The sequence below is a fragment of the Accipiter gentilis genome, chromosome 25 (genome assembly GCF_929443795.1).
Source record: "Accipiter gentilis chromosome 25, bAccGen1.1, whole genome shotgun sequence".
Lineage (NCBI taxonomy): Eukaryota > Metazoa > Chordata > Aves > Accipitriformes > Accipitridae > Astur > Astur gentilis.
Window position 1 is genome coordinate 15,948,800 of NC_064904.1, and position 243,793 is coordinate 16,192,592.

General features: G+C 43.8%; 2 protein-coding genes across 6 annotated transcripts; both read right to left on the minus strand.

Annotated features, from left to right (window-relative positions):
* Window positions 1-117,717: 117,717 nt before the first annotated feature.
* SYT16 (synaptotagmin 16) lies at window positions 117,718-226,629 on the minus strand. Of its 5 annotated transcripts, none has more exons than XM_049828995.1 (8): window positions 226,578-226,629; window positions 169,608-169,787; window positions 158,638-158,684; window positions 157,761-158,387; window positions 138,640-138,896; window positions 133,628-134,071; window positions 132,361-132,550; window positions 117,718-120,280 (listed from the first exon to the last, which is right to left on the minus strand). In XM_049828995.1, the coding sequence occupies exons 4-8, from the start codon at window positions 158,314-158,316 to the stop codon at window positions 119,967-119,969; spliced, it is 1,761 nt and encodes a 586-aa protein (XP_049684952.1). In that variant the 5' UTR covers window positions 158,317-158,387; window positions 158,638-158,684; window positions 169,608-169,787; window positions 226,578-226,629; the 3' UTR covers window positions 117,718-119,966. The 5 variants fall into 5 exon arrangements, with proteins under 5 accessions (XP_049684952.1, XP_049684954.1, XP_049684951.1 ...); XM_049828997.1 differs by lacking the exon at window positions 226,578-226,629 and adding an exon at window positions 190,416-190,466; XM_049828994.1 differs by lacking the exon at window positions 226,578-226,629 and adding an exon at window positions 184,379-184,496.
* Window positions 226,630-231,200: 4,571 nt separating this feature from the next.
* SNAPC1 (small nuclear RNA activating complex polypeptide 1) lies at window positions 231,201-241,498 on the minus strand. Its single transcript, XM_049829000.1, has 10 exons — window positions 241,332-241,498; window positions 240,512-240,671; window positions 239,127-239,267; window positions 238,547-238,651; window positions 237,355-237,513; window positions 236,838-236,912; window positions 236,111-236,173; window positions 234,998-235,136; window positions 233,565-233,645; window positions 231,201-231,710 (listed from the first exon to the last, which is right to left on the minus strand). The coding sequence occupies exons 1-10, from the start codon at window positions 241,457-241,459 to the stop codon at window positions 231,676-231,678; spliced, it is 1,086 nt and encodes a 361-aa protein (XP_049684957.1). The 5' UTR covers window positions 241,460-241,498; the 3' UTR covers window positions 231,201-231,675.
* Between the last annotated feature and the right edge of the window lie 2,295 nt (window positions 241,499-243,793).

Genomic DNA, 243,793 nt, shown 5'->3' on the forward strand with positions numbered 1-243,793 from the left:
GGAGGGTGATGTGCTTTGCTCTGCACCACACTCTGCACGACTACAAGCAGCATGGAGAAGGCAAGCGCTGCTCACCACCGCTCTCATTCCAAGAGCCAAAGGACATCCGATGAACCTTGTTGGCATCAGGCTCTAAGGCAAACAAACAGAAGCAGTTCTAAAACCAGCTCAAAATTAAGCGGTGTAACGCCCTGCCGCTGGGGCTACAGACATCAGAAGGATGCACAAGTTCAAAAACCTGCTAGAAAATTTCATGGAAGGAAAATCCCGCCTTGGGCTATTAAAGATGAAGCCATCACTGGTGGCTAAGGGGCAGCAAGGACCCAGGACAACTTTCCCCTGAGCAGGATGGCAGGATGGTAAGCTAGACAGGCCTTTGGTCCAGCACAGCCACCCTCCTTTCCTTAGCTTTTCATTTTTAAGTTTCTGACTTCTTTCCTAGTTGGATATGGAGGATGTGGAAATACATGCTCAGGTACCTGCCTCAGCTGCTGACTAGGCAACAGGGCACCCTAAGTTAGCCATCATATTGATGACCTCAAGCCCTTGAGGGCGAAATTTAGGGCTGGGTGTTAAAGATCCCCTGCAAGAAATCAGAAGAAATGATGTGCCTAAATACCTTTCCACGTGCTGGTCCCAACCACTCAACTTGCTACTTGCTAGTAATGTTCGCAAACCACAGTGACCTCCTCTAACATAGCAAGTAACTTGGCTGTGCCTTTTGACAAAGAAAGGTCCGCCTAGGCTTTTAAGTTGCTCTGCACTATTCCATCAGCAGCCTGAATAAAAATTAAAATTGCTCCTATCTCCCACTGGATTAATTGCTACTCTGGCCATCAGTCAGTGAAATAGAATGTCAGAGATGAAACGTAGTTTTCACAGCTAAACCAGGCAGGCCGGAGTGGGGAAAGGCAGTGAAATTATCTTGACAAAGCAACAAAAGACCACAGAAACTGCCAGGACAGAGAGAGGCAGGCAGCCTGGCTGCAACAGGGATGTCACTGGCAGGGACTGCTGTGACACTAAAGCCACGCTCCCTCCCCATTGCAGCACACATACGGAGATACAGCCAAAATGTTCACCGGAAGGCACCAGTTCCCAGAGGATGATCCACTTCAGCCTCATGTCAGGTTAGGTGTAATGCATTGGCACGGACACGTACATAGCGGACAGTCCCTACAGAGGTTAACCCGCATCCAAGTTTTGACATGAGGCACGATGCTTATTTGGTAGGGCCAAACTATGTTAACATGGGCCAAGAGGGCACCGGGATTTGCACTGTTACTCTTTCAGCATGAAACACTGCCTTGCTTTCTCTGCGATAACCTCCTGGCTTTTCAAACAGTCTCCTCCTCTCAGTAGCTGGAATTAATCTGCTAAGACAAAGCCTAACCAGCAATACAGGCAAATAATTAAATGTCTTGTGATTTCAGGTATTGTCCGTCAGTTGGGTCCAGACACTAAAATTCACTGGACAAACTAGTGCCTCTCCTCCACAACACCAAGTTCAGCTCTCAAAAGCACAATTGGAAAACAAAGGCTACTGCAAAGTGTAGAAATAATACCAAATGGAGAGCTGCAGATAACCTTATCAGGCTTAAAAATACTAAAGCACCTAAAACTCAAAGCAAAAACGTTACGTCCAGTTCCTGCCAAATGTTTTCATATCTGGTCACTGGACTGAACTGAGGACTTCGCTGCTTAGAGAAGTTCCATCCTCTGGCTTCCACCTCTTGCAAATGCCCATTGCTCCACAAACCAGAAGACAGGACATGGGAGGGCATCTAGAGGAAAGAAATCACCTCATGGGTTTCTATATTCAAAAGCATGGTTTTTGTAATGCTGCTTAACAGAATATCCCAGACTAAATACCGCCAGCACTGAGCTTTGTCTGACGCCAGTCCATATTCACTGGATACAGATCTGTTTTATTTTTCTGAAAAGCTACACAACTAAACCAGTGCTCCTTTGCTGTTCTGTTTGATCTTGCTCAAGTATTTATAACATTCCTGAGCAAAAACACATACCAATAGTATATATTCTTTGGATTTCCACAGTGACATGAGAATTTCAGATGCGGGAAATGTCTTCTGTATCTACGGCCTTTTTTCCCCCTTTAATACAAACACAGTGTCTTCCAGTACTTTCCCTTAATAAAGCTTATTATCATGTAAGGCATTTCAGCCTGCATGTGAAATAAATCATTTCACTGTACTTTTTCTTAAATGTTGTATCTGGATGTCCAAAACCTAAACTAGTTAATAATGCTCTTGGCAGAGAAATTTTTATGCTATTATGAAATAAAAGCAAATTGATCTAGGATTAAAGTACTAGCCTACATTTCTTTTAAATTCTTAATTACAAGTTTATTGATTTTTCTATACTGACATAGAACTGTACAATGAAAATGGGTTGCAAGCAATACACTCCTGGTATTTGCAGTACCAATGAGAAATGCAACTGTGATGCCTGCTCCATTATGTTAGCTGGAAATTAATATATAAGGTCTTTTTGACATAAAACATTTAAAATAAAGGTAAGTGAAAGGTGGACAAGAGCAAAAAAAAGATCATTGTGCCTGTTTTATGAGCAAAAACTTGACACAAAAAGTTTAGACCCAGGTCGTCTTCTGTATCTCATCAAATCTAAATCATCTGCCCTCAGTTTCAAAGCCACCCGCATTGTTGCTTTCCTTATTATCTCTCAGATTAATCAAAAGCACAGAACTACCCAGGAGCCAGTCTACAGTGGTTACGATTTCAAACCCCAGCACCTCTTACATCCCCCACCATGCTCCCCCCCACATGACCAACAGAAGCTCCTTCCAGTCCTCCAGAGAACCGCTTCAGGCATCTCCTCCCTCTTTCTCCGTGCTGTATCACCTGGGGAAGGTTAGATACAGAAAACGGCCACAAGCACTTCCAAATTATCCTTCTGTAGCCAGTCAGCACCTCGTCTCAGTCCACAGACAATTTGAGGCAGAAATGTTCTTTGTGCTCCATGTCATAGCAAAAAGTCAGCCACTTTAACATGTTTAGTGTCTATCCAAGTCTGGTAATGAGCCTTTCCCCCCCACCTCACTGTGCAGTAAAGCAACATAAAGGAAGTTTATACTTGCAGACAAAAGTTCCTTCTCTAATTCACAGCATGTTTAGCAAGAGAGGATAGATATGCATTGTACCTTTCTTCTCCATACATCAACTGATGACTCAGCCTGGCAGTCCCACAAAAAACATCTCAGTCTAAAAGTTAATGCTCTAGCAGAGTGCTTTGCACTAGCTTGCAATTTATACTATTTATGATATGAACTTGCCAAAGTCCTGGGTCTCAGCGAGTCTCCCGGCGTACGTTCACATTCATGTAAGTAGATTTTGGGTTCCTAACGGAGAGGTGTTGTCTCACCCACCAAATAAGAAGTGGCTCATAGGGGCTGCAGTTGCTTTGGTTGCTCTGTACGTTTTCCAAACCTAGCACCTAGCTTCTCAAACTTTGTGTTTTAAAAGAGTAAAACTTGCACAACTTTTTACATGCAGAACTGGGATTCGTCTGGGGGTGACCTAGCACATGTTGAGGGTTTTTTTAATAGCTTATGGGAATATTTATTCCTAGTGCATCTTCTGTCTCAGAAGTAAGTATTATACATAGCCTATACAGTAAGTAGCTTAAGACAGGCAAATCTTGGGGATTCGCATAGAATATAACAAAAATCTGAGTCACAAACCAAGATCCAAGGGCTACTGTTGAATAAGCAAGCAAAATAAACCTCTGAGTTTCATTTCCAGCTTTTCATCATATCTCCTGAACCCAGGTGAGCGTAGAAGAGATAGATGAGCACTTTGATATCTTAATTTACGCAGACAAGCTTATTGGCTCCCACCATCCTGAAATGCTTGTGCTGTTTGCAAATAATAAGAAGTTGTCGATTTGAGAAAACATCAAACTGAGCACGGCACTGCTCTCTCCTCAGTGATTTTGGATAATACACAGGTTATGACAAACAGCTCTTTTGCTGGAGGTATTAGTTTATTCTCCTTCTGGTCACGGTGCAAGCAGCATTCATCGCTGCTCTTCTAGGTACCATGGTACTGCATGTTCCAAAATTAATTCAACCCTTGGGTCAGCTAAACTTTTCCCCAAATTTGCATTCAACCCAAGCCCAGTCACAATCTGGAAAGGCAGAGCTAGTGGAGGAAAGAGGTAAAGTCGGATGCCTCCAGTTGCAGAAAAAGGAGAGGAGGAGGAGGAGGAAGCAGTTTAGAAGTGTGTAGAAGTGGAGAACTGTTTAAGAACAGCCGCTAGGGAGGATCTGGGATGGTTTCAGGCAGTGAGAAGCAAGTAAGAGCAGAAAGGAATTGTCCAACAGGCTATGTTTCCAAATCTTGCACACTGGTTAACTGGGCGAAGATTACAAACCAATAAATAAAACACAAGTCACTTCAGCATAGAAGAAAAAAGAAAAAACAGTACCAAAGAATTATGACCTAAGCAAATGCCTCCACCTCTGCAGACTGGCATAGCCAGGACAGACGTCAGACAGTCACAGCACACAGTCAGTAGCACTTCATAACACAAGGGCACGAATCACTCAACCCACACATTAGCAGGCTGCACCCTGCCAAAGTTCCTGGCAGCTGCCTGAGAATATGGTAGTGGCCAGACATTGCATTGATACCAGGAGAGGTGAATACTGGGGTCTGCAATACTTCCAAGTACATATTAAATGAGTCCTATAATGACTGTCTCCTAAGTGCTATGGGAACATCAGAATTACATATGGAATTATGTATTTGATTAAATATAAACTGTTGATCTGCATGCCAACAAGAGCATGTTATATGCACAGTCCATGGAGGATGTGAGATTGGCATCGGTCCATTACTGTTTAACTACAGCCCACCAGAGAGAACTCACAGCAGACACAAAGGTGCATGAGCTCAGTTTCTGAACAGCTTGATTTCTGCCTCCCACATCAGTTTTTGCAAGACTTCTGCCTTCGTTTCTGATGATTCCCTATTTGGCATTGGCAGGGGGAGGGGGGAGAGTGTCATAAGTCTGCTAGTTCTTATCAGCACTGGCACCCCTGTGATAGCCTCAGGTTTGGAAACCCTCCTGCCATTAGGAGACGAATCCCTCATGAAATATTAAAGTGCTTGCTTACTGCATGCACAGCCCTCCCATGCAAAATAAAAGTGCCTTCACTATTCATATCCCAGTATCTTTCGAAGGAACACATTCGGGGAAGAATAGAGTGGCACTACTGAGCACACACTCGGCTTCATTTGGGATACCTATTCCAGGTCCCACCAGTAGAAACTGATATGGGACAGACAGAATTCCTTCAGTCTCACCTCCTCAAGGAGAGTTAGTCTTGCAAAGAAGGAATGAATGAGTTAAGGGAAGATTCAGAGGGCACAAGTCTGACTGCTGTCAGCTGAGCTTTGCATAGGGAAAGAAGGTCTCTTCAGCCATCACTCAATGGACACTAGTACATACCTTGGGATAGGCACATCCCCAGTACTGACCAACATCTTGCTAACCCAGCCAGAAAATGAACATACCCTCTCCATCACATCTCTCAGCTGTACGTGGCTGCGGGTCAATTTAAGTTGGCAGTTACACCAGAGTAAACATCTGAGCTCTCTTGCTTTTGCCAGCATAAGCACATAACTTAAGGCTGCGTTTTTCTTCTTTTGCCCATGACCAGCAGAGAAGCACAACCACCTCTAAGGTGCTGGCTGCAGCGCTGTGCTCTGCCCTCCCCAGGACGAACAAGCGACGCTGCCGCGTCCATGTGCTACAGCTGCTCACAGCACAAGAACATTCTCTCCATCAGGGCACGTGTAGCCCAGCTTTTTGTTTACAGCTGTATTTAGAATTTTTAAACCTCAGCATAAAAAGTATGACTAGAAAGTCACACGAAGCAAACAGTGCTTAAAAAAAAGGAGGGCTTGAAACTGCAGATACCCTTAGAGCTGATGTGGTGACAGAGCCTTTAGGCATGCAGGTGAGGCCCATGCTATGGTTGGGTCAACACATTTCTTGCTTCTTCAGCTGTAGCATGTATCTGACAGCTATACCTTGGAAAATGTTGACTGCAGGGCAGAGAAATTAAACAAAAACCTGACAGCTTTTGTCTAAGAAACTGCAGTTGAGATCTTTCCCTCCATGCCTCGTTGGAAGTGCATTTTGGACCCTACATAACTCTCTGATTCACATTCCTACCTGGACTGGACTCCTCAGTTGCACTCTCAAAATACATAACTACAACCTTTTCTGACTCCAGTATTTTTTGACTCATTGGTATTTCTACAAGTGCCAGATCAATCTCTGGATGAATAGTTGAAATTATTTTTTTTCTTGTATTAAAATAAAGGAGAGCGGGGAGGGCAGCTTTCTACAGAAAAAGCCTTGTTTAATAAAAAATGAATTTTCTGTCAAAACCAGTTTTTATGGAAATATTTTTAAAGGCTTTAGAGTAGCATAATGTACGTCTTGCCAGCAGTCTTCTACCTTTGCATTTACAGGAGTGCTTTGTCTGTGTTTGCTCCAATATGCACCGTGTCTTCAGCTTCCAATACTTAAAGTCCAAGACTTAAGGCAAAATGTCCTCTCCCACACAGAGTGGCCACTTTGTGAAGCTTTCAGTAGCTTTTACTTCCAGTGGCTAGTTTCTAACAGTTATGTCCACATTCTGCACAAAAATAATGTTAGAGGTCAAGTCAGTTTAAAAATAACTCCCTATCCTTCCTTTTCTAGAAAGATATTTTTACCTGGATCATTTCTGTAACAGCATAGCTCCAAAAGACCATATTCGTACAACTGAGAGAGCAGGAAGAAGCAACATTGGAGAGACACAAAAAGGTTTTAAGCTGGCTCCAATTTTCACAGCCAAGACCTAAAGAATCTCCATTGAGAATTTTCACCTGATTTTGAGAGATAAATTATTTCTAGCAACTTGAGTCCTCCCAGGAAGAACCAGAGTGGAAAAACCCCAAACCCCAAACGTGTTGAACTTCCATAAGCATCCTCCACCCATATTCCTATTTGACAGAAGAATGGTATTTCTGTTTACAACCATTAAAAACCAATCTGAATACATTTAATATTAAAGATCACTTCTAAATATTTCTTTGAGCCGCCAGGCAATTTTTACCTTCAAGCACATGCCAAGCAGCAGGAAGCCGAGTTACTTTCCCAGCTCTCAGAAGTCTCACTGGACAGATAATTCAATTGGCATCTTCGCATCTACAGCTAATGTCAGCAAGCTGAAAATCTGAAGATATTATGCCTGTACATAAGCACTAAGATAACCCTTCTCAAGATTATAACTGAGTCATATAACCAAATTCTGCTGAAAGAATTGCATGGCATGAGACATCAGGTATCTCATGGCTACTTCTAGGAAGCATAGCTTTGAATAAAGGTCCAGGAGGTATAAGAGATCCATCCATGCACAGAGTCAAACCTCCTTACTTTCCTATTCCAAGCATAGCGGTGTTGTAAAATTGGCAGAAACATAAATCTAAAGTCTCTAAAAAGAAATGTAATTATGTTGGCACTATGTGGAAACAAGAGACCAATGGACAACATGATGGTATCCAAATATCAGAGCTCATATTGAGAGATGAGAAAAAGCCTGCCTACCTTACCAAGAGCGGAGTGGGGGGTGGGGGAGATGTAAAGGAGAAAGACGGGAGGAATTCACTGAAGGAAGTAAAGTTCAATTATCCATCACAGCAGGCTTGGAAAATATTTTCCCTCTGCACATTCATCCTATCTAATGCAACGAACATGTGGCACGTTCTCCAGATAGCTCAGCATGCGAATCCATGCTATTTGCCAAAATTGGCTGGAGATTTTCAGATGGAAGAGGTTTCTGTCAGAAAAACGCTCCTACAGGAGGATCAAGAGTGTTGCACGGGAGCGTATTCATGCCACCAAAGCTTTCAGGGGCAGCAGGCAACTTCCTCAAGAGCTCCAGCTACCCAGAAGCCCTCCTGCAGACCCGGCCAGCCCAGGCAGCCCACCCACCAAGCAAACTGCTGGGGCCTGAGCCAGACAATCATCTCTGAGTTTCTGAAAGATGTGTTGCTGGAGGAAGCAAGAAGTTTTGAGAAGTGAGCTGGACCTTTGTCTTAACTTCTTTTTTTGGAGGAAAAACACACTCCATTTCCTACCAAACACTAAAACTGGCCATAGGTTGAGATTTTCCAAAGTTTTTCAAAGTATTTGGTCACTTAATTCCCACAGCAATCTCAAGGGACTTTCAGGGGCTCAGCTGATCCATGCAAATATTCAGAGGCAAACTCATGTGTCTGTATCACCGGAAAAGTTAAGGGTAATTCATTCTGAGCAAGAATCTGTGGCCAGCAAATATTGTCCCAAAAGCAACAAGCTGAGAGCAGCTTATCCACTGTTAGGTGTTAGCCTCCTTTGAACAAAATATTGCTTAGAGGAACAAGAATACAGATTTCAAGGTTTGGATTCATCTAGGCAAAATTTAAATAGGCAAAGAAAAAGTTAGTTGTCCAGACTCCTTTCTGACTAATGAAGAAATAGAAACTTCTAAGGTTCAATACATCTGACTGATTGTGGATAGCTGTCATGGCATGAAATAAATCACCTCTTAAAAATATCCATTTCACTCCATCAACTTTGAAGGGAGTCTTGACAACAAGTCAGATTAGCTGCTTGCAGTGCAGGTGTCTACTAGTTGAAGTTGATGAATCCCAGCTCAAAATGTAATCCCAACCCCAGGCATTTCTCTACAGTTCTGGAGGTGAAAACTGTACTCATAAAGATAGGAGAGCATTTGTTACACTTGCAGCCTGAAGACAAAGGAAGCTTCCAGTCAACTGTAGTTGTAATTTCTAGTACCAATGCGGAAAAACAATCTCTTTCTTGGCAGCTTGTTTCTTTGTGAAGCTTAGGAGTTGTGGTTTTGCAGAAAAGATATAGGGTAAGGTGAATTTTTACTTAGCTTCGACACTGTTGGTGTTTTGTTCTCTCAAGAGACACAGCTCTACGGCTACTTCCAGAAGAACCCTATGATTTCTTTAAGTCCTCTAGGGTGGCAAAATTATTGCACACACCAAAGAAAATGCCACACAAGTGAGATACTGTCTATGGCATGCATAAGTGACACAGTAAAACCCATCAAGGGGCAGCCATTTTTAGTCTGCTGCCAAATCAAGCAAGGATGCAAGAGACAGTTGAGGGATGAGATCTTCACCTAGCTGAATGTATTCACTGGCCTAAGCCAGCAGTGCTCAAACTGGATGCTCAAGGACGCACAAGCCTTGAAGCCACCGTCTCATGCTGCTTGCGTGGCCAGCATAATTCTCACAGGCCCTCTCTTTTGCAGAAGGGCTTCCTGACAATCCCAGGTGTCCTACCCAAGGCTCAGTCTTCTGACTCTTCTCTCTCATTCCCTACCATGCCTTACCCCTTACGCACTTGCAGTGGAGCCCCATCACCCTCTGGGTAGAGGAGGTGGACCAAGTGAAGGATGCTGTGCGGGAGCAGATAGAGGCATGTTCCCTAGTAAGGACTCACTCTCAGGAAGCCCCACTGATTACGAGCCCAGGAGTGTGAGCCCATGTGCCCCAGCAGCTATGTGGTAGCCTTTCCCATCGAGGGTCCAAGTGCAGCCCTCACGTGGCCTGCTGAGCGACCGACAGGCACGCACATGACCAGCTAAAGCCCATCTTCCTTCCCACCCTACACAAAGACTTAAGGAGGTCAACAGGTCTCAAGAGATTAATACAAAATCAGTCCATGGAAAGAAAGCCTCCATCAGTCCCATGAACCATGACAGAATGAGACAAGGCTCCAGTTATAATCAGAAAAATCTCTTACATACCCAGCTCCAAGGCAGTGAAACCTACATTTTGTACTCCACGAATTAACTCCAGGTAATTAAAACCAGCTATGCAGTAGTTGCTTTCAGATTTTTGTTACGTAGATTTTGTTCCTTAACATTACATTTTCAATGCAAATTATGAAAGCTGAAAAATTGCAAGAATTCCCCCAGCAATGGCCTCATTGAAAGAAAGCGATATGCTTAAAACACTATTGATTTAACCTCTGAGGGAGCTATACATCAAAGAGAGCTGACACTCCCGACTCACTGCCAAATTGAAATGAAACTCAGCAAGCCACATAATGATAGAAGGACAAGGGCAATAAACTCCAGAGGAGTTCCTTAGCCTCTAACGGAGTCAAAGTCTCCATAAGACACATCCCTGGAGAAGAAAGAAAACCCGAAAGGGTGCCCACCCATTAAACAAACACACACAAATACTTAAACCTGAAAACTTGCGCATTTGCTTGTTTGATTTTCATCACTGCCAAAAGATAAAGCACATTTCGGGGGTGGGGGAGATCAACAAAAGTTCTGATGCTTCAGCAGTTGCCTAAAAAAAAGTCAACACTGAAGTACACTTAATGCTTATCAAAATAAATAAATAAAAGGTTTCTGCCTTAATGCGATTTAAAGCCATCAGGAGGAAGACATTCACTGCCTGTTGTAGTTTAAGCATCACAGGCGAGTGTATCCGGCTCTAAGGACCTCGGGCACCATGTTCCCAGCAAGGTACAGGAGTACAGATTTCTCCAAAGCATTCATTTTTACACAAACATTTTCAAAAGGAGACGATTAGAAGAAAAATCTCACTTTGAACTGATATTTACTGTACCTACTAGATAGTCACTGAACAGATGGTAAGTATACAACAGCAGTAATAACATTATCAGCAGCAGAAATATAGAAGCGAATATCAGCAGCACTGATACTTCAAGGCCCTGTCCAGGAACATGCATAGGCAATTTTTGTAAATAATATATTAACCACACAGACTCACAAATGTTCCCAACAATTTATGTGCTTCAATCCTTTGTCTGGATTTTTTTTTTTTTTAAAATCAAAGTTACTATTGGATCTTGGGATGTGCATTCTAATTGCTATAAATAAATCATGAATGATTGGCTCAATGTATTTTTCCATGGCAACTCCTGCGTCACACACAGCGTTACATTTTTGAAAGAGAGCTATGCTCTTTGAGAGAGAGGCAAAGATTCACACTTAGATCAATTTTACAGTTTCTGTTTGAGTAGAACATATATTAGCAATGTAAGGGAACAGTTTTCAATTAATTGTAAATTACTTCGGTACCAAAGCCTACAGAGTGCCCTCTACCAGCGCCGAGAGCTGCGGGGCAAATTCTCACACAAAATGAAAGGCTTCTTGATTCTTCGTGCACAGATCCTCTGTGACTTCCTCAAATATGCAACATCACACACCTGCAAAATTCTGTTCCATTTCTGTCTCATATTTGAGTCCTAAGAAACCTGCCTCCTGAAGTTGTCAGCAAGGAAGGGGAAGAAATTACTTTCCTGAGGTCGATGATTGGTCTAAAACAGAAAGCTGACTTCTGTGCATAGTAGCTTGGGCCAAGAAAAACATAAGGAGCTCTTTGCAACATAGAATTTGGCCCTGGTAAGATAAAACAAGCAAAATATGAGTCGCAGGATATATTTCCTCCCCTCCAAAAAAAAGGACAGTTCTATACTTAAAGCCACCCATTGGCATTAGAAAGGAACATTCCCATAGCGCAGATTTCCAACGGTTTTCTGAAAGGAGCACATGAAATATTAATTTACGGGACCAACATCAATTTTTCATTTATGAGGTAAGATTTGTATACTGGTTTGGAAGTTTTGGTATCTGAAGCCCAGTAACTTTCCACTATTAACTAAAAGAAATCAAGTTTAAATACTCCGTTGTTTTTAAAACTTTCAAAAGCCTCCCAAAAATCCCATGTATGGCATAAACCCAGTTCTATAGCTCAGACAATACAATTCAGATGAACCTCCTGAGAGAAATGTTTTAACTTCAAAACTGCAAAACAGTGTACTCCAGTTCCAGGGCAGGATGAAGCCTTCAAGAGGAACCATTCTTATCAGACTGTGTCTGACCAAGAGTTCATGAGCACACCTGATCCCAGATACCCTTCCAATTTTTAAGCTTCAGCCAGAGGCTCCCAAGCACATAAGTTTTCAACCTGACTCTAAACTAAACCATGGTTTGCCTTTAGTTTCGACTTATGCAGATTCACATACTGATATCTTAGAGCATCACTGAAAGTTCACATTAAATAGAATCCAGAGAAACCTATTTTGAAAATTAATTGGCAAGACTTCCGCAATCAAGAAGCTCAAGCTCTTCCTATTTCATGGTCTTCGTAGTGTTTGCCTCTGAACAAAGGTTTTGACATCAGTTATTTACTCTGCATTTTCTAAGCAGTGTACATTTATGACATCTGCTGCCTACATTACACAGTTTAATTTCCATTTATTCAGCAGCATTCATGTTTACATTCAGTAACCTGCAGGAGACGACACATACCTTTGTTAAACAGCCATTTGTGGAGTAAAATTTACAGTGATGTGCAAACAGGCTCCCTTATTTCCAGTTCACGGTGAGCATCAGGAGAGCAGAGTCAATTATCCATGCTGGGTAAAAATTGTGCCTAAACTTTTTCCTAGGAGGAAGCTGAGTTTTTACTCATATGAACACATCTTATTGTCTGTTTTCCAGACAAAATGTGAGGCTGTTTTTGAATATTTTAGTCAAAAACTTTCGTTTTAAAATTTTCCACATGTTCAATGAAGAAATCTGCACTTGCCATGAACATCTGTCTTCATCAACTGTTTCCAAAAGGGAAAAACAAAGATAAATATACACGTCTGAAAAACTGCACTGGACAGCATGTTCCTTGGTGTTAGCAGTAAAAAAAGGGTGAAAGGATTCCATTTGACATGAGAGATTTTTTCATTGTAATAACCTACCTGATTTCAAGAAGAACTGAAACGCTGGAATCTCTCAACCATTCAGTCTAAACTAAGCCCAACTAACCATGCGGTTCCAGAGATGGATAAACGTGAGATCTTGCATGGATTATGTAAAGTCTCTTAATAATTACAAATGATTGTTAGCGGCAACAAAGCTATCTGAAAAATAACAGTCTGGCTCATGTTAATTACTACACCGTCTCCTGCTAAGGTACCTTACTGTCTCAGAGCTTCTAGACATAAGGCCAAATGAGAACGGCTCGTACTTCATCACACCAGTAAATCAAAATCACTTTAATTATTCTCGAGTGGGACTCCAAAGACTTCAAGTCAGCATGGCATGAGCCATATGTTTCTTTCTGTTTGGACAACACTGCTAATTAGCAAAGTTAGGGAAATCCTATTTCAAAGTGAAAAAGCGCAAACCTCACCATATGTTTACCTGAGAAGTAGTAATTTTAATTGCAATGAGTACGTTTACTGCTGTATTAACAAGGAGGCTTCGAGGTTAAAGGACGAAACAACTTGGTTACATCCTCAGCTGGTGCAAGTCTGTGTTGCTTCACAAAGCACCTATGCTGAATGGGACCCCTCCAGGCTGCAGCTGGTTGTGTTGCTCATCATTAAGTGGGTATGACCATGTGAAAACCTCAGGATCTAACACCCCCCCTCACAGGGGACAGCCTGAAGAAAGACTCTCTGAGAGGAAGAGTGTCACCTCTCAAGGCCTGAAGATGTCTGCATTCTTTGACCTGGAGCTTCCCTTCTTCTGAAGGCAAAAGGCAATATATAAGCCAGAAGATTCCTGTTCATGAGCACTAGAGAAAGGGTCATTCTCCACAGCAAACTTTAGGACAAAACTGGTTGCCAGTCAGGTGACTAGACATGGCTGCAGAAGGGTTAAAAAGCAAAGTGTTGACACCAAAGCTTCTAACTTCATACTAGTTCAAACGGTGTTGAACCTTTCCAGATATCCTCATCTTGTGATTAGTACAGCTTCAACCAACAGGGAGATAAAGATATTTGAAGTTAACTAGGTCTGATTTTTTCCAGCCGGTTGCAACACACTGAACAAACTCCTTAAAAAATTCAATTTCAAGATTGTGTTTAGAGAGCACCAAGAGAATGGCTGAGCCCCACTACAGCTGTGAAGCTGAACATGAAGACTGCAAATCAGAACCAACACCACAGCATTCGTCCACGTTACTGCGCAAAGCAAAGGGAAAGCGAGTAGGAAAACCACCAGCAGCCGCAGAAACCTGACACTCTCTTGCCTGGTTTGTATTCTTAATCTCAACCTCATGCCTCAGCTACCACAATAGAGTCTTTGAAATTCCATCTCCTTTGTTTCTACTTAAGAACAAAAACCAGAACACATTAAAAAAATTGGGGGGGGGGGGGGGGGGGGGGGGGGAGGAGGAGGGGGAGAAGCTTTGCTAATAGCACTGTTGCTTCAGCAACTTGAGAAAGAAGGGGTGCTGATGAAAGAAGGGTACTGATGATTGCAGTCGTCAGTAACACTTACAAAGTGAACTCCTTAATTTCTTATCTTTGCAGTCAATTCCACTGTGAATGCATCCAGATAGATACAATTTCCCACATAGCTGACATTTCTCAGCCTTAATCTCCTTCCAACATATCCCTCTGGATAACTGTTCACCTGTAATCTTTCCTGAGACTTTTCCAAGTACGTATCTCATGTCCCAGATCTTCCCCAGAATTTGGCTGCAAATGCCCCATTTTTATCAAGCCTCTCTTACAAATTAGTGGAAGGGGACGAGAAAGTGATTTTAGAGGAAGAAAAAAAGAAAATCCTTCAGTTGTTTCAAGACACTAATTACAAGTTAGAATGCAATTTTAAGAAAAAAGTTTATATCTGCATTTAGAGCTTGTAACAGGTCTAAATTATGTGATTATGTTAGCCTAATTAATAACTTACACTAAGACTACACTGAAATTAGGTACCAATATATAGTGGATATTGTACATAGGCACCCTCTTACTCAACGGGACTTTTGAAGTTATCAATTTAAAATTGGAATGCTTTAAGTCTGGGAAAGAGTGGATTATTTGACAAACCCAAGGCTGACCCATTTTGAAATAGAGTAAAAACCTGATGTCTCAGCAGCCACTGTTGGGGAAGTAAAAATGCATTTTAAAGGCTGGTTTAAACACAAACATTTTATCTTTGCTTCGTTAGCAAAGCACCATGGAACAATACTGTTATCTATAGGCATTCACAGGGCAGTAATTTCTCTAGTCTATGTTCTCTGAGGTATAACACAACTTAATCCTGATATCAGATTTAGGAATTTACTGGGGAAGAGAAATAAACCAAGGAGAACCTTCACTACCACTATCACCTGTTCATGACCAGATTTCTAGGTGTTCCCATACCCACACTTAAAATTACAGGTTACCTCTAGCAGGAGATACGTTCCTTGCTGTAAAAAAGTTCAGAAATGCAATTAGCCCATACAGTTACTAGCAAGATTTAGAGCCAGATTTTTTCTTGGAGGTACGTAGTGATAGGACAAGGAAAAATGGACAAAATGGTAATTCCAAGTACAGACTGGGGACATAAACCACCACCTCCACCAACACCCACCCCATACCCCCAAAAATAAAAGAAAAAATTCTCTCTGTGAAACTCTGAAATGAGTTGCCCAAGCTGAAGTCTCCATACTTGGAGATGTTCAGAACTGGACTGAACGGGGCCCTGAGCAACCTGAAATAACCAGTCCTTAATTAGAGGAGGTAGCTGGACTTCCAGAGGTCCTTTCCAGCCTAAATCACAAATCACCCTATGATATATTTCATACAGCACTTACAAGTTCCAATGATCATTAAAATCTGCTCTAAGGTTCTTTTGAATTCCACTCCACACCCCCAGAATAACGTTAGGCACAATAAGATAATGAAAAAACTTAAATAGACTACAACATTCAGTGAGGACACACACTCCTTCAGACACCTTTGGAGAAGACATTATTACAAGCATGTTGACCAAAACTAAAACTGAAGCACTCCTAATGAAACCACATTGTGGCAAACACCAAAATCAAAGAGGAAACACTAAAAAAATAACCAAACCCCAAAACATCACAAAGAAAAGTAGAAAAAGAGACAAGATGTTTCAGAGAAACCCCAAACTATAACTGTAGCTAGTTTGCGCTGAACATTGTTGAACATGCGATGTAAGGACCTTGTAGTAAGCTGGCAAATCTTCAGCATAGTATAAAAGCATTTTCCACATACTCAGAAGATGGTGCAGTGTGAATGTATAATCATTTTCCCAGGGTCCTTACAGCCTACTCCAAACAAGTGAGAAAAAAAATAATGAGTTCTCCATCTCTCTGTTTCAAAGACTGCTCTAGCAAGTATTGTTGTAGCAACATATTTTGACCTGCATTTAAATATGCAGTAGCCAGGCTACATAGCATCTCTTTTTACTGTTTTTCAGAGGGCTATCAGAAATAATTTAAGTGATTTTGTGGACTGTATGTAAAATTTTCTCTTTTTTGTACTCTTTTAAGTCACTTTTTGTGTCTGTGGTCAATCTCCATGTTTAGTAACCCTCCCAATCTCTTTATAAGCCTTGCTTTCCTTCATAATTTGCATGCAGAATTTCTTTATTAGGCACAGTCATTCCAGCCCCTCTAAATATTTATTTCCAGAACGAACAGATTCTGCCGAGCCATTATTAGTTGTAGCCTTACCTTCATGCTAACCTCCCTGCCCCACCATGACCCTACAGTAATAACATTCAATTATATATGCCTATCAATTCCCTCATTCTGGGGAAATTGGGTCTTTTAAATTCAGAAGCCTAGCTCTTTCCTTCACCTCCACAGCTTAATATACAAGGTCAAAGCTAACAGTTATGAGATTTCTGCTCCCAAAAGTCTATGGCCTTTACTACTTCTTTTCCCTAGTACCTGCCATCTCTAGGATTGCCTCGTATCCAGTTGTTTCTTTTGTAAATTCCATTTAAATGCTAGTATCCCTAATTTATCAAATTCCTCCATTTTCTATCCAATTATAACCTGATAAAGCAAGATAATAGTTCTCTTAATTTCTTTACTGCTTCAAGAAAAGCATATATTTCAGTATCTTGCTTTAAAAGAGTGTATTTCAGGATAAGTGAAATTCCTTCTCTCTGTGAATCTATAGTAATTCACTAATTAGTTGTGTAGTCTCATTCAGGTCAAGATAAAGAGCACCAAAAAGATGCTGCTCTTCCAAGTCCACCAGTCTCACTTCAGATAAATAAGCTGCAGTGATAACCATAGGTGGAGCCTATTGTTACTGTAACTTAACTCCCCACACAAGCTTGAGGCAAACAGGTATTGATGAGTGTAATGCTTTGGCGGTAGCACATTCCTGTCATACATAGAGGAACAGGTAATGTGTTGTTCCCAATTTTCTCAAACAATATTTTCACATACACACACAAAATGGTTTGCAAGAAAAATAATCACCAGCTGTCAGTCAGCCAGCTCTCCAGAAAATGGACTTTTTTATACTTTCAGACTCTGAGCTACCACAGTCATTGCTGAAAGATCAGCATTTAAACAGTTACAACAATATTATTTACAGGTTCCTTTTTCCACTTTGAACAGTAATTAATTATCGTAATGTTGTTGGTTAGCTGCCACTGTCAGAGACCACCTGATTTATTGCTTTGCCAGCAAAACTTTGCTCTTGATAGAATACTCTCCAATTCTTTGGAAAGTCTCAGATGTATACATCACGAGAAGTCACACAGCCTGGCTTGGAATGGCAGGATACCTGTCTCCTGTTTCTAGCTCTCTTCTTGATCTCCTCTGTGACTTGAGACAAGTTGCTGCACTGGTTCTGTCTTCTCTATTTGTAATCAGGGCACAGACCACATCCCTGGGAGGTGTCTGTGCAGCGCCTACCACAAACAAGGCTTTAAGTCTTAGTATCCATAAAAATAGGTGACAAAATGGTACGACATCTCAAATGAAGTGTCATATACCACTGTTTTGTAGAGTATAAAAACTTCCACCACTTACTATGAGGGAAAATAATGACAACTATTTTAAGTTCCATTAAAAAACAGGGTAAAGCTTTCTCCTGCAGAATTAGCATTAACAGTATATTTTAACTGTGCAGTAGTTATTACATTTAAAATACAAATAAAAAATTCGTGTAAGAAATGCACCTATACATCATCGAACTGATATGAACAAGATGTGAATATGTATTTGGTTTCAGCAGGGAAGACTATATTCCAATCCTGGACAAACCACAACGCATTTAGCGTGGGAATCAGACCCATACGAAACAAAATAACACATGTTGATACTTAGCCTCCACAAACAAGACAACTGAATACCAACTACAGCATTTTACAGCAATGAAAGGGAATAGATACATTTTTCTATAGAAACAGAAAATTTGAAGAGCTTTAATATTTTTGGCATTTATATTCACTCTGCAATACATCTGCATCAATCACCACCCACACGTGCTTTGAAGACTGAAAGTAGATAGTAAGTCTAGCAGAACTTCATGGTGGGAGCTGTGGGGTTTTTTTCTACCGAACCTTAAAAGTAGTCTTGTAAAAGGTAACTTCAAAAACTTGGTTAAACCCCAAGGATGTTAAAATTGGGTTCCAACTACTTATCTCTCAAGCCTTAAATCAGTAGATTCACCATTTTAAGTAATTCTTAAGCAAAGATTGGATTATTGAATTTTATTTTTTTTAAAATAATGGTTTCCTTTAGCTCATATAAATATTTAGACTGGGAAGCATTATTAACTTTATTATGGAGGAGGTCAGAATAGATGGCCAGTAATTCTCCTTTCTGGCCCTGCAGATTTACAAAACCACCACTGAATTAGAGCAGGGAGATAGGATGAATAAAACGGTCCTCATTAGACCTTGGAGAGAGCCCCAGATAAAGCAAAGATTGAACTTTTAGCCTAGTCTCACGTCTAACCTCCTGGGTGACACTTCAGAGAAGTTCACCCCATCATTCACATGATAACCACAAGGCTTCTGCTTCACCCAACACACAGCTTCCAGAAAAATTTCCAATCCTGATGCTTCAGCTTCAAATGATAGAGAATGCAACATATGCGGTCACTAGTTTTGCTCATTTGCACCTGGGTAGAAAGTAGTCACATGAGAAGTTAATGCTGCAAGTCCTCCCAATAGAGCTAAGGAAAAAGAAAAACAAAACCTAAGAATACAGCAAGGGCTTCTTTTGATTGTTATCAATTTTAGAGCAAGATGAGAATCAGGGTTTTTTTCTACATGGACCAGTGCACTAACACCAAATACAAAAGAATATATGGCTAAAATAGCTTAGGTCCTAACTAAATTGTCTCCACGTGTATACCATTGGGGCAGGCGGACTCAAGATGGGCACTTCTGCTGGCATATCTGAGCATCCAAGCCTGAAGACAGGGCTTCTAGCAATCGACTCGATAGCCATCTACTCAATATTTTCATTTCTCTGTTCCATATTTCCTTCTCAGAGCGACATTGCAAGAAGCCTTTATTCTGGGCTCTGACTTACACAGAGCTAAGCAAGGCAGCCAGCTCCCTTGTGAAGGAGTCCAAGATGATAAATTTACCCCTGTTAATGCAATCTGACTCCAGGACTGCTACAGACTACAGCAAAAGTTCACAGCTGCGGGCAGCAGTGGAGGATCTTTGCTCTTCTCCGTATGGAGCTCTTCCGCCTGGGGGACACTTTTAAAGAAGATCTTCATGTTCACAGTCAGTGGTTAGACCCTGCCAAAGAGCAAAGAACTGTAATCCCCAAACTTGGTGGGTTGGAAGGCCAGAAATTGAGCAATGTCCCTATCTTGAAACAGCTCTGCAATAGCAATGTGTCCCTCCAGCCCCTCAGCCTTGGCCTTGTTGTGGCTGAGGGCACACTTGAAAGCTGGTCTGCAGGTTCACCGTGAGGGGCTGTCAGGGTTGACGTGGCCGCTGCTAACCTTTTCCCCAACTCACACAGTCCCTACAGATGACACAGACTCCCTACGAAGGACACAGAGGGTGCAAGAGCAGGTCCTGTGACCACACTGTACTGCGAGTTACAAGCTTGGGGCTTGACAGTGTGATGGTACCATCTAATAATAATTCTGCCTGTAGATGCGATTCAAAGGCCAGGAGCTTTTTAAAAGGCATACTAGAGTGGTAGTCTGTGGCAGCAAGGGCCATGCCACGCAGCTTGCTACAATACCTGTTGACAGACGAAGACCTGCAGGAGTGAGGTCCTGCGAAACGCTAAGTGGGAGCCCTCTGAGATGTTCTAAGTATCCTGAGCTTATCTCCAGCCATCCCAGGCGAAGCACCTAGGAGGGTAAGCCAAAGGATTCATCACAGTGCACGAGATCTTAGTTTTTAGGACACGGATGGGCACTTGTGACAGAACAGCATGAATACAACCAGCACAAGAAACTTGCTTGTGCTACGCATGTTCTTGCTGCTTTCTCAGAGCTTTTAAAAGGGCAGAGTACCATAAGAGGCACACCAGTGCTTTGGCAGATACCCAATGCACTCTGGCCTCTGCCTTTCAGACCCGTTCTTCAGCCCTGTGCAGGTGGAGGTGACTGCTCGAAGTGACTTCACTGTCACGCTTCCCTCCAAGCAGCCCTTCACTAAGTCTCTTCCCAGCACTGGCCCTGCAGGGAATTTAGCTCAGACTTAACAAGTGCCTGGAGTTTTAGATTCTGGTTTTAGTTCTCAGGTTTTGGTTTTATTGGGATTTTCATTTCAAGGTGCATATATACATACACAAAAATACTGCCAGGGTATCATCATAATCATCTTACAGGAAATAATGTTTCAGAAACTGGAAGGTATTCTTCCTATACTCCCACATGTTCTGCTTTTAGAAGGCAAAGGAAGACAGAAGCAAGCAAAATACCAGCCACATTCTCGATTGGACACAGATTATATAGGAGAAGTCACAGACTGAAGTGAATAAAATGACTAGCTATAAACTCCCTTTTTTGAGAAGTTTATCATAAAAAAACTTGAACTAGCCCTTCCTATTGTTAAATCGACCCATTTTGGTTTAAAACAAATTAAATTCATACTATGTGATGAGTTTTTGCTTAGATTTTACCAGTTTATGTCCCACAGAAGGTGTGAGAGTATATTCCTGCCTTCTGCAGGCTTTGCATAGCAATATAATGTTGGTTTCCCTTTCTAATCTCCAATATATTTCTCTGAAACTGCAGACGCACTGAATCATCAAGCTTTGTGTTTGTTTGCAGGGAATAACAAAAAATTTCAAGCACCAGTAACTTTGCAGTGCTTTCCTTGTATTTCTGGTGTTTCTGAACTATACAGTTTTAATCTACCTCATTGATTCCAGATGGAATTAACAGGTAACATTTCTAGCCCTAAATTGCTTACTTATCCTAAATATGCAAGACTATTAGAAGTGGGAGCAAGCAAGACAAACTGCTTCTCATCTCTGATATTAGAATGTGGAGGAATAACTCTGCTCCAATCCCCCCCTAAAAAAGTTTTCATTAGCCTGGGAATAGCTCCAGTTCCAGCTCTGAGCTAGGCAGCTCACTGATGAGCTCCAAGACAGCAATAAAAATAATCAACAACCTTCTGGAGCGTACATCACATCCACTAATGATGTTCAGAGAACCAAGATGAAATACCAGTAACATATTCAGCAGAGTCTTGAGTAGGTGGGCACAAGAGGTGTGGTGGGGTGAGGAAAACATACCAAAGAACATTAAAAAAAAAAAAAAAAAAAAGGTAATTTCTGTCTTTAAAACCTCAGTCTAACAGAATATTTCAAAATGGAAGACATTTTTTATAGCTGTCGTACCGCAAGAGGAAAGCCTGCACACCACACTAAAACTCCTAACAGGTATTAAAAGCTGTGAAGTTTATCTGCTACAGAACAGAAGGACAAAGACAAGGTCATTCACTGTGCGCAAGTGAAAGAACAAGGCTCCAAAATCCCCAAACAAACAGGGGCAGAAAATAATCTCCTTGGCAAAGTTTTGCAGTATTTGAGCATCAGGAGAAAGTCAGAAGCAGCATTATTGACTAACCAAGCTGACATTTGGCTACTGAAGTATTTAATTCTTACAGTTCCTACTAGATGAAAGGACACCATGTCCATCTCCAAGTGATGGCTTGGCACAGTCAACCAGTCAGTACAGAATATCAGCATTTTTTTCCTTTGTGGGTTGAGAAAGAGAGTTCTAAAAGTTTCTGATTTTCCCATTGCCCCTTCTCTTGCTTGAATAGTTGAATTTCAGCAGCATCTGAGGTCGAATTCTGTTAATCAACCATTGCCATCTTCCTTCAGTCTTTGCTGTGGGGAGGTGGGTGAAGAGGAGGACTCCCAGGAGGACACGTCTGCTGGATGCTACCACTAGCATCCAGCTGCCCACACCTGGGTCAAGCCACAGGATCCACAGAAGAGGCACTGATAAGATGGAAGAAAAGCTCTTTCCTGCGGAAAGGAGCATGCATGGCATAATGCATCGAGCAGGAGGTTACAATGGTGGCTGAGCACAGCCTGGAAGGTGGTATATCCATCCCCCAGCAAGTGTTCAAGTCAGACCAAGTCTTCTGATCTGGAATAAAATGATGCAACACATCTCAGTCTTACGGCAGAAGCTGCTAAGAGAACAGCAGGCAAGTGTGAATCCCTTATAGAGAGATAACACAGATCACCTGGCACCTAATAATTGCTGGATGTCTTTGTTGACATGATGAGGGTCCAAAGACTAAAGAATCTAAATAATCATATCTGTTTTCTGAGAAAGCTCCAGCTGGGCGGCAATTCGTACTCAGCTATCTGTATTTTATTGGCAACACTGCAGCAGTCCTTTATAATGTTGAGCCACAGATAACGTATTACATCCCAGTGGATATTTCATAGTAAACTGCTCAAGTCATTTTCCACCCCCCTGCTTTTCTTGTTTGCAAGCTACCTACAAGCAGAGTACAGATTTTTTCCATTTTACTCATAGGCTGTTTGCTAAAATTTCCACGCACAATCTTTGATCTGTGGATTGCTGCACATATTTGAAGTTCAAAATTTGATCTGCATCAATTGCTGACAGGGGAATTTCAGCCATAGGACTAAAAATGCAACTCTCAGGATCAGATTTACGGTGCAAATATTGAAAATGTAGTATACATTTAAGAAACAGTAATAACTTTGGAAAATTGTGGCATAAAAGTCCCTAGGTTTACTCTGCAGACTTAGTTATCAATGATCAGTAACTTCCATGGGAAAATTCATTCCAGTTCTCTTTTTTTTATTCATTAGCTTTCTGCTCCAAATAGCATCTCCCTATTTTTGAAATTAAGAAAATAGAAAATCTTGATCAATTTTCTTGTGACTTATGACTTCATGCCTCCTTGCCCTGTTCTCTTTTCTTAAAAAAACCTCTTTTCTCTCCACAAAACAGCCTCCCTCCAGGCCATCTCCTTCAGAAGAAGCTTCCTTGCCTGAAAAATACACTCATTGCCCTGCACTGAACCCCTCCTAATTTCCCTTACTTCATCCATTGTGCTGACCCCCGCTTCGACAGTCCATCTGCCTGCAGATGAGCATCCACGTTACAAGCCACGCTGGCCATTTCCCAAATGAGCACCCAGGGTGCTGGTCTGATGCTCAGGACCATCCTGTCCAGGAGGTGGTGGGGGAAAGGACAGGTACACAGCAGCCAGCCATGTCCCCACCGGTCCTCTGCACTCACCGGACTGCAGTCCTTGGGCTGTCAGGCTCAGCACCTTTCAGGAAAACTAAATTTACACCCACACACTTCCCCCCTCCCTTTCTCTAGACATTATTAAAAAAGCTCCATTCCCTGATGATTCACCAACACCTGGGAGCAAGTTCTGCTTTTTGTTCATCTCTGACTAAAATCTTTTCTTCCCCTTAGCAACCAAACGGCAAGCCTTCAAGATTTAAAAGAAATGAGAATGAGTGTGTAAGTGTATGCTTGCTTCCTTGGAGTGCATGAAAGGCTAATTACAGAAATTAAATGCTAATTTCTCAAGATTAATATAGGCAAGTAAAAGGCTTTTGCGTTGTTTGCATAAGAGGCTACTTCAATAGCTTTCCTCCTTTTGCTCCTCACCTGTAACTTCTACCCTTCCTCCCCGTGCTAGGTTACACCAGGTCAGGTTTTTAATTGGTGCTCATTAGCCAAGCTGTGGATGCTCCTCTCCGGTCAGTCCCTTTGCCCACAGGCGACTGCTGGCTGCATCTCTGTAGCTCTAGGAAGAAGAAAGCAGACCCCCCCTCCCAGCAACAGTGGCACTTTAAGCTCTGTCACCAGTGGCTTTCCTGACACCCTGTGGAGAAGTTCAAAGGGGAACAAAATATGTACAACAGCAAAATTTTGCAGTCCAGCTCCTTTTTCTGCCAAGAAGATGCAAAACCCCAAATGTATGTGTTCCTGAAATCTGCATTATTTTGTTGTGCTTAATAATGGGCCCTGACTTCTACAATTTATTGTCACATTTGACCATGCTCAGAAGATTCCAGTTCAACACATCCCATAAGGTATCCCTTAAAGTATAGCACTGCAAATGCCTCCATAAATTGGAGGTCTAATATATGTTTATACATACATATTCAAAAAGCATGTAGATGAGGTACTCCGTAACATGGTTTAGTGGGCATGGATGATGGCTGGACTCGATGATCTTGAAGGTCTTTTCCAACCTAAATGATTCTATGATTCTATATATATGTTTTGTCATGTAAAAGCTTTTTCCAACACCACAAAGGGTCTTGGCACATCACACTGATTACAGGTCAGACTGATGAACACATGTAAATGAACGTAACTTACATTGTCACTCTCAAATACAAGAAAAAGTAGTTGAAAATACATTATTTCACTTGGATTCTCTAAGCCAGCTTTCAGCAGAATAGTGACTCATTGCAACCTACCATCTAACCATGCTGACAAGGGCTCTCTAGCAGGGATGGTGACCCTGCCAAAAGCAGCAAGCACACGTCACAGCACAAGCTCTCTCTTAAGCGAGAATAGAGAGGCCCCAAACACATCAGGACCCCACTCCATCGTGTGGCAATGGGAAAACCAGAAGTGGGATCAACGTAAAACGTATGCTGTGCTGTTCCTAAAGCACCTTGGGTTTTGATGCACCAATCAAGAAAGTCAGTATTAGGTTTGTGCTGATGGTCCTCACCCAGTAAGAGCTACACAAGTACTCCCAGGAACTTCACCAGAGAAAAAATAACAGAACTGCCCCTATTCAAGAGCTATAATAAGGTAAGGAAAGAAAAGGAAGTAATTTGGCATACCTACGTGCACATATTAATTAAAGATAACAAGAATAATTACACACTTGGAAAAGGCAAAGACAGGTCCTCAGAATATCAAGAGGCCTATAAAAATTCTGGTGAAAGGCACCAAAACCTAAATAAAAAGGGGTGCAATTATTCCCCACCACCCACTCCGCTGAGTGTGGGAAGGACAAGAATCACAGCAAGAGAAAGTAAATGTCACTGATGGGTAACAGGGACAACAACTGAGAAACACTCTGTAAGGTCTCCTCAATAGAGAACAGCTGAACTGAGAGGATCCAGCAACAGAATTTATTCACAGGACTAAGACAAAGTTAAGGGGCATTTCACACCTCTTCCTCAGCAGTAGGAAATGAAAAGGCAACTCTTGAAAAATAATTGGAAAGGGTTAAGGTGAGCAAAAACTGGAATGGGTTTTTTAAGAGGTTGGTGATGTTTGCATTTCACCTCTTTCAAGATCAGGACATGAAAATAGAGAGAATCCCCTGCATTCCCCACGTTGTTAAAAAGCACAATACCTCTTCCCCGCAATATTTCTGCAGCAGACATCATGTTTGAGCTAGACATCAGAACAGGAAAATATCATTTACAGTAAGAGGATTGCATGCAAACGCCTTTTGCCTCCAGCATAAATGCATGAAACTAAGTAGACCCTAGCTGATGAGCAACACAGCAAGAATAGTTTTATTGAGCTGATATCTTACACATGCCTTTCTACATTAATTGTCCAGTAACAGCAGCTGACTCCATAGGGATGGTGAGGAAGCTGACATCATTAAGAAAGGAGAAAGAAGAGGCTTATAAGAAGATATCCTTTGAGCACCAGGTACAGAAACATTTCAGCAGTAATTTTAAACCCAACTGGATGCCTACATTGGGTTTAACTCATGAATAACATACGTTGGTATAAAAGTAGAACCCCCTCATTTGATGTAAACAGTGCACAGCTGCTCAAAATGTTTCACAGAGCAAGGAGAGGTGACACAGCTCAATATGAGAGTCTCAGGGACTCCTGTTGTTGCAGAGCAGACAATATACTACAGCAGTTTTAAAGCATAGCGCCTTGACCAATTTAAGCTCTCGCTAAAATGTACATACACACTTACACCTCTGGTGTGAGCAAAAGGCAACCAACACTTAGGATATGAACCTGGGCTGTCTGTCTCATAGCTCTAATCAAATTTCAGAGTCTTAATTATATTAATCCTTAGCACCAAATCTATGCACAAGGAGTAATAGAGCACCGCCATTTTAATCTGACTGAAATACCAGAATATGGTTTATAAATCATGGTTTAATTGGAGAATAGCCTAAACCAAACCTCATTTCCCCAAAATGTTGCAGAAAAAGTCTAAATCTAGAATGAAGACTGCTAGCTCTAGCAAAAAAAAGGCATAGTATATGTTTCTGCTGTTAGTCAGTCTCCAGTCAGTATCCAAGAGAATTTCACTGCAGCCTTTGGATTATACCAACAAGAAGAACAGAGAAAAAAATACATAAGTGACGGGCCCTCACCAGGACAGATACAGGTCAGCTGGAGGATTGTGAAGGATTCTGAATAACTTCTTTGATCTCATTCAAAAGAGTCATGGACTAAGCTAGTACACCGATTCCCTCGCTTTCCAAGCTTTCTGCTCAGTTTTCTTGTGTTAGGCCTAAGTATCTATTAAGTATTGCTACAGACATTACGCACAGTGGTTTGTCCGATCCAGTAATATCTGGCTGAAGCTATGGCTCAACAGCCACTTTACTAAGAGATGCTGATTGATAATAAACATCCTAAGAAATTTCATGAGCAGGGCACTATACTAACATGCTATACTATCATATAAGAGATAGTAATACAATTTTTTTTTAAAAGAATAGTATTTGCATGCTTGTTCTGCCATCCAACAGAAGACTCATGACATAACTGTGTAATAAATGTGTATTGTTCAAAAAAAGCATGCCAGAGGATTCTCACACTCAACAGCTCTCTCCGTGGCACCAGCCACAGATACTACCAACCAGCTGAACAACACCTCAGGAACCAAATTTTGCATTAAAAAGTATATACTGGATCCTTGGTTTCCATAGGACCTATTTCAAAACGAAGGGTAGAACATGATACTGATGTCTGATCACTCAGACATTGTGAAAAACATGAGAGTTCTGGAAAGGTTTTTTGCCAGATTACTGAACTGCTTTGCTTTAGATAGTAACTTAGATTCCTTTTTGGCAGCAACTATACGGCATAACGTACAGACAAGATGTGGCACACATTCCACCATATGGGCTAGAAAAAAGCAGATGTCTAGGGAATATCTTCAACTAAAAATATTGTGTCTTATCTGACTAAGAGAATTGTAAATATTTTAAATGATAGTCAGAATATTTAATTGCACTCTTTGAAATACTGGAATTTACATGCAAAATAAACTTACAATTAGATACGACACCTTGAAAATGTGCTTTCCAGCCCTTTTCTGTGATTGCATTACAATAAAGATATATTCAATGTGTAAAAAAAGAGAATAGATCTTCTGGACAATCTTCCAGTAAGAACAGAGGCAAAGGGAAATTCTAACTTCTTCCAAGACAGATTTTAGTTGCCTTCTGGAAGACAGAAAGACCTGATGACCCAGTAGACATCTTCTAACTGTTCACAAGTGTCTGAGCTAAAATTAGTTTTCCTTGGAAGCCAGCTGCAGAATATTTGAGATTCTATGACTTAAAGCACATCACCCATATGCTAATTTAACAGACAAGAAAGATTGTCATGGAGGATATCAGAGTGAGTCACGCTAGAAAGTAAAAATCACTTTCTACATGACGGTGCCTTGTCTACTGAATTCTGCCACGCCGGTGCCTGGGGACACAAGGCTCAGTATACATTATACAACTCTAAATTTTTCACATGCCAAGTGGTATTTGTGCAAATAAAAGAATTAGGAATCTTAGTCATTATTTGCTCAGGCAATGATCTGATTTGCATGTGAAAGCTAATGCTTGTAGATAAAGGCATAGGACTGAAGATGTTTGTAGACTTCAAATAAGCAAAAGCAATCGTAAATATTTATATTATTTCAGCAACTAAGCTGGTTGAGAGGGACCTGAAGATACAAATCAAAATTCAGCACTAACTGAACACAGCACCCCCCACATCCCTACCCTTGCTTTGTTATTGGTATTGGTATTGGACTTGTTTCAACTAGAGATTAAATAAAACAATCCCAGCTGTTCCATGGCAGGTGGATATGGGAGGGAAGGGGATGCTGGGTTGTCAGAGGGCTGCAGCAGTACGACCCAGCATGTCACAACCCTTTTCATCTTCTGGAGAGAGGAGATGCTGCTCCGTGTATCTTCTGCACCAGCCTCCCTTCCCTCCAGTGGGCCACCGCAGGACAAACTCACCTATAAATTCTTATTTGAGATTTTTAATGGTCTTAATGGCCTTTGTCACTTTTGGGCTCAGAAGCACCAACACTACTTCTCTCATCTGTGTTTTATTCTCTGCACAGCTGGGTACAGGAAAGCAGAAAAGACTGGCTTTGAGATCCCACTGTATTTCCAGACATAACCTTCCGACTTGGCTGTGCATCCTGCAGCTGTGACAGTCACTGCTGTCCCTCCCTGCACCCAGCCCCCCTGTCCACTGGAGTCTTGGCTTCAGTACCTCTGCTTCACATCTGGGGAGCAACAGTAAGGCCACAGCGGCAGCTTTCTGTATGAATAGATACACCCCTCATGATCCAAACACCCCAGGACCACAGTATCCAGATCCCAGCCACACTACGCTCTGAGTTTATGGATGCAGCAAGACAATTCCTAGCAATGGGGATGTAATTAATCAGCACAAATCCTTAGTCTATGCAGTCAGCAGTTTGCAAACCTGTATCCTCCACCCCAAATTCATGTGTCCATGGCTCAGAAGATGCTCAGCAGAAAAAAGTTTGGCAGAGGCACCTTTTGCAACAGTTACTACTTGCTTGAATATATGGCTCCTTTGCCAGGGGAAGGAGCCAGATGGAGAGTAGTCTCTGTCGTATTATTTTAGCCAGATGACTTTGTCCCTGTGGAACTCCCTACCGAACAGTTCACTGTTGAGTATCTCATACCTGGCTCAGACATATCCAGGCTGAGAAGAATCCTCCCAGTCTCACTTCACCTTTCTTCAAAGCAGGCGCCTCTTCAGGGAATCCCAACTACAATTTTCATCTCTTTGACTCAGAAGTTTCAGACAGGTGAAGCTACTGCAGTTTCAACATGTTATAAAAATACTCCATAAAATGAAAAAAATGTATTGGCTAAAAGAATTTAACAGCTCATGACTGCAGTTTAAGATATGCTGTCATAAAAATGCAGCAGCAGTGCAAAATACCAAATTAGTAGCACAACTTCAGGACAGTAAAAACTGGGATTTAGCATGAAACTCACCCCCTCGTTAGAGGGAGAGATTCCTCCATCAGCTATGCTTTCTGTCCATCCACTGGAATGCCTCTGGTTTGTTTGGTTAAGGAAACAGACAAAATTTTACTTTGCACTGTTGTTAAGCTAGTACTCACACCTTCTTGAAATCTAACAGGTTCAGCTGGTCAAGCTTTAACTGAGGATTTTGTGAACAATTTGCTTGCGCTCTTCCTCACCCTCAAACACAAGCGTTTAACCCACTGGGCTAACACCCAACTTTGGGGGACCCAAACCACATTTTTTTTCCTAAACTTTATGGAGAGGCATGCAGATCACCACCAGAAAGGGTAAAGCATAAGGCACAGGAAAGCCATTTTAGTCCCTCTCACTTTCCCCTGCATTACATTATAATGGAGTTGGTGAACATTCACATTTTCTTCACCAAAAGACACACTTCAACATTTAGAGATGACCCCATGATTTCATCTTAAAATTCAGAACAAGCTGGCGAGGCTGTCCAGAGACAGCTCACCCCAGACATCGCTGCAGGAACTTAGGAAATGCACCACTAACATTAACCCATCCAATAAATGCAAACCCTGGGAGTCAGCAGCGTCTGCTCCTGCGTAAACTGGAGCAAGTTTTCAGCAGTGCTGTGGACCTGCTTGTGCATCTAAAAGGGCCAGGGCTGCTTGGGAACGGAGGATGGGATAGAATCCACAAAAAAGGCTATTGTACAACCCCCCTTGGTGCTCCAAACAATGATGCACTTTGCTGGTGTGTTCTGCACCTTATCAGTGGCGGACTAGATTACCACGACAGGTAACATCCAGTCTCGTCAGTAATACCAATAAACCCAAAGACAATGCTCAGCAATTGAAAATTTAAATCCAATGGCTGGCATACAAATCCCCAGTGACACCCCATGATATTCTGTATAACAGGCAGGCACAGATGAAAAACAAATTCAGCGCTGCCAAAAAAATCTGAAATTAGGAAATTTCTTCCCATCCTGATCTATGGAGCATAGATCACTTCTAAAGAAAGAAGGGGAATAGCTAGAAATTGTAAATACATTTTTGGTTCAAAACTGAGCCTTTTCATCAGGCTTAATGGGACAGGAACAACAACAACAACAAAGTACTTGGAGAACAAAAGCATTAGACAGAAACTACAGGAAACTAAAAGAAATGACAAATCAGTCCCAGAAAAAGAACTGAAATACAAACTAAATAGATGCCAAAACTCTTTAAGAATCTTGAGGAGGAAAATGAAATCAATGTGATTTCATGAATGAGTCTGGTTTTCATTAAATCATTTCTTACTTGAAAAGGCTTTGTTATTAAAAAATTTGGCTGTTCCAGAGGAGGTTTTTCAGCTGCTAAGATAAGACTGGACCTCTCTGTACCTCATACTCACTAGTTTCACTGTGCCTAACACCAAATTCAAGAGGTACCTCAGACTTATTTCTGTGTTGTGTGATGCAACAAGCAATGTCATCCTGTACAGCGAAAAAGGGAATTTAATCTCTTTCGATTTCCACTGCAGATCACTGAGTCATTACTGTTCTATTAAGTTTTCAGGGCAGTAAATTAATACAGTTTAAAGCCATTATATATAAAGTCCATGAAAACAAGTCTGCTGCCGATGTCATTTCTTACTGTGTCGAAAAATCTCAAAAGGTAACTGAATGAAAGACCAGAAAAAAAGGAAAATAGAGCACATTTCTAGAAGCATTAGGTTGTTTGCTTAGCCCTGCTTCTGAGTTTTCACCGGCTTTTCCATATTTATGATGGAAGCAGGTGGTGTAATGCACTGTGTAGCTCAGGTCCTCTGCTGTTACAGAAGCACAAGATCACAGCAGGAGGAGGCTGGCAGGTACCTCTGGAGACCATCTCATCTCACCCAAGGCTCCTGTGCAAGCAGGGTCAGCCCGAGCAGGTTGCCCTGTGCAGGTACTCTCTGTATAATTCCAGCAAGTTCCTCCACCCATCTTAAACCAACGCAACTAAAATTGTTCTAGGATAAATAAGAGATCTTAGCACAGGACTCTTAACACTTGCTATCTCCACTTGAGATTCAGCCATGCAAGGTTTCATCACTGATCACTGAAATCCTTCCTAACCTGCTATGGGACTTCTCTTTGTTTTCACAAGATCGGTTCTGACCTGGTGCCCGGGAGTGCTGCAGAACCGAGTTCTCTCTGCAATGGTAGCTGCCCTTGTCACTGCGTACCACACGAAGAAAATGTGAACTTGGAATATCGCTGGTGCTGGCCTTCCTTAACCAGAGGAAGATGAGCTTTAGCATCCATAAATTCTCAGCCAGGAGAAAGAATAATATTTCTTCTGGGGCAAACTGTGCTCATATCTTACTGGTTTTCCCAAAACTCTCAGCTTCTCTTTGTGAGGTAAAATAAGAGGCTCACATTGACTTTTTACCTTCATAGTAACTTCTGAATTTTTTTAGAAAAGAAGCGCATTAACTCTCTTGGAAATGGATTAGGCAGACCTTGAACAAATTGCTAGCACTCTTTTAGAAACTTTTTACCATTGGTAAGAAGCCAAACACTCTCAGTCAGTAGTACCTTTACCTAGACCACTTTTTCCACTAAACAAGGAGTGATACACTCCATTAGCTTTCATTTAAATTATTTGGCAAACTGAAACCTTCCTTTAAAATCCACTTGCTCAGTAAGTTCCTAACAGAACTGAAGCACTGTATATAAATAAAAGAAGGTGTGACTGAAAATAATAGAGCTGAAGGATGGATCATACTATTCCCGCTCAAGAGTGTCCTATACCGCTATACTGCTCCATGTAACCGACACAGCATTTATGTGCTGGCAATCAATGAAGTGAAAAATCACTACAGGTCTGTCTGCCACAAGCAATCTGACCCTTTGTGATCGCACATCTGGCTTCTAGTCCCAGCATGCTGGGTCATAGAATTAGACCAAAAATCTGCACCCAGATTTGAGACACTGCAGGTCTTTTCAGAGCTGGCAGTCAGCTTCTCCTTGCTGGATGGATAGGAGCCATTTGTCAAATACGGAAAAGTTAATGTATGTCAGTGTTTGAACTTCAAGTACAGCTGAAACTTGAAGGCGTTCATAGCCAAAGCAATGACTTTATCAGTTAGCCCAGCATTTGTGAAGATCTGACTGATAGAGTAAGGCGCGCACACAGACACAGTCACTTCTGCTGGCTGCAGGTTCTCAATAACTGACACCACTTTCCATACTTGATGCATTACAGATGTAGGCATGAAGGGTGTTGCCACTGGGCTAGAGAGAAAGAAAGCGGTTTTGATCCCTTTACCATCAAGTTATCCTCCTTCAACTGGGAAGCTTGTTTCGTCATTCCTAATGGGCATCAAGCAAGGAAAGTTCCGAATCCTTCCCCATTCCTCAAAGTGTTTGAAGACTTGCCCTTCCCATCCATCTGCTATGCAAAAGCTGTGTTACACCATCACAGCTACCACTTCCCCAGTGCTTTGCTACCAACTGTATCCTGCAAGCGGTGTAAATTTGGCCCCAACTCTGGTCCCAGCACAATACAGATTAGGGCTGGGGGCAGGAGGGAAGGGCTGAGGAGTTCTGATTTTTCCATGGTCTACCATTTTTTCCTGCAGTTCTCATTGCAACAAGAAAGGTATCAAAAGCTTTAATCACTACATCTCAAAACACACAAGTTAGTACTTTTCTGTGCTTCCAGACAGTAGATTAGTGCAGCCTGGCTGCCAAACATGATTAATAACTCTGCAAGGGCCTTTGTACTGTATGCAGTATTTGCCAAAAATGGCAGAAATCAGAAGAGAGGAGGATGCATTGCAATGACAGTTATTTCAGAACCAGATGACTGTTTTTTGTGATTAAAGAACAAACCCAATTACATGAAGACAACTTGGTGACATAAGCTCTCCTCTAGTTCCCTCCTCCCCTGGCCCCATCACCCCTCCTTCTTTAAAGTGTTGCTTGGCATTCCTGAGATTAATTTCAGGGCTCTAAAATAAATACATCCAAAAATAGTAAGAGGAAATGGTAATCTTGCAAAGTGGAGTTTGTTAGCTTATTTTCCAGAAACCAGAAGCCCTGTCTGCTTGAAACCCCTATTGCTCTGCACAGCAAGTCACAAGAAGATAAATGACTTTCTGTATCAGCAAAGACCAAACACGCTGCTGTTCTGGTGCAGAGGCTCAGGCTTCGGTGTACGTGAAAAGCAAGTGAGCAACACAGGGCTGGGGGGGGCTGGGGCAAACCCTAATATAGAAGGAAATATCTAGTCTATCAAACCCCGGTTCTGCCTGAAGAACGGGTTGGCCATTGCAAGCCTAATCTGCTCCTCAGAACCATAGTTGTTCCTGTCAGCATCAGCACCAGCTTGCCTAGAAACATAACAAAGAAGCCTTTTAGCTTAGTCTGCAAACACCAGCTATGCAGGTTAATATGCTCTGTAGTCACATGCACGTCCTCACTCCCTACCACTTTTGACCATTTCAACTCTGCCCTTCCCTGTAATCATGATCCTAGCACTGCCTGTCACCCCCAATACGAGTTCATTACGTCTGACGTGGGAAAAGGACTTCGCCTGTGATGCCAGTCACTCCATCCTCCAGGATATCCAGCAACAAGGCAGCAATCACTGCAACAAATGTGAAGGGTGGCATTGAAAAATGTATGGTGGTGCTCCCTGGGAGAAGTGCAGCTTCCTGACTCCTCTAGCCACCTGCAGCAGCCACTATCCACCACAGAATTACTTCAATCAGAATAATGGAAGACAAAAAAAAAAAAAAAAAAAAAAGGAAAGGAAAAAAAAAAAGAAAGGTAAGGGTTCATCCAGGCTGCAATTTCTAAATTGTCATGTTTCTGTCTCAAAGTACACACACAGCACAGCTCAGACAAGCTAGGATGATATTTGGTAAGCATTAGATTCTTTGGGATGGGAGCTGACATTTTTGTCTGAAGTCTAAATAACTGTACAATTAATTCTTCATCGCATTTTGAGGCAGTAGAGAGGATCTATACTGTCAATGGAGCATCCCCATCTACTGTTGGAGAGCGGAAAGGGAACAGCACATGTCCCACAAGGAAGCAAGTCACAGAAGAGGAACCTGCCACCCAGCAGGATTGCCAGGAGCCCCTGATAAAAGGGTGGAGGAGCAAGGGCGACTTGGAGGAAACTTTGCTTCCCAGTTCTGCTGTGGCCTTCACCAGAGCTCTATTCCAGTATCTATTACAAAAGTAAGTTTCTAGATACTATCGTTTAAAAAAGCAAAATTGTAGAGAACAAACTTGCATGTAAGCCAAGAAAAAGCATTGCTTTCCTAATCTCACAAGCAGCCTCAAACACTTACCTAAGGAAATTTGAAGTCTCTAAGGGGGAGAGCTGATGGTGACAGTTTAGATGCTGAAATACACTTAAATCTTTCACTGCCGCTGATGACATGAAACCTGCAATAGTCAACAAATTTTAGCCAATTTTTTTACAACACTCATCAAGGCTCAGACATTTATAAAATCGAAAGAAAAAATTAAAATCTCCCATAACTTAAGTTCCAAATGAATTCCAAAATTTATCTGAATGGAGATAAAGGATTTTAACCTTTTCAGGGTTCTGAAGTTTACTGAATTCACACTTTTATCTTTGGTCATCTCCTAACTGACAAGAAGGATATGATAAATGATCAGACTAAGTACTGCACAGCAAGGCATGGATTTAGCAAGGGGCAATCACAGAACTGAAATTAAGACATTAATAAGCCTGCCTGTCAGAGAAGATGTGGAATGATTCCAGACTAAAAACTTCAACACAGCTTTCTAATTACAGATTATTCTTCATCATAGCAGCACGATGAAAACAATCTTGATAAAGTTACCTATTCATCAATTACTGTCATTTCCCCATAATAATAATCCTGCTTCTTACATAGAAAGCGAGAGCTCAAGATCTATCGCTGGTACAGAAATGAACAGCTCCAGAAACTCAAGGGATGTATTCTGAGAAAGCAAGCTATTCGTCACTTTTCTATGGCCCTTTTTTTCTGTGCATGTAAAGTAGAAATGGGCTAAAAATTAATGAGACAAGACTACTCCCATGCTGCAGAAGTTAAGCACCCACTTTAAACAGCGACCAAAGAAGAAACAGAATTACTTGCACACTTGAAAAAACTTGCTGAATTCAAGCTTTTAATGCTGAGGGATGGCTGAAAGCATCCCCAGAAGATGCCATATTTTCATGATTTATTTAATTTGAAAAATAATATTCTCCTCTTTAAAGTGATCCACTGTGATACTGTGGATGCAATGTCTGTGCATGTGTACACAGCCACAGCTTGCAAAGGAATGAGAAGGAAAATCCAAACACTATTTTTACTGTATAGACAGCACTTAACTTGTTCCAAACCCATGTTTGGAGGTCTGTGTTTGGAAAGCATTAACATTTTCTTTTTTCACTGCCTTATCACGCACTGCCCTCCTAAAAAGAAAAAAAAAAAAAAAAAAAATGCAAGCAGACCTACATATAGTTATCCAGTTATCCCAAGGCCAGAAGATGACAAAGACACATGGGCCAGATTCTTTACTCATTGCTCCCATCTCTCAATGATGGAAGGTTTAACTAACTCCCTCCAAGAGATCAAGGAAGTTGGTTGAAACTCCTATAGTAAACCACAAAACAACTGGGATCTCCTTCCATGTGTAAAATAGGGAAATAATTACCTGTCAGCTCTCTCAAGCAAGACCATTGCATCACAGCTTGTCTTTGGGCTGAAAAGAACAGGGGCCATCTACCCAGAGCCTGCTCTGGTCTCTCTCCTCTTGAATTCAGGGTTTCAGTGGAGGAAGATGAATCCTTGTGCATGCTCCGTGGGCAACCCTATGCCAACATTCAAGTCCAGGTGTTATAAGCCCTTCTTCATCACAACCCCTTCACCTCTCCTGGTTCATCCTTTGCAACTGATACCTCTCTATCTCAGGAATCCTCCTTACTGCAAGATGCTCCCCTTGGTCTTGACAGAGAGCCTAGCCTCACTCGCACATGGTTTCGTCTGCTCCAGGAAGTCTTCATCTCCTCCAGGTGCAAATTCCTATCTTCATGCCAAGGATCAACCTCACGCTCCCTCAGGGAACGGGAATGCCTCTGTTGCACACCGCATCTGTCAAATATCATGCACTGAGCAGGAGTTTCCCACAGCAGACTCGTCGCACATTCCTCTTACTCTTGCAATTTATTGACCGGTAACTGTGGACTGCAGGAGCCCAACGGGAAGCCCCATGTCCCTAGGTGGTCACCTAGAGAGCCAAGCGGCCCACCTCTGCTCCTCGGGGAACACAAGACCGAGTCTCTTCCGATGTCTGTCCTGTGGCACCCTTTAAACAGGGTGTCTCCTTAAAGTCATTACTAGATCCCCTCGTAGCAGAGACGATTTGCATGAAAGGAAGGACACAGCATCAGAAAGCTGGTTAAGGCTTTGATTCCTCAAAAGCTTACTCAGGGACAGTCCCAGTGAAATTAATTTGTAAAATTAAACACATGCATAAATGCTTGCAGAATTTAGGCCTAAGAGATTGCAAGCGCTCACATAGCCTGGGAGAAGCAAAAGTTCCAGCAAAGGATATCCTACTTTTGTGTCAAAATAGGTTTCAATAAACTTACCAACTCCATATAAACATTATTACGAGACCATATGCATTTACTGCTGGAAGGATATAAAAAGAACAAAATAGAATTGAAAATTATTATTATATCCTTATGCCTTAAAAGTGATTGTTAAGGGCATCCAAGAATTTAAGAAAATATTAAGCTGTAAGTTTTATTAAACCCTGAGGGAAAGTCAGGAGACCAGAAAAGACCAGAACAATTGCACAAAGGCAACGACAAATGCCTTGAAACACAGGGGCTGGAAATCCAAATGAGTGAGCATTGGGCTAAAATAATCTAATAATCTCTCTCCACCGGCAAATAAGAAGGGGAGGGGGGGGGGGGGAATTTCCCAGGTTTCTTGAAAACTTTTTTCCCTTTATTTTGGAAAAAAAAAGGATAAGCTGTTTTGCTAGATGGGGAAAATGGGGCTTTGCTATAGAAATGGCAAATCTCCAGTAGTGACAAACTAAGAAAACTGACACAGATGGTGAAACCTCAGAAACCTTTCACTCAAAAAGGGAAAGGAAAGACAGAAGACCCTGAACCTATAGTGGGCAAAAATCGCCAAGTGGTGATCATCTAAGCCTCTGCAAGGGGACTTCAAAACAACAAAGCCTATCTCAGCACGCTTAGGCCAGTGTAGCTCTGACAACCAGGCAATATCACTTTAGCAAGAGATAGGCCATAGTGAAAGTGGGGACTGGAGAGAAGGTCCCTAGGCATAAGGCTGCGTACAGGGGCGTTATGAAGAATATCATTAAAACCAGACAACAGATGCTTCTAGCACTACAGGAGGTGCCTTATGCAGCATAAAAGTCTCAGCAAGGAGGAGTTGCCTTGCTCACTTATGAGCTCCGCACAAAACAAAGCCCTGAGCTCTTAAATATTAACCAGTATCAGATGCGTTCTCTTTGTGTGAGCACATGATTGGTAAAGCAGAAAGGAGACTTTGTTCTTTGAAGAAAACTACCTTATAGACCATTTAAAACATAGGATATCAGCAAAGAACTCAAAACAGCTGGGATGCAATTACCTCCAGATAACTGCAGAAAACTGCACACAGACAGGTGACGATCTCCTTACTGCAGCAATTTAACAGATTGCTTAACTGAGACTGCTATTTTGATAACTTTGCACATTAATCCAAACCACAAACACTTTCCAAATCTAAGCAGTTTTACTAATGAATAATGAATTAATTTTCATCTCATTTTGAATATTCTTAGGGGGATTCTTAATAAACCTGTAATGTATTAGACACACACTGCATTTCTTGATCAGGAACTCAGTCTATCAAGGAAAAAATGATGGTCCTACTCTCCCTTAAGCCTCATTCAGATTGCGAGCCACCCCCACCCGTGCTCACCCTCATCCCAACTAATTCACATGTGAATTGTAGTCTGGGGCACAGGCAATAGAATTTCCTTCATTCCAGCAGCAGCCTTATTTGGTAAAATCTACCACTTCGATGAAAGCAATCTCCTCATGGATGAGGATACTTTTCTATGTTACAGACTCTTCCCCTATCTCCTAAGAGGTGAAGGAAAGTCAGAGCAACTAGAAGTATGGGGATGTCAGCATGAATTAAGTCACCATCAATAACACTTGTCATGTTTGTCTTCTTACACATTTTCATGTAACTTGAAGTGTGCTTCTCCCCTAAAGAACAGAGCTACCTCTACAGAAGGATCACATATGAGAATAATGGCCAAAATGGAGCACATTTTTATTTCCAAGAGCGCTTTCAGGAATGAGAGAAAATTGGATCAAAACTAGAGGATTATTTTTTTCCAGCATCCTGTCGCTACCAAGAACAGGTAACAGCTGGTTCAACAGGTGATACAACGGTGCTAAAGTCATAGAATAACCTACCTACAGCAAAAAAAATATTTACTGTTTGATATATAAACAAGTTCTATTCCATTATATTTTTGCCCCGTCCTCTGTAATTCTGGTGGTCTCCACCAATGATGTAGCTGTCCAGCATGACTCAGAAAAAGATTAAGAAATTATCTTGTCTGCATCCAGAGATATGTGGAGTTTGATATATTAGGTGCACTGTGTAATATAACCAGTGTTCTCAATAACTACAGTATTGTGTCAAACATGATTTCTCTGTAGGTAATGAAAGCCTTGAAAACCTACAGCTACAGCGGCAGAGCAAGATTGTTTTTCTAAATTACCAGAAAGAAAAGGCTTTAGATTGTTATGGATTCTGGGCAGTAATTCAGCTTTAGGGAACTCTGCTGGGCACATTAAAATTCACAAACCACACAACCTGTGGCATTACAAACATTAATATTTATTGCTGCAAGAGCAGTAGCAATGCTCATATTTAATACAGTGATAGTGACTACTGTGACCTCTAACAATTTCCACTGACGTTAATGGGATTTGGGGCTTTTCTTCCCCACATAGCGATAGGACCAACACAGATCTTTCTATTCTTTGCAGCGGGAAAGACTTTTATCAGTTATGCTGTGGGTAATGGGAAGCGGAAACTAGAACAAGACCTAGACAGGTCCTTACTCGTGTTGACGTTAAGTATTCTGATATTAATCTCTTAAAACTGAACTTTAAAAGAGAAGCAGATAATGGCTTAAGCTGCATAGCCATGTGAGGCAGCAGGGGATAGAAATTGCTCTTCCCTTTAAATGTCAAATATCTTTCCCAGCAAGCAGGAGAGCTGGTGGAGCAGGGCACGCTTTGTGAACCTTTCCAGTCCCCACCGAGGCTGACAATGGCAGAAACCAGCTAGGGAGGTGGCATTTAAACCACAATGTTAATTTGCAAGCCAAAGCAACACCCACTTCTTTCTCCACCCGGCCCTTCACACGTCCCACCACAGTGTTCGTGGTAGGGATGCCAGTTCTGGTGTAGCCTAACGGAGGAAGCCATCCAGAAAGGCACATGGGCTCCTGTCACCCTCATTACTTCTTGATTTCAAGGGGCATTCAGCAGCCTTTAGGAGACCGAGTTTACAATGCTTAGCAGCTCAGGTTCAGAATATTTGGTCTATTTAGCGTGTTTTCACTGACACATCAAAACACAGGCACACCACCAACACATTTTCACCCCAGCTGATTGGTTTTTTCTCTTGCCTGATCAGATCATGTTCTTATTTTAAAGAACATTGCTCCTCAAAAGTTAAGGGACCGCTCCAGCAAGCCTTTTTTCTGTCCTTTACATATATATATATATGTTTCTTTTCCAAGACTATAAATCATCTACATTAAGATTTTTAGGAGCCTGTAGGCATGCTTCAGCAAAACCCTCCAACTCTCCAATCAGTCCAACTTGTACTACTCAGAGGTTTCAAAACAAAATTTCACCTCCCAGGTAAAATTTACCCAAAGAGAAAAGAAACCCTGCACCTGAAGACACAGTAACATCAACTCAAGGTTAGAAAATATTCCTTAAATCCATTGGGGAAGATGTCACTTAATACCAGCTGAGGAGCTGACTCACTTCACCTACAAATCTGACCTCAAAACCAAACTATTTTTTCATTTCCTCTATTCAGGAATCTTAATGCATACTTTAACTCTGAGTTCACCCCAAATGAAGCACTTTCCATGACCAAACCACAGCTCAGATGTGCAGCTGAACCTCCATTTTCAACCACTAGCAGGTACCAGCAGCCTGTTAGGGGCTGATGTTCACATCACCCAATATTATTTCACAGCAGGCTCCCCTGGACAAACTACATCCATCCAAATCCATCTCTACAGTATGCAAATCCTTGATGACTCTTCACTGGGTAGCACTGCACTACATTGCATTATAGTATCTAAATATAGGATTAATATTTTTTCCTCAGCTAGCAGCTTCCAGGGCTGAGTTTCCCATCACTGCAAAAACTCAATTCTGTACAGGCCCTGAGAGCATCTCCCCTCTGGGAGGTTGGCCACTGCCCTGCCACCACGCTGTCACGCCGAGCCCCGGTGTCCCTTCCCTTACTGCAGTCAGCCCCAGCAGTCTCCGTCCCTGAGTCTGTGCAGGGATGATACATGCACCTTTACAAACCAATGCATGTTGTTATTAATGAAGATTTTTAAGGCACGTACTTATATCTACAGATAACACTAAAATTTCGTAGTATTCACATACATATGAAGATACTGAGATGGAGTTGATTTTAGTCCTCTCCTCCCTCATTTCCTCTCTAGATTCTGCTTAGCATTTTGAGATTTCCATTCACTAATTAAAATGTCTTGCAAAGTAGAAACACCCCCCAGCTGGTTTTCATTAGCTCTGTTTCACGGGTTTATTATCCTGTACCAACAAATACAACTGACTGTGTGCTGCATTAATACAGTATTAATGCAGGAACAACCTCTGGACAGATTTTCCCTAGTGCCCAGCAATAAGTACGTGTGAATAGTTGGTCAGTTACTTTTTGAGAAGTTACATGTTTGACCAACAGAAGTGTTTTCCTTGTATGTGCTCCTCTAGATGGCACTCAAAGCTACATTTTCACTGCAATCAGCAAAAAAAATGGGGGGTAAATTTTGCAGGAATAAGACTAAGAAGAAAACGTCTTTGTTTGCAAGTACTCAATACACTGCTTGGTGGGGCAGAATTTCCTGGCAAGCTTCACATGGAGGCTGCCTTGCAAGTAGGCATGAATTGCTGCTAGAATGGGATGTCCCTCATCACATACCTTACATTTCCCTGGCCTCTGTTTTCCTGGTTTGATCGTGATTCTCTTCCTCAGTTCTATGCCGTTGCTGTCTGGCATGGTCATTTTGGGTCTATTGAACAATGACATGTAAAGAGGGAAAAACTTCAGAGAAACGTTGTGTGATCCAAATGACTGATACACGCCTAATACTTAGGCGAACAGCCTCTTCGGAGAGAATGTGAGCAACGCAGGCTGCCAGCAGTTCACATTAAAATATTTGGCCTTACCTCAAAGATGTAGGAATGAAGAATGCATGAAGTTAGGGATGGCCTGACAACCAAATACATTTCCTTTACAAGCCAATTTCTAAATGTTTTGCTGTCTCTGCTTTCCCTATATTAAGGAGAAGAATATAGGGAAAGACAATACAGGATGCAAAAAGAGACATGTCTGCACATGCGCATCCATAAAACTCAGGATTGTAATGGGTGAAAAGTCTCAGATCTGTTTGTAATCATTCCCACCGCATCTAGAAACTGTGCTGCCGCTAAGTGGGTATTTCAGCAGATAGTAGTCATGGTTTCTTTCCTTTTGGGCAGATATGAACAAATTAATATAGTTATTAGTGCTTAGTAAAGTACATTCATATACTTGAGAATTTATATGTGGTAAATGCTCTAACACCAAAGTGTTCATAAGTGTCAGGTTTAGGTTTTGCTTCATTTTCAGTTCCTGGAAAATTAAGAACACAGATTTTTTTTTTCTGTATGGGTAGATTATTATTTTACTTTCATAGGAGATTGATAAAAGACAATCCTCATTTGGTTGTCTCTCCAGGAGTATTTGATTGACTATGCTTTTCTTCCCCCAATAAGATCAGTTCAGTTCTTGCTGAAGATGTAATGATAGTTTGAGAAACTGGAACATTAGGTGGGGCCCCATCAACTTTAAATTTTTCACTGCCTGTTGTTGTGTCTCTAGGTGATAATTTTTCTTGTGCTTTCTCTGCTACATGCTCTTCCACTCCTGCAGACACGTCCTTTTCAACACTTTCCACTTGAAATTCTATTTCAGGATCTACTCTAGCACTTTTCACATCCATTTTCACTCCTGAAACTTCTACCATTATATTTTCCAGCTTAGCTGTAACATGAGCAGCATCTTCTGATCCCTTTCTTATAAACTATTCAGACCTAGGCCTTTTTAATCGACTTCCTTGCCTATCTTCTCCTATAATTTTCATTTCACCCATAAACTTCCCTGTTTTAATTACTGTCTCTTGACTTTTAATGTCCAGCGCTTCCTTTGGAAGATGAAAACTATAATTTTTGTGTTCCACCTGCATTATTTCAGCTGTTGATCATTTCCATTCTACTCCTCAGTTGCCTAACTCAGTAGACCTTTCTACTTTGGGGATCTCTATATCCAGTGATTTGACTTTGTGCTCTTGAAGAGTCAAAGCACACGTAGGGAACTTTTTTAGTAAATTGCTTTTTTTTGGTCAATTTTTGAAGCAATAATTTCTGGTTTTGACAATTCTGCTGAAGACAGAGTGAATTCTGAAGTACGCATTTTTGTCCTTCAGCACCATGCTTAACTATATCTGCACATATAACTATATCTTGTTTTGGAATATTCATTCCTTTGATTCCTGTTTCAGGGTTCCTCAGATCAACTGAAGCTGTTTCTCTGGGTAATTTAATACGTGGTTCTTGAATAGTATCTTCATCAGCAGAACTTGTGGGGGTTTTTTCCCTAGGAAGTTTCACTTTAGAACCAATGTCACTTTCTGACAGTTTTCCCTTACAGCAAGAAGTTCTAAATTTTGGGTTTCAGGTTTTATGTATTTTAACTGTACATTCTGTGTCACCCACAGATATTTCAGGAGCTGGTGTTTTCCCTCCTGGCTTCAGACTTTCTTGCTCCAAAGAACCATCCTCATTTCAAATTTCAAAATCTGTTGCAGAAAGATTCATATCAGCAAGAGATGACATTTTTTATTCAGTTTCTGGAATGTTCATTTGATATTTAGTAAGAGTTGCATCCTCTTTTGGTAATGCAGAAAGCTGTTCAATTTTAGAAGAACCAATATCAACTTTGGACAAACCCAAACCAGAAATTCTAAATTTGTAGAGGCACTATCCCCCTTGCAGACAGAAAGAATTTTAGATCCAACACTCCTTGAAAGAGTAGCAGGATGTTTCTGCACAAGAAAGATATTCTGACTTAAAAACTTCAGCTCCCAATCTACCCTTAGCCATCTCGGAAGGAGACATGAAATGATGTTTGGGCAATCTAAAATGTCCAGTATTTTCAGTTTTCTTAGCAGAGCCATTATCTGATATGTAAGCTGGTTTCATGTCTTCTGGAACTTCCCCTAAAGATTCCTTCCTAACTTTTCATTGCTCCACAGACATCATCCCCACCCCACTCCAAATATCCCAGATTTTGTTTTCTGAATTATTAGCATTTGTGTGTTACCTGCTGCTTGCTTTTCTCTTGTTTCCAGTGTGTCAGGTGTTGTGTGTAATTGTGCTTTAGCAGTGCTGTTTCCAGACCTCCTACCTGTGTGGATCCTCGTGCTATGTGATCCATTACATCTATGGGAATTCCACCTTCTCCTCTTCTGTCTGTTGTTCACTTCTGTTTCTTTTGGGGGGGATTTTGACAAGGCCTGTGGTGTTTGTTTAGCTGGGCTCTCTTTCAGATCAGGTGTTTCTAAACTGGGCTTTGATATCTGTGTTGTTATAGCTGGCACTTCTGGTGCAGTAAACTTTGATGTTGATTCCTTATCTTTGTTTTCTAATGCTTATTTCAACTTCAGGGTGTTTTTTCGCATGGGTTGGAATGCTGTTTTTCAGTTCTTTCAAGTCTTTTGTTAAAGTTTCAGAACACTGCTTGGACTGCTAAAGCGTTTACTTTTCAGTGAGGCACTTCAAGGCTAATTGCAGCACTGATCCTGGTGGCTGGCACTAATTTTGCAACTGGAAAAGAAAGAAGAAAGGATTACCCGAGAGGATTCTTGGGTTGATTCACTGCTGTTTCTCTTGGTTTACTCCGGTGTAACTTCAGTGGCAGTGTAGTTCTCTAGATCTGGAGCAAGTGTGGGGTGCTCTGTTCTCAGGACTTGAATGGTCCTGTGCAGTTTGTGCGGTTCATCCATCTCACCATCTAATGGGGCACGTGCTTTGAGTCTAGAATACTGCAGCTATCCTACATGTTGTAAGAGAGGTAAAACTTTTTAAACCAGATGCTCTAATCAAAGGGTAGTTAGAATGATTAGGTGCCCAACGCCTTTGAAACGTTCCTGCCGGTAAGACTGGGCAACTCAAAAAACCCAAGCGAATTAGGCGCTCCCCCACGTCACATAGTAAGACTTAAAGACTTATTTCCCATCCAGGTGGCCTTTTAAAACAGCAGATGACACTGCCCAGTCTTGTTCGGCATGGATGTGCAAAGGTAGACCCGGGGCTGATGACGCCTTATCTGGGCTTGGATCGGGGGGAGAAGTTTCTAGACTTCCACCAGCCGTTGGTCAAGCAAAGCAGTGGTGTATGAGGCACAAGGGTGGCTTCAGATGCTTGGCCAAGAGCTGTCAGGCAATTGCTCTCCTTGTCCTTGTTAGAAGGGTTGCGGATCAAGGTTTGCCAAAACGCTGCCAGAGACATCTTGTGCTGTTGAGGGGCAAATCTGTCAGCATAAAAGGCCTCTTCCACCCACCTCACGGTGGGTAGGAAGGGAAAGAGTCCTCCTATGAAAGTCCATAGGACTCTTTCCTACAAAACAGAGCAACAAACTTCTGTCTCCAGGACTAATGCAGATATGGTGGAGATTGCCTGGAAAAATTTGCACTGAGGCCCTTGCGCCCACCCTGATTTCCCCAAACTCTGCCTACATGTATATTAGTTAACCCCTCTACAGTAGCTAACCCCGTATCGTAAACGACTTGTGCCCCTTGATTCCAACTGTAGACTAGGCCTAAGATTTGCTTCTGATTTTGTTCCAATTCAGATTGCAATTAAAACAAATCTGTAAGAAGGAGGAAATATACTACATTGATTAATTAAATTTTCAGCAAAGTTTTCTTGCAGTGTGTGAAAGTTTGTGCCAATAAAGTACAATTTATATATCATTGTCATGCTCCTAATAGTACTGATGGCAACATTTTACAGCTATTAACTTTTTTTTATAAACACCAGACAATCAACGCTTCGTTCAAAACATTTTCATGAATGAGATGGAGTCTGCATCAGTGAATGCTTCTAATAGCCACTGGACTGTCTTTTGAGCAAGGGAATTTTTTGAAAGTAGGTAGTAGGGGTTATTCAGAATGGAGCATTTCCAGATATGACTGGAGATTCTATTTGCATTTTAAATGCAATTGTTTTGATTATCTTCAATCTAACAACACAACTAGTTTGGATTTGATACAACTGCAAAAACATAAAACCACGTAATTATTCTAGCATTCACATTTGGTGGGAAACAGTCTCTGAAAACATATTTGAGACATCATATATCAATTTAAAGTATGACAGTGTCATCTAATTCAAGTCAATTTTTTTTTAAAGTCTCATATAAACTGAATAGAAACCTAGCTTTAATTGAGGTACTGGCATAAATATTTACCACAATCTGTATGCTTCAAAATCAAATTAAGAATAAAACAGAAAATTAGTATACTGGAGATTTAAAAAAAAAAAAAAAGGAAAAAAAAAAAAGAGAGAGAGTGTGAAACCATAACCTGTTTTCTTAGTCATTCTGTCTCCCTTGCTTACAAATTTTATTCTTTTCTCTGCACTTCTTATGTTTGGGCTGCTGGCCTTCTAGGGTTCAATACTAAAGATGCATATGAAGGTAGGGAATTTAAGTAGTCTGCTCTTATTTCTAAGGATATATCTTTTCATTTCATTAACTTAGGCATTATCTTTCCTGCTAAAAAGTGGCTTTGTTTTATTTTCATTTTTCTGGGAGAGAACTAATATGCTGCAGTTGTCTTGTTTTCCCTAGGATTTTGATGTAGATCACTTCAAATTTGCGAGAGTAGCAATGGTTACACTGCACATATTTTTGACAAAGGTGCATGTTAAACATAGAACATTCTCAGGCAGAAAGAGCCTCTTCTCACTAGAAGACATTCCCTCTTGCCACATACTGGCTGACATGAATTATCTAACTTCACTTCAGCAACTGGTTTCTCTTAATACACAGAAACTTGAACGGTGATAAAACCATGTGAAAACTTGTGTGCTTTGCTCACTCATTTATTATTGTTTGTTCATCACACCAAGGCTACAAACTGTGCCTTTGCTTCCGCAGGTTTTCGTGTTTGCTTCTCACCTTTTCTTAGCTATGATAAGAAACAATCAGTCCTGTTTGTCCAGTATTGGTCTGGCCTTGCAGAAATTAATAGCTTTGAGTCCATAGCCAGTTTGAGGACTTGTGCCTAGGCATGTGGGCAAGGCTGGGACATCTCTAGACAGGTCTTCTCTGACAATGCAAAGCACACACTGGGCACCTAACATGATTTGCCTTATTAATGAGGAGGAGGAGGGAGTAATTGTAAGACAATAATAATAATTATTATTATTATTTAATATCATTGTCATTGTTGGCATTGTGTTTGACATGGCAAATAATTTCTACATGCAGGTCAGCAGTTTTCATAGGCCTCCCTCACGTGCATAGTATTATACATATATCTTATTTTAAATACAGATGTGCATCACTGCCATCATGGAGAGCTTCAGCTGACTTGATGAAGCTGTGACACAGATGGGGAAATGGTGAGGTCAACCTTCATGTGGCCCAGAGTGAGCCCTACCTCAGGAGCTGCTAGCTGAAAATTAAGACCTTTAACACTTCTACACCTGGTAAATCTGCCATGTAAAGTAGATAAACATGTCAAAGTATACAGCTTTATCAGAACATCTGTCCTGTGTAAAGAAGCAGAGATGTGAAGGGAAGGAAATAACGTGGGTCAAGTACAGTAAGAGATTATTTCATGTAATGGTGAACCATTAAGAATGGAGTATGACAACTCCAAGTGCACAGCCTGTGACAAGCACTGTAGGAATTTTACAGTCTGTGTGCTCAGAATGATGCAGTGACAGCTAATGCTCTAGTATATAAAATTATTGTTCCTTAAAAAAAAAAAAAAAAAAAAAAAAAAAAAAAAAAAAGAAACTGCTGGGAGGAATTAATTCCACACACTGTTTGTTGAACAGAACTCTAGGAATGGAAAAGAAAAAACAAAAGTATCAACTGCTTCTCATTTCCTGGCAGTCATGGTGGCATTTATTTTTTGCTTTCACATTAGGACCCCTCAGAAAAGGGAATATGAAACGGGTCTGCCATTTCAGTCAGCTTATCTCCCAAGCAATGCAAACCAGCCAAGCCCCACCTTCCAGCCAGCTGAGAACTTGCAATTTCAATGGTCTTGAATAGAATTTGTTTCTCATTTAATTGCCTTTTGTAGATAGATATGCAGATAACTGTTTTTCATGCTTAAGCACCTTCTTCAGCACAGCCAACTTTTCTGGCTAAGGTGAGCACCAGGAGAAACGCTAAATGTTAAAATGTGTATTTTTTTCCACAGTGTCTCATGTTCTAAATGGTTGCGGCTTTGGAGAGAGCCCCAGACAATTCCCAGGTTTGGCTGGGAAAGCTGGTTAAAAGCAAGTATTTCATGCTTGACTTAGAACAACTCCTGAGGATTTATTCATCAAGGATCTGGTTTCTCCTCTTATTTTCCTTTAACAAGTTCTGCTCCCAAACTCATTTTCTGTTATTCCTTTGCTTCTGATGGTATACAATCTGCTTGAGACTTTTTTTTTACTGGTAGCATGCTGAGCCACAGAGAATTAAGTACATTAAGGATTTTTTCTTTCTTTTTCTAAATGCAGAAACCCATATCAAATGCTGGTTTTTACCCCTCTTACTATCCAAATCCTGTATTCTATTCCCTTATTTACAATGAGCAGATTCATGCAGCTTTGCCACAGGCTCTAAGGATTCAGACTTTTATAAAAGTTCAGGGTTGCAGTTAATAGCGACTTGCCTAAACTTGAGGTCTGAAATTAAGAAAGAAGTGACCTGATTTTTGCTGCACCATTGGCCCTAATGAGATTTGCAGTCAGACAGCAAATCAGCAAAACCAAGGAACGTGTACTAAGCAAGTATGCAGATCGAACAGAGCACTGGAAAATGAATGTTTTCTAATTAGCTACTTTGCCATTACAAGGGACTTCCAATTGGTCAGAAGATTATTTCATTTATATATCTGGCATGCAACTAATTATCAAACAGAATTCAACCAACCTGCAAAAAAGGCAACTGCCTATCCAGGAACAATTTAAAAAAACCTTTCTGAGCAAGACTGGAACCCCAAACATTCCATAAATCTGCAAGATAAGCATGGACAGAAAGACTAACTGGAGAGACAGACTCTGAAGTGAATTGAAATACACATTGAAAATAAAAGTATATTTGAACCTTGTTCCCTGTACAAAGCAAGGAACTCTCTTCTTTATGACTTTGTCAGAAAAATCGCTTCCTCATGGTGCCCACACTGTCTGATGATGTGAGAACTTCTCATAGTTGAGTCTGCCTGCAAAACCTTAAGTGTGTGACATTTCCCTTGTTGTGTGATTACCCCTCCCATACTTAATGAAATGCATACAGTGATACAAGACAATTTGTCTGGTATTAAAGTGAACATGGAAGATATGACCAGATCTTAACCCATTAGAAGAGCAGAGCTCTAGCCCCAGCACACTCACAGCTCCTGGCCGTGGCCCTGCTGATCTTACACCCACATCCCCTCGCAGGCTGATGTCCTGTCCTTGGCCCGTCATTACCGTCCCACTGAGGTGCCCGATGCCCAGGCTGGGGGGGTGGGACAGGTCCTGGCTGTGATGCCTGGTCCTGCCATCCTGGGGAGCCCCCAGCCCTCGCCGTGCCCTAATGATTGCAACATTAAGCTGCAAGTCAACTTAAACAACCTGAAGTGTTCTGGTAGAGGCCAAATCTAAGCTGAAGCTAAGCATTCTGTTTCTTTGGGTGGGGAATATAAACAGAAATAAACCTGTAGCCTTATAGGCACTTTTCTGCTGTTTGATGGCAACTTGGTTTTCCTTTGAAGGAAAAAAAAAACCCTCAGAGAAAATCTTCTGACCAGCTTTCCTGTAATCCAGCTGAGTTCACAAGAATGAGGGCCAAACTGAAAGTTTCCACATAATCTTTTATACTGGTTTGGTTTTTTCAAAAGTCCCTGTTTACAAGAGTAACTGTGTACAGACCTGCCCCAAGCTCCCTCTGCCCCATCAAGAATTTAAAATTATTTGTTAATTACTGAAGCTCTATCATTTACAATTTTGTTCAATTCAGACCTTCTTTGACAACAAATGTAAAATGATCTTTGAGAAGCTGGGAGTTTGCCCCACTGTATCTTGTTCTTTTACGCCACATTTTATACAGAAATATGTTACAGAGAAGCCGTCCTACAATCTCCCAGGTTATGTTTCTGCAAAAGTCAGCAGAACAAATTATAACAAAAACCTTGGCAACTCTTCCATTTATAAATTGCATCTTTGCCAAGTGCTTCCCTGCTGCATAAAGCAGGTTGTCACTTCTCACTTCAGTTCCTTGCGCTTTGTCCCACAGCTTGATAAGCATTTTTGCAAGTGTTACAAGATGGGATCTTATCCCTTCAGACAGACAGACACCTTTTTCACGTGCAGAGCAGGACATGAAATGGAGAACTCTCCACAGAGGGGACTGCCAGACCAAATGCAGGTATTGAGTGAATTCTGGGGTTTCAGATACCATGAGAAACCACAAGTGCTCTTAGACCCTTGCTCAGTACACAAAAACAGGGGTCAGACGGAGAGGACACCGAGTTATCCAACTTCATGTTTCTTCCTGCTGCCACTACCGTGGCATCCAAAAGTTTTCCATGTACTAAGAAACAGACATTCAAACTGCTGTAAAATTTGTATGAGTCCCTTGTCTCTTTTTCCTTTATCCCTGGCAAAGCTTTCAGTGCCTAAAAAGGGTGCTTGATAGCAATACCATTCAAGCAGAACAGCTTTAAATCAAAGGTTTTGCAGCTTCTCTCGTCTTTATTATATCACTGCCTCAGCTGCTCTCTTCTTGAAGCTGGTTCCACAGGCAAATCCAGGAGTGCTTCAGTCCCTCGCTCTTCGGCTCTTCTTTGAATCCTGTCTCAGAAAGCATCATTGTCTCTGCACAAACCCACTGAAATAGGATCATTCCCCAAAGAGGTCTCATCTTGAACATGCCCGCCCGCCCGCCCTCCGTGCACAATCTCGTTTCTCTGTTATTGTCACTGCCAGGGGTTTTTTTCCCTGCAGAGGGACAGTTTTCTTTTTAGTTTTCTGCTTTAAACAGGTAAAGAGAGAAGTGCCACCTTCTAAAGTGCCCAGAGAAAAGTCCTGGGATTTGCTTGGCGATGGGGAAGAGATTGGAACAAAAGAGTCACAGGGTTTTGAATTCTGAGAGGAAAAGAATTGTTCATAAGCTTATAGAAATGTCAAGGGAATTGATGGATTTGCACAGCAGCAGACCAACTAAGAACAGGAATACTTTGCCGTTTGTCTGTAGGGGCTCAGCCCATCCCACTTTTTGCATTCTCCCTATCTCAGTTTCATCATTGCTCAAGCTTCAGCACCAGGGAAAACAGATGCTAACGCCATGCACAGACTGACACTACAAAGTCAGGATCAGACCAACACTTCTCCAGGCTAAAAAGCTGTTTCCATTGCCACTTTCCAAGACTCAGAGAATTTTGAATCGAGGCTAACGAGTGTGTGTTTTAAAAGGTACCCTCTCCTTCAGTATCTGAAAGCCCCTGACACAGTATGTCCTTGGGGCTGTTTTTAGTACTTTGGAGAAAAAAAAAAGTCATCCTGTAGGTCTTCCAGTCCCTACCAAAGGAATCTACTGACTATCAGGTGGAAAAAGGGAATGACAGAAATTCAAATGCAATCCATTACTTCACTAGTAAAAATTGCCATAGCGTCTTCAACACAGATTTGCAAGACTGACTGTATTGGCCGATGTATAAACTACATCAGGTAACAACTCTAGCTCTAGCCTGAAATTCAGCTGCCCATCTGTACTTGCTTACCACTGTGCAAAATCGGCTCTTCTTTCCTGGAAAACTGTTGGTGAACTGCAATAATCTGTATGCTAATACCACGCAAGGAAAAGAGAGGAGGGGGACACAGAAGTGAAGTTGCTGGTATGATAACAGTAACTCAAGTACACAAAAAATTGCTGACATAAGAAGGTATAAAACCCTAAGGACCACAACAGAAGATGGAAATTGAGCAAGACTGGGAATCTGCTGTTCCAAAAAGCAGTACATCCCCACCTGACTGTCAGACTGCCTGGTCAGCAGAGACTCATCGGGTGCCCGCACATCTCTCTAGCACGCCGTGGATATCCTGCCTGCAGAGTAAACAGTGCCATTTCACAGCGTGGGCTTGACCAGTGACATTTCTGGAATGCCCAAGAGCAACGCTGATGAGGAAACATGTTTCAAGGTAGGCTACAGGATCCCGATAGGTAGACTGAAACAATTTCTCAAGAGAAGAGAAGCAAAAAATTTTAGGACATCTATGAAGAGAAAGATTGTCTCATTTTCCAAGCCTGAAGAACTACTTTCTCCCCTGCAACAAGGCCAAGCTTTATAAAGCCCCTCTTCTGCAGAAGTGCAGACCTGCTACAGCACAAAGCTCCCTGCAGTGGTGGCATGTCCCATTTGGGGGACACTGCTTCCCAGAATGAAGCCACAGAGCTGTTAATGACTCAAAACCGTGGCACGGCAAGACCAGCAGGCTGTACGGTGCGGTCCTGAAATGCCTGACAAGGTCTCACCAGCAAACACCTGCCCGGGGACGCAAAGCCTTGGGCTCACATGAGCGTGTCCATCTGCATTTGTTCCAGAGTGAGCTCTCTTCTCTTTTTTCTGAACTCTTTAAACACATTATTACTGGATTTCATCTAGGAAGTGTTGCCTGGGAGCTTTTTTTATATTTGCCTGACATCGGTGATCCCAGAATTTGACAAAGAAAGATTACTGCTTATCACAGCTGCACAAAGGTTTCAAGTGTGACTGCGTCTCCACATATTAGGGGAGGTACAGAGAAGAAATAGTCCTTGCCACTAAGAAAGTACAATCACACAGCCTCCCTTCTGCCCTTTTCTCTGGAGGATAAAGATTACTGTCCTCACCATGATGTACTAATGCATATTAGAGAGTTACCCGAGGTAACGCAGGAAGACTGTGGCAGAATCAAGAACAAGATTCAAGTCTCCATTCAATATAAGGTAATATTTTTTCCACTTCTTATAAGGAAAGGTTTAGACAAAAATCAAAGGAAAACTCCCATATTTACAGTTTCATCCTAAATAAATAAACCCTTTGCTCCATTGAAGGCTGTCATTTCAGAGCACGACCCCACCTAAATAGAGATGATTTGAGGAAATACAAGGTAGCAAAGCTGAATCCCACTCTTAAAGAGGAAAGGAAAAACAGATACAAATAACTTGTTGCCCCCCCTACCAGCCCCTAGCAAAAAATAAGGGGGGGAACAGAATCTAGCTCTGTCTGAGCCATCCTCGACTAATTTTGTTTGAAGAATTTAAGGACAGGTTGAATAACAAGGGCTCCACCTCCTACTCCAGTTTTTTGCTATTCGTAGAGCCAAAATTCTTATGCTAGTTTAAACCTCCCTTGTTTTAATTTAAATTCATTATTACCAATTCTACCCACCATGTACTTGAACAGATTAATCCCCTGCTCTTTGAAGCCACTTGCACACTTAACACAACTGAGGACTGTTCACCTTTGGTTTTCTCTGTTTTCAGGAGACCCCATTCTTTCCATCTTCCCATGTAAAAAAATTCACTTTCTAGGTCCATCATCAGCACCACTTCCCCTAGAGCATGTCTCGCTGATCATATCCCTCTTGAATTGCAGTGGCCCCCGGGTTTGTAGGGTTTCCCTGCTTCCTACCTGCTTCCCTTCCCTTACATTCATGGAGCTGAAGGATCCTGATCTGAGCCTTTAACTTGGACCCTGTCCTTCCCCTGCATCTGCTCTGCCAACAGAGCCCCCAGGGCATCGGCACTGTGTTTTTAATGCCTGCATTTCCCACCATGCCAACACACCTCACTAGTCCTGACAGAGCTGTTGTGTTCTTTAATGACCTACACCTGGGCACCTCCAGCACTGCTGTGACTCCTTTACACGTTAATTGAGGGAGTGACAAGTGAAAGTACATGACCCCTTTGGTCCCTGTGCCAACTTGGACAGGTGAGATCCCCAGGGAAGGAGACATGAACGTTTCAGACTCTGGATTGCTGCTTTAGGTAAAGCTGGTTTTAATTTCAAAACCTTGGCATGCTTGGGGGATGCTGCTAACGCTCTCCAACTGTCAGCGCTTTGGCAGGGGCACCGCTTGGCTTTCGGTGCCAATCTGTCTTTAGACATCACCGCCTGTAAACCTGCAGATGGAGTTTTCCACAAGCAGAAGCTGACATGTCAGAAGCTTGACTGTAGGATCCGCTGGCCATGATCCAGCAGCAGCGTCTCTCCCTCTCTGTGGGATGTGGGTTGAGCGAACAGGCAGTTAAAGCCACCTTCTTGGAGGGTTTGGGCATACCCCAGCAATCCCTTGTTCCTTCTTCTCCAGGACAGGAAACATAACAGACTCTTTGCAGGAAAGCTAAGAACATAGGGGGGGTTATTGGCATACATTTATTGGTACCATAGGCATGTAGCTACCAAGATTACACCCTAGTCTCAAAAGTCATTCCAACCTGTTGCTTCACTATACTAGCTAATAAAACTAAGTTCAGCAGCTTTGCGTTTATTTTGGTGGGGTTTTTTTTTAATTAACTTTATGCAAGTTTGGCCTTCACACCTTCTACACCAAGTGCTTCACTCTGCTCAGATCAGGACCGACCACACCAGGTGCAGCACACAGCTCGTGCTGTACTGGGAGCAATCAGATAATGGTGTAAGGGTCTCTTCAGTACTAAAAGCACAAATGCATGGAAACAACGTGTGAAATACGGAGCCTGCTCCATAACCCAGGCCTGATATCCAGCACTGCACAGGCTAGACATTAATCCTGATATAGGAAAGAAGTACATACAAGAGTTTGGAATAAAGACAGCCTAGAAAAGCCAAGACATTGAGAACTATCCTGAAAACTAGTAACGGGACAGTGACAGAGCAGCACATTCACTTCTTCTCTCTCAGACTGCCTAGTACTGAAGCAAGCTTAGTACGGACCAAGCTGTAAAAGAGGTGGCTGAGGGATGTAGCAATGTTCTTCCAGCTTGCAAGAAAATTAGCTTAGAAGAGGTTTACAAATATTCCATTAAGAGTGTCTTATCCGTTTGACTTTTGAAAATAATTCAGATACTTTTAAATGACTACATTGCAGCCAACAAATAAAAACACCTAACAAGTATCACTACAATAATAACATTTTGGAACATTCATTTATGTCTGTTCTTTCTAGTTACTAAATATACACTCATGTCTAAATATTCAGCAGATAATTTGATGTTTCTGGATGTGACATTATGAACAATATTCCTCTCAAAGTGGTGGCAATACATTATGACTCACATATGACATCTGCCTTAAGCCTAAGAAGTAATTTAAACTGGAGTATTTTATAAGGGGATTATTAATTTTGGAACCTAAATTATTGAGCATTAACCTAAGTGAATATTTAGAAAATATTACAAATGGGTAGGATGGGAGAAAACCTACCTGATGACTCAGAAAAAAGTTTAAAATATCATTTAAGGGGGTATAATGAGTGCAGTAACAAAAAAAAACCAAAAAGGCTGTTCATGAAAAATTGGGTCAGATTATGTCTGAGGTAAAAGTCTACTAAGGTTAACAGCAATGCCCTCCATCACCACAACAGGCCCTGTAGCAAGTCACCACAAGCAAGAAACAAAAGCACCTGTTTTCCATCAGCCCAAGTTTGTTATGACCTGAATGGGAGTTTGCCACAATGCAAAAATTTTAAGGACACAAAAGCCCTGAGTTTGAGAGCTTTAGTTAATGAAATTGATTTCTTAGGCTAGAAAACTTCACTTCCAACTGTAAAAGAACTTTGACTCAGTTGTGTCTCACTGCAGCAGACACAAATAGGACCATTGCCTGTAGGATGCAAAATATTTCTTCCACTCCATTCACCAGCGATGGGGCCAGGCTGGGATTTTCCCATCTGCAACACTACAATACAGTCAGGACGTTGGCTAACTGAGGAGAACCTGGAGGAGACCACATGATGCAGATATCTAGAAAATATGACCTCTGAAGAAACACAGAGAAAGTTTAGCCTAGAAAAGAGAAACCTAAGAGGACACAGAGTCATGTTCACATTTATAGAAAGGAAGCTACAAAGACAGTGGAAATAAACTCTTCTCCACATCCAGGGTGGGGAGGGCAAGGCGTAGTAAGTTTAAATTATAGCAGATGAAAATTCAGGCTGGCATAGCTCTGACATTTCTAACACCCAGCAAAGCAGCTGATGGGATGGAGAGGAAGTTTTGGGGTCCCCTTGCAGAAAGAGTTTATGCATGGTGTCAAGGAATTGGTATGTCAGGAATGGCAAAAGTAGAATTGATTATGTCCTGGGGGAGGAGGATACCCTAGATAGCTATTTGCTATTCACGGGAGATAGGGACCTTGAGCAGCCATTTCCTATGATTAGCAAATGGGCAGAATTCAGTTACTACTTTACTTATACCAAAACCATTTCAGCTGGCAGCATGAAGGGACCTAAAGGGGGACCTGGGATTAAAAAATCAAACATGTAGCTTGGCAGGTGGCAATAGGTAGAGAGCATTTCCCACAGTCTTCAGAGAATTTATGATGTACACCTTCAGAGGCTGATTGTCTCTCTTACATATGGGAATATGTCTAATTAGCAATGTTTAACTTTTCCATCTTACAGTTAGAATAGCCCACCCAGGGCCCAGAGCGTAGGCACCATCTGACAAGCTTTTAATGGGAACCCAGCAAGCCCTCAGTTGTTCGGAAGCATGATTACTAAACTGAATTTCCAAACTATATTTCTTGTCCTTTATGAAAAAATAATGAAGTTTTTCTCTGTGAGTATTTATAGCACTTCATGAATTTGGGATGAGTACTAGCAAATAGTTTAAAAGCCAGCAAAACAATAGTAAATAAATGCATAAAGACTTGGACTTAAACTTTTGATGCGATGGTTTCACCTCCCTTGACTCTAATTAGCAAGAGGCAACTCACATGCCAGGCCTTGAAATGTGTGGTCTTTTACAAGACACGACCATTAACTTTTCAAGGACTCAAAAGGAGCTCCCACTCAGCTTTTTGCCTGCCTTGATACTCATTTATGAAGCATTAGGGACTAGGTGGGTCATCCCATCTGACCTTCTGCTTAATGCATCTGGCACTAGAAGCCCCAAAACACAGAGGCAGTGGGGAACAGTAGTGCTCACAGACCAGGAGGGCCCTAAGCAAGGGCGTGAACTCAAGGGATTTCAGGTTTGTTCAGCCAAGCGAGCACTGTGGTGGGAACATTCATGAAACCAGTCCGCAATTCCTGGGGTCCCATTTAAAACAGCCCAAACTCCATCAACAACCTCCACACAAACCCACAACATCGATTCAGATCATACTGTCTAAAAAAAGGATAGGATGAGACTAAGTCCATGGAAGGACAGCAAGGCAAGTCTGAGGGTTGAGCCATTAAATAGGCCAGGTGATTTAAGCCTGGAAGAGAGATAAGTGGAAGAGGAAGGAAAGTTTATACTGGATCTACAGAAATTTCAGCACTACTTCCTCTGTGCCAACAAGTGAATAATTGTTTCTCATCTTTTCTAACATGATAGCAGGTACCCAATGAAAGAGCTCCATGCAGCCACAAATTCATGGATGGAAAGCCCAGTCTTCTGGAGACAGTGTGTTACCTCCTACCCAGACCAGCCTCTGGTGGAAACCTGTTGTGCAGTGCATGTGTAGGGTGTAGGTTGTGTTTGTCTTCCTGTGGGAGACAAGCGCTGTTATTTATCAGGAACCACCAAACACAGTTATACAGAAAGCAAAGTCTGCTCAGGTCTCTGGAAAAGAAAACCTTGGTTTAATTTCTCCAGCACTTACAGGCTTCTTTCACCCCTGTCAGAAAGGTATGGGGGATGATAGATTGCCATCTGATCCAAAGCACCAGTCTTAGTTTCTTGCTCTCTGCAATCCAAGTCATGGTTTTGGCCCAAATATTCAAGAAGAGAAAGTATATTTCTATAAATCTGGAGTTTTTCTTTGGGAATAAAATGATGAAGGAAGCAGAATGTTTGCTTTAATTCCCACCTTCCCACCTCCACCTTCCTCCTCCCACACGACCTGTGCTGTGTAATTGTGCAGAAGCCCCATGGCTGCAGAGGATAAAGCCTCAGCAGAGCTTGCTTTTGTTCTTGTGCTGCAGAGCAGTAAACCAGCACGAGCCCGTAAGGGACACGTTTTGTGCTCACTAGTGCTCCCGTGTCACCAGCTTGGAGCACGGCTCAGCGTGAGTCAGCCAGAAAGACAATCCTGGCAGGCAGAAGTGAGGGTCATTGCTATTTTCTCCTATAGAGAGTTGCAGCAACAGGGGGGTGCCCTTCCTCAGCAGCATCGGCTTGAATCCCTCCATGGAAGGGGAACAGCAGCCCTGAAATAAATAGCACATGAGCCTGATCTGCACAACCCCAGTCCCAACCCTATCCAGGTCTCCACAGTATGAAGAAGATCACCCGGAGGACACCTTTGTACAAAGACTTTGAGGAGTGAAATTCAGAGCTCCAGCCACAGTGTGCAAGACACTGTTTAGGCTCCAGAATAACCCGTGTCAGGTAGGAGCAGACACAGGTGGTGCTTGCTGTGCACTGTCCTCCCGAGTGCCTCCTTTACTGCCACAGAAACATCAACAGGTTATTTGATTATTATAAACAAGATTTGTTTGCGATATCAGCGGTGATGCCAAGCTTCCACACAGCCTTGTTTCATTTATGAAAAAATATTGTTTTGATTTGGGTTTATGATATCTTTTTCCCTGTGAGTCATGTACTGGGGGCATGAGCAAAAGCAAAGCTTTCTTAAAGCAGGAAGAGGAGAGCAACTGAAGCACAAGGCTGTGGACTGGAGACAATTTTGATATGACGCTTTGTTGAACGCCATTACGGAGCGTTACATCTTTTTTTAAGAAAACAAGGCCTAAAGAAATGTATTTTTAAAAAAATAATACCCAAGCACTTTCATGACAGAAGCAGTAAGTGCACCAAGATAAGACATGCACAAACATCTCTCACACACTCACGAGTGTGCCAGAGCTCCAGGGAGGAAACCGTTACTGATCCAGTGACCTTCCTCCAAAAACACCCAGTTATTTGCATTATGACAGCGTGATGATTAAAAATGAGATGAGAGCAGGCTTCTTGAAACTACCTGTTATGCAAGGCTGAACACTCATCCCCATTTTGTAGATCAGCTGGCATAGCTGGGGGGAGGAGGAACAAACTTCTAAGCCCCAGCCTTTCTCCAAAACAAGTAGCCAGAAGCACTGCCTGCATGCCTGGGACATCACTGTTTGTCCTTATTCACTGAACAGTAAAACCAAAGATGGAGAATTTTCCTTTTTAGTATAACACAGAGTAACTTTAGCCAGGTTAAGTGACAAACAAGTTTGGGCAAGAAGCACTTTGCATCCAGCATTGTATTCACAGTTGGCATCGCAAGGGAGAAAAAACACAAGTCTGCTCCACGACTAGAAGAGATTATTAATATTCACAAGATCAGCTAATAAGCACTGCTGGTATTTTGCCAGCCTTGCTGCCTCCTCTCCAGCTCCAACGTGTGGGCACGTTAACAGCTGCTCTCTGATTTCAAAGTGCCGGTGGTGGCAGGGAGGACAACTGGCAGAGTTTCTTGGTGAGAAAGGTTGGGTGTTGGTAAAGCCCTAACTCTCCACTTTGCATAGCCATGGTTGGATGCTTTTATTGATAATTTCCAACCACTCATTAATATTTTCTCTAAAAGCTGTATGGCAACTTTTTTTTTTTTTTTTTTAACATGCAAGCAGGCATTTGACAGCTTGCAAAATAGCAAATGAGTATGCAAGATGGGCTGAGCACCAAGTGTTGCAGAGAGCTGGCTGGCAATGCCCAGCAAGTGCAACGAGCCTGAGCAACCTCAGGAGGCGGCTATGGAAACCCTATGACCAGGTCAAGTGCATTTTCATGGCTTAAAGATATAAGAAAACTCTTGCCTCTCCATGTTGACCTGAGAGCAATTTGTGATTAGCAGGGCCTGAATATGGGGATCTTTCATACAGTTTCAGGTCCTGAGAGTCTTGACAGAAAACACCTGAAGGCTTGACACAACGGGTCCAGTGTGGGCTCAATATGCAGTATAAGCACACACCCCCACACTAGCTTGTCTAGTTCTGACTAATTTCTGAAAACCGAGGAGTTTAGGTAAAAGGGGGAGTGGGTAAAAAATAAGATACTGTTCTAGAAGGAGAGATTTTTTTTCCTCAAACACTACGTGCCACCAGCCTGGTACTTCTGCCACAACCAAGTGCCACTACTTTAAAGGAGTAGTCCAGGCAAAACAAGACAAGCAAAGCCAAGTTAAGCAAAGCAAATGGAGCTGGCAGAGCTGCTGACAGAGGCAAGTGAATCCTAGCACTGTCAGCACAATACTGTGCTGCAGTCCTTGCTTCAAATTCACTAATTTTTACACTTTATTTTCCTTCCCCCCTCCTTGCCTGGCATGATTCATTAAAGTAGTGTCCTGCCCAGAAGGAAAGGGAATTAATGAGGTTTCAGCTTTTCAGGAGTCCTTTTTTGAGATAGTCTAAATCGCAAAGCTCAGCCGATGCCCTCCATCCTATCCACCTCTCCCCTTGCCCAGCTGACCCAGCTTGAGAAAGCAGAGATGAGTGCCTTCAGCTATTACGCTGTTAAGAGCCGGGGACTAACACCATAAGGATCCAGTATTCAAACACCATCGTTGAGCTCCCAGAGAATAAACTACCTTGATTGAAGAATGGGCTCATTAAGGTAACAAAGTGACAGCTTTGAGCAAGCTCCCTTTGCAGTTTCTAAATGCATCTGCTCTGATGGGATTAAAGATGTGTTCCCGACTGGGAGGAAAGAATGGCCTTAATGTCAGGTCTGCCTCTGGCTACATCATTAAGCAATAAGACATGACAGGCAGTACACTTCCAGGGGATTTTTTGCATACTTAGGTATGCAGTGAGGTATAATGGTCAGAGCAAAGCAATCTTAGCCCCCAAGAGCTGCAATCATTGCACTGGTATGTATTATACATGCCTCTCAGCCAGCCAAACCCTATGCATTTCCAATGTAATAATACTAGGAACCAAACAAAGAGCACCATTTTTTGCATCCCAAACCATTTTGGGTGAAATTCATCCCTGCTGCCTAAAACCCAAGTAATCAGGCTTTAGATTAAACAGACACAAGTCTCTCTATCTATTAAAAAAGATTTGTGAGCAATCATCGGTTTAGAACTGCTAATAACAGGCCAAATCCTGGAGAATTCCCTCAGCAAGTGCTATGCCAAAATATTCACAGATGGACATAAAGAGCCAGCACTGATCCCACGGGTTTTTGACACGTCATAGAGTGCAGCTGCAGCAAACCAAGCTGTATCCCCTTGAGCATGACTCTTCAAAAGGCCTGGAAGCGTGGTACGTACATTGATGGGTAACTCTACATCATCTACTGCCACCTTGATGTAGGTTTGCTCTCAGCTAACACTTCTGTGTAAGAGCCCCACCTATCATTTCAAGAGCAAATAAAATTATATTAGAGCTGTTTACCTTCTATTACTGGATACATGGGGGAAAACCATTATTTTTGACCATGCAGGAGGTACAAGTGCTCTGCCTAGTGACTCCTGAGGATAGTAAGCAACCCCTACAACCAGGGGAGACCTACCTCTGACACAGCCATGACTGCCAAATAGAATAAGACAGATCCTGATGACTGGCATAAGGGTGATAACCACACCTTAAAAACAGTAGGGTGGTCTTGCACCTCTCAGATCGCAAACGATGGTGGAGGAATTAATGTAGCAGGGTCCACTTATTACTGCTTCTAATGTGTCAGTCCTTCTCCACACACTGTGTCTTGTAGCTCTCCTTGCCTCTGGCCTCAGAATTGCTGAAGTCACTAGTGACTGCAGTTGCCTGAATTTACCCATATCCTGTTGCTTATTCAAATAAATTTTTCAGAGCAGAAATTCTTTAAAAAGCTCTCAAGCCAGACACCTAAAAATGAAGATGCTGAAAATACCTTCAGGATGCTTTCCAAAAGCATACACTCTTTCTTTCGGACTGTTATGAATGCAAAATAGAGGCTACATATTTCATATCTTCACAAACCAAAAAGCAAGTCTGCTCTATACGCAGTTTGGTTGTATGATTTATACACACTATGCAAGCAATTTAGAAAAGAAAAACTACACAAAAAGACAGCCAATGTGAAAATTATTCTTTGGCTCACAAAAGGCTAATCATATGATCAGACATCATACACTGAGCGAGCCAGGTGCTCACAACTGCTAACATAATCTGACCACAGCAGATCTTCTGCATCAAGCAAGCATCCTTACTTTAAATCGTAAGGGTTTATACCACCCCAGCAAATCTATGAACTATGTAGAGATTTTCTTACAAGTCGAGTAATTTGTCTAAGTTGCTTAAATGGATGAATGTGAGTGGGCTTAGGGCTGGCCAGCCCAGCACAACTAGCAGTTGGCAGCTTTAGAGTCATTTAATACAGCAAGAGGCCATCTGCATTATCTGGGGGCTTCTTACGACTCCATTCCTGAGAGACGCTTAGCCAGAACAAACAAAAGCTCATTCTCTGCTGTGTCTGAAATTTGTAACCAAAGTGTTTCCTATCAATAAGATATCACATAAATGGGGAAAGGAAAATAAATATGACCCATTATCCCCTTTTTTTGGATGGAGCAAGAAAAGGGGCTCAGACCATTACCATCATCTCTCACTGCTCTGCTCAAAAAGGAAAAGTTTCATTCCCATGTTTCAGTCAAGAGGTTTCTATTTCTACCTGCTTACCTGAAAAGGATATTTCCAGCCATGCAGCTGATTACGCTCAAATTACACCCTAGGAAGCCACCTCCCCTATCCCTCCTGGTTGTTTTTAACAATTACCAAGGTTGGTGTCGAAGCTCCCAGCCTGATCCTCCCCTGTAGTGCAGCCACAGCCTCACATTAAAGCATGAAAATGTAAACTCATCATGTTTTGCAATATTTACAGATCAATGAAAGTAATGCAACCAAATGGCAGTTGTCTAGGGCTGAGAAAAGCTGCTGAGCTGGGATACTTTCCACCAGTAAATCTGTTCCCATCTTTTATTTACAGGAATTTAAGAGAAGTCATTAGTCATAGAACAATTCATATTTTAAGACAGGTGAGAGCCACACAAGTGTACCATACCCAGTATCTCCCCCAAAACAGTATGTGCTCACACATTCTTGTAGGAAGTGCAGATGCTGGAACATTTCAGGCTAGAGAGCCCCAGTGAAGAGCCATAACAACTAACTCTACTGCAGAGGGTCCCACCCAGGCTCTGCTATGCAAACCTCTGGCAAGTGGAAGGTGGCCTTGTGTAGAATCAGGAGCTGGCCCTACAAAGGAATCTGCACCTGCACTGTCATCCTCTGAAAACTTTGACAGTCCCTTCTCGACTGTATATTTCCTACTGGCCTGTTCCCAGAGAGAGTACAGCCTGGCAAGAGAACCACCTTGCTAAATTCATCTCTGTCCAACTTTTGCAAGCCTACGCAATACCGGATTATCTCGCAGGTTTCATTTGAGATGGATTTTTAAAAAGCTGTTTAAATTCTGTGCCACGCAAACCCTTTTTACACATTTGCCGCAATGTTCCTAGAAACAGAAGGGCCACATTGCAAGAATATTCCCATTTCTTTTATTCACAGGTAGCTTTGTGTTACAGGTTCCTTTGGCAAGAAATACTAGTAATACGCTGGGATAGATTCTCTACCACCAAAGGAAAAAGGGATTTCCTTGGTAGCCATCACAACCCATCCCACCATCATCCTTTCTGTAAGTATGTACCCTTCAGGAACCAGGCAATGGAGAGAACCTGGCTCGTCCCACAGGCAAACTACCTTCCTGCAAATTGCCTTGCTTCTCTGGATGTCAGTTTGCTGTTAGATAGGATGAAGTGAGCTTGGGGAAGAGGACGCTGATGAAGAGAGCTATGTAAGAAGCTAGATAAGTGTGTGTATATACCAAAAATATATGATTATTCTAAGATGAGAATCCTCTTGTCCGAGGATCTTCAACAATATGAAGCTGAGAAACATTCAAAGCTTTCCAGTTACAGAAAACAAGGGGGTTTATACCATTAGAAATTATCATTTTTAACAAGAGCATTTGTAAATGCAGAACATATAGGCAAGGCAGACGATGGGAATTCAGGAAACACCTTTAACTTCAATTGACTTTAGATTTCTAAAGGGTTACCAAGGCTACTCTTTTTCCTTCTTGCCTCCTACATCCTTTCTTCCCCATCTCACATCACCCCCCACCCACCCCATGTCTGCTGCCCAGAGGGCTCTTCAGAACCGTCTCGAGAGCCTAACACATCTATACAGCACATGGCAAAGTGAGCCCTGTTCTTGTTTCACCCATAGATGTTATGGAAGGATACAAAATATAGCAGCCTTGTTAGCATATGAGTTATTCCTGGAAGGTTCAAAGTTTACCCCATCAAGCTGGGATTGTTTTGTTTTTAAAGGCTTCAGAAATGTTCTTCTGCCAGCTTTTCCCCAGCCCAATCATAACTTATTAAATGAGGCTGCAAATTTACTTTAATCACTGTTCCTTCCCCTCATCTCCTCCTCCTTATGGGGTTTCAGAAGAATCATAAATTTGCTTTATTTCTGTCTAAAGGCTTAATGCTGTTCTCTCCTTTCCTGACATCAGAGATCCAGGTAAGCACAGTTAGCCTTCTGGAAACCATCTGAGATGGACAGAACTCTCTTGGTTCTTCTTGAGTCTGTAGAGAACAGTGCAGACACACTGCCTGCATGAGATAAGAAATACCTTTTGTGTACAGCCTGTATGTCCTTGGCATGTTAAACTGAAGAGATGCCAAGTACTGTCCTTTGGCTACAGCTTTACGAAAATATTACCTAGTTTATCGAGGACATGCCTTGAAGGCCCTGTGATATGGAACAGGGCTGGCTGAAACCTCCCCCTCCCCTCAAATAAAAATCAGTCCTGCAGTATGGTGTACACAGGCCATAGGTCTGTAGAGAGCCCCATAACAGAAATAGGAAAACAATATCTTACAAGATTAAATACTTGACTTAGAATGTCTGGCAGTTGTGAATAAGGCAGCAGTTCTGAAAGTCTGGTAAAGTGCTGCTATTGTTGCCTATTTCAGTGTTCCTAAAGACTTTCTGCCAGAACGCAATCTAGTTGTTGCAATTGATGTGAGTGGACATCCAAGCACACAGCTGCTTGTGACTGTCACTACCATTACATCAGGGATGCATCAGACTTCAAATGAGGCTGGAAATTTCAGAAGATGGGACTGTTTTGAGACTTGCAATGTGTCTGGACTGTGCTAGAAGACAGCCTTCTCCCTTCACTCCTGCGTGTGCTGGGGGACTTCCACGTGAATGTCTTGTTCCATCTTTGGATTTACCATGCTCAGCAAAATTCAGGCTTTTCTGCAGCTGGAGGTGGACCAGAGCTCAGTTGGCTCCAGCCAATCCTGGTAGTCAGAAACCACATAAGAAGAGTTTTGGCCAGTGCCACTGTGTTGGATACACACACGCACACACACAGAGAAAGCCAAATTCTGGCACTCACACAAGTTTGCAGTACAGAAGACTGGCAAATCTGGACTTGAAAACACTCATACTTAATTAAAAATGAAGACATACTCCTGAGCCAAATACCGAGGTGGGGAGACATTTTTGCTGGGTGTCTTATCGCTTCCTCCACCCAAAATGTTTCCACAATATTGCTTGTAAAAGAAAAAAAAATAAATAAATCCCTGTTCTCTCAGTTTACAATTAATTTTTCAATTTGTTTAGGAGATGGCAAGAGAATGATTCTTTCTATGAGGACCTAAAATGCTTGCAGATCACCGTAAGTTCAAAGGATGCAGCATGTAAATACACTGGGGAGAATTACTATTTCTTATCAGTGGGATAATAGCAGGCAATCCACGGGAAGGTTAGAACACAGTATTTGGAAGAAGTTATTGCTTTTACTTTCTTTATGGTCTGACATGAAATAGCTAAAACTTCTCCTGCATGTGACTCAAATATGAATAAAGCTCATAACAAAACATAACAGAAGAAAATGAAAAATTCCTGGCTGATATAGAGGCATCTGCATTGTGGCTAAATTATACTTTGGTTTTCAGCTCATTTCTTCATTCCTCCAGCCAGCTACTGACCATGTTCTAGAGGAGCTTAATTTTGCTGAGGACCTCTTGACTTTGCTGACTTTTAATCACAGGAGACTTCAAATAAATCAGGCAGTGGTATTGGCTAATAATGAAAAAAACAGAAGATACAAGCAGCATCTACAAATTGCTGTGAATATATACAGAGAGCTGTAATCCCTATCCATGGTGCAGGTAATTCATCTGCAGAACTACAGGCTTTGACTGCTTAAACCAAGTTTGCCAGAAACTCTCACAACTTTGTCTGTATGGCAGTTCCTGTGGCAACTGAACCAGCAGTAACATGAGCAGACTGTTGTTTTGCCAAACTCATCATAACAAAGGGCCACAAACTGAACTTACCTGGGAAAAAGATTAAGAAAGTATCTCCTTCTTATGTCAAGACCTCATGCCTTATAGTTCAGGTCTAAAAGTCCCTAACCACACACACATTCACTGGAATCCATTAAAAACAATTCTGGCACTCGTCTGAGCTTTACATGCTTCCCACTTCAAGCCCATGTAAGAAGTCTCTTCATCCTAAAGATCAGAGTGGTCTCTTTGCTCAGACCCAGTCTCTGAGCACAGAACTCCTCTTGGAGTTCAACGTGTCTAGCAGTCAAAATGCCAGGCAATAGAGAAGGGCCTAGAGGAGCTCTGTTTCACTGCCTGACGTCATGCTAAAGCTGGGGTGGCAAAGGCCAGACGATCATCTCGGAGATGCTGACCAGGAATCCAGAGACCTCAAGAAATGCATGTCCAACAAAGCTGTATTGGAATAGATTTAAGCAATCTGACATCCTTCCCAGTCTTTACTCTTCAGCGTGTACTACTTTTAATTGGTGCAGATTCTTCCCATCAGCAGTTACTCAGCCAAGCAATGCAACTGAAGATACCAACTCCCACCGTGTTGTGGGAGCACAGCACAGCCTTGGATGCTAAAAGTTTCCCAAGAATATCCCCTAGCAGATGCATAAACTTAGTGAGCCATGGATGGGCAAGGGAATCCCCAAGAGATGCAGTGACAGCAGAGACACTGCAAAGCAGGTATTCTTTCTGTGTCCTCACAATCCATTTCCGTACAGCTCTAGGCTTTTCTCCCCATAGTATTCAGGACTTGAGCATCTTTAATGATTCACACTTGGATGAGGAAAGGAGGAAGAAACAGCACCTCCTAATTTTGCAGAGAGATCACCGAGACACCAAGGGCGTATTCCTAACACGTGGGATGCGAGATGAACAGAACTAGCTCCAGATCAGCATGTAGATGAGCCAGTACTATTATATTAGCAGCAGCAAATAAATACCGTAGCAGACTTTTGCTGCCTCCAGGCCTCAGTTGTGTCCTTGCCCTGCTCAAAGCTCTGCAACATAAATGTACCAGCTGTCTCTGAATTCCCCTGGGCTCTGCGCACTGTGCTGCACCAAGGGCTGAGACACCTCAAGTAATGGTCATAAAGTACATCTCAAGTACCTGATCACAAAGCAGGATCACAGCCATGGAAGAAAAAAGTTTTCTGGGCCCAGGAAACAACAGGTATACTACATCAAACCACCTAGCTACATTTAATACATGTTTGCTGGCCCTTCTCTCAAAGCCACCTTCTCATACCTCCATGCACATAGGCACAAAACACCCCAGGACATGAGATATGAAAGTCACCGGCTGAGTTGGACTGGCTCCAGTGCCTCCAGGGGCTCCACGTGTCTTCTCATCTTGGCAATGTGCACAGCACAAACACACATCAGATTATCGTATAACGTACCTAGTCAGTTGTGACAAAGCAGGAGGCAATCTAATAGAAAACGATACAGCTCTCAGGATCAAGAGAAGGAGTCCTTTCTCATGTTAGAAATGCCTGTGGTTTGGTTACCAGACCAGCTTGGTGAGTCATGCCTTTAAGGAGGTTTTCACTGTAATCAAATGCTTAAGCGTCCCCCAGCATCAATAACCCCATCCAAAGTGAGACCTGGATAAATGAGCAAAAAAGTGCTGACATTAAAAATGATACACTGCAGTGAGTCACTCAATTAGCAACCTTTGTGCAATGTTTAGTAGACAGAGAAGGGCTGTCCTATCTGGTAAGTGACTCACAACATGAAAGAACGTAATACAGTAGCGATCAATCACAAAAGTGAATAAGCAGCAGCAGTTTTGTCTAGAGGCTGAGTAACATACGCAGTTACACATCAATATGATCCATGCTCCTGGTTCTTTCCACTTAGTTAAATGAGCGCTACTGAGCCTAAGCCGATTGTATCATGCGGTGTCTTATCTAATGGGTGGAGATCAAAGAGCATCAGAAGGAGAGGTTTTCAGACACTCCACATAACTTTACTATTGCCAAACCCCTATTGCAACAGTTGTCTGACTCTAGATGATTCTTCAGAAGATCAGAGGAAAGGAATTGTACAAATTCTACCTGAACAGAGACCGGGATCTACTGGGAAAGCCAACAAAATTTCATTTTAATCCAAGGTAGTAGTTTCTACCATCTTTTCTAGAGATAAAGCCTGTCCTTTCTCCTACCCCTGGGTGCTCAATCCTATCCCTATCGCAAAGTCTATCATTTCCTCAATTGTGTTGAAATGTGGTTGAAAAGTTCATCGTGCAGACACTTTTTCAGTTCAGGGATCCAGTTAGAGAGCCCAGCTTCCTTCCCTCCCTACCCCAGCTGTGCTAGCAGGGTAACTGTGCAACCATGCAGGGCTAAGTCAATTTTGCCACCATGGGAAATCTATGTACTTTGCTAGGAAAGGACTCTGCTTTTACCTGTTAAACGCTATTGCAAATTGGATTTGAAAGATGCAGTCAAAATAGAAATTACGCTAATTAAAATCTAGTGATTGTGCCTATTAGCAAGCACAGCGGCTGAAGCACAGTCATGAAGCCAACACTGATGGACAACCTGCAAAGGAACCCATTATTTGGATGCCCACAAGTCATGCTCCTGGCTGCCCTGGTACCTGCTCTGCAAACGGCCTCCCACCAGTCCTCTCAGTCCCCATGGGCAAGTAGCACCAGGCAGAGCCAGGACACAAGAGCAGAAGGTCTGTTTCTTCATGAGTCTTGTGTTCCCCTCCCATGCATGTGTCCTTCAGGAACCAGTCCGACCTCCCACAGCACCCAGTTGACCTCCCAGAGACAAGTCCTGAAGATGGCAGAAACTTTCACATAAGGAACAAGCTTTGCAATTTTTAGCAGTAAAGTCGATTCTAACATGTAATAGCCTGATAAACTTGCCCTGCAGTAGTGCAAGGAGCATACGTGGAGACAAATCAGCCTGCCTCTCCCAATATCTGCTCGCAGAGTTTGAGCAAGGGTCAAGGTCCTTTCCCTCGCTTTCACTGCAAATTGCAGACAACAGATTTGCACGGGGGGCAAAGCAAATGGGTTGCCTGGAGCCAATACTGGGAGAGTACGAGCCAGGAAATCTACTGAGGGGGAAAGCATGAGAGAAATAGGGTGTCTACACATTACAGGGAGGATGTCAAAAGGAGACAAGCTTACAGGGGATGCATAGGAAGGCTTGGGACTCCTTCCTCCTCCCCCTGGAGCACAGACCTAAGCCTTCCTGTGTCTCCCATCTAAAGGCATTAGAAAGCATGAGAGGGCTGAGAAGTTATGGCTCATCTCCCTCCAGCCTTTGCCCACAGTAAGTGACAACCTGCCCCTGCTACCACTTACTGTAATTCAAGAGCTGAGCAGCAACATGAACTTCAGAACAGCATAATCAGGGTGAGCAGGGAAGGTAGTAAAGATTTCTCACTTCAGAAGACAAAGCTGTCACACACCCTCCCACACTGCAGTTTTCTCAGTGGTCCTGAAAGCTGAGGACAGCTGGTGGCTACTTGGGAAGAGCTGGGTTTGCTCAGCATCAGATAGAAATTCACCAGGCAGACAGAAAGCTTGTGCCACCAAGGCACCCTCCAGCTGTGTTAAGTCATGAAATCATTCTCTTTCTCTCTTTATGAAGAGCAGAAAGGATTTAAGGAACACACAGCATAACTGGAACGCAGAGAGGTAGCTGGGCAGGTGGGCACTGCCTTGAGTAGATACAAGTTCCTTTCATGGTGCTCATATACTACAAGTGTTTAATGGCTCCACGCAACATAAGACAACTCATCCACAGAAGAGATATGGAGTCAGTGTAACATTACCCAATGTCTCTGCTCTCTTCTTAAAGGAAAACTCAGCAGTTCATACCACAGGCAAACAACATCCAAACAAAACAAACAAAAAAAAAAAATAGAAGAAAGAAATGTAGAACCCAGAGCCAAGTTCTTTAGCACTGAAAGTTTGACTCTACAACTTTGGTAGCTTTTTTCCCTCCTTTTAAGACATGCAAATACAGATAAAAATACTCTAATGATGCTTATAAAACCTTTACAATGCTGTGTCTGGGGAGATCACATTATTCATAGGTTAGCAAGCCTTACATGAATAGTGCAGCTCATTCAGTTGATTCCTTATTCAACTTTTGTACAGCAGTACATAATGGCACAGCATGTCATAAACCCTCCAGAATATTATTTTAATGTCTTCCCCAAATATTTCTAACTTAGCATTACAACAGTTGCTTACAACTCCAGAGCCAAATTCTTTGGAATGCATGAACACAAATGGGCAGAGCTCAGAAACAGCCTCAAGATAACCTAAGAAGCAAGAAAAAGCCTTTTTCACACTTAAAGACTTTGTATTCACTCAGAATTTCAAAGGATAATGATGGGGGGTTTTCCCCTTCAATAGAAAACAATGGCCAGATCCAGCTGCAGAGGTGGTATAAACCAAACCCGCTGACATTGCAGTGGGGTGTTCTGAGGGACACACCTCGAGGTCTCTTTTCCACTGAGGTCTCTTTTCCACTCCCCCCTCCTCATCCTGTAAATCCATTCTGGTGTGAAGACACAAGATAAGGGCTTATTAAGGTTTTTTACCAACACCAGAGGCAAGAGAGAGTCTGTAAATCCCATCATTTCGTTATTCATGCGGAAGTATTTTCACATACAGCAGTATATTAGCTTGGAAGTTAGCCCAAGCTCTTCCATTCCACATCAGTGCCTTCAATCTGTTAATTAGACAGGAAAAACCATAACTACACTCCTTTACTCAGACAAGCTCTCAGTTTGATAGATTCCTGAGCTAAAGAGTTGCACAAAAGACTGTTCCAAGTGAGGCTTTCTATCTATCTCAAGAACCATCCCCAGTACATGCTCCAGACAACATCTCAGACAAAGATGCGGGCAAAAGGCTGAATTCCAAAAGAGCTGCTGTGGCATAGTTTTACTTCAGCCTTCAAGAAACCCCAACGTGTCCGTTATTTCTACATTTTTACTTAATTCAGAGAAATTCAACACTTCCTTTCCAGCCCAAACTTAGAAGCCAGGGCAGTTTTGGGTTACAGCTTCACCCTAGAGGGTTCTATGATACAGTCTCGCTATCAAGTGATGAGCTGAGTTCAAAAGCCATTGGCTTTAGGGCAGTCTTTCCTTTGGCTGAGTGCAGAAGCAATCACGTCTCTAATACTACAAACTCTCCTGGGCCTGCTCTGCTCAAACCCAGATTACATTCAGCCTTTGGAAAAATCAAGTTATCTTCTAACTTTTCTCAATGTAATGGAATCAAGCCCCAGATATTTTCAGCAGACGGTGCCTGAAGAACACCTGTGTCAGATTAGGATCTCCAGACCTGAGCTATTCCAATGGTGTTTTGTGAGTTCTTTCACAGTAGCAACATGTCAGCTCTTCCCCATCACAAAACACAGAGAACCATTCAGTCAATTATTTCAAGATACTAAAGCAGGTTAACAGAAAGTATATGTAAGCAGATGATCTTCAGGTAGGAACAGTTGCACTGTATTCAGCTTTTGTTGGCAAAAGCAACACACTGTAGAGTTACAAAGCACCCTCTTCCAAATCTTTCAACCAGAAACAAGATCATTTGGATGCTGTATGCCATTAGTCTGAATAGCAACAATGCCAAAGGAAGTCAAAGGGAGTATAATACTTGTAAAACAGAAGTCAGACTCATAATGTATCAACTACTCATTCAGCACAAGACTAAAGTATTTGGGTCTTTAATGCTTTGGTTATGTTAATCCTGCCTTCAAAAGATCACTAAGCTACAAGGAAGAACACAGGGTACTCAGGCATAATGTTGTAGCTGGAATCTTTTCACCTCTTACTTATCACAGGCAACATAATCACCAAAATGCAGTGCCATGACAAAAAAAAAAAAAAAAACAACAAACAACAACAACACACACACACACACACACACACACCAATTTTTTAGAGAAAAACCTTTCTGGAAACTGTTAGTGACCTCAGTACAAGCATATACAATTTATAGGAAAAGCTTTGATTAAAGAGCTTTTGGCTTAGCCAGTCCCAAAAGATCCCAAGTTTACATCCACATCCACCACTACTTAAACAACCACTTAGGTCCTTATACCTCAAATCTAAAAATAAATTTTCATAATTGCTTTTCCTTTTTTAAAGAATTGAATAGAGAAAATAAGCATCAAAGTCTGAAGACTAGTCTGAGAGTTTTTTAGCAGTTAAGCACATGCTAAAGGAGGATCAAGTACAGAGAGGTCCATGAGTTTGTGCATCTCAAAAAAAACCCCTAAATATAGCCTAAAAAAACCCCCTAAGAATACCCATCATTACCTTGGCCACCAACTTCAGAGGAACTTTTGATGTTTCCACCATATTTTGAATTGTTGCTTTGCCCATGTTCATTAGTTAGGATGAGATCTCTGAGTCAGCTAAGAAAGGAAGAAAGAAAGAAAGAAAATGTGAGTTTCAGCTCTCTGCAAATCTGTTTGTTGAACATTTTCAGCTGATTGCATTACCCTCTGGCCTAAGCTGACTAATTGCTTTGACTGAATTGAACAGTAATTGGATTGTTCCCTATAGCTGTGGATCAATGCTACAGTATTGTGCTATCGATAATACAGTAAAAGCCTATTAAATCCATGGCCTTGCTGTGGACAACAGTACCTTTAAAACAGATATTTGCTTCTTTTATGAATATTAATGCTAGTTTTCGTCTTACTTAAGTCGTTGTAAGGACATTAAAAATATTTTGCAAACTGCAGCAGTGTGAAAGAGCAGAAACCATGGTTTCCTTCCAGGCAACAATTCTAAAAGATACTTTTCTAAGGTTTATCTACTGAAGAATTTGAAAAACATATTTTTAGATCCTTTGCCTGGAAAACTTGAATTTAAAGAATTGTATCACAAAATTTTTCAGGGTTTCTTAAGACAATAGCCAAAATTACAAAAGACAGAACAGGTCACCCCAGCTTTAGCTCCAGCTCCCTCTTTGTTGTTTACTAAGAAAATGGGGGCTTCCCTGAGCGCTCTGCAGCCTGCAACCACATCTAGAGGCTAAACCGTATTCCAGGTGAACGTTTATATTGGAGAGCTTTCTATGACAAAAGAAGAGGAACTGACTTTCTCAAACAACATTAAGTGCTGACCTTTCTGTAGCCAGCAGCTCCAGAGCTCAGTTGTGGTGCTGAGCGTTGTCCTCATCAGCCCATGATGAGTAGGAGCGCTCTCTGCTCCCGGGGGGGAGGCTGGAGCACCCACGGAGAAGATGAGCTGTAGCTCACGTTGAAGAGCTGCACCTCTGGGTGACACTTCACAGCCTGCGTTCAACAGACAACCCAGAGGAGAAACCACTCGTGGCCCTCCCATCCTTAACCCGCAGGCTGCTTATCCTTAGCAAGATGCAAAAGTGCTCAAATAGGGGGCTGAAGCACATGTTCAGCTCACAGCTGCACTTAGTCCTGAGAAGGCAACATTAATTCTGGCAAAAGAGTTCTCAAATACAGATAATTTGAATCAGAAAGGGTATAGATACCTTTAAGACCACAGGTGGCCTGCCATAGCCTTTGTCATAAAGTTCTTTGTAATTTAACCTCGAAAAAGCCTCTAATGTTTTATCATTTTCAGAAATCATCTCAAGGCAAACGTGTCTGCGTTCATTTCATGGTTGAGAAGAGTTTTCCTCTGTAATAAATGAGGACTTCAAACCCTCCAGTACCACCTGAGATGAAAACTACCTCCTCTCTGAACTTCTCTTGACTCCTGTTAGCTTGCTGTGGCAGCACTATGCCCTGGTGATTGGGAAACGAGGATTTACCTTTCCAGGTACTTCCACCCTCTGTGCACAGGCCAGCAACACGAAGCATGAGCAAAATGCTTCGTTCCCATCTCACTCGTAGGGACTGGTTTTGCATTTCCCAGTGCCAGTAAGACACGGTCTGAGCAGACACATCTGGAGTTGGCAGTGAACTATATAATGAAACTTTGGCATAGCTTGTTTAAACCTTACACCTGTTCCAAGAGTAGGGATTGAAGGTCTCTAAAACCCCTGCCTGAGGTGATTAATTAGATGATTATTCACACACAGAACTTAATCCCAAACCCACAGAGACCTGTGGGAGTTTACTGACTAACGACCTGCAAGTTGCTACCCAGACACTCCCAAAAGATTAATTATGTGCCAGACCTGCTCAGATTATAGGCCTGATTTACAGCACCGTTTGGCATTAAGCTTGCCCAGCTCTTTCTATTATTCAGTTTAACATTAAATGTTTGTGCTGAAGTGTTCATATAGTTTCTTCAGGGAGCATTTTTGGAGAGCATTTAAAGCCAAACAGGTAGGTGGCTTACAAGGGAGGAAAAAAAAAAAAAGGAAAATAACAGGACGATATTGGCTTGGTCCTTGTTGCCAGATGTGGGAGAGAGGAAGGGATTTCTAAGCTTTTATTTGATAAACCTCTAGCACACCCATGCTGTGGGATGTCAGGAGGTAGGAAGGGGCTAGCGTTCACCAACAGCCTGTTCTTTATTTCACCATGTGAAGATCCACATTTGTGATTTTTGGTATTTCAACTTCTGAAATACACAAGGACTCTGTTCTCAGCTCCCGTGGAAGATGAGACTTTCCATTTCAACTGGGCATCGCTGTAGGCAGTTCCAGGTCTGGATGGGAGCGATGGACCGGTCACTGGTAACATGTCCTCCTGGCCTTGGCATGCTGGAGGAAGAGGAAGCACCCTGTACTCTTCCAAACGGAGAAGTGGCAAGAGGTGGGTGGGAAAAAGTAAGGGATTAACATGCAGAGGGGCAAGTAAGATACAGGATTATAAACTGATTAGAAAATAGGAAGACTGAAACCAGGAGGCAGACAAGATGAGGAATGAACTCGAGAGAGAGGTGGGAGATCAAGTAGGGATATGAGGGAACTTCTACTTGACATCTTTAAAGCAACAACCCAGAAATCCAAATATCTCCCACCATTTTTCTGTTTGGTATTACATATGAATGTACAGAAGAGTTAGCTTCAATATTTGCCTTGTAGTCCCTTCTTCCAATCTCTCTGTTCAGAAGAAGTCTTATTTTGTCAGCTGCTGTCCTCTTCCACCTGCAGAGTAGCGAGGATCTTCAGCAGAAGACAGACAGGTAGATGGTTCGTGCTTGTATCCATGACCCACTTCAGTACTGTCCTTCTGCCTGTGTGGTGTGGCAGGAAGGGAGGTAAGGTGTCCTATGAAGGCCAAGGCAGGTAACCCATCAGGTCAATGCCACCTGGTGTCACACAGCCATGGAAGGAAGGAATATAAGGAGATGACCTGGAGCCATGAGCCTCCTCTACACGAGTTAGCTTCTAGGTGCATAGCCCACTGGAATAGCCTTCATTAGAGACTTTTTTGAGGGATTTTAACTTCCTGAGTAGCCTTAATCGGGTCAATACACCAGGAGCAGGGTCAAGGCATTTGCTGGTTTGTCACAAATATTTGGATATAGCAAATGGGTCCATGGCCCAGTGGTTTCTGTTTCAGGCTGTGCTTGGTTTAGGTCAACAAGTTGGTGCATAAAGTACTTGGCAGAGGGAGAACAGTCCAAGCTGTTACGGTGATCCATTAGGCTGAAACTTGTAAGCAAGTGTTGCCATGAGACTATTTGGAAAGGTAAGATAGCATCTCTAGAACAGAGCCTCTTTAACTGATAACGTGGATTACAGACTGTGTTGCAGTCATCTATCACTTAGAAGTTATGAGTCTGCAGAAGGGAGCAGTCTGAGAAGCCAGACATATACGTCAGGGATTTCCCCAATAATAGGGTTACTCATCAAAACAGCACAAAGGAACTGAGATGAATATCTTCTCCCAGTCAGGAAAAAAGAAAAAGTGACAAAGAGGTAGTGAGCATACAGAGGTGCAAAACTTTGGCTTGATCAAAGCTGCTTTTTCCAGTTTCTGGGGGATCTGGATTTCATCAGGCCTCTGCTTGCACTCTTTAACCACAGCTTCCACCTCTGAAGAGCTAAAGGAGGTAAGGGAAGGACATCCAGGAGACACACCAATGTCTTATTCTCAAACAAGTCTTCATCCATCTACAGCGCAAGGCCGAGATAAAGGTCTTCCTATAGAAGACCATTTAGTTTGTGAACAGGATTCCTTCAGCTGTACAGGATGGCCATATTGAGTCTACATCCTGCAACGAGTCCCAGAAGACACAAGACAAAGTATTGAAATTAATAAATAGAAGATGTTAGAGCTGTGGTTTTTCCTGCAGTCCACATCAGCTACAGCAGGCAAATATAAGGACCCTAAATTCCTTTGATCTTCAGACTAAATTGGTCACAAACTCCTTTGGCCAGGAAGGACTGTTTTCCAGGAATATGCTGCAGCATCACTCACTTGAGTGTTTTACATTTTCTGACATTGTTTTTTGACCCTTGTCAAGGGCAGGTCACAGGACTGGGCAGACTGTCCTCACCCAGCAACAGAATCCTGCACAGGCAAAAAGTCAACAAATTAGAAAGTAGATTGGGGGGAAACTGGATCTACTGGATTGTCTTGTTGATAATCTTCCTGACTTCAAAGCTCACATCTGTCTCGTGAGGTGGGGGACGGTTTCTAACTTTAGTTGACCCAAATTACTTCCAGCCTTCCTCTGCAGCTCACAACAACACTGAATCTTCGTATCGTGCCTTTGATCATTGCATCTCTGAAATAAACTGGCCTGCATGGCTCTGCAAAGAAAGCTTTACCGGCAAAGGAATTTAGATTAAGCCCATTGGTGGTTCAGCTGTCCTTAACATGATTAATTTCTGATTTGGAGTGGCAGCAGGGGGGACCTGAGCACAGAACAGGCTTTAGCTGCAAGATGCTGAGATTTTGTGCGCTCCTATCACACCTAAGAGCAGTTCCTCACCTAAGGGGAAGAGTCATGCTCTGGTTTTCCATAAGGTGGTCCTGTAGATAGCAGAAACAAGCTTTCCTGAAGTCTTAGTTAAGAAAAAAATGACCTATAGCTTGCCTCAGCCCCTGACTAACCTTTAACTTCATCAGGGGTGGGAGACTGGTCATTCTTCCTTTGCATCCTAAAATCTTTCTCATCCCTTCAACAAATATTCACACTCTGTAAATGCCGAATAAACACAAAGTTACGTATGAAAAAGATGCTTAGAATTAGAAGATTTATGTCAGGATTTTAATGACTCATATTTTTCTCTCAAATTAATTTCTAGTGTATACTGCGGTTGTATTCCTGCTGGGCAGGGTGAATGTAGTTCTTGTCCTTCAGTACTGAGGTGATTTTTGGTGATCATCTATACTTACAACTCCGATGACTTAGCTGCAATGGTAGGAAAATAACTGTAAAATTCTCAGGGAGATTTGGGAGTTACACTTCTGTTATTTCAAAGAAAAATGAAACTCCAGCAAAAAAATACAGCATCCCAGAAAGGGTAAGGCCATTTTTAAGCACCACAAATTAGCAGAATATAACAAAACTCAGGCTTTTGCCTATTCATAGATGCAACCCTTCTAAAAACTGTGAAAAGGGAGAAGAAGTTTTTTTTGTTTAAAAAAAAATTAAAAAATCCTTAAACAGCAGGATATTATGTACCTGCTATTAAATTCCATATGGCACTAACTCTGCAGGCAAGTAACAAACCAAGACAACCTTTTTTGGGGGGTAAAAAAAAAAAAAAAGAAAAAAAAAAGACTGATTTTAGCAGAAGCTGTAGAAGCAAAATTTGTTTGAACTGTTTCTCCACATCTTTTCATCATGCACTTGCCATTTTTGAAACTATTTTAAAACAGGGTGGTAAGTGTGTTAAATAGGTCACACTCTGTGTCCAGCACAGAGATAAGAGGCTGTTTATAACTCCAACTGCAGAACTTTGGCTTTTGAGCTCAACTGGTAACTGCTTACACGGCAGGTCCCCAGTGCTTGCCCAGAAGGCAAATGTTACAGTCAGAGAAAATAAATAAATCTGACTGCTCTCATGTTCAGCCTTGCTCCAGCACACCAATATTTCTATATATGGCAGCCCTGGAGCTCTGGTACACAGACACCGCAGAGGAGCACATGATGAGTTGGAGAAGCAGTCCAAAAAAGTTAAAGCATTAGACAAGGAGGCAAACTGGATGGCTTTGCAAGAATAAGCTGAGAGAAAGTAGGTGACATCTCTGCCAAAGAGGACTTGGGTTCTGCAGCTGCTCGCAGAAGTAACACACAGTGACACTGTTTGACTCAAAAAGGAGAAGCTACAGGAGGGGTCTGCAGGACAGAGACACCCGAGAGACGCGTGAAGGACCGTCAGCACCGATCCAGCACTGCCTAGGCCAGGACAAAACTGAAGACAGGAGCTACGTAACATGTAGCACGGGTGCTCATTGGGGTAGGCACAGCTCTGGTATCCACCGAGGAAAATATTCTGGCCTATGCACACGATGGAGGAGCTGGCAGATTGTGAGCAAATACCAGCGGAGGCCACTTCCCCTTTTCCTTGTTGAGGGACCTTCATGGCTGGTATCACAGCCTGGGTTGTAGTACGGTGAAGACTTCAGGTGTCCCAACGTTCCAGGACTTTTTGTTTTCTTTATGGTTTGTTAACACAGAGGAGAGAGAAAGACAAATCAAAATGTGTTCTGACCGTTTCTTGCAGGAATGCCCCACTGTGACTCCTCAGGGAGCCGTGGGAACTCACAACGGGATCTGCAGGGAGAAATCTTAAGGAATTGGGTCTCTACCTGTAGACGACAAGGGACTGCTCCAGGGTGGATCAGCCTCTCCAGGTGTCAGAGACCCAGGAGGTAAAACACTGGCCTCTAGAGACATGGGCAACGTGCCCAATCTGATCTGTCCAGGCACCCGTATGCCTCTGCCAGTGTCCCTGCAAGTGGCAGTGCCACCAGAGCAGAGGTGGCTAGAGCTTTAGCACCCTGTCGAGATGCCAAAAAGTAGTGCTGGAGCTTCTCCAGTGCGAGTGGTAATTCAATCCAATTAAAAGTAGGTAAATGCCAGTTAGCCTGCATTTTCCCCAGAGCCAGGGCTCTGTATGAGCCAGGGAGAGCAAAGGACGCCTTCCAAGAGCTGTGGCCAGCCTGCTGAGAAACAGACTTTTATAGCTGCAGTTTCTGCAGTCTAGAGAGGATAAGAAGAGATGAGGAGGGAAGAGGCTGCCAACATGTAAAAGATAATACACAAATAAAGGTTGTAAAACTCTTCTGTCTACTGGGGATGGAACAGTAGCCTTAAAATGCAGTACAGTCTAATTCAGGTCTCCCTTAGGAACAGCTTTCAAATGCTAGGTAGAATGAAACACTAGAATACACCTCCTGGAGAAGGCGGTGGAGCCTCCATTTTCTGCAGAACACCATAAGCAAGGAGTCAAATAGCGTCAAACCCAAGATAAGGGATTAAATTAGATATGTAGAGTTCCATACAGCCCTTTCAAGAACCATATTTCACAACAGCCCAGAGCCACATTTCAGCAGTGTCTGCTATCTTGCATAAGTGCTTTCACATCCCATTGGGACTGCTCCTGTCTCTAAGTTGTACTAAAGCCTCAAGACAACTGTGACTGACACCTGTAAAGAGAGGATTATAAAACAAGGTCTCTGCTTTCTCTTCCCTTGTACCTCCCAGAGGCACTATTTAAAAGCAGACCCCTAAGTCCACGTCTGGCCATGAAGAATCCATGACTCCCAAGGCTTTGCAAACCTCAGACTTCATTGTAGTTGGTACCATTTTATAGTAGACCAGTAGTGCATCAGCCCATCTGTGGACTACGCTGCACCTTGTTTGACATTCAGGAGGTAATTCTTCACTAGGGTGTATTGCAGGAGGGTTTAAACACCTCTCTGACTGCACAGGAATTAGCTAAACCACTACCTACCTCCTTTGTGGGTCAGTGGTACCCAGAGGCAGGAAAGAGTCCGGGGAGCTGTGTTGCACCAAAGCTCTGAAAGCGACGTGGTGTCTGGTCCAGCAATATCTCATTTCATGAATAAATGTTGTTAGGGATGTGGGAATTATCAGGGAGCATGGGCAGAAATACTTCAGACACAGAAACTGAAAAGTTGCAGCTGACGGCTGAAATAAGCTGGTGAGACATGATTTGGAGAAGCAGGAGACCAAAGGATATTGTGCCTAAGTAGGAACAAGGAATTAGATCAATAAATCCTCTCATCACATGCAGCCCTGCCCGGCATAAAAATAGTACCAAAAAAACAAAAGTAAGGCCTGTGGGTGGTGAACGCTGTGCTTGGTCTTGACATTTCTGCTGTTCCTCTGCCCTTTTGTTCCTGCTTTTGGGCACAGCAAGAGAAGTGTGGAAACAAATCAAGAATCAGTCGTACGCAGGAGGAGCAAAATCTCAGACAGCAGCTAACGGGAAGCAGAACATATGTTTACTGTCATCTTCCTCCCGCATCTGAAAAGCCACCTTACTTCCAAGGGGGACAAAAAATCCTTTAGCAAGTCTCTTGAAAGAGAGGAGAGCACCTCATCCGCTGGGTGCTGGCTCAGCTCTCAGCAGTGGTTCATTTTCCTTCATCTGTGCCACCCTCCCCAGCACACTGATGGAGCCTGTGATTAATTCAGCTCTTTACTCAAGTTTAATGCTGTTCCACAGCCATTTTGTGGAAGCCGTTTCTCTCCCGTGGCAGAAAGCATCGCATTTTGCGTGCACATCTGCGGGTTGTCGTTTCAGAGCGACGGCTCGTGCCGCTGCAAACTCGTAGAGACGTCCCTTCCACCATCCGCTCCCTGCCACTGGGCAGGGGACACCTCGGTCCTCATCACACAGAAGGGCCAAGAGCCCATCAGAGGGACGGGACTGAGCCGGGCTGGTGCGGGGATGCGGGACAGCACAGCACCCTGAACCCAGACCACGCGAACCGGAGCACGGCTTGAAGAGACAAACCAACCTGCGCCGTGCTGCCTGGGGAGAGAGAGGGGAACAAAAGGAGGAATAAAGAGGAGGAGTAACGAATTTTGCTTCTGACGCTCTCATTTAAGCACAAAGGCGGCTATAATCTCTTTATTCCACAATCAAACCTTATCAGTAACCCTCAATTTAGCCCACAGAGGTGACTTCTACCCAAATGCATCTAGTTCATTTGCGCAACCAGCTTACTGGGAGACCATAGGGTTGTTCATATATGGAACTGGACCCAACTGGAATTCATTACAGGACAAGGAGGATTAAAACTGGACCATGCACAAACTATGAGCAAATGACAAATTGCAGTCCTAGGGCTCCTGTGTATAACAAAGCACTAGACACACATCCCAAAGCAAGGAGCACTTTTATGTGCTTAATTCCTTCGCCAAAAATATAATAAACAGACCCTGTAGGTTTCTACCACTTGATTCTCTGTTTTGTTTCATTTTTTCCCAAAATGTTCACTTGGCCCCAAGCCAAAGTTATCTGTGGAATTTATTACCACAGTGGTTCCTTGAGTCTGACGGCAGCACTGAGAAGCAGAAGTCTAGAGCCATAAAGCGCTTAAAAATTAGGTAAGTATTAAATCAATTTAAAAAAGGAAAATCAAACTTATAATATTGCATATTAAGATGAGGGTTGCCCTGTTCACTGTCACATACCAGTCACCTTGGAGAAGAATTTACTCCCATGAATGACAGGAGCCAATCTTTCCCAAGTATAGTCCATCTATGTTTTCTTCTGCCTGCTCCAAAGACAATGAAGGCTTCACTTTTCAGATGAGTAGTTTTTACTTTGTGTCCTGGATATTGTTGGCTCCCGGACAGTAGCTCCACAGCATTGCCACAGTCATGTCTCTGTGAGATCAGAGCAGAAAGTACCAGGAGCATTTGGCATCATTCAGGAGAAAACAAACTTTCACACCTGGAAATTTACCTGTAGTGATGATTTCAGCTGGGATATGAGCAACCAGGTCATCTAGTCCCCCTTTCGCTTTTGCAGGAAGATTTCACAGCACAACTTTCTGCCAAAGTTTTTTTTCTACAGGCTGAGACTGGACAGGTAGTTAAAAGATTCTCAGAGCAAGAATCCAAAATCAAAAGAAAAAAAAAAAAAAAAAAAAAAAAAGCCTTGAGCTGACAAATTAATGAGCATGTATGAGACAGGAAAAAAAAATACTTAATGAGTTAAGGGACATTCTGCTTTGCAAAACATTCATGACCACATGCTAACCGTGACATGTCACAGCCAACACATTTGCTTGCTATGAATGTTTGACTTCAGTTGCTCACCAGGAAGATGCAAAGTACTTTCATTAGAAGGACTGTCACTAGGAAATCAAAGCTTGCTAATTAATATAACTCACCAAAACAGATGATGAGTTAGTAGTGTACAGTGATATTTATATATTTATTTCTGAAGTGTTCTTTCATCTCATAGTTTGTATTATTTCTGTGGTCTCCAGAAAGAAAACTCTCTATTTTATTGATCCTTTCAGAGAGGTGAAGCATGCCTGACTTCCTACTAATAAATCTGCAACAGTACATGCTTCCTTTCCCCTCAAAAAGCAATCACAGTGGCCAGACCCACAGCTCAACCCTTGGCTTCATTTGTAGTCTTCATATTTCTGGGTTTTGTTATTCAGTCCTTGACCTCTCCTTAATTTCAACCTTGGAAAATAAGTTGGCAGCCACGGATTGTTTGATGGCTTTTCTCTCCCACACAAGGAAAGTTTGAGAGTTTATTTTTTTTTTTCAATGGAAGGCAGGGGAGCCACTAGAAAAAAAGAGGATTTGCCCGTTATGTTCTTGATATAGATATTAAAAATCTTGGAGCTTTATTCTTACTATATTTGATAAAAGATAAACAGAAATATAAAGCAGTAACTAACTGGGATGAAAAAGAAACTACTGGTAATAAGAGGGTACGTGATATGCTTCCTTGCGTTCTTAGATACTGTCAAGTGCATAACTAGACATACACCATATGTGTATGTATGTTATGTACCCCCCATAATTCTTATTGCACAGGGCAATATTTCAGTTTTGCTTCCACCCTGCATTTCTCCTTCATCTCCAGGAATGAATCAGCCAGTAGCAAAGCTGCCTGCACAAACTCACCCGGGTGACAAGTCACCATTAAACTGGTTTCTGGTCTTCACTTGCTCCTGCATTCCCCAACACCAGTCCCAATCCCCATCCCACCACACACACTTTAAGTCTGCACTGCATCAGTGGAAGTTTGCTTCAAAAAAAGGAGCCAACATGCCTCAATGGCCTCTTGAACTCATCTGAGTTTTACACACAGGAGGTTTTCAACGTGGGGATTTTCTAATGCGGGTATGTTCTGGACAGCATTAGTGTCACACAGGGCACTCCAGGGGCAGCTGATCCAGCTCCTGCAATGGAGATCAGGATAGACTTTAAGTATCAGTGTGAAGGCAGATTGCCTCCTCATCAGTCACAGCACTATAAATATTCATCTAATGTTGATTTAACAGCCATTTCTCCTGTTCTTGCTCTGTTGTAGCAGCTTCTAGCATTGACGACAGAAGCACTCAGAGTTCCTGCAGTTCATATTACAGGGCCAGAGTAGGATTTCCCAAGCTTGGGATTTCCTGATTAACACTGATCCCTAACACCTCGGCTGTCTCGGAGAGCCCTGCGCTGGCTGTGAGAACTGAAGCATTTGGGACCGGCATGATCCACTGGTCTCCAGCACTCCCAAGACACGGGGTGGATTACAGACACCAGCTTGAGCAACACTCAAGGGAACGATGCGGGCTATTTCTCCTGCCTGTCTTCTTTCCCAAGTTGTCCACCTTTTTTTTCTTTCTTTTCCCTTTTTTATACCCTTGGGGTAGGGAGAAAACCAGATATCTTACCTATGGAGAATTTCACGTCAGAGTTCAAGATACTGTTTTCCTAGCCCAGGTAAGGCAATGAGAAACCGTTACTTTCCCCCCTAGGGAACCAAAATAACCCTTGTCTAATACCTTCTGCCCTATGTCTATCACACTGGCACTTGCAAAAGATAGTCTGAGCATTAGGCTTTCCTGAGTTCAAAGCTGAACTCGCCATCTCTCCGGCCCCTGCCGCAGGCATGTGTCTCTTCATCTTCTTTCTCCAGTGTGACCTGAAATTAATGAGAACAGTTAATATTCTGGTCTTGACGAAGGGATCTGCAACCCCAGCCAACACACCTGTCTCCTGACGTTGTAGGGTGATATATCCAGAATCAATTTTGCATCTTGGTGCACAAAACACTGAAATAAACATAAAAAGGCAAGAGTCAATAAACTGGATAAAAAAGACTTCGCTCCGCATTGGCCAAGAAATCCTTAATGCTTCATGTCATGCTTTAGAAAATCACTTTAGCCTAAGACTCACTTAGTGATTACAGTCCCATTTGAGCCCCAGTTACCCAAGTGAAGCTCTGATGGAAAGTCTAGAAAAGGCCTTTTAGCCACAGACAGGGAGATCAATCTGTTTAGTCTCAAAAGGGAGAGAGTGGGAGGCAACTTGATTACACTGTCTTCACATGGGGAAGATAACAGGCACTTAAAAGGGATTCTTAATCTAGGAGGGAGGCTTAACAAAACGCTCATGGCTAGAAGCTGAGTTCAGACCAGCTCCAATTAGAAACGAGACGCTTAAAGAAAAGAATTTTTTTAAAAAGCCACCTATATAAGTGGTTGTGACCACTGGGACAGTCTACTTGGAAAGCACACAATCTCCACACCAAGACAGGATGCTTTCAGGGAGGTGTCCTGCAGTCACCCCTTATGAAGCCTGAGAGGGAAATCCAGATGGAATTCACCAAAATCTCACCTACCAGCTCCTTCTGAGCTTAGCTAAGCCCCCAGAATAGTTCCATAAAAAAGATGAAATATCCCTTCCTAGCAATGACACTGCAGTACTATTTTGGTCCACATCTACTTGGGCTTCAGCAGAGCTTGTGCCTTGAACCATCCTAACAAAGCCATGCTTGAAATGAAGAGACCACCCAAAAGAGCCAGTCCAATGCCTGTTTCCACTGCATTAATACCTTATCCCAGCTGGGTCTTGTCTGCTGTCATCCTTTTATGTGTACATTTGAACTGGAACAGAAGCTGCCTTGCGTAGAAAAGCAATACATTTACAGAAATTTATAGTACAGCCTTCCCTAATACTCTCTTGTACCCACCATCCCATAGGCAGGAAAAGCAAAAGTGGGTTGACTAGAAGCATGCACAACGGTCAGACCTATATTTCACTCCATTTATGCACATTTGTTCCCACTGCATTAAATAGTGAGCACTGCTGGCCTTCCCCATACAAGCATCCATCATGACTCAGTATATAGAGAGATGCTACCACCAGTTACAGGTCTATAAAAGCTCTAGATGATCCAGAAGTGGTTCAACAGCAGCCAACAGAGCTGCACTGCTGTTTCTTCTGGCACATTCATACCCAGCTTCTGCATACCGAAAAGAAAATAATACCGTGAGTTCCCAGAAAAATGAAGTGTCTCAATCCAAAATTATAAATGCCAGGAGAACACGAGATATGTAATACAACTGGTTCCCTTTCCGCAAGGGTTTCAAAGGAAACAGTTTTCTCACTGGCCAGCATCAGATCCGATTAGTGATTCTGAAGCACAATGCTGTTTGATTTATTTATCAAAGCTGATATTTTCAAAGGCGTTTAAAGGAAACATGGTCATCTGGGAGGGGAGGGAGAGAGACACAGAGAGGTGCAGCATAAAAAGCTCTCATCTAGAATGGCCTTTTTAAAAATTTGAAGTTCTGTGAAAGATTTCTTTAAGAATTCCCCCAAAGCTTTTATTGAAACAGTTGCACACTTCCCCACCCGACACCTAGCAAGGACCACCAAACGCACAGGTGCAGAGGGGTTTGTATGCACATGCAACCCCCTGCGAGCAATGCAGAAGACTTTATCCATGGAGCACTTGCCTGTGGTTTTAACGGGGCAGCCCTTCCTTGCTTGCTCCTCTGTCATCTCAGGAGAGAGCACATACTTATGCAGGGGGAAAAAAAATACTTTAAATATCACGCTGTAGCCTGGAAAAGACAAAGCACAATTTTCCATCCCAGGTAGTTTCTAACTGGTACCTGAGCTGGCAAATACATTTCCACAGGAGTTTGTGGAGAAGATCGACATGCTACGCCAGCCACCAGCAGCGAGCAGGGCGGACCTGCCTGCTCTGCCCACGCTGGCTGGCACTTGGTCCTTGCATTGGAGCCCCATTCCTCTTCTCAGCTGCAGTGAACTTCTCCAATATAGCTGCAGCTGCTAAAATTAGCTTGGGATAAAGTCTGCTGTATTCGGAACAATTTGCTGCCCTCTGTAGTCCAAGCAGAGCTTTATTCAGCTCATCACAGGAACAGTACTTTTAACTGAATCCCTCCACCGACCCTTAGAAGCGTGGGCCCAAGAAGGCACGAGAAAAAGGCAGGGATGACAGGTCCAACTGGGCAAGCAACAAAGTCACCCTGCCCAGTGTGTGTTGTCACTTGGGGAGTCATCCCAAGGGTTGCCCATCGCCAAGGAAACACTCCCCAAGAGTCAATCATAAAACTTCACAGGAACCACCCTGCAGTTAAGAAGGGGACACACATGGCTTGGGGCAATACCCGACTTGCTGCTCATGATTCTAGCAGTTCTGCTGGGTCTGTAAGCTATAGGAATTCCAAGTCGGAATAGAAATCTGCAAAGTCTTTGTGAAGCTGAAAAAAACCACCACAACAGCCTGAGCAGAGACCCCCGGAGAGGTACAACTCTTTAGCATACTTTAATGCATCTGCAGATAAGACGTCCTTCGTCAGGCTGGAGCTGCTCGCCTGCCGCATTTCTCTCCAGTGAGTTAACCAGAAAAACAGAGCTCGGCCCGTCAGCCGGGCTCTGCGGACCCCTGCCAAGCCCATGGGAACTGAGGAAGGCTGAATTTTGGAGACCAGAGGGAGAAGGGCTGAGCCGCAGTGTCCCACTGGCTGGCATAGGCATGACACATAAATAAATGGCTGGTAATATGTTCAGGACAACAAGGACCTCTATGCCTCTGATGGTACATGGCACCAGTACTTAATTTATGGAAGAGGCAACACAGCTCAAAACAAACTAAAGCTCCTATTTTCACAGCCCCACTATCCTGAAGCAATTTCCCCCCTTCCCTCCCAACCCACCGTCTTTATTAAAACTAACCACAAAGCTTCCAACAGAGAAAAAAAGCACTTTCGCTGCAAACCGATGAAGTTTACAGCTACGTTTTTCCCCAAAGAAAACAGTTTCTGCTTTCAGCCTTCCCCAATTACCTTGGTACAACACATTTCTCAAGGTGACAGGTGCTCTGGGTTTAATGTAACCTAAATAAAGTCTGCAGGTAGATGTAGCCCTCCAGTGGTGAAAATAAAGACAGGCAGCTATGCATTTTTTCTGTGTGTGCATAGGAGACAGAATTATTGTAATGGGCAACGATTGCGGCTACTTCTCTCTCTCGATGGCGTTTGGGGGTGCCGATGAACAGAAGACATTAAATCCAACCCCAGCTCCAAGTGGGCACACGGGCTCCATCCCACAAGGGCCACGGCTCAGGGGCTGAGGACAGACAGCAGTAAACACAAAGCTGAGCCACACGAAGCTTTCAGAGGAACAAGTCTTCTCCGTTTGCAGCCACGTCTGACCTGGCACGGTGTCCTTCTGCCAAGCAGCCCTTCAAACCAGGTGCAGGGTGTTCCATACCCTGGCAATCAGGGCACCCTCCCATCCTAATTCAGGCTCAATCCTGCCTGTTCAGTCCCTTGGCATACAGGTAACGCCCAAGCCACCAAGTTCAGGTTGGACGCTGCCTTTGGGCTACTCCATGCTCAGTCCCGATCCCTAGAAGACATCGGCGCCATTTCACCGTAATTGCAGTCAGTCTCCCATCACCTCTGCATTGAAACAGAGCCAATATTGCTGCTCAGACAACAGACCTGGGAGATCTTGGTCATCCAGGGGCATTTCCCCCATTGTATGGACTAATTCTTATCTGCACGGCGTAGGGATTATTTGCAGCTGCTTCAGGTCCTTCAAGAAGAGAAAGGCAGGGGGGTGGGCAGGACATGAGCCCAGGAAAGATTTCATTTACACCTTGTGGCTCTGGCCACCACTGTTTTACTTGATGTGAGCACCTGGGCAGAGCCTGGGTCACCATCCCATCCACCTTCTTGCCACTAGGACAAGAAGGGGGTCTCTTGTGAGCAAGTCGGAGCAGTTCCTTGCGTTTTGTTACGCTCACGTCAGAATTCCGCAGAGCTCAGCAACCAGCACACGCCGTACTGATTCTTAAGAGAGCAGAGGAGAAAGAGTTTACATCAAACCAGCAAGATTTGGACACTGTCTGGGTCCAAACGTTAAGGGGAAAATCTCAAGATGATGTTGCAAAACAGGTACAGAGGGAGTCTTGGTTTGGGGCTGCCTTTCCGTGGGAAATGGGGTCCTTCAAGCCCCCAGCCAGCCAGCACCCATCACTGCACCCTCACCTAAGCTCACGGCAACAGCTCTCCCAGCCTACTTCTACCCACAGCTCTGTTACAGCAATTTTCCAGCAAAGCCTTCAATATAGCAGTGCCATCTTCAGGCAAAAAGCCTGCCCTGCACTCCTCTGCTGGGGGTAGGGACCTGCCAGGCAGCCAGGACAAGGCGTGCTGCAGGGCAGACCCCAGTCCCCAGAGGTATCAGCATTTATCTTACTATTTCCCCGTGTTAGCTGCAGCTTGCCCTCACTTTCTAGGTGATCCCCAGCCTTGAGAACTGCAAATGTCAGATCCAGGTGAGGTTTTTTTAGCCTTGTGACAAGTCTCCCTCCCAACGCTCGCAGCATTGACTTTTTCTCCGAAGCGGAACCCGAGCAGACACCACCGAGCCGGTCCATCAGCCCCTGGTCACTACTTCCCTCAGACCCATCTCCCAAGACACAAATTACCAGGTAAAACAATCACACGTGAAGAGTAACTACTTGGTAGCAAGTGCAAAGCTCCTGTGAGCTGAGACCTTCCACCCCAGATTTTTGTCTTAATTCAGGTACTCCTACAAAAGCTTTTCCATTCTGCAGCCCACGTGTCTGAGCAGCAACCAGGGAGAGGCTCTGGCTCTCCTCCAGGGCACACATGTCTTCACCTCAGCTATCTACATACGGACCTGTGCCCCCAAAAGGGTACCGAGATGCCCATTGGCCTTAGATGCAACATTTTGCAGAAAAATAGGTATTTACGCTAATGCTGTAAGCAAGGGACCCATCTCATTGGGATCAGCAGTAATGATGATGGCTGCAGATGGGGGGGCATCACCGTCTAAGCCGGGCCACGCAGGATTTGGATTAATACGTGCCACCGCAATGCAGGTTTTTTAAGTCCTTACGGTACTGTCACGGTAGGCACATTCGCACAGTCCCACCCTGCAGCTCCACGCGCCTACCAAATCCCAAGGTTTCCCTGGATGACACCACCTCGAGCTGCAAACCCTGCCTGCACTGCAGAGCTTTGGGAGAGACCCTGTCTGCCTGGGGCAGGGTGCAACCAGCCTCTGGGAATGCTCTTCGGATATGGGACCAATGATCCCGGCTGCATACGGGGACATGCAGCAAAACTCCCGTGGCTCCCCCCAGCATCCCAGCGAGGGTCACGGGCTCGCTGGATGCCCAGACCGTGCTGCAAGCACCGGCCATTTGCGTTGGAGGGCACCATAGGGGATGGTGTAACGGGATGGTCTCAGCACAGCTGAAATGTCTGCGTGGTCCTGAGCTGCAAAGGATAACGTGGGACAGCAATATCAGCTCCCCACTACAAATAGGAGATTCTGGCACCTTACAGGGAGAAAGACCTTTACCTTCCCGGTCATCCTTCCTCTCCCCTGACAGCAGATGTTACACCCAACCCTTCTTGCTGCAAAATGACAACAATTTCCACTAAGCAGTTTGTTTCAGGAAAAGCTGCCTTCCACCAGTAAGACCTATAATTTGGCATCATTCAGCCCAGCTGGGGATAATTTACCATCCGTGGCACATCAGCCTGCGGGCAGCAAGGCGGTGTAGACTGTCCTGCTGTGCTAGAAAAGCCAGGAGGTTGCAATGCTCTGCAGCGCACTTCAGCCGGGAGCTCCAAGCATCGCCTAGTTTGGCGAACAGTGCTGCTCATCTTAGGGCCTGAATTAATTAAACCCTGAAATGCATGGAGTGTGGGATGTAATGGTGAATTACAGCTTTCAGCTGGATTCCCTGGGTCCTGCACCAGCTGCTCCATGACTCTGGGCTGGCAGTGCCGAGGCAGGGCAGCCCAGCAGCTGATTCGATTCAAACTGGCTGCAAATGGCCATAAAGAGCAAAAAAAGAAAATACAGCTGAGAGCAAAGCAAGCCCCCGGTGGTCTGGCCACGACGCTTTCACCACCGCCTTTAGCAGCAGAGTAATTGGCATAGGGGACCCTGCCTTCAGTCTGCAGCAGAATTTGCCTTGTGGCAGGATGATTCCCACGGCTTTGAAAATATCCATGATGGGAAAGTATTTGTATGGGTTGGGCAACCTAGCGTGGCTGTACTGGGAGGTGGGAAGCTGCTACAGTGCCTTTTATTTCCACACTAAAGCAGTTATCTCCACAACTGGACCAAGCCCAAGGCTCGGCATCTCCTACCAGTGTGGTGTGTCCTCAGAGGCAGCAGCTCCCACCCAGGATCTAGGAGGAATTTTGGCCATCTGAATACATCTCTCTCTGCCAGGGATATGCCACTCCAGAGGCCTTTGGTCATTTACACATAACATGGGGAGCAAAGAGGCCAAACCTGCAGACACGCAGCCTAGCTCTTTTAAGCAGCCCATTCCTCTAAGTCAGGCACGTACCCATGCCAAGGTCTAGGTATTGCTTTTTGGTTAAAAAGAGGAGTGGTTCAGAAACGGGCAAAGAAGGGCTGTGTCTGACAAAGACCATCTCAGGATTTGGGTGGCGACTGCTTAATCCTGGTAATAACACATTCAAGCAAGGTGTGTAGGGGACTCAGGATCAGTGGTTTCAGAGCTGTCCTTAGGTTGACAACATGCAGCTCTTCTCTCCTAATGCAACACCATTAGAGGAGGTGACTGATCTACCGCTGTGCCTACGGCAGCTGGTTGCAATGCTCCGTCTTTAAAAAAACTGGGTCTGCAGTCCCCAGATGGTAGCTGAGCCCTGGCCCGAGGTGGGCACTGAAGTACCCAGTCCTGGAAAATGTTACCCTGTGGCTACTTCAGGAGGGTCCTGCCCATGGGGGAAAGTTTATCCTTTTGCAAATATTTCTCCTTTTCAATATCCCTTAAACATTTTCAGGGTTTCATTTCAGTTTCTTCAGGGAAGAGAGTCCTAAAGAACAGTGCTGAGAATGAGGGAGAGGGTGATCTTTCCATTATAATCAGGATTTTTAGTAAAAATTCCCATTTTCCTGAACTGCTCCAATAGCTACCTATTTTATCTTTGACCCTTCTGCAGTATCTGGGAGGTGCCCTGCAGAACATCATTAGAAAGATGGTTCCTTGCAGATTTTTAAATAAAGTAAATAGGCAAGGAAAGGAGAAGGGCCTTGCAAGCCCACAGGCAAGATGGGGTGCAAACGATGGGATCAGGGCAGGACAAGTGCATGCCAGGGTTTGCACGGCATCTGGAGGAGTTGCCCCAGGTCTGCACATCAGATATGTCAGATGGGTCCAGGTTCACCCCCAGGATCCAGGTCCCTCGAAGAATCTGTGGGTTAGAAATTTTTCAGGAAACCTTTCTTTAGTAGCATTACATGTTAACTTGTAAGCCAAACAACATATATTCAATGAGAGCCCATCTGGTTCAATAGAAATAGATCTTTATTAATAACATGCACATCATATGTATATTTAAAATACATATACATTTTTCTACTATTCACTTTAGAAAACAATTTCATAAAAACCTTTTATCAGGTCCCAAGTAATTTTAAACATTAAAAAGCCATTTTTTACTACAGAACCAGTAGGTATTATTCCAATTAAGTGGTGTATAATCACCATGTATTTAACATAATGCAGGCTCATGCATTTCAATAGAAATAGGTGTTCCCTTTTCTGCTTTGTTAATCATGTCAAATATATGATGATATACTTGACAACACCTGCCACAGTTATATGCAATTGTGATTCCCTGCTGAGAGCACGCTGTACAGATGGCATTTAAAAGCTGGAGACAACTTTTTTACAACTTTCTGAGTTCCCGTGAGGGGTACCTGGCGTTGTAGGTAACCCAGAACCCAGCTACGACAGAACCCAGAAAAACAGGATTTCATGAACAGCGAAGAGGAAAGCAATCTAAAAAACAAGAGCAGAGGGAATTGCCGTATCCCCCCTGTGTTCATGGCAAACTGAAGTCAGGGTCGTGTTTCCCAAGGCCCTGCCGACTACCGAACCGGATCTGTATAGAGTGCACAGAGTTACCAGCTATAGACGGTTTGCAGATTTACAGAACATATACAAAGGCTCATATGAGGATGGGACTTTAAGGCACAATAGTCCATATACTCAACACATTCATTGAAAACAAAAGTTCAATTTACAGTGCAATATAAATGTATTCAAGAACTCAAGCGGCAGCTCCATAAGCACTTTCACCGATAATTAGGCAATCGAGGAGTACTTCTGCGCGCACAGCAGCCCCGGCCCCGCGCACACGCTCATACGCGTGCCGAGCGTCAAGTACACGAGGAGCCTCTCCGGCTTCGGCGAGAGGATCTGTGCACAGAAACTTAGGTGATAGCTGAAGCGTTTACAGGATCAGGGCCCCAATAGACGTCGGGGTGTCTGCACCAGGCTGCGCGCAGCCACAGCTCCTGCAGCTCCAGAAAGGGACCCCAGGCGCCCACGCCGTGCCTCCCACCGAGCCACCACCGCCCCTTCTGCATCCAGAATCAGGCCCGGCATTTACAGCCAGTCAGGCAAAAGCGGCACGAAGAAAACTCAACTCATCGCAACACTAATTACGGTCAAGCGCGCTGCTGTTCCGAGACGAAAAGGAATTGTCCTAAGCCAGTCGTTTTCAAAATGATCAGCTACCCTTACCAAGTCTGTCCTTGTCACCCAGCTCGTCTATATTCTCTCTGATGAACGTACTATCTCCAAGGCAACCGAGTCAAAGGGAAGGAAGGACTTTCTTTACATCCAGTGCAAACATAGCCCATATGTGGGAGTTCCTAATGCAGTCATAATAGAATATATATATATATATCTATATCTATCACTGAAAGTTGACCACCTACAGACAGATTCACACATCAGAAGCCAGAAGAGCTGAATTGTAGCTACAAACCCGAAAAAGAAAAATCACTGTATGTAGCTCTATTAAAATGCTGGTACCCGGTAACTTGGTAACTAAATGTTAAAATCAGTATATAATTCAAAAAGTGTCAAATGAAATATGTGGGGAGTAACTTGCAACGTTATTGCACCTTTGTACTTCTTTATCACCCCATAAACTACGTTTTTTAAGCACTAAGGTAGAATATTTCAGAGCCACTTTTCAATAGCACAAATCACTGTGCAAAGCAGAAGGCAGTAAAAACTTGAGCAGACAAAATATTTAGAATTGTGGACTTTTGATTCAATTTCATATCAAGAAGTCAACCGTAAAAAAACCAATTTGTTTTCTAGAAAGAAATAATCCATTTTAACAGCTCCTAGAGCAAGTAGAAATAAAAAAAAAGACTGTTTTTTTGTTCAAAAAAACCAGCACATGAGAAAAACATGGTAAAATATCATCTTCTTTCATAGGGAGCCCAATGAGTTTTATTATCTGATCCAGATTTTCATCTGTTATCTATTCAGTTATCCTAAAACCTTATCAAAGAAGCTTTCAATAGGCAAGAAGGTATCTGCCTCTTCCAGCAGGCAAAGAAGTTACTCTTCAAGATGAAGCTGACGGGCAATGGGTTTTTTTCAGGTGAGGTTAAAGGCTTTAATCCTACTGAGTTCTTCATTCCATTGAAACATTATTAATTTTACTTTAAAAGTTTTGTTTATTCAGGCCAGAACCATCCTATGAATATAATAAAGTAGGTCAGTGAGTGGAAAAAAAGCATTTTTGCATATCATGTAGCTGCTAGATCATTATGAATTCAGGCAAAAATGGACACGAAGGAAAAAATATGCATAAATCAGATCGCTTCAGAGCAGAAAATTACATACTTTGAAAAATCAGAAGACAGAAATAATTTTCCTTTACCACCTAGCAGTCTTCTGATGTCCCTACCCCAGCCCCTAGGTCCGCATGAGGCGTGCAAGGTGCCAGCAGAGGCCGGAGAGCTCTTTGGGGGATAACGGCACCTCTCACAACAGCCAGCACATCATCAGCCCACATCCCACGCAGCAGATGGGTTTCGCTGCCAGCTTGTACCGGCGATATTAGGGCTGCTCCGCACACCTGCTAATTAGCCTGGCTTTTCTCAGCCGGCCCCTGTCGAAATGGGCATGGCCACTTTTAGCTGGAGATTTCTCAAACTATGCCAAATGCGAGCTTAATCGTTCACGAGATTTTGGGCTGGTGCAAGCCCAGGGGCAGCAGGAATATAACCTCATAGCCAAGCAGCTCTGACACCGAATTACGCTGACCGAGGGTTTAAAGACACCCTTTTGTAAAAGACAAGTAAATATGCCTTGTCTCAAAATAAAAACAAAACCCTGAATATTCATCATGACTAACAGCACCTCCCAAACAGCACTGCCCTGTTTTTCCAGCCTTCCCACAATATCTGTGCTGTTTATGTTCTCCAGTTTGCAGGTTATCCTTGTTTTCAATTAGACTGTTGCCTTTTTTTTTTTTTTTTCCTTTAAAAAAATATCTGGATTCACTGTTTCCTTCGGTCTGCTAAACCCGTATTGGCTTCTAACTACCGATATCAGAGTTAACTTTGCTCTTCACACCTCCCGTTTTTGCCTTTCTGTCTTTTCTCCTGCACTAACACGTGCCTGAGAGCCGCGATGATATGTGCAACACACACGACTAGGATGCTCGAAGCGGGGTTACAGGAGGAATCCTACATGAAGCACGTCCCTGGCAAGCAATGGTATTTGTTCGTACTGTATAACGCTTCGGAAATAGCATCAGCCACATCTGCAAGAGCAAAGCCTTTCAAAATAAAAAATTAGGTTCTTAGATATATATCTGCCTCCAGCTGAGTGTGCGCTACTATTTACTTTGCTTTAAAGCTTTAAAGTGGTGACAGCCAGCGAGGCAAAGCCGGTTTCTTCACTGTAAGCCAACAGACCTGTAGGACTCTGACAGGCTTTGGATCATCTCGCATATTTGTTCAGCAATTCTGGGATGCAAGTCACCCGCAGGTGAACTGCAAGTGTATCGTTTACAGGCTCGTTAATCACATTTCCCCAGGTTATAGTGCAATCTTTGCTTTTGACCCCATTGCTGGAGCATCATCTTTTCCCTTATATTACTCTTTGGTATTTTCATGACATAGCTTCGGCAGCTATAAAACTTTCCACTTGTAGTCATCGATTTGCTGAACATCTCTCATGTCATAGCTTGTGAAATATATATTTACATATTCTAAAGTTAATTCCCAGATCAAAATTAGACATTTCACTTAACCTGAAACACTATTACTAATGCTGAGCAGTTTCATCAGGAGAACCTCTGAGGTTTTACTAGCATCTGCCAGATACATTCATTCTCTGAGAGTTATCATTGTTTTTCTGCCTTTTATATTCCACTTAAAAAGAAATTACTGTCTATTCCCTAGCACCAATGCAAACCTCTGGCCAAACAGCAAATTAGCATGCAAAGAAGTATCAGGGGAACAGCTAGGGAAAGAACCAAATGAAGTTAAGGAAACACGGATGATGGGCTGAAGAAACAATCCTTCCTGTGAGTCATACTGGTTTGCATTAAAACAGCAAAGCAGATACCAGCTAAGAGATAATATAAGTAAAAGGTGAATGCAATTATGTTTTTAAAAAACCAAACCCTTGCAAATCTCAGTATAGAGTGTCTTGTAAGTAGCAAGCGAGATAAGTCTCTGAAAATCCTAAGCAAAAAGGCTGTTTCTTTTGGCACTGACTCCTTCGCGGTCAAAGCATTTCTCAAAGAAACTTTCTCTCTCTACCTTTACAGAAAATAACTTGCATTTTACTCCTCACTGTTAGACTACTCCACTGCTTTGGGGGCTCCCCTTTCACCGGGGATGGCATAATTTAACTGCAAAGTGATGTTGAACGTCTGTATCTACACACAGGTAACTTAAATGCAGCTTTGCTTCTACAAAACACATTGCACGCAGTCTCTGCGGATAAGGACCTCCGTATTGCACCAGCTCTGTGTGTATGTCAAGGTACTTCATAACCAGGGGGTTAACAGCGGGAACTGCAGAGCATTATTCAAAGTACCTCCCACTCAGCTCTGAACATATCCGCCTTTGATCACAAGTATATCTGCAATTAGTGCCTCATCTTACCATCTCAATAAGCAGTTCAAGCATTCAGAAACAAACATCAGTGGGTCTAACAGCTACTTTAATTCATTTTATAAATAAGCAATTGAGAATTTTGCTCCAAGTGGCTGCTCGTGTAGCCCATTCCGTAAACGGCGTTCTCTGCAGAGTAAGGCACGATGCGATACGAATGCAGCTCTTCATAATAGAGCGACTGGGAACAGCACTCCTGTACCATAAACTTCAGCCGTTTTCGTGCGTCAGAGTAAGCAGTCCTATAACACGGAGCCTCCTTAAAGTATTCATAGCTCTCCCTCTCTGTCTCTAGGTGAATCTTCCTCAACAGATTGTTAATTAATACAGACCTACGGAGATAGGCTTCAGGGTCGTCCAGGAATCGGAGTTTCTGGAGAGAAAGTTTTAGAATACAAGTCCGGTCCTCGGGTAGTATCAGGTGCTGGGGAGTAAAGAGCAAGTAAACGGGTCTTTAGCATCGAGGAATGAAACCGGGGGAGGATGGGGTCTGGAACGAGAGAGCTACTCACTTTTGGACAATACTCATGGTAATCTTGATGTAAATGTTCTTCTTCTGCATATTTTCTCTTAAAGTAGGCTACTTTCGACGTCGTTAATGTCTTTGGTAGGCCCCGATCAGATCAGCTCTGCGCAAAAGAAGAAGAAAAAGAGACTCGGTAAGGCTTACGGCCACGGTGGCTGTAACGTCGCAGTCCGAGGTGTGCAGGGGAAGGAGGGCTCCAGAGGTGGGACGCAGCCCGGACGACACTCAGCCTCGACCCGCAGCCCTCGACCCACTGGAAAAATAATTGAGAAGCTGGCAAATGTGAAGGAGGCATTTCTGAGCCGCTACCCTGAGGCTCACCAGTCCAGCAAGCCCTGCTCCGGAGCGACAACCGCAGCACCGGACACACGCTGCCACCGCCGGGGAGGGTCTCCAGGTCCTACAGCTGAGCGGGTACCCCTGGCCAGCCAAGGCATCGCAGAGCGGGGCAAGGGAGATGCCCAAGCTGGGAAGGTCTCCATGCATTGCTGGAGGGCCTGGGATGGGGCCACCCGTCTGCAGAACAGGGGTCCCTGCACCACGCTGGGGTCTGTGAGGGACAAGGGAGGGGGGTTAATTTTCGCACACCACACCCAGAGTCCTGCGGCTTCCTTGGAAAACCGATACAGAGCATATTCACTAGATGGTAGTATCATCCCAGAGAAGCAGGAGAGCTCCAGCTCGGTGGGAGGGTGATAGAGCTGGTTTGGTCCCTGGGTTGCTTCAGTTTTTTGGGGCACGGAGGAGGGAGGCTCAGCTTTTGGGCTAAGAGAAGGGACTGTTGGGCTTTTGTGCTATGACGGGAGCCCAGCAGAGGTCTGCTCCCCCAGAGCAAAGCCCTGCAGAGGAACCAGTGCTCTCTGCACACCCGCAGCTGGGCCTGCCCGCCTGGCTCTGAGCTCTACGGAGAGGTGACGTGGTGCTAATTCAGCACCTTAATGGGATCTGTAACTTCAGTGGTATTCAGTCTGGCGAACACTGGGTCCCTGTGAGATCCAGGACTGGGTTTTGCTTTTCTATTCACTAGACAGTACAAGGAGGGGTGTGCATTTGCGGGTGGCATCATCTCAGACCCTCTCTTTTGTAAGACATTTCTGTTGTTTGCCTCTAAATGCACTATTTTTTTTAAAACTTACTATGCTGACATTTAAAGGAAGTCCAGGGAAAGAAAGTATCCAGAGCCACTTTTTAGAATAATTCAGTCAGGTCCTGTGGGATATGTTTGCTTCCCCAAATTGAGATCTCCTTATGGAGCCATTTCAAACTAGCTTTTCTGAGGAAATAAAGGACTTGGTTCTGGACTGCTTCTCTGTCACAGTAGAAAAGCCAAAAGGTATTGCACAGCCAAAACACAGACCTCATGTCACTGGAAGGATCCTGCCATGGGGGGGTCCTTGAGCCTTAGCTGCAGGTGGGAGTGAAAAGATGCCCACACAACTCTTTCAGGGACCGGTGGCATCCCTCCTTCACTGGCAGGAAGGAGTTATGTGTTCTCCCTTCCTTCCTCTACATCAAAACCCCACAAGGGGGCTAAAGGAGAAAGAGAACCTTCTTGTGTTGTCTCCCTGAATTTCAAGTCTGTGAGGATGGAGGCTTCCCATAAAAGATGTTACAAATCTGGGCAGAAAACTCCTGACTGGTGCATTAACACCTCATCTGGAGCCAAGACCCACAGTCCTGCTCTGGGACCCGGCCTGACGCGGACTGCATGGAACAGCAGCACTTCCCCAGGAGAGGAACCATCGCTCTTACAGTGGGACAACGCTACCTTTTAGTCGACTTGGACCACTGCACACACCAGAGACGTTCCCTGTACCAACCTCAGCTCTCAGGGGCGAGGGTACAGCTGCGGTCTGCGCTGCTCTGTTAGCACCGAGTAGCTGCAAACACTGGTTTAAATTCACATGCAGCAACCTTCACTGCTTGCAGGTTTTATTCTAGTATTTGGATTACACCAGAGCCTGGACATCCTGGAAATTTAATTACTCTGATATTAGGTTCTCCTAAGTGAAAACCCCACTGCTGTGTTATCTGAGCGCAATCACAAACAAACACATTTATCCTCCCAGCCCCACGGGATGGGAGAAAGTTAGTTTTCCTCACACTACTCTGAGGAAGACAAACGTACAGAAAGATGATTCCTGGGGTCACCCAGGTTGTCAGGGCTTTGAAAGGAGCCAAACCCAGCGTAGAGGTTGATGATGAGCCAACCATGAGCCCATCCTTCCCCTTCAAACCAAGCTTCTAAACGCTAAAATTTGCTCCCTAGCGGGTTTCAGTGAACAGGCTGGAAGCACAGACCTAGCACTGCCTGTGTGCAATGCAAGCAGAAAATCAGCCCGAGCGCAGGGGCAAGACAGACAACCACAGCGTGTAGAGCATCACAGCTCGGGCCTTCAGCTCCACCACCTCCGTGCAAACCTCGTCTTTGCTGCTCCCTGCCACAGGAATTCCTCTCCCTGCCCTAGAGATGGAGGGTGACAGTGGGATTTTCAGTGTCCCCTGACCACGGGTGGTCCTGGAGACACCAGCAACAGCAGGGAACTGGGACAAGACAAGGAGCCGCTGGAGCGGAGGGAGGGCTGTGGTTTAGTGCATGCCGGGGGCTGGGGCTGGCTGGCAGAAGCAGACAGAAAGAATTGTATTTTGCAGAGGGATGCATATGACCATCCTGGCAGTGGGTTCATCGAGCATCCAACTGGCACCCCCCCCCTTTCTGGGGTTACGTTCAGCACCAGCCTGGAACATACCCCTTGGGTGCAAAGTCGTTGGCTGTATTTAAATTCCTAAAGACCTTACATCAGACAAAGCGGCAAAGCTATAACAAACCACTATAACTTGGTTTAGTAGCAAGGAAGGGAAGCAACCAGCAAATGAATGCCAAGAGCACCTCTGGGCCGTAAGGTTGGTTTTAAGCATGTTCCCGCTTGTGAAAGGCTACACTCTAAGCGCAAAGTAGCCACAAGCTGCTTGACACCATGCTAGCCATTAGCAAATTCCAACAATTCCAAATCTGCAGGGCTTGGGGCACCCATCTCCCCATCCCAGCAGCTCTCACAGGTTGTCACACGTGGCTCAACTTCAACCTCTGCTCTCCGGAGGTAGAAGGCTCAACTTCTACCTCCACCTGCAGCAACAGGATGAGAAAGTGAACCGAAGGCAAGCGAGTCCCATCACGGGGCTGCTCCACAGAAGCTCAAGGTCTGCTCTTGTGCGCAGCACAGCTGCCATCCCACCACCACCCGTGTCATTGTCAGCGTCACCTTCCGTGGCTGCTGGTGACATCCACACATCTTAGTCTGCAGGTGCAGGGGAACAAGAGCATGAACTGTGCCCTTGCACTGTGCCCTCAACACCAGCACCGATGCTGAAGCCCACGAGGGGCACCTCTCCCTGCGGGGGGCTTGCAAGGACCAAGCCTTTCTCTAACACTTACCCTGAAAGTCAGAGCGGACTGGCTCTGTGCGTGCCTGAGAGCTGCTTGGCTGGGGTTACGGGCACACAAGGCTGTAGTAATGCCGCAGTGAATCAGACCCTTAGTGTTTTGTTTAAATATAAACATATTGAATCAGTGCTTTTTGTGTAGAAGGCTATTCTCGCGAGCCAAGTGTTTTGACAGTTACAGCAAGGTGGTATGAGTCACTGCCTCTGCCTCAGTCAAGCTCAGAGACAGATACATCTTAATCACATTACATTTTTTTTTCAGCGCTACACCACAAGTCAAGGCACAGGGCCAAATTTCCCCCCAGGGACTAACTAGCGTAGCGCTGAGTCCTGAGTGTGAGGTTTGTCCTTCCAGCCTGGATGAACCCCGGAAAAGCGCATTCAACATCCCACCGGCGTTCAGCTGCAAGCCCTCTGCTAGTCACCAAGGACTCGGTGAAAATTTGCAATAGCGGGTAAGGGCTGCCAGGGCTCGGGAGCCCCAGGGCAGGCACTGCCTCCTCATGCTGGCTAGTGTTTACACCCTGCCGGTGCGTGCCTGCTCTGAATGCACGGCACATCGGAGCACGGCGGCTATAGCTGCCATTAATGCTAATGGAAGTTTGAAACATAAATCCCGCACGCGGCAGTGAGGGAATAGACGCCTCTGTCTCAAGCCTGGATCTCTCAAACGCAGCTTCGCAAGGGCTTTAATTGTACTTTCAAAAGAGCAAAATGTGCCTGTTCCTATTTATTTCTCCGGGAATAATGACAGTGCTCTATGGCATGGTACCTGCACAGTTATTAGGCATGTTTGGACAGAAGGTTATCTTATCTAAATTGGATTGGAAATAGATTTATAGCATGGCAACTTCACAGTTGAACTGCAAATTGCGAGAAATTCTCTTCATCTGGCCCCTGTGCTTCTGCCTCACCCCAGCGACAGGAGCCCCTATTTGGCACAAATTAGTGCCAGGTGATTTCCACAGGGCTGCAAGCTAGCCCAGACAGGAGACAAGACGGGATTTAACAAACGATTGAACAGCCAGGAAAAAAAAAAACAACCCAAAGCTTGTGCTTTTCCATCTCAGGCAACAGAGAGGGATCTGCAAGCCCCAGGTCTCCGCGGCAGCTCTGCCCCAGAGCTCGTACGTGAGACCTTGGGAGCGTTCCCATACCTGCCTGTGCCTCCACCTCTCCCACCTTTCCTCGGGAAGAAAATTCATCCCTGCCTGCCCGGTGCTGCAGTGAAAGGGGTTGTACGAGCAGGTACTATTGGCTTGTCGATGCAGACGTCCGCAGGAGGTAAGCAGAGCGGTCGCTGGCCAAGCCAGACCTGCCGACGCTGCGCGCCGAAGGTGGTGAGTCAAATGTGCCAGTGCCCTGCAGGGTTTCCTCTCGCGGTGTAAGGGAGGATAATCAATATGCAAGCTAAAGCTGGCTGAGACGGAAACCATTTCTGAGCATCGCTTGCATGCACAAATAGAAAACCTGAGGCTTCTGAGCGCACAGAAACTGGCATTTATTATCAGCAGGAGACATGACTTTGACATGGCAGGAAATATCATCATGTCCTTGCGACTGCTGTCAAACTGCAGTGATAAATTCCCCCGTCTCTAACCTTAGCAGCACTTGCAATTAGGGAGTGCTCAGCTGAAACCTTCCTCTGATTTCACATGCTACGCCGCTGCATTTCCCCTCTTCGGAGGCAGAAAAAGCAGCTGGTCCCGCTGTGGGATTCCAATTGATAATGCAAAGCTACCAGACCACAGGCAGATGAACGTGTGGATCAAAAACACATGCCAGCCCCAGGATTTCACACGGACTGCCAATCGATTGCAGTCCTTCCAGGGTATCGAGTCTTACTCCTCGCTCAGGCAGAGAGAGCCCCTTGTAATTGACCCGCGGAAAGGTAGCGACCCACAGCCGTGCTGTTGTCTGCTTGCTGGAGCTGCTGGCTTTGCACTTTAAAGCTGCCTTTCTTTTAGTTTGCTAATTGCTTCGCTCTCCCTAATTGCAGGTTCTCCCTGGGCACATGTGTGTGCAAGGCACAAGCATCTGAATAGCTCTCATGAGCGCATGAAGGCACGAGACTTAATGACAGAGTGACTATTCCTGCCTCGCTCCTTGTAGTGCCACTGCTTGTATCGATAGAATAAAATCCTATTTCCAGCATAGCCCCCTTTCAACGCTAATCCAAGTAATTTCCCTCACTCTGAAGGCAAACCCGAGCAGCTGAAGTCTGCAAACTTTTTAGTTACCTGAGGATGCGGAGTCAATCTGCAAAGGGTCTTTCTGGGATAATCTCAGCAGTTTGGGTAAGATTTCCTCCTCGCACGGGCTCAGCGAGCATTTCTGGCAGCACAGCACTGCTGAAGGGTTACCTGCCGTGGTGGATCAAGGAGAAACACACATGGTTCAGGTGGCAAAGTAGGACCTACACGGAAAGGAGCTGGACCGCAAGAGAGGAAAGTGCTCTTTCGGTAGCCCCACAAGGCTTAGTAACAAGAAAAATAAGAGTTCTGATGTCACATCCAATTCTCTAACTTTGACCTTGCTTCCTGGACTCTCTTTCAAATGTCGGCAAAGTAAAATAAAACATTAAGAAAAATAATTTCAGTCTCTCAGTGGCATAGCTGTAACCCTCTCAGAGCAAATGCTGCAAAAATACAGCTTGCTCTTCCAAATATCCGGAAGTTTCCTGAGCTAGAACAAGATTACTGCCCTGAACACCACCTCTCAAAACGGCACATTATTTTCTCCATTAATTCTTGTCAGCCTCAGAGGAAAGCTGAAGGGGTACTATTAGAACCACGCCATTATTTTGAGTAGTAGCATTAATTTCCGATCACACACGCACATACACACCCACGCTGCCTGCAGAGTAATACGGATCTGGGAAAAATCAGATTACAGTTTTTATTTAACAGAATTATTGCAGCGTGCATGTTTCGGTGTTTGCCTTAAATACGGTATAGTTTCTAGGCTGCAAGTAGCTGCAGCAGCATCCAGCTGGTGCCTTGCCTTCTGGAGGGAGTATCTGGCACGCTGTAGTAAGAATATTTCCCACCCCGGGGGAAAAACGATCACAGGTATGCATGCGCATACCCAAACTCTGCACTCTTACATGTGTGTGCAGAGACACTCGCACTTTTTACGTACATGAATGAAAACAAACAGGTCTAAATCCTGCAAGAGAGAAAGAGAAAGAGAGCATGTATGCGTGCGTATTCACGTCTCGCAGCTATAAGGCAACTATATTTAGAGAGTTGTCTCATCCCAGAGGATGATACTTCATGAACAGGCAACGAAAGAGTAGCTGTGGTTACTTTTCAGAGTTCGGCTTTGACCGTAAAAAGACGACCGATCGAAACGCCCTTTCGGAGAGCATGCTAGAGTCCGGCAGAGCTGCACCTCTGCCCCCAGCCCCGCAGGACGAGCGGCGAGCCGCCCTCCCAGCCCTTTGCCCTCTTCCACCATGCAGCAAAGCTCACAAACAAACACCAAACTTACTCCGCGCCAACACCCACCGGCTAAAGCCGTTTGGGCAGATCCCACCGACCGGAGCCCCACGCCGGCTCGCTGTCCCGGACAACCCCACGGCTCGGCTCGCTGTCCCCGGCCAACGGCCACCAGCTCAATGGCACTCACCCGGCGAGCCCCGGCTCCGGAGGGAGGGCTGCTCCCCGTCCTTCCCTCGCTGCCCGCCGCTCCTGGAGGAGGAGGAGGAGGAGGAAGAGGAGGAGGAGGAGGAGGAGGAGGTGGCGGTGGAGGTGGCAGCTCCTGCGGGTCCCTGCAGGCACTGAGGAGCGCATCACCTCCCGGCCGCAGCCCGCGGAGGTGGGTGCCCAGATGTTCCCGGCGCGGATTGGTCCAGCGGGAGCAGATGTTGGGCGGTTGCTAGGAGCGTTGCTAGGGGCGTTGCTAGGAGACGGTGACGCTCTCTCCAGCACTGGCGGCGACTCGAGGCCGCGGGGAAGGAGGGATGGAGGGAGGGATGGGAGGATGGAGGGAGGGATGGAGGGAAGGATGGAGGGAAGGAGGGATGGAGGGAAGGATGGAGGGAAGGAGGGAGGGATGGAGGGACCGATGGAGGGACGGAGGGAGGGAGGGAGGGATAGAGGGAGGGATGGAAGGAAGGATGGAAGGAGGGAGGGATGGAGGGAGGGATGGAGGGAGGGAGGGATGGAAGGAAGGATGGAAGGAGGGAGGGAGGGAGGGAGGGATGGAGGGAGGGAGGGATGGAGGTCCTGCCACCGGGATGCTCCGCAGTGGGATGGGATGGGATGGGACGGGGGCGGGCGGGATGCCAGGATGCCCGGTGAGCCGGAGGATGGAGCTGATGCCACAGCTCCGAGCTGGAATGGCGGTGAGGAGCCGCCTGGGGTGTCGCGGCAGGGGATGGGGATGTGAAACGCCAAAGCTTGGGGGGGGGGTTAGCCCTGCTCCGAGCCTCGGGGTTGGCTGGGGGGGGGGCATAAAACTTCCCGTCAGGGCAGGCTGAAGGAGGTATGGAGAGCAGCAGCAGCCGCAGGGGTGCTGGGTGCCCGCCGCAGCGCCGGGAGAGGGTGAGAGCTCTGCCCGCTTCAGGGCAAGGTTGGGAGAAACGTAACCCGGTGGTGCCTGGAAAGGCTGGAGGGAGCCGTGAGTCCCCTGGCAGTAAGAGCTGAGAGCCGAGCTCCTCTGCTCTTTCTCTGGGTCACACTTCTTTTCCCCCATGACTTAGGTTGCTCCTCCTTCCCCCATGCCCACCACCACATCTTGCCATACTGTTTTTCCCCTGAGCCTTTGGGATGCCCCGGCACCGTGCCCTGGGTCATACCCCGGGACATATACCTGTGACGCCAAAGAGGCACCGCAGCACTCCGAAACCGCATGGGCAGAAATTGGGATTGCTGCAGGAATAGAACCCGCACAGCGAAAGAACCCAAACCTCCTCCCAAACAAAACAGCAGGTCACCGTGGAGTGGGACAACTCTGGCATCTCAGCCAGACAGGGGGATTTTACTGCTGAGCACCCTCCTTATGGCAATAAATAGGTGGGATATCAGACTCAGCCTACCCTCACAACCAATGGTCCAGCCAGCAAGGCTCAGAAAAAGCCAAAAAGGAGTGAGTAAAATCTTACCTGCATAAGGCAGTGTGCACAAAGAAGGGAAACCCCTTTCCCAAAGATCTTATCTCTGTAGGTAGACACTGGCAGATGTGAGATTACAACAACAACAAAGTGGGGTTTTTTACAACCAGTTTCTCCAGCCAGCTATGCGTAGGGGTCTTCTCTGGAAGAAGTGTGCCACTTCTAGACTTGGAAAAGGGGCTATCCTATCCTATCCTATCCTACTACTGAAGGTGACTCAAACGCTCAGCCAGTGCCAAAACCAGGGCAAGGTGCTATGGGAACACGTTCATTTTGGCAGCATCTGAAGCTCCTGGGCAATCCCCTGTTCTCTTGTGATTTGGAAGATGGGTGCCTCACACACGTCGTATCTGGGCATGTCCTTGCTGGTAGGACACACAGAGCTCTCCTCCCTCTCGTTGCTCCAGGGTCTCTGTGAAGGTTCTACAGAGCAGCATGCACCAGGCTTAGTCCTCCTCTCTCTTACACAGTGGGAATGAAGGCACACTTCATTTGGCATTCACACGATCAAGATCTCCAGATTTTAACAAACTGGGTCTTGGCAGGCCTGAGTCCCAGCTAACATACGTCAACACAGCAGCCTCAAACCAGTCACTCCATTGACTTTCAGTAGCTGGTTGTATTTGGTACTCAGTATGCACTGGCACGCACGTGCACGCACACAGCTCCTCTCGGTCTTTGCAGTTTGAGAAAAGATCAGTCACAGCCATATACTTATTTCAAATTATCTCTGAAGCTCTGCTTCTTTTATTGAGAAGCCAAATGAACTCAAACTAATTTCAAATTTGAATTTTCTAGGACAATAGGAAGGCACTGCAATTTAATTGATTTTGATTACCTGCCTTATTATTATGCTGCCAGTAGCGATAGTTCAGGTTGGTGTATTTTTAAATTTACTGTGAGATGAATCTGACATTTCTCTGCTGCTGAATAGACGACTTGAGCGATTCTTCAGCTCTTCACAAAGATGTCATAATTAATTCAGTAATATCACTTCTGTAAGCAGAGAGAGAAAAGGAAGACACAGAAGCACCTACTCTGAGTCTAAGAGCTGAATGAAGAAGAGGCTTACTTACTCCGGTCTTCCTGAAACGGATTGTATTTTTTTCTAACTTTCATCACAATTCCTGCTGCAAAGACACATCTTCCCCTCTCCTGTCAGCCCACAAGTAGGACTTACTAGCTGGCAATAATTTACAGCCAGAAGGTCAGCTAATCTTTCCCCAGTTGGCTCCAAGAAGCATTTCCATCCCTTGATCAGCCCAGAGCAAATTCTTCTGCAATCCAAGTCTCGCTGCCTTTCTTTGTCCCCTTTCTGAGGGGGCAGAGAACACAGGGAAAGGGATCCCTTGCCAGTATAAACCAACATTGCTCTGCTGGCTGAAAGGGACCTTCATCAAGATGACCAGCAGATGCTCCATCCCACCCTACCCCATCCCAACTCATCCCCTTCCTCTTGCCATGGGAGCACGAGACATCACATCCCTCCCCCTCATCCAAAGAGGAGCTTTCCCCTCTGCCAGGGATGCTGGTCGGGAATCACTGCCCAGCTGGAGCACACAATGTTTTAATGCAATGGAAATTAAACAGAACCGTGAACTGGGACCAAAGTCTCTATTGACAGTGATATTATTTGAAAAGATAAGACTTTAAATGTGTACTGCATAAGATAAAACCTGGACAGGCAGACAATAGAAGAGTAGCTTTTCGGTTTTTTTTTTTTTTTTTAGTCTTTTGAAAGCAAGATTGCCTAGCATAGTCAGTGCTGTAATAAATATATGTTTTTAAATGGTTTAGAGCAATTGGGAATATAAAAACCCAGAACATTAGCATTTACTTTACTTTAACTGCCTCACAGAATTAGAAAAAAATCAGTTCCTTCATTTCAAAGCAGTTATATCTCCTCAAGCCAACTGTTAAAGAAAAATGAATTAAATTAATGTGCCCTTTTGAATTTAAGCACCAAACATTCAGAAGATGTGTGTATAAAAGCACCAGTCCTCCAGGCAGCATATACCTACACACTTGCTGTATTTCTAAACATAGCATGCAGAAGGTATTTTCAAAAGATAAAACATACCTGAAATGTTTAGCATTTGCACCTGAAATGCTGAGCAGTTTCAGATGTGAGGAGCTACATCCTGGACCAATTTTTATGCCTGGTCTGGCCTGCTCAGCTGCCTCCAACAGACAAAGTCCCTCAAAGGCTTTCCCAGCCGTGGGCTTCTCACAGCAAATGGAGACAAGCAGCTCCAGTTTCTGGACCCTGTTCATGTCTCCCAATGGGTGGCCAACCTTGGAGGGACCGGATGTCTTGGGAGGCTAATCCTGCCTGCGCCTAAAATGCAGCCTTTGCATTTCATCCGAAAACACCATTTTTTTCTCTTTCTGTTTTTCCTGTACTAGAACTCTATTTTCCTGCTCTATCTTCCAATTCATTGTACAAGAAAATTTGTCACTATTTTAAAATTTGTTAATTTTTTTTTGACAAAGCTTCAGAAACAAGCTGAGGAAGAGCAGAACTAATGAAGCCTGTTTTCCTACAAATTTGTGCTCTTTATCCCCTCCATCCTCCCCACCACCACCAACCAAATTCCACCACGTCCCCCGGGACACGTCCAACTCAACCACAGACAGCACAAGAGGCAGCACACGCTGTCACTGCTCCGGAGCTGCATGCCATCGTGATAGTCCAGCTGACCGACCCTTGGCCATCAAACCTGCATCTTTCTGCTTCTCTGTAAATGATCCTCTGCTAGGTGACAAAATTTGTAGAAGCCTAATTGCCTTTGAGACAGTTACCCTCTTTCAAATGTGATTGAAATTGGCCAACCTGTTCAAAAACGATGATGGTGGGGGACAGACTGGTGAGGAGACAGATGGCAGACAGCTCAGCTTCTTTAGCCTCAACTGAGCTGATTGAGAAGTGGGAATGCTTTCACTCTCATGAAAAATGATATCACTCTTGTGTTGAAATTCAAAACTTAGTTTCCCGACATTAAAAATGTGACTTTTCCAACTGGTCAAAATTACGATGACATCAGGGATGTCTTGGCAAAACAATACTTGGTGCTTCGCCAAAGAATGAAGCTGCTCTGAGTAAGGAATTAAAATGCAGCTGGAGGAAGAATAGGATAATCAAAACAGTAAAGCAAAACAGAGCCAGGAGCCCGGCGAGACCCACACGTGCTCATGCTGAACAGCAGGCGTCCCAGCAAGAGCAGCAACAAGTGGATTGCTAAGCCCACTGTCGTATTTGCACAGCGGTGCTGTACACCAAGCATGTAGAAAGCCTGAGTATTTTACCACCAATTTTATGAGCTGCGCTGCCCAAATCTTGGCACCAAGACATGTGGCCTGTTCCCCGCTCTCCCAGAGTTCAGTGCCAGCAACTTCACCATAGCGTGTGCCGAGCTTGCCTGGGGACACAAGCGAGTCTGCCCGGAGGAATAAAACAAAACCCACTCTGGTTAGCCCTGCGCTGGTGATCAGTCTGAGAAAACCCACCCACTGTGAAAATACCACCGGCTCCTTTGTCACCACACATTGGCCGAGGATATCCCCACAAGGACATCGTGAAGCCAGTGCGGCGTCCCCAGCGCTGCCCATGTCCTTTGGAGTAATTGCCGGTACCCCACAGTGTTGGGTTTACATGGGAGAAAGAGCGTGGAGCTGGCAGGGGAACTGAGGCCGGTTGATGGGCAGGGTGAATTTTTAAGTGCTTTTCAGAAAAACGCAGGGGGTGAAACCAATGTCAGGAATAATCAGGCCAGGAAAGCGCTGCCCTGGTACCAACTTGGGCCATGGTACCGACTCGGGCCATGCCACCGCCTCGGCAGCAGCGCCCACCCGAGCTCCCAAAGCCCAGAGCAGGCAGCGTCTGGTTCTGCAGATCCCCCTCTGAGCCCAGAAGAGCTGCTGGGGGGCTGAGCGCAGCCCAGAGTAAACCCGCAGCCCCCCCTCTGGAGCCAGCCCTGCTGCTGAGGTCTCCAAAAATGTAAAACTTCCCCAGCACTTTCCCACCCCCACCCCTTTCAGCTAAGCCTGGTTGTCCCACCAACGTTAGTCCTTAGCAAAACACATATTTCATCACCAGTTTGCACCAAGGAGGGTGAGATTTTCTGAACTCCCTCGTGTCTCTCTGAGCCTCCCAGCGTACCCCAGTTCCCGACCGTGTTTCCGATGAAGGGCTCCGCTGGGTTTCCCATGTACCCAGAGGCGGCTCATATCAGCCACCGTTGCTGAGACTTCCAGGGACTGAAGCTACCAACCATCACCAGAAAAAGAAACTCTATTTCTGGGCTGGTCCTGGAAAGCCAGCCCTGCGGATGCCAGCAGGGATTCAGAAATCGTGGTTTCTCATGTCTCCCTCAAAGATGGCACTGCTATTCTGAGAGGAACAAACTAACCCCAGTTCAAAATCACCGTTTTGGAAATTTTTTTTAGCTTCTGTCTTTCTCTGTCTTAACATAGGCATAGATTACAACTGCGACCCAGCAGAAGTATACCACACGCACAAATACATCATGATCAAAGGTACAAGCAAGCATTAAGTGGCCACCAGACAAAGCCATGCCCCTCACTGCTGCAGCGATGTGCCCGGCCTCCCATCAGCCCAGTATCAGGTCTCCAGCCCAACGCTTGAGCTCTTACTTCTGTTGCCAAAGCGAGACACATCCACCCCGTGGCCACCCCAACCGCTACGGGGGCATCCCTCAGCGTCCCATACATACCGCCAGGATGCCAACAAAGCTGGTATCTACACGCAGGACACATTGGTGACACCAACCCACACATGCCCTGGTGCAGGTACCAACACATCCACGGGCGTACAGGAGAAACGATGGCTGGGGGACCACCGCAGAGTTGGGTGTGAGGGGCTGCTCCCCCAACTCCTGCCGGGGGCTGGGTGAGAGATTAGGGAGCAGCAGACACCGAACGCATAGCCAGCACTTTTCCTTCCCCACGGCGAGGTAGGTGGCTGAAAGGCAGTATACAGGTGGAGGCAGACACAGCGGGGCACGAGAACCTCTTCAGTCCCCCCAAACCCCCCAGCAGCCTCCGCCTGCTGCTGCAGGGCCCCTCTGTCCATGCGGACGGCCAGGGGGACCAGGGAGGGGGGATATTTCCCATTCCTCCCAGTTATGCATTATGCACTGGACACCTGCATCTTTGTTCTGAGCAAAACACGTCCACCTCTCCTAGATGCATATTCACTCGGTTCTGCCACATCACGAACAAAAAGGAAGATACGCCGGTTTTGCATGTGTACATGAGCCATCTGCTTCTATTTTATTGATAAAAACCGGTAACAACAGCGTTCACCATAACAAAATAAGACTGTTTCTAAGGTGTGGATGGTTGTATGTGTGTGAGGATAATTTCAGCCCAGAATTCTGCAGAAGCTGGGTTTAATGCTTTTTTTCCCAGTCAGATATCATCTAGACATTAGTATTCCTAACGCAGCATATAATTAGCGAGAGGCAATATATTGTATGATCATGCACGTTAGCACTTAAGTAGAATAAAAATGTTTCATTGTCAAGTACATGAAAAGCTAAGAATAAACCCGTACCACTCTTCCTGTTGAATATCCAAACATCTTTTCATCGTATTTTTCATCTTTTTTATCATGGTTTTGCACTTCAGATATATCTTTCAATCACACACACAGCAAGCGAAATGATGCTCATACCATTCTGGTGGCCTCACCAGTCAGTATCAGCCATTTATTAACTAGAACGAAGGTACAATTTTCAGTGCAAATCTTTGAACTTTACAAAAGTGAAAAGGGTACAGGAATTTGTTTCTTATAAGCTTCACAATATGAACAATTCTCCTTTTATAGATATATTTATCATAAAAATAATTCAGCAATAAATTCAAGCTCTAGAAGACTTGCTTTTGCACCGACAGAAGTTAGGGACCTGGTATTTTTATTAATTTGTCTGCATTATTATTATTTAGAGTGATCGATTTATAGATAAATTTCGTGCTTGTGCATCTCAGGCTGGGAAAGGAGAGCCGAGATCTTTATTACTCTTGATGCACCCTCAGCCACAGGGCTGAATTACGCAGAATACCAACCGGCTTGCTCCCTGCCCGTGGTCTGTGCTGAGGATATGACAGCAACGAAAGGAAAAAAAACCCTTAAAGGCGGATTACTCTACTAAACCCCTACCAGGAGGGAGATGCAGTAAGTAGGCTTACAACGTTGTCCTGTGGCAATGTCCCCCAGCAGCGACGGATGTCCACCCACAAAGCTGGCGGAGGGAAGGACTACCATGTCACAGGGCACGTGGAGGAAAGAGGAGCTGCACACCCACCTCGGCCACTGTCCAGCTGTGAGTGCAGCAGTGAGATGACTAAAACCTGTGCCTGCCAGAAATGGTATATCGTTCCAATATAGAAAGAAGCCAATACACACTAAAAATGACTTATTACATACAGTATATTTAAATCAACAGCCAAATATACACTGAGATGTGCTTCATGCAAATGCCTGGGGGCACTCTACCACAAAAAAAACATTTTTATATATACACATATAAATGCCACGCAGTATTTAAATGCTAAGTCTACCAAATGATTACTTCATTTACTCTTCTTGACAAACAAAACCCTCTGCTGGGAAAAAGTCAATGAAGTTACAGCTGAGAATACAAGCCCAGCAAGACAAAAACCACAGCAGTGCCAGCAGAGGACTACGGGAGAGATGCAGTACCTGTTTAATTGGAAAACTTGTGCTTGAGGTGCCACGTAGTGACAGCAAGAGATTGGAGGACAGGTTTTATCCTGAGCACCATGAACATAAAATATTGCTACCAGGCGTGGACCTGACTTGGAGCAGACCTCTATAGAAATTAATGACAGGATGGGAGATGCGATGGTGGAGATGGTGTGAAGGAAAAGCACCTGGAAAGTGTTAACAAGACACAACAGGGATGAGGAAAGCTGGCAAAATTATATGACTTTTCCCAGCTGCTAATGAAGAGAGAAATTTGCCATGTTCTCCCAAGTCTGAGAAATGAAGGGAGAGGGAAGTATTTGGCACAATAAAATGCCCTCCCTGGAGGTCAAGGCTAATTAATGGTTGTGGGACTCAGGAAAGAATTTAGCTTTTGTCTGAATCCTGAATCCTTCTCGTTCTTCACCCATGGCCAAGATCAGCTTTTCATCTCTTGTTACTCAATGGGACCATCCCACGCTGGATATGATGTTACAGGGGATAGACACTTCCAGAGTATTTGGTATCTATTTGATGGTCACCTATTACAGCCAGGAGGAAACTCAATAGCCAGGAGGTGACGTCCTCACTTCCTTGCACCTGCAGCTGCCCAAGGAGCTGTGACTTCTGTTAAACCACTTTTGTTAAGTAAAACCCAACGATGCGCTTTCCAGTTTTCTAAAGAGATGAGCAACTACAGGTCTGAATGGAGCTTCATAGCTCCCATGTGGCTTTTGGGTCTCTTCTTCAACTTTTTCCAACCTTAGCTGCCTAATGCTCACTGGATGCAACATGGTGACCATACAGTTTGTTGTTATGCAAGATCATACAGACTACCACAGCCTACCTGCATCGCTGCCAAGCGGCAGACTTCCTCCTGCTTCAACGGTGGTTTCAACTCGTAGGATTCAGGGTTTTTTTGTCCCTGTGACGGGCAATACCGAAATCCCATGCAGGTTCCCAAATTAGGATCAAAAAAGTCTCAACACTGGGCTTTTATCTGCCTTCTACAAGCACTGAGTTTTCCCTGCTCTGTGTGTAAAGACCTCTTTAGTCACAGAGCTTTGCTCAGGCTGTTCAGCTCTGCAGCAAGATCTCAAAATTCATCCTCCCATGGCAAAGTCAGGAGCAGAAGGGGGGAAAAAAATCTCACCTTCAGCCTTCTATTTTGATGGAGCAGCACAGGGAGAGCCCAGCGCACAGCTCTCCTCTTACACCCTCATTTGTACAGATGGCTTGTGTGGAGAAGAGAGGGATTGTAATGCTAGAAGAGATGAATGGTATCTCCCAAGTTCTTTATCCAGGCTACAGTCAGTATTGACCTATATCTGCTTCATAAAGGTGAAAAAACATGGATAGCTGTGTGGGTTGAGCAGGAACATCTTCCTGCTGCCAGCTGGCAAACAGCTTGGGGATTACAGCATAAGGATTAATAGCCTTTGTCATTTGTAAGTGCAGATGCTAACCTTACTCACATGACAGACTGATCTTCTTTGGATTCTGTGCCTGTTTGCTGTTCCAGAAAGATGACCTTGGGCTGCTGTGAGAGACAAAATATTTACACATTCAGTTCTTCAGGCCTACAGCGTAGGTTGCAGGAAGACACGAGCTCACTCTGCACCAAAAAAAAAGAAGAAAACCCAACTTGTATGCCTTCAGCAGATCTGGAGCTAAGGAATCATGCAGAGAAACTGGGTTTCAGCTAAAGCTTGATGCCACTGCAGCCCGGCTGTGCTGCTTTCTGGAGTACAGAGCGAGCAAAGTCCCAGGTCTACGGCAGCACAAGCACACCGAGAGCCTTCCCTCCCCACCACCTTCCCGGCCACTGCTTGGAGTTTTCATTTCTTGCATGACAGCTTGTTAAATCTGCACCAGATTCCAAATAAACACATAAACCAGCTATGTTGGATTATCCTGTATGTCTTTCCAAGCTTTAGGATCTGTCAGCTTCTGGCTGCTTTTATCACAGAAGCAGATCAGCTGGGAGCCAACCTCAGTGCCTGGGGTATGCGAATGTATTTGCTGGGGTAGTGCACGCTGAAGGGAAAACCTGCCTCATTCAAAGTATGAGCTCTTCTACAAGCCCTAGCTGCCTTTTTTTCCCCTCAAACCATAGTTGCAAACATCACACTTAGTGCATTTTAAATGGAAAGCGGATGCTCCTGCATACTAATTCCTTCAGGCTCTGTTGTCCTTTTACAGAACAGGATACCTACCAAAAAAAAAGAAGCAAGCAAGTACAGAACAGGTTGTTTCCTCTGTCATTTAACTCGGTCCACACTGAGGTGAACGGGTGTCACTACTTTGTAATTATTAAAGTATCACAGCCCAACCAACAAGCTTCAAACTCCACAAGTGCACTAGAGAGCAGGGAGGCAAGGTCTTGATTGTGAGCATCATAACTTTAAGATGACCCCTCTAGGAGTCAGCTCCCCTTGAGCCCGGGGATAATGCAATAGGGAAGGCCATATTCTTTGCTCAGCCTTTCTGTCCACCACCTTTCGTGCTGAAGGGCAGAAGGCAGCTGAGAGGCAGAGAGATGAAGTGCAGTGATCATACAGATTAAAGATGATGATAAATATGAGAGTGGAAAGAAAGCTCTGCAGGCACACTAGCTCCAAGGTCATCGCCAGCTTCAACTGAAGGAGAAAATGAACTGCCACCAGAGGAAATGCCTGCTCTTCTGCCAAGCTGCCACCTTAGGCTTTATGCTAGTTAAATGATCAATAGCAGCTGGCAGCCTTTGGTTCTGTGCATCCAAGAACATCTAAAGACACTCATGACTGAAGATCAGTCAACTATGTAAAGCACCAAATAACTTCTTGGGACCTGCAGCCGCTAAAAATGTATCCAAGTATTGTCCGTGTGTCCCAGCAGCTGCACAACCCACATTACCCTGCAAGGGAAATGCAGACAAGCCAGAGGGACAGGAGCAAGCAGGCAACAGCAGGGTCCAGGTAATTAAAGACACTGGTAAAAAGGAAACCTAAACAAATCAAATGATGTAGCAGACCATCCAGATAAAGCCTCTACAAATGGGCACTTCAGTAAGCTATAGCTGTAGCTCAGTGGGCTAAAAGAGGTACTCATTTCTGTGGGCATCAGTTGAAAGTCAGCATTATTACAGGGAATATAAACGTGGTGAGATCATTCTGTTCTGTTGTCGATACACATTAAAAACAAAAAAATAAAATAACAGCAGAGAGCCTGGCAGGACAGGGGTGTGCTGGCTGGAGAGAGACCAAGGAAGGAACAGACTACAACTAGCTGAACGCCACTGTTCGAGATAGAGATGTATCCAGTTGCCCACAATATTCTGGGCTTACGCCAGTGTAGTTAGCTCCTTCCCACACAATGGTTTTGTGGGTTTTCAGGCCTTTTTTTTTTTAGAGAAGAAAATTCAAATAAGCTATAAGGGGATCCCAGACAGTGGTGTCAAAAAGGGATGAATTATCTTAGAAAACATGAGTGCCTTAGGAAACCTCCATAATCTGGACTTGCAAGTGCCTGAGCATTCTCAGAACCAGGTCAGCTGTTCCTTTCCTGCTTGCTGAACTTGCCATGGCCTTCCCACAGCTCTTCTCCCCACTTGGAGCCCCACAGAAGCCGAGATCAGGCATCAGCATTGGCATTCATGTGGAGCAGAGATCAAGCATCAGCATCGGCATCCACGTGGATGGAGGCCAGTGGAGCACAGGGCCCCAAGTCTACTGATCACTGCCAACTGAGAGCCAACTGCAAGTCAAGATTCCCAAGGAATGGAAACCTTTCTGGAAATTCAGTCTTGTCAGCCACTTCCCAAGGAAACAAGGGGTTAAAGCAGTGACTGAAAGGGCAGTGGTATTTACATAAGAAAGACCATGAGCACAGGCCCAGCTTGTATCAATATTAGCAATGACTAATTCAATCTGTCAATGGGAAGAATTACAGGAGCTCTGGAATATGGGAGAGCTGCTGCAAAGCCTTCATTGAACAGACAGTCAATACTGAAAAGAAAAATAAAGCACAAAAGCAAAATAAAAATCCCAAAATACAGGTAGCAAGCATGAGCACCCCCAGCACTGTGTTCATCCCAAGATTCCTAAATTCCTCCATTGTTTCAGTAGGAAATTAATGAACCCCACAAATGCACTGCTCAAGGCACGGATGTGCCAACAGGTTTAGCAGCAGCTCCAAAACCCCAGTGCTCCCCTCACTTCATCCCTTTTCCATTCCCTCCAAATCCTTCTGGTAAAACATCAAGCCAAAATGTTGTGGCAAGGATGCAACAACCTGCTTCCATCAGAGTGCAAAGTTTTAACATGTGCTCAGATATTAACTTACTCCAAGTAAGCTATTTTCACTTGCTTTCCTCTGACTCCCAATACGCTACACTGAAATTATATATTAAAATTCAATTCCCTTAATGCTGTATGTTCAGAAAAGATCTTGATGTGAGAACAGCATGGAAGTCCAAAACCAGTTTACTTCATTGCTTTTTAAAACTATCTTTTCCAAAGATTTTTTTTTTAATCACACTATTATAAAGCTAGGTTATCTTCAGCTCACTGCTGAAACGTATTATCAACTTACACTTTTCCCTTAGCTAATCAGTAAGCATAAGCAACACTTTGCAGGTTCAAGAAATTATAAAGAGAATCTCAGTAAGCTTATTATACATAGACATCCCAGATAATAAAATTACTTAGAAACACTTGTATATACATTTTATGCAGTTCAGGAAAAAAGATGCAGAGAATTGAAAACAACTGAAATCAGCAAATGCACGTTTTGAATTGGGCTGTTTCCTTTACTTCTTTTCCAGAAGAAAAGTACATGATAAAAAAACATTTCTATTCTGCTGGTTACCACTCAAATACTCATTTTCTCTTGCATTGGTAATACAGCAGTATTAACAGTGCAGTCAAAACTGTATTTGTTTGCTGAGCTGCATTTGGGTTAGATCCTGCTTTGTGATACAAAGCCCCAGTAGTGCAAAGCAGATATTATTCCAGCTTATCTAGACAGTGGAGGACATCCCTCCTGCATAGGATACCCATCAGTCTCACCGGAAAAATGATGCTCAGACAGGTAAGTGATAAGAATATATAAAACCATGGCCTGTAGAATAATTTGTATCACCTATACCAGAAGTCCTTCTACATGCAGATTATTCTGTCTGCCTCATGAGGACAGACGAAGCCTGTGTGTATGACACCAAGTGATAACCTGTGTGTATCACACCACTGTCCCGCAGGGTCTGGCTAGCCTGGATGTGATGCAAACCAGCACTGAAGTTCAATTTTGGTCAAACAGCCAGTGCCGAAATATGCACTAGTTAGTTTTGCAGAGCACCGTTGAAGGGAAGGAGACAGCTGTGGTGCAACAGGAGGCAGAATTTGGTGCCAGGTCTCAGTAAATGACAAAAACAAAACATGAAGTGATTCAGTACAGACAAACCTTTCCAGGAAATTATTTCCCGTGTCTTGCAGGAATGGGGAAATGCCAGTCCTCTCTTAGAGAGCGTGGGGAACAGGAGACTGGGCAGCTGATAGTATTGGAAGATCTCAGCACCCTACTGCCTACGTACCATCATTATACTAGAAAATTAACATCCTCTGCTGTGTCACGTACAGCATCGCAACAGCTAACAACTGCTAAACTTTCAGTAGTCAAGTAGCAGACAAAGACATGTCCCCTATCCATCGTCTCTATGACTCCAACTCGCAGAGACAGAAAAAAAGATTAAAATGGAAAATGACAATATACTCTGAAAAGTAACTACATAAAAGTGTCATCACCTCATCCAGCAAGCCTGCTCCTCTCACTGTTTTCCGTTAGAGGCATGAAGCGTAATATTTTTCTCTGATTTTAGTTCAGCAGAGCCAGCAGCTCCTCTAGGGGGGTCCCCCGGATCCTACTCCTTGCCTGCAGGAGAGCTCGCCCCGAAGATGAGGTGACATGGTCTGGCATCCTCTACTGCTCAGTGTGCCAAAAACGGTCCCCTTTCAGAGCCCGAGAAGATACTATAGGATAGCACATTTGAAGAAGAGCCCTCAGCAAACTGAGTTGTGCTTAACTCAATCGCAGAGAAATCACAGATCTAAAGCTTTCCTGTGTAATGCTCACAGAAATGCTTTTCTGAATGAACCTCACTTTTAAAAAACAAAGTAACACATGGGCAAAACAATGATGCAGAAAAGAGTGATTCAGGCACAAAGGTGGATGTGCAGCTTGTTCTGGTCTTTTTTGGTATTCATGATGACAGAAGCCATGAACTTCAATTAAGCATCTAAACATGCACTGTATAATTGTAATATAAAATTGATACTAGTTCTCTCTCGTGCAAACCTATGGCAACGCAGGCTAACAAGTGCACAGGATGCCTAATTAAAAATACTGGTAGTGTTTAGTCCTAATATCAATTGTTAGTACAGGAGAACAGTAGTAATGTCTAGGCACTTAAAAGTTGACAGAGAATTCAAGAGTGCTTTCCCATGCTGCCTGAAAAATATATCATCCAGTCTACAGTGGTATCAAATGCTTATTTCTAGGACTTAGAAACACAATAATAGAGGGGAGAGAATGTGATCTGCATGCAGGTTAGCCTTTCTGGGAGCTATCTGCGTGTCAAGAATATTTGCAAACTTCATTAATATAAATAAGAGGAGGGAGGGAGGAGAGAGTTTACCCCAGAAGAAAGCAGCATCAAAATCAGTCTGTGTTGATTAAGCCTATGACAAAATGAGCAAGACACTAACCAAGGAAAGGATTTTGTAGGTATTCCCATTCCTTCTCCCTAAGGTTAATTATTTGAATGTAGAAAATGCAGGACAACCTGGAAAGATGGGAACTAAACTTGCTTCCGAGGCCTTTCCACCTTTAATACCCATGACTGCTGACACCGAAGTCAGGTTAAAGCATACGTGACCTGTCAGAGCACGGTGCTTGCCTTGGGATAGCTGTTTTCTGCTGATTGAGAACAAGGGAAGACAGCCCATAGTCCCAGGACCCTCAGGCTGCCCTGGTAACCACTAGGACTCCAGCAGTGTGTGCCACCTGCAGACCTGCGTCCCTTTCGATTCCTTCATTTCCTGCCAATGACTTTGCTCTTCTTCTCCACTGCTGTTCTGACCCATGGAAATCCAGCCGATCATCTCTTTGCGCTTCATGCTGCGTCTGTTGAATATGGAGATCATTAGCGTGACATCAGAGAGCTGGAAGAGGGCAACCTGGAAGATGAAAGTTTCCTTGTAGACAGGGTTGGGCTGTCCTCGACGGATGGAGGTCTTGCAGCGAGACATCTCCTGACCCACAGAGTTGCGCAGGCAGAGCTTTCCATAGGTGTCTAGGACAAAAAAAGAGGAAATAATACGTTTGGGAAAGGTGACAGACTAAATGAAAGCCCCAAGCAGTCAAAAAAACACCAAGAAAACCTCCAAATAGACCAGCTTTGTCTGCAGTGAATAACAGATGAGGGCTGGACTGCTCTCTTTAGTAAAATCCATGGGGTGAGAAGCAGCAGGTGCAAGCTCCTCTTGGATTTCCTCATATTCAGCTGGGGAGAAAAAGGAAGGAAACTGATGAATGTTTCAGCCATGCTCTCTTGGAAAGAGCAAGAAATCCGTTGCCCAAGCCTAGCAAACCTAAGACTAATTGAAACTATGAGCATCTCTGTGGATTCTCCACGTCAAATGGTGTGTCTTCACCTTCCCTTCTTCTCCCTCACAATCAAGCTTCATTCGGGCTGTCTTACTAGGGCTTCCCTTGGCTGCACTTGCCTCTCCACCACTCTTCTTTGGAAAAATGCCTCTATGACCTATTATTTGAGATAGATAGCAAACACAAAGGGTCCTGAAAAAGAGGAAAAGGAAACCTGCATACAGAGTGAAATGACTTGATCTTGCATGATAGTTTCAAGGCTTTTTCCAAATTCTCATCTTACTTTTTTGGTGGACTCGAGGTCAATTTTATTCACTGTTTAAGTCAATAGAAGGAGGAAAAATGCTTAGTAGATACAGGGAAGGGATGGTCCAAGTCAGTGTTCCTGTAAATCCACCCCTAAAACTCTTGCTGCCTCCTGTATTAATTAGTTCACCTCTGTTATGTGGTCACTAATACTGTGGTCTCAGGCGGAGCTCTGTGGTCCCAGTGCTCCACAGACCCAGCTCAGTGTAAGTTTTCACCTCACTCTGCACGTGACAATAACAGATCACTTGGCTAGAAAAGTCCCCTCCTAATCCCTTCGTAATCTGTGCTTGGGTTTCTGCAAGCGAGTATTATTTCAGAGTGTGCTGAAGATAGGAAATAAATAACAAGCCTCCCTCTCTTGTCTACAGCATGTCTATCCTCTTCTGTTCCCGTTTGATGTGCTATTTTACGCACTTATCTACTGAGCAACACAAGGTGTGAAATTACACTTCAGGTGTGAAAACACTTCTGTGTCTCCAAAGCAGGGCTTTCCGCTCCTCTCAAACTGTTCCACTGAAAAAGCTGTCAGGAGACTGACAATCGAGGAGCAAATTGTGAGCCTGCACAGCTGTACAGCTATCAAGTTACTGCGGGGAAAGTTCAGTCCAATCATTAGTTGGGGGTGCCAGCTTGGCTCCCAGTGTAACACCGGAGACGAAGAAGATCTTGCCAACAAAGACCTGCTCGTTAGACAGAAAAGCAGAGCTCTGACATGAAATAGTTTCCTGATTTTATCTGGGAAGGAAGGAACTGCTTTTTCAAGAGGTTGACTAATTCCCACAATAGTATTCAATGTTGGTGGTGCTGAGGGACTGAAATCTGTAACAACTTCAGACCCATCAGAAACACAATGCGCAAGAGAGGACTCTCTCTTCTAGCTCGACTCAGTGTGAAACCACGCAAGATAACTACCAGACACAATCTCTTGCAGTACTCATAGAGATGTCACTTTGCTTTGCACTGACAAACCATAACATGCACTGAAGCATTCCCCATGTGGAAGTCCTGGCTGCTGGTCTAAGGCTGTGGGGAACTCCCTGGAAATAAAGGTAAGTGGGGAGTAGGACTTTTACAGATTTTTTTTGATGTATTCACCTTTTTTTTTGTTAGGAGGGGATTTCAAAACACTGAAAAAATCTCCACCAGGCTGATTTTTAAATACAAACAAGCAGCTAATGAGTACAATTCCCTGTTCGAATTTTAAAATTTTTCTTTCTTTCAAATTGAAAGCTTACGTTTTCTACATAATTTCAGTGCATTTTCCAAACCAATCCCATTTACAGGCAGAAAGCCGAAGGGGCTCATTTCTGCTGACACACAAGAGAGGCGAGTGCTGAGACCTAGGAATTCATGGAGAGGAGACCCTCTCTATTCGCTCCTGGCCCAATACCTCCATTTTTCTCCAGTTATGTCCTCGGTGTCATATCGCTTTCCCCACTACTGTCTGAGAACTGCTTTGCTGAGGGTGAGGGCATTTGATTGGGATCACAGGAGGGGCTGGGAACGGACAGCAAGGGCAGACCTGGGGCACAGAGCAGCAGTGGAAAGGTCCTGCCCTGGACCCCTTGGCAGCTGCTGGGAGGGTTTTGCCAGCTGTACTGGGGCAGGGGATGGGCAGAGCAGAGAAGCAGTACGCAGCCAAGGACTGCTACAAACACCCTCATTGCTATCCCACCTGAGCACGGCAACGTGTGACGTAACTAACAGCAGATGAAGTACTTTTTTAGCTTATCTTCCCATGCTACTTGAGGGAAAGGTCACCCACACATGCCCGTATCTCTTTTTCTGAGAAGACGGGGACAGGACTGAGGTCTAGATTTTCCTCTCAGTAAACCTTGCTATCATCCTTCCTTCTTACTGCCACCCGTATTGGCAGCTCAGGTGGGATTCATCACACCTAACTGCAGGCACATTCATTTTAGCAGTCCCCAAAGGAGTCAACCAATTTATAATCAACACGACCAAAGAAGCATATGGCATAATTCAGCAGCAATCTAGTAGACAATGCTACCATTACAAATGATTTAGGTTTTAACACTAAAGCAAGTGCCATGGCTAAAACACCTCATAGGATGTTTTTTTCAGGATGTTCCAGTTAATTTTCCAGGCAATGAATAGATTACTTTCTTGCAGTCATAAACTCTAGGATATCACACTCCTGACTGAGGCCGCGACTTCTGCAAGTGAGGAGTAATATAGCTGGCTTTAAAGAAAAATGAGCATTGCACGACCAATGACTTAAACGTAACAGAGATCAAAGTCAGAAAATTAGGCTTTTTCTTCAATACACATCAGATCTGCTACATAATTCTGCACCAAGGCCCTGTCTATACAGTACTAAGGTCGGTAGGGATTCTGCATTTATCATCTAGATCAGGTGAGAACATGCAGACTGGAAGGAGACTACGCTCAGGGCAGAGCTAATACCAGGAGCCCTATTCATCCCCATGTAAACACAGGCACAAAACTAGTGCAAGTGACAACTAAATCAGGTTGCTAATTCTTCTCAAATTTATTCCACTGGGTGTATTTTACCAGCCAAAAGAATCAATCTTGCCTGAACAGAAATAAAAGAGTAGGTGTGGATAATATATTTAGCATCTGAAATTTGCTTTGCAGAGCTGGTACGTATAAGGCTGTGCTGTTATTCTGCTTCACTAACTACATTTTAAGATTGTGGTTTGCCCTTACTGCATTGTGTTCCTTGCAGCATCTTTTCAGTTGTCTTATCAGGAAACACTTCCTAGTTCTCCTTGTGGTCCAGCCTAGACCTCTGAGATGGAAAGCTCTCCCCTCTGGTTGGCTTTGCCAAAGAAAATCCATCCCCAGATACCCAGTGAAATTAGTGGAACTACAGCAAGGATGAACTTGAAAATTTACTGAGGAATGTATGTGTGAGAGCATCTATTCATTATGAAAGCAAACATTTTCCATCTAATTACATGCTCAGATTCAGTAATGGCCTCATTACTGTGGTATCTCAGCACTCTACGCTCTTCAGTGTATTTACTTTCATGCCACCTCTGTCAAGCACAAAAGAAGAGAGATTAAGGCTTACATTCTTTAAAATGCCTAAGTGCTCACCACCTATTTTGGCACCTATCTCACTGTCATGAAGAAAAGCGTGACCTTTTAATATCTTGGAGTGTCTGAGACTGCAGCTTGCCCACGGTTACACAGAAGTCTGTGAAGAAGCAAGAACAAAGTCTAATTTTGCCGAGACCAATTTTAGCACCGCATCCACCAGGCTCTCCTTTCCATATAGGCTTTGGAACAGAAGCTCTTGCTACAGATAATTTTTACTCTAAACTCATCTTTCGTGTCTACTATGAGTGGATTGAACAATGTTCACGTATACATAAAATATCAACACCTCTGCATCTAATACCAGAGTGAAAAGCACTAAATCTAGGAATGCTGCAGGAAGCCAGACACATTTTGGGCTAGCGCTGCATAATCTTACTCCAGAGGTTTGTCCAAACCTCTCCTCGTGCAAACTGCTCCGTCTCCATCAACGCTGCCCCAACCATAAAACATCTCTTGAGAGCTCATCTGCAAAGGCAATCAGTTTATCCGCGATTCTTCTAATGACCCATTTCTGTCATCATCCTTCTAAGTGAGCTAACCGATAACGACAGCTCAGGGGAATAATCAACTATAATTTATACGTTCCTGTTTTTGGAGCAGGGACCATAGTGTGCATTCTGCTTTCATTTACCCTAAGCTCCACCATTATTAATAAAGCTGACCCGTGAACAAAAACACTGCAAATACAAAAGCGTCTAACCCCCTGCTTGAATTTATATTTAGAAAGGAAATAAACAACCAAAGACTCCTGACCCCTTGGGTCTGTGGACTGCAGCGTACAACACAGTGCCGTACGGACTTTCCCACCTGTGCTCCAGGCAAGCTAGCTCATTTCGAAAAGCATTATAACCATGTCAGCATGCTGCAATCCAGACTAATAACAGCCGCAGTAAAATAAAGCCTTGGGCCTAGAGCTTAATTTCACCCAGCTGGCAGGCCCACGCTCCTAGCCTACATAATAAATGGCAGCATTGTGTGGCAAAGCAGCCCCAGAGCTCGACTCTGTGCTACTCTGTACCGTGCAGCTCAACGCGAGGTCTGAGTTTGAGACCCAGAAGACTACTGCTCCATTAGTCATGGCTTTATCTCCCCATTAAACCACCAGTGGGGCAGAAAAACTCTGAACCTGGCTCACCGCAGCTGGGAAAAAAGCAGGGAGGAGAATTAGTCCCAAGTTTTTGTTCCCAACCCCACATCATGAAAGTCTAGTTAGGCCAGAGGCAGCTTGTGGCCTACTCTGTAAATCATACAAGAGCTGAGAGCTGCCTACTATGTTACCGAGAAGCCAACTGTTCTTCCCTTGTTCCACCAAGCCTCTGCTGCTCAGGTCCCCTCTCCTGCAGCTGGCAGCTCTCATGCAAGGGAGAGGCCGGGATCTGGCCACCTTAACGACACGCGAGTCGTTAGAGAACTGACCAGCAGTGCCTTTAATTTAAAATGCAGCAGAAAAGAGTGCACTGCTGCCTGGAAGCACTGTTTGGCCTGATGGGAGGGAATTGCCAGCATCAGTGACTTGTTTCATGCAAGGAGACGGGCTGCAGAGAGGCAGGAGATGAGGGCTGCCTGGAAGCAATGCCCAGGTCTCTTGGGAAGGAAAGCTGCTTCCAGAGAGCCTCTGAGCCCATTTCCTTGGTGATCTTCTGCTGCTGCCACAACGCTCCATGCCCATTCCATTTGACAGTGCCAGCCCTCACCTGGGACACGTGTCGGGCTGCGGAGCCAGCTTACCACCTCCCTGTACTCTCCAGCCCTGAGTAGGTGCAGCCTTAGTCCAGTCCGACACAGCTACAGCATAACACAGACACTCTCCCGGTGCACACGGTGACTCTCCTGTAATAAGGGCATTTCAACACTTTCCACAAAAGTACATTGGGCTTTATGCATTGCTGCTGCCTCAGAGAAGGGGTGGGAACTTCAACCAAGAGCGTTATCAGAAAGCATGAATGCACGCCTTCTCGGCAACAGCAATGGTAGCAGCATGATGTAAGGATGCTTCAGCCTGGCTTTTCTCACCTCCAGCGGTGGTGCCCACAGGCATGACTTTATTATACAGCCTGTCATCAGATCTCCTGCAAACACTGCTCTGTAGAGTCACTGCAGATTTGTACTAAACATTCAGCTCCAACTGAAAATGGAATTAGGAGAGTTCTACCCTGGAAGCAATGGCTTTGTCTTCTACTTGTTTTGGGAGGGGAGAAAAAAAAATAATTTTTATTTTCTTGTTCACAGCTATGGGAGTGGGAGAGGCATCACCATACATTCCACTTCAGATGTACTCCTTTGATTCAGAAATATCTTCATTTTTATACACAGAAAGTGTAACATGGATTATATTTTCCATAGGCATTTTAGAAATATAAAACTATTGAAAACGTTACTGGATAACTGCACGCTATCACTAGATGTCTAATTATCATGGAACTTCCCCCACAAAAATCTCACAATCACTCCTTAAAAGTCCATTATTCTGAGACTCACTTTTCTGAGCTTAATCAGTCCCAGGTTTCACATGTGGTGGGAAGAGCTGTACCAAGCCAGTCCATCCACCCAAGAGTATGCAATACCACATGCTTTAGTAAGTCTATAAAAATATGGCAAATATGGCATATGCTGTTTCTCTCCCAAATACTCTCCCAGTCTCTGGTGATTTGTGACTCAAGAATTTCCTCAGTCAGAGGCAGTCTCTTCGTACTTAATGGTCCTCAGCGGAGCTTTCTTTGTGAATTTGTCCTGTGTTGTACCACACTCAAGTAGACTTCTAGCATCCGCAACATTCTGCAGTGAGAAACTCAATAGCGCAAGTGAAGAGCTGTCTCCTCTTCAGGACCCGCTATCTCGTCGCTTCATTTTATGATCCTTTGGTTTTGTATCAGGACAGACAATGAATAACTGTTGCCAACTCACTTTCTCAACAACACTTACGATTTCATAAACCTCCGTGAAATCTTCCCCCATCTCCCTTCATTGTAGCATCGTAGGAGGTGCAGTCTATTCAGATGCAGCTCACTGGAAGCTGTTCCCATACCCCCGATTGTCTCCAACACTCCTTTCCACATCTTTCCAGTTCTGCCATATTCTGTTTGAATGGAGGGAGCCAAAACTCTACACGGTATTCATTACACCGCTAATTGTATATTCACAGCCAAATATCAATTTTTCTTTTTTCCCTCTGTATATTTCTAACATTTGGTTTTTTCACTACTGCTGCTGATCCCTGAGCGGACATTTTCCTGGAGCTATTTACTATAAGCCTAGTATTTCACTCCCAAGTGGCTCTGAGTCCGTCCAGATTAAGTCTGAATTCCACCCTTGCCACCATTGCGATACCTTACATTCATCCACACTTCATCTTCCACCTCGCTGCCCAGCTGCTCATTACTAGACATCCTTCTGGGGCTCCTCACAGCTGGCCTCATCTTCAGCCCTTTGACCAAAACTTTCTCAGCTGATCTTATAAGATAAACAAACTTACAATACTAAGTTTATTCAAGCTATATTCAAGGATAGGCAACAAAAAGATGCAGGAGAGGTGGTCTTGTACAAGCTTACTGTGACCGACTGGCTAGTACGCAGCAGCAAGTAGCTGCCCAGCACCTCTACTGCTCTGTTAACCAACGTCTCTGGAGGACTGAATCCACCCCAGCTTGCCCTGATACAGATCCCCCTTCTATTACTTATGAGATGGAAGCATGAATTACAAAACTTTAGGAGCTCATGCAAGCTCCCTGTTCAAAGAAAGATATGCAGGTTAAAAGTTATTTTTTTTTATGCAGCATCCTAGTCTGATTGGGAGCAATTAAAGAAATTAACCTGTGCCTTAGTTCTCCAGGAACGAAACAGGGATAATAACTTTCCTTCCCTCACAAACAAGTTGATAAAATAAAATCCACTGATGGCTTTCAAGCACTCTGATACCAGAGCAACAAATACCATGTAAGGATCCTAATTTTTCTACGGGAGCACCTTCCGTAATTCTTGGCGTTGTTATCTGTGGCTCAGGCAGATGTTTGTTTTCAGACAAGTCTTTACTTCAAGAATTTCTCCTGTTCCAAATAGAAATCCCGATAGCTTGTTCTCTCCCTCCTGTCTTTTCTAGCGTTAATGCTATTGTATTTGTTCAATGGAGTTAATATGCTGCTGGTATAATAATGATCATGTATGGATGTAATTATTATGTGTGATTAATTCCACAGCTGCTGAAAAGCTTGGAGGAGTTTTCTTAGCTGAGGGAATTTCTTTACAATAGTCTTTCTCAAATTGCATTACACACAGACATAAACCCCAAAAGAAATGCAAAAGGGGAAAGAACGAAGGCTGGATTAGAGGAGAACTGCACCCAGCAGAGCAGCTGATGAAGGTTAAATATCATGTGGGCAGAGACCATCTCTCTGTTGCATGTTTATACACTGACTAGCACAAATGAATCCTGGTGCATCACTACAATCCCAAGGTACTACTACCATGGACATAGTATGTGACTGGTTGTAAATTTTTAAAGACACATCTGTCAGTGCTGTAGGCTTCTCTTGTTAGTTTTTTTTTAGTAAACATTCTTTAAACAAACAAACACACTAGGTTTTGTTCTAAGAAGATACCACAGGCCACAATATGAACCCATACAAAACGCTAGCACAGGCCAATGATTTTTACAAGAACCAAAGGGAATAAGGTGCACAGCACACAAACCATTAGCACTAAAATACCCAGGGTGTCCACATCTGACAAAACCATAGATGTTTTTCTGCATGAGGCTTTTTGGCACGCACTGATAATTTACAGTCCAATGCTGCAGCCATACTCCTGAGTGCTCTTAAGTGTTTTGAGTGATAATGGATCTATTTGCGTGATCAGGGATTGTAGACTCAGGCCTATAACTCAGCATGTTCCCCAGAACAATACCTGGGCACTAATCCTCAACCAAACTATCCTTAAACCCCACACATGTGAGCCGAAGAAAAGACACTGCCTGCAAGATTTAAGTGTCTGTAAGCTGCCCAGCTCTTTTCTAACCCAGTTATTACCCGTGCAAGCACCCATGACTTTGATATTTACCTGACTCAGTTTAACTCTCTGCAACCCATTTAAAGGTTTAAATGAAGGAGAAGACGTGCCCAGGAAAAACTGAGACGTGTACAATCTTCCTTTCCTTCTCCAGAAAACCATCTGTTTTAGCCTCTGCAGTCTTTAACACCTAAAATCACCGATGCCCCACTCTAGTTCCTTCTCCTGCACACAGAGGAATCCGCATGCAAGGATGCCAAGGAGGGAGCACGCACGCTGCAGGAGATGCTGAGCTCACCTGGGCAGGACCCCAGGTGGCAGAGAAGAGAAAGGGTCAAGGTGGGCAAAAAGCACAGCTGGAGAATTTGCTGTCGTGCAAGACTCTCCTGTCATTCCCCATAGCTGCAGCTATCATCATCAGCCAATACTAAAACCACTGGGCTGCGACAGGACCACATATGGATACTGTATAGGCTCTGTGCATGCAGGGCTGGGAATGAAGATGGATTCTGCTCATTGACTTCTCTCAGTCTTACCATAAATGGCTGCCCTGAATAGCAGTTTGGGCTTGGTATTTAAGTGTCCCGAAGCACTATTATGTCTGAAATCCCCATGATACTTTAAGGAAATAAATCACTCCCTCTGAGCCTCAAACAACAGAACCGCAGATAGGGCGTATTTGAGAAAACACAAGGCCTATTTGCTCCCCCTCCAGAAAGGGAGATAGCAGTTTTAGTTTTCACCTAGCGAAGGACTTATTGAGCATCTCATTCAGCCACCAGCACGTTTCAGACAGTAACGATCAGACCTCACAGCACTCCTCTGCAGTGCCTGCAGGAGTTATCAGTGAAATCCTACTCCAGCATCTGAGACAAGCTCTTGTTTTCTTCCTTCCTTTTAACTTCTTTCAATTTCTGCTTCACTGGGTTCTCCTTTTCTCACCACACTACTGGGAACTTTATAGGCGCAGAAGAACAATGCAGAATGCAGAAGAAACAATGTGACTTGGAATAAAAGAAGCAGATTGTGATAGGTTTGGAATTTGTCTGTAATCATTTATGTATTTCCATGTTTCACCTAATAAGTGATCTAACACTGAGAGATACTGGTCTGACAAAGCTAACGTTGAACTGGATACAGAAAGGATGTGAAGAAATAACTCAAGATAGCCTTAACAGCAAAGATGGAAGAACTGTTATGAAACAATGTCAGGACTATTAGGTTTAGGTGGCAGAAGACTTTGGCTAGCTTATCAAACCCATTTAAGTTTATCTGAAGCCCTACAAGCACTGAAATGGAAAATTCAGGCAGAATTTAAAATGAAAGCTCCCTAAAGGAATGCCTTTTTTTCTCATATCCTGCCCTGTTCTCATCTCACCAAACAAACACAAAATGCTTCTCAGGTTTAAAGATGCTGCCAACCAAGCTACTGCACTCCTGTGTGCCTACCAGCTAAAAAGGTGTATGGGATGTCTAATCAAGGCAGCTAAACTTTCCCATGCTGAAAGCTGACCTGTGCACACAAAGCTAATCTGCCAAACCTCATCCCACCAGAGGCCCAGGACAGACACAACTCCCCAGCAACTCACAGACAATGAGTTATAGGGTTGCTTACCTTACTGCAACACACAGAGCTATACAGCATGTACCCCAAAAGACATTTGTTAGAAGAATACCAAAAAATGTCACTAATTTGGTCATGATATTGCAGATAGTAAGCTGGAAGGCAATTATTTGAGTTCTCTGCAGTGAAGACATTTCATTTATGGGAAAAGAGTGGGGCATTACAGATGCCTTTCCCAGCCAGATACAAGAAAACTTGTGCAGAGCCTGATTTAGGAACAGAACTGCAGCATAATCCTCATCTTCAGGCAGCTAAGAGACAAAACTCCAATACCACAGGTAGATACATGAAAACATGCCAGAAAAAACTGCAGCAAATTAACTCGGACCTATATTGGGACTACTTTAATTTCATTTCTAAGAATAAAACTTTAGGATATATCTACACTGCAGCATATATAATCACAAGCGAGCTTGCTTGCTAGACATGTGGGTAGACTCTTGTCTTAGTCTACCTTTGCTTTAAATTAGTAAAAAGGTCCCAACTTGAAACCTTTTAATAAAACATCTACATGCAAACAAGAACATGTCTTTAAGTACCTCACATGGAGACCTATGTTGCCACAGCTACTATAAGACTAGCTGGGGCTACGCAGACTGGGGTCGTGTTTTACTGTTGCATAGACTTGCCCTTAATTTTTGAGGCACTGACTGACAACACAGATTATTTCTGTAATATACTGAAGTATAGTTTAGTGGAAACTTAAGTTTTTACTTCCACGTACAGAAATATTAAATAAATACTTTGCTAGCTCTGGGCCAGAGAGCACAGCAACTTGCAAAAGCAATCTTAGCATTCTGCAAGCTGGAGATAGTATGTCAAATCTAGTGAATGCAAGGAACTGTCAAAGGTTACTACCTTTGACAGGCAGGCAACCGCATCAGAAAAAGCAAACACGCCAACAAACAAAAAAAAGTTATTTCACATTGCCATTAGCTGCTGGTTTCAGACAGGAGGCAAAAGGACAATACGAGATGAATACAGCCCTGCCATTCAACCGCTGAATGAGGCAGACCACCAGCAAAGCAGATAACACCATGCACTATGGCTGCATGACCCCATCTATATTGTGGCCATTAGCACCGTCCATTCACTATTCATCTCAAGGACTAGCTACAGCTCAGGGACTAACTAAACCTGCTGTAAAGCAATTTCCATTTTTGACTTTAGGTATCGGCAGAAGGGAATTCAACTGTTGTCACCCAGAAGAACAACTTTCAAATCTTTCTGCAGAAAAATTTTTTGTGCGGTAGCAGAGAATTCACAGCAGCAGGATTTCCAAAGGGCCAAAAGCACCAGGTCACCTAGCACTCAGCAGCACAGCATGGGGACCAAACAAAGTATAGCCCTGGGAAACACTTAATGGCACTAGGCAGGGCCTCTGTAGGTCACATGGTAACATATAATAACTTGAAAAGCACTTCCTTCTTTTTATGGATTTGCTGAGAATTACTCTGTGCTTTGGGTATAATAGCACTCTTGCCATAATCTGATGTTGTATAGGTATAAGCAGTAAAAGAGACATTCAGGTATTACTGTCCCATCAGCTGTGTCTTCATATGATTGCCTCCAATTACACTGCAAAATTTACCAGCACACGTATTTAAAATAATGCTTTTAATTTTCAATCAGATACTCTGCAAGGAAACCCAGCTCAGAAATGACATAATTGAATATCTTGAAGAAGAAAATAAAAAGCAAATTTTGAGTCAATGGTGTTATTTAATAGCAGTGAAAGTACTTACCAGGTGGCCTATTAATTGCGAGGTTTCGGAAATGACTGCCTTTGATCATCTCCACTGACAGCCGCCCCGTAGTGGCATTGTACGACAATCCCACGAGCAGCTCTGGCACCCCTCCATGCGACAGGGACTGTGTTGAAGAAGCGCTATCACTGTGAGAGATTGCTGACAGACTAAGCTGAGAGTCTGCACTCTGCAGGGAAAGAGCACTGAAAGTCTCATCAGGACATTCACCACCACCCTCCCTTAATTTATATCTTGTAGCCTTGTTTAGTAAGATCTCTCTTAAGAAATGACAATGACTAAGAATGAATTATGATGGGGCACCAGAAGAATCAAAGCATCACTTTTACAAAAACACATCTCTGAACTTTCTCTTTAAAGATGAGGAACTCTGCGTAATGTGTTATCACTAGTGTAAATCAAAGCCTCTGAGATAAGCATACATCCTACTACATCAAACGCACGGTAAATCTCCTTGACAATGGCTTTTGGATGGAATAAATTTTGCAGTTTGGGTTTTTTTGGTCATGTACCGTGTATCTTCTTACTTACTTTCCTTGCTACCATGATGCTCTCTCTACCCCCTCTTCACCTAGAGTATGATGTTTTATTCAATTCATGTGCACAACCTCTCACTGAGTTTTTTGTAGCCAGTAAATCATGATAGAGCTCATCTACACAAATTGATTGGCATAGCCAGAGCTGGATACAATTGTGATGTGCATGGAAGACTATGAAGCAGCACAGCCAGCTCCTCCTCACATTACCCACCTCTCCATTTCCACCTGTCATGAAAAGGAACATTACTAAGCATTTCTGGTAACATGGAAACTGGACAAGGCAGAGATCCACAAGCCAGTAGCTAGTGCCAAATAAGGTAGCTCTTGCACTGGCAGTAGTACAGGTCCACCACCATAACAGTGCACAAGAACTACTGTACTTGTTGAAATTAAGACGTAATTAGCCTTGGTGGTTCTGGGACCAACCTACTATTTCTGCATGGCACAGCATTTGATGACTTGCATAGATGTAGTACATCTACATGATTTTGTGTAAGCTTGCTAGCTGAGCCATTGTTAATAAGGCACATCTTTGTGGAGGGAAGACAAGGCCTGCGCTTCCCCTTACCGATAACTTTTTAAGTGACAGTAGGACAGATCCACCAGTTGCATCCTAGCAGCCCTGATTGAAAGATATCAGGTACAGCTGGTCTCTGTTCACCAGATGAAAAATTTTACAGACTCCATATTTCTTTCATCAAACTTACGCTCAGGTTACTCCTTGGCTCCAAGACCAATGTCACCTTCGCTTCCCCTTCCTGGCTGATGTTGCTTAGGTAGAACAACTGCTCTCCCATCATCTTCTCTCCAACCATCTTGTGCACCGCATAGAGGCGGAAACGAATGGCGTGGCTGCTTAACTCCTCCGGCTCCAGCTTACTGAAGGTAATTTTATCCTTGAACATGGGGATGGGTCCTCTCTGAACACTTGTCTTACCCCTCTGTTTCTTGCTAGGCATCAGGACTGTGTGCACTTGCCAGGTGTTCACACCACTGCGGTCTTTGTCTGGGATATCCCTGGCCTCCAAGACAGTAACTACTAGCTTTTGACTTGAGGCTTTATAGTTGAAGATGACCTCTAGATCACCACATTTACAGATAGGCTCATGAGCACCATGATGACCTGGTACACTGTTCACTTCATTATGTTCCTGCAAAGAGAAGGAAGAAGTAAAACCTCCATTGGAGTTCAACTGCCTCTGTGATCCCAACTCTATTTAAAAGAAATTGTTCTCCTCACTTGTGCTGAAAAGTGTAGGCAGTTGCTCTGAAAAATAAGGATCCCACTGTTTCTTGAAAGGCCAGTGACAGTCAATTGCCTGATTTTATGTAATATTCCCCATACAATCAAGTAAGCAACAGCACTTGTTGAAACATTTCCAACAAAAAGTTTCACCAATATTTAAATATTTCTCAGGAGACTGTTAATTTTGCAAAATATCTACATAGGGAAAAACTAAACAAAGGGGTTTTTTAAATTTCATTCACGTCAAATTTGAGGCATTAACAAAACTTTTTGGTTTCATTTGGTTAAAAAAAAATCAAGTTAACCTATTACTTTGAACATACAGTGGGATTTTTCAAAATGGATTTTTTTACATTACCGAAATGTCATGGTTTAATCCCAGCCATCAACTGAGCACCACACAGCTGCTCGCTCAACTCCCCCCCGGTGGGATGGGGGAGAGAATTGGAAGAATAAAAGTGAGAAAACTCGTGGGTTGAGACAAAGACAGTTTAATAGGCAAAGCAAAGGCTGTGCGAGCAAGCAAAGCAAAACAAGGAATTCATACGGCACTTCCCATGGGCAGGCAGGTGTTCAGCCATCTCCAGGAGAGCAGGGCTCCATCACACCTAACGGTCACTTGGGAAGACAATCACCCTAACTCCAAACATCTCCCCCTTCCTTCTTCTTCCCAAAGCTTTATATGCAGAGCATGACGTCGTATGGTTTGGAATATCTTGAATATCCCCTTGGGTCAGCTGGGGTCAGCTGTCTCAGCTGTGTCCCCTCCCAACTTCTTCTGCACCCCCAGCCTACTCGCTGGTGGGGTGAGAAGCAGAAAAGGCCCTGACTCTGTGTAAGCACTGCTCAGCAACAAGGAAAACATCCCTGTATTATCAAGACTGTTTTCAGCACAAATCCAAAAGGTAGCCTCATACTGGCTATTATGAAGTATATTAACTCTATCCCAGCCAAAACCAGCACATGAAATCAAACAATTCAGTCAAACCTGCTAACTTTTTGGATATTTTGTTCTGCTGGAAATTAAAAAAATTAAGCACTGTGTTTAATTTGAGGGAGGGGAAATCACCATGTCAGAATTTCTTGCCAAATGGAAATTCCATTTCTAGAAGCTACCTTATAATTCAATACTTTTTCCTACAGCTAAAGCAATGATAATCGAGAAAAACAGTCTGATTAAATACATATTGATTTTTTATTCCCTTTTCAAATCTCCCAAGAGAAGCATCTGTTCCTTCTGTTCAGTTTGGATACTAATACATTCAGAATAAAAATTCAAAATAAATAATCAAAACATGGGCAGACCAATTCACACACAATCTTTTACCTACTTTTAAAACAAAAATCACCTTGATAAAACAAGATAAAAAACATGGATGCTCACCTTACCTTTTGATGAGTGGGTGTGGGCGTTTCTGTTCAAAAGTGCTTTTTTATCTTAGAGCTAGAATGTGCTTCATGTGATAAAGGGGTTGCTATAGTGATCAATTTGTATTTAAACATGAGTATACACTGTACTAGGGAAAGATTTTCAGTTAATAGCCAGAAGGTGAATTAAGGCCTGTCACTAGCAGTCTGAGTCACCCTCCTCCTCAAACATTTATCTTCTTTCACATTTCAAGTTACACTTCTTTTCAACATAGGAATCTCATTGTTTAGAGTACAGATGATGGGCCATAGGACTTGTGATGTAATTCTCTTCAGAAGTGTCTAGAGTGGTATGTCTCAAACAAGAGCTCAGACAAACCTCAAAATTTATGTCTACTTCCTGTCAATCTACTTTTCAAGTTGCTCAGATTCATCTGCCATGATGTGCAAAACTCCAGCTTTTCAGATTTTCATAGGCGTTTTAAGATTCGTGCACGTGAATACAAAAGGTCATGTGTGCACATGAGTGATGGAGACCTGCTATCCCATGTCTTGCGGAAGTCATGTCAAAGAGAGAAAAATCACCACTTGGACAGCACACAAAATGACTTGGTTGCCCATAAAAATGCCTTTCTGTACGACAGCAGGCTGCAAAGACAAAAATGCAAGGCAGGCCAGGTTGCCTGGAGAGAACGTGATGTTATGCAAATGTTAAGTACTGCTGTGTAGCTGTCAAGTTATTTCAGTCTGGTTGATGAAATAATATTTAAGAAGGAAACGTAATGGGGTTGCGCTTGATTCATGTTTCCCTCCACATGTTCATCCCTCCCCACTTTCATCTGTGCATTTGCTATTGAGGAGATGGAATCAAGGCACATTTGAGAACTGCTGCTAAAGTGCAGAGACAACTGTGCTTGCGGCATAACTTTGCTTTCATCTACATGTCTGAGCTGGAGAATGTGAACTCCCGTGCACCATCATAAACCCACAGGTACGAAGATCCAGGAGGTACTTTCCTGCCCCAACAGGGCTGAGTATCTCATCTTCTGGCAGCGTGTGGGGCAGACTGAAGGACAGCTACCTGTTTTTTGACAGAACAGCTAGAAAGAATCTGGATTTCAGGATATCTCAAATTGTACTACTATAGCTGTGGCCACAACCACTGCAGGAACTGTAGGCAGAGAGGGAGAGAAAAATGCCAAACTCTGTGGCAGTGACATTTCTGTGGGCAACTAGGCTTTAGAGACCTCATGGGCTGGCCCTTTCAGAAAGCACTGTGCTAGCTGGGACTCACCCCTGCACAGGTTTTCAGCAGACAAAGCTTAAGGACACTCAATCTTCTTTCTGTGGAAGTCATTGACAGAATTCCCCTTGGCTTTCAGAGCTCAGCTAGGACTATGAGTCCTTTCTGAATGTATTGGTTATACAGACACTTAAACTGGAATCCAAGGGAAGTGTGGGTTTTAGATAGCTCATCTGAATTTCTTTCTTTCCCTCTTCCCAGCACAGTTGTTTAGAGGTCAAGCCAAGTATACTGATTGATACTGTATGTCTAACCTGGTCATTCAGGACAGCCAATACCCACTTCACTAGGTAAAATACATCCATTTCTGCCAGAGAAACCTGAAGGAGAAGCTAATTATGGACAAGGCTTGAAATGGTACTTGTGGTTCCACTGCAGGGGCATAAAATTATCATTTTTGTCTCTAAAGAGAGGTCCTTTGAGTGGAGTATAATAGCACTCAGACATTTCTGGCATGTCAGAACATTTAGTTCCTGCAATAAAAAGCCTTTCATTAATCCACACAATACCTTTGGATGAGAAGCTGCTTGTAGTAGATAAACTGGGACTTGGGCATATCTGCCCCCTGATGCTACAACCATTCTCTGCATTTTTAAAATGTAGACACCAGGAGCAAAACGAATAATGCATTCCAAAAAAATGCAAGAGGACACTGGAGACATTGTGGCACATGTGAACCATGACAATGTACATCAAATGGGGAAAAGGAGAAATGAGCCTCAGATGGGCAGACAAACAGTATGTGTCAGAGGCACAGAGCAAAGAGAGGGCAGGGCTGCTGCCGTGTGGAGTTCCCATGTGTTGCGTAGTATTTTGTGGGACTGGATTGTGCAGCAAATCAAAATACTGTTCAAAATACCCATTAGGGCTGCAGCATATGGACCGAGGAGCTGCTTTCCATCTCTTTAACTGGCTGCAGACAGCATGGTCTGAGGAAAGGAACCTTTTCCTCAAAGCCTTGTTGCTCAGTGTGTGATGGAGGTATTAATTTCCACAGCTGAAGAACAGCCTCCTTTAACTCAGGCAGAAGATGTGACCTTTGTGCTGTTCTTTTAATATGTCTGATGCAGGCTGGTATTTTTTCAGAAATTTAATCTTGTGGTAAAATTATAATGAAAACCAACACATCACGGAGAAAGATTATGAAAGAAAAGGCGGATGCTAAGTCATCAGGTGTTTACAATGCCTTAAAAATCTGTAATGTTTTCTTCAGGCTTCAAAATAAAGGTGCAGAACTAAGGGGAAGCTGAGGACCTCCAACCTCAGGCGCTCTTCTTCCCTGGAAGGATGCCTGGTATCAATGGGGACCAGAGTGATGGTCACTTGGCCAAGTCAGAGGCCACCCCCACCAGCTGCCTCCAGCTTTCCAGATGCTTCCCATTCTCTAAGCCATAGAAACCACCTGGAAAAAGAGGCACAGGTCTAAGACCCAGTGACCACACACCCTGTCCCTAGACGCACCCCCTGCACATACAGTCAGTAGCAAAGCCCAGGGCCACCACAGAGTGCTCTTTGCTAAATGGTATGCTAATGGCTCCAATTTCAGTTCAGAGATTGCAGTCAGAAATCAAGCAATAAAACAGCTTCTCTGAATGAGTGCTAGTAGCAAGAGGTAAAATACCAGAAAAAGGGGAAATGCATAGAGAGGGTTGTATGTTCATGCACACACACACACACACAGGAGTACCATTATCTTGTGCTGTGCTGATCAATTTTTCACTTCACTTCTCCTCTAACATTTTTTGGCCCCCAATATCCTTCAAAAGCTTACATCGTGTGTAATAAATGACAATTCACCATACCTCAGGGCTCCAAGCCGATGAGCTGTCAGTAGCATCATTTACTTCAAGTCCCTGGTTGGTAAATGCTGTCTCCATTTCCGAACATCCTTCTGCGGCTTGCTGGCTAATGCCATCAGCAATGACAGACTCCATCCTAGGCCCTTTATGCTGCCCAGTGCCCCTACTCTCAGTTGTTGTTGTTGAATCAACAGATACATGGTCATCTTCACGACAGGATAGGTTGTCTTGGTAACTCAATTGGCTTAGTCCATCCAGATCTAAAAATTTTCAGCAAGAAAATAATTTCAGAGGGATTAGAATAAAATCCTCCCCCTCTACCTCCCAAAATGTGCCTTTCTCTCCTTTCTTTTCTCCCCCCCCCCCCCCCCCTTATCTCCAGTGTATTCAAGAGACATTTTCTACTTCTCAGTACTGCAGCACCGAACTTATAGAATAACAAAACCTGTATAAATCAGCATCTGATGGAGTGGACGTGGCTGTTTCTCACATCATCCTGAACTGAGAAACCGGTTGCCTTTCCATGAAGAAGTTAACCACCAGATGCAATTATCAATGGAATGTCTGGGATATTTGAGTGCCTTGGGGCTGCTCTTGTGGTCCCAAAGCAATCGCTTCCATGAAAACACAGGTCAGACAAATTACACAAAAGCACAGCATAGGCCTGATGAACAGGTATCAGCAATTTCCTTCTATGCAGGAGGAGAAGGAGGAGAAAAGGACAGGAGTTAGCATTGCCCTCAAGGGGATGGTGCTGCTGAGGAAAGGAGCTTCCAGTCCTTCCACAGAAGGTCGAGGGAGGTGATTCTGCCCCTCTACTCCACTCTGGTGAGACCCCACCTGCAGTACTGCGTTCAGCTCTGGGGTCCTCAGCATGGGAAAGACATGGACCTGTTGGAACAGGTCCAAAGGAGGGCCACAAAAATGGTCAGAGGGATGGAACACCTCTCCTATAAGGACAGGCTGAGAGAGTTGGGGTTGTTCAGCCTGGAGAAGACCTTATTGCTGCTTTTCAAGGAGGCTTATAAGAAAGATGGGGACAGATATTTTACCAGGGCCTATAGTAATAGGACAAGGGGTAAGGGTTTTAAACTGAAAGAGGGAAGATTTAGATTGGATATAAGGAAGAAATTCTTTACTATGAGGTGGTGAGACACTGGAACAGGGTGCCCATAGAAGCTGTGGATGTCCCATCATTGGAAATGTTCAAAGTCAGGTTGGACAGGGCTTTGAGCAACCTGATCATGGTAGGGGGGTTGGACTAGATGATCTTTAAAGGTCCCTTCCAGCCCAAGCCATTCTATGATTCTCTACACATCCCTCTGTCTACAACAAAAAGCCCAAATATTTCTGAGTAGAAGAAATTCTATGTTTGGCCGTAGGAGCAAATATGCTGTTTCCAACTCATACCTGCTTCACAATAAAAATAAATTAAAAAAAAAAAATCCAACAAGTGGAATGGGGATTACACTCAGGAAACATTTCCTGAAGCTGTGTAGAAGTCCCTGCCCCTCCCCTTGGCTACTCTTTCAATTTAACAGCTCAGAGATTAGGAGAATAACTTTCAGGAGGAAAGAGGGATCCAAATTCCAGGTGAGTGCTCTTCTCACTCCCTTCTGAAATGCAAAACCCACCTCTTCCCCTCCTCATCCTCCCATCTGGCAGACCTGGTCCTGAAACCAAGAGCCATCATTGTCTCGCCTCTGCCCTGAGCTGAAATTCTTGAGTAAGGGAGAAAATAATTAGATTTTTTTGCCATTACTCCCATTCTTCTCTACAAAGTCAGAAAACAGAAATAAGTAAACATAAGAATGGAAACAAGAAATAAAATAACAGAAATTCCACAGATTTACTGAGACTGAATGGGTACAGGCACTCCTTAAGGCATTTAATTAGCAAGCCAATGCCTAATACACTTTTTAAACAGTGGGTCATCCATCAAAGCACACACCACACAGCAGGCTTTCAGAATAAAATGCTACTGTAGTAAGAAATTATCCTCACACAATTGTCTTGTGGTTTTGACTCCTGCTGGGATAATATCTAGATCAATAATAGAGGAATTTTCAAAAACTACATTAAAGCCATAAAAGGCTATTCATAACAGGAGAACTCCAGAAATATATTAATAGAGCAAGGCATCTCCCTAAGACTCGGGCACAAAATGAATGTGTTAGGAAAGCAAAGGTAGTATTCAGGGAAGGGAAGGGAAAAGGTGATTCACCAAAACCATTCAGTGAAACAGTCTGGCTTTTTCTTTAAATTTAAAGTAGTTTAGTAAGAGAGAACCACTTATTGATACCAGTATTAGAGGATCATTACAGGTAATAGCCTAACTATACAGACTAGAACAACTACACCTCTCCAATTACATCCGTTCTAACATTATATTCACAAAAAATGGTGAAAACAGAAGTTCTTCATGAAAAGGAAAAGGTCAGAGCAGTAAAATGCCTGTAATTTACCTGAGAGATCTTTAAGGAAGAAAATGTCAACTGTCTTAGGAATACCTGACATGAATAAACAGCACAGCATCAGGATATACGTTGAGACAGCATTATCTAACTATCTGAACTTTAATTAGCTAAGAGTCCCTGCAGAGCAATAGAAGCCAATTCTAAAATTAAGGGCAGAGAGTACTGTACAGCAGAAGACTGTGATTTTTGTTTTTTTTTCAGTCCTGCCCCCCAACCTTTCCTTGTTGTGTCACATGTGTTCACAAGCCAGGAAGGAGGTAAAGGGAATACTGGGGAGCAGAAATCACCAATAAATCAGGAAAGTCTGTAATCAAGGTTGGAGCACTGGCTGTGAAGAAACCGTGACTTTTGTCAGATGAAAGGATAAGCATCACCTCCAAATAGAATTCTAACAGGTACTGGGATATGGAAGCATCTCTCCAAAGATCCAGGGAAAGCTCAGCAGATCAAACACTGAAAATCAGGCTGGAAAATACTATGAAGTCCCCCCTTACATTGGCAGGTAAATGGCCTGGTTAACCTACAGTGTCTTCTTTTTCAATCATACACAATCTCTCAGTTCTATGAAGCATTACAATATGCCAGAGAAATGTTCTGAGAGGCCTCATCACTTCCTAAAACACAATTCCCGAGTTAAAAGATGGAGCCTAGTAGATCTTGCTAAATTAACACCACATAGTTCATTGACCAGCAAGAAACACTGACATGAAGAGTTTAATGTGTGCATGTTACCTGTGCTGACGGAGGCGATGTTTGCTCTGTGGACTGCAGTGAATCACTGTGCTTTTACACGAAAAAGCATGTCTTTTCTTTGTGATTTTCCAAAATGAAAGAAGTTTGATCCCTTCTTTTAGTCTCTATTTAAACACATGCTGAAAGTTAAGAACCTGTTTAAATATGGTCCAGAGGAGAAAAGGATTTCAGTATGGATCTAGATACTTCTGGACTTGAAATCCTCCTAGCTACTAGCAGTGATTTTCAAATTCCTCTTCCTGAAAGACAGTAACAGCAGCTGAGATACAAGTTAGTGGGACTGAGGCATATTTGTCCTCGTACAGCAGTAAATCCTCTTGCCTGGCCCTTGCTACAACCCCAGTTCCAAATCACTCTGCAGTACCCCAGCACCATGTGCTCCCTCACACTGAACCAAACCAGATGCAGGGAGACCGAGCCGTGCTCCTGACCTTGGTTATTTTGAGATGAGCCATCAAAAAGTGCTAAAAAACTCCCTAGAAGAGCCTCAAAGGAGCAGAATCATTATCTAATTACCATAAATCTAAACAAAAATGGCTTGTAAATTTTAGGGGTTAAAGAGAAAAAGGATCTTAAATTTCAAGTGACATTATGCAATCAGGCCAAGATTGTTTAATTTACCACATGCTGGGTAATAGCCTGAGAAGACTCCATGTTTCCAGAACTAAAATAGGCTCTTTATTAACAGGGTGATTTGCAGAGAGGCTGTGGGCAAAGCTGGCATTCAAGCCATTCAGCTCCCCAGAGCATCCTCCAAACACTTCCTTCCTGTGGTGTGCACTCCTCTTTCCAAGCTCTATTCAGGTTACTACAAAGATTTTTAACAGGTGAAAAGTTAAAGCTAAATGAGTCCAAAGTGCAGACTGTCATGACATTGATAACAAAAACAGAGGGTCAAGGAAAATCTCATGTAAGAACATGGTATGAGAAGACTTTGCCATATGTCAAGGCTGAGTGGGAGAGAAGCTATTCAGGGCTCTCCGAGATGCCCAACTTTGCTGTATGCCTAAGTTTGTTATAGATTTCTGATTCTGTAGGAACAGAAAACCACAAGCTATGTGAGCAAAAGGTCTGTTAAGAGAACACAAGGAGAAGAGAAATCTTGGGCAGAGTCTAAAGAAGGTCTGAAAGTGCCATGATCCCAATCTGGACTCAGCAGTTTTGAAAGCTCTTTCATACCTCCCAGCCGGAAAGATCCAGAGGATCTGCTTAGCTGAAACAGTGTTTGATACACCCCCAGGGCACAATAATGGCTTTACACCCACAAGCTTTTCTGTGTTTTGTGATCACGGCACCAGCTAGGAGCCAAAATGGACTCTCACACACACATGGAGTTCTCGGACCAGCAACTGGGGGGTAGCAGGGTGTGGGGTTATCTAGGATTTACCCCAACCACTCAGTTTTCCTCCCAAATAAACATCTTTTATGGGGAGCCATGGGTGTGTGCAACTATTGCTGTACACCCAGTACCAGCAGCTTTACATGCCTCAGAAGCCTCTTTGCGTTTGAAGGAGACCTGACATACCCAAGGATTAGTTCATAGGCATTTGTTCGTAATGAAGGGTCTGATCTTGAGCTTAGTGAGCGATGGGGCAGAGAAAGGAATGTCATCGTGAAAGCAGGCTTTAACATCTGGTTTCATCTAGTTTCTGAACAGCTATTTAAACAATATCAATAGTACCTCTGAAAAGAAAAGCAAGAGCAACTCTGCACCATGTTGTGCCGGAAGAAGAGTTCGATGGAGAGCCATATCATGAAATCGCTCTAATCAGAGGATGCATTAAAATCAGGCAATTGTATTTCAAAATTAAAACATTCTACAGAACTAAAAACAAAGGGCACTTTCACAGCTCTTCCTTCTAATGAACTTCTCCAGATTTTAGAATGTGTTCAGGCCAATTTTCTAAGTAGCTACGTTTTTAAATGCATTTCATCTCTGTTTGTACAAAAGAGTCATTACATTAGTCCATAGAAGATCATAAAATTCTTCCCTTCTGTGCCATAAATTTTTAGTTTCTGTCATTGCCTGACATTTGGTGTATGCACTGGCAAATCATACAGCATAATTCATTCACTGTTCACCTTGTGTTTGCAAAGCTGATACAAAAGGAGATGTTCAACTTCTGCTAAAAGGCTTGCTAAAGAAATGACTTAAGTGGCACAGATCAAAAATAATTAGAACAAAGTCCTGCAGTCTTTACTCTGGCAAAATTAGCAATAAAATCCATGAAAATCCCTGTAGATTAGGAGCCAGAATTCAAAAGCCATATACAGTTTTAATGGAAACTTCTTCATGGACTTCAGCAGGGCTTGCACCCAGACTCTCCCCTCTAAGTATTTTAGAAATGAGCTGCAGGTAACCAGGTTTAGTAAAAGAGAAAGCAAGATTCAGGACTTGTTCTCCACAACAAAAGAACCTCTCCATGCTGAGGCTACAGATCTTAGACTTCGACTTCTTTAATCTTATTTCACGCAAACAGTACCTTTGCATTCAGATAACTCTGTACTGTACTCCTCATGGCTGGACAGCAAACAGCTGAATTTGGGTCTATGCTCCACGCCTGCTGGTGTTGCTTTTTCAGATACTCCTGATCGAAAACTTTGTGAGCATGACACAGAGATCTCAAACTGCTTAATCACCTCATCACTGCTGCCTGAAGATGCTGTCTGTTCGTCATCCTCCCCGTAACTGTTTGCTGGGAGAAAAACACAACTTGGGCTTTAGACAGTCTGCTGCCCTGGGCCAAGAAGCCAGATGACACGGCATACTTGTAGCTCTCAGATGGACCTTCTGGGGAGAAAAAGGGGACCAAGGGTTTAGGGAGGACTGGGGAATGAACTTGAGAATCACCTGCTTCTTCAAAATTCTGGAAAGCCTGTGGATATCATATGGTATCAGCAACATTTACATATTATTATACCCTGCCCAACTCTGCACATTGCTCTCTTCTTTTTAAAAAAGGAAGATATTTAACAGAGCAGAACACAAAGTAAGACACAACACACATAGAGAACCACTTGTAAAATCATCAGCATGTGCAAAGACAAAGTAGTAAGCAAAGGACTTGAAAACTTATTCATGCTTCTATTCCCCTGCACCTTCTGCTAAGGTGGAGAGGGAACTTCTTTTGTGTAGAAAAAGCAACTCAGACGTAACCTGCTCTGGGTAATATCATGAACACATAAATACGGCACGTGGCTAACAGGCACTGCTGACTCCATCTGCCAGCAGCAGAGGAACTCGGGAGACCGATGTAAATTGTAACCTTTAAAAGTGAAGATACGCATTTGAGCACGTCCCTGTGAGTGCCCTTCCCCTCCTGCTACCAACACGTGCTTTGAATAGGAGATGACTGCACCCTCATTAGTGCGTGAATATCCGCCAGATGGGGGAAGGAGGGTTCACTACATACTCTATATACTTGGCCTTGCTTTGTCAGGATGAAAACACAAGAGAAATTCTGCTGATCTCCCTGCCACCAGCATTGAGGAAACACAACAGCAGGACGTTTCGACCCACCACCGTGCACAGAGAAGGGAGCGGTGGGGACAACAGGCGGTCGGTGTGTACGTGCATGTTTGTGTACGTGCGTGTTTGAGTACACGCGTGTGAACAAGCCAGCTGTCAAGTGCGGTCGGTCCGCTGCTTGCTCTTGGGCATGAAGTATACGATAGGGTTGCCGAGACTCGCTTTGATAATCACTATGGCAAAGCCAAGCAGCTGAAGAAAAGGGCATTGCAGATAAACGGGTGGAGGGCAGCTTTCTCAGTCACACTGCCTGCTTTGGGAGGGAAAGCACCTTTTTTCACCTCAGATCTCACTTGCATCAACCACACGGCTACAGGTGGGGAAACCAGATCCTGCTTTTACACACTGTGTTAGGTCTGTTAAAAATGTGCAGTATAAATTTAATGACAACTGCTATCTCTGCTCCATAAATTTACCTGCTGCTGCACAGAAGACGGCACTTGATTCCCTGGGCAGAGAGGACAGAGCAAGGAAGCCGGCAGTACCAAAACAAACTGCTCCCATCACCAGCCCAGCAGAAGTTGGCTTCTTCCATGCTGCCACGCTGGTAGAATTGACCCTCTGGTCTGATTTGCCACAGTTTGACAATAAGCCTGCTGTTCCTTCTAGAAAATTGCTCTCAATTGGAGGAAAAAGCTAAGTGTTCCTCCTCTGATAAAAATGAAAAAGGCTTTAGACATTAGTTTGTAAATGGTTAGTGACCAGCTATCATAAAAATTGATTCTTTTTCTGTAAGCTGTTAAAAATAAGTTTCTTTGAAATTTTTTAAAATAAAAATTATTTCAAGCTGTAACAACCCTATGGCCTAAATGTGCTACAATCTATCCAAATAATCAAAACACATAAAATTAAACATTCCTTTTCAGTCAACTGTGTTGTCAATTCACTATCTGCAGCTCATGCAACATCTACAAAATTAATTTAAATGCTTAGCAAATGCTAGTAAGTTCTATTTATACGTGTATATCTTTTGGCTATTTAAGTTATAAAATAAAAATTATTCCAGTTTAAACAAAAGTCCACTTTTCACTCAAAGAGCCTGCCAAAAATCCTGAATAAAACATCACCTTTAGTAATTAAGCCACATCTTTTGCCATCTTCTAAAACAACTGTAACATTAAAATCCTGAGCCCATAGGCACAAGGCTGTATACTTAAATAAATATGCATTAACATAGCGTACAATTCTGGTTATTACAAGAAATTTCACAAAGGCCGTGTGGATGCAGCACTCCTGGACTGCTCCTGTAAGGGCACTCCTTGGGTGGCCTGCATTCAACTCCCTGCAAAACGGAGTAGAGCCCTTTTTCTAAGACAAAAGGGGAAGGGTGAAGGGATGGAGGGGAGGAGTTTGGCCCACTTTGATATATTATTGGCCGCTTGACTTTGACTTCAATTTTACCAATCCCCAAAGCATGACTGCATCACTTGTTATGACACTGGATGCTATTTCTTACTAGCATTTGGAAACATACAGGCTAATTAAATGGTGGCACTGGGGAATCTGTAGCAAATGTTTGATATGTCTGCTTCTGAATGTCTCTTCCTGAGCAGCAGACAGCTCCATGTCAACTTAATATCTCTGTATTAATAAAACTAACTTTACCCAGGGGAGAGAAAAACGTTCGCCATTCAAATATACAAGTGTCCTGATTAGGAAAGGACAAGGGGGAAACATTTTCTGTATCACCATGGAAACTTAAATAAAGGACCCATAATTACAATCTAAATTCTGGAAAGATAATGAATACATCTTGAGATCTGCAGATGTTGTGTAGCATACACATATTTCTAGCAACTTCAAGTCAATTACTTCTATGCAGCATCTGTTTTACAAATCAACTTGCCACCACTCATAAGGAGGCATGTGGAATTTTTTTTTTTTTTTTTTCCCCAGAGGAGACAGTGGGGGAGGAAGAAGGGTGACCTCTTTTTCTGGCAAGGTATTTCAAACTACCACTATTTATTCAGAAATTTCAAACACCCAATCAGTTACAAAGTTAGCTTACAGGCATCCAAATACACTAAACTAAAATGCATGAAATAAATAATTCAAGAATTCTCTGCAGTATTACCAAGTATAAAGAATAACTTACTTGCTCAAAGCTTATCCAAGAAAAAAAATTAACCAAATAAAATACACAGTGTAGGTGTAAAATATAGATGTAAGGCATGCCTCCTGTCTGCCTGCACGTTAAAAAAAAACCAACAACAAACAACAGTCATTTTGGCTGAACAATGAAAAGTTTGCAAATGCCAAACTTCTGCTTTCCTGTACAACTAATGCTGCCCTTGTGCGTCCACCTTCTTCTGAAAGACTTTGATTCTGCTTTACGGAAGTCAGTGGAAGTTTCAATGGGAGCATCACCAAGCCCTGAAGGAAGCAAAAGTACTATACAAAAAAAATTTATCTGATCATATAACCAAAGACAATATCAGTATATCTATGCATAATGCATATACTCAGAGGATCCCAGGAGCGCTCTGTGCCATGTTCTTTGCTATTATAGAAGCAGTCACATAGCCCTGGCCTTAAAATTTTCATGATCAGAATGACATAGAGGAACAGTGATCTGCAACAGCTCCTAACTCAGCAAAACCCAGAACTGCACACAGAAAGAAAGGGCTTTTCTTTTGGAAAACTGGAAAGGTCTGCTGCAAACAAGGGATTTATTAAAGCTTCTCAGAAAAAAGGAGGAACATTTTGTAAAGGGAACAACACACGTGGAGTTGCTACTACCAATTCCTATGCAACTCCAGCTCTGATTTGAACTGTCTTCAACCTGGAGTCTTATTCTTGCTCTTGCTGTCAACCATTTGAACTGGAATTTCAAACAGAAGTACAAAGTAACACAACTACCTGATTTACGGGCTTGACTAAGGAGGAGAGCACCCCATAGCTTCATTTATGCTCAAAACTATTTGGAGATACAATCTTGGCACCAAACGACTTTCTTTTTATAAAACAGAAACAAAACCCAAAACATCCACCCAGACGTCAAATGTATTTAAAACTGATGGAGAACGTGCTGTGATACAGTAAAGCCATGCTTCTACATGTGCCATTATGGACAAAGAGATTGTGCACAGTGACCATGCACCACTGACTAACACTGACTGGTCATTTACTAACGAACAGAAGGCAGCCTTCAGCTGGGCATTCTCCTTGCACTCCGACCTATGTGGTTTCGTCCCTTTCTGGTCAGTATACCAACCAGGGAACCATTTGGTGCCCAGTGTTAAAGGTAAGGTCCACCCCTCTTTTCTGAGTGTCAAGCGACAGTGTCCTGCTTTTGCAACGCCTCAGTCTCTACCTCTTCATCTGTCCTCACGCCATGACCAAACCAACTGGGAAGCTCTCCGAGGTGAACACATGTGGGTGGTTGTATGCCGTGCAGGCAGAGAGAATCACAACTTGGCAGCTTTCATACCAGGGGACATTTCCAACAAAAAGAAATAAAAGGAAACAAAAAAAGTCAGAGAGTAATCAGAAACAAGACATTATTTCGCTCTGACCATCAAGCACCTCTATAGCTGAACAATACAGCAGTCAGAGTAATAGACTCCAATTCTGCACACTGCTGTGCAGAGAAATAGAGAACTGCCCACAGAAAACAGCATGAAAATCAACATATTTTCCTCTTGCTTTTTTCCCACTCCCAAATTCGGATTTTAAAAATAGGAACATGGGATTCAGCTTCAAACTCTCACTGGGCTGCCTAAGGTTCTTCCATAGGTAAGGGAAATGGCAGCCAAGAAGCAGGAGCACAATCATCCCTGATTTTCCCCAATCACCCAGTTTACATTTTACATGTGGAGTAAGCATGCGTCAGGCTTCATTTATGCTACTGGTTTTATTAGCACAGGCCCAGGATTTGTGGAGAAGTGGAAGAAAAAAAGAGATTACACACTGTAGGAAACACCGCCAAGCCAGGAAAACCCCTGGTGTGGATGCAGTTACATCTGTGAGTCAGCCTACACCCCTTTGCCAGCCCAGGTTAAGTTGCTTGAAGAAAACATGCAGCTGCAGAGGCAGAAAAGCACCTTCTGTCGGCAGATGCTGTGTCTACAGCGGCGACACTGCAGGGCACAGGCACACCTGTGTATGCTCTAGGGTGTGGGGCTGTAAATGCTCATGGACTTGGAAAATAAACAAACTGCTGGATCGCAATGGCCGATGAGTTAGAAAACACTGTCCCTTCCTTCCAACAAAAAAGAACGTTCACTTTATAAGCATTATTTTAATGAAAGTTTTCCTGGTAGCTCTCGTACCACAATGGGTTCAATTCCTTCAGGCTCCCCATCAATTGCCTCTTCAACTTTTTTCCTTGGCTTGGATACAAACTTCTCCTTCTAACACAAGGGAGCCACTTGGTAAGCTCTCTCCACTACAGAAAATGGCCTTCCACCTAGCAGAAATCAAACTGGCCAAGGAAATGCTCAGGAAACCCAGGACACTGACTCTTGCTCCTCTTTAAAGCAGTTTTACTATGCCACACTCACAAGCTGCAAGACCCAGCGTATGCATGCCAATTACATACCATTCATAGCACCCAATCCTGTAACCATTAGCTTCACACCCACAAGTCTTTGTTTGCTGATTAACAGGGTGGAAATCAACTCCCTCACGAAGATATTTGTTTGGGGTTGCTACGGATAACAACTGCATTGCAGGAAGGCAGATATTTATTTTCCCACTGATTTTGCTAATTGAAACTTTCTGTTTGCTACCAGAGGGTTGATTCACCACAGCCCCCCTTTACCACCGCTGTAACACCACCGTTTCCATGGCACTCCTGAGAAAATCACAGACTACAGCAGCAGCAGTGGGTGAGGATGTGGTACAACAAGACTCATATGTGTTCAGGACCAAAGCTGTCACCCAAAAGGGACAATCCTGTCCTCTTTCCCTTCCCCTTCCCCTCTTCCTCTTGTTTCAATTTTAGTAATCATGTGGCCAACTCACCTGATTCAAAAGTAATAGGGAAGGGGCTGGTAACTCTCAGCTGAAGCAACAGGCTGGTGCGGTTTACCACCCAGTAGCATGCTTGTGAGGCCAGACATGGAAAGTAGCACAACCGTGTGATCGGAGACGGACAGTATAACTCAGCTGCAGTTTTACATCAGCTACTGACAATAGTAAAACTGCACCCTCAGGCCCAAGGGTTTTATAGCTACGTTATTTACGGTAATAAGCCTAGACCCTAAAATTGACCCTGCGACACAGAGCTCCAGCAAACCTCAGTGCTCTCATTAATCCAAATTCAGGGCTTTCTCTCCAGCACTACCACTCTTATACTATTTGCTGGAAAATACTCCCACACAGATTATGCTGCTACATTTAGACCGTATGGGCTTGAATCTCTCTCAGCCTGAGGAGAGAAGTCCCTCCAAGTACCCAGCTTGCATGGGCAAGCACTCATGCCCAGTGCAATGAGTCCCTCCAGGGATGCTTCATCTCACACGGATACTGAGCTCTCTAGACAGGGGAGCACCCGTCTGAACATCAGGGAACTTTTAGGTAGGGTGATGAAGCCATGAGAGCATCAGCTATTTTCATGGTCATTAGAAGGGATTTTCTACAGATTTTGCTACGGACTGGTGTAAGATTCAACCTAAGTCATTCATGTTGGTCTACAAATAGGTACTGATGAAGCCTCCCTAACTCAGTCTGAGGAAACTGCAACGAGAATCACTCAAACAGCATCTGCAGAGCTACAGCCCAACCATATGTTCCTCATTACCTGGAAGACCCACACAGCCCAACAAAGCCCATTCACTGTCTATAAAACGGCACATTTTTTTCCTCCATGACTGTAATCTCACTCTTTTCTTTCATTGCAGTCTTTCCCCTTGGTTACTAAAACTGTTTCAGGAGTCTATGAGGCCACTCAAAATGATGGCTGCTCCAGCAGGTCATTGCAACAGCCAGAAATGAACTGGGCACAAGAAGTCATATCCATACCCCTATCTGGCAAGAGGTAAGGACCAACACCAGCCCAACTTTTGGCAGAGTGATCCCATCTCATATAAGCTTACATTAGTGGGTTTTGTGCTGTTAAGCAATGCAAAGAGGCTAGGAGGAAACGGAGATGAATTATCCATGCTTCCAAAAGTCCTAATGGTCATTCCTTTCTGCAAGCATTTGCTTGCCATCATGGGTTTGCATAAGTAGCCTTCTACAAAGCAGGCCAAGCCAGCAACAACTGCAACAACAACAACAAAAGTTCTACTGTTTGTATCATTGTATCAGCACACAGAAATACTATGTTCCAGCTCTGCAGAGTGCTGCTAGTATGCCTGCACGTAACCTCCACCACAACACAATGAGATCATTCACACCTGCCTCGCCTGTAGTAGGAGATGGAAGGTGAGGAGGCAGGGTTTCTAGGAGAGAGGCAGCACTTCCCAGATGCTGCCAAGATGCTGTTTATTGGTAAATGAAGCCTCTTGAGTCCTAAACAACCTTCCCAGAGGAAGATAGAGTCGCAACCACCATATGGGGAGTGGGAAGAGGATGCCACTTAGTAAAAGTGGATCAGAAAATACATGCACACACACACGCTCACACACACAATTTGTTCTGTAAATGCGCTGAATGGCAAAATCCATTTCTTCCTCTCAAATACATCCTTCTCCATACAGCTTATGCAACCTTCTAGGTGGCAAGAGCAGATGACAAGTACTCCTCAACGTCCTTCCTCATGCCCCCTAGGGACATAAGCACAAGGAAGCTCTGCCCACCAGACAAGGAACTTGGTGAAAACCCAAACCACTGATCCACTGTGGGCTTACAAAGATACCGTGTCTAAAATCACCAAATGAGGATGAACAGCAGTGTTGACAGGCCTAGGACAGAGCCTGCAATGGTAGCACCTTTGAAAGCTTGTGTTTTGAACCACTCTTTCTTTGGCTTCATTCCCCCAGCTGTAAAGCTGACATACTGCAATCTACTCTCCTTTCAGGGCTATTGCATACTCTCATCACCACTTATTTTTGGCATCATGGATGAAGATCCCTTATCATTTGAAACTTTGAAAAGATGGAACAGCAAAAGAGTACTTTATATTTTAAAAGCAACATGGTACCACCTTCACAAGGACAAAAGTCTGTGCACAAACACTTTCTGAGTGGTTCTGAATTTCCCAGAGAGAAAACATTCAATGCAAACTCATGTCTGCACTTCATTTCAGAGAGCTGTGGACTCGTACCACATTCTTCAGAGACCAGATGCATATCCCCAGTCACGTTAGTGCTTTCTCCCACTCAAGCAGCCAGGAGTATTTTCTGTGAAGTGCTTTTTTCCACCATCTGTCTTTGCTTTCCTTCACTCAGTCCAAGTGGTGCTATTGATTCAGTGTAGCCTCTTTATTTGTCCTGCTTTGAGTACAGGCTACATTCTGGCTAGAACACTGGCTGGCTCTGTAACCAGACAGGTGATAAAATTCATAAACACTTAGGATTTTTACTGGCCATCTATCTATTTTAGTCTCAGATTCAAGCAGAAGTTTTATTTATCACACAATAACAAATAGCATCTTTTTGTTACAGGAAATGTTTTGCTATATGGGTTTATAGGACCTAATGAAAACTCACTTCTTGCCTAGGAATTCTTGGCCATATGAAGGGTCATTTACTGAGGTCAGGAGTGATCATATACAGCAGAAAGAATAATTTCCTCTACTACAGCAATTACTGGCAAAAATCAATGATCCCTGTTAAGCTGGAGGCCAAGGTAAGTAAATGCAATAGTGCATTTTAAAAACTCCCAGAGCCTCAGAGGCGTGCCTCCCCTTACACATTTATTGAGGATAACTATCTAGCTATCGAGACAAGATTCCTATTAGGACGTCAAACTTCCTTGCATTCCAAGGCCAAAAAATTTATTTTAGTGCAACTGAAATGCAACCTTTAGCTAGCATTGAGATTGTCTAATTGATGGGAAAACATCTCCAAAGACTTTATGCAGTTTAAGTGTAATGCTCACCTATATATTACACTAGTATTATGAACACAGTGTCAGACAGCTCAGGAGACTCTTCAATCACAGAACTCACTGTGCAAAAATAGTTCAGCTCTGATTCAGAAGACTCAGCTCTGCTGGTGTGTCTGTCCCCATGCCTTTTTCAGAGCAGTCTCTGCTGAAACTGCTAACTTAATGGTCACTTTGACTTTTTGTTTGCAAAGGACATGGGCCCTGAGGAAGAAGTGGGCTAAAGCCATTACATCCATGGCACAATTATTGCTGCTCTTCACCTTTATCGTTACTACTTTTTTTTCCTCTGTAGATTTGGGCTGGGAAGCAGATGGACTGGCCAGCTCTACCCCTCTGCTTGCAGTGCACTACTTTTAGAAGTGGCTTATTGCTCCACTGGGTTTTTTCAATTCTTAAGCCAAATGTGCAATGATGGATTTGGCAGCCACACTCTTGCCAGCCACCCCCAGTCAGCTGAGCAGCGGTATCTTAGCCGCTGGGGGATGCAAAGGCTGTTCTCTCCCCGTTCTGCGATGGGAGACAGTTTCTCTATCAGAAACACCGAGGTTAGACAATGAAGGAGGGTCTCAAGGAAGCTGCCAGCGTAAGTTCATCTATATTTGCAAAATTTACAATGACGTGATTTGCAAATGGTGGCAGGGATCTGCAGGCATAGAAGGGTCTGCCTTCCCATTATTAACCTCTTAAACCAAACACCTGGTGTTGCAATATTTCCTGCTCAACTACGTCCTCATTTTTAAACTGTGGATCAAAAGCATCCAAAGTGAAAAACTTTTCCCTGCATTTGTTTGAAACCTTGGCACAAGATTACTAGCATCATTCAAGTACAGACCAGGACTCAGCGGCAGCCAAACCTACACCCTGCTGATTAGCATGCCTCACAGTATCTAACAGACATTTGACTTAAGAACCCAAGAATTTCATTGCTCAAACACTTTATTAGATCCCTAAGCCTAAAAATGGTTTTCAGTAATGTGTGTGCTGCTTAGGGACCTCAGAAAAGCTACTCTGGGAGCTAGGAAACATTTCCTAGGAGGCAAAAGTGTGATCAAAAACATATTTGATAAAAAGGAGAAGGGGTAATGATGGTTTTTAACTGTAATTTTATTTTATTCCATCTCAGAAGTGTGCTCTAAGTTTAAGAGAGGGGAACAACTATTGGATTTTCTTTTGCACCTTTTTTAAAACAAAATGATTCTCATCTAGGGTTGGTCGGTCTTCTTCCCCCTAAACCCAATAAACTATATATTGGAATGACCTTGTAACGGGTTTCTGTGGCTCTTTAATCACTAGTGGCTGCTAAATGAAGCATATCTATTTTCTCTGTTATATTACTATTGGCAACCAGGTCTTCAGTAAGTGCCCAGAAATATTTCCATGGCAACAAAAAGCATTCAGCATTGCTACTGTTTTGTGCCAATTTAGCTTTAAAATATTCTATTGTGGAGAGAAATACGGTACATTAAGTGAAATAAAGTCAAGATGCAATGTTCTGAAAAGAATATAAGGGTAAACAGGAAACATGTATTTTGCAGAAATGGAGGAAAAAATGCCAAATGGAAGGAGAAATGTTCAAAGCTAATATTGATGCTACTGAACGCCTTTGCTGAATGTCAGCAAGTCCATATGCTCGCTTACATTGTCACTTAGGGTTAGGTAACAAAGCTAACAGAAATAAGGATACCTCAAACATCTTCTCTTGATCATTTTAATCCATGACTGAAATTTTAAGTTGCCAGGGTATTACAGCCTCTCTGCATGTCTAGGTTACCATCAGAAGAGTTCATACTCTTGATGTTAGAGAATGAATCTAAAGGGAAAAAAAAGAAATAAAGAGTTGAAAAATGAAATACAAAGAGCATGTGTGTGGTTTGGAAGTGAAGGGTCACTTAGAAGAGCAAAACAAGTTCTTCCACATCAAAGATCTTGTGGAAGACATTTTCAAATCACAGTCCAGCACTTTCTCTCCTATTATACAACTTAGATAGATAGTTTTGAAAAAAAAAAAGCATCAAGTCCCAGCCCTCCAACTCTCAAACAGCCAACTTCATGACTATAAAGTCTTGAGACTATTGGATGGCCCTTTGTGCAGTGCATTGCAGAGATTAAAAGATAAAAGACTATTTGAGAGCATTTGGAGTGACATTCCCTCTGGTGTAAAAAGCTATGCAATGCCCTCTAAAGTGCTTTTTGTGGAAGTAGAGAGCTTGAGGCAGCAGCAATGTAGGTGCTGGGGAGCTCTGTAAGGCCAGGCTTCCAGTCCACAATGGCTCCAGACAGTTTACTGAGAAGGAAAGCCAATAAATATTAAGAGAGAGTCCATTAGCAACTTGCTAAGTACCTGCTCTCAGTTGGGAGAGAGGTTCAGAGTGACCCTCTCCTTTAGCTGCAGTGATGGGTAACTCTCACATCTGACTGTCACTCTGTGCCTCTCGCCAGGAAAATTCATTTGGTCCATCACACATTCCTAAGGACCCTCTTTCTCAGATGTCCCTGCAGACAGGGCTGCAGGTGAGAAACTGCTCTGACAGTCACAGCAGCCCATTCCTGGCCCCCATTTCCCTGAGACCTCACCACCTTTTCTCCCATCCACTGTGAGCAAGGGTGTAGTCCAGAGACAGGATAAAGATCTGGTGGCCACCATCAGAATAATGCATTTGGTACATGGCTGCTCCCCAGCCTACTCTGAAGAGCCCCAGGATTTGCTATGAATCACTCTAACAGCCCCTCTTAGGGTTACAGGCTCTGCAGAAGACAAGTTTGTGCTCTGCATAGCACTTGTCCAGGAGGATCCATAGCCCCAGCACTCCCTGGAAGGACACTACATACCCTGCTTCGTGGCGTCTGTGCACACACTGGACACATAATCCAAGCACACGCAGTAAATCCAGCCCTGCAGCATTGACTTCATGCCCGTGAACAAACCCTGTGGGCAGGGTATCGCATAGACAATGTATAGGGGTACCAGAAGATAGGGGATCTCTACAGGTTAGAGATTAGGCTCCAAGAGATACAGCCTGGGGTGCTTAACCTGAGAATTGGCAATTGTTCATATGGAATATGAAACAAGCAGTCCCAGTTTGGGAGACAGAACAGCTAGACCGAAAGCTCTTTTTAATTATTTACTCCCTGGCCATAACAGTGTGAGGAATAGTAATAAAGAAAAGAGCTAATTTTAACATTCATTAAAGAACACCATCAAGGTTTACACCCTCTCAGTCTGATATTCCTATTAAATATGAAAACAAACAGGCTGATCTTCTGCAGTCTGCACAGAAAAGGCTAAATATGTAAGACTTCCCTAGAAGCCAAGAGTGCTGAAAAGCTCTTGGTCATTATAAAACAAACATTTTCAAGAGCATCTACTGCCTGCTTCAAAAAAAGGAATTTAGATATTTGAAGCCAAATTCTGAAAACCCTCAGCGAGTCTCAAGCTCTTCATAAGCTCCATATTGTAGACCCACTCCCCCCTCCCCTTTCCACGCTTATTCCCCTTCCTAGGATGTTGGTAAAGAGCAGCTTTAACCCAGCAAGACCCAAGTACGGTGTCAGCAAGACTGCAGCTTTCCTGCTTGTGGTTGGGACATAGATCTCCATCAGTCCTCTGTGACCCAGGTAACTTCCAGCCATATTTATGGCGATATTTAGTGAGTACAAATCACATGGCTGAAATTCAGTCCTGAACACAATTGCCTGAAAAGCTGTTCATGTCACTTAATGATCAGAAGTCATAGTTAGGCCTATTTAAAACCGAAAATATCAAATTCAGTTCTCCTTCCCATAATCTCCTGCCTGCTGTCCTCTTCAGTCTTGTTTGAAAAGCTTGTGGGAGTGGTGGGAGGGGAGGAAAGAGATTTGAGAGCCTTTCATCCATAAAATCATGAGATATGGCTGGCTTTTTAGTACAGCATTTCACAGCACATGGCACAGTAACATCTTGAGATTCCTGGCACAAAGAAACAAGGTTTGAGATTATATATATCTTTAATAGCAATGACGCAAAGGCAGATGGTTCTCAAAGCAAAGGCTTGAGGCTAAACACTCCCTTTGAAGGGTCCTGCTACCAGAAACAAAACATGGGGAGAGCAAAATACTCCTTACTACAGCAACAGGGCCTGATTGCCTTCTAATAGACAGAATTTCACTCTGGAGATTTCCACTTATTTTAGTGAGATTAGTCTCATGAACGAGGGAAGATTGGAAACAGAAGAGGAATGGTTAGATTTTTCTTTGGGATTTGGGGAGTTTTATTTTAGCTGTGGGAAACAAAGACAACATAGAACATAATGAGCAGATTAGCAACTAAATCAAATCAATACCAGAAAAGAGAGGTCTGGATAATACTGTCAGGGTCCGTGCTAGCTGCTTACCTGCAAAACTTGCCTTGCCATTGTTACTTTTTAAGGAGCCACCCAAGCTGAGGTTGTGCTGATGACTTCCCGTCTTCACGGAGGGCTCACCTTCTTCCTCAGTGATGGGAGGAAGCTGATCAAGTGGCTGGAGATCTTCATTTGTCCAGTAGGATCCATTGGCTGTCAAAGACCTGGTGCTTTCAACACACTGCTCTGGTAAGCCTCTGATATTTTTAACCTGTTTTTGCCTCTGCTGACCCACGTCAGAGCCATGAGGGAGGTCTTGTGAAGCAAGATCAGGACCCCCAATGGGAACATCTTCTCTAGGATATAAGTATTCTTCATCCCAGAGGTCCAGGTGTTGTTCGTCATCTGATTCCTCAGAATAATCCTCATAAACTCCTCCATTATTCTCCAAGTCCTGGTTCCTCTCTTCTTCTGACTTACGACCCACTCCACTCAAATTCAGCAGTGAAGCAGATATAGAGTCTCCTGCTTGTTGGATAGCTTCATATATTTGAGACATCCAAGAAGACAGTGGCTGAAGGAAATTCTGAGCAGCCTCAGAAGCCATGTTTAACACTATGCCAGTATCTGGTGATCAGTTGTTCAGCTTTGCCAGCATGTCACTTACAATTCAGGGAGCTACAGAATAAGCACCATAAGAGATTACTGTAAATTGCTTGTCCATCAACACCTGTCGACACACTATCTACGTAAGATGTCTAGAACTGAGAGGAGAAATGGAAAAAGCACTTCTACCCATGGAGAATACCACTAGAAATCCAGAAATGATGGACAAATTACACATATTCCTGCAGAGATCTTGAAAGCTTTCATTCAACTGCTAAACCTTATATAAAAATAAAAACATAGAACATCAGAACAGAAATACCTTTTCTGAAGCGCACACATTCTGGTTACAGGTGTCTGTCAGCAGACCTGGTAAAAAAGGTACAAAACAACCTGCAGTCAAAAATCTCAAATAATCTCCTGGCCCCGACTTCCACCACATCCTTGGCATTAGCATGTCCAGATAGAAAAATTGAAGAGTGGAGAATGAGGGGAGAATTATGATTTGATTGATTAAAGTGACAGGCCTAAAGCATACAGAACCAGCCCATGACAGACAACTATCTCAAATGCTTTGCTCCAGAAAGGCTCTGAAGAAGCCCTCTCTGCCCACAGAGTACCACAACCCAGAGTCCTTCTGCCCTTCACAGAAAGAAAAAAAAACCCAAACCCACAGGAGGTGGAATATTGTAGGTATGAAATGATGGGAACAGAAGCAAGTTAACAAAAGCATTGGTATCATGTCGATATGATATGTTTTCTCAGAACTCATCTAAACCCTAAATAAAAACATAACTTGTAGAAAGTTAAGGTGCCTTTTTGCCTGATACACATCTTCCCACATTATCACAAGACAGATATTCTTTCAGGAACTCTAAGAAGAAGGAGAAACCTACAAATAGGAAGATGGGTTTAGAAAGAAAGAATTAAATAGTTGCAAATTTTAGGCTAAAAGACAACTAAAAAGAAGCAAAAAGAAGCTTCAAAAATTAATACCAGTGTCTTGCTGAATTTAGAGGTCTAGGAGCAATCAAACTATAAAAGGGTAAATACAGTATAAGCAGCAAGAAAATAAGGTCAGCAGCAATGTGAATTACCTTGTGAAATGGTCTCCAGAGATATGTAGCGGGAAACCCAGTGTTCTGGATTTTTAAACGGAGCATAGACTAAGGAGATCCCACCTTGCTTGGTGAGCAGCTTTTTTACAGATCAGATCAATGACTTAGGAGGTCTTTACCTTTGGAAACATGCGTGCCAAATAATTTCGTTTGCTGATGTTCACTTACACTGCACACACTTCCAACAAGTTTATTATCAGCTTCAGTATGTACTAAGAATTACAATCCTAACAAGAGCAGTAAATGAATGTAGGTTACTAAAGCCATTTTAAAAGCTGATGGCTGTTACAAACTCTCCAGGCTCAGGGCACACACTGTCCCAGTATCCCACCTGTCAACCACTGGCCTCTGGCTCAGCCGCTGGGACCCAGGTAACGTTCCCTGACACACATTAAATCTTTGGCAAAAAAGAGACAATGTCATGGTGTAATCTCTCAGGTGAGTTATTCCCTTCATCGACTGCTTTGTGCAACTTATTTTCTCATAGACCTAAAGTGATTACACACTCCAAACAACACATTTTCAGCATAATGCAGACTTGCTACTGGTAAGTCACAGCACCAGAAAAGTCACTGGGAGGAGATGGTACTTGTAAACAGCGAGGTTCTCCCAGGCATGGAAGGAGATGAATTAGGTTGAGTAAGTACTGGATACATTTTTAACCTCTCTTTTATTTACAGGCAACAGCCAATGAATCTCTGATTTCTGATAAAAGGAGAACTTCCTAACGCCCTGTCTCCATCTCAACAGCAAGATACATGACAGCAGTAGCCCTTGGAGGGATGCAGGCATCCAGGAGTGACAGCTAACCAACGCAGATAAAACATATGGGTGCTAAAATGAAGTGCTGATCTGTTCTAAAAATCAACAGAACATAGACTTGTGATATTTGCATAGGGAATAATTAGCTTCTCTTGTTATTAGATTTCAGAGCTAACACTCGACTGGTCCAGCAGAGCCATCCCACTTCTCCGGGATGCTGTGGCTCATTGTACCACGGCTCAGGCAAACATCACGGTCCTGCACAAGAGACTCCGCATTAGGGAGGTTGGTATCACAACCATAAAGACAGAGGGAGTTTTTCAAGGAGAGATTTTACTTTAGTCATGGAATTAAAGCAGTGATCTACAGTCATCCGAAGAGGCAGATAAGACTTGAACATGCATCCTTCATGTACCAAATAGTTGCCCCGATCATCTTGCTATAAGTAGGCTGGGGGGAAACATGACACAGACACACGTATATACACATCCACAATTCCTACTCAAGACCTGAAAATTTGTGTGGATTAAAGCCGGAGAACCCCAACGAATGGCTTGGTTTAAGTTTACAAACAATGCATAGACACTGAAGCGTATTTCACCCAAAATATCTGAACCACTTTGCAGTAACACCTGCAACACACCTGTATGACTTGTAGTCCAGGGCCTACATAATCCCTCCAGGCAAAAGCAATGCAATTTCCAGGGTACCTGACTCTGTTTAGCCTTTGCTTGGCTTTTCCTCCCATCCTCTCCCTCTTACTGAAGACTCCACAGTTAGCGATGCGCTGAACAACTAGAGGTCAACTGAATTATAAATTGCGTTTTTTTGGTCTTGCAGCAGATTGATAAAATGTGTAACAAGCTGCAGACAAGTTTAGGCGGGCAATGTTTTTACAAACTCAACAAAGGATCAAAGGGGGCTGAGTCCGTTATAGGCTTGCTGTTTCCCAGGAGCTCTCTACCTTAATTAGCAGGCACTGCTCTAACAGGGTGTTTATGATATATTTCACAACATGGCCTTTTCAACATAATGGATTTTTACTTTTGAATTCTCTAACAATTTTGACTTGCATTAGGAAAGAAAAAAAAAAAAAAAAGAACCGAGAAGGGCATTTAAAATGTGTGGGAAAGAAAAATCCATTTCTTTTTAAAAGCATTCATCAAAAAAGAGGGGGGGGGGGAGGGAACAGTTTAGCAAATTCACTTCGAGTTCCATCTTCTAAAACTAACCACAAGAATTTTCACACTGAATCGCCTGCTTAACTTAAAGATCTTTTTTTTTTTTCCTCTTGGAAAATCGGATAGCTAAAAGGATCAATGTTAAGCCTCTCACACAAACCATCATAACCTTTACTACAATCTATATTCCCTTGTCTTGATAGGATCATTATTCCCGAGTAGCATTCCCATTGAGAGGTGCAATTACTGTATGGCTAAATAAAGAAGACTATTAGCAGAATTTCAAACACTACCACAATGCAGAAATTTGTAATATTAGCAAAGTGTCTTTCAATCTTCTTGATATGCAGGCTCCTAAAAAATTGCCATCAGACGTGCGTTTCTTACAATTTCCCTTATTCAAGCTGTTGTAGAACATAGGCACAAATTTCCTTTTCTTCAGTCACTTTTTGTGTCGCCCTTGCAAGTTTTCTACCAAACTCCTTCCTTGCAGGGAGGCTTGTAGACCACAGGTTGAAAATAGTGTCCCAGCATATAATAATGGAACAATTTTCAAGTGAGTGTTTATTTCTGAAACACTAGACAAGAAAGAAATCCACAGCCTCACCTCTCTGCCTGGAAATATACTGTCCCATGTAGAGACACAAGAGGAAATCAGCTTCCAAAGATGAGAAGACATCTTTGTCACATCACTGTTTTAGAAGGATACACTTCTGCCACTACCAAGAAGCTTTTTTAGCCATCTGGGCAAGTTGCTGAATCCATCTGTCCACAACTGAAACTCTTGAACACTGTGCTGGGTCACCAGTTTAGACAGCCACTCTACATGTACTCAGAGGAACAATTCCTGCCTTCCCCACTTCTCAGAAATTTTAATTAAGACACTAATAATGATTTACCTTTATTGCCTGTTCTCACACAGACACCATCAGCCCCTCATGCCCAGCTGGCATGCCACAGATCATATCCATGGACAGGAGCTTTATTTGCGAGGACACCTAGGAAAAGCAGTGTTACAGATCCACCATGAAGACTTGCTCCAGGCTTAGGTGGGAAGACCTAAACCACCGTGTGAATCGAAGCTGATGCCCAGAACCTCAAGGGTCTGTGCAAAAGGCAAGGCCGTTCTGCTGATCGTGAAAGGAGGAAGTAAGGAAGGCTTGGAGGGGTAAGATGATTCAATAACTCTTTTTAAGCTACTGAAAACTATAATGAGCCTGATCCTCCTTTTAGACTGGAGCCCAATTAGCACACATGTAAAATAGCAGGGGGGAGATTAGAAATGTACTCTGCTGAAGGCAGGCAGCAGCCACACTGGGCCAAGAAATCCTCTATCCTAGTTATGGGAAAAATCTCCTCCTGTAGTTGAGAATCATGTTTAACAAGATGTTAGCAAAGCCCTTCCATCCTTACAGTGAAGGATAACCAAACATTGCTACAATGAAACTGTATTTCCAGTTAAAATTGTCACAGTGCCAAAACCAGCCTGTGCACTTGAAGCTGTTCAGATGATTGGAGCCTCTTGCAGAAGTGTTATGAGGAAAGTTCACAGACAGTGTCCAAGGTTCACATCAACTGTAAGTGTCACTGCTGACCAAGCTTCCCTAAGGTAAAACAAAGCAGAAATACAGAACATCTCGGTACCTTTTTGGCCTACGTGCTATAAAAATGCTATTTATGTAGCTGAATTTAACACAAAAAGAGGGAAGACAGAGGCACTTTCCAAGTGATTATGTGCTCTGTAGTAATAGTTTTCAGCTAGTGATTCAGAAACTCCAGGGCATTCAAGGAAGATCTAATGGTTTATGCCAATAAATTACACGCATTTCATTGGAAACATTCATGGGTTAGAAATCAACAAGCCAATAAACCCACTGCTGCAACTCATTGGTCCTGCAGGCCCCAAAAGGGTGAAGTGAAAACAAAGATGAGATCAGACAGACAGCAATGAACCCTGCTGCATGGGGTTTAGCCTATGCAGAGGAAGCCTGCAGACTTATTCCTCACTCCCAAGTCATCTCATGTCTTTGCAGGCAGCTTGCTACTACTGATGCTGTGCCAAATTAGTTGTAAAAAATGATACCCAAATGACAGAAGTGGTTTTGATCGGGATATTTAGCCCCATGGTGTCTCCTTCTTTCATCCCATTCCTTTGTTGCATGCTCTCCTTTTGTCAAAAATAATGGCAACAGTTACTGATCCTCACAGTTTCAGTGGGATGGGGAGAAGAGCAAAGGGATAGAAGAAAAAAGGAATTATGCAAATGTGACATTAATTGTTCAAAACCATGGAGCCTTTTTCAAAAAAAGCAGGTCTCTCCACCATATAGAGTATATGGTGATAAATTCAGGCAAAAAAATGCCCCTGGAAAACCAGCATCCAACTGTTATGCTGAGAAGCTCCACCAGCAACAGGGCTGAGGAGCTGATGGTGATTTCCTACTCTGACCACTTCACACCTTTTGTTTTTGATTAGACCGTAAGACCCCCTGAACCCAGAAGTGTGTTCATTTCATTTAAGTCCAGCGCGCTCACAAAACAGGGAATCTGTGACTGCACAGATAGATACTATTGCCACCAACATATTAATACAAAACTTGAGGGAATTTTCAGGAGGGAGAAAATGGAAACACCTACCCTGACCATAATATTTGCCCTGGATATACTGGAGAGCCAGATTCTGCCTCAGCACTGGTATTAAGTCCAGAGTCACTCCACTGAAGCCAGTCACATCCTCCAAATCAAAATAAGATCCTTTGCATTCAAAGAGCTGCTTCTTGTCACCATAGGCATAAAAAAGTAACAGTTCTGTGCCAAGTGGTAGTACAAAAAAGACCAATGAATAACTTCAATTATTTATACTTCTCAAACTGAGGGTTACAGAAAGGGCATTAAGAAAGTCACAGATCATTGGAGTATTAGAAAAGTGGTGTTAGTAGTGGCAACTGTGCTCTTTCAAGGTAAAGGAGTGAGAAACATCTGTAATTACTGGATTAGGGGAATGAAAGAAGAAAACTGCAGTCAGAAATTACAGCACATTCTGTAATTGAGCTGCTGTTGTTCCTCCGCTTGCCTGAAGACAGAAGAGCCAAAAGGAAATCACAAGTTCAAAAGGCTGGAGAAACACCAATTTACACCACCAGTCGAACCCACCCACCTGTGCTGTCAAGCTGTTGCATAGAGCAGACCCAATAGACCCAGTCTCCACCCCGCCTGCAATCCTGCTACCCAGTCTGCAGCAACTGAACAAGCCAGGGTCAATCAGAGCAATTACTTGCATGGAAATTAGCAGTGGGAGAGTACTTCTAGCTGTTTAACACAATGAAGATATTTTAGAAAAACATTTTGAGGAGTCACCCAGTTACTGTTACTCCTTCTTCCCCCACACACACTCCATCGTTACAGAGCCTATGGAAATTGCTCTGTATGGACCACCATCGAGCAGTGCAGACAGTGCTGTTTGGGAACCAAGCCCTAAGTGGCAAATGCAGTAGATGATTATCCATTCCTAGCTATCCATATTTGTATCTGCACATGGCTAAGTCCGTAGCTCCCACCTCCTTTCAATTCTGCTAAGTCAGCCGCCAGTCCAACTGGACATGCTAGGAGGCTGAGGGGTCACTGGGAAAACCAGACCTAGTTTCAAATGATTTAAAAGAATTCAGAACCATAGATCCGAGCAGCCAGTTGTCCCTACCAACTTAGGAACTCTTCCTCAGCTAGTCTTATCCTTCATTAAATTCAGCCTTACTACAAACCAGGCTCTCTAATGTCAAGGGCAGGCATCAGTGGCAACAGTCACGCTGTCCCATGCCCAGCCACTCTTCCTATGAGCCTCTATAAAAGCAATTGAGAGAAAAAGCAACGTAGAAGAGTGGCTTCAGGTGGGCACTGAGAAACTTCCCTTTCCAGAGCTCCTCTTCCTCCTGCCACCGGCTGGTCAAGGAACCTAACACCCTGGTTGATGCTACATACCTCAACTACATGACATGAATAACCCCAGACTCATTTTCAATCTGCACCTTACCGAGGACAACGGAGCTACTGGTTACTCAGCATCAGGGTTACAAAGACCAAGCACAATTGTATTTCTTTGGAGAAGGACATTCCTGGGCTTTCCAGGACTTGCCACACCGTGGGAGGAAGCCAGTCTATTGCGCACGCCAGACTGGTACTGTCACACTCACCCACGTTACTTGTTTCTAAACATGAAGCTAAGCCTCTGCTAGCATATGACGGTCCCACACGCTGCACATGACGGGTCCCCAGTGCCTGGCTGGGCCCAGGGCTGCACTGATAAAGCAAGGTTGACATCCAGGCAGCACTGCTAACATTCCTGCCTTTGTTGAGTGTTATAGGTGTTGATGCTTTCCTTAAAGCCTCAGCTACAGGAGAGGAGTAATTTATATAAGAACTGCATCTCTGTTTATTTATTTTAAGTGTGCTGCTAGCCCCAGAGGCTAGAGCATTGGCTGTGCAGAACAGCTTGAGAACATGAACTGAAAGCACTCAAGCCTGACAAGACAGAAAGGAAAAATGGAAAAAAATGTTTCTTCAAACCTCATGATGTTTAAGCTGATTTCACATATCAGGAGTACATCCTTAACATCACGACATGTGATGTATAAAGCACAGTCAGGAAACTACAATTTCTTTCCCAGTCTCAGGTCACATCATTATAAAAAGATTACAGTATAGAACAAAGAGGGCCCTTTTCTTTTTTGAGTCACAGCACTGAAGCACATGGTTAGATACAACTCTTTACACAAGGGTTTGCCCAGCACTGTCACATGTTTCTGTGAAGTTCATTTCCCCATGAACTTTTGAAGCAAAGGGCTCAGCAACACTATAAACACCATACGTAAGAAGACCATCACCACCTTTTGGTCCTGACATTCACACTACTGGAAGGGACACCAAACCATCACAGCATCAAAAGGTCTCACACAAGACTCAACTGACATCTGTCAGGCCTTTGTTCGAGGGAAAGTCCTTCTTCCCTGTGTGGGGGGGTGCTCTAAGGGGAAATTTAACTCCCCCACACACTCCCCCACCACCTGAAAGATCACCAATGCTGTGAGGAACCACTCCAGCTGACTCCATTAAGGCCAAAGGTGTGGTGGTTAATCTTTCCCCTGCTAAGGAATTTTGTACATGACCTACATCAAGGCTCTACATCACTCCAGTCAGTTCAGGACTACTTCATGCCGCCACCACTTCCTTCTGCACATGCTTGGGCATAGCCAAGCAAACTTGATATGCGTGAAGTTAACTCTGTGCCACCCTCCTATTGGTTATGTTTTTACCAGCTTCTCTATCGAGCTTTACAGCCTGCTCTGAGCTCTCCCTTGCAGTGCCAAGTCCATCCTAAATACAGGCTGGCTGTGCCTAGATAAGCTCCAGTCCCCCCAGTGAATGGACTCCTGCAGCTGAGTGAGAGGCAATCAGAGCAGCACATCCTTGCTCAAGAGATGGGCTCATTCACTAAGGTCAATGAAGCAGTCAAGAATAGGATCCACAAAAGCATCACGTAACAAAAACGTTATCCATTGTGTCCCAGTAATTAAGAGACTTTGTCCTGGAGTCTCCTGAAAGGTTTTCAATTAATTCTTCATTTCCACAAAGATCTTTCCCTTACCTTGTTCCTTTCATAAGGACACAAACTGTATAATTAAAATTAAATTAGGAACAAACCAGCCAGATGTATCCTAAAGCCATGATGATGAAAACGCCTATTTCATTCTGCCACTTGCCTCTTTCTGAGGTCAGGCTCTCTACAGAAAAGCAAAAACAACAAAAAAGAGACATTGACACTTTACAGTACATGTTCTGAATGTCAGCCTGTGCACCTGCAAAGTAGACAGATTTGCTTATGTTTCTATACCAACTCTCTTTTTTATCAGTAGATAACTCAAAACTCAACTAGATCCAAAGACAAGAGAAACGTCTCATGCACTGAACCTACACACACCTTCTCAGGCTACAGCCTTCATTTACCTATGCTGTTGCAAAATGGGATTTATCCTACTGTAGATGTTATAGTCATGCCAGAGGGATCAAAATGAACAATGCCTTCTCTCTTATTTAGACAGTTATAAACCTGATAGTCATAGCAGACAGATATGTTCTAACCACTCTTAATTCCAGATATGGAGAAGCAAAAAGATTTCCCCAATTTGAAAGTTTAGAACTGGGAAGAACAATCATTAGTGGGTTACATGTTAAAGTGCAGCAGAGTCTTCAGAATCAGGATCTCCTTGTAACAAACACAGCTTACCAGAAGAAGTTGAGAGGAGAAAAAGTGAATCATAACCAATAAGATACATGTTACAAGCACCCCCATCCTGCTCCCTTCTACCTAGCAAAGTCAGATTCTGAATTTGAAACAAAGTCCTGCTTGTCAACACTCTTCTTGGGAGAGCTCCCTCACAAGGCAACTCCCATGCTAGAAACAGCCTTTCCTGGCTTCCCAGCCCAAGCTCAGGCTCCAGGTTTCTACATTTGCCATATGACATGTTATGTCAGCCCAGGGTTTAATCTATTCTCTCACGCTGCTGTCCTTTAAAAGCATTAGCATTTCCTACAGGCATATTCCATATTGGCCTTACAAGTATCAAAACGCTATGGTGAAATTTAAACTAAATATAGAGATGATATTTTTAAATAGCTCTTAGCTCCAACTCGCCAAGCTGATTTTGTTTGAACGGAAAAAGCAGGCTCCAACTTTAAGCTTCCATTGTAATTAATGATTACAACACATTCCTCCGCCGTATCAGATTTAGCACCTCATTAATGTGTGTGGTATTTTGCTTGTACGGCACAGCTGTAGTTAAAGTTGAATTAGTGTTTCCATTATAAACCCATGTTTTCAAAGGTTTATTATGCAGACACATAAGATTTAGTCTGAAATGAACATTGCCATCGAGTGTGTCAGCTGGGAAGCAATTTTTTGTCCTTCAAAATTTGGAAGGAACAAAACACAAAAAAAGCAAGCCACCCTGTTTATTAATAATTCATATTTTAAAAAGCATTGCAAATACATGTTTACATGATAGCCTGTGACAGTTCCATAGAATGTCAACACCCACACACTCCTGGGAGATGTGTCATCTTAAAAACTGAAATAAAAGCCACAGTTTTACACCACTTGATGGGAAGCAAATAGAAGGGAAGAAAGACTTAAAAATAATATTGATGAAGGAAACTTATTAAAAAAAACCCCATGTCTTTATTTAGAAACACTGAAGTTGGGAATTTCAATGGTGAGGGGGGTGGGTGGGAATAATTTCAAGTACCATTTGTACTTTTAACTTTTTGGTGCCTGTCCCTGGCTCATTTATGCATTTAGCAAGAAGCAGTCAGTCCCACTGACTTCCTATCACATGAAGCATCCAAGCCTTCAACTGTCCATAAACGCTGGACTCTTATGGTATGACCAGATCATGCCCTTTGCAACAGCTATGCTAAAGTCAGTGTACAAGGCAAAACGTACAACAAAAACAATCCCAGGGTCTCCACGCTTCGTGATTGTGCCCTTCTACAATTAGCTTTATAACTGAACCACTGCGAGGCAGACCTTTTAATTGGGAGGCTTCTAAGCCTTCTTCTTGGCTGATTATTTCAATGATTATATACTTATGACATGCAAATTTACAAACAAATGTATGATGAAATTACCAATTTCTTAGTAACCACCATTACCAGAACGGATGCATTTTTGATGGCTGAGAAACATTACAATGTTATTTTTGTAACACTGTAAAATTCCCTGTTATTTTGACTCAAGGACTCATGGGTTTACCCAAGACATAATGTTTCCAGACAAGAACAAACGCATGAAAGAGCGTGTAATAGCTACTACAACAAAACCAGGACAGGCATATCCTTCATGAGCAGAAAGGCAGTGTCATTACTCAGAATTGCTCACATTTTGCTCTTCACTGGATTAACAAAACATTCCCACAAGAGACAGAGTGGGGAGTGTGATTCTTCCCCAGTGTTGCCCTACATTTTTCAAGAGATTACTCCAGACAACAAACATAATGGGAGTATGGTAGCAATTGCATACTCATTTGATCAAGTTCTGGAGGTTACTATAGTCTATCCCAAACCCTGCTGTTTTCCACACAAAGAACCTGAGACACAGCAAATGGGTCTATCTCTGTCCTGACAGCAATCAAAGCCTCAAGAAGATTCTGTACATCAAAGATGGTATAATACTGTGATACTTACCAAGGCCCTCATGAACTCTGGACTTTTCTCTGTACTGTTTTCTTCCTCCTTATTGTTCCAGGCATGGGAGCCCACCTCTCTTTTCAAAGCAGAGTTTCTTGTTGATGAAGTGGAAGAGGACTGCAGGGAGGCTAACGAAGACTCCAACTGCAGACAAAAACCCAATGGCCTCAGGAGTAACTAGGAACAGAAAGGCAGAAAGAAAACATCAGCGCAAGTAGGAAAAACTGCCCAGAGAAAAATGTGGTTTAATCACATCTGCATCCATGGCTCTGCTTCCCCACCCCCTCCCCGGAAGAAATACCAAGGAAATTCAGCAGAACATGGACTTGCACTAAATGGATGCAACACCTGCATTGGGCCAGCCTACCGAGGACATCAACAACAGGGTACATTACACACCAAACTTGGTTCCAGTTAAGGTCTTCATTTCTGTCACATGATGAACTCCAACACAGGAAAGACTCCAAATGATTTTAATAAACTTTTGTATCTATGCAGAATTCTACCACCTCCAAGAGAGACACGCTTAATCTATACTGCAACAAGGATCCAGCCAAGAAAGGGCAGTTGGTCATAAACCATTGCTGCACACCTTGCAGTAAATTCTAAGGGGAGGCTGAGGGGAGGATTAGCTTGTACGGTGAAAGGCCCCAACACCTCCTTTGCAATTTGTGTATTTTCTCTAAAACCATCAGATTACACTATAATGGTACTCACTAACTTTATTACATTTACTAAGAACCAGGTTAATGTATAGCCTATGATCTTCATTTAACTGTTACTTTACCCTTAAGTAAGAAGTATATTACTGTACTACATAATTACCATTCTTTCCTGCAAAAGACCAGTCTCCAGCTCAGGTAATTCAGTTTAGCTCTCTTGGTGTCAGGTTTGGCCACAAAATGAGCACAGTGGTTTTGCATCAGCTGATGACCTCGTCCTATACGTCAACATCCCTATGTCAAACTGTAGAGAAACAGTCTTATTTCAATTTATCACATTCTGCCTGTACCACTGGGTCTGCAACAAACCACAGGCGCCAGCAAAAAGCTTTTAAAGCCATTTCACCTCTCTCACACATATCAAAATGCCAAAACAAGGGACAAACACTACATACATCATCTGATGTGGATGGCAAGGGCACACACGTCAAAAACTGTAAGTGCCATCTGAAAAAATAAAAAATAAAATTGGCTTGTTATTCTGGTAATTACTTCACCAGGAAGGGGTGAAGTTCAGTTGTTCAATTCAAGTCAAAGACCCCATAAAAATGAAACATCAGCAGCATCAGTGGCACACCAGGGATGCCTGTGATTGCAAAGTTGCAGCTCACAGATGAGATGAGCAGGAGGAAAGGATGTCAACAGAGCCAGCCCTGCCTGTGAAACATCCCACTGGGAGTTGACAAGATTTGACTCAGCAAAAGACTTAGTCTAGAAGAGCTACACTGTCTCCAGTTACAGCCTTGATAGTGCACAGTAGGACTACAATCTAGGGGATTAAAAACCCCTAAATTAATACAAGCCAACGTGCCTCAGTTGGAAACAAAAATCACCAATGCATAGCAGCAGCAGCAGCCCACATGCAAAATAGAATAGTGTTTGGGACTGAACCCAGAGGAGGTGGCTCTGACCTTGCTCACTCCAGCCTAAGGAAGGAACAGAAATATGCACTGAATTACATACAGCATCTTAAATGACAAGATCAAGTCTACATTTCTGTTGCTCTCTTATGCATGGGCACAGTCACTTCTCTGGCGATCACTTCTGTGTCCCCCTTGTGCCACACCATCACTAAGCAGGGTCCATGCAGGCAGTGGGTCTCCCTGCGAGCACTGAAATTTAGTGCAACAGCTTCCCTGGATAATTTGGCAGGCTCACACCAGCCCTATCTTCCCCTCACTCCTCAAGCCAGGGAGCAGGGCTGGGGATGTGAGAGTGGCTGAGTGATACATCTACTCTGGCTATTTTCAGTTGCTGAAATCATCATTAAGTGGCTACTGGAGCCAAGTATAAATCAAAGGAGCTGAGTATAAATCAAAGTAGCCATAACCCCAGAATATACATGACAGCCTGGCTGGGTCCCATCACTGACAACTCCTTTTCTTGAGCATAACATAGGCAGGAAGGAGCATTATGCTTTATCTTACATATAAAATGCTTGGGATCACCACATCTCAGCACACGGGGCGCTGGGGGTGCGCACGGTCACAAGCTCACATGCATGCGTGTGTGCGCGTGTGCATAAGCTCACGTGCATGCGTGTGTGTGTGCATGCGTGAAGTTGGAGCAGGTGTGTAGCAAACTGACAATCATGTTTTGAAGGCTCTATGTGAGTGATTTCATCACAGAGGGTGTGATGTAGAGGGGTGGCAAGGACACCACTGTTACTGTTTATTAAGCCCTTTTATAAAATCTTAGCTCTGAGCCCAAGGAGATGCCAGGTTTTCCCCTTCTCAGACAGGGTACAAGCAAGCCACCAGTTTTTTTAAACACAAATTGTCCAACACATGCTCCAATATGCTACACAACACCCAGCTGCAGAAATCCTCAAAGTGCCCCTTTCTCCAACAGACCTGCACAGTACCTTGCAAAATTCCAGAGGAAAAAGCAGACCCTTGACTAGATCCGGCATCCTGAAAGAAAGTTTGGAGAGAAATTCTCAGCTTCTATGCACTTGCTCTAAAGGATCTCAGACTGGCACAGCAGCATTATTGTCCATCTATTCTTGTTTCCTGGTCAGCTACAGAGGAACAAGAAAGTAGTACTGCAGTGGCATAGGACTTGGGACAACCCTTCAGGCTTCCCCTACTCTGCGGGGCAGAGATGTAAAAGGCAACTCCTGTCAGAGCTGACGAAAGGTCCAGCAGCAACTACTAGGAGGAAGCTTTCAAAGCCAAACACTAACAACTGTGTCCACACAGAGGCAGAGGTTTTGGGAGCACAGTAAGGAGGGACTGCACAGACCCCTCCCCATACATCCTGAACAGCAAAGACTATCAGCCAGCTGCCAAGAACAGCTGAGATCCCTGTTCCACCCCTCCCTTCACTGTAGGCACCAAGAAAAGAGGAAAAGTGCCCCAGAAGGACCACCACAGCTCTGGCAGCAACTGACACCTCCTGCACGGATAGCTCCCGCAGCAAACCACAGAGTCCCTCTCCTAAAGAGGGTCTGCCTGACCGCGAGGAGGTGGCTGGGACTTCTGCACCACAAGGCAAAAGAGCTTGTGCATCCTGTCCTACGGCTTTAAGCAGAAGTTTCCTCTTCTCTCCCCCACATTACCCATGCCAGATAGGTCTGTGCCACAGTGTCTCTGAGGGAGGGCTGTGATTTTGCACCTGAGCACTGTCTCACATACGTGGGTAGAAACTTTACAGTCTGTGCACCTGGCTCCAGCTGGAAGCTCGTATCCCTCTGCGATGGGAGGCACGCTGGCTCTCTGCTCCTCCACCATCAAGAGCAAAACATGCTGCACCTGCATACGGTCCTGGTCACGTAGCCCAGCTCTCCTCAACCCTCTGCTGAAGGGCTTTCTCTGAAGACTTGAAACTCTAGGCTAAGACTATGCTTGGGAAATTATTGTAAAACTGATTTGGAGTAGAGGCCTGGGTGGGGTTGAAGGAGGAAGAGCAGCAGAAATGCACACACGTCACTTGTGTTACAGCATTGCTGGAGTGTGTCAGAGTTTCTCACACAAGTAAAATGCCCTGCCTTACAGAAATAGATGACAGACTGTACCTGAGGGCAAGAAGAAAAGACATAGTGCGGTATTCAACTGTTGGTTCAACGCCGGGCACCCAAGTCCAGGGAAGGAGCTGGCCACCATGTGCTTTGGGACATGAACAGTCCATTCAGCCAGGACTCTCTCCCACCCACCCATTTTTAAGCTAAGAAATTAATGCCGTAGACACCTTTGTGCAATGCCACAGTGGGTCCACACATTCTGTTGCCCCAGGTGAGAGCGCAAGCCAAGAAATGGTGTGTACGCTCCTGGCAAGTTGAGGGCACGCATAGCTGCACACCCTCCTTTGTGTACACTACTTAAGAACAAACAAGAGGTGCGGTGTGAAGGGCCCCAAGCTAGGAAAGAGGAGATCAGAGATGGAAATGAGATCAACAGAAGACATCTATCAGAGGACGCAGAGAGCCCAAGACATTACAATGCTGTTCCTGCTCCAACCTCTCCCTCAAAGCTACCTCCACACTACAAGATGACTTCAGGGGAGAGCCTGTCCGGAAGACCAGGAGGGAAGTACTGGCCACCCTGTTGAATCCGGCTGGGTATTTGGCTTGTAGCAGGTTTCACAGCAATTCTGCTGGCAGACTTGGACCCTCTAGACAGATCAGGATCAGGAGAATGAATGGAAGAAGTGCCACAATAGATTCACTTAGAGAGTCTGCAATTAACAAAACCTTAATTCATTCAGCTTTGCAAGGGTTAAATTTTGCATAAAATCCTATTCCAGACAATAGCTCTTTAATTCCATTTGATACCAAGCTTCCTACAAAAGGAATGTTTACTGGTACTTTTTAATTACGAAAAAACCCATAAATTGTCTGTTTTACTGTCTGTGCTAATTACATTTCATTATATATTTGGAGTAAGCTATGATTTTCCTGCTGGTTCCCATGACATTTTTCATTATCAACCACTAATTGTCTAGCATGCACACTGCATTGTGAACCAAGTAGGCTGATGCGTGGGCAGAAGTTCTGGAGAAAGCTGCAAGGCAGTAGAAGTGCACGTTATTATTATTACTATTATGATGTATTAGAAAGTTTCCACCTACTTGCATACCTACATATCCTCATCCCTATCAGCAGTGTCACAGCGCAGCAAAGCACAGGAGTCCGTTTGTAACAAGCCTCGTGCTAAGCAAGGCTCAGCAACTACTGAAGGAAAGTTTTATGTGGTGAAACGATGACAGCAGCCCCACTGCAAGGACAAATTCCCTGCTGGGTGCAATGGAAACACCAAGAAGGTTTCTCAGTCACTTCCTCTACTCGGTGCCCAAAGCACGTGGGTATCGGGATCTTGTCACTTTGCCCACTCACAAGCTGAGGCCAAGGTTATAAAGGAAAATAGCGCCATATGTGGATTCCTAAAGGAATAGGATAACTAATGGGATCTTTCTGAGAGAGCAAGACAGAAAAAAGGTAAAGGGTTTCCATGAGCCACAGCTAATACTGTTTCCATTATAGCAAAGCCTCTAACGAATCCGTATCTATGCGAGCTCAGAAAGTGCCACAAAGGGTAAAGCAACCCATTGCATGCAGCATTTCATAAATTCAGAGCAAGGGAAGCTGTAGGCACCGATTCTTCACAGAGCAAACTGCTAGAATAAGGAGCGCATGACCACTGCTCCCCAGGTCATCGTTATCAGCCTCGGACAGGTGGCAATTCTATTCATGCGCACCACACACACACAATACACAAACATTTCAGAAATAAATGTGTGTTTTCACAGGATTGCAGCTCTCTCCTGATATCTGTTTCAAAGGAGACAAAGCCCGACCCTTCCTAACAGCACTGCGAGGGAACAGTTGTATAACTCCTCCTCTTCTCCTCAAGGTGATCCACAAATACATTATCAGAAACGCAATCAGACCACATTCAGCGCTGTAGCAGAAGGGTGAAATTCCCACCCAAGGCAGGAGGACTTGCCCTGCATCAAGGCTCAGTTTCACACACTTTATTTTTATGTGCTGATTTACAGATAGCAAGAATGAGGAAGTTCTGCAGTCCTTTTATATAAGGACTATGAAGGACTGAAAGGCACTTTTGACCTGACTATACTTCTATTAACTTTGACTGCAAAATCTGACTGATCAAAGGGTGCAAGAACGGGCCCATTCATAGCTGATGATGATGTATTTGCAGGTCACCTTTAAAGATTTAAGCTGCCCTCATGGGCTATGACACATGCATGCAATTTCAAAGGTCTCAGAGACAGTACAGCAACTTCATCTCCCTTTCTTCTACAACCCACGTACCCAAACACCTTGCAGGCTTCAATGCATTTATGCCCCCAGCAGCTCTGTGAAGCAGGGAAACGCTAACACAACTGTTCCACAGAAAAGGAGCCACGGCACAGATACAACCCAAAATGGTGGAAGTTAGCCCCAAAAGAACAATCAAGAAAAGTCCCATCCATCTACACAGACACTTCAGTGTCTAGAAACACCTCACTTTTCACCCCAAGGCTGAGGGTCCCAAATAGAACATCTACAGCACCTTCCTAGAAGTGACACAACAGTGACAGCCACAGGCCTCAAGGCATCTCCTCAGTCTCCCTGGGTCACCTGATAGCCACAGGACTGACACTTCTTCCCCCAAAGCCTGATTCTTCTTAGGGACACAATCCAGTAGAGGTGCCCAACACCTCCTGGCAACATTGAGTTCAAGGGAAGGCACATCAGGCACAACAGGGGACACGGAGGCAGTGACATTAATCAAGGGCACTCACCTAAGAAATGGGAGGCCTGAGATAAATTACCCCTTAAACCCACATTTTTCTTTTCCCAGCACTATGTCCCAGGTGCACGACTCGAAGAGGGCACCCTCTACGCTTTAGGCTGAGCTTGGCTCACTGTGCAGCCCATTTGGGGGCCAGCAGTAGGGCCAGCACTGTACATTGGATTTTTTCAACCTGCTCACCAAGGCTCAAAAAGGGCAGACCCAGACTTGAGTTCTCAGGACATAGCCTGCAATTCTCTGAGAACCTGCTGTAGATCAACGACCAAGACATAAACGTTGGGAGGGCAAACCTCAGAGCATCCAGCAGCTCACCTGTGAAAGCCATAAGCCAGCAACAAGGAGGCCCAAGTTCAAGAAGGCTTTCCCCAAGGCCCAGTTTTCCATCTTATAAAGGCTGCTATATATCTTGCTATATACGGCCCTGTAGCAGCACTGTTTTCCCAGAAGCAGAAATCCCACCCTGGTCTTGAGCAATGCTCCTGATGACATTTGCAACCAAGCAGATACGGTTCTGTGAAATATTCTGCCTTCAACAAAAGGCATTTTCCAATTAGAAAAGATGAAGTATTAGTTTTTCTGGATGTGTTTCAAATGACTGTGGAGCACTAGTTCAAGTCAACAGCAAGCACACAGTGTTAGCAAACAATGATGCCTGATGTTCTGCATCCAGAAGAGCCCTGGCTCTCACCCCATTCTTCCATCTGTAAGCACATACACCACAAATATGGATGAAACAAGGGAACAGAAGTGTGTCCAAACAGCAGGGGAGCATTCACACTAATGGAGGTGACTCCAGTAACAACCTAGGCCTCTAAAGGGTGATTCAGAGACTAATTGTCAATCTTAGTAATAATCTTAGAAAAGGCTCCAATTCAGCATGGTATTTAAAATTCATTGAAGTTAACAGGGCCAAGGAGACCAAGAATTTGAGCAGCACAGTACTTGAAATGCCATTCATGAACTGAAAGCTAGTCCCCTCCATGTCAGGGCTGATAAGGTTTAACGGGAACAGCATGAGGAACCTCATGGTACCCATCCAGGCCTTGGTCCTCCTGTACCACCACCGGTCCCTGCCAGAATTGTTCTCAGCATTGGACCAACAGCTGAGATAATCAAAGTGAAAAACACAGCCTTCACAACTGTTTGTCTCGGTCCTTCTCCAGACCAGTAGAGAAAAATTAAAACCAGGCAGAAAATTACTTTCCCAGTCCACAGTCTATGAGAAACCCTTACACTCAAGTCTTTGCTCTGCCATTTCCTTTCTGTCTCATTATTCACCCTAATCTCTGAGCTATGTTCAAATTCTCAGTTTTCATGCTAGAACTATTTTCCATTGTAAAAACAACCATCACACACAGCAGTAAGGGGACTAACTTGGTGGTCAAAGCTTTCACCTAAGACATAGGAAAGCAAGAAAAAGGGGTAGTGATAACTATCTATAAAATCTGGATCAGAGTAAATGAGAGAAAGAAGCTAGTCCCTAAAAGCCAACCTCCTGCTGCTTAGGGCTCTTGTGTTAGAGATGAGAGCTATACTCAAACGCAAGTCTGAATCAAGCAGGACAGAAACCAAAACTTGCCCCTTCCACGTGTCCTTTGACTGTCTGACCTCCAGAAAACCTACCGCAGTGGCAAGGCACAGCTGGTTTCTCTCACCATCGCCATGCTCTGCTCAGAGAGGAATTCCATCCTGAATAAGGACACAATGTGGTTCTAGGGAAGTTTTTTCAAGATTATGTATTTATTAGAAAAAGTTATAATTTAAACAGAATTTAATTGTCCGACAAGAGCATGTTTTCTCAGAAGATGCTCAGCCCGCTCTTACTGTAGTAGGTTTGGCTTTGATCACATCCCAGCCTTGTTTTCAGTCACAGTACAACACAGAGTTCATAATCGGATACATTTTGTCATAGCTGACACCACCACTGCCTTACTGGTAGAAAGGGAAGACTAGGGCTGTCAGTCTGCCACCTTTCTTGAACACTGAAGTCACGCTTCTTTTTTTTTTCCTTTTCCTTAAAGAAAACTTCTTTGTTGCCATGGTATCACTAATGCAGTATTTTGAGACAGGGAAAGAAGATAACCATGCATCATCACAGTGACACATCTATCAACTGCCATCCTCTCAAAAAGGGTAAATAAGTAAGGATGCCAATGTAGACTTTTAAAGGCTCCACCACACTTTTAAATTTTTCCATCTCACAAATTGCTGGCTACAAAGTTCATGCTTTGGTTTTATGACAGAGGTCAGAATTTGTCTCTCAGCAAGCTATCTCTAGGTTTATTTTTTAATTCCTTCTCTTCTCCCCATGCTACATGTCACCAGCTGCGGTACACACTCACAAGAGAACAGAAGCACCTGCATGTTCAGAAAATGCCAGCCTGGCTCCCCATGTTAAACCATGTGGTGACTTCTTCAAAATTCTTGCTTGTACAATGATTTCTTCCTGAACTAACAAGGTATCTACTGCTGAGCACAACCCACATTTATCTCAACAGTAAGAGAAATGAAAAAGGTCACTCTGATGGTGTCTCCCATATAACTTCAACTCACCAGGTGTAGTCTTGTTAGCCTTGTATCATGTCTTTCCTACCACTGCCAGAATTACTTTCAAGAAACCTCTACTAACTTAGCAAATCAAGGCCTTGCACTCAGCACAATGCCATTTCCCTCCTTGACCATGCATATGAGAACACTGTATCAGGTCCCTTCCAAAATTTCAGAGAAAGCTCTGCACGCTGCTGGTGCAACCCTGTTATCTCAGTAAAACCAGGGAACGGTCACAGTGAGAGATGCCCATGTCCCAACACACTCCCTGAATTTGAGTCCAGATCAATGAACAGGCAATGACAGGCACAATGACTTTCAGCACACCACGACTGCCGCAGTGGCATTCACAGTGGTGACATGATGAGCTTTCCATCTCCCAGGTGGTACAAAAGGAAGAATAATGTAATGAAATGAAAACTTATATAAGCTGAATTTATCAAGGCTTCTGCAACAGAGGAGGGAGCAGAGAGCAACAAACAAAGCAGCGACATAAGGTCAAACTGGAAGGATCCCTGGTATGGGTCAAGAATTCAACAGTGAGCACAGAGACCTCTACCAGACAAAAAATAAGTACTTTACATTTGGGAGAGAAAGGAAAGGGGAGGAGAGGGAGGAGAAAGCAGGATCTCAGTTGCTGCTTCTCTCTTATTTGGGGGGATAACAAAGAGTAAGGTGTCTCCATTCAGAACTGAAGTGCTCTCACCTCTTCAGAGAGGAATCTAATTGGGATCTTTATGCTCTCGTGTACTTCTTTTTCTCATCCACAAAACCTTGTTCTTAGTTCCACCAATTTGACCCAAGGCAGAATGACTCACCACAGCAAAAGGCTGGACAGCAGCTTTTTTTTTCCAAGACCTAAATAAACCCTACTCCATCAATTGACCAAGGACGATGCAGCAGTAAACCTCTCACTGAAGGCTGTGCGTTGCCTTGGCAACCTGTCTGATCTCCATTGCTCCAGGGACTGGAAATGTGCTGCCAACAGGAGATTTCAGCTAATCAAACCAAATCTCTTAATACTTAGATGATTTCCCATCTGCGGGGAGCAGGCCATGTGCCCACAGAAAGCAGGGCACCCTCTGAACACATCCCTGGCTCATCCTTGACGTTCCTTGTAGGCCATGGACATCTGACAGCTACCAAAGGAGATGAGGGGGTGGCAAGAGGCCACAACGTGCTCGCTATCTGCGTGGCAGCTCCATGCCTGCACCCAGCATGTGCCTGGCAGGCTGCAGAGAGGACAGGCAGCGAGGAGACCGGCTGCCCGCTGAGAGCTGGCTGCGGGCAGCAGGGCCCTCACAGGGTCCATGCCTCAACCCCTGACCTTTGAAAGAAAAATAAATTTTCCAATATTGGTAACGTACACTCCCTACAGGCCCGGTGCTACATGTTTTGAGCCTTCTCAATCTACTCCATCCCTTTTTCAGGTCCCATTAAACACATCCAGGTGACATCAATGGCAAACTGCTGACCAAAAAGAAAAAGTGGGACAACCATGTATCTCTTGACCTTTCTAGACCGGGGACTGCTGTCAAACTGCAGCACAGAACACCTGCTTTATTCTAAAACTCCTAATTGGCAATGCTAAAAGGGCAGCTTTCGTGGCAATTTTGCCTTGAAAGCACAACTAGTAACTGATCTTTTTTTTTTTTTAAAGTAGAAACAAGACCAATCTTTCTACAGCTCCACTAAAGGTTTCCGGCCCCTGCATTTAAGCCGAGCCACAAAGACAAATGATCAGTCTGGCATTTAGCACAACCAAGGGGCCACAAAAAGAGGCATGAACAGCAGACAGGAGAGGAATTTTCTACAGTTGCACTGCTGCTGAGACAAGAAATTCTGTTAGGTGGTGATGAGATTCATGTCCATGAAAAGCCCATCTAACAACCCTCAGCATTGCATCACCTAAAATGGCCCTGACTATGACCTTTCAAAGCAATTGCCAAAGGGAATCAGGACATTTGAACAGCAGAATTCAACGCCGGCATTCAGGCTCCCCTTCCCCTCCTGGGTCATTCTTTACTGCACCTCAGAGGACACTAACTCAGCACTCTGAACCTAAAGGTCACAGGCCCTACACTGAGTTTCATTCCACACACATTGTTAGCTGCCAGATTAACTCATGGTATTGCCGCAACTGGTGCGGGGGACTCCTTGATGTTTTTTGTCCTAGTATGGAGGACATCTGCCCAGCAGATGCTGCCCCACCACCCAGCTCCCTGAGACCTGGGCTAGCTACCAAGCTGAGGCTCCAGCTCTTGAGGAACAGGATGGAGGAATTATTGGTATTTAAAAGGGAGCCCTGAAGCGGAAGAAGGCTGCTCATAAAGCAGGGTGTGGTTTCAAAGAAAGAGCATATTGTGGAAGATTTCTAGGCCTCTGATATTGATCAAGTGACCTACGCCCTGGGAAAATATGTTCTAACAATAACAAACGCCATTAAAACAAATGCTTGGGGAAAAAAATGCCAGTGGTTTCTAGAGTCATGTATTTGATAGAGTGAAGAGCATAGCAAGTACTGCCACCTTCTACCATGTCACCGTGACACATTTCTTTATCTAGGTTAGTATAACAAACCAGTTAACTTGTTACTAGGGCTGCATGGAGAGGGGTGTGAACTGAAGTCATCACTCGGCTAATCAAGGGCTCTGTGATAAGGGAAAGGCAATGAAGTCCTGCAGGCATAAGGAAGAGGGAACCAGAGCTGGTTTTAATGGCCAGAACAGCTGGCTCCCTGCATCTGCTTTCCCACTTTACTCTTTCCTGTATGACACCTTCTTTCTATTCCAGGCACTCCTCAGCCTTGCTTAATCTCAGTTCAGCCAAACTGAATCAAAGGTGGACCCTTGGACTTATGCCCCAAATATCTGTTTCTACAGTGCATGGAAAATCAAAAGCATGGAAGTCAAAAGCAGAGTTGTCACTGATCTAACGGGGAGCAGGAATGACCTCAAAGAAAACAAATGTTGATGATGCAAGACACCCTCCGTAATTCCTTTGTAAAACCAACATGCAGGGCAGGATCCCAGCACTACAAAACCTGTGAGAAGGGCCCTCTCCAGATGAAAGCGACCACAACAGTGCCTTGTAGGATTCATTTGCATTAACAAGTTTCAAAGCATCTGCCCAGAGTTTCTTTCAAGCAAAAGCTATGACATCAGGCTGTTCTCAGGGATAAATGGAGAGCCATGCCACTTCAGAGCCAGAAGAAGAGTGAGAAGGGGGCAGGCAGATAGAAGCGACTGTTAGCCAGAACTGATGCAATGGAGACAGACTAAAATAGATTCCACATATTTCAAGAGCTTCTGCAGTTCTGATGCTCCAGTCTAGCCCATGTGAGCAACCATACACACACATATTCTGCAAAACACTTGACATAGAGGACCACAAGAATAAAGTGCAGCATGTTCCCTGGATGTTTTCAGACGCACTGAGCCAAGCCATGGAGTCTACTTACTACTTTATTTGGATCTCTTCAGCCATTTTCTCCCACAGACATCATGCTACATTTAGGTCCTTTTTTTAACCTACATCAGTCACAAATACCCTATCCATGGCTTCCCTTGCACAGTGATCAGATGTGCCCTCTGCTTAACAGGAATGCAAATACTCTGCACTTGTGTTACTCATTATGGATCTAGAACTATGGTCTTACTACTGCTTTACAGTAAAATCTGAAATGACAGCAGGATGCAGCACAATGTCAAAGCAGAAAACAGAAGAAAAGACTAACTCCTATTTCATTACTTGCAATTTCCAAGACCTTTGTATTTCAAGAAAAGCAAAGCAGCATGCAAATCCAAAGTAACAAGCACTGGTTACACAGGCCTCTCTTTTCAAACTGTAATTGTCACCAAAGTAACAAACTAGGAAAGCTATCTCCTCACCAAAAAATAGCCACAAATCATTCAAAACATGAGACTTACCTAATTGCACCTACATAAAGGAGCAAAACAAGTCAAATCAACAATCAAAGTTCCCAAGAACACTTTTCTCACAAATAACACATTTCAAAACTTTCTTCCTGGGACAGGTTGCTAACTCTTCGGGATCTGCGGTGTTCACAGAAGCTGGGAAAATCTGAAGAGAAGCACAGTCCTGAGTTTCAAAACCAGGAGTGGTGCTCGTGCTCTTGCTCTTTTCTCTGCATGTGCTTGTTGATTTAATGTCCCAAGGAAGAAGGAAGGCTGCTGGTTGGTAAACATGTGACAGCCACCAAAGGAATGCTAGCCAGAGAAACAAGATAAAGCAGCCTATACTGCTTCCACCGGGGTTTGTTTAAAAACTATTGCCTCACCTGTAGCTTTCCTACTGTTCTCATCTTATGAGCGCTAGGACTTTATTTGAACAATTACCTTGCTGACAAATCTGCCAAAAAAAAAAAATTGCCGTTCATTTATCATTAAATTATAAGTGATTTTTCTCTCCTGTACAGAGATATAATTTATTACTCAGCTTAAATTCACACTCTGGTCATAAATATTTTGGATCCACTTTCGAAATGTACCTTTTCCATCCTGGATTCCCACAAATTTGCAGTGAAAAAAAAAGTAAGGATTACAGTAGGCACTCAGTCTAAAATAAAGTGTTTCCTCTCCAGGGAGCAGCTTACCCCTTGCACTTGCCAGGCCTCAGTCAGTCATTACTTTCCTGAGCAGCTCTGCCCACCCTCCGGCCAGGTCCTGCTCCATCACTCTGGCCTCCCAAGCTGGAAGAGCAAAGCTGTGCCAGCAGCACTGTGCTTGCTGATGAGGTTTGTATACACAGAGGTAAAAACTGTTCTTAGAGCAAAAGGTGTAAGCACAGCACCGATCCTAATGCATACCAGGACATATACCTACTACACACCCACAAATAGTTGGAGATTGCATCTTGGAGACTGTCTCTTATGAAGTCACACTTCATTGCAAAAAAAAAAAAAAAAAAAAAAAAAAAAAAGGAAAAAAGGTAGAGAATGGACTTCAACCCCTGAGTTTTCTTTTTTTTTTTTTTTTTTAACCTCAATGTATATTTTAAGGAAGGCTCTGTGATACTTACTGTGAGATCACATCCTGTTTTCACTATCGACACAACTGCTGCTTTGAACGTGCATTTTGGACATAGATTCGATACCCAGTAGAAGAAGATTTTTCCCCAGCATTCAGGGCAAATCCATCCCCACTTATCTCTGCCTGCAAAAGGTCTCTCTGCAGTGAAACTGGAGCTCTTCCCAGCAATTTATTAATTATCGCAAAATTTTTGTTTCCAGCTTCTAGAATATCTGGTGCTCCTCAAAAATGGCGTGAAAAGGCTATAAAATAGAATCACACATCTGAACCCTGCTACATACAATGCTCAAAACATGAGAAAGCATGCAGAAGGTGGACAGAAAATGGGGGCAAGAAGGGGAGTATACTCCCGACTCAGCAGGGGCTTGCAGACCTGGCTGCTCACAACCAAAAGGGCTTCTAGCCCCACTGCCTGCAGCAATTTGTAACTTGGCTCTAATCAGCTATCAGCAGTATCTTGCCTCTCTAAGGTAAACTGCTCCCTGAGGTAATTTTCTGCAGGTGTTCCTAATGCAACTCTTTTTTTCCCCCACCAAAAAGGCATTCTCATGATCTTGTTTATAAAAGCTGCTGCCTGGCAGATCCCTGAAGAGTAGTCCAGACTGGCATCTTCAAAATAAAAGCTACTCAGAAAGAGCTCAAGGGAGAGGAAAAAAGTCCTTATTGAGCAGACATCAAGCCCCTTGACTTACGTGAGTCTTGCCGCACCAGATTCTCCATGGCTTGAGCAACTGAAGAGGGTGTCTGGTTCCTTGGGCTGTGTGATGGCTGCAGGAAAAAAGGCACAGGATGGGCAGAGCCCTGGTAAAAGGCCACTGCTGGGGACATGTGCCTTTCAGCAGGGCTCTTTCCAGACTCAGAGCCTCTCCCCTGTCTCTGTGATACCAACATCAGGCATGGCTGAGTGATCATGCTGATCAGCCGTACGAGGTCCCAAAGCAGGAGGCGGCAGCCGTGGCACCGTGCTAAAAATATTCAAGTGTGTAGCAGAGCAACAGGGGAAACAAAAAGTCTAGTTATGTCAGGCTAGTCACTGAAGCCAACTGATTGAGCAAGTTTCATCCACTGCCCAGGAGACTTGCCTCATCTGCTAAGCCAGTGGGAAATTTCCCTGCTAATTTAGAAGCAAGCACCAATCCTTTGAAGATTTGCAGAGATGGGCTACCAGGAAGGGGCCAGGGCAGTTCAGCACACAGGTCTGTGGGTGCCTCATTCCCTGTACGTACACTTAGTCCTAATACTACATGACTGAAAATAAATGTCTGAATAGCAGCTCCAGAAAGGAGGCAGAAAAACGAGCTGCCAAAGAGAGAGGAAGGTCTCAGGTTCAACACAGCTTACCCAGCACCCAGGAAAACCGTCCTCCAACTGTGCCACTGCCACTGAGTTACTGTTGCACCAGAGAAGTCACTCACTCCAAACTTCTTCCCATCGATTATTTTGCTATTCCCCTACTTTTGAACTCTTCGTAACTTTTACTGTAGCCCCCAACATCTTTTCTGTGGTAATATGACATTTATTCACTTTTATTCAAATTTATCCAGAATTCATCAGGACTGTCATATTTATGAAGGAAAACAGGAGACCATTTAAGTCTTCCACTCTCACTCCCATGCACTCAGCTGCCTTCCTTGCTCTCCCACATTAAGTTCTTACTCTAAACTTTACTCTTGAATCCATAATTTATAAAGTTGCAATGGAAAAAGTAATCCAGAAATAATGCCACAATAACATTCGGAGAATAAACTCTCATCCTTGTCAACTTGACACTGCCCTTTTTCAGGTGGTTTTTTTTTTTCAGAACCATTGTGCTAAAAGAGCTATAGCACAATTGGCAGAAATTCAAATACATTTTCGGATGTACCCAGTTTTTATTATTATTTGTCAACCACCAGCTAAACTGTAGAAATACTCCCTTTATGTCCCGCTAAATGTCAAGCTGATATTTTTAAAACCTGGACAATATATTTCACATAAACTTTTACACCATTATTTTAAAGATCAAACATCCTTTCACCTGGGAGCCACGGCACAGCCGGTTCCCCCAGCAACGCGACATGCTTCCAGCTCTGCCAAGCAGCGAGATCCCTTTCAGGCATCCGCCGCTGAACTGGCGCCCGGCCGGCCGCGCTCTCCTTCAAAGCTCCACCAAAAGCCCTTTGCCAAGGCGCCTCTGAGTGAACCCCTCATAAATTGATTTCTAATTCTTCTTTTTCAAGGTGCACCAGAGAGGGAGGGAGAGGGTATTTCATCTCAGCTTTTCCATTGATCTGAATTTGCCTTTTTAGTTTAAAGCCATGCAGAGTCCTCGGTGCCTTCGCACACCACGCTCTTCCTCCCAACAGGCAGCGGCTCGCCACGCTGAGCCGAACCAGGACGAGTGTCGTTCAGACCCCCCCTGCCTTGATGTGGATAATAAGGTATGTCACTCCATAACGAACCTGGAGCAAAGCTAGGCCAGCATGTTCCCTGTAGTCACCTCCCAACCAGGGAATGTCATCTCTCCCTTCAAATAATTAATTAATTTGGCTCACTATGGGCAAAGCCACCACACAGGGCTATACCTACACTGACCCAGACCTGTTATCAAGAGGTGGGAAAAGGGGAGAGAGGAGGCTTTGCAAAGGCTGAGAGGAAGAGGGACCACAAGGTACCCCAGGACCCCAGTGAGTCCCCGAGAGCCCCATTTCTGCCGCTGGCTGCCCCTGCTGCACCACAGCCCCTCGTCCGCCACCGGGCTCCCACGTCCCCGCACACCTTGCTGGAAAGCAAAGGACTCACAGGGAGCCCGATAGCATGAGCACCCCAGGCCTGGGCGAGACATCAATCCCAGCACAACCCAATGCCAAGAAAAAGTGGCTTTACGCTGGCATGGCTGATTTCATTCCTTCACAGAGCAGCAGCCATGGGATACTTTCCATGACACTCCACCAGTATTTAACATAGCAGCGACGTGCACCACTGTCACTTTAGTTCCTTTGTGAAACCATTATCACTGAACACAGCATTTACTAGAGGTAGACTTGGCTGAACAAAGCCATTAACGTGCAGGAAAAGCAGAATAGCAATAAACCTGCCCAAAAGCAGCAACGACTCACACTTTCACTTTGTTCACTACATTAAGACTTCCTCAACATTCTCTAGACTTGCAAAAACAAATATATCTCCCGCTTCTTGGACTCAAGTAAAATTACTCTTCCCCACTCTGCCCCAAGCCTTATTCAAAAGAAATATAAGATGAAAAAGAACTGTGTACAACAGTGTCAGGCCTCTGAGTCAAGAACCCCCAAACTAGAAAACATTATAAAATGGACTTCAGGTCAGTGCACTTTTCACTCCTCTTACCAAGGTATGAATGTATGAGTGAAACATCTCCAGCATGTCTCAGTGAACTTGCCCAGCATCTGCCCGATATGCCACTCCTCTGACTAACAGAGTACAGCAGCAGAGTATACTGGGACGAAGATGCCTGTGCTAGGTATGGTGAAGTCTGAAATATTTACACAACACATTTTTGCCTAAATCATGTTCACCTGCTGTTTGCTAACAGGTATGTAACAGTTGACAAGGTCTTGAACTCAAGAGGAGGAAATTGTCTTAGCAGAACCAGTGTTTCAATTAAACACGCCTGGACTCCACGGCATTTCCTCACAAAAATTTCTGTGAAGTGCAACAGACCAAATGCATGGCCTTGTTTACCTGAAGCCACACTTGAAAACTAACTGAAAAGAGACTGTAAGCCATTACCCGCAAACAAAAAGGTTAGCTTCACCTATAGTCCAAAATATCAACAAAATCCACATGCCCACTAAGCCCGTATTAGAGAAATCTGACTTGTTTTGGCAAAGTATGCAAAGAGAGAAGTTGTGTCTGTTTAGGTTATTAAGTGTCATGGTTTAACCCAGTCAGCAACTAAGCACCACACAGCCGCTCACTCAGTCCTCCCCACCCAGTGGAATGGGGGAAAGAATCAGAAGGAAAAAGGTAAAACTCATAGGTTGAGATAAGAACAGTCTAATAGAACAGAAAGGAAGACAATAATAATGATAACAACAATAATAGAACGACAATAATAATAAAAGGATTGGAATATACAAAACAAGTGATGCACAATGCAATTGCTCACCACACGCTGACTGATACCCAGTCAGTTCCAGAGCAGCAATCCCCCCAGGCCAACTCCCCCCAGTTTATATACTGGGCATGACATCACATGGTATGGAATACCCCTTTGGCCGGTTTGGGTCAGCTGTCCTGGCTGTGTCCCCTCCCAACTTCTTGTGCCCCTCCAGCCTTCTTGCTGGCTGGGCATCAGAAGCTGAAAAATCCTTGATTTAGTATAAACACAACTTAGCAACAAGTGAAAACATCAGTGTGTTATCAACATTCTTCTCATACTGAATCTGAGACATAACACTATACCAGCTACTAGAAAGAAAATTAACTCCATCGCAGCCAAAACCAGGACATTAAAGTCAGCAGTAATTTGATCAAACAGTTTCCCTGTGGCTATTCCAGCACGTGCTGCCTGATGGCCAGGCTTGCTACAATCCTTTGTACCTGGACACTTCACAGATGGGTTTTTGGATTCAAGCCTGACTTCTACCCCAAGCTTGGACTCTGGGGCTCACTTATTCCAGTGAAAAGTTTCCCACTAATTTAATAGTATCTGAACGATCCAGTTCACAGAAATTTGCAGAAGTTTCCAGGGAACCAAAGGGTCTCTGTTGCAACCCACATTTCTTCTACTGTGACAGTGAAGGTAGGAGGACGGAAAGCCTGGAGCAGCACTCAGTCTAGTGGGATGTCCAGCAAAGACAAGCTGGCAGTCAAATCAACCCCTAGAAACAAAGCAAGCAGACAGGCCAACTCAAACTCCACAAGAGGTGGATTTCCAAAGAAAAAGCCTACATACACAAGGGTGGCTCAAGTCTATTTAGAGACCTGAAAATCAATGGCAAGGATTTTCTTTTTCTAATTAAAGGTGGGAGGTTCGTTTTGGTTTTTTAATAATATTCAAGCACTGAAAAAGTGTTGCCAGAAATACAACCAAAACTATTACAATTGCAGATGAGGTGAAGGGAGGCCACAATTCCCCAGAAAAATGGCAGGTTTTGACCAGAAATCAAGAAACAGATTAGCAGTGTTCTTCACCTTGCAACTGAGTCCACATACTACTTTGGAAACGTAAAACTAAACAGAGAGCTTGTGGGTTACATGATTCCATTTTGCAAGCAAGAGTATGGAGAAGAGCAGATCTAAATCTCCAAAAATGCAAGCAGAGAGCGCCACAGGCAATGGCTCTGTCCAGAGAAGGAGCCAAAACCAGAATGCAAACATCAAGTCAGCACATAGACTAAAGCAATGTAGCTGTACAGATGAGACAAACAGACCTGGAATACAGGCCATAGCAACCACTCTACCATGGCAAGTGATGAGAGGCAGAGAGGAAAATACCCACCCTAACAGCTATCTTGACAGAGATGAGGAAGACAGAACCAAATACCTCAGGAAGAAAAAAAACCAAAAACAGCAACACATGCACTGATTGAGAACACTGCCAAAAAAAGAGGAAGATGCCTCCAGAGCGGCTTTAGCTAATTCAAACACTTGCCATGTACAAACACTACAATCTAATCCCAGTGACACTGATAAGCAGCAGTATCAGACTGAAGGAAAGGGACCAGCTGCTCGTGATACACAGTAAAACTATTTGGAGATGCATGAGCAAATGCAGGCAGCCAATAAGGAGCCCAAAACACTGGGAATGTTATCACAAAACCTTCACAGTACTTGACACGCACAAGCACTGTCATCTGTCCATGCTCAGCACACCTGAATGACAGCCAGGGATCTGCCTGGAGCACACCACCACAAGCAGGGGAAAGGAGGACACCAGGGCTGCGCTGCCAACCCAGCCCAGCTCCATCTGTGCTCTGAAACAAAGATTTGTCTGAATGCAGATAGGAAGGGGGAAACCATGAATACTTCAACAACGGCTATCAAAACAGTGGTCCTCAAAAACTTTCAGTAACTCTGAAGAGAAACTCAAATGCACTGGGAAATGCCCATGCCCCAGAACACCCAGGGAATCCACAACTTAACAGATCAACTATGCTTCCAGAGTCTGTGCAACTCCACTTGAATGCAATAGAGTTATCTACCAGCAATGAAAAGAAAATCAAGCAGTGAAAAGATAGCCATGAGACTAACAGTGCAGGCAAAATGTACAGGTGGGATTCATCACCAGTAAAGACATAGTTACAAGGGTAGTCCAGCCCAGAATTTGACTGGAGGGCAAAAAAAGATTGTGCTTTTAGTGATAAGCAACATGCTTTAGGTCATAGAAGTGACAAAAAGGACATAAAAGTCATTAAGAGAAAGCCAAGCGAAGCAGGCAGCTTCTACAATACAGGCACCAAGGACCATAAACAACATAGCAGAGGTGAGTGGTGTCTGGGCTCCACTTGTCAATCGGTTGTGGGAAGCAATGGAAAAAGTCGGCGGAGGACCTCCAGGGTTCAGGGTGGTGAGAAGATGAACCAGAAGAAAGTTGTGATACATTAAGAGGCACACTACATAATTGCCCATGACAATTTAATTAAGTGTATTAAAGATGGTAAATCAGAGATTTGAACATTTGTTACCAGCAAAAGAATAGGTGTGATTTTCTGAAGCATCATAGCAAAACTCAGCATCAACAAAACAAGCACAGTACAGTCTGCTTACCCGCTTCCTGCAGAAAAATGAAGTCAGAAGGGGGCTCAGGGGACCACCTGGGAGCTCGTACATAGGCCTGGCTGGGGAAAAAAAAAAAAAAAAAGAAAAAAAAAAAAATCACCTTTCATGTCATTCTTGACGAGGATGTCAGCAGTGGCTTGCTTCCCTTGGGACAGTGCCACAGCTAAATTTTAGTAGTGTGGTAAACCTACTGAACGTAATTAGTTAAAGCATCTACAGAACTTAGTTTTTAAATTCCCACTTAAGGTAGCTGAGTAAAGTAACTTTACTATGTTTCAGAGCTTATAATAATTAAAGTTTACAGTAAATCCACAGTATTCAATAGAATCAACTGGCTGTAAATCTCAGAGCATAAAACTGGTTTGTGGAGGTAGCACATAAGTGATTCCCAGCCTTTCTGCAAGGTGCCAGCCATTGAGAGAGCTGATTAGTCAGTCTTTGATTAATTGCCTGCTGTGTAAGAGCCAGGGTCAATCTACTCAATTAGGTGAAGGTCTGGTGGAGATCAGAGATGTAAATCAAAACCTACAGCAAAAGCTTCAGCACAAGATGGGAACATACCAGCAGCCTTTCTGCCCTGTAAGGACCCCTCTCCCCCAGGCAGCCGGCTCTTCAACCACAGCCATAACTGGATGCCAAGGAAAGAGGAAGAGTAGGACATCCATGTGTGCCTTCTCCTGAGTAGCCTTCCCTCCTTCAACCATGTTCATGTCTAAGGATTTTTTGAGCCTGACATGGTTTGTTTTCTTCCAGGTACTTAACCAGCCTTGTGTTGAACCCAGGTAAACTTTCTGCACCCAACACACCTTTCAGCAGAGATCTCTGCAGGTCCACCCCCCACTGCCTGAAGGTCCAGCTCCTTCTGCTCCTCCTGAAGCTGGCTCCCTTTGATACCCCTCAGGCCTGGTGAGGCAGTGAACAAGCACTCCCTGCACACCGCTCCATTACTACTCACATAAGTCCCTGTATCTGATGATCCCCCAAAGTTAATCTCTTTGTCATGTCAATCAGTCATGCCCACCATGTACCAGAAATGTCCACACTGTTGCCCTCGCTGCCTATGCGGGACCTCTTCCAGTTCTGCTATAACCTCTTGGAAATGAGGGGGCCAAAACTGCACACAGCCCTCGATAAACTCCAGGTTTACACAACAGCGCAGTGGCATTTCCTACAATAAAGAACAGCCTGCTTACAAGATCAGGCAATTCCCCACCTTCAGAGACAAGAAGCACTGTGCCAACGACGGCAGACACTGGCTGCATCCACCGCGGGTCGACCTCCCGGTGGGCAAGCCCCGGGCTGCTGCGGGAGAGGAGGGACTCGTGCAAAGGGAGACACAGCAAGATGAGGTTCAAGGCAGGCAAAACTCAGCGGGAAGCTGTAACTCCCCAAATACGAGAAGCAGGAGAATGTCAGAGCAAGCGAGGCCAGTGGGGAAATGGTGCGACGTGTCAAAAAAGCACAGATTAAGATTAGTTTAAAACCAACCAGATCGTGACACTGTCCACAGGGCTGCAGGAGACTGGGGATGTAGACAGAAAACAGGAGTGATTTGAAACTACAGTTACCCCACGCAGACTGGGAAACTATCTTGACAGGGTGTTGAAAACACTGTATTTTTAGACATTATAAATAACTAGTTAAAAACCTGTAATAGAAAAGCAGCTAGTCCCCAGCGACACACAAGAACAGCTATTATTCAACACCCTACAGAAGAAAAAAACCCAGAGAAATCTAAGCAATAAAGTTGGATTTGAAGAAGGAGAACTACATAAAAATCAGTGTAGCAGTAAAAAGAAATAGCCAGAAAGGTGGAAATACTTCTAGGAGACCACGTACAGGTACTATAGGAAAGCATCAGGATACTTATATCATTAATTCAAAATACTTTAAAAGGACCAAAAAAACCAATTTGTTGTTTGGGGTTGAACAGCAGATTAAGGCAATTACTGGCAGCAAAGACAAAAAGGGGAAAAGGAATATCCTTCAGAATGTGAATATCATGTTCAGAGGAGGAAAAGAAAAAAAAGATCATGAACTTCTGGCAAGTTAAATGCAGAATCATAGGAGGGCAGCCCAAAAAACAACTGTGGCAAGCAACTTTCTAACGGCATAAAAATTTAATTATAACTCCTTTTCAAGTGTTCACCTTCCTGAGAGCTAGTGGGGTCAGAGATGATGAAGGTGTACAAGGAACACTCACGATGATAGGCCTAGAGTAGGAAAGCCAAATTTTTCATCCATGTTACCTGCAGAGAAGCTGAAGGACATAATTCAGCTATTTTAACTCAGAAAAGGGATCTTGGTGACTGTCCAAATAGTTCTTTGAAAATAGCTTAGTGTTCAGTAACAAGACAAATAAAGAAATATTATGAAAACTAGTGAATAAGACCACAAAAACAGTATTGCCACTACAAATCCATACTGCACCCCCTTTCTTCGCTACAGTGCAAAAGTCTTGAAAAGGCTATAATAGAATCACACTGAGACAGGCAACTTGGATAATGAGGGGTCTGAGATAGCTTCTACTCAAGCAAAAACTTGACTTTTTCATTATTTTTTCAGATAGAGAAAGAGGTAATTATGGGATCAGGGCAGGGATGGAGGGGTAATAAAATGGTAAGTGGTATGGAGGTGGCAAATAAGGAATTAATTCTAACAACTCCTTTCTAGAAAACAACTAGAGGTCACACAACAAAATGGGTAGGAACCAAGTACAAAACACAATACACAGAAATAATGTTTAATGCAATACAAGACTATGGAACTCACTGCTGCAGGACATTGCAGGGGCTGGAAGCATAAAAGGGTTCAAAAAACAAACAGATAAATGGAGTATGGTTCATCACGGGCTATCAAACATAAAAGCCATACTGAAACCTCTGGGTTAGAAAATCCCCAAACTGCTGATTGTCAGAACCTGGGAACACATAGCCAAACTCTGTTCTTAAACATTCTCCCCAGGTACTTGCTATCAGCCAGCATCAGGGATCTTTGCTTTGACACAGCACAACCATTCTTCTGGCAGTGCAACACAGATTGCTTTTTTGTTTAACTTTTTAAATTATTTTTAAATTTAAAAATAATCTGAACCCACAAGATTGCAAGCTGTTAACAAAAGATGAAAAATTAACCACTTGGTTTGCAGCTTTCACTCAGTAGATCACACAAATAACCTGCTCCAGTAGCTTTACCTGCCAAATAAACCTTTCTGACCATTTGCTTTAAGCTCGGGGGCAGCAGTCCCAGCAGAAAGGGTATCTGAAAGCTAGTTCACACTGCTAATCACCTGGCAACTAAGAGCGTACCACGCCAGCCCAACCGGTGTGCTATGAACACACCAGTCAATACCAGTCCCCTGGTCCTGCAACTCAATTGCACAAAAGTATCATGGATATTGCATAATCCCTGCTCTCCCCTAAACTAGGGCAAGGCATTAATCTGGAGCCTTATCTTCATTCATGCTTGTTTTACTAAGATGCTCTCAATTCATGCCAAGCAGCACAGGGGAAAGTCACTGCTCTGGTAATGAATCCTCTACCAGGCCAAGATCTCCTCCAGCTTGGAGTCTTCTCTGCCACAAGGATAAACACTTAACAAGTGGTAGTTCTCTTGGCCAAGTAACGTCATCTCAGCAAAACAGCATCCTTCTTTCGGCCTCAGCCGTGTGCATGGAATCAGAGGGATACTCGCTCAAGAGAGACAGGTAGTTTCATGGACAGGCTTTGCTGCCTGCTGGGGAGGTCTGGGAACCAGTGCACAGACCACCAGCCCAGCTCTGCCCCACTGGCTGTCACTCGCCCTAATGGGCAAGGAACCCAGAGAAGCTTTAGACCATCTGAGGCAGAAACCAGTCCAAGAATAACCATTAATTGTTGGGGGAAGGGAGATTGCAAAACATCCAATTATTTTTTGAATGAAAAACACTCAACTTGGAGAGAAGTCTTCACAACAGCCTAGATTCCCTTGACCTTTTTGGCAGTTTTTCCACAGACAAGTAGGGAAAAAAGAGATGGGGAAGGGGAACGGAGAAGGAAGGAAGAAGGGAGAGAAGGTAAAGCAGAAAATGAAAAAAACAATCGGAAAGTTGCCCCCAACTGGGTGACAACAGTTCAGCTTCCAACTTTGACAATGAGAATGTGTCCCAGAAAAATGACAGTATCTTTTTATTTAGCTTTTCTTTTGATGTTGCCAAGATTGGCTGCCAGGAAAATAAGTTTTGAATAAAAACGTTTTGACCAGCTTCCCTGAAACACTCAATTAGTGGTGAAGGGCAGAGCAGGAATTGGGGGGGGGGGGGGGGGGGGGGGAATAAAAGAGGCCAGCAGTTGGGCAGCAAACAAAGCCAGCCTGACCAAGAGAAGCTGGCAGCACCCAGGCCATGAAGTACCTGATGAATCTGTGTTCAAGCTAACAGATCCAACCCTTTATCTCAAGGAAGGCTTATCCTTTGAAGGATGTCCTGTACCATCTTCTCTAGAGAACCCCACCAGGCTGCCTAGGTCCCTCAGACCCTGCCACCTCCCCCAGCAAGGTCTGCGGGCCCTCTCAGGTGCCTGGATCTAGCAACAGGAATGGCTGGCACTGAAAATAAATCAGGAGGCTTGTTAGGAACCAGTCACCAAGCTGGGTTATTATGACTCCAACCACACTTCACGCACTTGAGTAACTGCTCAGATGTAGCTGGCAAGCCAGCCTCCTTTCAGTGCTCAGAGCGCTCGCTCTTCCCTTCGTTTCCTATTGCCTCTTTTATTAATATAGTACATCCCTCTGGTGTCTCTAACTTAACGCTCCGTTCGTTGACTGGCTGACAGGTCTCAAAAAAGCACGTCTTTCCACTTCCAGCACAATTCTGTTTAATCTTGTATGGAGAAGGTGTATCACTTAAGTAACTTTTTCTACCCCTCCTTTTCTGCAGGAAAAGGGAAAGAAGTTTGAAAAAAGAATGACAGCAATGTTTTAACCTAAACGGGAGCAATTTGCATGCAAATCAGATTTTTCAGGTGCCACAGAAGATGTGGGGGCCCTGCCAATCTGGACGGAATAAAGGAAAAGAAGGGTGAATTTGACACAAACACTGTCAAGTGATGAACTTGCAACTTTTAGTTTCTTCGCTAGGGCAAAGCATCCTGGAGAGGGAGTTTCTTCCATACTACCTACATATTTATTTTCATTCTCATTGACACTACCATTGTAAGACAAAGCACCTGTTTCTTCTTTTATTTATACGCCTCCTCAAAGCCCCTTGCATGCAAGTCCTACAAATGTAGTCAATATGTGAGCAGGTGCAGCTGGATGTAAACCCAAGTGGGAAGTGGTTTCCTTACTGAACTTGATGAGAAAATGAGTTACAAAATCAATAAAGTAGCACCAGACTGTAGAGGAAGAGAGAATCATATGATGTATTAAACAGCACCCAGACATTATCACCAATAAATCATGGTACTATGGGAGTTAGCAGAGGCACAACAGGGGTGCTAAAGCTGCTGAGAACAGAGGAGCCATCAGCACCCCAGGGAAGGCAGCAGTCTGCCACCAGCGCTTTAGCTCAACCAATTCCTCCCAACAGTATTTCTCCCAACAGCTAGCATTTGTTACACATGGAGAAAAATCTTTACGCTCCAGAGCTGGCACTCCTTGCTGTAAGTAGGGTTATTTGCACCTCTCAGAGAAAGACCTTTCAGACAATGATTCCCGTGGACATTTATTCTTCTGGCAGCACTGAAGTAGTCTTCTGGGGAATCTGAATGCACTGAGCCCTGTGGCAGGGGATGCAACAGCACTCCACTCTTAGGACCACTGCACCACACCACAAAGCAGCAATGGAGCCATTCAAACCAGATCCATAGCACTGCCATACACAGACAGGCAACATTTTCACAAGATCCTCAACATTAATTTAACCAGTTTTATCTTATACTGGAAAATGCAGAGAGAGCAGCCAAAGGAAAACACCCTGCCTTTGCCTTCCCATGGATTCTGCACAAGAGACCTGCCGTACTAGAAGGCAGTCTCTAGCAACCAGGTTAGCAAACAAGCTACAGCTGCCATTTACTAGCACAAATGCACACCTGGTCTTGGAAAACCTGTACCAAGCCCAAGTTTTGCAAGTATTCGCTTTTCCACTTTCTACTTAGACGTTCCTGGTATGCTAGTATAATTTACCACCACTGTTCTTACAAAAGTGTTACACCCTTTCTAAAATAAAACAGGGCTATGTGACAGATCTAAAACAGTGAAATGCATCAGAGCAATTAGCAGTTCTGCTGCTTTTATGGCTCTGATTGGAATTCTGATCTCAAGCAAAAAGCCAGTTCTCCAGTGAGAAAATACGGTGGCTCTGCATACGGGCTCCATCTGCCGGCACACTGCTCGCCTGGCTCTGCTTAATATATAGTAAACTGAAACAAAACCTACACAGCCATCAATTACATTTTTCTTCTTACAGCCTATGAATTTCAATAAATACACCATCTGTTCATCTTCCGTGTGGGAGTTCAGTCATCTTCTTGGCAGCAATATTATTCTAGAGCAATTACCTGCGTCTTTATCACCTATCATTGTGCTTCATCATCTTTTCATCATGTGTAAAAACCAACCACTTTATTACTACAATTTCTGTAGGCAGCCCGGTCCTGTTAGTTACCATGGAGATGATCTGTCAAAAGAAGTCTACATTTAAAGAAGTAAAAGCTGAGAAAAGGAGGAGGAGAGAAACACAAAGAGCCTGAAATGAACTTGTTTCTCCAAGTCAGAGTTTAAACACAAAAGGCACATCTCGGGCAGCTACACTGAGATGCCACTAGCAGCCTTGTTAGGAATCCATCAAACTGCCAATACAGAGGATGAGTCAATGACTCACAAGCATTACAATACGCTCAGAGGTCAGAGACTCGGCTTTAATCCCTCAGCCGAGTCCCGTGACCTGCTCTTAGAAAGGCCAATTTCTTATTACTATAAATCAAAAGATAAAATAGGGGGAGGGAGGGAGGACAGGCTGGAACAGCAGGCAGGCGGCACCAGCAATTTTCCCCTCCCTGGTGGTCACTAGCAAGACAGTGAATTTTACATCAGCGGCGCTATAGCTTATACCCATTCCTGAAAATCTCTTTCAATTAATCTCTTTCTTCCCCAACTTCACTCTGTCTGTGCTTCACTTTCTCTCACCCCTTCCGTGGATTCCTGCCTAGCTTTGCTCTTTTGCTCCTTCCTTCACAAACACATTGCTCTCCTTTTCTTTTTTTTTTCCCCACAAAACATACACACACTTGCAGCTGTTCTACCTCTCTCTTTCCAAATTCCTATATGTTTCAAAACCAGCTGTCAGTGCCAACTATTTACAGATGCTTGCGCCCTCACCCACCCACATACAGCCCCTGCCTTCACTTCACGAAATCCTGTTTTCCTCTTCAAATTTTTTCATCTCCTCCAGCCTTCCAGCTCCCATCCTTCCAAGCTGTAATTGCTCTCATGTTACTGCAGGAAAAATATTAGCAAAGTACAAAGGACTTGCTGATGCTCTGTGTTTCTAGGATGCGTCATTAGCAGCCTTGAGCTGAAACACGCCGGCTGCAAACTGCTTTGGTTCAATTCATCCTTCCATCTCTGGAAGAAATAAGCAATCTCAGAGCTATCCAATTTGTTTAATATCAAGTACACACGCACTGAGTTTTAATGATGTGGATTGTCATTCTGAATTGCAAGAGTACAACAAATGACCATCTATTCACTATGTTCGTAGCTACCTTCCATAGTAGAATTACCCCAATCTTGCAAATCATAAAAAGATAGCTAGGGAAGGAGGAAACATTTTCCAAAAGTTCTCCAGATTTAAAAGCACTTTAGTTTCTGTGTGTCCAGCTTGAGACACAAGGTACTTAATTTTCATAAGTGCTAAGTGCCAATACTTTCCATGGGTTTCTGCCTGCAGAAAACTTTGCACGTTAGGAGGCTGAGTCTAAAGAGCTTCAAATTTAGGTACTGCAAATGAGACAGATATCTAGAAATCTGGGACTAAGCAACTGCCAGGGTATTAAAAAAAAGGCTCTGTAGCAGAAATAATGTTTGGATTCAGCAGTAAAAAAATCTAGTGCTTAACTTATGAGAATAGAAAGAGGGGACATAAAATAGGAGTGGGGATTACAACAAAACAATAGGCAGGAAAGAAGAGAGAGTGGTGAAAATTAAAAAAATAAACAACCCAAGGACATACCAGGAATGCACTGCCATCAGAGTTCAAAGCAGAAATCTCATGAACGTTATCAGTATAAAATCCGAAAAAATCAGCTTTTGCTGAGAAAATATGAACTAAACAAGAAAAATCACATTCTGATCTCAAATGTGATCTCCTCTGAAAGTCTATTATGGAGCAAAAGTTCTTCCCAACTGTCCCCTTATTGAAGAGAGACTGAAATCACAGATAGATAAGACACCGCAACAGGTTCAGTTGCTGAGGAAATGGCACCCACGCACCCTTCTTTATCTTCAAAGGTGTGGGGCCATGTTTCCTCTCTCTCGTTAGATACCTTTCACAGTCAGGTTGAGCCATCAGCTTCCATATGGTGCTTTACCTTCTACAAGACAGGCCCAGGGAGAGTCACATCCCCGCTCTTTAGCATGGCTCGTTGCTGCACAGATTGGATGTAGATGGAGAAGTGCCCAGGCTAAAAAGTGGTTTCCAGCATCCTGGGCCAACTTGAGCCGCCACTTGGTAGGCATGCTGTAGAAACTTCTGCTTCTGCTAACCTCATTTCCTCCAGCCAAGCCTTCCAGACAGGCTCAGCGGATGCTGACTCCCTGCGCAGGATCTCTGTGCCCTTCCAAGGCAGATGCCCTCAAGCAGCAGCATCTGTGCTGCCTCTGCCCTTGGCAGGTGCTGGCAGGCAACTGGGGCAGACACTGGCTCTGCTTGCCTCCTCCCTTTTCCCAATGCCAGGTCTGCAAGGACAGCCAGGAGAGCTGCCCTGACAGCGAACGCTGCCTGCCCTGCCTGCCCGGCCCACTGCTGCTGGGGCTGCTCTGCCTGCGGCAGCAACAGCCAGCAGCAGGACACCCCGATGCATGCCACCACACACAGCCCACCTCTAGGACTTGGACAGCAAGGTCCTCATCCGTCACTCCCATTCTCCCAAATCCTCAGCAGCTTTGCAAAAATTACTACTTCTGCTTATTCTTTGGCTTGAACAGATGTTCCCAGTCACTGCTGTGTGCTCACACAGTGATTCTCCCTCTCTAGGGCTCTTACAAGGGCATGCAGCAGAGGGAGAAGGGAGAGCACCACGGGACTCGTGGTTTGTCCCAGCCTGGCCACCCACAGCTTGCAGAAGACAGGAGGAGCAAGCAGCAGGTGATGACAGCCAGGCAGGAATAAAAATGGAGTACAGGATAAAGAAGGATTTCTTCTTCTCTTCAGAGTAAATCAAATACATGCAAGCCAATGCAACGGGCACACTGCTCCATAAAAGGGCCGAAGCATCCACCAGGAACGGGCCTTCCAGCTCCCTTGGGAGGCAGAAGAGGGGGAACCAGTATGTCCCCTCTCGCTCCCCTCCAGAAAGCCAAAAGCACATTTCCCTACTGGCACCCAGGAGCTGCTGCAGCAGTGACACCCCAGAGTACTGGGCAGATCAGGCATGAATTCCTCCCCAGGCCAGGGCAGCACAACACGGGCAGGTTTGCCAAGGGAAAACAGCGGCACATACAGCACTCTGCTAATGTCAGCAGGCCTGCACCTTCCCAGAGCAGCCTGCCAGAGCCAGGAGCACTGCTGAGCCCACACCACCCCTCCTGCCGAGGATCTGTGCCTGGAGAGTGAGCAGAAGGTCTGCTCATCCCTCGGCAGCATCACACATCTGCAGCTTTCCTAACAGTCAATATAACCTTCCAGCTGTGCGCACAGCCATCACCTTCCCAGTCTTGAACTGGCTGGGACAGGAGTAGAGAGAACATGGGGTTTGGCTGCTTTCAGATGATACCTGTAACCCATCTCCTCCATGGTCTTGTATGATCATCCGTTGGCATGACAATTAACATGTGGACTCAGCACAGATACTCATGAGCTGGGCTGGCATCTGGCAATCCAAGTGTAAACCAAGTAATAGCTAGACAGAGCAGGCTGGGATAACACGTGGCATGCCAGATGCTCATCCAGCACAAGGTCACTGTCGCCTGATTTTACTTCACCAGTGGCAGCCACATGGTCAGACCACCTAAACTGCGCTTTGAACTGTCATAAATTTATTCCACCAAGCGATCCAGCATGACTCTTCATCAAACCACAAGGTAGGGAGAGCAATGGGAAAGGCACAGGAAGAGGAGCAGCACTAAGGAGGGAAAAAAATAGATTTAATCACTTAACAAAAGGCATCATCAACCCTGTTCAGAATTGCTTTTTGCCAAAGAACCAAATAGAAGGCAATCTTGCATCTTTCATGGTTTTGCAGGTATAAACAAATCAACACAGCTAATCCAGTCATCCTGTCTACAGGAGTAATCCAGAAACCAGAGCTCCCACAAGCAGTACAGACAGCCCTCGGTGAGAAACAGCCAAAAAGCCAGGGTCCCTTGCAGGCACAGAAGGTCCCTTGCAGGCACAGAGGAGGCTGCCTGTCTTCTTATGGACAGACTCACTTCATTTATCTGGAGTTCTGTGACTAATGCAGATACTTTAATAAACCTAATTTTGATAAAATGATAACTTGCATTGCATTAGCACATTCAAGATGTCAACCAAGACCAAGACACTGCAGTTCAGGGTGCTATATGGAGTGCCCGTATAGCACCTTCTTCTGGCTGTGCACAGGCGAGCTTCCAGGTACAATGGGGAAGGAGTAAAACACGCACCACACACCACTGGTAGCAAGGACAGAAACCAGGACCTAATACCCAAAACGCCAGTCTGAAGGATTAGGTTAATGAAGAGGTATCATTAACAACTTTCACTCTTTGCTGTAACTCTGTAATACATACATAGCCATACACAAAGCAATCCGTATTTCAGTGATCAAAGCAGTGTTAATTATTTCAGCTCACAGCATGTTTCTATCCTCAGTTCAGCAGTAGCCTTAACTTGTTCCTTAAAAACTTAACAATAAAAGTATTCCTAGCCTCACCCTAGGGCAGCAGTTTACTGGCAGTGCTAGATTAAGTGTACAGTCAGCACCACCCACACCAGTCTGCCTGGCAGAGGAGCTAGGCTGGACTGGATTCAAAGGCACCTCACAGCTGGGGAGATGGTGAGACACAAATCATCAATTCTGACAACAGCCAGGTGGAAAAAGGGGAGCTCCCCCAGAGCTTTTCGGGAAAAAAATCAGAAGATCTCAGATCACATCCCCTGTTGTTCTCATGTCACTTTGGGTATGCACATGCTTTTTAATTTTTCCATATATATACTGATTTATTGGTTGTTCCACAGGCTTTTTACAGCTTTTTCATTAAACAGCAAATAAAGCAGGCAAAGTCAAACTAGACCTGTGCAGTGAAGAGGCATAAAGTCCTGAGCAAACAGTGTTTCCTTCCCCAGTACAGGTTTGAGTAAGACAGAAAGAGACACTACATCTAGGTGACTTTTTATCTTGTGTCTGCAGGTAGCCACATTTAATCATAGTGCAAATTCTTGAAAATATCATTGACAATTCCCTTCAGATGATTTCCTGCCCTTGTTACTTACAGGTATTTCAACAGAGTAAAGCTTTATGCTGCCTTTGGCTAATATTGATGCACAATGCCAGCAGAGTACTTCAGGGACATCCTGCTTTGTACCCCTCATATAAATGCAAGCACACAACATTTGACTTTTCAGCTAAACAGACCAGCAATCCACTTGCAAACTTCATCACATGGGCTCCTGCACCCATCAAATCTGGGATCCTTCATCCCTAAATTGCCAATTCTTCTTCTACTTTAAAGCCCAAACTCAAGTTGAGATTCTGCAGTTCTTCAGGAAGCTCAGAGCATTTATCCTCTCCGGAGAACAGCTCATCACACAAGTTGCTGCCAGCAATGAAAGGTAGTTAGGGTTTTTCTGATAAATATAAAAATAGTATACAAATACTTCCAGCAAAACCCATTACAATTGTGTCTCATTCTCCAGCCCTAGAGGAATGAAACTCTCTCATATGAAAAGAAGGTGGAAGCAAAAGAATCACCAAAAAACCCCAGATGAGCTCCAAGATGATCATACTTGCAAAAAGTTTGGGAAACTCCTGTGTAAAGTGAAGATATTAATCTTGGGGCAGTACTGGGAATCAAATGCTCTTCTCAGCAAAAGCCTTCAGCTGCAGCAGAGCTCTAGCAAGGCACCCCTGACCTGATATGGAACAACCTCTGCAAAAGAGGATCAAGAGATTGGCTTGCTGTCTGTCTGCTTCATACGTGGCATTGCATTAGATGATGCAGCAGAGACTTCAGCTGGCTTCAAGCTAGTTTGCACAAGTAGTGGAGACAGTCTAGCCCTAGCAGAAATGCACAGCTAATTAATCTTGCCAAGGATTAGTTTGCAGAATAGACACCAAAAAGCCTGTAAGCTTCTCTGGGATCTAGCCCTTTCATCTGTAAAGAGTCCCCTACAACTATGGTGCACTTACAGCTGAAACACCAGTGCCACAGCCAGCTGACACCACTGGGCTGCACATTCTTACTCTTCCACTGAGGTGAAATTTTACATATTGTCGGTTGCCTTTGCCGGTATGGAGCTGTGACCATTCCTGCATGCAGCCTGAGAAGCAGTTCTTCCTCTTTTCTCAGTACTGCTGCATACTGCCTCTAGTGTCTAGTAGCACACTGGGGGTAAAGAAAAGGACAATTTAAATGCCTGTTGAAAAAATACAAAAAAGAAACGTTGTGGAAAACATGACACACAAGGAAATATAAAGAAAGTGAGCTGTTTAGACTGAAAAGAGGAGGGAGGGAATAAAAAATCACTATGCATAGAAGGGGGATTATCTGATCTCTGTATCTATCGGATGCAATGCTTAAACTGCAGCAAGAAAACCTGTCAGGAGTGAGTTAGATATAATTCATCTGGATGTGGGGCAAGGGAACGGACCTGTGGTCCTTTCCAGCTTTATTTTCTATGATTATCTGTGCTCCTCAGCACTCATGGGTCAAGACACCCCCCTGCTGATTAGTGTACCAAGCCAGCCAAAATAGGACTTGGTTCCCATTTTGTTCAAGCTAGACAAAAACAATAATGTCTCCATTTAGCCTCAGGTCCTAAACATCCAAACAAAAAAGAGTAAAAAATAACCACAACTAAACAACAAAAAAGAGAGTAATTCTGCAAAAGGAAAGTCAGTAATAAAATCCATTAGGCAGAGAAACACAGACTCTATTAAATTTATTGCTTGGTTTCAGGACTTGGGAAGAGTCTCTTCATTTCCTGTACCTCTTGAGTATTTACTATGTCCCCTATGAGCTAAGTCTTCAAGAGTCATTTTAATGTCATGTTCTAAGCACTTCTGCATTGTAAATCATCGATTTTTATCTCCTTCTCCCAATCAATGCAAAGATATTTATGCTGAACACATAAAAGCTCTTGACACTATAGAAAAACCAATTACACCCTGCAAGAGGTTTGCTTTTGGTCGTTGACATCATGGAATTATCCCTTACACTTTGCACATGCCTGCCATTTACAGGAAAGCAGTGTGACCTTGCCTGCCTGAAGTTCGCATCTCTGCAACCTCGTGAAGCAACGCAGAGGGAGCTTGCAGCAGAGATAGCCATCCCTGGCTCAGGGAGTACCTGAACTGCAAATTGTGAAAGCTGGGAGAAATCATGAAAGTAAAAGCAGTTCTCATGTCAGTCCTGCTCCTGTGCTCCTACCAGACATTGCCTGCTGTCAGAGACAACATGCTAGCTAGACAGATCTTTCTTCCAACTACAGCAGTCATGCTTCCCTCCACAGCCCCAGGGGCAGACTGGAAAACTTCATTATCTCTCTGTGTTTGCCAGTGCTTCAAGGATGGGCCCTGCATCCACCCTCTGCCAGTGTGCCAGGCTGGTCCTTCTGTCTCTTCCCACTCCTACACACTGGGCTAGCAATGCCTGTATTTAAACTCCAGGGCAGACACACACTGAAGCACCTGCAAGCTCCTGTTATAGTAATTGTCTAAAGCATACTATGATGCTTTTTGCTTGGCCACGCTAGTTTCCTTCTCTTGAATAATGCTGCATCCTTCCTGGATGCAATCAGGACACTAGGCACAAAAATACAGAGCACGCTTGGATGGCTCCCCCACTTCATGCTACTGGCAAGACAGGTTCACAGGATGAGCCAGGAACCAGCCCTTTTATCTTGGCAAAACTGCAACAGACTTGTCAAGTCGCTGAGCGGTTTATGTTCATGACACCCACTAGTCCCTGTCTTGCACTTTCTTCTTCTAGCAGCAGCAATTCACACCTTCCTAGCAAAGCACCGATGAGTCTGCGCTCCCTGGAAAGGACCCACCATCAAAGGACCTCCCAGGAGAGGAGGTGCAGTCTCCCCAGCCTCAGCATCACACTCTCTCTCCCATGTCACCAGCTCAGCAATGAAAAGGAGGTTTCCTGCCACGCTGTGACTGACACATGGATGTGCCCTGCCATCACACAACTCAATGCTTGCTTTCTCACATATTAGACAGGAAAGTGCTTCACTCAGCACTAAAACAGGCAGCAGTATTTGAGGAACGAGTGTGTTGAACAAGACCGTTCAGGAGAGTGCTGTACCTTCCTTAGCACTGCTGTCGATTTAGCCTTTCCGTTTCAGGTGTTTGTCCAGATTTTATCTGAAGTTGACACATGCCTGTAGCCCTAGCAGGTGAGGAACAGCCCTCACAACTAGCTGAGAACTGCATTTCATTTTAAAACCTTGGTAAGATCTTCCAGTGTAGAAGACTAATTCCAGCGAAGTCAGGGAGCTGTGATGATTACATCAGATCCAGCCTGTAAGCCACGAGCACACCTTTAATAAAGAGAGAGAATATTAAACACCCAATGGTCATCATTCTCTCTGCTGGTTGCAAGAGCAAGAATTACAAAAGCAGTGACACCAGCAGAAGCTTTAGGTCCCAGAGTCATCATGCTTAATTCTCTAAGATCCCAACTGACCCAGCTGAGTGAGGTACAAGTTTCTCTTATTAGTAGAACAATTAACTCTTTGTGTGACCGGTAGATACAAGTTCCAGGCACTGCATGGGAGATTTATTCATTCATAGCCAAACAGCTTAAACAGAATCGATTTTAAAGTTTTAAACTTTTCCGTAGAGGGAGTTGGGGTTTTTATCTCTTGTTGTCAAAACAAGCAGAACTCAGCCAAGTTCACTGCAGATTGCCCCCATTAACAGGAGACCAAATCACTCAGGGAAAAAAGGGCAAAAAAAGCCCCACTGTGTTTAAAAACTGACAATCACACTTTGACTCTCAAACTTTAGGAAAAAAAATTACTTCCCCCACCCTTTTATTCATCCACTTCTGAACACCTGGAGCATCAGGCAGTCAAAGGAATGGTGTGAGAATGCCAAGCAGATACTGAGGGTAGAAGTGGGAACAGAGAAGAGGTCCCGTATTTTAAAGGGGTTGACAGAGACGTGCACACAAAAGAAATGCTAAAGACCAGAACTTGCAGCATTATCAGTTCAATGGCATTAAGCCCTTTGGCTATCTCTCTTCTTCAAAAATCAAAGCAGTCTTAAATAATAACAGTATAAAATTAAGCTGATTTCATACTCTTTTTTCTCAATCAAGTAAGACAGCACACATACCTCAGTTTTAAAGCAGAGGAAATAACAGCCTTCATTCAGACTGTGTAGACAGGGATTTGGCACCATTCTGTTAATCCACTCTACAGTCACACCTTAGTTAATTAGAAAACACATAGGGAAATCAATTGGTACAAACATAAATTAACAGTGATCTCTATGTAATACCTATGCAACATTCATCAGTCAGTAGCCAATCAGATTCAAAAAGACTCTTACCAATAGGTCTCCAACTTGACAACGCTACATTTCAGTGTCTGAAAAACAGGGTGGTCCAACAAGCAGTTTGTTCAATTCAACTGGCCAGCTGAACAAACCAACACCATCACCAGCCCTGAAAAATGCTCTATGCTTCCTAGGGGGGGAATCAATCAGACTGATGCATACCTGCTCTGTCACAATACCTGCCCCTGACTTCAGACTCAGGCAGACCTGGAATAAGAAGGAAGGAAACCTAACAGGGAAAGTCCGCTGGGCTCAGAGAAGGCCAAGGAAAACATCTGAGGGCAAGAAAATGAAAGAAGGCGGTGCATTTGCCATGGTCTAGAAGAGACCACACCAAACAAAAATGTAACCATACTGCACGTACACTGACAAAGCACAGGTACCTCCATCACACGCTCTGCAGCACAACACATCCTTGGTATCGCTGTGCTGTTCAATCTGTGCCGTGTCAGTCTGCAGTCATCATTCCCAACTCCAGCATCTTCCCTACAGGAGGCAGGGCAGGACACTCCTGCACTTCACAGCCAGGAGCTGAGGGCCTGAGCCACATCATACAGTGGCTGCAGCCAAGTCTTCTGCTCTGGCTGCTTGCTGTTGATGCTGCATGGCCCTGTGGAGGGCAGAGGAGCAGGAGAATCCCCTTAAATAGTCTGTGATCCTTCCAATGTAACAGCTCCCTTTTGCAACAACATGTTGCCTCCAGCCTCAGGCCACCAGTAGCTTCCAAAGACTGGAGAGAGGGCAGATAGATACTGTTGCAACAAGAGAAATAGGACATGGCAGAAGTGTGGCATTTAGAGGTCTCATATACCTCTTCTGTAACGGCAGAACTGAAGAAAATAAAGAAAGCAGATGGAAGTGAGAGGGAAAACACTACTTTTTAAAAAAATTATTATTATGGAAGTATGTATAAGCAATTTTCCTTCACTCAGGCTGAAATGAGGGCATGTTGCATCTTATTTTTCAGCTCAGTCATGTAAAGTCCTGTCTCTCTTATCCACAGCTCTCTTTTTCCTATCATCATCTCTAATTTGCACAGATGAACAAGGTGCACTCTACTTAGAAAACAAACAAATACATATTTCAAAAGTATCAAAGAGAGTTAAAAACACTAAACACAGGGATGTGTGTTATGTGATTTCCACAACATATATAAAGAAGCAGCTGTATTTCATTACATTACTTGAAGAAAGAGTCCCTAAACAGAGGCAATGTATGGCAAAGGAGAGTCAGTTGTTCAATGCTGAGTCCACACACATTTTTGCATGCACCCAGAGCAACTATTTGGGATAATCTTCCCCTTCCTACCGTGAAAGGCAGTCAATTTTAATTTGGAAGAAGCATCGCTACTGTGAAACTTAATAGAAATCTATCATCCACTGACTTCTATCATCCACTGACTTATAGAGCGATGTTGGTAGCACGGTCCTGGCTCAAGCACCTTTCTGTTGGATTTCAGCACTGACTCCTCAATGGCCATTACTGAGGGTACCTGCAACGCAAAGGACGCCCTGACTCTGCACATCCCCAGTACGTGCACCTGTGTGAGCAGCGTGCAGGTGCTGCACACGCCTGCAGTGAAAGGCAGCCTATGGCACTCCTGGAAGGACACTAAAGACAAAGCAACAACCCTTGCTGATGGCTCAGATGTTACTGTATGTGCCTATTATTTGCTTCAGAGCTACCAGGGAAGAGGGTCACGTAAGCCAAGCACGCCTTCCAAAACATCCTTCGAGATAAGTGTGTGCACATGCACACACATGCCATTTCCAAAGAGAAGTGGAGGCATCTGAGTGTGATTCCCCAATTTAACTCAGAGCAAGCAAGTGCTCAGAGCACGACAGGCTCCGCAGGTCTCATGTGCTGCAAGATGTGGATTTTGGTTCACTTTGCAGAGATATATAAGGTCACAGGCTGGAGATATGGACACTCTCATAAAGCAAAAATCCATGCCAAATGCTCATTAGATAATCAACCAGCTGCACACAAACTCTTTATTGGGTAGCAAGGAGCTACCGACCCCTTCTGACAGCATAAGCAGCCTCTAGGTTGTGGCTCAACATCCTTAAGAGCAGCTTGACATACTGAATCAACACCCTGTCATTTTGAATGCAGCCTTGTAGTATTATCTGTAGACGTGTGTATGGCACATCTGAACTCCCACCTAAAATTAATTCGAAACCTTCCAGCACAGGGAAATTTTGCTTCAAGCTGTGCTCTGCTGACATGATGATTTATTGATTTATCTCTCTACAAGGAAAACAGAGAGCACCTCCAGTCAAAGGATATGTTACGTTACGAGATTGTCCTGGAGGAGGGGGAAAGCAGTGTGAAAACAAATAGTTCTTTTGTGGACTCTGCTAGATGCACGGGAAGGATAAGTTTTGGGTCGTTTGTTTCCCTAAATCATACACAAATATCCTGCAAGTTTTTTCAAGAGATAAAACCTTTTCAACGCAAGTACAGCCAGTCTAATGCTCAAAGTTCGTCTAAAAAGAGGATCAAGTCTTCTTGGTACAAAAATTCTCAGTAATCAAAACTTTCTGTGAAATAATAATAACAAAAACTTTTACTTAATTCTATATTATTTTTAACTATTTTAAGCAATCATCCTGCAGAGTAAGATTGCTGTGGAAAAAAAAACCTGGAGGTACTCGTATCACAGGGATGCTGCACTGCCCTCTAGAGTCTCTGTCACTTTCTCATTCCAGCATCTAGACACAGATTCTTACAAACCTAGCTCTAAAGACATCACAGAGGGGAGTGCTATCTACCAGATATGAAGCACGGCCAATAATTAAGACAAGAGCTCAGATTCAGACTCTTCAAGTGGTTCTCAGTGTTATTTTGGACAATATCTCCCCCCCCTTCCCCACCACTATTTAGAAAGGCATATCCATAAAACAAGGTATTGCATTTTAGGAAGGACTTTCAATATCAGTGTCTCTATATCCTACAGAAATAAAGATGCTAATAATGGTAAAAGCAAATATTGTATTTTTTCTAACTTGCTCCCTTCCCAAAAGCCACAACTACTCCTGTAACTCAGATCACAGGACGAAGAATCTATCTGGCTCCTTCCAAGATGGCAAATTGCTGTACTCAGACCTGCTGTGTTCAAACTCTGCGCAGTGCTACAGAAAGATGGATATTGCTCCTCTGAGCGCCTTGGTTTGATTTTAAATTAGTTTCAGTTCCTTTCTCTCAAATTCATAATGAAAGATTCCCCAACACAGCTCACTACCATACATACCTATCCAGCTGCATGCAGCTAAACACCATCAATTTGTTCTATTCATAAGCTGGCAAGGAGAGGACAAAACATACCTTAACCCTAGCATATCAAAACTACATCTTCCACCGACACCACATTCTAACAACCACATGCACACAACTGCATCACCCTTGTAGCAGGTGGTGGTCTAGATACATTTCATCCTTCTGCACTGGGATTGGTAGAGCATCTTCTACACAACATTTCAGACCTCTTGCTTCACCCGTACTAGTTATGCATCTGAGCAGCACATATACTGTCCCAAGAGGTGGCATCTGCCTTTCTGTTTTGAAATAAACAAATATATTCTTTGTATCTGAACAGTGCTCAAAGGCTGTAGCTGATTTCAGGATTCCCTGATAAGCTCCCAGTCCAAGATGGCTTACACCCTAAACATCACTTGGAGCCTAAAGAAGGAACAAAAAGGGGATGAAATAGGGACAGAACCCATTTTGTTTGATTTGTCACTGTCCACACCAAATTGCACAAATGCTGTGCGAGACGATTCATTTCAAATATGTAATAGATACATGCCTGAATGTACACACAAACTACCCTTGAAAGAAGACAGAGACGTGGCTGAGCCAGCCTCTTGCTGTCCATTATCCGCTGACCTGCTGACCTTCTCAGCATCACAGCAGTAATAATGAGCTCAGCTCTGCAGAAGGTCTCAGCCTCATGAACCAGATGGGAGAAAGGGAGCAGGAGTAAGGAACTCTGGGGAAAAAGAAAAAAAAAGAAAGACTGCCCAGTTGCTAAAAGACATGCTGCGAATTACAAAACCAGGTCTGTCAGGACCCCTCTCAAAGACCTTGGAGTTTATATTAAGTCTTATGCAGCCATGGGAAATGAAGCATTGCTAGAACACGGTCCTGGACCCTGCCCAGACCAGCTGCTGAATAGCAGTGGGAATATCGAGGACTGTATTTTGTGCATGTAATTTTTAGGCACAGAGGATAGAGGCACAGAACACAGCTCTTAAGAGTTTCTCTGGCTACATGCCAGTGTCTGGAAGAGGACTGAGGTCTCCAGGAGACAACATGACCCCTTAGTCTCCAGCAAACATCATGAAAGTGTCAAGAGGTTGGGGTTGTAGGGTTGTTCCCTGAAGTTTGCCTGTCTTCCCAAGCTCCACATCATTTCTGCTGTACCCTGTCCCACGAGGCTTGAGCTTGCATGGAAGTTACAGCACATTAAACTCACTATGAGTCTACTTCAAAGTGAGCTGAAACACTTTCCAGGCTTCATGGACTGTCCCAACTAGACCTCCATTAACTGTAATGGGAGCTCAGATGCCTACCACACACCTTCACGTTGCTTTAATCTCACACTGAATCTCACCTCTGTTCTCAGACCCATCACAACGGTGTACAGGTGTGTGCTCTTTGGGAAGCCACACACCCTGCTTAACGTGTTGTGTATGCAACACTGCCATAATTAAACCAGTGCAAGTTTTATGTCTGGACATGACTTAAGTATACATTCCCTGTTTGCATCATTCTAACAAAATGGGGGATTTTTGTTTTGTGGTTTTGGTTTGTTTGTTTGGGTTTTTTTACAGAAGATTATATTCCCTCCACTAACTCAGTAGTGTCCCCTCAATGTTTTGTTACTCCTTAGGCAATGTTTTTGGAAACTACTGAGCAAACTGCAAACACTGAGATACTGTTATCTCCGTCCAAGATGAAGTTGGAAAGCTTTTAAGTTGGCCAAATCACATTGAATCACACTCAATTAACCTAATCAACTATTTCTCTAATGAAAACATACGTTTCTGGGCTGGCAGTTTCTGACTCAACCACAATTCATTCAATGTTAAGGAAAAACCATTAGAAAAACCATCTGTTCTCTTTAAATAGAGAAGCTATTTTTACCTTCATGATGAGCCCAAGTAATTATAAAACAAGTGGAGTGGGTTTCAAAAAGAAAAATAAAAAGAGAGGTCAAGACAGCTGCTACCTTGTGATTATCACAGTACAAACATGTTGCTAGCCGTGTGCAGTTTAGGCCTTACACTCGTCACCCTGCTATGCATCATGTAACCTATTGTCATCCCATTAGCTGAAGGTACACAGTATATGCTACGGGGAGGCATAGGGGTTAGCGCACAAAAGAGTGAGATTTGGTGAATGAATATTTACATACTAGAATTGAATGCCATCAGAATCCCAAAGTTAAAGTTCTCAGAAAAGGGTTGATTCTCAAAGGAAATCAGTAACAAAGTCCCACGCAATTGCTATTTTTAGGTACCGAATTCAAAACCGCAGTCCTGAAAATCATCAGTCAGTTGACACCTAATCCTAGGGGATCTGACATTTTTTGCATTGAAATTCCCCAGGCACCCACCTGCTCATGGAAACCATGACAGCATTAACCAAATCAGCAGAACTCCCTCATACCTACTCCTTCCCATAACCCGTAACACAGAAACTTCTGCCTACGTTTCCTGATGAGCTTATCTATTACCAAAGAGATGAAGCACCATATGAGATCAAGTGGGCAGCATCTTTCCTCCAGCAGTTGCGTGGCTACGGCTACAAGACAGGACAGCCCTGAGTGGAAGTCCAGGTTTTGCCTAGGAGGATCTGAACCCCAACATCCACAATGCCCTAGCCCGTGGAGTCCTCCCGGAGCACGGTAATTCTCAGTACATCCTGCTGAAGCTGCTCCATTTAAGTGCTTAATGGACCAAAGAGGAACGCCAAAGGAGTACAACTCCATCGTGCATTAGTAAGAGAGTTACCTGACACAAGGCAATCTTGACTTCTTGCTCATGCTCCAGTGGTTGCTGATGTTAACCGCTGAGAATATGGGCAACAGTTCAGGAGCCTGAAAGCTCCTCTTTCCAGTCTCAGAGGGGTACATCTCCACACTATGCTGCTCCGCATTTCATACTGACTGACTTAAAATGATTCACACTCAGGCTGCTGGCTGTAGGGATTCCCACGGAGTGATCAGCACCTGTCTGATCACTGGATCTGTGTGACTATTCTGTTTACAGTCTGACAAGAGCTCATCATGGATGTGGCTGCAGTGTCTAGGAAGGAAACATTCATCCAGTGTCTCCAACTTGTGAGTGAGTACACCAAGCACAACTCCTAATTTTCCTTTGCCCCAACTCTGGAACCATCTAGTCATGGATTCAATGCTCCAAACGAACTCAATAAGTCCCAGACTGCTTATGACTCATCTACTGGTTTCAGCAAGCAACACTCACGAATGGTGCTCAGTGACTCCCAGCAGGCAACGGCTGCTGAGCAACACCATATGAGCAACTGCTCCTTCTCTTTCCCAAGGGCCCAGCTCTGCACAGCTCTCCTTCCCCGGGTCTCAAGGGAGAACAAAACACGAACCAGGGCAACAGCAGAAGCTCTGATGGCATCCCGCTGTCAGGCAGGAGACAGGGAAGGTTCAGGAGAGTAAAGAACAGAACTGGGAAGAAGCAAGAAAGCAACGGGAAAGCGAATGGGGAGAAGAATAGCTCTGGAGGTCTGTCCTTGGGCCTTCAGCAGGGCAAATATGTGACTACGTGTCCTGCACAGTTCTTGCTGAGGAAGCACTGAAAACAAATGTCCTTGCAGGAACTACTCCCCCCGCCCCCCAAGATTGCCTATTGGGAAACCTTTAATCCATTCCTTTTCCCCCAAAAGGGGGACCTACAGCTCTGTTGCCAGAGTTGCTATCAGATTTAAGTTATTAGGTGTTTTCCTTAACTCTATAACACTTGGAACCGTGTCATCACAAAAGAGAAACTCAGCTTTGTTCTATATTTTTGCTTCTAGCTCGCATGTTTGCAGGAGGAATATCTGAAAACCAGAGGCAGGCAGACTAAAGGGCAAAGAGTCAGTCAGGACACGTGCTCTTTTTGAGGCTTGAGACTACTGATTTTTCAACATTAGCTTACAGGCTTGAGAAGCCTGGGTCATGGTTTTGGAGCACGTGGCAACACTGTCACCTTGACCTCCTCACAGGATATCATTCAGACACACCTAAACCAATTTTCAGAGTGGCAGGGAACAGCACATCTCCTGCCTCCTCTGCCCCTCCTGACCTTCGCAGCACACACTACAGCATACTCCAAATAACAAAGAAATCCATGACCAGCACCAAACCAGGACACGTTGAGTTGTATCAGCACAGCCAGTACAACCATCAGTTTGAGGGCTCCTCCTTCAGGGTAACACTTTCCGTTTGTCTTTACTAAATTACGACTCTTTGATCATTTTGGAGCATTTTGTCATTTTGGACAGATCAGATCATGTGGCCAGCCATAGGATTCCTGAGTAATCAAAAAGGTGGAAGGTTGCCAACATTTGGGTTAAAATGAGAGGATCATCAGATACAAACAGTCAAGACTCTGTAACTGAGCAGTGGGATCACTATATTTTCCCTCCCTTACTATGGCTCTCCATGACGTCAGGTGCACATCATATGGTTCTCAGTTGCATGAAAATGTTGGCATGTGGCTCTTGGAGCCAGGCAGACTGACCACCCTTGATTACACAGCATCATGAATAGCATAGAAAGAAAAGCCTGAACGTTGTCAGATCCCTCATCGCGGACTGCCTTAAAAAACATGGCAGAATTTCCCAACATAAATAACGGCAATAGGAATAGACCTTAATTTGTTTACAGGCTGCCTTCTGACTCCAGCATCATGAAATGTACTCTGCTTTCATTGAAAACCCTACGATATGCCATATCCAACCATATAAAATCCAAGCTAAGGAGGGCAAAGCTTTTTAATTTTTTACCGAAATGCAGGTAACAAATCAAATAATTCAAGCTTTCAAACAAAAACCAAAGTACTGCTGCAAAACGCTGTGAGCATTTGTAAATTTCATCTATTACAGCTTCAGTAAAACCTTAACAAGCATTTACTTTGAAGTACAGCAACAGAACCGCCTGGACTCATTTCTCAGCAGGGCTCCCCACACAGCTGTATCACCCACATGAGGACTGATGAATATAATTGCAGGGTGAAAAGTACAGAACTTCTAAAGTAATTTTTGCAACTGGAAAGCAAAATAACTTGTAACTATACCCATGCCTCATGGAGCATGCATGGTTTTTTAAAGGACTGCTAAAACGCAATTATCACGACTTCACTAACTAAAATCTAAGCCTTCATCAAACAATAATAGGTGCTTTACCTAAATGTGTGGATCCTGAAGCAAATGATGGGGTGAGAATCTCAACTGCTGTAACAACTTACTTTCTAGTCCTTGTGGCAATGAAAAAAATGCCTTCCTTCTTTTCATCTGCTCCTCTGGAACGAAACTCAGAGGATTTCAACTGCTGCAAAACAAGAAAGAGGACAAAAACCTCCCACACATTAAACATTTTGTGTGTGATTTTTATGGTGATTGTATTATTTTTCAGGGTTGACTTAAATTTTTTAAGCACAAAGTGTAACCATAGCACATTATGCAAAACGGGCTTCAAACAGCAAAGCTTCTTAAGCATTTTCAATAAAAGTTATTGATAGAACATGTTGGTTCCAAAGAGTCACTAGGAAACAAGAGAGAAGAAATACCCACTCTAGAACAGGCAGTGTTTCATCCCCCTCTGCCATTGTCTGATAAAAAGTTTTAGGCTCATTTTGTCCAGTACAAAAGAGCACCAAAAAACCACCACCCAAAAACGAACAAAAAAAACAAACCTCAGCCTCACTACAGGAAAACCACTGCATCTTCTCAGAAATTCATTGAAAACTCCTGAGTTCTGGATACTGTAACCCACAATCCTGATACATGCCAAAAATATTCCAGCTAAGGCTTGTCATAGAAAGACAAGCCTTCTTCAAACAGAAGTCCTGCATTAACATCTCCCAAATTAACTCGAGCAGTGGCTTTGCTACTATGTGGGTATTTTTTAACTTTCCCGAGATGTTTCATGTTGCCAGAGAATCCCACTCCCCGATTTAAAGGCTTGCCCTGTCCTTGGGGATGGAAAGTCTCACGACTGCAAGTCCTCTGAAATAATTCTCAGAAACTGGGCCAAGTGAATTTTTTCATTTATTTACTACGACTCAAACATTAAACAACACAGTCACTTGGTCTGGAGATGCATGTAAAGTTATTATGGAAAACCACATTTATAACCACACATAACTTACTCCAGCCTATAGGCAGGACCCTCACTCTAATTTCACTGAAGGAGATTTTCGCTGGCACAAGCAAGTATCTGTTATTTTCCAAAGGCCTCTGCTGAGCTCAACGTCTGTCCTCTTTCACACACACATTCCTTCCCATGCTTTTCTCCAATTTATAACCTCAGAACTTAAGAAAACACATTATAATACTTTCCCAGAGGGGAACTCTCTACCCGCACTTAGTTTTATTAAAACCTGTGTTTCTTGGGAATGACTAGCCAGAGTCTTCTACCAATGACTGTCCTGGCTCTTAGTTACTGATAGTTTCTTAACCAATTGTGAAAAAAACCTTTCCCTTCCACCCACCAGGCCAGCAACGTCAGTGCCTAACTTCCTTCTGCACTGCAAAGCACACCTCACCTAAACATCCCGTGCACAAGCAGCGATTTATACCAACGGCTAAGAGAGGCTGCGTGTAGTTCACTGCTAGGTCTCAAGAGAGGGTAAACACAACACTGATCAAGTAATTTCAGTGACAACTCACTGCAAAACCACTACAGCACCTGGTCTAAAACCACTAAAGCACCACTAAATTCTTTGAGACACAGGTTTAAGCAAGCAGGTATATCTTACCTGCAGCCAACACACAGACACCGCAGGTAATGAGGTATCTTAGTCATGCTTTTGATTCCTAAATAGTCCATTAAAAAGGAAGGGTCACCACATCTTAGGAAAACACAGACCCTGCAAAGCTCCAGAGACCTTCGCATCAGGAACTGCAATCCCATCTGAAATCACAAAACACAGAGGTGAAGAGCAAACACTGCAAAATCCCTTTGGATGCTGCTACCTCTTTTAGCCAGCCGTGTGACAGTGCAGAGCACGGCAGGACACTGGCCCTCTCTCTCTGCTTCCCAGGCGAGCCACGCACATCTGACCAGCGCACAAACACCTGAGGGACACACGCATCTGTCCATGAACCAGGGCTCTGTGTTAATTAGTTAATTAATAATTCGCTTTAGCAGTTTAAACAGCACAAACTATTGAAACAGCCTGCAATGAGCAAACCTGGCAAATGCTGCAGAAAGGGACTGCCCGCAAGGCAGCCACGGACCTTTGTGTACCAGGCCAAGGAACCGCCACCTCCTCCCAGGTCTGTGTTTGCTGGCAGGGCTTGTGGCCTCACTAGCCAGTCCTGAGATTTATTCTTTCCTTGTCTCTCTCACAGCAAAATTAAATACTGAGAATGAGAAAAAAATATTAAAAATTGTTTGCTGCAGACAACAACCGCAAGATCCCAATAATTACCACTGAACAGGCTCAAATGCTTATCTTCTGACCAAATTCACAATACCAGCAGGAATCAGCAGTGTGCAGATGCCCTCTATCTGCAGAATGCCCCCCTCCCACTTAAGAACTAATGCTTAGGAAAAGAGAAAGTACCACGCCAAAGAGCAATAAATTCTTTTAGAAAGCTCTTTTCTTTCAATCATAGTGAGATACTGCAAAGGGCTGAGTAGATAGATCTGTGCAAAAATCACTGGGTTTTGGTTCAGTCACCAAATATTTTTGTTTCAACTGCACAAGCACTTGGTTCTCAAGACAACTTGATGGGAGATGTTTGGGGGATTTTTTTTAAATTTATATACATTATCTGAATATGCTCTCTAGACACTTCCGAGATGTCAACCATGTTCTGATTTTCCACATTTTCACAAGAAGTGCTTAAGTGTTCCAAAACTCTTTTTTTGACCAAAGTAAGTAGTTTTGGTATCTGCAAAACTGCATTTTTTAAAATAACAGCCATCTGAAAACATGTCTGCCAGCTGCAGGAATAAGCACTATCTGCAATTCCCAGATGCTTTAAAACCCTATCAAAGCCAACGAAAGCTAATTAAGGCTGACCCTCACTACCTGAAGGCACCTAGCATCTTGTACATTTGAGTCACAAAAGCTCAATAATAATAATAACGTAGGCAATAATAATACCTAGCTTATAGATAACACACTTTATTACAGAGCACTACAGAAACAGCAAAGGGAAACAGGTGCAGGGCGGGGAAGCAAAATGCCACAGCCTCTGAAGAAGTCAGCAGCAGAGCAAGGACTGATGCTGAACTCAAGTCTCAGCCATGCCTCCTGCATGGGGCCAAGCGAGACATGAAAGGTACTTGTGAAACGGAGGGGTCAGAATGGTGAGGGGTACTCTTAAGAAAGAAAAGAAACCAGTGCTGCTCAGACCCCCTGCACTCCTCTCACTAGGAGCTTTGGCCAGGGAGCATCGGACAATTTATTCCAAGCCAGAAATCAGGAGTGTGTTAATGAAAAGACGCCATCCAGCTGTTCCACATGTGCATGCAATGCAGCTGTGATCCCACAAGCAGAGGATGGAGTAGGTGTAATTTTATGTTTGTATACAGAGAGTGGGCTCCGTGATACCCTTCCAATATCCTTTCTTCAGTCAACACTCTATGTACTCCTCAACCTGTCAGCTGCTTCTGATGCAATCATACACTTTGTTCTTGAAATCATATCCTCTCTTGGCTTACCCAACCCTCCTTTCACACCTCCAACTGTTCCTTTGCATGATCTTCCCATCCTCTTCTATGCTCTCCCCATCTCCCTGAGCTTCCCAGGAGACCTTTTCTTTCTTTTTCTCCCTTCCATCTTACTTCCAGTCTCAGCCTCTATTTTTTGTTCACGACCCACAGCTCTGCCTCCACTCCAGGCTTATCTTTTCATCCACACTAGATCTTGGCGTGCCCTTCCAGTGCTCTTGCTGTACATCTTGTGAATCAGCTGAAACTTCAACAGGGCTAAAAGCACAGCTCCTAATTTTGTTTGGCCCAAAATCAGGACATCTTCTTGTCTCAGAACTTGCTCTGGGGTTTCACACAGAGGAAGCATACTAGTTTTTGTACAATGTCTGTATGGTTATGCACCTTGCAATCTACCCATACTCTTTCAACTACCTTCCTATTCTTTTCCATTTTGATTCCTGTGAGCTGCTCTTCTCAGGACTTCACAAATGGCATCTTGTCTTCCTCACACCCACTAAGGCGGCTGCCACAAAGGTCACTTTTCATTGCTTTAACCAAGTCCTGCAGCTGGTCACACTGCTGATGGATAACACTGCTGTTGGCAAATTTAACCCACTGTTTACCTACTCATTTAACTCTTGAACACAAACCCAGTCTATCTTACACATAAAAGGAACGTATCTAAGAAGTCCATTCCGGATAGCACAGCTAACATAGTATCCATGTCTGATGATTAAAACATGTCTAATTGGATTTGTTTACAGCCCCTGTAATAGGCTGAGTACATACATATCAGATAAACAGTTGATAACTACCTTCTCCTCTGATTGGGAATTCATCTCCCAAAACTACATGAAGAACAGTCAGTGCAAAGTCTGAGTGCCTAAATAGCAACTAACTGCACCAGTTTGTAGAGTCAGTGTCTTCCTAGCCCCAAGACAGATTAGACTCAAGCCCTTGCTGAATAATTGATCAAACTTTCTCGTGCACAGAGCAATCAGCAATAGATCATACAAATGGAAAGTGAACACAAGGTCTCCTTCATGACTACTTAACCCCACCAATCATGCCATCAACCTACCTAAGGCACATAAGAGGCTGCTTTTCAAAATAAAGCTGCCTGATGTTTTTAGATAACCTCCCCTGATAATTACGACTAGTCCTATTTACATAAGAGTCATCTCTACAGCTGAGCAGCACCATGGAAGGACTTAACCAGGCCAGATGGCACACACTTGTTTCCCACGTGCACGGGAACCAAAAGAACACTTCAAGAAAGTAACACGCAATAAACATTACAGACTACTGCAGATGGGTCCCTCAGGAAGTGCTGCCATCATTACTTAGAGCAAAGGCAAGCCACAGCACTTCATTTTACAAACCCTGACACAGCTCACAGCCCTCTCACTGCTGCAGTGCTTCCAGCACAGGGCCTCTGTGCATCCACAGATGCACCACCACACTCACAAGACCTCCTCCTTAATTGCCCGTCTGCACTGAACGGGACCCATTCCATGGTGACCTAAGCATACTAAATCAGTGCTACAGCCATTAGCAGCAAGGCTCTGGGGTGTGATTTGATTTAAGGTGTCCTACATGCTTGCTAATGTTTGGTTTGGTACCTCATTTGTGTCTTCAAACCTCTAAAAATATTTTTTAAGAGCCTGGCTCTAGAGTCCACAAGCCCAGTGGCCCATTAGCTTTTATTTTGTCAAAGAAGGAACACTGCCTACACCTCTGCAACTGCATCCCAGTTCTTCAGCTGAAGCACTCTCTACCCTCTCCTCCTAGGCATAAAAAGTTGCCTATCTTTTCAAATAATAATGCCCAAAACAAGCTCTCCTCAGAGGCAGCATCCCTGGAGAATACCCCCCATTTGAATCAAAACAGGAAGGAAACAGATCTAAAACGTTCTCGAATTTATTTTGCAAGCTATTTTGAAGTCTGACTATGTATTTGAATGTTTTCTCACGGGGACAGGTGCATAAGCACAAATACAAGCTCTTTATAAAAGCAACTGTGTTTCACGTATTTAGACAAGAACATATAATTGCAATCAATATTTTCCACAAAGCAGGCATTTTTCAAGATTTGCCTTCAACACAGCCGGATGTGATGCAGGTCTATTATTAGCAAGAATTTAAGCAACGCTACATCAAAATGAAAAAACAGAGGTAACCCACCAAAAAAAAAAAAAAAAAAAAAAAAAATCTAACAGTTCTCATTATTTTCCAATAGCAGGTTTTTCATATGTACCACTGTGGCAGTACTCAAGAAATCCTTCCACAGTTATATGCAATTTTACAGTCAGGAATGAAGCATACAGGTGCAAGAGGTAATTTCCTAGGGCAACTGGCTCACAAGGGCAGCTGAGCCACAGCCTGAGGCAAGAGACCCTGACCACCACGGCTTATTGTCAGAAAAACCCTTCCATGCTCCTTGTTCCCTGAGCAACTCAGGATCACAGGTTACAGGAGACAGAGCTCACTCTGCTATGATGCCCTGAGAAAACACCGTACTGAGGGATCATCTTTGCCACAAAACAGTTTTACTTGCACCTGAGAGATGCTGAGCTGCAATAGGTACGTATCTTCTCAGACTGCACATCAGGCATGCTAACTCCTAGCACCACCATAAAATTTCAAGACCCACATTTTCATGCCATCCAGAAAGACATGGGAAGCTAATAAACAAGACTCTGGATTGGTGTTGGCAGTTTATTCACTTATTTCCTTAAAGAAGCATCTACCAGTCTTGCCTGTATTTTCGTATTAACAAGGATCATAAGAGCCAAGAGAACAAGAGTATCGCCCTCTGGACTGCTACACCAGACCTGCACCCTCTTCCTAGCATCTTCTTTAAGGAGAGTAATTCACTCAGGATTCAGTTACTGTGCCTAGGATCTTATTATTGCACTAATAAGTACCTGTGCCACATTACGTCACCGTGACACCCATGTACCTGACGTGATACAAATACATAGGTATAGATTGTTTAATTAAGAGCTTGTTCAAATGACCAATAGATGTTTAGCAGAGCAAAGTTGCCTTTGGGCGCAATACAGTCAGCACACTCATCCACGCAACGAACAGGGCTGCTGATGTAAAACGTGGTTAAGCCCCAATGCCACAGACCTGTGGTAGAGAACTTGGGCATCCCTGTAACACCGCCAGTTTCTCTACACATCCTAAGCCAGGAAAAACAAAACCCAGATACAATGGCATGAACTTTCAAATGAAAGCCAATATATCTACAGTATTTAAAAACTACTCTGAACAGTCACATGTATATCCCCTCTTTTAAATATATTCTCTTGGGAGGTTTTTAATTTAAAAATGTACAGAATGTACTTAATACTGTGAGGATACCATAGAATTATAGAATCATTCAGGTTGGAATTTCATGCTCATCAAGTCCAACCATTAACCTAACACTGCCAAGTCCACCACTAACCCATATCCCTATGCACCACATCCACACGTCTTTAAATACCTCCAGGCATGGTGACTCCACCACTTCCCTGGGCAGCCTATTCCAAGGCTTGACAACCCTTTCAGTGAAGAAATTTTTCCTAATATCCAATCTAAACCTCCCCTGGCACATGAGGCCATTTCCTCTTGTCCTATCTCTTCTTACCTGGGAGAAGAGACTGACACCCACCTCGCTACAATCTCCTTTCAGGTAGTTGTAGAGAGCGATAAGGTCTCCCCTCAGCCTCCTTTTCTCCAACAACCCCAGCTCCTTCAGCCGCTCCTCATAAGACTTGTGCTCTAGACCCTTCACCAGCTTCACTGCTCTTCTTTGGACGCGCTCCAGCACCTCAGTGTGCGGTGCATGTGGGTGTTGCGACCCGAGCGCAGGACCCGGCACTTGGCCTTGTTGAACCTCATACAGTTGGCCTCAGCCCATCGATCCAGCCTGTCCACATCCCTCTGTCGAGCCTTTCTACCCTCCAGCAGACCAACATTCCTGCCCAACTTAGTGTCATCTGCAAACTTACTGAGGGTGCGCTCGATCCTCTCATCCAGATCATCGATCAAGATATTGAACAGAACTCACCCCAATACTGAGTCCTGGTTAACACCACTTGTGACCGGCCACCAACTGGATTTAACTCCATTCACCACCACTCTTTGGGCCCAGGCATCCAGCCAGTTTTTTACCCAGCAAAGAGTACACCTGCCCAAGCCACGAGCAGCCAGTTTCTCCAGGAGAATGCTGTGGGTACCAAAGGCTTTACTAAAGTCTAGGTAGACAACATCCACAGCCTTTCCCTCATTCACTAAGTGGGTCACCTTGTCATAGAAGGAGATCAGGTTAGTCAAGCAGGACCTGCCTTTCATAAACCCATGCTGACCGGGCCTGATCACCTGGTTGTCCCGTACGTGCCGTGTGATGGCACTCAAGATGATCTGCTCCGTAATCTTCCCCAGCACTGAGGTCAGACTGACAGGCCTGTAGTTCCCCAGATCCTCCTTCCAGCCCTTCTCGGAGATGGGTGTCACATTTGCTAACCTCCAGCCAACAGAGACCTCCCCGGTTAGCCAGGAGAGGTGATAAATAATGGAAAGTGGCTTGGTGAGCACTTCCATCAGCTCCCTCAGCACCCTTGGGTGGATCCCATCCAGCCCCATAGACTCGTGTGTGTCTAAGTGGTGTAGCAGGTCACTAACCATTTCTATGGCGGCTTCGTTCTGCTCCCTGTCTTCCAGCTCAGGGGGCTGGGTACCCCAAGCACAACTCGTCTTACTATTAAAGACTGAGGCAAAGAAGGCATTAAGTACTTCAGCCTTTTCCTCGTCCTTTGTCACTATGTATCCCCCCGCATCAAATAAAGGATGGAGATTCTCCTCAGCCCTCCTTTTGTTGTGAATTTATTTATAGAAACATTTTTTATTGTCCTTTGTGCCAGTAGCCGGATTAAGTTCTAGTTGTGCTTTGGCCCTTCTAGTTTTCTCCCTGCATAACCTCACGACATCCTTGTAGTCCTTCTGAGTTGCCTGCCCCTTCTTCCAAAGGTCAAAACCTCTCCTTTTTTTCCTGAGTTCCAGCCAAAGCTCTCTGTTCAGCCAGGCCAGTCTTCTTCCCTGCCAGCTCGTCTTTCAGCATATGGGGACGGCCTGCTCCTGCACCTTTAATACCATTAGAAGTGTATTCAAATGATACACAGTTCTCTTTCGCACTGACCTGAACTGCATCCAAGCTGTACTCATTTCAAATTGGGTTGAAGCCGAAGTTACTAGAGACCAAACTTCCCTCACTTCCGATTCTTCAGCCAGCAGAGGCAATGAATTATTTAACAATAAAAATCAGAGCTGACTGCTGTAACACATAGTGCTGATCACCTCAAGTCATTACCACCACCTCTTCTGTAAGCCCAAAATCAGAGAAGAGAGACCCTCTGGCCATTATCTCCTTCTCTGAGGAACAGCTCTGATACAAGGACAGAAGTCAACACTACCTGAGCTATCAGGATGCCCCCACTCCTTCCAAAGCCGCCCAGTCGAGAAGAACCCCCAGTTCTGCCAACGGTGCCACTGCTCCATGCAAGTATGGGCAGGGTTGGCAACTGCTGAAGTGCCTGTTGCATATAAAGCTGAACAGAACAATCCAGATTTCCCCACTGCAATAAAAATAATAGCTTATATCTGAGAGGAATTTAATACAAGTACACCAAATCCAAGGAATGCCAGCTTATTCATTTTAATATTAGGCTTCCCTCTGGTCTTTTTTACTTCAGGTTATTATTTCTCAATCAAAACATTTAGTGATTTTCAAACAGATGAGGAATTAACTGTTAGGTGTGCTTATCAAGATTAGGTATCGCAAGCTGCCAAGTAACTTAATGAACGCAAACCACACAGGTAGCCTTGAAAACAGGACACCCCAGAGCAAGTATCTCAGTTCTACACGACAAGATGACTAAGGCTGAGATAAAGGGCAGGGCAGAAGAAAAAGAAGTTTGCTAGATCTGGACTGGCACACAAAACAATGGGCAGTGCAAGATAATTCAATGGCTCTGGACCAAGTCAGATGAGTTTAGCAGGGTCTGACTAGCTTGGGTCTGACTGCTGCACCAGTGAAGAGGCACTGGCAGCCCCAGAACAGCAACACATGGAAGGAACCACAAGGAACAGCAACCAATGAAGCTCAAAGGTTTCCAACTTTCTCAAGCAAAGCTCAGCTAAAAGCAGGTTGGGAAATGATGGTCCACACCAAAGCTTCAGCAGCTAAACCGTAAGACGATGCACATGTCTCCAGGCTGCCTTCTTACACTTAAAATCACTGTATCAACACCTCACCATTGTAGTAATCAACACACTGACCATACTTCATGGTGAATCCCATCCCTCGTATTTATTAGGCTTATGAGGTGTTAACTTACAGCATCATAAGTAACTGCTTAATGTTCTGTTTGCTGCTCTGTTCGTTCAATCTCCTCACACTTACAAGAGAGAAAAGAGCATAATGTGACTAGGCTAAAATCCTAGAAAAAAAATCCTCAAATACCCCTTCTCTAGAAAGAACACCAACATTCTGGGTGCTCAGGTCTGATCTCAGAGCTACAACCTACAAAATGGAATCTCACTCAGTGCCTTCCTCATCCCTGCTACAATCCCAGGCTGAGAGAGCCAGTCCACACAACTGATCCAAGCGCCCTGTGCACCTGAAACCGACAACAAAGGGTCAGGGTGGTAGGAGCTCAGCTGTCCCCACACCTTAACCAGCTGCCCACTGACTACCTCAGCGCAAAAAACCTGAACCTACTACCAGAAGAAGAGGTACATTAAACAAACAATACCTCTTGTAAGTATTTGGAGGAGACAGAGTTGTTCTCGTTTAAGGAACAAAGCAATAGCTCTGCTGACTTTTGGGTCAGAAGGATGTCTGATTAATTAAATATTGTACAATTATCCATTTCATATTTGCACAGCAGGAACAGAAGTGAGAAGCCAACCCACAATATTCTTATGAATTTGTAAAATGCTATAAAATATAAACTATTGATAATTAAATTAAGTACAGAGCCCTATCAGTGTCTTTGGATCTCTGCTTTGAGGATCTAACTAATAAAAGGACAGATTCTGCTACATAAAAGCCTACTATTACTCTGAACAAACCAGTCAGTTCCTAGTTCTCCTAAGGCCACCCTGAAGCACTGAACGACTCCACATCACATCAGCCTGGGCCTTGCCTGAGATGACCCTTCCTTAGGGACACAGCCTCGAAAGAAAATGAGGAACAGCAAACACAAGTGAGCATCTCCAAATGACAAAAGGAAGAGAGAAATTAGACTACCCATTAAGTCCAATGGTTTTGAAAAGCTCAAGCCTTGGATTTTGCTCCTCAGAGCTTATAAACTGCTACGTGCCATCCTGATATCTCTTAAAGGCTCACATGATTGTTTTCTCCCAACCCGGCAAAAGATATAGCAAAACCAATGCAGCAGTCTTCAGTAAGAGTTGATGTTGGTGTTTCTACGGTAAATCAGGAGGATACAGCCAGGACCGTGGCTAACAGTAGCAATTCGGGGTTTAACTCGCCAGTGCTGTGATCTGAAATATTAAGAGAAACACCTGCCCTCCGTGCAGCAGCACCACTACCGTGGCCAAGACCTGATCCAGGGTGGTACGTGTCCTCAGGCAGTACATGTCCTCAGGCAACAACCTCATCAATCAAAAAATGGAAGGCGATTGTCCCTGAAATCATTTGTATTACAGCACAGTCAGAAAACCCGACAACTCCGAGTCTCTCGGACACAGACAAGTCTCCCGTAATACAAGAACACCTGTTCTTCATCAGTATCTTAAAAGCAGGCTTCCCTGTGTCTTTATTCTCTCTAACGTTTGTGTCCGTGTGCACCCACCTACCCACCTCTTCCCGTGCGGAGGGCACAGGCAGCACACCACCACCGCCACCGCCATCCCCAGTCAGATCCCGGCGGCGGCAGGAGGGTGCACACCCGGCACACCCGGGCCTCCTGACGGAGGAGGACGGACACCCCACGAACCCCCTTTTCCCGCCCGGCCGGGCCCCTCGGCCCCGGGCCCCCGCTGCGGAGCGTCCCCGCCGCTCGCAAGAGGCAGGGCCGCCGGAGCGGGGCCCGGTTTCACCCCGCCGTGCCCGTCCCCCGCCGCTGCCCCCTCACCCTCAGCGCCCCGCTCCCCTCACGGCCCGCCAGGGAAGGGCGCGGCCGGCGGCAGGTGCCTCAGCCCCCCCCACCACCCTTCCCCGGGGAGGCCGCCCCCGCCCCGGGGGCCCTCCCGCACTCACCGTCCGTCGCCATGGCCGCGGCGGCGGCCCGGCCTCCCGCGCTCGCTGCCCGATGGCGGCGGAGCCCCGCGGCCGCAGCGAGACGGGGAGGCGGCCCGGGCCGCCGCCGCCGCCAGCGGGGAGGGGGCGCGCTGACCCGCACGGCGCCTCCCCGCCTCGGTGCGGGGAAGGCGTGAGGGGGGGGGGGGGGGTGTGTGTGTGAGGGGTCCCCAGGGGCTACGGGAAGGAGCCGCCCTGCCGCCTCCCCGGGGCAGCGCCGGGGGCCGGGGAGGGCTGTCCCGGGGACCCGCGGGCGGAAAGCGTGAAGGGCACCCCCGTAGCCCCACAGCCTCAGGCCCTTCAGCGGGGGTCGTGAACAGCCTAGGCGGGACTCTGAAATTTCGCAGGAAAAAACCCTGACTCTAATTTAGGAGGGTAAGCAGCTTCACCCCATCTTCCAAAATTTTGTGCCAGCTCTTTTCGCGAGTCCTCGGGGCTCCCTTGACCTGTTAGTAGCGTGCGTAAAATACGACGGCCAACTGCACCCTCACTTGGGTGGACTTTGTCAACACGCGGCCCTGTGTCAAAAACTAACCTGGAGACCCAGGAGGCTGCGCTGGGCCTGCTCTAAGAAGTAAATGCTACCTCACTTTCCATCACACATACAAAACTCCCTTCTGAAGAAACAAGTTACTCCCCATCTCCGACAACCTTTAACAGCCGAGGGCTGGCCCTTATGTCCTCCGCTATTTTCCACATCCAGGTTTACGCTTCTGTGACCAAAGAGGAAGCAGTTTGGTGCCTGTTACAGAAAGCTCAAGCTGTTGCAATTTTGCTTTGCACGTTTCTATTGCAGCCAAGCTACAGCACAGCACAGAGAAGCCTGACCCAAGCCCTGCAGTGCTAAGAGCAAGGAGTTTTATTAGCACATTTCTCAACCCCTTGTAGCTCATGAAGTTCTCACAGTCTCATTTCCAAGTGTTGGGTTGCATACAGATGGAGAAGGGAAGTATTCTGTTACCAGGCTTAATCAGCTGCCCAGATGTGAAGACACAAATGAAAATGGGGTAAGCAAGCCTGATCCGCACAGCAAGCTTTGTAAAAAGGGAATGGGCAACTCCCGAGTAGAATGAACCTGAAAATGATACATTCCAGAAAAGAAGGGGTAAAATATCTGTGGCATTTGAAGAACTTGCTATGCACGGTGTGATGAGAGAACATAAACTCTCTGCCTAGGGTCCTGTTATGTAAAACATTTAAGCGTAGGGCTACAAGGAACCTCAAGGTATCCTCTAGTCCATCTCCTCTCTCCAAATCAGTATTAGGTCTACCTCAGACAACCATGACTGTTTTTCCAACATTGTTTTGAACTCCTACAGTAAAAGTGATTCTGCTGTTTGTTATAAGGCCAAACTGTTTAACTGCAAAAATCTCTTACTCAACTAAATTCATGTTGCTGCAGACTGTATAGCTCTACCTCCGTGAACACGGAGAACAATTAAGTCACCATTTACGTAAACACATATTACAAAAGCTGTAAAGACCGTTACCAGGAAGACTGTTATATTCACTCTCAAACCCTTTATCTTCCAGACTAAACTCTCCCGCAGTCTGTTTTCTTTTTGTTGCCCTTTTTAGGATTCTCTAATTATTCTAGAGGTGATGTCTGCATCCTCCCCAAACTATACACAACACAGATCACCACTGCCATCCATGGCATTTGGCATTTTTCACCTCACTCCCATACTTCTGATCCACCTTCGGTTTGAGGGCTGCAAAAACCCCCAGAGTGAGAACAGCTGCTTGCACACGCATTCCCAAGCTGGTATTTGCATTTAATCTGTCCTTCCAAGTGCAGCCTTTTGCACTTACCTTTACTTAACTAGACCTTGCTGATTTCTCCCATTATAAGAATAAAAATTATATTGCACAATGTCTTCCACTTAAACAGTTTCTAAACTTATGTCACCTATAAGTGTTTTAAGTTTATTCTGCTTTTCATCACCCATATTACACTTGTAAACATTGCATAGCACTAGCTCAAACCTCCACTTAGAGGATCCTTTAGTTTTGCCAAAGAAATGGTGATTACTATTGTATGAATATAGTTCTTCAGTCAGTTGTATATCCATCTTGGAGAAGCTTCAGCCAAACCATATTTCTCTAATTTATTTACAAAAACTGTAAAACATCCAGATACATACTGTCATGTTGCCTCATTCCGATCCACCAGGTCAGTTGGAAGTTAGGCTGGCATTACAGAGATAAGTTTCCTTGTAGCCTTTAACTACTGTATTAGCTGAGGCTATAACCAGGAGAGAAGTTAGATACTAGAAAAAAAGTATTCTTGGAAGCCTAGATTTACTATTGTTGGCAGGGGAAGGAGGGGATAGGTTGGATTTTTTTTAATGACAGCTGCTTGCTTCAATGAAGCATTTTAGGAAGTCCCTCTCCTGTTCTTAAAAGCCCAAAATTGCCCATCAATCTGCAGCAAGGGATTTTTATTTAAAAAAAAAAAAAGAAAAAAAAAAAAAGATTACACCAGCATTATGAAACTTTGCTTACAGCTGCCTCTAAATTCTCAGGATTACTGTTCTAAATATTACCATACCACTGTATATAGTCAGCAGTTCTAAGTCTATCCTTAAGCATAACTTCCATTTTACATCTATGTATTTTTATAAACAAATTAAAGAACACTTGTTTTCATAATTACAATATTAAAATAACTGCTAGTTGAATGCACCCATCTTCATGCCTAGTCAGGCCTTTGCATGCTTCCGATGTTAATTTGAAAATCATTTTCAGAAAGGTGTGCAGGGAAGACTCATGGCACCGAGTATCAAAAATTCTGAAAAATTCTCCTACTCAGCTCTTGGGATGGTTCAAAGGTACAAGGAGAGGGAAACAAGAAGCTCATGATATGAAAAAGTGTCACTGCAGGTAACAGTATTAAACATCTTCTTTAAGTATGTTAAAATAAACTTATGCCATACGTATGGAATAATAATTTAGCTGAAAATAGCCTGTCAAGAAAATGAAAAATAAGCTTTTGTAGCTGTGTTTAATCTTTAGCTTCCTTGAGAAAGATACCCGTAAGTTGGAGGGAAATAGAAAAAGAGAAGTCACTTTCAAGTTTCCCTTCAAGGGAAGAACCCAGTACCATGTAGCTGGAAGACGTAGCTTAACTTCCGTGCCTAGAAACACCAAAACTGATAAATGCAGTATTACCAACAGGTTCCTAACTGCATTAAGATGAGCAGAAAATATTGAGCAAAAGCATCTGATTAAGTTTTCCTTAAGAGGTCTCTTTTTGTCTCCTGTATCTGCTCACCAAAAATTAGGAGCAGAAATGCATAGCGGGAGAATGAGTTTGTGCTGGTAACAGAAAAGCACAAGCATCATTATTGTCCGAAAACCCACTTAAAACCAAACTGTTCAAGATTTACAGAAATGATACCTCCAAAACCTTTATAACTACAGATTAGTCTTTTTGAAACAGACCACATCTATGGCATGTTCTATCTACAGACTAAGCCTAACAACCTTAGGACCAAAAGCACAGTGAAAGAGTTAAAGTTAAACCAGGAAAAAGGGGTAGAAACTAAGCGCGTGTACGATAAATTTAACTGTATTACTACCGCTACAGAGACTTTTTGCTGTATAGAAGTACTCTTTTTCTGCAATAATTAGATCTGGACTAATAATGACTTTCGGATTAGACTGTAAAGATTTTGGTTATTCAACTGAATATCTGATTGTTCAGTTTACTATACAGCAAGGTTTTGGCTTTGTTATAAAGTGTTTCCTCTTTTCCCATTAAAAAGGTTGAATGCAACACTGGTGCTTAATTAGTAGTTTTTCGAGCATCCAACCTGTTTGTCATTTAGGCCCATTCCTCCTTACCAACCAATGCATTTGATACAGGCCCCTTTTATACTCAAATCATTTATATTTTCACTCATTGTCTCTTCTTCTAGGTAAGGGCACTTCAATTCCTTTGGCCTTTGAGAGTCATACTACCAAACTAATTCACTCAGTTTAGGTCACTTTTATATTCAAAACCTTTCAAATTTCTATTTTATATTTCTTCTTGTAGTAGAGGACACCTCAACTCCTTCAGCCATTCTTGATAGTACGGCTATGATCAACTGGAGAAAATAGCAAGGAGAGTAACTATCCACATTCGTCTTGAATTGTTGTGGTCAGACAGGGGTATTTAAGGCTACAGCCTTTCAAGGCTGAATGACTTGAATTCTAGTGCTTTGTAAAGTGTGTTTATCAATTCTGCGGATGACCCTAAGCTCTGCAAGGGCAGGACTGGAATTCAAAATGGTCTTTATAAATTGGAGAGGAGTGGAAGAAGTGGGTGTGGAAATAGACATGAAGCTCCGTACTGAAAACAGGTACAAGAGGGGAAATGATTGCTAGGCAACAGTACTGCAGAAAAAGCAAACAGACTGAGAATCATAAGCTGGAGTATTTTCTGTAAACAATAACATTTCTTCATTTGAATACACAATGATTCCAGATCTGCTGGAGACAGAGTACAATAAAAGGCTCATCACCAAGTTCATTTCCCACACCTGTGGGATCAAACCATGATAAACATTGCTGAAGTTACACACTATAAAAAGGAGCAAGTAAAGTGTGGAAAATAATTTATTGCACTAATTTTCAACAGTCAGTAACCTTAATTTTATGTTCAGAGATAAAAGATTACAAACATGTCTCATATGGGCAAATATTTTGTGAGCTGTTCTTTTAACAGTCTCAGCTAAAACCATCATTGCACATCAACATGAGTTCCAAGTGATAACTCATGTTGTACAAGCCAAATACAACAAGCAACCATCTTCTCTTTCCATCTCAAACAGGGAACAGCAACTTTGTCTCCCACAAAAATCATTCACCAGGTGAATAAAGGCACCAGATACTGCACCATCATGAGACAGTTAAGGTAAACCAGTCACTACCAGTATTCCAGTATCACCTGTGGTTCTGGTCCCAGACACTTCTTGTTGTACATTCAAAGGCATCCAAGACAAGACTTTGTGTTACCTCTGACATTTATGTTTTGTCATTAAAATTAACATTAGTGCTTCTCCAACTGGATCCTCTAACATCTTCTTTTCCTCTTGGGGAGAGATACTTCTGAAAGCAAATAAAGAGATTTTTCTGACAAGCTTTTCAATCTATCTTCCCTCATGGGAACGATTATGGTAGAATTAATTCTGCCCAGGAAAGGAAATTAATTAGATGAGCTCTTGAGATCTCCTCCCAATCCCCCTCCCCATGGTTTTAAATATGAAAAAAAAACCCCAACTTTCTAGATTCTACAGCACACTATCATTCAAAATATCAATTAAAATTCCACTGATGAACAAAACACTGTACTTCAAAACTTATTCAATCTTGAGAGCTTTCTGCTCCTCATGAACACTTTTAAGATTTCATTGTGAGTTCGACAAATGGAATACTCACAAAATTAAGCATAAAATACCTGAAGAGATTGCTTATGGGTATTTTTAACATTTCAGAATGGTGGCATTCTGGGAAATGGAGAATGTTCCTGATTTAGAAAGAAACTTTTTGTCCACAACAGCTTGAAGGAAAGTAAGTACGTACAATATTAAATGCACCACTGTGCCTTCAGTCTGGCCATTTAAAATTGAATGAATTCACATTGTCTACAACTAAGGTGATGAGAGAATGTAATCTCATTTCAGTACTACGGGATGCTCTTTTGTTTTTAAAAAGAGAAAATATAAATGTGCTACCTCACTGCAAATGTATTTTAATAGTTATCATGCTCCCTTGCATGAAATATCCTTCCATACAACTTTGGATAGTAAATTAACTCCAAAAGATGTACTCCTCACACTCATCTACGTCATTAAAGCTTTACAGAAGTTGTACTTAACTTCTTGTTTCCCCTTTAAGCAACCTAATGAAATCCTACTCTGTCAGGTTAAGAACCAGTATCTCTGGTCTATCAAGTCTGCCTTCCACTACGTAAGCAAGACCCACTGGTCTTAGACTAGCTAGAACTGCCAGTGGAAATCATGCCTTTAGCTGGCCAGCTCCTCTCCCAGGAACACTACCTGTGTTTGAGACATGGCAGCAGAGCAGTACTCCAGGCTCTTCCCAGAGCACAGCTAAATGAGGTACCTCAAGATAAAGAGGATGCAATTTTCTCAAGCAATACTAAGAGCAGACCCTGAAGCTTCTGAGTTGCAGAGCAGTTCAAGATCATCTAATATCTCAATTTATACTACATGCATTTGATCCATCTGTAGAGCAACTCCACACTCAGCTTTGAAAAACCTGCTTTACCATTCATTGCTTCCAAATAAAAATTACATTATTTCCAGTAATGTGAGTGACAGCAAAGTCATTCACTCTTCTGCTGTGGTTCCCAGAATATCTACCCCATCTATGTCAGACAACTTCCAATACAGCAGAGAATGCTATTACGGTACATGTATACTGGAACTTAATCCTTGAAGTATTGCCCAACTGAAACTAAGGCTAGAGGAGAAACTTCTATGTCCCTTCACTTCCACAAAGGTGAAGGCAGCAAGGGCTATTCTGACCTCCAGTGCAGGTTACATAAGTTCCCATAGTTATTAGAACAGGTATCTTCTCTAAGTAGGAGAATGACCAAAAAAATCACTTTTCCCTACCCATTGGAACTCTTCAAGCCAGATTTGTATTACAGAAGAGTAAGTCCCCTTTTAACTGGACCAGTTTTAACTCTGACCACACGATAGTGAAATAAATCTATGTAGAAAAACATGACCCTCAGGATTTGCCACATGTGTGTGCTCATAACAAAGTCTCAAATCAAAGCTTCAATGCAACAATTTACAGGCTAAAAACTAATCTAGCTTTTGCAAGGCAGCAACACATGGTCCAAAATATCAGCTTTAGTTTCAGAAAAATACAGCATAGTAGACAGCTATTAAAAAACAAGTCACCAGTTTGTTAGAATTTCAATCGTTCTACCTTCTTCATCTGAGTTCTCTTCTGTGATTATAGGCATCCCAATATGCTGAGTAACAGTTTCCTTTGCCACTTGCATTTCACCTGCAGATAGATTTTTAGGAAAAACTGTCAGGTTTTTTTTGGTTTGGGGTTTTTTTTGTGGGGTTTGTTTTTTTTTTTTCCCTTCTACATCTCAGGTCCAGCAGCTAACAGGTTGTTCACTTGCTGCTGTCTTGACTTTCTAGACAAAGGCTGTAGAGAAACACCTACATTTCACGGTACTTTCATATGTCTCACTAAAGAAACCTTCAATAACAAGTAGTTAACACTACAAGTTTTAAGCATATTAATTACCAACTCCAATCAGTAGAGAGATAATTCAAAATACCCTTATTCCTCTTCAACACTTCATCTACTGTTTTAAAGTGAAGCAAAGGCAACATTGCCTAATGCTTACCTCTGAAGAGGGATGAATTTTCTCAGTAACTTTTTTTCTAGCAGAAGCTACGCAAGTCAGAAAACAGAGCTTGGAACTTTGAAACATTTTAAAAACATCTGCTCCTTAAAATTGTTTTTATTCTTAGCTAAAATTATAATGCTCAGGAGAAATAAAATAGAATTACAGAACAGAACCACAAAAACCAAGTCACAGGTATATAAAAAACCCCCTCCTGTCAAGAAGGGAAAAGTTAAGTCTATAAACTAAAAACATGTAGAACTTATAATTGCAATACTGATATTAAGGAAACAATTTGAAAAGAGTTTTGAAACTACATCAGTTGTTGACAAAAGATTTGTATTCACATGGAAGTATTAAAAATTTCAGTAACAAAGGAACAAAATAAATACAGAGTATCGCAAGGAAAATGACTGAGATGATAGCGCAGGTACTAGTCTTACAATCATTGTCATTAAGACATCAATATCATTTTCTCCTCAGAAATATTAGAGGATATTCCTTCAAGAGCTCAAGAACAGAATAGAAACAGGGAAGGTTTACTTTGGATATAATGAAGATAGTACGAACTATCAAAATTATCAGACAGGCTGATTTTCATCAGAAAGCTTCAAAAGCAGAAGCTGTCAGAAGAAGAAACAGTTAGACACATATCTTAATCTCCAATATGTTTGTTACATGGCAATAGGAAAAAATAAAGACACTGCCACACAGGACATGCTTTTCCAAGGTCATGCCTTTCCAGAGAAAAATTAGTGGGACTATATAGGAGACTTCAGAGTAACAATAAACTGCATGCACTCATGTTGTCTTTCTACCTGACCAGAGTGTGGAAAACAGACAAAAAGGTTCAATATGATACTGGCATCACAAAATATTTCTTTAATCTTCTACCTCCACTGATCAATGGTAACAACAAAACCAGCTGCCTCAGCTAGCAAAGCCATGTATAAACTTCTGCAGTCTCTCCAGGTTCACAAATGCAATGCAGAAATACCTTTGATTTCCGAAGAATCTCTTCTTGCTGGCTGTGGTCTCCTACTGTTTTTTTTACTTCGGCTTGGAGATTTCCCATAATTCGATCCCAATTCAGAAGATTCTAATTTTACTTGACGATGTCTTCTGGATTTGGAAGCCTAGAACCCAAGCATACACATGAATGATACAAAAAAGCTAAACCTCTACAGCCAAATATTCCTGTATGTCACCCAGTACCTTACAAATCAGCAAGGACCAACTTACATGTCAGGGTGCAGAAGGGATGGAAGGAGAAGGGAGGGAGGGAAGATTCCCACTAGTTACTACTGATCCTCAGTTTTAACAGGACAACGCCCTTCTATGATTAGTAGGTGTATCACTTAATATTCAGGTAATTAAATATTAATTTATTTTCAAACCATTTTCTGTTGGTATGAACCTACACCATGTTGCACACCACTATGTTCAAGCAAAAGGAACACTTCCAAAAACCGTTGAACCATAAAGCCTCTTTACTGTCATATTTTGCCTAGATGCCTAGAAAACATTATCACTGCATATTCACAAGTCTGGACTGTTATACATTCCAGAGCTCTGTTTCATTTAATAATGTATTTTTCAATATGAGATTTTAATAAACAGGGAAAGTTGTGATGTTTCTCATAGGCCTGCTACAAAAAGAGACAAATCATCAATATTTTTAAAGTAGCAGTTACTGAAACAAGGTTTCCAAGAACTTCCAACAGACTTTAAACACCCAAGTGCTATTTTCGCAAGCATCTTCAGAGATTCCAATATCTAAGCTTCAAGGAATTTGAGCAATTAAACTCAGAAGTATTTTTATTCCATCTATTTAAAATTCCACCTACTTAAACAGAACATAGACATTGAAAGATACCTTGTAAATTAAAATCTCCCAAGCATAGACCATATCTGTACTGCTTCCACAAATCTAACAAGAATAGTAAGAGCTTCAGGTTTCCCCAATATGTTAGGAAAACCAGAACATTCAAAGGCTAAAATAGAGTGCAATTTTAACTCATTCCTTTCTGACCCAGCATCTACATTAAACTGGTACTTAAAATTGTTCTTTAAAAATAAATACATCCCTATCATCAAATTTTATACCTACCTCAACAACTGCAGAGTAAGACCTGTACTTGATTCTAGCCAATGCATTTGCTCTTTCAGAACCCTGCAAAGAAACAATGATATCAGTCAGAGAAAGTTTTCATACTCTATTATAGCCATATTGAAATGAAATATCACATCAGACAATCACTTGAGCAATCTCTCACCACACCTGTAATTCTATAATTAGAATTAGTTCTCTATAATTAGAATGCTGTTGAACTGTTACTTAAAAGAAAATAATAATTTCAAATTTCATTAAAAAGGCAGACCATAATTTGTGTTGCCTCATTGTTACAAAGCCAGGAGGAGAAAATCAAATTTGAAACTCCACATCTTACTCAAATTCAAAGCTGAAATAAACAGATAAGTACAATTCGAGATAATTTTGTAGCATTAAAAAAAAATGGATATTGCATTTAGTTGAAATTCCAAGAGGAACCATAAAGGAGTCTGGACAAGAAAATACAGCTCTTTCCCCTCCTTACCTGAAAGAGACTTTTTATTACGAGCATCCCAAGAGCTACCACAGCAGTGAATGCTCACAGCTTAACAGAAAACAATGTGATTTAAAAACAAACAAACAAAAAACAACCAGCCCCACTAGCTGTTCCTGGAACTTACTTTGATGCTATCAAGTCTTGACATACTGCTTAGCCTGTGATCTTTAGTCAAAACACAAATAGATTTGGCCTGTGCCATGTAGCAAACTAGTTCTTTCTTCTTACCTCTGATTCTAGCAAAGTCCCTTCTTCCTTTTTGCTTGGTATTTCATCAGTTTCTTTGGCATTTAGGAATAATTTCTGTGAAAAATAAATGTTTTTTTAAATGTCTGTCATATACAAGGCAGCTAAAATCCAAGAACTGTGAAAAACAAAATCAGTATTTACACACGTGTCCATTTTCTTCATCGATCTTACACATGGCCTTTCCTTGATCCACAAATAAGAGGTATTTCATAAGATCATTCTAATATTGCCCATAAGTCACATCTTCGAGGGCTTACCTCTCAGCAATCATTTACAGTATCACAGAAGCAGTACCACATACAAGTCCATGTCCTTCCCCCCATACCGTAACTCTGCCTAGGGTTTTACTCGTTCCATGTCTTCAGCGTTACAGTTCCTTCTACTTGAATCTGAGCTTTACAAACTATGTTCACAGGTAATTACACTAAGACAGACAGTTCTTACACGTTCATACAATCTGTTAAGTTGCCACAGCACAATGGTTGATATGACCTACCATTCTGTTTTGCTGCCATTCCTGATGTTCCAAAGTTATGTCTTTAAGAGTAACTACGAAGTCATCTTTTATCAAGCTCAGTGCCTTGTCTGGCTGGGATTTGTCAGCTGAAATGACACACTTCATTTTCTGATAGTGGTCGTGAATATTCATCAGTTCCTAAAATAAAAAAGATACTCTTTTCAGGAAAAGAAAAATATATTCCAGCAGTAAAGCAATATTAGTCCTCAATGAACAACACCAGTGTTATACAAACCATTCTAAGGAGACTGTGGAAGTAGCAGAAGTGTTAGAAACATTCTGTTCAGATCAGTTCAGTTTTAGGGAGCCTAGCAATACTGCTACCTAGCACTGTCCCATCAGTTCACCAAATAAGCAAAAGAAGAAAGAGTATCTTGCATTATTAAACTAAGAAGGAAGTCTCAAGTGATACTCAGGATCAGTGTTCATAGAGGTCTCATTCTGATATGGTCTATTTTCATCTCTTTGGAGAAAGCATTTTACTTCCTCCTTTTGTGGAAGCAGGTCTCCTCACCCTGCCATTTCACAGATTACTGATTTTTGTACCACTGTAGTCAACCTTAGTGATGATACATATTTGCTAGCAGCAACTGGAAAAAAAACCTGTAAACAAAGATCTATTACTGAGTCATAATGAGCAATATAAGAACCTATAGGCAGCTTGAATTCCTCCATTTTTTTTATAAAATATATTATATATTAAACAAAAACAAGTTTTAAAAGCAGAAATAAAGGTTAGAGAAGGCTATAAACTTGCAGATAAGTAAATCCATATTATCACAAGTATCAAGCCTCCAGCTGCAACCTGCAGACATATCAGAACACACATGCTTTCCCTCACCCACTATTTACCATTTTTCTCTCCCTAAGTGACAATTAACCATTTACACCCTTCCCCTTTTACATCTTACCAAGGCAAAACCAGAAAACATGAGAGCATATTTCAGTATTGAAAAAGGTACCACAATTCTTCAAAAATAAATGCCATGTTTCTGAGAGTTCGGTAAAATTGCTGGCACAGACTATAACCCTAGTCTGCGTTCCATAAGAAGACTTACAAAGGACAAGACTGTGCTAATTAGGTAAGTTATAGCCCTTGGACAACTGAAGAAGAAAAACAAAACAAAACAAAACCAACAGTGATTAATCTGTAGTTTAAAAGTTACTGTACCTCCAATACATCATTAGTGATGAGGTTGTTGACTCTGTTACTTGGGTCCTTAAATTCTTCTTTGAATTCATTTTCTTGAATCTTCTTCTTAGTTCTGTAGTTTAGCTAAAGCAAGAGACAATGCTTTGTAATCTAAAAGCAAACTTAAAACGGCACCTCCTCTTGAAAATTCTTACTGCATATTCAACCATCAAGACATGCTGAAAGGCATAAAACCATCTCATCAACAATAGCATGCAGCTTTACTGTCAAGTGCTCAGTCAGCACTTTTCAAAAACTATTCTCTAGTCAAGAATTTAATCCAGCACACAGATTCAAGAGTTTGACATTTCCACAAATTATAGGACATCTCAAACCTAGTAAGAACATTAGATACTGAAAAAATATTTTCAGGTGAGAAGCATGCTACATTCATACATCCTCTAAGCTTTACATCACAGACCTAGCTACATAAAGCAAAACATTACATTTCAACACAGCCTCAAAGCTAAACTAAATACGTGAGTTCTGTTGAACTATCAGCCATTGGAAGCTGAAGATATTTTATTAAAAATAGTAAGTCATTAATGTAATAACTCACTAGCTTTGGCATTGCTGTGAAATGGAACGCTCTGGCAAGTCGCAGTGTCCTGAAGATGTAAGCTGCATCATAATGCTGGGAGTCTATCAGATCCTGTTGAAATCTCTGGATTTCAGGCCAATCCTTCAGCGCGATTCTGATCTGCAACATAACAGTTGTATATTGTCATACCAATCTGCATATTTCAACACATAAAAATTAATTCAGCTGACTGCTGTGATCACGTTATACTATGTGCAGCACTTGGATGCCTAGAGTCTAACATGGCACATGATCACAGAAGTACAGAAAGGATTCTACTATACCATTTGTTACTACTATCAAAATATTATGCAGATAAGTTTATTACACTTGTGTTAAATATTCTCACTGCAGTTGCTTTTTTGGACAGCGACATGGAACGCAAGCCCTCTGACATTTGAAAAAGTTAACTCTTCACATTCCAAGATGCCTGAAGCAATAGACATCCAGGAGACTCACTCACTAGACGATTAGGAAATAATACTCACACCATGATTTGCTGCCAGTGAAATACTTATAGAAGTATGCTTATCTTCTTGCTTTCCTTCCTCTCCCATGTAGTCTACCCCGTTCATTTTCTCTCTACCTAAGTTAGCTTCTTTGATAATTCCCAGACTCTCTAACAATTGCTATATAGCAGTGGCTTTAAAATTCCCTCAATTCAATTCATCTCCATAAAAGGTACTGACATCTTTGAAGTTAAGATAGGAGATGTAATTGCATCGTTGTACAACACTTAGACTTCAGTTTCTTATTTAAAGAATTTGGACTCAACTGTGCATATGCACAAAACATACAACACACAGTTTTCAATTAAACCACTTCTCCTTGCACTGAGTTTCCAACTTCTTTATATACTGGTCTCCTGTCCTAGAAGCAGCAAGGAGACATATCATTCAGGCATTCACCCTTTCAACCTATTTACAAATTCCACTTCCACTTCTGGTTAACAGGAACTGGAAATAATTCAGCCAGTCTTCATTCTTTTGAAATTCTAAGGAATAACTGGGGATGTAACGGAGTCCTCCATGGAGCTGATAAGCACGTTCTCTATTACCATTTTGAAAGCTCGTCTTCTTCGTTGTTGAACAGAGAGAAGCTTACTCTCTGGCAGACAAGACTTCTGAGATCACAGCTCCAATTTAGGAAGCATGCACAATACTTTAGTCACCACCACGTCAGTTCTTAAACCCAAAGGTGTTTGAAAGGCTACCTTTTCCAAAGGGACCATCCGGTTCTAAATATTTTTATTTTAAGAAAGTGAGAGAAAACGCCCAACCCCTTTATGATGACAAAGTAGACAGAGTTATACCACATATCTTACATCTAGCATCTCCTGAGAATAAAACCTCAAGAACAATTACCTTTTGTTTTGGCTGGCAAAGCTGTGTACTATAGAGCCCATACAAAAGGTAGAGAGCACCAACTCGAATCTGGAAAGCGTACGGGGGCAAGAAGTACTGCTGTGCCAGTTCTAAAGTCTTCTTTGTGAGCTTATTCCTCTCCAAAGCTCTTATTCTACCACTAAAGGAAACAAAAAGGAAGCGTGTTGAAGCAAGTAACTATGAAAGTGCAGGCTTTAGAGAATCCACAATGCAGAGACAAGTTTTAGGTATTTTAAAACATATTACCGTAGGGCTCAAGTTCTGGGAAGTCTTCAAAGATGGCCAGACCTTAAGCTCTCACACAACACTACACATAATTCCTTCTACTAAATTAGATGTAAAGTGAAAAATGAAATACCCTCCAATCACATTTCTAACCTTGTATCACGAGCGTTGCATCAAAATCCCTGAAGCATCAGCGTTCAAATCACATGCGCTAGTAGCGTACAAAATAAATCGAACCAGTAACTGTTTTTCAGTATTACACAGGGACCGATGCTTCACTGCCTTTTACCTACACACCAGCCAGGCAAACCCTTCCCAAAAACTATGCCAGCAGGGAAACACGGCTCACCAACACCCCCCTTTAAGGTCCTCCGCGCTACCAAGGGGCAAGCTCAGCAGCGGGGATCTGTGGGCTTTGGGAGGGGGAAGACAGACTCCCTGAGGCGAGCCGAGCACCGCGCAGAGACAGGCGAAAGGGCGGGCGGCCCCGCTGCCTCTAAGGGCGACTTGCAGCGGGTAGGCCGCTGAGGAGGCCGCCCGGAGGCGGCTGGGCCGGCCGGGACTCCTCACTCACTAGAAGATGGTGTGGAAGCGGCGCTCCCGCCACAGCTCGGCGAAGCGCTCGAAGCGGACGGTGTCGGCCTCCTGGAAGGCGCCGAGCAGCTCCTCACAGTCCGCCTGCAGCCCCGGCACCGAGCTCATCCCGCCGCCGCTCCGCGCACTCCCCCGCGCGCATGCGCAGCCGCCCCACACCGCCGCCACCACCCCCGAGGCGCCTGCGCGGCTTTCCCGCGCATGCGCAGTCCCCGTTGCCGGGAGGTGCCGCTGGGGCGTCTCCGTGAGGGAGTGAGGGCGGGGGCCCGTCGGTGACCGGTAGCTCCCTCCGTCCGCCCCGGGGGGCGGCTGTCCCTCCTGCCCCACGCCGTGAGGGCGAGCCCGGTCGGCGGGCACACAGGCCAACGTACCCCTCGGTCGGTCGGCCCCCGGGGCGCGGTCGGCGAGCGGCCCGGGAGGGAGGAAGGCGTTTAGGAGGGCGGGAGCGGCCGGCGGGTTCGGCCGGGCAGCCGCCGCCCTACCGCAGCCCCGGGGGATGCCGGTGGGGCTTCGGCGTTCCCAGCCCCTGTCCCTACAGAAGCCCTCCCCTCCGCCCCAGCGAGCTCGCCGGCTCGCAGCCCGGCAGGCCCGGGAACGGCGGGGTCTTCTGAGGAGAACGGGGAAGGGGGGGGGGGGGGGGGGCTCGGCAGCGCCGCGGTGCGCCCGCACTTCGCGGCCGTGCAGACGTGACGCGCCGCCACGCTCCCGGCCAGATGTGCCCCGCGAAGGGCTCCCGCTCCCGGGCTACCCGGCTCCCGCTCCCGGGCTCCCGCCTCCCGCCCGCCTTCCTGCGCTGCCCGCCGCTGCAGGGGGCCGGCTCGGCGGCTGCCCCTTCCCCTCCCAACCCCGTCCCCAGCGCTGCTCGGCGGCTGAGGGAAGGCCTGTTTCCGCCTGAGCGAGCGCGGCTGGGCAGGGGATCAGCCCGGCGGCCGTCCCCTTTGAGCTCAGGAGCGGCGTGCCGCACGCTCTCCCGCATGCAGGGCCACACGTAGGCGGCCGGCCGGGGCGAGCCGGGCGGGCGGGGAGGGGGCCGCGGCTGCCGAGCCGCACGTAGGGTGGGTGGGCGCGGCCTCGCCGGCGGCGCGGAGCCTGGGCGGCGGGGGCTTCCCCTTGCCCCGCGTTCTCCCCCCGGCGCACGTAGGGGCGAGCAGCTGTAGCGAGGCGGCTGGGGAGAGGAACGCCGGCGTCGGAGAAGCCCCCGCGGCCCGGGGTGAGTACGGACCGGCGGCAGCGGGGGAGGGAGGCGGGCGAGCGGCGAGCGCCGGCTCGGGGCGGTGGCGGCAGGGAGTCGGGGTTTGGAACGCCGTCTTCTTCCCCGGGAAGCCCCGCAGCCCTGCGGTAGTTCCCGAGAGGGTTTTTGGGGACGGGGCTTGGGGTTTCAGGGCGTCGTTGCCGTGACCGGAGCCCACGGGTGGAATCGCTTTGTGAGGCCGGAGCCGGGCTGCGGGCAGCCTGCGGTCTTGCGGGAGCGGGGCTGGGCAGCGGCGGCGGCACCTGCGGCTGGAGAGCGGGTCCCCGGTCTTGGCAGGAGAGAGCCCGAGTGCTTCGGCATCCGTGGGGGGACAGGGGGGCTGTGAGCTCGGCTTGCGGGAGGTTGCCCCTGCGCTGGGGGAACCTTAACGGGGGAGAAGCGGCGTGTAGAAAACGTAGCGAACAGGCGTGGGATGGCGCGTTGCGTGCTGCCTTTAGGGCGTTCGAACCTGCAGGGGTTTTGCACCGTGACCAGGATAAAAAAATTCGCATTTCGCTTGCTCAAATGATCGTGCGCTGCAAAATAAATTTTAAGTTCTGCTGGCTCTGGTACCGTGATGTTCTCCAGTTCACCGTTAGCGTCAACTAATCGATCCAAAGGTCTCTCTCCTTAAAGCTAGGCGCTTCAAGCCATCAGCTCCTGCGATGACAGTAGCTTCCACGGTGCTTCAGGCACAAAGGCATCTTTCCGTATTTATTACATTTCCCAAAAGATTGCTGGAATCCAACCTTTAGCAGCCTTTATAGATGAGTAGGAAATGAATGTCCGTTAGCTAAACAGCTGTTGTCTTTAAGCACCGCTGATTGCTGCTGTCATTGATTATAGGAACAGAAGCATTAGCAGAGCTGTTACACATGAACTGGACAGGTTTTAGCAGTTGAAGGGGGAGAGCTGCACCTGCTGGGTTTTGGTTTGGCTTGGCTTTTTTTATCTGAAAAGACAAGACACTTTCATCTGTCATTTGGATTCATGTTTAGAGATGTAGGGCAGTGACCCCGTTCATCCAGCGTGTGACCCTGTCTTCAACAGATTGTACTGATTTTGAAACGCAATGCCAGCACTGTTGGGAAAACAGTTATAATGTACTGCCCCCAATGGACTTAAGGATTCAAAGCACAAGCCAGTTAATAACTGACACATCATGGAGCGAGGTCAAGCCAAACCCTACTTAGTTACAGGAGTTATCCCGT

What these genes read in the sequence shown, in the direction of transcription:
- SYT16 (XM_049828995.1), bottom strand. Translation starts at nt 158,316, where the DNA reads ATGGCTTCTGAGGCTGCTCAGAATTTCCTTCAGCCACTGTCTTCTTGG. An exon ending in TGGCAAGGCAAGTTTTGCAG is followed by an intron (nt 138,897 to 157,760) that starts GTAAGCAGCTAG and finishes GAAAATTTTTAG; the next exon opens with ATCTGGATGGACTAAGCCAA. An exon ending in AGCCAAGGAGTAACCTGAGC is followed by an intron (nt 132,551 to 133,627) that starts GTAAGTTTGATG and finishes CTTTCCCTGCAG; the next exon opens with AGTGCAGACTCTCAGCTTAG.
- SNAPC1 (XM_049829000.1), bottom strand. Translation starts at nt 241,459, where the DNA reads ATGAGCTCGGTGCCGGGGCTGCAGGCGGACTGTGAGGAGCTGCTCGGC. An exon ending in TCACTAATGATGTATTGGAG is followed by an intron (nt 237,514 to 238,546) that starts GTACAGTAACTT and finishes TTTTTATTTTAG; the next exon opens with GAACTGATGAATATTCACGA. An exon ending in GGACTTTGCTAGAATCAGAG is followed by an intron (nt 236,174 to 236,837) that starts GTAAGAAGAAAG and finishes GTTTCTTTGCAG; the next exon opens with GGTTCTGAAAGAGCAAATGC.